The sequence below is a fragment of the Moschus berezovskii genome, chromosome 10 (assembly GCF_049115385.1).
Source record: "Moschus berezovskii isolate FMDL1 chromosome 10, NW_MosBer_1.0, whole genome shotgun sequence".
Lineage (NCBI taxonomy): Eukaryota > Metazoa > Chordata > Mammalia > Artiodactyla > Moschidae > Moschus > Moschus berezovskii.
The window spans coordinates 61,640,822-61,929,179 of NC_142469.1; the positions used below are offsets into that span (position 1 = coordinate 61,640,822).

General features: G+C 37.4%; 1 non-coding gene and 1 pseudogene across 1 annotated transcript; both read left to right on the forward strand.

Moving 5' to 3' along the window:
- The window catches only part of LOC129561062 (rab-like protein 2A pseudogene), a 666-nt pseudogene extending 514 nt beyond the window's left edge, over positions 1–152 (forward strand).
- A 108,473-nt stretch (positions 153–108,625) lies between these two features.
- LOC129561354 (small nucleolar RNA U3) lies at positions 108,626–108,835 on the forward strand. The gene has a single exon (XR_008686976.2). It is a non-coding gene; the product is annotated as a small nucleolar RNA U3 (small nucleolar RNA).
- The last annotated feature ends 179,523 nt before the right edge of the window (positions 108,836–288,358 follow it).

The following is a 288,358-nucleotide window of genomic DNA, read 5'->3' on the forward strand; positions in this document are numbered from 1 at the left end:
GATGCAATTTGATTAGCTGTGTCTTACAAACAGAGCACCAGGACTTCATGGACAAGGTTTTGCAGGAGCTTGAGAACATGGACTTGGAGCAGGAGGAGGATATGCCAGACAAAGAGCAGCATGGCTGCATCCAGAGTCCATCTCCTTCCTGAGTCACAGGAGTCCTTTCCATGGCCCACCTGGTGGTGAAGGGCAGTTCAGAAGACTCCTCCCTCAACAGTCCTTCAGCTCTCAGTTGAGACACTCTTCCAGGCCATCCCTTGCTATACCTCCTAAAAACCCAGTTGTCCCATTTGACCCCCTCACAACCTTATTTCCATGGCCCGTGAAATATGACCTTTACATATGGTTCCCTCCCCTGTGGGTTGGGGTCAGTACACAGTACTAAGAGGTTTAAGGCCCATACCAGACCCTGAAGCCAAATTAGGGATGGAACCTTCAGGTCATGTGGGACAGTAAAGAGAATCAGGGAATATTTGTGTGTGTCTCATAAATAAAAGGATATTTAGGTGTCTTCCACCCCCACCCCCCAACCCTCCTCCGAGAACTAATGTCAGGGCCTATTCATTGCATTTTCACCAAAGGGATGATTTTTCATTACTGATTTTTCTCCTCTTCAGGCTCCCAACTAAACCAATAATTTTAAGAAAATGATTTTGAGCAGAGAGCTGTTTATTCCACAAGTTTTTCTTGAGCTTTTCTGTATATGGCCAGTACTTTGATGAACAGTGAGGCCAAAACCACAGGCCCAAGTTTGTTGTTAACATCAAGTAAAAGCAGGTGACCGCTCTTGCCATACACAGAAATACACAATGTTGTGAACATCAAGGGTCAATACAGCCACATCACAAGGCATTGCATTATAAGAAATTGACTTTAGGAAGCTCCATTTAAAACCCATATTTCAACATAGGAGACTTTTCTTCATTTTTCTAAGGACTAGTGTGGACACTGTACATCCTTGGGTGGCAAGGGCTGCTAAGAACTGTCATGCTGCCTTTTCCATTTATTTCCAGGACTTGTTGCTCACTAGAATGCTTTTATGATCTTATACATCATTTCCATTAATTTTTTAAATTTACAATAAAGTTTGAATTACATAAAAAAAGAAAGGATACTTGTGATTTTTCAAACAGGATGAATACAATATTAATCAAAAAAGTATATCTACATGAAATTTGAAGAGCATTAGAAACAGAATAAACTTTAATTTTCTTGTTTTTTCATTGTTCTAAAATATAACTTTCTGTTTAAAACCAAAACAGTGGGCAATATCATGTTTTCATCTATTAAAGATGACATGGATTGTCTACATAGAGTATCTCAAAAAAAATCTAAGAAATAAAAGTTTCTAGAATACATGAGTTTAACAAGATTGCAGAATACAAATTTGATAATCAAAAGTCAAAAAATGAAGCATCTCCCTGATTTGGTGTCTGAGAATCTTGACTGGTCTTGCAATTGGGTTCATTGCTTTATTTGATAATATTTCCAGAGAAAACAATACATGATTAATCAAAAGGAACCAAAACAAAAGTGTGATAATGCTCTATTGCTTAAATGTTGGTTTTAAGCATAAGTAAACATATAAAGAACTGTAACTAATGCACAAAAACAATTACTTTCTGAATTATTTCATGAGTATTGTAGACAGAGTTTATTGTAAATGGTGAATAGTCATATTTTACCATAGAAAAATGATGTAGAAGAATTGATCTTAATAATTATTTCATGACATTAGGTTCCCTATGTTCAAATAAGCTACATCTTGAAATATAAGCAATTTACAATTTTAGGTAATATTAATAGAGATAAATTGAAATAAGTTGTGTTTGATTTAAAGTATTAACAACAAAAAAAAGAATAGAAGAGTTTTGCTATTTAATCTTAGATGTAATTCAAAATAACTAATGATGGGCTTTGAGAACTGTAAGACATAGCTATCCCAGGCTCCATATGCATTGTTAGTACAGCCATAAGTGAGTGTGTAGTCCCACTTTACACTAGTAAGGTACATTCTGGAACTGTGTTCTGTTCTGTTCTTTGAACTTCCAGTTCAGTTCAGTCACTCAGTAGTGTCCGACTCTTTGTGACCCCATGAACTGCAGCATGCCAGACCTCCCTGTCCATCACCAACTTCCAGAGTCCACCCAAAACCATGTCCACTGAGTCGGTGATGCCATCCAGCCATCTCCTCTGTCATCCCCTTTTCCTCCTGCCCTCAAACTTTCCCAGCATCAGGATCTTTTCAAATGAGTCAGCTCTTTGCATCAGGTAGGCAAAGTATTGGAGTTTCAGCTTCCACATCAGTCCTTCCAATGAACAGCCAGGACTGACCTCTTTTAGGATGGACTGGTTGGATCTCCTTGAAGTCCAAGGGACTCTCAAGAGTCTTCTCCAACACCACAGTTCAAAAGCATCAATTCCTCAGCACTCAGCTTTCTTTATAGTCCAACTGTCACAACCATATATGACCACTGGAAAAACCATAGCCTTGGCTAGACAGACCTTTGTTGGCAAAGTAATGTCTCTGCTTTTTAATATGCTGTCTAGGTTGGTCATAACTTTCCTTCCAAGGAGTAAGCATCTTTTAATTTCATGGCTACAATCAGCATCTGCAGTGATTTTGGAGCCCAGAAAAATAAAGTCAGCCACTATTTCCACTGTTTCCCCATCTACTTGCCATGAAGGGATGGGACAAGAAGGCATGATGTTAGTTTTCTGAATGTTGGGCTTTAAGACAAATTTTTCACTCTCCTCTTTCACTTTCATCAAGAGGCTCTTTAGTTCTCTTCATTTTCTGCCATAAGAGTAACTAAATCAAAGTAAGACACACCCAAGATTTTATGAAATGGTTGCTAAAGAATCTCAGTATTTCACCATGAAAATGAAAACGGTTGAAAAAATTTGGCCTGGAAACAAAATTTAACAAGAACAAAATAGCTAATTTAAATATAATTATTCAATTACTAATTAATTGAATAGCAACCATTTGAGAGTCACTGTACTAGGCACTAGAGATGGTTATATCAAGAATCATGAGTTCCGGACTTTCATGGATTTTATAAGTCAATTGAAATAGAATACAAAAAAAGTAAACATATTCATGAATAAAAACATTTCAGATGGTGATAAAAGCTATGAGAAAAATAAAACATAGTCTTATACAAGGTAAATCAGTGTGGCAACTTTAGATCAAATGCTTAGCAAATCTGAACATCTGAGCTAAGATGTAAATCGCAAGGAGATGCCTTGTAAAAATCAAGGGGACTAGCATTCCCAGCTGAGAGGAGATAGTCAATGAAAGTCCTACTTTTGGTGTAATGGAGCTTGACTTGTTTGAGCAATTAAAAGATAGTGTGACTGGAATGCCGTAGAGATAGATTATGTCAGAGAGGTAAGAAGGGGCTTTGAAGGAAAAGGTAATGAATAGCTTTTATTCTATATTCAGTGGGAATCAGAAGTAATTGTGGAGTAATTAGGTAGAAAAATAATCTGATTTGTTATTTAAAAGATTATTCTGGCTGCTGTTTGCATATATATTTTAGAGGTATTCCACCAAAGCTAGTATATACACAGTATTCCTAGTAAATCAGAACATATGCTATTCCTAGGTATAGCAAATATATTTTGCTTGTCTACTATTTTCCATTGTTTTTCTCTTCATTTCTTGAAAAAAAAAATATTGTTCAAATATCTACCCCTTCTCATGGAGCCCTGAGATGTTGACTCAGTTCTGCTCAAAGAGGCTTGATTTTTCTAAGGTCATTACCATTCTTCTTAAGAGGAGTTATTTCAGAAAGGGGTATTTTGGCCAAGAGACTCTGAGAGACGTTTGTCTGGCAATTCTGAGAAATTATTCAAGTGACTTTTTCTCTTCATTCCTATGCTACATGAACATATCATCTCACTATAAGCCTGAAGCTGACACACGGAATAGATCAGAGCCAAGGGATTATCAGCAAAATGAGACAGTATCATAGAGTTAATTCACTTCTGAAGCTTACCTCTGAACTTAGTTTTGTGAACCAGTAAATGCCTTTATCATTTAAAACAGGTTGAGCTATCTGATGTGAAACAGGGACAGGAGTGGTAGCAAGGAAATCCTTTAGATGGCTACTGTACTTTGCCAGATATTTTATTATGGCTTGGGTGAGGATAGTACCAGAGGATGAGGGGATAAGGGGGCAGTTTATGGATACATTTTAGAGATAATGAAAAATGGGTTTTCTGATAATATGAGTATGGATGAAATTAAACATGACTATGAAGTCTGTCATGTGTAAGTAGACAAGGCTTTTCTGTAACACTGTTGAGGAAAGAGAACCAATCAGTCACACATATTTTGACTTGAGTATAAAAAATACTTTTAAAAATAATTTGACCTGGCAAACACTTATCCACTTCAAAAAATGATATCATCATATTCTTTAAACAGTGAGGTATGTCTATTAATAAATCTAATCAACATGAGAAACATGCCCAGATTTCAAGGACTGTGTGGATAGTATTCTTTTACTTAGTGATTATAGATTGGATAGTTTAATAATTAAGTGCTCTCTTATACCGGTGATATAATTTGAGGGCTATTGTTTATTTTAATAAGGTAAAGTAACAGTTCAAATTTTTATGTACCAAACTTCCAACCTGGAAAGATATTGGAAGTCATTGCTCCCCAATTTATAGTAAGAAAGAAAATAAATAAATAAAACACTGAACAAACTGAAAATCAATGACATTCCTTAGACCTATCAGAAAGTGGAGGTTGTTCAATAAACCACAACCACAAAAGCTAGAGTGACAAGGGGATTCAGAAAGTCATAGCTGAGATCTCCTAAACTGGAGCAGATGCAACTGGTGGAAAATAAAGAAACACAAGTGGTAATTTTGACAGACTGATGAAAGTCTGAGTGTGGTCTAGTTTGCTTTTGAATTCCCTGACAATATCTTTAATTAAGATAAATATATATGAGTTATACTTTTAAAATAGTTACCTTTATTGTCTAAAGTTAACGGAAATAAAAAGTAGAAGTCAGCACTCCCTAACTCTGAAAGAATATTGGAAGGATTGATGCTAAAGCTGAAACTGCAATACTTTGGCCACCTCATGCGGCGAGTTGACTCACTGGAAAAGAGTCTGATGCTGGGAAAGGTTGGGGGCGGGAGGAGAAGGGGACGACGGAGAATGAGATGGCTGGATGGCATCACCGACTCTGTGGACATGAGTTTGAGTGAACTCCGGGAGTTGGTGATGGACAGGGAGGCCTGGCGTGCTGTGATTCATGGGGTCGCGGAGAGTCGGACACGACTGAGAGACTGAACTGAACTGAACTCTGAAAGAATATAACATTTCAGTAATGATACTATCAGAGCACTTCTGATAGCACCACATTTACTGTCCCATCAGAAACAAAAAACTTCACTCCCCCCACCAATAATTACATTAAACAATGTTTTCAAGACCTTACATATCCAGCATCTAAGGACAATGATTTCTGAAAGAATAAGGAGAAAATCAGTGAGTATTATGATCATCCCAAAAAATATCTTAGGACAGTATACAGGCTACTGGCCAGAAAAAGAGAACTCAGGTAGGACCTAGAAGATATTAACACCAACACACACATATATTGAGTTGACCAAAAAGTACGTTTGGGATTTTTGGTAACATCTTATGGAAAAACCCAAATGACTTTTTTGGCCAATCCAATACAATGTGTTTAACAGCTTTATCTGTAATAGGTCAAAATAATGAATAATTTTTAAAAAAATGAAATCAGGGCTTCCCTGGTGGTCCAGTGGTTAAGAACCCACATGCCAATGCAGGGAACACAGGTTCAATCCCTGGTCCAGGAATATAAAATATGCTGCAGGGCAGCTAAGGCCCGGCACCAAACTACTGAAACCCATGCACCTAGATCCCATACTCTGCAACAAGATAAGCCACAGCAGTGAGAAGCCTACACACGGAAGCTAGAGAAAGCACACTTGCAGCAACAAAGACCCAGCACAGCCAAAAATAAATAAAAGGAATCATAAGTTCCCCCGGGGCGAATTCACGTCAATATATGGCAAAACTAACCAATATAATATTGTAAAATGATTTGCCTCCAATAAAAAATAAATTAATTACTTAAAAAAAATAAAAAATAAAAAAAACAAACAAAATAAATAAATAAAAGGAATCAAACTCTAATTTGTTCTTTGACATGGATTATTCTCAAAATTGTTATGTGTAGTGAAATAATTCAGATGAAAATGAGTGTATAATTGCAGATATATAAAATGCAAAGAAACACAAATTAATATATAGTGACATAAAGCTGATCAGTGGCTGCTTGAGGTTAGAAGGGGGATGATCAGGAGGAAGGGATTACAAAGAACAAGAAGAAACATTGGGGGTGATATGTATGTTCAGTGTCTTGATTTTGGTGATGATTTTACAGTTGTATATAAATGTCACAACGTATCCAATTGTATATTTTAAATATGTTCAATTTATATGTCTACTATGAAAATGTTAAATTTGGAGTTTCTCTACTCTGTGTGTTGGATTGAATATAACCATTTATTTCCACTCTCTACTGAAACATCAACAAAATAAAAGTGAAATATTTGAAAAGATATATATTCATAATTAATCTAAAATAGGGAGGTTGTGATGATGTAAAGAAAAATATATTTGAAGCAAAGAAGTGAGAATTTATTATTTAAGGGAAAATTAACCTAAGAGACTGCCAAGAAGAAAGTCAATAGGAAGCTGGATGGTAGTTTCTGCCACAGAACTCTACCCCCAAAAGTTCAGGCAATAGAAGGAAATAGCTATTTTGGATGACTGGGATGAGAAATGGTCTAAAACAAACAAATTATTTGAAAACTTTAAGGTATAATTAGATCTTAATTCTGTAAAGTTAAATCTTCCTCTTGCCATCACAAAAAATAGGCATCGAATACCTGTATACTTAGCACAGAGATCTTAGGCACACATATACTCAACACAGATACTGGAGCCTCTGCTCCTTGGAAATTATGCCACCAAAGAAAAGTTCAGGAATATTCAATATTTGGATATTCTTCTCTTTTATTACCTTGCAATGAAGCCTACTGATCAAAACCTGTGCTTTTCATACAGAAATTCTAATGAGCATTTTACTGCTTCAATATAAAATATAAAATGATAGCTATACATTGCTAAATATATAAGGACAATACCATCATAAAAATATTTGAGAGCATTGTCTGTGCATGAATAAAAGAAGAAATTTCAATATGAAATAAGGTTGGGATTGTGCTATTTAGACAGGGATCAAAGAACAAGGAAATATTCTTAGGAATTAAACTTATGAGAGCCCCAAATAAATAAATATGACAGCTCAAATAAAAAATGTTAGAATAAATGAATAATCAAGCTAAGAAAATCACTCAGGTAAGAGACAATTTTTAAAAAGATAGAGATTACTTTCCTGGTGGCTCAGCAGCTAAAGAATCCACCTGCAATTCAGGAGACACAGTAGATGTGGGTTCAATCCCCGGGTTGGGAAGATCCTCTAGAGAAGGAAATGGCAACCCACCCCAGTATTCTTGCCTAAAAAAATCTCATGGACAGAGGAGCCTTGCAGGCTAAAGCCAGTGGGTCACAAAGATCCAGACATAGTTGAGCAACTTAGCACACGAGATAGCCAATACTAAAAAAATGATAAGTATAATAAAGGTTCATTACAGAAAAAAAACAAATATTTATTTTTCTGTAATGATGTTGTTTTTAAATGTCATGTACTCAGTGAGTGATATAAACACATTGTAAATTTCAGTTTTCTATTAAAATTTACAAAAAAAAAATAATAATAATAATAGAGGTTCAATTTCAGAGGTAGCAAGTCCCTATATTAGGAACTCCAGAAGCACAGGTAAAAGAAAATGGAGAGAAAGAAATTAAATAAATATTGATAAAAAAAATTTCCAGACTGAGGAAACATGTTTCTATATTTTTAAAGAGCTCAGTGAAGCACAGCACACAAGATACACACCCAAATATGACTTTTTCAATATCATAACATTTTCAAGAAATAAAGAAATTTTTCATAATTTCTGAAAAAAAAAATAGTTTACACAAGGTGGAAGAAAATGATAGTTACATCAGGATGGTCAAGTGTAACACTTGAGAGCATTGTATATATAATGGAGGCACGCCATTTAAATTTTAAAGAAACACTATTTCAACCAAATATCCTATACACAGCCAAGACTTTGATCATATGTAAGGCTATGGATGTTCATTGGAGGGACTGATGCTAAAGCTGAAACTGCAATACTTTGGCCACCTCATGCGACGAGTTGACTCACTGGAAAAGACTCTGATGCTGGGAAAGGTTGGGGGCGGGAGGAGAAGGGGACGACGGAGAATGAGATGGCTGGATGGCATCACCGACTCTGTGGACATGAGTTTGAGTGAACTTCGGGAGTTGGTGATGGACAGGGAGGCCTGGCGTGCTGTGATTCATGGGGTCGCGGAGAGTCGGACACGACTGAGCGACTGAACTGAACTGAACTGAAGGCTATTATTAAAGTATTATCAATCAGTGGTTCAAAAATGTCTCTTCCAAGTACATGGATGTGAGAGTTGGACCATAAAGAAGGCTGAGTACCGAAGAATTGATAATTTCAAATTGTGGTGCTGGAGAAGACTCTTGAGAGTCCCTTGGACAGTAAGGAGATCAAACCAGTCAATCCTAAAGGAAATCAACCCTGAATATTCTTTGGAAGGACTGATGCTGAAGCTCTAATACTTTGGCCACCTGCTGCAAAGTGTCCATTCATTGGAAAAGACCTTGATCCTCGTAAAGATTAAGGGCAAGAGGAGAAGGGGGCAACAGAGGATGAGGGGGTTGGATGGCATCACTGACTCAATGGACATGAGTTTAAGTAAGCTCCAGGAGTTGGTGATGGACAGCGAAGCCTGGCATGCAGCAGTCCCTGGGGTCACAGAGTCGGGCATGACTGAGCAAGTGAACTGAACTGATATCTTTGATAGTTGTAAGAATGATAGAAATGTATGTTCATTTAACTGATCCCTGATGATTATTTCATCAGTTATAGTTTTTTCCCCTAGTTTAACAACTCCAAATTAGAACACATTTTATAATCAAATGACATTACTTTATAAAAGCTCTCGCCAGGATTCATTTATAATAGTTGTCTTTGCCTGGACATGAAGGAATATGGTTACTAATCCTAGTGGCCTGCCCAGGACAGATCTAAAACCTGATTTTTTTTTTTTTTTTTCAGGCAATGAACTATCCAATTACCAGTTAAGGAAAACATGATAGCACTAGTAATGGTCTGAAAACTCCATTGACATCTCTTCTTAAAATTAAGGAAATGGCAGGGTATTAGAGGGTTGGAAAGAATTCAAGAGACAACAGTGAGGCAGTATTTTGCAATATCCTACATTTCCAGCACTCTTGATAGTACAGAAGGCAACAATATTACTTTGAAAAAGATATTTTTAAAAACCTGAGTTGAAGAGTAATTCATAAATCTGATTCTCAACAGAACGAAATTTTAGGGAACTCTTAACCAATTATAATATCTGTATTTTCCTTTTTATATTGGCAAAAGTATGATATATGATTTAAAAAATCACTTCTGTTCAGTTCAGTTCAGTCGCTCAGTCGTGTCCGACTCTCCGCGACCCCATGAATCACAGCACGCCAGGCCTCCCTGTCCATCACCAACTACCGGAGTTCACTCAAACTCATGTCCACAGAGTCCGTGATGCCATCCAGCCATCTCATTCTCCGTCGTCCCCTTCTCCTCCCGCCCCCAACCTTTCCCAGCATCAGAGTCTTTTCCAGTGAGTCAACTCGTCGCATGAGGTGGCCAAAGTATTGCAGTTTCAGCTTTAGCATCAGTCCCTCCAAAGAACACCCAGGATTGATCTCCTCCAGAATGGACTGGTTGGATCTCCTTGCAGTATAAGGGACTCTCAAGAGTCTTCTCCAACACCACAGTTCAAAAGCATCGATTCTTCGGCGGTCAGCCTTCTTCACAGTCCAACTCTCACATCCATACATGACCACGGGAAAAACCATTGCCTTGACTAGACGGACCTTGGTTGGCAAAGTAATGTCTCTGCTTTTTAATATACTATCAAGGTTGGTCATAACTTTCCTTCCAAGGAGCAAGCGTCTTTTAATTTCATGGCTGCAATCAGCATCTGCTGTGATTTTGGAGCCCAAAAAATAAAGTCTGACACTGTTTCCACTGTTTTTCCATCTATTTCCCATGAAGTGATGGGACCAGATGCCATGATCTTTGTTTTCTGAATGTTGAGCTTCAAGCCAACCTTTTCACTCTCCTCTTTCACTTTCATCAAGAGGCTTTTGAGTTCCTCTTCACTTTCTGCCATAAGGGTAGTGTCATTTGCATATCTGAGGTTATTGATATTTCTCCCAGCAATCTTGATTCCAGCTTGTGCTTCTTCCAGCCCAGCGTTCCTCATGATGTACTCTGCATATAAGTTAAATAAGCAAGGTGACAATATACAACCTTGACGTACACCTTTTCCTATTTGGAACCAGTCTGTTGTTCCATGTCCAGTTCTAACAGTTGCTTCCTGACCTGCATACAGGTTTCTCAAGAGGCAGGTCAGGTGGTCTGGGATTCCCATCTCTTTCAGAATGTTCCACAGTTTATTGTGATCCACACAGTCAAAGGCTTTGGCATAGTCAATGAAGCAGAAATAGATGTTTTTCTGAAACTCTCTTGCTTTCTCCATGATCCAGCGGATGTTGGCAATTTGATCTCTGGTGCCTCTGCCTTTTCTAAAACCTGCTTGAAAATCTGGGAGTTCACGGTTTATATACTGCTGAAGCCTGGCTTGGAGAATTTTGAGCATGACTTTACTAGCGTGTGAGATGAGTGCAATTGTGCGGTAGTTTGAGCATTCTTTGGCATTGCCTTTCTTTGGGATTGGAATGAAGACTGACCTCTTCCAGTCCTGTGGCCACTGCTGAGTTTTCCAAATCTGCTGGCATATTGAGTGCAGCACTTTCACAGCATCATCTTTCAAGACTTGAAATAGCTCAACTGGAATTCCATCACCTCCACTAGCTTTGTTCATAGTGATGCTTTCTAAGGCCCACTTGACTTCACATTCCAAGATGTCTGGCTCTAGGTCAGTGATCACGTTATCGTGACTATCTTGGTCGTGAAGATCTTTTTTGTACAGTTCTTCTGTGTATTCCTGCCACCTCTTTTTAATATCTTCTGCTTCTGTTAGGTCCATACCATTTCTGTCCTTTATCGAGCCCATCTTTGCATGAAATGTTCCCTTGGAATCTCTAATTTTCTTGAAGAGCTCTCTTGTTTTTCCTATTCTGTTGTTTGCCTCTATTTCTTTGCATTGATCACTGAGGAAGGCTTTCTTATCTCTCCTTGCTATTCTTTGGAACTCTGCATTCAGATGCTTATATCTTTCCTTTTCTCCTTTGCTTTTCGCCTCTCTTCTTTTCACAGCTATTTGTAAGGCCTCCTCAGACAGCCATTTCGCTCTTTTGCATTTCTTTTCCATGGGGATGGTCTTGGTCCCTGTCTCCTGTACAATGTCACGAACCTCCATCCAGAGTTCATCAGGCACTCTATCAATCAGATCTAGTCCCTTAAATCTATTTCTCACTTCTAAATAAGTCTTGAAAAGCTACTTAAATATATATAGTGGAAAAACTCAATTATAAGAAAAAATTACAATAGTTTAATTAGTAGAATTTTATCCAAGTATAATATATGCTGCATCTTACAACCAGTGACAGCTTGCTGCTGTTGCTTCTAAGTCACTTCAGTCGTGTCTGACTCTGTGTGACCCCATAGACAGCAGCCCACCAGGCTGCCCCGTCCCTGGGATTCTCCAGGCAAGCTTCAGCTCAGTTCAGTTCAGTTCAGTCGCTCAGTCGTGTCCGACTCTCCGCGACCCCATGAATCACAGCACGCCAGGCCTCCCTGTCCATCACCAACTCCCAGAGTACACTCAAACTCATGTCCACAGAGTCAGTGATGCCATCCAGCCATCTCATTCTCTGTCGTCCCCTTCTCCTCCCGCCCCCAACCTTTCCCAGCATCAGAGTCTTTTCCAGTGAGTCAACTTGTCGCATGAGGTGGCCAAAGTATTGGAGTTTCAGCTTTAGCATCAGTCCCTCCAATGAACATCCAGGATTGATCTCCTTTAGAATGGACTGGTTGGATCTCCTTGCAGTATAAGGGACTCTCAAGAGTCTTCTCCAACACCACAATTCAAAAGCATAGATTCTTCGGCGATCAGCTTTCTTCACAGTCCAACTCTCACATCCATACATGACCACGGGAAAAACCATTGCCTTGACTAGACGGACCTTGGTTGGCAAAGTAATGTCTCTGCTTTTTAATATACTATCAAGGTTGGTCATAACTTTCCTTCCAAGGAGCAAGCGTCTTTTAATTTCATGGCTGCAATCAGCATCTGCAGTGATTTTGGAGCCCCAAAAAACAAAGTCTGACACTGTTTCCACTGTTTTTCCATCTATTTCCCATGAAGTGATGGGACCAGATGCCATGATCTTTGTTTTCTGAATGTTGAGCTTCAAGCCAACCTTTTCACTCTCCTCTTTCACTTTCATCAAGAGGCCTTTGAGTTCCTCTTCACTTTCTGCCATAAGGGTGGTATCATCTGCATATCTGAGGTTATTGATATTTCTCCCGGCAATCTTGATTCCAGCTTGTGCTTCTTCCAGCCCAGCGTTCCTCATGATGTACTCTGCATATAAGTTAAATAAGCAAGGTGACAATATACAACCTTGACGTACACCTTTTCCTATTTGGAACCAGTCTGTTGTTCCATGTCCAGTTCTGACTGTTGCTTCCTGACCTGCATACAGGTTTCTCAAGAGGCAGGTCAGGTGGTCTGGCATTCCCATCTCTTTCAGAATGTTCCACAGTTTATTGTGATCCACACAGTCAAAGGCTTTGGCATAGTCAATGAAGCAGAAATAGATGTTTTTCTGAAACTCTCTTGCTTTCTCCATGATCCAGCGGATGTTGGCAATTTGATCTCTGGTGCCTCTGCCTTTTCTAAAACCTGCTTGAACATCTGGGAGTTCACGGTTTACATACTGCTGAAGCCTGGCTTGGAGAATTTTAGCATGACTTTACTAGCGTGTGAGATGAGTGCAATTGTGCGGTAGTTTGAGCATTCTTTGGCATTGCCTTTCTTTGGGATTGGAATGAAGACTGACCTCTTCCAATCCTGTGGCCACTGCTGAGTTTTCCAAATCTGCTGGCATATTGAGTGCAGCATTTTCACAGCATCATCTTTCAAGACTTGAAATAGCTCCACTGGCGACGTGAGAGACGCCGGCCCCGGCGGCGCAGACGCGACGCGAGAGACGCCGGCCCCGGCGGCGCAGACGCGACGCAAGAGACGCCGGCCCAGGCGCAACGAACCAGGCAAAGAGGTGCGGCCGTGAGGAGCTACCCCACGCCTGAGGCCAGGGCCGGCGGCCGAGAGGAGCTACCCCACGTCCAACAGGCGGTGGCTGCGCGGGCGCAGGAGGGCCGAGAGGAGCTACTCCGCGTTCAAGGTCAGGAGGGGCGGCCTTGAGGAGATACCCCTCGTCCAAGGTAAGGTACAGCGGCTGCACTTTGCTGGAGTGGCTGTGAAGAGATTTTCCACGACCTAGGTAAGAGAAACCCAAATAAGACGGTAGGTATTGCTAGGGGGCACCAGAGGGCAGACAAACTGAAATCATAATCACAGGAAACTAGCTGATCTGATCACATGGACCACAGCCGAATGTGGTCCCCTGGAGAAGGGAATGGCAAACCACTTCAGTATACTTGCCTTGAGAACCCCATGAACAGTAACAAAGGGCAAAATGATGGGATACTGAATGAGGAATTCCCCAGGTCGGTAGGTGCCCAGTATGCTACTGGAGCTCAGTGGAGAAATAACTATAGAAGGAATAAAGGGATGGAGCAAAAGCAAAACCAATACCCAGTTGTGGATGTGACCAATGATAGAAACAAGGTCCGGTGCTGTAAAGAGCAATATTGCATAGGAACCTGGAATGTTAGGTCCATGAATCAAGGCAAATTGGAAGTGGTCAAACAGGAGATGGCAAGAGTGAACGTCGACATTCTAGGAATCAGTGAATTAAAATGAACTGGAATGGGTGAATTTAACTCGGATGACCATTATATCTACTACTGTGGGCAGGAATCCCTTAGAAGAAATGGGGTAGCCATCATGGTCAACAAAAGAGTCCGAAATGCAGTACTTGGATGCAATCTTAAAAATGACAGGATGATTTCTGTTCGTTTCCAAGGCAAACCATTCAATATTACAGTAATCCAGGCCTATGCCCCAACCAGTAATGCTGAAGAAGCCGAAGTTAATCGGTTCTATGAAGACCTACAAGACCTTTTAGAACTAACACCCAAAAAAGATGTCCTTTTCATTCTAGGGGACTGGAATGCAAAAGTAGGAAGTCAAGAAACACCTGGAGTAACAGGCAAATTTGGCCTTGGAGCACGGAATGAAGCAGGGCAAAGGCTAATAGAGTTTTGTCAAGAGAATGCACTGGTCATAGCAAACACCCTCTTCCAACAACACAAGAGAAGGCTCTACACATGGACATCACCAGATGGTCAACACCGAAATCAGATTGATTATATTCTTTGCAACCAAAGATGGAGAAGCTGTATACAGTTAGCGAAAACAAGACCAGGAGCTGACTGTGACTCAGATCATGAACTCCTTATTGCGAAGTTCAGACTTAAATTGAAGAAAGTAGGGAAAACCACTAGACCAGGCAAGCTTAGGATTTATTAAATTGTAACACAGGCGAGGACAAGAATAGGAAAGAATGTCATTGGTAGGGGTGGAGCAAATACAGATCTCTACGACTTTGTACAACCTCATGGCCTCCATGCTCCAGTCTATACATACGATGTTTCTTGGAGTACTAGTTCAAAACTGTAATGTTACAACACAGAGTAAATGAGTCCAAACACTGTATTTCTTAGAAGTCAAGACATAACAGGTAAAACTGAAAGGTTAGGGAGCAGCAGTTTCCTAACAGTGAAGCATTTCAAAGTACGAAAGAAAATATCAGAAAAATTCTAAAATAATTGAAAGAAATCATTCACAGGCAGTAAAAGACACAAGCCATTGGCCTTTGCTTTTTTATTGTAAAAGTTGTAACTTTGTTTTTAAACTAAGCACATGGATGACCTTAATAATTTTAAAACAATAAAGAATATAATTAAATAATTTTAATATAGCAAACAATTTCTGAATGTTCAATTTAATTAAGCAGAATATAGGAAAAGGTAAAGAAAACAAACATATGCTCAACTGACTGCTTCCATTTTCTATGTATTTATTTCTGATGATAATGTAATTGACACAATGTTAGAGTGTAAAATACTTTATCTATAAAAAAAACAATATAGGACAGTTTTGCCTGTGGTATGCTATAGACCAATTTTTTTGAAAGAATAACATCAAAGTGTCTTTTTGCTAATATTAAAGATTTTTAGATCTGAATAGTACATAGAACAGAGAAGGCAATGACAAACCACTCCAGTACTCTTGCCTAGAAAATCCCATGGACGGAGGAGCCTGGTAGGCTGCAGTCCATGGGGTCGCTACGAGTGTGACATGACTGAACGACTTCACTTTCACTTTTCACTTTCACACATTGGAGAATGAAATGGCAACCCACTCCAGTGTTCTTGCCTGGAGGATTCCAGGGACGGGGGAGCCTGGTGAGCTGCCGTCTATGAGGTCACACAGAGTTGGACACGACTGAAGTGACTTAGCAGTAGCAGCAGCAGCAGTACCTAGAAAGAACAAAGGTTTCAGAAAAATTGGGTGAGGCAGGATAAGGAATGAGAAAGCAGAAAGGGTGAGAATATGTGCCAATAGTTGATGACAGAAAGTCAGGGACAAGGACTCAAGGATGACATTGTTAGGAGATTGCCGGAGAAGAGGGGGCAATTGTAGATTTCCCTATTTTAAAAACAGAGCATGCTTCAAATGCCCAGAGGTCTCTTACCTACTGTAAGAGAAAGTTGGATGATCACTTTTCCTTTCCTGACAAAATTGGAGGCTGCTCGAGTGATTATCTGCCATCTGTTGTCTACAGCAGTTCAATTGCTGAAGAGTCCTCTAGAAGAGGGTAGAAAGAGCTCATTCTTGACGGAAGGTTGAATGTACATTCAGAGGTAGATTCAGCTGAGCAAGTGCCCGGCTAATCCCCTTTGCACACAGGGACAAGGCTGCCACCAACTCTAATTGATTCTGAAATGAATCTGTATAGAAAATTAGAAGGTTTTGGATTCCCATGTGAGCTTCAATAAAGAGCCAGGATGTAAGCCTGACAGCTGAATGGATTCAGAAATGAAAATCTGATAAGCGGCTTAAAACTGTACTTAAGTCCAGAAATGATTTGAATGCTGTTGTTAATGGCACATTGTATGTTGTCACCTAGTTAATTATCTCTGAAGATGAGTTCTTGTGGAGGAGAAGATATGCCATTCTTTCACAGCTTTTCCTCATCACATATTTATTAACTTCCCCTTCTTTCCAAACTATCATTGCTAGAAGGCAGAAAGAAAGGATTAGACCACTGCAGCTCCTCTGTGGCTGTCAGTTCACTGTGCCAAACTTCAAATATGAACTGTTGCATGTACTGTCACTGACATTTCCTTTTACATCTTCATTTGCAAATGAGGAGCTGACATTTGTTAGGCCTTGTATTTGCACACAGTCCCACCACATGAAAAGCAAACACTGTCACTGCTGGCTACTTTGTTTATTCCTTTGCAGATAGTATATGGCCTATTTAGAAATTTTCTTCAGAAATTTTTTTTTTTAACTAACTGAGATAGATAGTCACAGAGCTACATGTCCTCATATTTTATTCAGGAAGCCGTCTGCAGTTTATGGAGCGTGCATGGCATTTGATAGCTATTTAAAACTGTATTTTTAAAACCAATTTGCACTTTTCTGGCTTATATTCTTTGCGTTTATTTTCTCTAGATAAATGTAGGCTCATTTTGTGATTTAAGAGATCAGGTTTCTTACCTATCATTTTTTTTTAGTAATAGGAAAATATTTTCCACCAAATGAGAACAATGAAGTGAATTTTAAAACCATAATGCATTTTCCAAATATTGTTTTTGGTTTATTAAAGTTTTATCTTTTCAAAAGTAGCTTGACAATGTCAACCTACTCAACATCATTAAGACAATCATCTGTTATTACTAAGGGCCTTTCTGTGAAACAGAAGCTTGAAGACAGCCTCATAGAGCAGTATGTATGCCTAGAGGTGAGCTGCATTCCTGTTCAGAAAGGTAGAGGCTTGCTTGCTAAAGGGTCACAAAGGGTTGATTACACACTTAAGTCCTAAAGAACTGAGAATTCTGTGAGGTCAAATTTTAAGAGCTTTTTAAAAAATAAATCAAAATAATTCCTTAGGACAATGACGTTAATTAGGAAGAGGAAAATAAAAAGACAATTTCATGGTTATTAGTAAATTTTAAAATACAGTAAATTGAAAATACTTATCCTATTTTATCACATTCCAAGGTGGTATATGTAAATAATTATTCCCTGTAACATGTCACAGAAACATTTTCCTCACATATTTAACAATACCCAAAATATCCTTTTTCTTATGCTGTTAATCCAGTGCTACTCCTTTGTACATTTCACTGCTGCTGCTGCTAAGTCACTTCAGTCGTGTCCGACTCTGTGTGACCCCATAGACGGAAGCCCACCAGGCTCCCCTGTCCCTGGGATTCTCCAGGCAAGAACACTGGAGTGGGTTGCCATTTCCTTCTCCAATGTGTGAAAGTGAAAAGTGAAAGTGAAATCGCTCAGTTGTGTCCTACCCTTAGCGACCTCATGGACTGCAGCCTACCAGGCTCCTCCATCCATGGGATTTTCTAGGCAATAGTACTGGAGTGGCTTGCCATTGCCTTCTCCGACATTTCACGGGACTCTACCAATTCACTGCAGTCTGGAAATTGTTCCTTTTTGTCTCTCACCTACCCAACAAGTCAAGAGTTTACAAACAAGTTACATATTACAAATGAAAAGTTTAAAACATTGTAAAAAGCCAGCGTTCCTTTTATGTTAAAGACAATAGAGGAAAATGACATGTCTATCATACATAGTAAACAGTAAGTTCTTAGGGGCCAGAATGTGTGTGTGTCTTTGTATCTTATGCTTTCATTTATAACAGATAAATAATAATCAGCTAACATAAACTGAATAAATAATCTCTCCTTCAGTCAATTATTAGAATTTTTCCTTTATATCATATTGCCCTGCTTTGGCATCTTTAACAAAAATATACAACTCATATGTTATTAACAAACTATTAAGTTGATGTTCAAAAATACAAAGGATGATAAGTAATGCCAAAGGGAATACCTGCCTGGCATATTATGTCAATGACAGAGAATTAAAATGGTAAGAAAATGTCAGAAATGGAGCAAGTGAAGTTTAATTGAGCTCAGTTACTTACGCTTAGAATTGTTTCAACCATTTATTTGCAAACTAAGGACTATTTCCAAAATTAGTTTTACAAAAGAAGTAAAAACTAGATATGTGAGGAAAAAATCCTCCATTAGTATGCCACTCTCATTGAGATTTATGTCATTTATGCCTTGTTTTTCTCATAAGAAATAATAAACTTGAAACAAGTGTCAGACAACAAATATATCCCATAAAATATGCCTGTTATTTAGACTGGTGTTTAATGAAGGAAACAGAAAGAAGCAGGAACTTTTAAAGTATCTTTTAGTAGGGTGTTTGCTTTTACTAAAGAAAAAAAAAATGTAAACGGGTCACTTTGTGCCTTTCCACTGATTGTTTAAATATCTCTCACAAACTTAACATTTTATGGTCCTGTTATCTCCTATAAGCAAAGCGATCTGAAATCAGTGAAAAGAGTAGGGAGATCTCATTAAAACAACACTCTTCATCCAGACACCCAAACAGCTTAGACTAAAATTCTTTGAAAGTACCGTGAAAAGTATCAATTACTTTTGATCTTTTACTATTTTGATTATTTAATTTATTTACTCACCAGCTAGTTTGGTAACCTCTTACTTTTTTTTTCTACTTTAATTTTATACCATTTTATTTTCAATAATTGGACATTGGTTACACTCTTATCCTTATGGCAATGATAGTTAAAAGAACCTCACTTTTGCTTATCATTCATCTTTTCATAATTGCTTAGATAATTTGCTTTCATGTTTGCATAAATTACCTTTTTCCATCAGTATAAAACCAAAATCTTATGTTTTGTCTCTCAGATAGTATCATGCTCTAAAAACGTCAAACTAATTTTTTGTCTTTTGTTAAAATATATCTGTAATGCTTTTATAACACAAATTATATCTATATATTTATAAATACAATACTTGGCTTAGAAAGTATTTTTATTTTTTTGCTTTAGAAATTATTATAGAAATGTGATGATCCATGTCTTGGTGGTACTGGATATAATTCTGGAAAGTGCTAGTTGGTCAGTGTCCAACTCTTTGAGACCTCATGGACAGTAGCCTACAAGGCCCCTCTGTCCATGCGATTCTCTAGGCAAGAATACTGGAGTGGGATGGCCATCTTTCTCCAGGGGATCTTCCTCACTTAGGGATTGAACCCAGGTCTCCTGCATTGCAGACGGATTCGTTACCATCTGAGCCACGAGGAAAGCCCTTTACAATTCTGGAAATGGTAGCTGATTGCATAGTTTTGTTTTGAGCATTCAGTGAGAAGCAGCTCTTAACATGCAAGAGGTCATGATTGATACAGTATAACATCCACACAAGCCACAATTTATTGGATGAGAAACCAAAGAGTGACACTTCCAATCAGGCTAGATTATGGCTCGTGAGGTGCAAGGCTTGAAAACAGCATCTAGCAAAGTTACAATAGGCCAGTTATTAACTGATTAGCTCTCATTGATCTTATTTTGGCTTCAGTCCTCCCTTAAGGGGTGAAGCTTCAAAACACAGAAAAAAATAAAGAGTACCTATCAGTAAGATAAGTAGTTTCACAACAACAAACAAATGAAAAATAAAGATAATGAGAGGTACTAGAATAAAGAGCAGGGAAGGAAGATAGAATGACCAACTCGTTAGAGTTTACTCTCCAAGAACTGTATATAAAGTTTTCCTGCTCACTATATCCATTTAATAAATATTCACCAACAGCCTTAAGCTCTTATTTTTTAATCTGAAAGAGGATAAAAAATAGTCACAGAAAACTGAGTCAAAAAGCTAAGAATAAGCATATTTAAAAAATTCAATTTCATAAGTGAATATGTTTTTCTAAATTTATATAAGTGCATCATATTGTTCTTAGGAAAATAATAGGTAAAAACACTATATACAAAAAAATAAGAAAAAGAAAAAAAACCAAGTCACCAAACATTTCAGTTCAGTTCAGTTCAGTGGTTCAGTCGTGTCCGACTCTCCGCGACCCCATGAATCACAGCACACCAGGCCTCCCTGTCCATCACCAACTCCCGGAGTTCACTCAGACTCAAGTCCACAGAGTTGGTGATGCCATCCAGCCATCTCATCCTCGGTCATCCCCTTCTCCTCCCGCCCCCAACCCTTCCCAGCATCAGAGTCTTTTCCAGTGAGTCAACTCGTCGCATGAGGTGGCCAAAGTATTGCAGTTTCAGCTTTAGCATCAGTCCTTCCAATGAACACCCACCAAACATTTAGGATTTAATATATTTGATGATTATATTTTATGTGTCAGCTTAGCCAAGCCACAACACTCAGATATTTGATCAAAAATTACTCTGGACATTGCTGTGAAAGTATTTTCAGATAAAATTAATATTTAAACAGTTAAACAGTCTTTGGGTAAAGCAAATTACACTCCATGATATGTGGGTCACATCCAATCAACTAAAGTTCTCAAGTAAAAAAAAGATTGCCATTCTCCAGTGAGGAGAGAATTCTCTTTCTAGAGTACTTTCAGGTCCAACTGCAACATCATATTTCTAGAGTGTTTTCAGATCCAGCTGCAACATCATCTTTCTTATGGGTCTCCAGCCTGCCCTTCTACTCTGCAAATTTTTAACTTGCCAGCTTCCTCCACAATTGTATGAGTCAATTTTTAAAATTCTCTCTCTCTGTCTTTTTCTGTCTTTCCCCATAGATAGATAGATAGATACATAGATAGATATCTTAGTCTGTTTCTGTTAAAGAATTCTTTTTTTTTTTTGCTTTTTTTTTTTATTATTTTTTTTGTAATTAATTAATTTTTTATTGGAGGCAAATTATTTTACAATATTATATTGGTTGGTTTTGCCATACATTGACATGAATTCGCCCCGGGTTTACATAAGTTCCCCTTCCTGAACCCCCCTCCCACCACCCTCCTCCCTTTATCCTCCCTCTGGGTCATCCCCGCATGCCAGCCCCGAGCATCCTATAACATGCATTGACCCTGAACTAGTGATTCATTTCACATATGACAACATACGTGTTTCAATGCCATTCTCCCAAATCATCCCACCCTCACCCTCTCCCGCAGAGTCCCAAAGACTGATCTATACATCTGTCTCTTTTGCTGTCTCGTATACAGGGTTATCATTTGCATCTTTCTAAATTCCATATATATGCGTTAGTATGCTGTATTGGTGTTTTTCTTTCTGGCTTACTTCACTCTGTATAATAGACTCCAGTTTCATCCACCTCATTAGAACTGATTCAAATGCATTCTTTTTAATGGCTGAATAATACTCCATTGTGTATATGTACCAAAGCTTTCTTATCCATTCGTCTGCAGATGAACATCTAGGTTGCTTCCATGTCCTGGCTATTATAAACAGTGCTGCAATGAACATTGGAGTACATGTGTCTCTTTCAATTCTGGTTTCCTGGTGTTATATCTTCTTTGTATCAAATAATGTTCGTTCTTATTCAACAATGGTATTACATTAGCATTTAAGCATCTAGAGATCATAAAGAATCAGCATGTTTGGAGAATGTAAAGATTTAGGATAGCTATTCCTGATTTAAGTTCCTGTGAACTGTGAACTTCCAGATGTTCAAGCTGCTTTTAGAAAAGGCAGAGGAACCAGAGATCAAATTGCCAACATCCCCTGAATCATGGAAAAAGCAAGAAAGTTCCAGAAAAACATCTAGTTCTGCTTTATTGACCATGCCAAAGCCTTTGACTGTGTGGATCACAATAAACTGTGGAAAATTTGGAAAGAGATGGTAATACCAGACCTCCTGACCTGCCTCTTGAGAAACCTGTATGCAGGTCAGGAAGCAACAGTTAGAACTGGACATGGAGCAACAGACTGGTTCCAAAGAGGAAAAGGAGTATATCAAGGCTGTATATTGTCACCCTGCTTATTTAATTTCTATGCAGAGTACATCATGAGGAACACTGGGCTGGAAGAAGCACAAGCTGGAATCAAGATTGCCAGGAGAAATATCAATAATCTCAGATATGCAGATGACACCACCCTTATGGCAGAAAGGGAAGAGGAACTAAAGAGTCTCTTGATGAAAGTGAAAGAGGAGAGTGAAAAAGTAGGCTTAAAGCTAAACATTCAGAAAACAAAGATCATGGCATCTGGTCCCATCACTTCATGGGAAATAGATGGGGAAACAGTGGAAACAGTGTCAGACTTTATTTTTTGGGGCTCCAAAATCACTGCAGATGCTGATTACAGCCATGAACTTAAAAGACACTTACTCCTTGGAAGGAAAGTTATGACCAACCTAGATAGCATATTAAAAAGCAGAGACATGACTTTGCCAACCAAGGTCCGTCTAGTCAAGGTTGTGGTTTTTCCAGTGGTCATGTATGGATGTGAGAGTTGGACTGTGAAGAAGGCTGATCGCCAAAGAATTGATGCTTTTGAACTGTGGTGTTGGAGAAGACTCTTGAGAGTCCCTTGGACTGCAAGGAGATCCAACCAGTCCACTTTAAAGGAGATCAGTCCTGGGTGTTCATTGGAAGGACTGATGCTAAAGCTGAAACTCCAATACTTTGGTCACCTCCTGGGAAGGGTTGACTCACTAGAAAAGACTCTGATGCTGGGAGGGATTGGGGGCAGGAGGAGAAGGGGATGACAGAGAATGAGATGGTTGGGTGGCATCACCGACTCGATGGACATGAGTTTGATTGAACTCCGGGAGTTGGTGATGGACAGGGAGGCCTGGCGTGCTGTGATTCATGGGGTCGCAAAGAGTTGGTCACGACTGAGCAACTGAACTGAACTGAAGTGAACTGATACTTAAATAAGGGACGATTGTTGTCTCTAGGTGGCTTGAGGGATCCCCATTTAAAAAAAAATAATAATAATAATAAAATTTCCCATCAACCAGGGTAATCAGGAAAATGTCCATGCTCTTCACAGAATGGAAACCTGGGTATATTAATCTATATTAACCACAATATAATTAGTAACAAGTGCCAGCATTTGCATTTACCTTTAGTGTCAGGGAGTTATCTGGCAAAAGCCAAATTTGACATGATTGCTGACCTATCTATCCTTGGTTATATGTTTTGATAACCATGGTCACATGAAATAATGAGAGATAGAATTTCTAAATTTTGAGGAGTGTATATTATTCCTTTAATTTGCATTACTTATCTCTTTCCTGTTACAGGGATTGCCTTTCATTGCTCTAATCCCCATGATCCTAAAACTACAGAACTATCTTCAATAGAGCCCTGCTTCCTCCTTCAGCAAAATCAATATATTAATATTTATTCACCAAGAAACAAAGATCCAAAACAGATATTATGTTAAAATGTATTTCACAAACTAGAATGAATAGATTACCTTTCACCTAATGAAATCTTAGAAGGAGTTGATAAAAATCTTGTCCCCTTCGTAGACCCAGATAGGTTAGATTACACTACCACTAGGAGACACCTCAAAATCTTAATGGCATTTTAACAACAAAGGCTTCTTTCTTACTTATACTATGTGTTCATCACAGAGCCTATTGGAAATCCTGCTCCACATTCTCTAGTCCAGTTCTCAGAATGACAAAGCATTCATCACATAGAACCTTTTCAGCTAGTCAGGCAGGGAGAAGGGAAGATGTCAGATCATTCACTAGCTTTAACTATGTTTTCCTAGAAAAGACATGGACCTTCCCACCTACATTGTGTTGGTCAATGCATTAGCCACAATTAACTTCAAAGAATCAGAGGATTCAATTTTACCATATGTCAGATAAGTGGGATAATTAGGAGTATTTGGCAGTATCCATGATCACTACACTCTCTCTCCAGATGTTTAGTGTAAGAAGGTGACTATAAGTATTTCATGAGGAGGTCATCACAGGTGATCAAGATTAGCAGAATTAGTAAGCTAAAACTAATGAAGCATCTGCCAGGCAATTGGCAACACATTAAGTAACTTAAACGTATTTTCTCATTTGTTCTTCATATCACCCTATAAATTACTATTATTTTCCCCAATATTATGGAAAGAAAGCTTCAGATTAAATACTAAATTCATTTAATGAAAACTATTCTCCTAGTGAGTTATGCAGTAATATCTCCAACTCTGGAATGTCTGATCACATAGTCAAGTCACTTAAATCATTCTACTACTCCATAATAATGTCAGTGTTCTTAATGGGAGTTCAGGGATTGGGGACTTAGAAAAAAAAACTATGACCAATGAGTCAGGGAAGATAAATGAGGGATAATCTGAGTGTAAAAACCTGTAGTGACCTAGATGAATGGGATGAAGCTGGAACAGTTTTATTCTTTTTCCAACTTAAGTTAAGCCATGAAATTAAAATACACTTGCTCCTTGGAAGGAAAGCTATGACAAACCTAGACAATGTAATAGAAAGGAGAGACCACTTTACTAACAAAGGTCTATATAGTCAAAGCTATGGTTTATCCAGTAGTCATGTATGATGTGAGGGTTGGACCATAAAGAAGGCTGAGTGCTGAAGATTTGATGCTTTTGGATTGTGGTGCTAGAGAAGACTCTTGAGAGTCTCTTGGACAGCAAAGAGATCAAATTAATCAATCCTAAAGGAAATCAGTCCTGGATATTCATTGGAAGGGCTGATGCTGAAGCTGAAGCTCCAATATTTTGACCACCTGATGCAAAGAGTCAACTCACTGGAAAAGACCCTGAGGCTGAGAAAGATTGAAGGTAAAAGGAGAAAGGAGCAACAGAGGATAAGTTAGTTGCATGACATCACTGATTCAATGGACATGAATTTAAGCAAACTCCAGGAAATAGTAAACACAGGGGAGCCTGGTGTGCTTCAGTCCATGGGATTGCAAAGAGTTGGACAGAACTTAGCGAATGAAAGACGACAACGACATATCTTCACTACAAAAAGGATTTGTTGCAACAGGAAAAGAACATATAGCCTTTGGGTTTTAAAAGGAAGCTAAAAAATTACTCCCTTTATCACTGAGATTAGACTATTATTTTCTATGTCATCACATACCAATGACTCATTATGAAAAATACATAAATATGTCATGTCTCTTTAAAGATTCAAATGTTCCCTATGTCTTACACCACTCTCAAGAGTCAGGCACCTTTTTTTTTTGTTTGTTTTTATTGAAAGTATCTGATTTAAAGTTTGGCTACTTTAAGTAAGCTATAATATCGTAGTCATTTTGTGAGAGTCGTTGTATGTATTATGCTTTCATCATTTATTTGTTTTGATAGAGTGACACATTCATTCAACAAAAGAAGGTGGACTCCCTATTCTCTGGCCTACCCATTTACAGGTACTGAAGATACAGCAGTGAATGAGACAGAGTTCTACATCTCATGGAGCCTATACTCTGAAGAGGCAAGGGCATTAAATTATTCATCCAAAGTATATGAGAAATACCAATAGAAATGATTTACAAATGCAAAGAGTCAGCCTGTGAAATTTCATGGAATAAAGGTCTAGATAGAAGGCACAGTTAGCTCAAAGACCCTTAGATGAAGACGAAATGGGTATATCTGGGAAAAGGAAAGATGGCCAGTTTGATGGTATGTTGTTGGTGATAAGAGAGGGATACAGACAGCAAAGCAGTAACCAAATCATTGTGTATTGAAAGTAAGAAAATAAATTGTCATCGTTTTCTGTTTGTGAGGTAAGTTACCTTTGATGAAATATACTGGAATTTACAAATGTACCCTGGGAAAAGGATGCAACATGCTTGCCACGTCCATATTGCTTGGTTTCTAGTCTGCCTATTGGAGTCACTACCTATTAGGGTTTGTCACAGTGAGCACAGTAGGGCAGGAGGATCTGGGATCATTGTCTCATGCTCTCTTTCTTTTATAAATAAGGTAGAGCAACTAGAGAAGGATTTTCACATTCCACATCAATATATTTTCATTAAGACAAGCAATTTATTGTTCTTTCAATATCCTCATCAGTCACTTTAAAATACTCTCACATGCAACATTATTTTTCTTCGGTAGAAGATTAAGATGAATGACCTGAATGAGAATATGCTGTAGCTCACACTTACGGGAATTTCTCAAGGGAACTTGATCTAGTTCACGTATGCAGAAGTCCACTATAAAATTAACACTAGTTACATACTGTTTATGAAAGACATCCATTGTCTTGGAAACTTTTATTGAAAATCATAGAGAAAGCTTTCAGTCACTAAGGAAATCATAGAATTTCCCCCTGTGACTCAAGGTACCTTTCAGTGATGAAATAAACATAACTTGGGCTTTTTTGCCCTCCCTTCCTAAGCGAAGTAGCTCCAGTTCATTCTCTTTGATCTGGCATATTTTCTAAGCTTTAAAAAAAAAAAAAAAATCAAGTGAGATGGAAAAATGTATTCAGAGGGTAAATTATTGTTTGGAACACATACTAAATTTAATATCTTAGATGAAAATTAACATTGTTACAATATACTCAGAAGTGTTACTTCTGAGGATTGGTTATCATCTGAAAAGGTCTCAGTGGACAACCCCAATGGTGTCTATTGAAATATGTTAACTTTTGTCTTTAATACATGCTGCAATAATACTTGATTTTCTATGCATTAACTGAGCCTGACCTATCTGCCTACGTCAGAAGCCAGGAAATGCTACTAAGGCAATATTTTAAGGAGTCTCCAACACACCCTGGCAAAAATCCAAAGTTAACCTCTTCTAGTAAAATAATACCACATTTGGGAAATTAAAGTAGATGTTTGAATTCATTGTGTATAAAGAGAAGGAGAGTGAAGGAAAGACCATAAGTATGACCTCTATGAGTCAATAATTTAAGACGTCAACTTGAAAATGATAAGTTTCAGAAAATTTGGTCTATTTTATCCAATAATAGCATTTCAGAGTTTTAGTTTAGAATAATTTACTTAATATTCTATCAGTTTCAACTGACGCCGACGGGATAATTCGAACATAAAGAAATTTGAAAAAAAGGATTTTCAGGTAGTCAAAGAATATAGCAAAGGGTATTTTTGGTAATAAGAAGGTGGAACTGGAAAGCTGACAGGGACCAGAGAGTATTTTCCACTGACCCTATTTAATTCTGTTTTACATAATCTATTTTTTTCATATCAATTTTTTATATGTCCATGCAAAGTTAGGGCTTCCCTTCTGGCTCAGTTGGTAAAGAATCTGCCTGCAATATGGGAGACCTGGGTTCGATCCCTGGGTTGGGAAGATCCCCTGGAGAATGGAAAGTCTATCCACTCCAGTATTCTGGCCTGGAGAATTGCATGGACTGTACAGTTCATACTGTCGCAAAGAGCTGGACAAGACTGAATGACTTTCACTCTCACTTGCATGCAATATTATATCACTATACCCATATCACTGTGAAATCTGAAACCATCCCAAAGTCTTTTGGGTTGCCCATTTGGGAGAAGATATGTATATATATATATCTGTGGAAAACTCTGAAAGAGATGGGAATACCAGACCACCTGACCTGCCTCTTGAGAAATCTGTATCCAGGGCAGGAAGCAACAGTTAGAACTGGACATGGAACAACAGACTGGTTTCAAATAGGAAAAGGAGTACGTCAAGGTTGTATATTGTCACCCTGCTTATTTACCTTATATGCAGGGTACATCATGAGGAACGCTGGGCTGGAAGAAGCACAAGCTGGAATCATGATTGCTGGGAGAAATATCAATAACCTCAGATATGCAGATGACACCACCCTTATGGCAGAAAGTGAAGAGGAACTAAAAAGCCTCTTTTTTTTTTTCTTTTTTATTGGAGGTTAATTAATTTACAATATTATATTGGTTGGTTTTGCCATACATTGACATGAATCCGCCCCGGGTGTACATACGTTCCACTTCCTGAACCATCCTCTCACCTCCCTCCACCCCTTATCCTCCCTCTGGGTCATCCCTGTGTACCAGTCCCAAGCATCCTGTATCATGCATCGAACCTGGACTGGTGATTCATTTCACATATGATAATATACATGTTTCAATGCCATTCTCTCAAATCATCCCACCCTCACCCTCTCCCATAGAGTCCCAAAGACTGTTCTATACACCTGTGTCTCCTTTGCGGTCTCGTATACAGGGTTATCATTGCCATCTTTCTAAATTCCATATATATGCGTTAGTATACTGTATTGGTGTTTTTCTTTCTGGCTTACTTCACTCTGTACAATAGGCTCCAGTTTCATCCACCTCATTAGAACTGATTCAAATGCATTCTTTTTAATGGCTGAGTAACACTCCATTGTGTATATGTACCACAGCTTTCTTATCCAATCATCTGCAGATGGACATCTAGGTTGCTTCCATGTCCTAGCTATTATAAATAGTGCTGCGATGAACATTGGAGTACATATGCTCTTTCAATTTGGTTTCCTCGGTGTGTATGCCCAGGAGTGTGATTGCTGGATCATATGGCAGTTCTATTTCCAGTTTTCTAAGGAATCTCCACATTGTTCTCCATAGTGGCTGTACTAGTTTCCATTCCCACCAACAGTGTAAGAGGGTTCCCATCTCTCCACACCCTCTCCAGCATTTATTGCATATAGACTTTTGGATAGCAGCCTTTCTGACTGGTATGAAATGGTAATTTATTGTGGCTTTGGTTTGCATTTCTCTGATTATGATGGATGTTGAGCATTTTTTCAGGTGTTTGTTAGCCATCTTTATGTCTTCTTTGGAGAAATGTTTGTTTAGTTCTTTGGCCCATTTTTTTGATTGGGTCATTTATTTTTCTGGAATTGAGCTGCAGGAGCAGCTTGTATATTTTGGAGATTAATTCTTTGTCAGTTGTTTCATTTTCTATTATTTTCTTCCATTCTGAAGGCTGTCTTTTCACCTTGCTTATAGTTTCCTTTGCTGTGCAGAAGCTTTTAATTTTAATTAGGTCCCATTTGTTTATTTTTGCTTTTATTTCCAATATTCTGGGAGGTAGGTCATGGAGGATCCTGCTTTGATTTATGTCGGAGAGTGTTTTGCCTATGTTCTCCTCTAGGAGTTTTACAGTTTCTGGTCTTACATTAGATATTTAATCCATTTTGAGTTTATTTTGGTGTATGGTGTTAGGAAGTGTTCTAGTTTCATTCTTTTACAAGTGGCTGACCAGTTTTCCCAGCACCACTTGTTAAAGAGACTGTCTTTTCTCCATTTTATATTCTTGCCTCCTTTGTCAAAGATAAGGTGTCCATAAGTGAGTGGATTTATCTCTGGGCTTTCTGTTTTGTTCCGTTGATCTATATTTCTGTCTTTATGGCAGTACCATACTGTCTTGATGACTGTGGCTTTGTAGTAGAGCCTGAAGTCTGGCAGGTTGATTTCCCAGTTCCATTCTTCTTCCTCAAGATTGCTTTGGTTATTCGAGGTTTTTTGTTTTTCCATACAAATTGTGAGATTATTTGTTCTAGCTCTGTGAAAACTATCGTTGGTTGCTTGATAGAGATTGCATTGAATGTATAAATTACTTTGGGTAGTATACTCATTTTCACAATATTTATTCTTCCAATCCACAAACACGGTATATTTTATTATTTTCATTGCAACAGTGAATGGAATAGTTTCCTAATTTCTCTTTCTATTTTCTCATTATTAGTATATAGGAATGCGAGGGATTTCAGTGTGTTGATTTTATATCCGGCAACTTTACTGTATTCATTGATTAGCTCTAGTAGTTTTCTGGTAGAGTCTTTAGGGTTTTCTGTGTAGAGGATCATGTTATCAGCGAACAGTCAAAGTTTTACTTCTTTTCCAATTTGTATTCCTTTTATGTCTTTTTCTGCTCTGATTGCTGTGGCCAAAACTTCCAGAACTATGTTGAATAGTAGTGGTGAGAGTGGGCACCCTTGTCTTGTTCCTGACTTTAGGGGAAATGCTTTCAGTTTTTCACACTGAGGATCATGTTTGCTGTGGGTTTGTCATATATTGCTTTTATTATGTTGAGGTATGTTCCTTCTATTCCCACCTTCTGGAGGGTTTTTATCATAAATGGATGTTGAATTTTGTCAAAGGTTTTCTCTGCATCTATTGAGATAATCATATGATTATTATTTTTCAGTTTTTAATGTGGTGTATTACATTGATTGATCTGCGGATATTGAAGAATCCTTGCATTCCTGGGATAAAGCCCACTTGGTCATGATGTATGATCTTCTTAATGTGTTGTTGGATTCTGATTGCAAGAATTTTGTTAAGGATTTTTGCATCTATGTTCATCAGTGATATTGACCTGTAGTTTTCTTTTTTTGTGGGGTCTTTACCAGGTTTTGGGATTAGGGTGATGGTGGCCTCCTAGAATGAGTTTGGAAGTTTCCCTTCCTCTGCAATTTTCTGGAAGAGTTTGAGTAGGCTAGGTGGTAGCTCTTCTCTAAATTTTTGGTAGAATTCAGCTGTGAAGCCACCTGGACCTGGGCTTTTGTTTGCTTGAAGATTTCTGATTACAGCTTCTATTTCTGTGCTTGTGATGGGTCTATTAAGATTTTCTATTTCTTCCTGGTTCAGTTTTGGAAAGTTGCGCTTTTCATTCATTTCTATGCATCTTTTGATTTCTCTTTTGATTTCTTCTATGATTTGTTGATTATTCAGAAGCGTGTTGTTCAGCCTCCATATGTTGGCATTTTTAATAGTTTTTCTCCTGTAATTGAGATCTAATCTTACTCTATTGTGGTCAGAAAAGATGCTTGGAATGATTTCAATTTTTTTTTAATTCACTAAGGCTAGATTTATGGCCCAGGATTTGATCTATCCTGGAAAATGTTCCGTGTATGCTTGAGAAAAAGGTGAAATTCATTGTTTTGGGGTGAAATGTCCTATAGAGATCTATTAGGTCTAGCTGGTCTATTGTATCATTTAATATTTGTATTTCCTTGTTAATTTTCTGTTTGGTTGATCTATCCATAGGTGTGAGTGGGGTATTAAAGTCTCCCACTATTATTGCATTGTTGTTAATTTCCCCTTTCATGCTAAGTCACTTCAGTCATGTCCGACTCTGTGTGACCCCATAGACAGAAGCCCACCAGGCTCCCCCGACCCTGGGATTCTCCAGGCAAGAACACTGGAGTGGTTTGCCATTTCCTTCTCCAATGTGTGAAAGTGAAAAGTGAAAGTGAAGTCGCTCAGTCGTATCCGAACCTTAGCGACCCCACGGACTGCAGCCTACCAGGCTCCTCCCTCCATGGGATTTTCTAGGCACGAGTACTAGAGTGGCTTGTCATTGCCTTCTCCGAATTTCCCCTTTCATACTTGTTAGTAATTGTCTTACATATTGCAGTGCTCCTATGGTGGGTGCATAAATATTTATAATTGTTATATCTTCTTCTTGGATTGATCCTTTGATCATTATGTAGTTTCCTTCTTTGCCTCTTTTTACAGCCTTTGTTTTAAAGTCTATTTTATCTGATACAAGTATTGCTTCTCCTGCTTTCTTTTGGTCTCTAGTTACACGGAATATCTTTTTCTAGCCCTTCACTTTCAGTCTGTATGTTTCCCTTGTTTTGAGGTGGGTCTCTTGTAGACAACATATATGGGAGTCTTGTTGTTGTATCCATTCAGCCAGCCTTTGTCTTTTGGTTGGAGCATTCAACCCATTTACATTTAAGGTGATTATTGATAAGTATGATCCCGTTGCCATTTTCTTTATTGCTTTGGGTTCGAGTTTATTCACCCTTTCTGTTTCCTGTCTAGAGAAGATCCTTTAGCATCAGTTGGAGAGCTGGTTTGGTGATGTTGAATTCTCTCAGCTTTTGCTTGTCTGTAAAGCTTTTGATTTCTCCTTCATATTTGAATGAGATCCTTTCTGGGTACAGTAATCTGTGCTGTAGGTTATTTTCTTTCATCACTTTAAGTATGTCTTGCCATTCCCTCCTGGCCTGAAGAGTTTCTGTTGAAAGATCAGCTGTTATCCTTATGGGAATCCCCTTGTGTGTCATTTGTTGCTTTTCCCTTGCTGCTTTTAATATTTGTTCTTTGTGTTTGATCTTTGTTAATTTGATTAATATGTGTCTTGAAGTATTTCGCCTTGGATTTATCCTGTTAGGGACTGTCTGTGTTTCTTGGACTTGGGTGATTATTTCCTTCTCCATTTTAGGGAAGTTTTCAACTATTATCTCCTCAAGTATTCTCTCATGGTCTTTCTTTTTGTCTTCTTCTCTGGGACTCCTATGATTTGAATGTTGGAGCGTTTAACATTGTCCCAATATTAAACGTTGTTTAATATTGTCCCAATATTAAACGTTGTTTAATATTGTCCTCATTTCTTTTAATTCGTTTTTCTTTTTTCCTCTCTGTTTCATTTATTTCTACAATTCTATCTTCTAGATCACTTATCCTGTCTTCTGCTTCTGTTATTCTACTGTTTGTTCCCTCCAGAGTGTTTCTGATCTCACCTATTGCTTTATTCATTGCATATTGACTCTTTTTTATTTCCTCTAAATCCTTATTAAACCTTTCTTGAAACTTCTCAATCCTTTTCTCCCGGTTATTTATCTGTAACTCCATTTTGCTTTCCAGATTTTGAATCATTTTCACCATCAAAATTGAAATTCTTTATCAGGTAGATTCCCTAAATTTTCCTCTTTTGTTTGTGTTGGTGGGCATTTATTCTGTTCCTTTACTTGCTGGGTATTTCTCTGCCTCTTCATCTTGCTTATATTGCTGTGCTTGGGGTGGCTTTTCCATCTTCTGGCAGTTTGGAGTTATTTTTATTATGTACTTTGCTCGCTGTGTGGGGTTGGACAGGTGATTTGTCAAAGTTCCCTGGTTAGGGAAGCTAGTGTCAGTATTCTGGTGGGTGGAGCTGGATTTGTTCTCTCTGGAGTGCAATGAAGTGTCCAGTAATGAGTTATGAGATGTCAGTGGGTTTGGAGTGACTTTGGGCAGCCTGTATATTGAAGCTCAGGGCTAGTTTCCTGTGTTGCTAGAGAATTTGTGTGGTATGTCTTGCTCTGGAACTTGTTGACCCTTGGGTGGTGCTTGGTTTCAGTATAGGTATGGAGGTGTTTGATGAGCTCCTATTGATTAATGTTCCCTGGATTCAGGAGTTCTCTGGTGTTCTCAGGATTCAGGCTTAAGCCTCTTGCCTCTGGTTTTCAGTCTTCTTCTTGGAGTAGCCTCTAGAATTCTCTATCTGTCATTTCCAAGGTGGTTCCCTCTAATTTAGCTTCTGTTTGCTGGTCTCTTCAGTTCAGTTCAGTTCAGTTCAGTTCAGTCGCTCCGTCGTATCCGACTCTTTGCAACCCCATGAACCATAGCATGCCAGACCTCCCTGTCCATCACCAACTCCCAGAGTTCACTCAAACTCATATCCATCTTGTCGGTGATGCCATCCAGCCATCTCATTCTCTGTCGTCCCCTTCTCCTCCCACCCCAAATCCCTCCCAGCATCAGCCTCTTTTCCAGTGAGTCAACTGGTCGCATGAGGTGAACAAAGTATTGGAGTTTCAGCTCTAGCATCAGTCCTTCCAATGAACACCCAGGATTGATCTCCTTTAGAATGAACTGGTTGGATCTCCTTGCAGTCCAAGGGACTCTCAAGAGTCTTCTCCAGCACCACAGTTCAAAAGCATCAATTCTTCGGTGCTCAGCTTTCTTCACAGTCCAACTCTCGCATCCATACATGACTATGGGAAAAACCATAGCCTTGACTAGACGGACCTTTGTTGGCAAAGTAATGTCTCTGCTCTTTAATATGCTGTCTACGCTGGTCATAACTTTCCTTACAAGGAGAAAGCGTCTTAATTTCCTGGCTGCAGTCAGCATCCGCAGTGATTTTGGAGCCCAAAATAATAAAGTCTGACACTGTTTCCACTGTTTCCCCATCTATTTCCCATGAAGTGATGAGACCTTTGGTGGTCCCTAATTTCCGCCCTGACACTAAGGGGCGGTGGTGGACACTTTTTGAAGCTCACTTGTTCAGTCTTTTTCTGGGAAGGGAGGAACGCTGCAGACAAATATCTCTGGCATCTGTGGGGATTGCTCGCAGTGTCTTGGCCACATTGGGTTTGACCCCACTCACGGCACGTGTGCTGTCCCAGTCTACACTGCAGAGGCTCTAGGTTGCTCTGCTTGGAACTATCCGAGGCCGGTCCTGGGTTGCATGCACTTCCCAGGTCTGAGCGGCTCAGGTTCAGGTATTCCAGTACTCCACAAAGGCGCAGACTTGTCTGGGTCTGCGTTTTGTGCCTTCCACAGTCAGAGCAGCTTGGGTGACCCATGTTTGGCAAGCACGGTCGCTGCGAATTATCCCCTCCATGGACCCTGCTGCTCGGTTTTCTGGTTGTACACCCGGTGCAGCTTCTCAGGTGGATGTTGACTGGTCAGAAACCCATGAAGTCTTGCTTAGCAATGAAGCCTGCCTGCAGTTTGGTATTGGATTCCTCTTTGGGCCCGCGGTTGCCCCCTTCCGGCTCTGGCTGCCCTCCCCTGCCTGTCTCGGTGGGGGATGGGGGATGGGCCATCTGCAGCCTGCTAGCTCTGGTCAGTCCTTTGTTCTGTGAGCGGGACTGGTGGAGTCTTAAGTCAGGGCTTAAAAAGCCTCTTGATGAAAGTGAAAAAGGAGAGTGAAAATGTTGGCTTGAAGCTCAACATTCAGAAAACAAAGATCATGGCCTCTGGTCCCATCACTTCATGGGAAATAGATGGGGAAACAGTGTCAGACTTTATTTTTTTAGGCTTCAAAATCACTGCGGATGCTGATTGCAGCCATGAAATTAAAAGACGCTTACTCCTTGGAAGGAAAGTTATGACCAACCTAGATAGTATATTAAAAAGCAGAGACATTACTTTGCCAACAAAGGTCTGTCTAGTCAAGGCTATGGTTTTTTCCGTGGTCATGTATGGATGTGAGAGTTGGACTGTGAAGAGAGCTGATCACTGAAAAATTCATGCTTTTGAACTGTGGTATTGGAGAAGACTCTTGAGAGTCCCTTGGACTGCAAGGAGATCCAATCAGTTCATTCTAAAGGAGATCAATCCTGGGTGTTCATTGGAGGGACTGATGCTAAAGCTGAAACTCCTATACTTTGGCCACCTCATGCGAAGAGTTGACTCACTGGAAAAGACTATGATGCTGGGAAGGATTGGGACCGGGAAGAGAAGGGGACGACAGAGAGTGAGATGGCTGGATGGCATCACCGACTGATGGACATGAGTTTCAGTGAACACTGGGAGTTGGTGATGGAGAGGCAGGCCTGGCGTGCTGTAATTCATGGGGTCGCAAAGAATCGGACACTACTGAGTGACTGAACTGCACTGAACTGATATATATCTCTCTATCACTTATTTACAACCAAGATTGTATTGTCACATCATAAAAACACTGGCAGGAGATTAATTTCCATGATGGGACATGGAAAAAAGACATACAATTGATAAACTCACCTTCCTATATGCATACAATGATATGTGCTCAGATCTAATATTCAAGCACAGATATCTTTATTATGATTAGGGTGATAACAACTCCTCTGCATTAGAATTATTGCAAGCAAATCAGCATAAGAATGTGTGTGTCCTTCCATCCTCACCTCCAGAACAACAATAATCTATTTTTGAATAGAAATTCACAAATTTAAATGCATACACACACTTTTTTAACTTTTCGTATCAAAAACTATTCCTTGAAATATTCATGCATTGATGAGATTCAATTTACTTATTTTCTACTATAACTTACTTTCTGGAATACTATGATGAATAAAAAAATTTTAAAGTTATTAGAACAAAATAGTTAAATTTAAACATTTGCAAAAATATATATATAATAAAGGCTATCTTCCTTGACAAATAAAGACAAAGCAGACTGTCCAAAATATAGTTAAAGGAAATAAAATATTGTCTAAGGAAAGTATGACTTCAGTTCAGTTCAGTTCAGTTCAGTCGCTCAGTCATGTCCGACTCTCCGCGACCCCATGAATCACAGCACGCCAGGCCTCCCTGTCCATCACCAACTCCCGGAGTACACTCAAACTCATGTCCACAGAGTCGGTGATGCCATCCAGCCATCTCATTCTCTGTCGTCCCCTTCTTCTCCCGCCTCCAACCTTTCCCAGCATCAGAGTCTTTTCCAGTGAGTCAACTCGTCGCATGAGGTGGCCAAAGTATTGCAGTTTCAGCTTTAGCATCAGTCCCTCCAATGAACATCCAGGATTGATCTCCTTTAGAATGGACTGGTTGGATCTCCTTGCAGTATAAGGGACTCTCAAGAGTCTTCTCCAACACCACAGTTCAAAAGCATCGATTCTTCGGCGATCAGCCTTCTTCACAGTCCAACTCTCACATCCATACATGACCACGGGAAAAACCATTGCCTTGACTAGACGGACCTTGGTTGGCAAAGTAATGTCTCTGCTTTTTAATATACTATCAAGGTTGGTCATAACTTTCCTTCCAAGGAGCAAGCGTCTTTTAATTTCATGGCTGCAATCAGCATCTGCAGTGATTTTGGAGCCAAAAAAAATAAAGTCTGACACTGTTTCCACTGTTTCCCCATTTATTACCCATGAAGTGATGGGACCAGATGCCATGATCTTTGTTTTCTGAATGTTGAGCTTCAAACCAACCTTTTCACTCTCCTCTTTCACTTTCATCAAGAGGCTTTTGAGTTCCTCTTCACTTTCTGCCATAAGGGTAGTGTCATCTGCATATCTGAGGTTATTGATATTTCTCCCAGCAATCTTGATCCCAGCTTGTGCTTCTTCCAGCCCAGCGTTCCTCATGATGTACTCTGCATATAAGTTAAATAAGCAAGGTGACAATATACAACCTTGACGTACACCTTTTCCTATTTGGAACCAGTCTGTTGTTCCATGTCCAGTTCTAACTGTTGCTTCCCGACCTGCATACAGGTTTCTCAAGAGGCAGGTCAGGTGGTCTGGGATGACTTAGTACTTTAAAAAGAGCAATGGTGTGGAGAGTTTTACTAATATATCCAATCAATGACTGAATAAAATATGTGATTTTCATGAATATGCATAAATGAAGTCTATATTTGAATTGTGATATTTTATCCAAGTTCCACCATCTTCTGATTCCATTTCTAGTCACACTCATTTGATCAACCCTTACTTCCTTCTGTATATTAAAAAAAAGAAAACATAGGAAATCAACTAAAAAGGTTAAGTTATTTTCCCAATATCATATGCCAATGGAAGTACATATTAAGGGAGTGGATGCTAGCCTGTGTTTTCTAACTCTTTTCAGGATCAAAGAATGTGAGGTTAGCCTCATAAAAAAGAAAGACTATACAATGAGACAAAGTTTAAATGTTGTGTTTGTGTGTGTCTATGTGTGTATGCATGTGTCTCTCAAGTGAGAGAAGTAATATATTTTCCCTTTAGATACAGTTAGAATCATAGGTTGAAAGTGACAGGTCCCAAAACAGTAGAAACATTTTCCTTTAACCTCTGCTAGCACTTTACCCCAATGTGTTCCTCCCCACCTACAGTGATCAACCCAAAAAATTGGATATTTGATATGGATATTCTAATCCATATCCCCAATCTTACTGCCCTATATTTTATCCCACAGTTAATAAAATTTATATTTCCCCTTACTTTCAGCTAAATTGAACAGTGAACAATTCTCACAACAAAACTGAACATTGATTGCTCTTATTCAGTCTATTTTCTAAAATCTTTAAGCTTCTTGTTATGTGAAGTCACTTTAGTTGTGTCTGACTCTTTGCGACCCTATGAACTATAGCCCACCAGACTCCTCTGTCCATGGGATTCTCCAGACAAGAGAAAACACACACTGGAGTGTGTTGTCATTTCCTCCTCCAGTTAAGCTTCTTGTTTCTCCTGAAATGTTCATTTAAAAACTACTCTCTCATGTGTTATCTTGTAATAAGAATTGGGCTAAAGAGGTATAAGTGTGCTGTTGTGTCTTCAGTTTTGGTGCTATGCCTCCATCAGGATGAAACTTGTAATTCTGCTTTGAAAAGTAAAGGATGATGTATCAGAGACTCAGTGTCATTTCCCCTTTGGGGCTCCTAAGCATGGACTGCCATATGAGTTCTGCTTCCATCTTGCTTTGTGCTTATATCAAAATACAGCTTGAGCTTTAGTAAAATTGTCCTCAGAAGAAGTAGAAAAACCTTCTACATTTTCCCCTTCATTTTCTAGGGTGCTTTTGAATGCACAGATAAGAAAGTAATGGTGTAACATTAAGACATACATGTGCATATGTATTATGCTAATAGAAAATATATTTGAATATTTGGATAATTTTAATGGGAAATTTAGAATTACAAGGACCATTTAGTATTTTCGAATGGGCAAATAAGATAATTTGATAGGCACCTTAAAACAAAGAGAAGAAGCCCTCATGAAGAGATTGTCTTTTATATCTTTAAGAGATCACACAGGAAAGAGACTTTTAATTTAAGCCAAATATAATAAATCTTTGTATTGGTGTGTATGTTTGCAGATATATATATATATGAGTACATATAAAAAATGTTTATTGTATGCAATTTCACTCTTCTCTTAGAAGAAGGAAAATGATTAGTTTTTAACAATGAAAATGTTTGATTTGTCTGATGCTAACTAACATCTCTTAATACTCCTTTCCCTATTTATTTTTACTTCCTACCCCACTCTTTTCTTGATCCTCTTAACATTTTTGCAGAATAATCTTGAAAATACTCTTTCACTTGTGTGGAATCTAGGAATATGTAGTCCAAGAAGAGAGTAAGTTAAAAAAAAAAATTAGGTTGCATTCCTTTTTCTATAAAGTTGTAGTTAAAAAAATTAAATGTACAAAATGATTGGAGTGAAAAATATAAGCTTTCAAACAGTCTTTAAAGCATAGTTTAGTCAATATAAATATATGAATTTATGAAAATAAAATATTATTTTAATATTTCTCATAACTAAGTTAATGATATTTGTATAAAGTCTACTTTTTATCATCTTACAAGTTTTACTATATAAAATTGATCCTCATACAATATTTACCTGAAACTAATTTTTAAATTATATAATTTGATATATTTAAATTTCTAAAATGGTTTTCTGAGTCAAAAGTTATAATTTCTGAAACTGCTTAAAATTCTAAATACATGAAATTGCTTTTAACTAAATTGAATTTTAATAATAAATGTTTTTAAAGTATTTAATCTCACTTATTATAATGTCACAAATTGTAAAGATTTACTATGTAGTAAAAATTATAACTTTCATGTTCTTACTTAATAATTATACTAATATTAAGTTGTATTTATTAGTAAGTAATATAACATAATTGGATAAATTAAAATTGGGAAATAAAGGACTTAACATAATTAGTCACTAAATTTAATTCAGTTCAGATCAGTTCAGTTGCTCAGTCATGTCTGAATCTGCGAACCCATAGACTGCAGCACGCCAGGCCTCCCTGTCCATCACCAACTCCTGGAGCTTACCCAAACTCATTTCCATTGAGTCGGTGATGCCATCCAGCCATCTCATCCTCTGTTGTCCCCTTCTCCTCCTGTCTTCAATCCTTCCCAGCATCAGGGTCTTTTCAAATGAGTCAGCACTTTGCATCAGGTGGCCAAAGTATTGGAGTTTCAGCTTCAACATCAGTCCTTCCAATGAACACCCAGGACTGATCTCCTTTAGGACGAACTGGTTGGATCTCCTTGCAGTCCAAGGGACTCTCAAGAGTCTTCTCCAACACCACAGTTCAAAAGCGTCAATTCTTCAGTGCTCAGCTTTCTTTATAGTCCAACTTTCATATCCATACATGACTACTGGAAAAACCATAGCCTTGGCTAGACAGAACTTTGTTGGCAAAGTAATGTCTCTGCTTTTTAATATGCTGTCTAGTTTGGTCATAACTTGCCTTCCAAGGAGTAAGCGTTTTTTAATTTCATGGCTGCAATCACCATCTGCAGTGATTTTGGAGTCACAAAAAATGTCATCCACTGTTTCTACTGTTTTCCCATCTATTTGTCATGAAGTGATGGGACCGGATGCCATGATCTTAGTTTTCTGAATGTTGAGCTTTAAGCCAACTTTTTCATTCTCCTTTCACTTTCACTTTCACCAAGAGGCTTTTTAGTTCCTCTTCACTTTCTGTCAAAAGGGTGGTGTCATCTGCATATCTGAGGTTATTGATATTTCTCCTGGCAACCTTGATTCCAGCTTGTGCTTCTTCCAGCCCAGTGTTTCTCATGATGTACTCTGCATATAAGTTAAATAAGCAGGGTGACAATATACAGCCTTGACGTACGCCTTTTCCTATTTGGAACCAGTCTGTTGTTCCACATCCAGTTCTAACTGTTGGTTCCTGACCTGCATACATGTTTCTCCACAAGCAGGTCAGGTGGTCTGGTATTTCCATCTCTTTCAGAATTTTCCACAGTCTATTGTGATCCACACAGTCAAAGACTTTGGTATAGTCAATAAAGAAAAAATAGATATCTTTCTGAAACTCTCTTGCTTTTTCCATGATCCAACGGATGTTGGCAATTTGATCTCTGGCTCCTCTGCCTTTTCTATAACCAGCTTGAACTTCTGGAAGTTCATTGTTCACATATTGCTGAAGCCTGGCTTAGAGAATTTTGAGCATTACCTTACTAACGTGAGATGAGTGCAATTGTGTGGAAGTTTGAGCATTCTTTGGCATTGCCTTTCTTTGGGATTCCCTGCTGGCTCAGAGGGTAAAGCATCTGCCTGTAATGCAGGAGACCTGGGTTCGATCCCTGGATCAGGAAGATCCCTGGATCTGGAAGATCCCCTGGAGAAGGAAATGGCAACCCACTCCAGTACTCTTGTCTGGAAAGTCCCATAGACAGAGAAACTTGGTGTAGACTACAGTCTATACACCAAAGAGTTGGACACAACTGAGTAACTTCACTTTCTTTCTTTCATTTATTTGGGATTGGAATGAAAACTGACCTTTTCCAGACCTGTGGCCACTGCTGAGTTTTCCAAATTTGCTGACATATTGTAGCACTTGCACAGCATCATATTTTAGAATTTGAAATAGCTCAACTGGGATTCCATTTACCTTTATTCATATGCATTGCAGAACTAAAATGTATTAAGTGATGTCGCTCAGTAGTGTCTGACTCTTTGCGATCCCATGGAGCGTAGTCTACCAAGCTTCTCCATCTATGGGATTTTCCAGGCAAGAGTACTGGAGTGGGTTGCCATTTCCTTATCAAGGGGATCTTCCTGATCCATGATCAAACCCAGGTCTTCTGCATTGCAGGCAGACACTTAACCCTCCGAGCCATTCAAATTCTTTCCGGTGACATTATATACATATTTATATATACGTAAATGTAACTCAAAGAAATTTTTCTTAAAGATAAATAGTTGAGAAATTTGAATTTTTCTACTATCTATCTTGGTGTGCAGGAACAAAAGTTTACTGTTTTGATTACAGGATAATGAATATAATATGCCATTTTCTTAAGCAAATCATCATATTTTTAAGATAGAATACTGAATATAAAATATACATATTGATTTATTTTATATACTGATAATCTTAATTACATTTTACTGCTAACCTCAATGTTTTATTTCTTATTTATACAGATAAATTTTTATGTGTCTTATCCTACACATATGTAACATTACATATAGACTGTGTTTGTGAATATAAATATGAATAATAAAAATAATGAGATATGTTAAACATTCTAATAACTCTGACTCTATTTTAATAGATTTACTCATAAGGGAGAATGGTATCATCCCAATCCTGTAAAATATTACAAGATAAATACAAAAAAGTAAAATTAAAACTTTTTTCCTATTAAATGACAAAGTTATTCTCTTCCCAGAGGAAAAGCTTTGATTTTATTATGAAAATATTCTGTTAACTCTCAGGGCTTCTAACATACTCTTGAGCTAAATAATGTTTTCAATGTCTTTATTTTGAGGAATTCAATTTAAATTGCTAAAATCATTGCCGCTTATTGCTGTTCCTATTTCTGACTTCGAAAAAATATGGCTATCTGTGTCTTACATTCCCTGTTGTTTTTTTTTTCCTTTCCCAAAGTCAGGCACCAAATTAGGAATAACAGATATCTGCAGTTTTCCTAGAATGACCACCAGGTACCAAAATGATTGCCTTGTTCTGCTTATGAAACAAAGATTATAAAAACAATCAGGTATGTTTTGCGTTTCAGTTTTTATAGAGTGTTGTTTATAAGAAAGATGTATTAATATAAATACATTATAATGACTGGCATACTCCTTAGTTCAAAAGCATGTAAATGTTCAAGCACAAGGACTGATACAATATTTGTCTACCATCTGATTTGTGCCTCTAAATTTTATGCACTAGTCACTCAGGAACAATCAGTATCCACTGTGGTAAGTCTTATAAATCAAAAGGCCTAGACAATCGCCAAGGTCCTCAGCATGTATCATATGTCCTCACTACCAGGCAATCATTGACTATCTCCTTATAAACTAATTGTGTGCTTTCCCTCAAGACAGCGTTACATTCTCTTTCATTCTAATAATCCCGGCTAACATAATTCATTATCCAGAACAGTTTCATTTTATCCCCAAAGCATAGAAAAATTACCTACAATCTTCAATCAGCTTTCATAAGACTATTTCACTCAAAATACCTAAGGATGTTTCTGGCATATGTTTCTACTATTAACCTTATCAGTTCAGTTCAGTCGCTCAGTCGTGTCTGACTCTTTGCGACCCCATGAATCACAGCATGCCAGGCCTCCCTGTCCATCACCAACTCCCAGAGTTCACTCAAACTCATGTCCATAGAGTCGGCGATGCCATCCAGTCATCTCATTCTCTGTTGTCCCCTTCTCCTCCTGCCCCCAATCCTTCCCAGCATCATAGTCTTTTCCATGAGTCAACTCGTCGCATGAGGTGGCCAAAGTATTGCAGTTTCAGCTTTAGCATCAGTCCTTCCAAAGAACACCCAGGATTGATCTCCTTTAGAATGGATTGGTTGGATCTCCTTGCAGTCCAAGGGACTCTCAAGAGTAGTCTCCAGCGCCACAGTTCAGAAGCATCAATTCTTCAGCGATCAGCTTTCTTCACAGTCCAACTCTCACATTCATACATGACCACTGGAAAAACCATAGCCTTGACTAGAGGTAAAAGTGTAAAGGTAAGATCCAAAAGTCTATTTATTGGGTTCGCAAAAGGTTCATTTGGATTTTTCCATAACATGTTACAGGGACAAAAATCAAAGTGCTTTGTAAGACACTATCCATTATCCAGAAAAACTGCCTCCTTATTGTCTTTAGTCATCAATAAAAATAGAAAAAATAACTGATATATTTAAAATAAATCTTGAAAATTATCTAAGGAATTAAGACTGCCATGGTGTTGAGACATGTCCTTAGCTTAATGCCTTTCAGATCTTCAGCAAAAGAAATCAGAGGCTATCACATATGAACCAATCACAGCTCACCCTGTGAGACTAGAATTACACCTCCCATAACTGATTATAATTTCTTACAGGTATAAATGGTACATTACTCCACTCATGCTGTCATAGCAAAATGTCATAAAATGAGTATCTTAATTATCAAAAATTTATTTTTCATCATTTTAGAAACTGGAAAGTGTAAGAATCAAGGTGCTTGCTGATTTGATTTCTAGTGATGGACATTTACCTGGCTTACAGGCACCTTCACATTGCATCTTCACATAGCAGGAGAGACATAGAGACAGTACTCTTTGTTGTCTTCTCTTATAAGGATACCAATTGATTGGATTAGGGCCCCATCCTGTGATTGCATTAAACCTTAATTACCTCTTTATTGGCCCTAACTCCAAATATAGTCACATTGGCATGCAGGAGGTTTAGGGGTTTTGTTTAAAAAAAAAAAAAATCTATGAATTTGGAGGGACATGGTTTAACCCATAGCAAATGATCAAATGCTTAGAGGTTTAAAGCAATACATTCATCTTTATAACTAATAGGTCCAAGCGACTTCTCAGGGATTTGTTGTTGCCTAGAAAATCCCATGGATGGAAGAGCCTGGTAGGCTGCAGTCCGTGGGGTCGCTAAGTGTCGGACACGACTGAGCGACTTCATTTTCACTTTTCACTTTCACACATTGGAGAAGGAAATGGCAACCCACTCCAGTGTTCTTGACTGGAGAATCCCAGGGAAGGGGGAGCCTGGTGGGCTTCCGTCATGGGGTCACAGAGAGTCGGACACGACTGAAGTGACAGCAGCAGCAGCAGCAGCAGTGCTAAGTCATGTCTGATTTTATTCAACCCCAGGGACTGTAGCCTGCCAGGCTGTTCTGTCCATGGGATTTTTCAGGCAGGAATACTGGAGTGGGTTGCTAATTCCTTTTCCAAGTGATTTTCCCAACCCAGGGATTGAACCCAGGTCTCCTGCAATTCAGGTGGATTCTTTACCATTGAGCCACCAGGGAATCCCTACACAACCTTCAATCAGGAAACCCAGTTTTACTAAAAATGATGCCAGCATAAATTTGCTCTTGAATTTGTTGAAAGAACCTTATCAGGTAATATTAACTACAAATACTATAAATAAATTACTAGGGTTGGATGCCTGGAACTTCTGAAAGTTTTGCCCACTGAAAATATTTTATTCCCATGAACTGGAGGTCTTTACAAGTCAGATATCTATAATTCGGAATCTCTCAAAATACTCCAGAGAAAATAGAATCACAAAAGACAGATTTCTCAAGAAACTTGCATCTAACATCTGGCAGGAGAATTTCATATGTAAATAACTTCTACCCCCAAATTTTGTAGACAATGACCCCCAAATGTCAGGAGTCAATGACTGCCATCCTCTTTCTAAACTTTATTTTCAGAGCAATTTTTTTTTCCTCTGTTAGTTTAAAATTCTAGACCTCTAATTATAAAAAATAGAACTGAATTTTTTTTTCTTTTACCTCACACATTAGTTTCTAAAAGATAATCTTTGGTATATTGATAACTGACTAATGATAAAAAGAGAAAAGAAAATAAAACTTTGAGACTTTGCCACTAATATTTTTTCAGTCATCCATTTCAAGCAATTCAGATGGAGCTTGATATTTGTTTCCCTAGTTCGGACTGTGGAAAATTAGTGCATGGGAAATGATCTCTTTATGATTTTACTTTTTATATTCATCAGCATTACAGTTCCATGCTACATCTTTTCCAGTCTTAAATGGCTCTATATAGCTGATAACCTGGACCAATGATTCAAGTCACCAAGGAAAACCAAAACTCAAATGAAAAGCTAACAGCTGTGCTCATTACTCAAGAATCTTCTGTGATCACAGAACTTCTTTGTTCTGTAGATTCAGAAACCAGAGAGTAGTTAAATATCTAGATTCTGAGATCTGGCTTAAGCCAGACCATGAGTCAGTCCTGTGCTGGACAAAAGATGACCATGAAACACCTTGAAGGCCTAAAATAAGTACTTAACTGTAACATTTCTGAGACCTTGGCTGTTTCTGCCTACCTCTCTTGATAAACCCAAATTGTCCAAACTAAACCATGACTCCAGTCATGCTGCTCATAGATCCTGTTCCAAAATTAATGCAACCAAACTGTCTCCCCACAAAGAGGCTATCTCTTAGCCTTTAAATAAATACACTTAAAATAGGTAAAATTCTATTTTAAAATTATTTTTTGTTCTTTATTGTCAAATTATACACTTTAAGGCTAACAAGGCATTTTCTGTTTGTTTACTTAGAACTTGCAAAAGCATTAGAGTAACTGTGTGGTACACTTACTGGAATAAATGAAACAAGATCTAATGGAAAGGTAGGGGATTTAAAGGTGTTTGGGTAAAATTTTTATAATTATCATGATCAGGATCTGAGACTATAAGTATCACTTCATCTATTATGAAATGATATTATTCTCTGGGCATGTTAAAGTTATGGATCAAATATCTTACTTGTCTCATTCGAAAAATTTCTACTGCATGAATCATACATGCAAACATTGATCTAAGCTCTTGGAATTAAACAGAACAGATAAGTGATTGTCCTGAAAATTACAATATGTTAGGATAACATTCAAGTAACACAAAATAAATATGTGCATCAATACAGACACTGATGCCCAGGGGAATTCCAGTTTATGATTATTTTCATTAGTTCTATCCAGTTTAACATATTTTACAAGATTTTATTTCAAGTTTATATGTTCTTAATTTTTCTGAAACAATTTTATATTCAGAGCAGATTGTGAAGTTAGTTTGGAAAAGAGCTATGTACGCTTTGCAAGTTTCCTCTAATAGCTACAATTTACACAATTATAGTATAATATCAATATGAAGAATTTTATACTGGTACAATATACATGCATTATTCTATGTCATTTTATTAGAGGGGTTGATTAGCATAACCACCTCTGCAATGAGCATAGGAAGATTCCTTCACCACAGAGGTCTCTCTCTGATACCTTTTTATATTCACACATAGCCACCAGCATAATCTACATTAAGTGCCCCCCTTCTTCAGCAATCATGAATCTGTTTTCCATTGTTATAATTCCAATATTCAAGAATGTTATATAAATAGAAGCAGGCAGTTTTTTACTCAATGCAATTGGCTTTTTTTCACTCAGCACAATGCCCTTAAGAGTCATGCAAATTGTTGTGTGTATCAATAGTTTATTACTTTTTTATTGCTAAGTAACATTCAATGGTATGAATGAATCACAGTTTGTTTAACCATTCCCTTACTAAAGCATTATTCGATTGCTCCCAAGGCTTTTCTATTAGAAATAAAGCTGCTATGAAAATCCATGTTCAGTGAACATAAGTTTTCAACTCTCTAGGAAACATACAATTGCTGGGTCTTATGGTAGTTTTCATTTTTATAAGAAAGTGTCAGACTATTTTCCAAACCTCCTGTACCATTTTACATTACTACCAAGCTTAGACAGAGGTTCAGTTTCTGTGTATATTAGTCAGCATGGGGTATTATTATTATTGTTGTTATTAAATTTTATCTCTTCTATTATATATACACTGCTATCTCATCACAGTCTTAATTTGGATTTTACTGATGGCTAATCATGGTGATATTTTTTCATGTGTTTATTTGCCAATCTTAGATGCTAATCAGTGAAATGGCAATGTCTCTTCAAATCTTTTACTCATTCATTAATTGGATTATTCTTTAGAGTTGGCTTTTGAGAATTCTTCATGTATTCGAGAGATATGTTCTTTGTCATATATGTGATGTGCAACAATTTCCCCCAGACAGTAGCTTCTGTTTCTATTAACTGAAAATCTCACAGAAGTTCTTTAAAATTTTGATAAAACCTAATTTATCACTTTTTCTTTTATGGATCATGTATTTAGTGTCAAGTTTAAAAATTCTTCACTCAGTACTAGATCCCAAAGATTTCTGCCTATGTCATCTGAAGTTTATAATTATTCTATATGGATCTTTAATATTGTGACCTTGCTGAATTCATTTACTTTTTAAATAATTTATTTATTTTTTATTGAAGGATAATTGCTTTACAGAATTTTATTGGTTTCTGTCAAACCTCAGCATGAATCAGCCATAGATATACATATATCCCCTCCCTTTTGAACCTCCTTCCCATCTCCCTTCCCATCCCACCCCCTCAGGCTGACACAGAGTACCTGTTTCAGTTTCCTTAGCCATACAGCAAATTCCCATTGGCTATCAATTTTATATCTGGTAGTGTAAGTTTCCTTGTTATGCTTTCCATATATCTCACCCTCTCCTCCCCTTTCCCCATGTCCATAAATTCTATTCTTTATGTTTGTTTCTCCACTGATGCCCTGTAAATAAATTCTTCAGTATCATTTTTCTAGATTCCATATATATGCGTTAGATTATGATATTTATCTTTCTCTTTCTGACTCACTTCACTCTGTATAACAGGTTCTAGCTTCATCCATTTCATTAGAACTGACTCAAACATGTTCCTTTTTATGGCTGGGTAATATTCCATTGTGGAGATGTACCACTGCTTTATCCAGTCATCTGTCAATGGACATCTAAGTTGCTTCCATGTTCTAGATATTGTAAATAGTGCTGCAATGAGCAATGGGATGCATGTGTGTTTTTCAATTTTGGTTTCCTCAGGGTATATGCCTAGGAGTGGGACTTGTGGGTCATATGGTAGTTTTATTCCTAGTTTTTTAAGCAATTTCCATACCATCTTCTATAGTGGCTGTATCAATTTACATTCCCACCAACAGTGCAAGAGTGTTCCCTTTTCTCCACACCCTTTGATGATGGCCATTCTGATTGGTTTCCCCAGCACTGTTTATTGAAGAAGCTGTCTTTGCCTCATTGTATATTCTTGTCCCCTTTGTCAAAAATAAAGTACCCATAGGTGCATGGGTTTATTTATGGGCTTTCTATCTTGTTCCATTGGTCTGTATTTCTGTTTTCGTGCCAGTATTATACTATCTTGATGACTGGAGCTTTGTAGTATAATCTGAAGTCAGGAAGGTTGATTCCTCCAGTTCCTTTCCTCTCTCTCTCAAGACTGCTTTGGCTATTCATGGTCTTTTGTGTTTCCATACGAATTGTGAAATTTTTTGTTGTAGTTGTGTGAAAAATACCATTGGTAATTTGATAAGTTCAGTTCAGTTCAGTCGCTCAATCGGGTCCAACTCTCTGCAACACCATGAATCACAGCATGCCAGGCCTCCCTGTCCATCACCAACTCCAGGAGTTCACTCAAACTCATGTCCACAGAGTTGGCGATGCCATCCAGCCATCTCATTCTCCGTCGTCCCCTTCTCCTCCCGCCCCCAACCTTTCCCAGCATCAGAGTCTTTTCCAGTGAGTCAACTGGTCGCATGATGTGGCGAAAGTATTGCAGTTTCAGCTTTAGCATCAGTCCTTCCAATGAACACCCAGGATTGATCTCCTTTAGAATGGACTGGTTGGATCTCCTTGCAGTCCAAGGGACTCTCAAGAGTCTTCTCCAACACCACAGTTCAAAAGCATCAATTCTTTGGCGATCAGCTTTCTTCACTGTCCAACTCTCACATCCATACATGACGACGGGAAAAACCATAGCCTTGACTAGACGGACCTTGATTGGTAAAGGGATGGAGCAAAAGCAAAACCAATACCCAGTTGTGGATGTGACTGGTGATAGAAGCAAGGTCCAGTGCTGTAAAGAGCAATATTGCATAAGAACCTGGAATGTTAGGTCCATGAATCAAGGCAAATTGGAAGTGGTCAAACAGGAGACGGCAAGAGTGAACATAGACATTCTAGGAATCAGTGAACTAAAATGGACTGGAATAGGTGAATTTAACTCAGATGATCATTATATTTACTACTGTGGGCAGGAATCCCTTAGAAGAAATGGAGTAGCCATCATGGTCAACAAAAGAGTCTGAAATGCAGTACTTGGATGCAATCTTAAAAACGACAGAATGATTTCTGTTCATTTCCAAAACAAACCATTCAATATTACAGTAATCCAGGTCTATACCCCAACCAGTAACGCTGAAGAAGCCGAAGTTGAATGGTTCTATGAAGACCTACAAGACCTTTTAGAACTAACACCCAAAAAAGATGTCCTTTTCATTATAGGGGACTGGAAAGCAAAAGTAGGAAGTCTAGAAACACCTGGAGTAACAGCCAAATTTGGCCTTGGAGCACGGAATGAAGCAGGGCAAAGACTAATAGAATTTTGTCAAGAGAATGCACTGGTCATAGCAAACACCCTCTTCCAACAACACAAGAGAAGACTCTACACATGGACATCACCAGATGGTCAACACCGAAATCAGATTGATTATATTCTTTGCAGCCAAAGATGAAGAAGCTGTATACAGTTAGCAAAAACAAGACCAGGAGCTGACTGTTTCTCAGATCATGAACTCCTTATTGTCAAATTCAGACTTCAATTGAAGAAAGCAGGGAAAACCACTAGACCATTCAGATATGACCTAAATCAAATCCCTTATGATTATACAGTGAAAGTGAGAAATAGGTTTAAGGGACTAGATCTGATAGATAGAGTGCCTGATGAACTCTGGACGGAGGTTCGTGATATTGTACAGGAGACAGTGACCAAGACCATCTCCATCGAAAAGAAATTTGATAAGGATTGCATTAAATCTGTAGATTGCATTTGGTGGAATAGTCATTTTCACAATATTGATTCTTCCTACCCAGGAACATGGAATATCTCTCCACCTGTTTATGTCATCTTTGATTTCTTTCATTAGTGTCATAATTTTGTGTGTACAGATCTTTTGTCTCCTTAGGTAAGTTTATTCCTAAATATTTAATTCTTTTTGTTGCAGTGGTTAATGGGATTGATTCCTTACTTTCTCTTTCTGATTTTTCATTGTTTGTATATAGAAATGAAAGTGACTTCTGTGTATTGATTTTGTATCCTGAAACTTTGCTAAATTCACTGATTATCTCTATTAATTTTCTGATACTGTATTTAGGGTTTTCTATGTACAGTATCATGTCATCAGCCAACAGTAAGAGATTTACTTGTTCTCTTCTGATCTGGATTCCTTTTATTTCTTTTTCTTCTCTGATTGCTGTGTCTAGGACTTCCAGAACTACGTTGAATAATAGTGGTAAAAGTGGATTACCCTGTCGTGCTCCTGATCTTAGGGGTAATGCATTCAATTTTTCACTATTGAGAATAATGTTTGCTGTAGGCTTATCATATATGGTCTTTACTCCCTGGGTCGGGAAGATCCCCTGGAGAAGGGAACGGTAACCTACTCCAGTATTCTTGCCTGGAGAATCCCATGGACGGAGAAGCCTGGTAGGCTACAGTCCACGGGGTCGCATAGAGTCAGACACAACTGAGCGATGGAACGGAACAAACGGATGTTGAGGGAGGTTCCGTCCATGCCCATAAATGGGTGCTGAATTTTGTCAAAGGCTTTTTCTGCATGTATTGAGATGATCATATGGTTTTTATCTTTTAATTTGTTAATATAGTACATCACACTGATTTGCGTATATTGAAGAATCCTTGCATCCCTGGAATAAACCCAATTTGGTCATGGTGTATGAGCTTTTTGATATGTTGAATTCATTTACTAATTTTAGGGAATTTTTTTGAGTAAATTTCTTACGTTCTACATAGATCATCATGTCATGTACAAATAGCAACAGATTTATTTTCCCTCTTCTGATCTTTGTGCCTTTTCTTTTCTTTTCTTGCCTTATTATCCTGGCTAAAATTATAGCAAAGAATAGAAAAGATGAGAATGAGCATTCATACATTTTTCTCTACTGAGAAGCAAAGTGTTCAATTTTTTGCCATTCAATCCTACATTATTAGATGTGGCAGTTTTTTTTAAGTTTTTTAAAAATCAATTTAAGAAAGTTCCTTCTATTACTACATTTCTCATTTTTTAATGAGTGCTATTAAATTTTGTCAAATACTTTTTATGCATCAGTTTATTTGATCATGTTACTTTTTTTCAGTCCATTAATATATATATTTTCTTGACTGATTTTCAAATATTTAGCCATCCTTGACTCTCTGGAATAATGCATATTGCATTTTTTTACAAATTGAAGGTTTTTGTCAACCCTGCATTCAGCAAGTGTGCTGGTGCCTTTTTTTCCAACCGTATTTGCTCATTTCCTATCTTTGCATCACATTTTTGTAAGTTTCACAATATTTCAAAAATTTTAATTGCTATTATATTTGTTATGGTTTTGATCAGCAATATTTGTGTCACTATGTTGGTGTAACTTTGATGTACATGTGATTGTTTTGGGTCACAATGAACTGCTGAGAGTCCCTTGCAAGGAGATCAAGCCAGTCAATCTTAAAGGAAATCAATACTGAATTATTCATTGGAAGAACTGACGATAAAACTCCAATACTTTGGCCACCTGATGCGAAGAGCTGACTCATTAGAAAAGACCCTGATACTGGGAAAGACTGAAGGCAGGAAGAGAAGGGGACAACAGAGGATCAGACGGTTGGATGACATCACCAACTAAAAGGACATGAGTCTGAGCAAGCTCCAGGAGTTGGTGATGGACAGCAAAGCTTGGCATGCTGCAGTCCATAGAATCACAAAGAGTCAGACATGACTGAGTGACTGAACTAAACTGAACTGCTGCTGTATAAGACGATGAACTTAAAAAATGCTCTGTCTCCTTTTGTTCAGATCACCCTCTTCCCTGAGACATAACAATGTTGAAATTAGGCCAACTAATAATCTTTTAATAGCCTCTAAGATTTCAAGACTTAGATGTCTGACTTTAAATCAAAATCTAGAAATGATTACCTTAGGGAGGAAGGCATGTCCAAAGCTGAGCCAGGCTGAAACAGTCAACCACACTGTGATTGCAAAGGAAAACTTCTAAGGAAGATTAACAGTGCTACTCCAGTGAATATACGGATGATAAGATAGCAAAATGGCCTTATGGCTGATATGGAGAAAATTTTAGTGACCTGGAAAGAAGAACAAATCAGCTATTCCCTTAAACCAAAGCGTAAATCCAGAGCAAAGCCCTAACTCTCTTCAATTCCATGAAGGTTGAGGGAGGTAAGGAAGCTTCAGGAGAAAATTTGGAAGCTAAAGAGTTTCCTTCATGAAATTTAAGGGTAAAAGCCATAGCTATAACATAAGAGTACAAGAGCTGATGTAAAAGCTGAATCAAGCTATTCAGAAGATCTAGCTAAGAAAATTAATGAAGGTAATTATATTAAACAATGTTGGATTCCCTGGTAGCTCAGTCAGTAAAGAATCTGCCTACAGTGCAGGAGACACAGGAGACATGGGTTTGATCCATGTGCATTTAACTTGGTAATAAGTAAAGTCCACTTAGCCTGGTAAATTTATGTGCAGGTATTACTTTTTAATTACTTTTTAATTTTGTATGGATCCATATAAAATTATGGCTATTTGCTTTGTCTCTAAAAAGAACTAAAACTTTTAAAATGAAGATTAATTAAAGCAAATAAATTTACTAATATTTGAACTAACTTGAAGACACAGTTTCTATAAAACATGAAAAACATAAAATTTAGAGTATGGAAGTTGGAGGTATATTTAAGGTTCAATATCATTTGATGAAAAATTTTTAAGATCATTTGACAAGAAAAAGTTCAATATCCAGAAGTGTTCCTTTTGTGTCAGGTTGGCATCTATCAGGCAATAATCAGTAGATTTCAAATAATGCACAAATAATGCAGTCTCACTGTCACTGCACAGCTTTTTTGGTTACCGTATCATTTTGCAATGAGGAAAAATGTGATTTTGGCATGAAATAAGCTCAGTGAGAACAAAGAGCATTCAAATTTCAGTTAATATTGTGAAACTTTGCCCTACATTTAATTAATGTGGTCAAATAATCACTGATAGCAATTATAAAGCACTGATGGAAAAGTAAACGGGATTTGGCATTAGATATGTTTTATCCTAATTCTGTCAATTACTAATTGGTCTTTAAAGAATTAAAGCCATTCCATGGTCCATTCACCTAACTATGAGACAATGATATCTGCTTGGCAAAAAGATTGTAGGAATTACAGATAAAATAAGTAAGGAACATGGTACAGAATATCACTTTCTATCAACTACTAGTACTGTTATCTTTAGAAATTTAGACAGAAAACAGAGAAGAGAAGACCTGTTCAGAGAAAGACATGGAGGGTCTTCTTGTGAAGTCCTCTTGTGAGCAACTAGCAGTGAAGGTTTAGGCAAAGAAGTTGCCACATAAGGACACTTTGGAGTTTTGATCCAGCTTCATTTAGTTTAATCTTACTGACCTAGCTTAACTAAGGTGTACTATTGTAACTAACCAGGACTCTATTGGACTTTCAAGGACAGAATCCCATTCCCCATGCCCTCCATCTGCATCCTGTTTATAGAGAAACTCTAGCCTTCTAGGCCTTCCCTGAGTTCAAAAATAAATTTAATCAGAGCAGTGGAAAAAAATGCAGCAACAAAGGAAAACTGTTAAGCAAGACAGAATAATAGTTTAGCCATTAAACAAAGTCAGGGATCTTTACAAGGGCTGTAGATAATATTCTGAGACATATTCTTTGAGCTGTTTTGAAGATACTGAAACCTCTTACCCCCATATAGAAGAATTTAACTCTATGCTGCTGGTAGGTATGTAGATTCCAGACTGGTTGAAACCAGAAAGTTGATGATGTTGACTTCCAATTACCTCAAAAATCAATCAATCAGAAAAATGTCCATAAGCTGATCACAAGCCCTAACCCCATCTTTAAAAACATTTCCCTGAAGCCATAGGGAGTTCAGGTCTTTTTAGCATTAGCTCTTGCTTGGCACCCTATAATATATAGTGCACTTTCTTTCACCACAACCTGGTGTCAGTAGATTGGCTTTATTGTGTGACAGTGAGTAAACCCAAGTTTGGTTTGGTAACACTATTGTTAATGAAAATGATCATTCTACCCTGAAATCATGTTGTCATTAATTCCCAAAGTATATTTCTACTATCAAGTTACAAGCAGCATTTCTATTTTTCAAACTACTATTTTTTAACAGTTTTTTAACCACATTTTTGAGGCAGCTTGAATGACAGAGACTTATAAATGGTAGTGACTAATACATCATCTAAGAACACAGCTGTTGGTTTTTTTCACAAGTTACTTTGAATTGTGGTTTTTTCCCAGACAAAGGTTAAATTTAGAGCATCTCCTTGAATGAAATGAGGGAGAATACTGATGCTATTCAAGAATTTTATCAACTACTAGTCTCTCACACTTTTGGTGGGTTTAAATGAAACAAATGCATCATAGAGTGAAATTATTTGGACAGATGTCAGAGTAAACCTAAAGAAAAAAAGCAGCCCACTGTGAAGGACTTCTTACTTACCAAAGGAGTGCACAGGAGGTTTGCAGACAAATCCTATTACTGGGTAATGGGATTTATCCGCGTGTCCAGACACCAGTTTGAAAATGTGATTCTGCTCAAGACATAAGTAGAAGAGTTCTTAAATGGGACAAAATTCTGTCTTCAGGAAAGATGGAATATATTTCACTAGAGTCAATCTGATTCCTGCTTTAATAAATTGCTTGAAGGAAAAAGAAAGTCTTTGCTGACACAGAAAATGCTGAAGCTTTCTGAGCTTAGTCTTTTGAAGTAAGGTCTATGGTTGGCAGTAGGCAAGAGAACAGTAGGGAAGAGTAGGCTCAGAAACATTAGGGATTTCTGGTTAAGTGGCATCACTTATTCTTCCCAAGTAAGGCCTAGGATATTTATAATACAGGATATTAAAGTACAAGTACTGCATATTTTGTAACACATAGTGCAATATGTATAAGATACAACATTAAAATTTACTCATTTCCCCCAAATAAAACCACATGGCTGGCAACCTATTTTTCTCATTGCTCATATATTTACAATGATTATTTATCTTAAAAAATATATTAGCTAGAATTACGCTATCTTAAAATAGGGATTGGAAAATTTTTTCTTTGAAAAACCAGATAGTAAATATCTTAAGCTTTGTTGGCCAAAAGGTCTCTGTCACTACTACCCACTCTGCTAATGTAGCACAAAAGTAGCCATAAACAATTCAGGAATGAATGACCATGGCTGGATTTTGCCAGAAGGTTGTAGTTTGCTGATCCCTGATGCTACTCATTCAGCATCTTTATCAATATTGTTCTAATATCTATTGCAGTTCCTTGCATGCAACATGGATTAATATAAATAATTCATTAAAAAAGAAATGAATTTATGTTTCTGGCAGTTTATCCTATCTGCAGAGTAATCTTTTATACATTACTTCTCCTTTCATGATTCCAGTTAATTAGTTCTGAGACCACTTGAACTATCCAAAAAATTTCCTCAAAATATGTAATAGACACATCATTTCTGTGTTATCATTGCCTCCATCCCCAAAATATAACATGATTCAAATCATGAGAGAAAATTCAGTTCAGTTCAGTTCAGTTCAGTCGCTCAGTCGTGTCCGACTCCTAGCGACCCCATGAATCACAGCACACCAGGCCTCCCTGTCCATCACCAACTCCCGGAGTTCACTCAAACTCATGTCCATCGAGTTGGTGATGCCATCCAGCCATCTGAGAGAAAATTAGAGTAACTCGGAGTAACTCAAATTGTGGGATCCTCTACAAAAATGTTAAGGCCAAGAAAGACAAAGAAAATCTGAGACAATGTTCCTAATACTCTGGCCACCTAATGCAAAGAACTAACTCATTGGAAAATACCCTAATGATGGGAAAGATTGAGGGCAAGAGGAGAAAGAGGCGACAGAGGACGACATGGTAGGATGGCATCATTGACTCAATGGACATGAGCTTGAGCAAACTCAGGGAGATAGTGAAGGATAGAGAAGTATGGTATATTGCAGTTCATGGGGTTGCAAAGAGTCAGACATGACTGAACAAGAGCAACATGAAAACCAAATGTGATGAGTAGTCCTGGAATAGATCCTGAATCAGAAAAAAAAAAAAGAAAAAAAGCTACATATTAACAAATGGAATATACATTGTGGATTAAATAATAGCAATGTTAAAGTTCATTAATGGGGTTATGAAAAAGAATGACCTTGCTCTTATATAATACACCATGAAGTATTTAATGATGGAGCTTGGAATAATGATGTCTCCATTTCACTCTTAGTGCTTCAGACAAAGCAATATACATATGTTAATTGATAAAGAGAATAATAAAGCAAATGGGGACAAATAAAGCTAAAGGATGATAGCAAAGTTCCTTTTAAAAAGTATTTTAAAACTACAATTGCTTACCCCTTTGTGCTCTCCAGATTTTGATACACTGAAATAAGAAACATCAAGATATTTTCACAGACGATTTTTTAAGTCTACCTACTAGTTTTGTTTTGAGCAGATGAATGGATACAATCATAGACACTTGGTAAAGCAATCCAACATTTGCAAGCCCTGAAAAAAATGTCTAAGTTTTTCCTCTAGGAAAATCATTCCTAAGGAAATTCTAATAACTAAAACTATCATGATTTTAAAAATCCAACCAAGGAAATTCTAAGTAATTCTCAAAGGACTCAATCATCAGGAAATACTTAAAATACTTCCTTCAGCTCTTATTAATTAGATTATGTTTTGGCTTTAAACCAGATTAACAAGAACAAGAACACAGTGTTTGAGCTGACTGTTGAGAAAGAGCACAACAAAATAATTTTATGAATTTGGAATACAAGTTTCCAACATGAGACTGAAAGGAAGGAGTTTTCTGACACATGAGGGCTGAAGAATAAGGCAAACAATGAGAAATTAGACATTTCTGAGGGTCCAGGTAGAAGCTGGTTAGAAAGGCAAATCTTTTTCTGTTGGGTTAGAATATCCCCTTCTCTGGGCAATTTTAGAAGTATTTTGTGTTCATTCTACATGACTTTGCCTTTTGAAGGGTTACTTTGCCTATTTTCTGTTTAGCATGTTTAATTATTATAAACCTCTAAAGCTGTGTAACCTCTAAAGTTCTACATGGTGAATTACACTGAGTTCTTCAAACTTAGATTACTGAATATATATGGAAAACTTTGAATTATTTTAAACTACTTTAAAAAAACACTCTATTGAAAGATATTTGAGATTTTAAAAGTAACAGAAATTTAACTTGATGAATTTGAAGACAAGTATACCCTGTGACTTAGAAGCCTCTTGATGAAAGTGAAAGAGGAGAGTGAAAAGGTTGGCTTGAAGCTCAACATTCAGAAAACAAAGATCATGGCATCTGGTCCCATCACTTCATGGGAAATAGATGGGGAAACAGTGGAAACAGTGTCAGACTTTATTTTTTTGGGCTCCAAAATCACTGCAGATGCTGATTGCAGCCATGAAATTAAAAGACGCTTACTCCTTGGAAGGAAAGTTATGACCAACCTAGATAGCATATTAAAAAGCAGAGACATTACTTTGCCAACAAAGGTCCGTCTAGTCAAGGCTATGGTTTTTCCCGTGGTCATGTATGGATGTGAGAGTTGAACTGTGAAGAAAGCTGATCGCCAAAGAATTGATGCTTTTGAACTGTGGTGTTGGAGAAGACTCTTGAGAGTTTCCTTGTACTGCAAGGAGATCCAACCAGTCCATTCTAAAGGAGATCAATCCTGGGTGTTCATTGGAAGGACTGATGCTAAAGCTGAAACTGCAATACTTTGGCCACCTCATGCGACGAGTTGACTCACTGGAAAAGACTCTGATGCTAGGAAAGGTTGGGGGCGGGAGGAGAAGGGGACGACCAAGAATGAGATGGCTGGATGGCATCACCCACTCTGTGGACATGAGTTTGAGTGAACTCCGGGAGTTGGTGATGGACAGGGAGGCCTGGCGTGCTGTGATTCATGGGGTCATGGAGAGTCGGACACGACTGAGCGACTGAACCGAACTGAACTGAATACCGTACTGTTACATATAGACCCTGTGTTGTACAGTACATCTCCAGAACTTCTTCATCCTGCATTGTTGAACTAACTTCTATTTGTAAGTTTAAACCTAAGTCCAGACCAACTACAGAAATCATGGGTACCAAGTCTAACTATTTATAAAACAGGGGAACAGAAAGACCTTCAAAGAACATTACCAGATTTAAATGAAAAATATCCATGTTAAAAGAAGCTAACTTGTAAAAACATACTCATTATTACTATTTCTACTTTTTGAATCATGGGATGACCTGAGACTTACAGGTCATTATATAATGTCATGTCAGCAAACCTGAAAATAGATCAATTTCTCTATTTGCATTTTTTAAGGAGCCAGTCCATTCTATTGCTGTGAATATAGCTGAAAGCAGGAAATGCCAAAGTTATAAGATTAGCTTTATAGATAAAACAATTCCAGAGTGACTAGTAAAACAATTCCTTGAAAACTAAAGTATCCTCAGATTGTGATTTTTCCAGAAATTGTGTTGATATATTTACTGCTTTGTAGCAATATCAACTATTTTGATCTGAAATTGGCCAACTGACCTCCATAAATTGCCATTTATCTTACTCCAGACCTTGCAACATTTCTTCCTCTACAAACTCTTTTCAAATTACAGATATTGTTATCACAGTGGAAGGTCATTTTAAATCTGTTTGTTGGTTCAAATAATGCTTAAAATCAATAGTATTTCCTGTGTATCTCTATACTCTGCTTGATTCAGCGGGTAAAGTGGTTGCATTCTACAGAATATAGAATTTTTGCTGCTGAAAGTCACCTTTATCAAAGGAAGTAGCATTAGGACCTTATTTATTTTTGTATTGAGGCTCTACTTTGATTTATATCATCCCAATACCTGTTTCTGACTGATGTTTCTAGAATATTAAAATTATTAATATAATTTGGTGTAAAGAATTTTTTTACAGATCATTTTGAATCTTTCTTGTAGCCTTTTTTTAGCAAAGACAGTCACTGGAAATCAGAAAGTTAGCTGTTTAATATCAATTGCAAATATATTTTTATACACAGAACACATACACACACACACACATGCACACTCCTTCATGTAACTGTTTGTAGGGTGTCATATTTTCAAAGATTCCTGCTTTTTATTACAGTTACAAAGGCATTTTGATCCTGGTTATTTGAAACATGCCATTTACAGCACTTGGACTCCAACCCATGATTTGTCATTTTCATCAGTAAGAGCAAGTATGGAATTACAGTGGTTGTTCCTCTTTAATAAATTGCATAAATTATTTTTTATTATATATTCTTTGCTCTAGGATCAGAAATGCACACAGACATGACAGTTTCATTATACATAAAAAATGTATAATATGTATAAATTTTAGACACACAAAATGTATACAATTTTTTCTATAGATTTTTACTGAGGAATCAGAGAAAGATGTATATATGTAAAATACCTGTTTTTATTATTTAATCATAGCTATTTTTCATCTCAAAAATTATAATAATGAAACTATTTATCATCTGATTTTATAATTAGTTTCAAAGTATTTTATTTCATTTTTATAACAAACATAAACACTTATACAGTCTTATTTTTCCATGTAAAAATTTTTGAGATCATATTATCTAGTATTAATAATAGAATAATTCATCTTTTTATGTACAATTTTGTGGCTTTTCTGTTTCAGTCACCAACTTTTGTAGCTTTTTCAACAGCTTTTTCCAAGTCAATAAATAAGATTTCCCAGTTTCACTGGTAGTTTTCAGTTTAATGGGTATGTCATAGGCTTGGTCAGACCACTGCCATCAGTTTGTTTGATTTTTTCTTTTAATTTTTCTCTTGACCACAAGGAGTCTTATTTTTTTCTATTATACTAATGTAGAGTGATTTTTCCCATGGTCATGTATGGATGTGAGAGTTGGACTGTGAAGAAAACTGATCGCCAAAGAATTGATGCTTTTGAACTGTGGTGTTGGAGAAGACTCTTGAGAGTCCCTTATACTGCAAGAAGATCCAACCAGTCCATTCTAAAGGAGATCAATCCTGGGTGTTCATTGGAAGGACTGATGCTAAAGCTGAAACTGCAATACTTTGGCCACCTCATGCAACGAGTTGACTCACTGGAAAAGACTCTGATGCTGGGAAAGGTTGGGGGCGGGAGGAGAAGGGGATGACAGAGAAAGAGATGGCTGGATGGTACCACCGACTCGATGGACATGAGTTTGAGTGAACTCCGGGAGTTGGTGATGGACAGGGAGGCCTGGCGTGTTGTGATTCATGGGGTCGTGGAGAGTTGGACACAGCTGAGTGACTGAACTGAACTGAGAATGAAAACTAGAGAAGAAAGGGCATACTTGCAGGCCTGAAGCTAGTTTGCAAAGATTTGATTTGCCATGTACACCGGGCACTGTTCAGTTACCCAGTAATAATTAGTAATATAATATCACAAAATATAAAGTACATCTTCATAAGTGTAAAACTCTACTTTAAAAATTATATATATATTCTGCTATATTGTACCAATAGTGTTAACAAACTGAACTTGGGTTTGATTGCCCAACATGCAGCAAAAGTAATCTGCTGATATGAGCTTGCGGTAAAGGAAAGTACAGGGCTTAATGCAGATACCATTCAAGGAGTATGGGCAGCTCAAAAATCATGCTCAAAAGACACATATGCCCAGATGGCTTTCAGTGAAGGGTTTTTAAAAAACTTTGTGAAGGACAGAGTCACAGGGTGTGTGATTGGTTAGTACACAATTCTCTGCCTATTCGACGGTGAAGTGACAGGGCAATGTTTAAAGAATCACAATAATCAACCTTCTGGTTCCAATTGGTCTGGGGTCCACATTTTTGCCATTGGGGTCAGTAGTTTTCATCTGGTGGGAATCTGGCTTCCATAAAAACCAACTTAAATGTGTGTGTCAGACATTGTTATCTATGTCCTTCAGGTAGGAACTAAAGGTCCTGTGACTCTGCTATATGGCTGATCTTTTATATAAAATGTTACCAGTTCTTATGCCAGACTGCTGTTCTTTGTCTTTACATGTTGTCGCTCATCTGATTATTAACACTTGAGCCAGACTTTGAAACTCAGGGAAGATTCAGGAACCTGAAGATTTTGTTAAGCAAGAGATGAGAAACAAAAAGTGGTCTGTTACTGAGAAAATCCCATTAGGGAATTACTTGGTTGCAATCTCTCCTTTTCTTTGTTACTTTTAATCCTGAGGTTCAGGGGCAGGACAAGAAAATGAATAAAGTAGATAGAGAGGTTAATCACAAAATCAGCAGGGGAAATCAGTTTCATTAGTGCTGGCAATGAGGTGATTTATTTATCAATATCTATATCTATATTTTTAAGAAGATGAAAGCATTTAAGTCTCTCTCCCCTTGCTAACCAGGTACCTGGGCTGAACCAAGAGTATGTCTGTGCAGGTGTGCCTTTGGGGGCAGGCTGAGATTTCTAAATCCATTACTCATCTAATTTCTTGGGAACTGATATAGATAATCAAAGTCAAAGACCTTGATGCTAAGGTTATTATTTCAGGGCAAAATTCTATAAAATCAGAATCCTGTTTAACTTTGTGTCACTTACATTGGTCACCTTGAAATTCAGTCATCTCAGTAAAATAAAGTGAAATATTTTAAGTATTCTTTTTAAACTCAAAAATGAGATATGGAGGCCCACTATCATCATTCTATTCAACATTGCATGTAAAGTTTTAGCCAATTTAATAATATGAGAAAAATAAATTAGAGGCATAATGATGGGGAGAAAAATGAAGGCAAAGATAAGGTTCAAAATGAGACCAGCAGTAAAGTGTATAATTAGAACCAATTTCTTTACTTACTTGTGGCCATTTTTGAAATGTGCTTTTTTATAAGTGAAAAAATATTCTTTCATGTCACTAAAATCCCTCTGTGTTTAAATCCCTTTAGCTTTAGCATTAAAATCTAAATGGGTGTTCTGTATACACCAGATAGTGTTGGCATGTAGAAATTAGTTTATTGTAAAGTCCTGCAGAAGTGCATAAGCCCTTGCATATTTTGACATAAACTTGCTGAAATATATGTATTATAATAACTATTATTGACTGTATTTTTTGAATGATGTAACAGGGCCTTGCTAGATTTCATTAACACTTATTATCAAAGTCTCAGTATTAGAAGTAAAAAATAGGGCTTCTGGTTCAAGATGGTAGAGTAGAAGGATGTGTGGTCATCTCCTCCTGCTCAGTTCAGTCAGTTCAGTCGCTCAGTCATGTCTGACTCGTTGTGACCCCATGGATGGCAACAAGCCAGGCCTCCCTGTCCATCACCAACTCCACAGTTCAAAAGCATCAATTCTTCAGTGCTCAGCTTTCTTAATAGTCCAACTCTCACACCCATACATGACTACTGGAAAACCCATATCTTTGGCCAGACTCCTTCTGCTAGAGCACCAAAATTGCAACTGTTGTTGACGGTTGAAAAACCATCCACAGGGGGATGCTGGAACCCACCAAAAACTGATATCCCATGTCCAAAGACAAACAAGAAGCTGCAGCAAGAATGGTAAGAGGGGCAAAATCTTGGATCAGTTTCTTTACCACTGAGTCAACATGGAAACCCTTTTTTGTTGTAATGTGACAATTCTGGGTGAGTTAGGATTGTTCCTGGATGAAGGTTGGTCTCTGTAAAGACCAAGCCATAATTCAGTTTGGTTCAGTCTCTCAGTCATGTCTGACTCTGTGATCTCATGGACTGCAGCACACCAGGCTTCCTTGTCCATCACCAATTCCCAAAGCTTGCTTAAACTCATGTCCATCGAGTCAGTGATGTCATCCTACCATCTCATCCTCTGTTGTCCCTTTCTCCTCTTGCCTTAAATCTTTCCTGGTGGCAGGGTCTTTTCCAATGAGTAAGTTTTTCGCATCAGGTGGCCAAAGTATTGGAGTTTCAGCTTCAGCCTCTGTCCTTCCAATGAATATTCAGGACTGATTTCTTTAGGTTGGACTGGTTGGATCTCCTTGCAGTCCAAGGGACTCTCAAGAGTCTTCTCCAACACTACAGTTCAAAAGCAACAGTGCTTCAGCGCTTAGCTTTCTTTATAGTCCAACTCTCACATTCATACATGACTGGAAAAACCATAGCTTTGACTAGATGGACTTTTGTTGGCAAAGTAATGTCTCTGTTTTTTAATATGCTGTCTAGGTTGGTCATAGCTTTTCTACCAAGGAGCAAGTGTCTTTTAATTTCATGGTTGTAGTCACCATCTACAGTGATTTTGGAGCCCCCAAAAATAAAGTCTGTCACTGTTTCCATTGTTTCCCCATCTATTTGCCATGAAGTGATGGGACTAGATGCCATGATCTTAGTTTTCTGAATATTGAGTTTTAAGCCAACTTTTTCACTGTCCTCTTTCACTTTCATGAAGAGGCTCTTTAGTTCTTCTTCGCTTTCTGCCAAAAGAGTGGTTTAATGTGCATATCTGAGGTTATTGATATTTCTCCCAGCAATCTTGATTCCAGCTTTTGTTTCATCCAGCCCAGCGTTTCACATGATGTACTCTGCATATAAGTTAAATAAGCTGGGTGACAATACAGCTTTGACGTTCTCCTTTCCCTATTTGGAACCAGTCTATTGTTCCATGTCCATTTCTTACTGTTGCTTCTTGACCTGCATACAGATTTCAGAGGAGGAACGTTAGGTGGTCTGGTATTCCCATCTCTTTAAGAATTTTAAGAAGCCATTATTAGAAGCTTGAAATTTTTTACTCTGCCCCTCATTTTCTTGAGGAAAGAGAAGAACTGAAAATGAAATTAATAATCAATTCTGCCCATGTGATAAAGACTCCAGAAAATCCCAAAAGCATGGAATTTGGAGAGTTTTCCTCCTACTATCAGTTCAGTTCAGTTCAGTTCAGTCGCTCAGTCGTGTCCGACTCTCCTCGACCCCATGAATCACAGCACACCAGGCCTCCCTGTCCATCACCAACTCCCGGAGTACACTCAAACTCATGTCCACAGAGTCGGTGATGGCATCCAGCCATCTCATTCTCCGTCGTCCCCTTCTCCTCCCACCCCCAACCTTTCCCAGCATCAGAGACTTTTCCAGTGAGTCAACTCGTCGCATGAGGTGGCCAAAGTATTGCAGTTTCAGCTTTAGCATCAGTCCCTCCAATGAACACCCAGGATTGATCTCCTTTAGAATGGACTGGTTGGATCTCCTTGCTGTATATCTCTTCATTTTGTTGTTCATTGTGTCCTTAATCAGATCCTTTAATAAACTAGAAAACATAAATAAATGCTCCCTGAGTTCTGTGAGTCACTCTTGTAAATTAATTGACTCCAAAGAGGAGGCATTGGAACCTCTAATCTGTAGCTGGTTGGTCAGAAGCACAAGAGATACTTTTAGCTTGTGATGGACCTCTGAAGTGGGATCTGGGGGGCAATTTTTGTGATAGTGAGCATTTATCCTGTGGCATATGACAATATCTCTAGGTGGATAGTGTCTGCTGCTAAGTCACTTCAGTCGTGTCCGACTCTGTGTGACCCCATAGACGGAAGCCCACCAGGCTCCCCTGTCCCTGGGATTCTCCAGGCAAGAACACTGGAGTGGGTTGCCATTTCCTTCTCCAATGTGTGAAAGTGAAAAGCAAAAGTGAAGTCTCCCAGTCGTGTCCGACCCTTAGCGACCCCATGGACTGCAGCCTACCAGGCTCCTCCATCCATGGGATTTTCTAGGCAAGAGTACTGGAGTGGATAGTGTCAGAACTGAGTTAAATTACAGGATACCCAGCTGGTATCACAGAGAATTGCATGTTATGGGAAAAACCATCACATATTTGCTGATCAGAAGTGTCAGAAGAGATAAGAGAGACTCATACGGAAAAAATACATAGTAGGAAAGACATGGGTTTTTCCCTACATTGAAGGAGGAAAGCTGGGTTTTCCCTTTATGGTTCTCTCTAGTGCTATAAACATAAAATGGGGCTTTGCCTCTAAACTGAATTATCGTTATACCTTAATTCTGAAATAATTAATTTTATTACTTTATGCATTATACTGATAATGACCACATTAGCAATATATAAACGATAGCACCATTTGGAAAAAGAAGATGCAAATATTTGTTGTACATTCAATAACGGTATTTTTTTAACTTGCTCTTTCTTATGAAATAATTGCAATCACAATAAACGTATGTTTGGCTTATAAAAAAAGGTTATTCCTTTTCAAGGATTTATCTTTAATATAGGCAAAGTTGAATATATTTCAAAACAAAGTGTACATCCTTTCCGTTCCGTTCAGTCGCTCAGTCGTGTCCGACTCTTTGCGACCCCGTGGACTGTAGCCTAGTAGGCTTCTTCGTCCATGGGATTCTCCAGGCAAGAATACTGGAGTGGGTTACCATTTCCTTCTCCAGGGGATCTTCCCGACCCAGGGATCGAACCGGGGTCTCCCGCATTGGAGGCAGACGCTTTAACCTCTGAGCCATTTCAAAACAAAGTGTACTAAAACGTATTAATGGACTATAAATCATGTTCAAGTGATTGTCTTCTATCTCCAAATTTAACTCTTCAAATTAACTTATCATTTGATGCCATGAATAGGAAATTGTGGTTAACTGATTTTCTGAATCTTTTAAAACATCTCTGTTTCTTTATATTGCTATTGGGTATATATTAACTGAAATTAAACATATAAATAGGAAACTAAACGAGCTTAATTTTAAAATATGGCAAAAAATAAATCTGAAGAAAAACAGTTTCTGATGATCATTTAAGCTTCTGACAGTATGATGCATATTTAGGATTAGCATAACAATATCAGCTAAGGGCAATGTAACAGAGGAGTTTTCCTTTTTAAGTCTTTTATTTAAATTTAAATCAGATCACCATTGAGTTATCTCTTAGTATTACCAGTAAACTGTTTTCAGACACAGAACTCAAAATGACAGCTGAGTCCTTTTCTTTTGCTAGCAGTCTCACAACCAAGTGCCGGATTGAAATAATGACAGTTACAAACTTTACATAACAATAAATAGTACAGATGTTATTAACTGTTATTTTCTATTAGCATTTAAGGTTATTTAATTGCTTAAACGTATATATTGAATTCAATTCAAAAGTGTCCTGCAGTGGCAAGCTTAAGGGTAATTGCAGTCAGGGACATAAAGTGTCTGTCCATAAGGAGTTCTCAGTCCAGTAAATGAAGTAACATTTATCCTCCCACATCATGTTCTGTTAAAACAGTCACATCCTAACTTTTCAGTTGTGTGAGTATAATTAGAAGAAAACAGCGCTTGATTCCATTCAGTTCAGTCCAGTTCAGTCACTCAGTCATGTCCAACTCTTTGCAACCCCATCGACTGCAGCACACCAGTCCTCCCTGTCCATTGCCAACTGCCGGTGTTTACCCAAACTCCTGTCCATTGAGTCGGGTATGCCATCCAACCATCTCATTCTCTGTTGTCCCCTTCTTCTCCTGCCTACATCTTTCCCAGCATCTTTTCCAATGAGTCAATTCTTCACAGGTGGCCAAAGTATTGGAGTTTCAGCTTCAGCCTCAGTCCTTCCAATGAATATTTAGGACTGATTTCCTTTAGGAGGGACTGGTTGGATCTCCTTGCAGTCCAAGGGACTCTCAAGAGTCTTCACCAATACCACAGTTCAAAAGCATCAGTTCTTCAGTGCTCAAATTTCCTTATAGTCCAACTCTCACATCCATACATGACTACTCAAAAAATCATAGTTTTGACTAGATGGACCTTTGTTGGCAAAGTAATGTCTCTACTTTTTAATAAGCTGTCTAGGTTGGTCATAGTTTTCTCCATAAGAGCAAGCATCTTTTAATTTCACGGCTGCAGCCAATATCTGCAGTGATTTTCAGTTCAGTTCAGTTCAGTCGCTCAGTCATGTCCGACTCTCCGCGACCCCATGAATCACAGCACGCCAGGCCTCCCTGTCCATCATCAACTCCTGGAGTTCACTCAAACTCATGTCCACAGAGTCGGTGATGGCATCCAGCCATCTCATTCTCTGCGTCCCCTTCTCCTCCCGCCCCCAACCTTTCCCAGCATCAAAGTCTTTTCCAGTGAGTCAACTGGTCGCATGAGGTGGCCAAAGTACTGCAGTTTCAGCTTTAGCATCAGTCCTTCCAATGAACACCCAGGATCGATCTCCCTTAGAATGGACTGGTTGGATTTCCTTGCGGTACAAGGGACTCTCAAGAGTCTTCTCCAACACCACAGTTCAAAACCATCAATTCTTCGACGATCAGCTTTCTTCACAGTCCAACTCTCACATCCATACATGACCACGGAAAAAACCATAGCCTTGACTAGACGGACCTTCGTTGGCAAAGTAATGTCTCTGCTTTTTAATATGCTATCTAGGTTGGTCATAACTTTCCTTCCAAGGAGTAAGCGTCTTTTAATTTCATGGCTGCAATCAGCATCCGCAGTGATTTTGGAGCCAAAAAAAATAAAGTCTGACACTGTTTCCACTGCTTTTCCATCTATTTCCCATGAAGTGATGGGACCAGATGCCATGATCTTTGTTTTCTGAATGTTGAGCTTCAAGCCAACCTTTTCACTCTCCTCTTTCACTTTCATCAAGAGGCTTTTGAGTTCCTCTTCACTTTCTGCCATAAGGGTAGTGTCATCTGCATATCTGAGATTATTGATATTTCTCCCAGCAATCTTGATTCCAGCTTGTGCTTCTTCCAGCCCAGCGTTCCTCATGATGTACTCTGCATATAAGTTAAATAAGCAAGGTGACAATATACAGCCTTGACGTACGCCTTTTCCTATTTGGAACCAGTCTGTTGTTCCATGTCCAGTTCTGACTGTTGCTTCCTGACCTGCATACAGGTTTCTCAAGAGGCAGGTCAGGTGGTCTGGGATTCCCATCTCTTTCAGAATGTTCCACAGTTTATTGTGATCCACACAGTCAAAGGCTTTGGCATAGTCAATGAAGCAGAAATAGATGTTTCTCTGGAACTCTCTTGCTTTCTCCATGATCCAGTGGATGTTGGCAATTTGATCTCTGGTGCCTCTGCCTTTTCTAAAACCTGCTTGAACATCTGGAAGTTCATGGTTCACATATTGCTGAAGACTGCCTTGGAGAATTTTGAGCATGGCTTTACTAGTGTGTGAGATGAGTGCAATTGTGCGGTAGTTTGAGCATTCTTTGGCATTTCCTTTCTTTGGGATTGGAATGAATACTGACCTTTTCCATTCCTGTGTCTACTGCTGAGTTTTCCAAATTTGCTGGCATATTGAGTGCAGCACTTTCACAGCATCATCTTTCAAGATTTGAAATAGCTCAACTGGAATTCCATCACCACCACTAGCTTTTTTTGTAGTGATGCTTTCTAAGGCCCACTTGACTTCACATTCCAAGATGTCTGGCTCTAGGTCAGTGGTCACGTTATCGTGAATATGTTGGTCGTGAAGATCTTTTTTGTACAGTTCTTCTGTGTATTCTTGCCACCTCTTCTTAATATCTTCTGCTTCTGTTAGGTCCCTACCATTTCTGTCCTTTATCGAGCCCATCTTTGCATGAAATGTTCCCTTGGAATCTCTAATTTTCTTGAAGAGATCTCTTGTTTTTCCTATTCTGTTGTTTTCCTCTATTTCTTTGCATTGATACCTGAGGAAGGCTTTCTTATCTCTCCTTGCTATTCTTTGGAACTCTGCATTCAGATGCTTATATCTTTCCTTTTCTCCTTTGCTTTTCACTTCTCTTCTTTTCACAGATATTTGTAAGGCTTCCTCAGACAGCCATTTCGCTCTTTTGCATTTCTTTTCCATGGGGATGGTCTTGGTCCCTGTCTCCTGTACAATGTCACGAACCTCCATCCAGAGTTCATCAGGCACTCTATCTATCAGATCTAGTCCCTTAAATCTATTCCTCACTTCCACTGTATAATCATAAGGGATTTGATTGAGGTCATATCTGAATGGTCTAGTGGTTTTTCCTACTTTCTTCAATTTCAGTCTGAATTTGGCAATAAGGAGTTTATGATCTGAGCCACAGTCAGCTCCTGGTCTTGTTTTTGCTAACTGTATAGAGCTTCTCCATCTTTGGCTGCAAAGAATATAATCAATCTGATTTTTTGGAACCCCCAGAAATAAAGTCTGTCACTGTTTCCATTGCTTCCCCATCTATTTGCCATGAAGTAATGGAACCGGATGTCATGGTCTTAGTTTTCGGAATGTGGAGCGTTAAGCCAACTTTTTCACTGTCCTCATTCACTTTCATCAAGAGGTTCTTTAACTCTTCTTTGCTTTCTGACATAAGGGTGGTGTTACCTGTATATCTGCTGGTGCTGCTGCTAAGTCACTTCAGTCGTATCCGACTCTATGTGACCCCATAGACCGAAGCCCACCAGGCTCCCCCTTCCCTGTATATCTGAGGTTGTTGATATTTCTCCCAGCTATCTTGATTCCAGCTTGTGTTTCATCCAGCCCAGCATTTCTCATGATGTGCTCTGCATATCAGTTAAATAAGCAGGGTGACAATATACAGCCTTGACATTCTCCTTTCCCTATTTGGAACCAGTCTGTTGTTCCATATCCAGTTCTAACTGTTGCTTCTTGACCTGCAAACAGATTTCTAGAGTTAGGTCAGGTGGTCTGGTATTCCCATCTCTTGAAGAGTTTGCTGTGGTTCACACAGTCAAAGGCTTTTCATAGTCAATAAAGCAGAAGTAGATATTTTTCTGGAACTCTCTTGCTTTTTCATTGATCCAGTGGATGTTGGCAATTTGATCTCTGGTTCCTCCGCCTTTTCTAAATCCAGCTTAAACATCTGAAAGTTCACAGTTCATGTACTGTTGAAGCCTGGCTTGGAGAATTTTGAGTATTAACGTTAGTAGCATGTGAGAAGGATGCAGTTGTGCAGTATGTTGAGCATTCTTTGGCATTGCCTTTCTTTGGGATTGGAATAAAAACATTCATTTTTCAGTCCAGTGGCCACTGCTGAGTTTTCCAAATTTACTGGCATACTGAGTGTGGCCCTTTCACAGCATCATCTTTTAGGATTTGAAATAGCTCAACTGGAATTCCATCACCTCCCCTAGCTTCGTAGTGATGCTTCCTAAGGCCCACTTGGCTTCTCATTCCTGATGTGTGGCTCTAGGTGAGTGATCACACCATTGTGATTATCCGGGTCATGAAGATCTTTTTTGTATAGTTCTTCTGTGTATTCTTGTCAACTCTTCTTAGTATCTCCTGCTTCTGTTAGGTCCATACCATTTCTGTCCTTTATTGTGCCCATATTTGCATGAGACATTCCCCTGTTATCTCTAATTATCTTGACGAGATCTCTAGACTTTCCCATTCTATTGTTTTTCTCTATTTCTTTGCATTGATTACTGAGGAGGCTTTCTTATCTCTCCTTACTATTCTTGGGAACTCTGCATTCAAATGGTATCTTTCCTTTTTCCCTTTAGTTTTCACTTCTCTTTTCACAGCTATTTGTAAGGCCTACTCAGACAACCATTTTGTCTTTTTCCATTTCATTTTCTTGCGGAGGTTCTTGATCCATGCCTCCTATACAATGTCACGAACCTCCATCCATAGTAGTTCAGGCACTCTATCAGATCTCATCCCTTGAATCTATTTGTCACTTCTACAGTATAATCATAAGGGATTTGATTTAGGTCGTACCTGAATGGTCTAGTGGTTTTTCCTACTTTCTTCAATTTAAGTCTGAATTTTGCAATAAGGACTTTATGGTCTGTGCCACAGTCAGCTCCTGGTCTTGTTTTTGCTGACTGTATAGAACTTCTCCATCTTTGGCTGCAAAGAATATAATATATCTGATTTTGGTATTGATCATCTGTTGATGTCCTTGTGTAGAGTCTTCTCTTTGTTTTGTTGGAAGAGGATGTTTGCTTTGACCAGTGTGTTCTCTTGGCAAAATTCTATTAGCCTTTGCCCTGCTTCATTCTGTACTCCTAGGCCAAATTTGATTACTTGAGCAGTTTATTACTATTTATCTAATAGTGCATTAAAAAAGAAACATCTAAAAATGTTTTAATGCATATAAAATGCATTAATAACTAGTTAAGACTGATGAGCTAAGAATAATAGAATTCACTGAAGAGATGGAAAGAGAAAATATGGGTTATATGTCTTTTCTTATCCTGCAGAATAATGGTATTTGGAGAGAGGAAGGTCAAGCTATAGGAGAAACAAGACCAAACTATCAAAAAAAGAATACTGAAAACACAACAAATCAAACAAAAACTTTGCCTATTGAATAATTTCCAGAGAATTGGCCTTGAGAATATGTCCTAGCATCTTCCCAAGAATATGGAGTATCTACCATTTATTTTTATTTAATTCTACATGTTCCCTTAAGTAATGTTCTTTGTAATTGGCTCCATTCTTCTGAAATATGGAGATATTAATTTCTTCATTCAATGAACATTTACTAATTATGTCAAAAAGATTTTCTTTTTAATTTGGAAAAGAAGATATGAAAAGTTTGATTCTTGTTTTCAAGTATCTTAAACTTTTGTGGCTATTACAGAGACATTTATAGGCTACTTTATGAAAGACATAAACAAATAAAAAAAAAATTGTGTTAGCAGGCAGCATCAGGTCTGTATTCAAAAAATCATATACCTGATTGAAGAGTAGAAATACATTATACTTATTGTTCTAACTTAATCATTAAATCTAAAGATATAAATTATTAGTTTTAATTGCACTTTATCAAGGATTTATGTTTAAAAATTAGCATTATTAACAACTTTGAAGAACATTACTGTAGACATTTTAACTGTTGCTGAAAAATTATCAAAATTTATGAATAAACTATAATCCTCATCCATCCAAAAAGAGCATTCAGTTGAGTATGTAAAAGCAATGTTTGTCCTGGCACTTGAAAACCATGCAGAGAGATTACCACTATGAAATGCTGTTGCTTTGATTGTGGCTTAAACTATTACCTTCAGCACTATGTGAACCGTGAACTCCCAGATGTTCAAGCAGGTTTTAGAAAAGGCAGAGGCACCAGAGATCAAATTGCCAACATCCACTGGATCATGGAGAAAGCAAGAGAGTTCCAGAAAAACATCTATTTCTGCTTCATTGACTATGCCAAAGCCTTTGACTGTGTGGATCACAATAAACTGTGGAACATTCTGAAAGAGATGGGAATCCCAGACCACCTGACCTGCCTCTTGAGAAACCTGTATGCAGGTCAGGAAGCAACAGTCAGAACTGGACATGGAACAACAGACTGGTTCCAAATAGGAAAAGGCGTACGTCAAGGCTGTATATTGTCACCTTGCTTATTTAACTTATATGCAGAGTACATCATGAGGAACGCTGGGCTGGAAGAAGCACAAGCTGGAATCAAGATTGCTGGGAGAAATATCAATAATCTCAGATATGCAGATGACACTACCCTTATGGCAGAAAGTGAAGAGGAACTCAAAAGCCTCTTGATGAAAGTGAAAGAGGAGAGTGAAAAGGTTGGCTTGAAGCTCAACATTCAGAAAACAAAGATCATGGCATCTGGTCCCATCACTTCATGGGAAATAGATGGAAAAACAGTGGAAAAAGTGTCAGACTTTATTTTTTTTGGCTCCAAAATCACTGCCGATGCTGATTGCAGCCATGAAATTAAAAGATACTTACTCCTTGGAAGGAAAGTTATGACCAACCTAGATAGTATATTAAAAAGCAGAGACATTACTTTGCCAACAAAGGTCCGTCTAGTCAAGGCTATGGTTTTTTCCGTGGTCATGTATGGATGTGAGAGTTGGACTGTGAAGAAAGCTGATCGTCGAAGAATTGATGGTTTTGAACTGTGGTGTTGGAGAAGACTCTTGAGAGTCCCTTGGACTGCAAGGAGATCCAACCAGTCCATTCTAAAGGAGATCAATCCTGGGTGTTCATTGGAAGGACTGATGCTAAAGCTGAAACTGCAATACTTTGGCCACCTCATGTGACGAGCTGACTCACTGGAAAAGACTTTGATGCTGGGAAAGGTTGGGGGCAGGAGGAGAATGGGACGACAGAGAATGAGATGGCTGGATGGCATCACCGACTCTGTGGACATGAGTTTGAGTGAACTCCGGGAGTTGATAATGGACAGGGAGGCCTGGCGTGCTGTGATTCATGGGGTCGTGGAGAGTTGGACACGACTGAGCGACTTAACTGAACTGAACTTTGAATGTCTGCACCATTTGTTGTGGGAAAATTCAAGAAACTATTGAGTGTAAAAAGCCATACCTAGCTCACTGACATCAGTGACTGGCTGAAGAGACTCATTCCCTACTCTTCATACCTCACTAGGAACAAGTATATGAGAACTGAAGTTTTGACACATGTATAATTTCAGACTTTGGAATTGAATATAAAAGTGCATTTTGAAAGTTCAAGTAAATAAAAATAGGAAATCTTCTTAGTAAAAATAAATAAAGTTGTATTTGAAAAATCTATTTTATTTTTGGGAAGAAAAATGATTAAACAGTATTATATTTTTTTCATCTACAGCAACTTCATATATACATAAATACATGAATATAAACTAAACACTCATTATAATTTTATATACATAAGGAATACATATATACATGTATATTATACAATATTCATCATATGCACCGTTATATATAATTTAAACACATTCACATAAACATAGAGATGCGGGATATATAACTATGTAATAAAATCTGCTGTTTTGATATGTCAGGGGAGTGTGTAATTTCCTCAGTTCTGTCTCACCACTGTAAAGATTTGAAACAGTTTACCAGTGTTACAGTTCGGTTACAATTCAGTTTTATTTGGCAAGTAAAGTGTAGTACACCCTTGAGGCATGAGGGCAGACCAAGCCCAAAAGGAGAGGCCTCAATCCTTCTTGGCTTCCTCCTTTTATATGCTTCTCTCCTCCCCCATTTGAGCCTGCCCTATGCATGTTGCGCTAGCCAAGAAAGGGGCATGTTTGTTTCAGCTGAAGTTCTCACACTGCAGTCTATGTATTTTCTTTTGTTCCATTTTCGCAGGCTTTTCCCTTTCTTTGTCTTTTAGCCACCACCATTTTGGACTCATTTTTCCTATTCTAACTACCTAACACTTTCCATGAGATAGCTCATTTAATGTTTATAATAAAACTATGAATCATTAAGTCTTTAAGTAAATAAGTATGCTATTCTTATTCTCTTGATAATGAAAATGAGGGACAGATAAGTCAGTTGCCCGTAAGAACATAGTTTAATAAAGGAAGCATTAAGATTCTTTGCTGTTTGAGATTACACTATTATCTCTTTTAGCCTATATTTATGCTAATGTGTTTTTCCTGTTTACCTGCTTTTATATATACATGTGCCAATATAAAACATGCATATAAGGGGTGACGAAGGTAAGAGATTTTCATTAGAAGAATTTATAATATATAGCTGATCTCTATATAATACATATATATGCTCAGATGCTCAATCATATCCATCTCTTTGTGACACCATGGACTGTAGCCTGCCAGGCTCCTCTGTCCATGAGATTCTTCTGGCAAGAATCCTGGTGTGGGGTGCCATTTCCTCCTCCAGGGAATTTTCCCAACCCAGGGATCAAATCTATGTCTCTTTTGTCTCCTCCATTTCCAGGCAGGTTCTTTACCACTGGCACCACCTGGGAAGCCCACATTATACGTGGAGGTATATAATACCCACGTTATCAATAACTAAATGATGAGTATTGTAACTGAGGATTATAAATCACTTTATAATGTTATACATAAGTCATCAAAAACTCTTCCTTTCTATAAAAACACTGAGATAGTGTTTCAGTTATTTTCCTCCTTAACTCTGCTTAGTTAATGAGAGTCAGCTACTCCTTCATCATTGAACCATGTTCTTTTCTTGCCATTAACTGTACTTTAGGGTTGCTCCTTCTCTAATTCCTTCAGTTTCTCTGTCCTTCACTCAGACCTTGAACTTCTGCTGTTTTTCTATACTTACTGATTTTGAACGCTTATCACTTCCCTTCCATCTCCTCTCTGTCAATATGATCTTTATGACCTTTAGATTCACCTGTCTAGATAACAGCTACATTTATTTGTCATCACTAACAAGTCAAAATGTCTAAAAGAAAAAATTTTGTGCCTCATAATAGAACTTTATTCTTCTGCAATAGCTTTATTTTTATCATTAGTACTGTAATCTTTGTTCTCAAATTTCTAAATTGTGGAGTTAATATTTCTTTTTTCCTTCCATCTTCCATAACATTCTCTCAGTCCTCTTTATTTTCTCAGTATTTTTCTTATGTCACACTGTAAATTCATAACCTTCTACCTTGTCTTCTTGGCTTCCAATAATTTTGTTTCTTATAACTTATTGCTGATCTTGCACTTTCTTAATGGATTGATATTCCCCAAAGCTTTTCACATAATATGGATTCCTTTAATAGGAAATTTACTACGGGGCCCTATTATTCTTCATCAGGGGAAAAAAAAAAAAACAATTGATTTTCCACGTAATACTGAAGGCAATTCATAGTGCCACTTTAATTTTATTAACTCTCTGAAATTGAGCCCTCTTTTTGAGACAAGCCAGCTTCAAAATTGTGTTAATTCTCACTTTGTTACTTCACTTATCAGAAACATTTCCATGTCTAATTCAAACTGTATTTTATAATTTCTTCAACATACAGGAAAGGCTCACTTTGATTTATGCTACTCCATGACCACCTCTCCTTGCTTTCAATTCCTTCAACATTTGTAAATAAAGGTGCTTAACTTTATACATCTTCAACATATAGCTTTGGAATTAAACTTCAAATGTTCTTTGTGCCATAAAGGACTTAAATATATATATATATATATTCTAGTTTTCTTTAGGACAATAACTTTTTTTTTCTCTGTGTCTTGGGAAATGATTTTTTCAGAATTTATAAGAGATACAGGTTACAAAATGTATTTTAAAAATACACTATAGTTATTGCTGATAAAAACCTTCCATTTACATTTTAATTCTACGAAGATCATTTCCCCTTAAAACATTCTTTTGTATTCCTCTGCTTTTTTGTTTGATTTCTCTTTAATTATTTGCCAATTTTTAACCAGAACAAAGGGAAAAGAAGAGAAAAGGCTATAACTCAAGTCCAAATCGATTATATATTTGTTGGTCTTTCTAATGGAAATATTCTGAGAACATAAGAGCCTTATTAAAAGAGTAAATCAATAATGTTTGTGAAACTGTATTGAAAGAAAATTAGTTATAAGAGTTCCTTATAAATGTTCAATGCCAGCTAGATGTTTAATGAGAATGGTTAGATTAAAATAAAGATTTGGCCATTTTGTGGATTTCTTTCCTCAAGTTTTTCCTTATAGCATTTATGTTTTCATACAGCAAGCAGATGCCCATTCACTTGCCAAGATTGAGAAGATCTTAATAAATAAGCATCCGGTTAGTTGCCATTTACTGATGGGGAAGAAGGAAAAAGAGTTATTATTCTCCCCATTCATCATGCCTACTTGTTTTTAACCTCCCTTCTGTCTTCTCCTTGGTATTGCCACTTCATTCCCAGGTACTTTGAAAAATATATATGTATTGCCATTGTTTCCTGGTATACCCCCAACTCCCTTGAGTAGTAGCACTGAAAGAAAAGGAATTACGTAATGTGACCTAATTATGGTTTTATATGTATATAGAAAAGTCAGCTATATCAGTTTATATTCTGGCTTTGCTTCTTAAAATTCTGCAATTTAACACACTGGTATCCCAGTTTATTCCTCTATCAAATAGGGATCTATCAAACAGGGATGATAATAGGACTTAATATATAGTGTTTTGGAAACATTAAATAATATGATCCATGTAAAGAATTTATAATATTTACAGGCATATATAAGTATGGTTAATGTTATGATGTCATTTTATTATTAATTTTCAGGGAGATTGATACACAGTGAAGCAAAATTGATATCATGTTCCCAGCTCTTTCTAAATCACTTATGAGATTTCTTTCAAGTTAAGAGGTTGAGAAAATTTTAAGTGAGTAATTACAATTTCCTTAGTTCTACCAAGAAAGCAGAACAGAGCTGCTGCAGTCACTAGGTAAACACATCTCTAAAATCCACTTCTTTATTTCTTTTTTATATTATCTGTAAACCATATTCCTAATTGCAGATCCTCTCAGCCTCATATAAGAGTATGGAACTAAAGTGATGCACACTCAGCATGAATTCATATACAGATATTTCAGCTGTGTTGATGGTAGCAAACATATGTTGCCTATTCCATCTGGGATGTTCAGGACCACTTTGTTTTATACCATGGGAGTAATTGGGTTCAGTGGGAAGCATGACTTACTGAGATAGTGTGTCTTTTCAGGTGAGGATGCAAATAAGCTATAGATAAAAAGAAATTACTGTATCTGATGGCAGAGAAGTTGAATCACAGACCCTTTGAGAATCTGATGATTCCTGTCAGAAAAATACACATTCATGGAGAATTTTGCATGTAATTTCAGAGAATTAAACTTGGCCTCTGAAACTCTTTCATGGACCAACATTAAGAACTCTTGGTTATTAAACTTGTGTTAGAGGGAAAAGTGTGTGTGTATTTGTTTGTGTGTTTTCTTCCTAGAAATTTGCCAAGGGATTTCTGGACAATGCATAATCTAGGAATTATTTTTTCTTTTTTCTTTTTTAAATTGTGAAAGTAAGATAACACCTTTATAGGAAACTTGGAAAATACAGAACAAAATTACATATGGTTAGGTATTTTGCAAGAGACAATTAGAAATTAACAAATAAAGGCAAAAGGAAGAGGTAAGGATGTGCAAGGCTGACTAAAGGAAACACTTGCATTGCTTTGAAATTTACCCTAGCATCTTTGTCAAGCATTAGGATATTGCTGTTCCACTGATTTATTAGAAAATCAGAGTAAGCCATTGAGATCACTGAGTTGGCCGTAAACAGGAATTTACAAAAGTCAAAAATTAAGGAAGTATATGGACAAGAGATTTTAACAAGGATATTGTTAAAGCAGAGCTAAGAATACATAGATGACAGCTGACATCCAATACCTTCCTAATAAGCACTCAGTAATGAAAAGGGGAATCCTTAAAAGGACCCAGCAGTGCCACAGCTATGCAATACCTAACTTATTACTTACAGAGATATCTATAAGATACTGGATTTCTGAATGTAGATTTAGCACATTAACTCTAAAATTTATTTAGCATGTGCTTCTAAAAGGAGTGACCAGATTTATAATGTAGATAGAAAATTATTTAAATTCTCTGAAGATATGGCTAGTCACTGCACTTGTGCATCATTCCTGGTTGAGCATTAGTTAAGGTTATTTGTAATGCAAAATATGCCACTATTGAATTTGAAAGAAAGTTTCTGCTTTCTCCTAAAGAGGGCTTTTAAAATTATTCTTCATATTTGATTTGACTGATAGGAAGAAAATAGAATAGTTTTGAAAAGTTTAAACATTATTGTTGAAAAAGTCCATGACATGCAAGTGTGAATATGCAAATGAAAAAGGTGCTTTGCTTTAGTTTAGATAAAGGTAATAATTGTATCTTGCGTTAAATTGAACATATTACCATATGTCTCAACTGTCATAAGCAGTGTATATACTAAGAATGCTATAAGGCCAATGTTTCTCTTTTATATAGCCTAAAATTTAAGACGAGTTTTTACATTTTTAAAAAGGTTGGATAAAGATCAAAAGAACATACTTTGGGACAAGGAAAAATTATAGAAAGTTCACATTTGTGCTCACAAATAGTTTTGTTTGAGCACAAATTGTCCTTGAAGTGTTGGCAATGGCTGCTTTCCCACTACAATGACAGAGTTGATTGGTTTGGACAAAAACCTCATGATCTATCTAGAAAAAGTTTACTAACCCATACTATAAGGCAAAATTGTTGCGGTTGTTCAGTTGTTAAGTCATGTCTGACTCTTTGGAATCCCTCAGACTGCAGCACACCAGGTTCCCCTGTCCTTCATTGTCTCCCGGAGTTTGCTCAAATTTATGTCCATTGAGTCAAATTTATCTAACCTTCTCATCCTCTGTCACTTTCTTCTCCTTTTGCCCTCAATCTTTTCCAGCATCAGGGACTTTTCTAATGAGTCAGCACTTCGCATCAGGTGGCCAAAGTTTTGGAGTTTCAGCTTTAGCATCAGTCCTTCCAATGAATATTCAGGATTGATTTCCTTTAGGATTGACTGGTTTGATCTCCTTGCAGTCCAAGTTACTCTCAAAAGTCTTCTCCAGTACCCCAATTTGAAAGCATCAATTTTTCAGTGCTCAGCTTTCTTTATGGTCCAACTCACATCTGCACATGACTACTGGAAAAACCATAGCTTTGACTATATGCACCTTTGTTGGCAAAATGGTTTCTGCTTTTTAATATGCTGTCTAGGTTTGTCATAGATTTCCTTCCATGGAACAAATGTCTTTTAATTTCATGGCTGCAGTTACCATCCACAGTGATTTTGGAGTCCAAGAAAAGAAAATCTGTCACTGCATCCATTTTTCCTTGATGAGATCAGGTGCCATGGTGTTAGTTTTTTTAATGTTGAGCTTCAAGCAAGTTTTTTCATTCTCCTCTTTCACCTTCATCAAGAGGCTCTTTAGTTCCTCTTCACTTTCTGCCATTAGAGTGGCATCATCTGCATATCTGAGGTTGCTGATATTTCTCCTGGTAATCGTGATTCCAGTTTGTGATTCATCCAGCCCAGCGTTTCACATGATAGGACAGCACATTGACCCTTCCTTAATAAGCTTAATGGTCCAAGATTTGGTTCTGATAGAAACTAAGGGTGAGAGGATTATAGAGTAGAGCAGACCGGTGACTGGATTGGTAGAAAAGCCACAAACTTCAGTGTGAAGTATCATGTCCCCCACCATTCAGGATCTTTTCTTCCTATCTACCTTTATGTTAAAACAGCCAGAAATATCTATGGCTCGCTTTGAGTTGTCTCAGGCTATTTTTTATTTTATTTTTTCTCATTTTTAACTCGGTGAAAATTAAGAGTTAAAAGGTAAATCTATGTATTTTCTAACAGAATATTTGTATTTATTTAAGGATAGGAAAATAAGAGTGTGTCAACCCCTCTGATGAACAGAGGTCATCCATCACTCTCCTATTACAACGATGGTCCATTAGTGCCAGGGTAAAGATGTAGGGCAAGACTACATCATCCTCTTTGGGTCTTCAGTCACTTACCCTTGACCTGTGGATAAGTTGCTTTGAAGAAAAGGTAAAAGTTCACGAAGAAAGGTTATATTTATGTGCTGCAGCTACCCAATTAGTGGGGCACAGTGCTGAGCTTAAGAAACAATTATAAGAAATAAACAGACTTACCTACCCATAAGTCCCTTCTAAAAAAGGAATGACAGAGTAATTGATCACAAAAGTCACAAGAAAGTGAAGTGTCAAAAGATTATAACATGTTTACCACAGCAACTTTAAGAGAACTCAGGGAATGGGAAATGTGATCATATGAATATGTGGTTAAGATTTATTTAAGGCTGGGTTCATAAGATGTATTTTTCTGTTGTTCTTTTGGTTTTAATGTTTTTAATACCTACACATTACTTGTTTCCTACTTTTCTATGTTGTTCATTCATAAAGTGTGAAACACAAGAGGAAGAAGCAAATTTATTGCACAGCATGTGTTCTTGAGCAGTGATAATGGTGATAATGGTGTTTATTAGTAAGTGTATCTCGTGGCAATCATTTGGACCTGATATGACTCCTCTTGTAATTTGTTCAATGGCAAGTGCTTACACAGATTATTTTCTAAAACTCTGAGAGCCTCTTAGAATATGACAATACTGTCTGATCTAGCAAGCAGTCACTAACAGTCACTTGAGTTCCTTTGGTGCTATTGAATAAAATACTTCATTCTTTGTCATTTTATCCATTGGTCAGTTACAAGTGTTTAAAGGCTATGTCAGAATTTAGAGTCTTTCTTTAACTTTCCTTGATATGCAGTAGAAGATAAATGATTCTGCACTCAGCTAGCCAGTATTTCACTTGATTTTGTCATATTGACAGCAAAGAGCTTACTCTGAACCAAACATAAAATGAACACTGTCATGTTAAATATATCTAAAGTTTAAAAGAAGAGCTCAAAAGAATTCTTTTGAAAGGGCATTGTCTACTGTTATACTAACTATAACATTATATATACATACCTCTATCCAAAACTTAATGAGACATGAGATAGTATAGGAGATAGAAATACAAATAAAAAAGTTAAAAGGTGTTTGTTTATAAATTAAAATCCCCAAGAAGATGAAAATATCTACCCTATCAAATTAGTAAGTATGCATTCATCATCTTCTTTGTAGTTAATACTTCATTCCATTAATTATAGCTTCCTATAATATATTAATAAATAAAAATAAACATACAACATCATAGTAAGCAGTGCTACATGGTATATTTGAAAGTTACTAAAAGAGTAGATCCTAAAAGTGCTTATCACAAGAAATTAAATTATTATATAAGGTGATGAATTTACTAAATTTACTGTGGTAATCATTTCATGATACGTGTAAGTCAAGTCATTATGCCATATACCTTAAATTTTTTACAGTGCTTTATGCCAATTATATCTTAATAAAATTGAGGGAAGAAAAGCAAACAACTACTCATTGTACAAATATCAGTAAAGAAAGTTTCTTACCTAGGCACTGGGAAATTTTATTGAAAATATATAAATATATTTCTTCCTTATATTTTTAACATAATATTTGACATTTATGTAACACGTATACAAGGTTATCAAGAATAATGCTACAGTGAACTCCTAAGAGCTCATTGCCAAGTTTAACCAGAGCATTATCAGGTAATTGTCTTCTAAGTTCATATTCTCTCATATTCTTCCCTACCTCAACCACAAGGCAGAATAGTATCTCAAGTTTTGTATTTATTATTCTTGTGATTCTTATAACTCTATAATATATACTTGCATGCCAATAGATATAATCATTATTTTGTTTCTGATCTTTATTTAAATATATCATGATAGGTAGTGTTCTGGCAATTACTTTGCTCAGTAAATGCTAATTTAACATCTATACATATTGTTGTGAGTCAGTTCAGTTCAGTTCAGTCACTCAGTCGTGTCTGACTCTTTGCGACCCCATGAATCACAGCACGCCAGGCCTCCCTGTCCGTCACCAACTCACGGAGTTCACTCACTGTGAGTAGTTGTACCTTATTTATGGCTTTTTATTTGTGTATAATTTCCCATTGTATGTTTCTACTACTTTTATTTTTCTACTCTTTGTCAATTTATATTTTATTTCCAGATTTTTTATATCATAAAAATTACTGCTGTAAACATTATTTTATATATCTTCTGGAAGATATATGCAAGATATCTTGCATATATAAAGTAGATATGAAGATATTTACTTTATGCAAGTAAATATTATAGAGTTATAAGAATCAAAGAATAATAAATACAAAACTTGAGATACTGTTCTGCCTTGTGGTCGAGGTAGGGAGGAATATGAAAGAATATGCATTTAGAAGACAATTATTTAACACATATAATTGGTAAATCTAGTGATATATTTATTAAGGTAATGGCAACTATTTTCCTAAAGTTATATCAATTTACATACTAATTAAAGTGTATTTAAGGTTTCTTTAATCTATATCTTCTCCATTACTTGTTATTATCAGGTTCCTTGTCTATTGACAATATAGGGGATATAAAAATGGAATTCACTGTGGTTTGAATTTGCATTTCCCCAATTAATAATTATGCTAAGAATCTTTCTATTTATTTCATGAGCATGTTTAATCTTTTATATAGAACTTAGCCATGATTTTTCCCCATTATTATGCTGAATTATATTCTTGAAAACTGTATCTATCTCATTTCCTTAGAGAGTATGTTTTTCCAATATCTAGTTATATTACAGCAAGAAGATCCCCCAGATCGCTATGTCAGAAGCAGGCAGAAATAGTTTTGACTTCACATAAAGAATAACAACAGCATGTAAGTTCAGAATTAGAGATTTTTCAACAATAACCCACAAACTTTACATATAATAAAGGTTAAACTCCAAGGGAAGGCAAAAAAAGATTAGGACTGAGATGTTATTTAGGCCTCCCGTGAGCTAGTACTTAAGATGGGGGCTTGTCATTACTTGTCATTGATAGTAGAAGATGCAAAAATCAGAAATTCAAAAACCAAGAGGGAATCTAAACTTCAGAAATTCAAGACAGCTTTCAAAAAAATCATCCAATGGGAGAAAAAAAGCAAATATAAAGTCAGAATATGGAGTCTGCTAACAAAGACCAGTGAAAGGACAAAAGTACCAATCTCAGAAACGGGAAGGTGCAGGACAATTGCCAGAGACTTGTTCTTATGCTACTGCCAAAGTAAGGTGAAACAATTGGACCGCTGAAGTTAAAAAGCCCAAGAAATGATGAACATCATATTATGATATACTTAAGTTTTCATGGCTTATTCAGAGCCAAGACTGGAGTAAAATCAAGCCATTCTAAGTCCCTATTCTTTGGTCTTCAAGTTAAAAAGGAGAAAGTTGTGCCAGTTTCCAGGGATTCACCTGATATTTAAGTCAAGGGGCAAGCTGAGGAATGAAGAAATATTTGAGAACTCTTACAGGATACACAGCTGGCATTTGGTAATTTGGGGACAGGTGTTGGAATGTCCATGGAGAGAATATAGAGAAAGGAAATAAAGAAGTGGCAGCAAATTGGCAGTTTTGGTTTCAACTAAAACACATGACATAGATTCATTCTGGTCCAACTTTTGATTATAACACAAATCACAAAACTACTCATATTGAATAATCTATAATTTTTAATCCTATTAATCAAAACAAAAAGAAATCCCCGGGGTCTCTATCTATGATAACATACAGTTTCCATAGGAAATATCTTAAGCTTGAGGTACTCCTGTTCTATTTAGTGAATATGAAACAGAAGGTAAACTTGTGTGTAACGTAGCAGGTATCATAAATTTAAATCCTAATGATATGATGTGGCTGTTGCTTTCAAACTTTCATTCTGTGTATTATTATTGATAATATTATTTATTAATCAAACTTTGCTACACAAAAAAGCATTATTTATGTCTTACTCTATGAAACTTCCATAAAAATTAAACAGATAAAAATCACACAGATAAAAATCACAATGTATTTTATTCTTAGTTGTAAGTATTACTGAGTAAACTACAAATTATTTGGTCTCTCTTTTTTTTTTTCTATGCTGCTAAGCCATGTATATTTGCCTTAAGACACTAAATGAGAAGATGAAGTAGAGTTGATTTGTTTTTAATGTATAATCATTAAGGTGGTTGCCAATAATTTTTAAGTTCTGTTTAATATTTCTGTTATTTTAATCACTGCATTAATAGGTGAACATGTAAGATATAATAAGATATAATATTAATTTTAAAATTAATTTCAATAATAAAGAGAACAAAAATGAATGGGAGAGACACCAAAAAAAAATGGTGCTTATCATTGGCTGTCTTACCTTTTATTTGTGTTCCAATTTTTAATGCAATAGAAAGTGTTATTTAACTGATCTCTTTTTCTAAAGTTTTCATCATAATTTGACACCAGGTAATCATCCAAAACATGTATTTTAACGAATCATAATTGATAGCAGAAAATGTTTTGAAACAATGAATGTATATATAACATAGTCTTCTGGTGAGCCAGAAAATCATCTTAATCTTGCTGAGAGAATCTGGTTTATTTACCAGAATGCTTCTTTGTAACACTACTTGTGGTATTGATATTTTATTACTACTTTGAAAAGACCAAATCCAGCACAGTCTCATAATTCTGTTCATGAGAGCAAAAGCACTGATTTCTTCATTTGTCCTATTTATCTTCCAGTAGCAATGTCAAATAAAGTTGACCATTTTCCTAGGACTTTTTCCTGACACCACTTCTGCATTGGACATTGAAAGCTACAGTTTCTTGTCCCCCCTCCCCTCTTTTCTTTGTTTTGAATGAAAGAAAAAAGCAACTAATATAATGGCATTTACCAAAAAGAACTATTATCATCCCAGGAGCAAACACAATTAAATTTATAAATCCTGTACCTCAAGATTTGAACATATACTTGTTTTATTTTTTAATATCTATGAACATTTTAAGCTTTCTATAAGAATAAACTTTAGCTACAAAATGATTAAATAGTACAATTAAACTTTTTTACTCAAAAAATAGTCATGTTTCCAAAATGTGGTCAGTTATTATAATCTAATCATACCAGGCTATCTAGATTACAAATAATTCAGTTATATCAAAGAGTAATTTTTTATTTCTAAAGTATATTAAATGAGGCCACAATTGTATTTGAGGAAGGCCAAACTTCCATACAGAAAGAATGTATACATAATCATTTTTCTTATTTTAATGTGTTTATGGACACATGTAATATCACATTTAGGGAAGCAAATATTCACTCTCCCATTAACAATAATACCCATAAACATACTGAAAATATCAGTTTGAGAAGGAAGGTTTACCAAATTTCCCAACATAAAATATGAAGGCATGGCCTTTTAAACTTCTCAAAATTACTGATAATTTAAATATCAGGGATTATGTAACCTAATGAATTACAATTCAAGTGAGCTATAACCTGAGTGACTGCAGAATGAAAATGCTGCTGCTGCTGCTGCTGCTAAGTCGCTTCAGTCGTGTCCGACACTGTGCGACCCCATAGACAGCAGCCCACCAGGCTCCTCCGTCCCTGGGATTTTCTCCAGGCAAGAACATTGGAGTGGGTTGCCATTTCCTTCTCCAACATGAAAGTGAAAAGTGAAAGTGAAGTCGCCCAGTCGTGTCCGACTCTTAGAGACCCCATGGACTGCAGCCTACCCTCCGCCCATGGGATTTTCCAGGCAAGAGAACTGGAGTGGGGTGCCATTGTAATATCCTAAAAGTAAGGTTAGCAGGTTACACTCTGGGTAAGGCTGATAACGTTAATTATAGAGTATTTGATTAATGCTGAATTTGCAGTGTTCTCAGTTTACATAAACTGTAGTTTGTTAGAGATTGTGCAAAGTTGATTTTCAAAGCATAACCTGCTATTTAAGATCACATTCTCAGTAACTTTGCTTTGGCTTTATTAACTCTTTGGAATACAGTGCTAGTACAGATGGCAGAAATAGCTATAATTTCAAGTCAATTTTGTTAAAATATTTTCAGAAGAATTGTTCAATAATTTCTTCTGTAGAATTAAAAATTTCATATTTTATTTTTGATGTTGCATATTTTTACATATATTTTTTATGAAGAAAGTGATAAATGTATATGGAAATAATTACTATAATGTGCTGTCTTTCCCATATAAAGATCATGCTACTGACTTGCTGAAAGAGTGATAATAGATTTGGATTGAGTTTAATATTCTAGTAAACACACTTCACTGAGATTTTTGGTACATGAATTGCATAAGGATGAAATACTTTACAAGGTAGTTAGATTACTCTACACATTGAGTCAGACTTTTGCCAGATAAAAATACCACTCTCAAATTGGAGTCTAAATGTTATGGAAAAAATCTCTCCTGTTCCAAGGAATAGTTGAAGATTTAATAAGGTGACTTTGTCACCAAGACAGTCTCAAGAGTTACTGTATCTAATGACATTAGTGTTAGCAATGATGTTACTAACATTTCTTTACATTGAATTATTCTCAATATACTATTTAAATTTCTTTAGGAGTAGGGTTTTATTCCAACAGCAAGCACAGAGTGTTACTTCATTATCTACCATCTGAGAGAGCTTTATACTATACAAGATTTCATACTACCTGATTAGTAGTCAGTTTCAGGTTTCCTAAAAATAGTACTGTGCTTAGTCATTCAGTCATGTCAGACTCTTTGTGACCCCACGGACTGTAGCCTTCCAGGCTGCTCTGTCCAGGGGGATTCTCCAGGCAAGAATACTGGAGTGGTTGCCATGCCCTCCTCCAGGAGATCTTCCCAACCCAAGGATCGAACGTAGGTCTCCTGTATTGCAGGAGGATTCTTTACTCTTTGAGCCATCAAGGAAGTCCAAAAATAGTACAGTCATAATAAAAATGCTGGGTCAAAAAAATCCAGATTTAAAAGAAAAAAAAAAAACTGTATCCTTGAATTTATGATTATCTTTTCTATATGGATTAAATCAATCAAAACAAAAGGAAAAAACCCCACAAATTCTTACTATTCTACTTAGCTGTGGAATTTTCTTTTAAAAAGTTCCTTTTTAATAAGTGGTCACTTTCCCCCCATCTATCCATTGTACATCACCCCTTGGATCTTCCTTGGAAGGTCCCTGGTCATTAAACAATAAATTTGTCCACATTCTAAATCACTGCCTGTACCCTTCAAATATGTTCTATCTTGCCTCCTCTAATTAGGTACCAAAACTAGAAACCCAGCGTTAACCCAGGTCCCTGTCTCTCTACACCCCTCACACCCAATTTTTCAGAAATTCTAACCATTTCCACATATTAACATCCCTCAAACAAAGCCTTCCTCTCTTCTTCTAAGTATATCTTACTTTCAGACCTCATTTATCTTATTCCTCTTTTATTTTCAATTCATTCTGCACACTCTTGACTTACTGACCTTTTAAAAAAGATCTTTTTTGTATCATTTACATTATATAGCCTCTTCAATCACTCCCTGTAGTCTTAGGATAAAATCTACTATTTAGCAGGGCATACAAGGACTAAGCCTACCTCTGCAGCTTCCTGTCACTCCTCTACATTGTATAAATCTTTATTATGCTGTTTTTTTTTAAATGCTGTGTTCTGCTTTCCATAGCCACGTATAGCCATCTCATTTTTTACTGATAAGTTTTTAATCAATTCTACTAGAGATTCAGCTTTATCATCACCTCTTTCCAAATTCTTTTCCTGGTCTTCAGTCATACTAGCTGAACTTCTCCATGGCATTGATCTCAGTCAGTTACAACAGTCTGTGTACCACCCCACTGCCCCACAGTTGATTGAATATCTTGGATGCTAGTACTGTGACTTTAGCATCCCAGTGACCAGTATAATTTTCACTTAATGAATATTTGTTTAATGGACCATTAAATGAATGACCGTATTAATCAGTCAATAATTGCACTATGAGTCTAGCAGCTATCTCACTTAGCTCCAGAATTCTTTAGAAGATCCCTTTTCACTCTCCTCTTTCACTTTCATCAAGAGGCTTTTGAGTTCCTCTTCACTTTCTGCCATAAGGGTAGTGTCATCTGCATATCTGAGGTTATTGATATTTCTCCTAGCAATCTTGATTCCAGCTTGTGCTTCTTCCAGCCCAGCGTTCCTCATGATGTACTCTGCATATAAGTTAAATAAGCAAGGTGACAATATAGAGCCTTGACATGCTCCTTTTCCTATTTGGAACCAGTCTATTGTTCCATGTACAGTTCTGACTGTTGCTTCTTGACCTGTATACAGGTTTCTCAAGAGGCAGGTCAGGTGGTCTGATATTCCCATCTCTTTCAGAATTTTCCAGTTTATGGGAAGCTCAACATTCAGAAGACAAAGATCATGGCATCTGGTCCCATCATTTCATGGAAAATAGATGGAAAAACAGTGGAAACAGTGTCAGACTTTATTTTTTTGGGCTCCAAAATCACTGCAGATGCTGATTGCAGCCATGAAATTAAAAGACGCTTACTCCTTGGAAGAAAGGTTATGACCAACCTAGATAGCATATTATAAAGCAGAGACATTATTTTGCCAACCAAGGTCCGTCTAGTCAAGGCTATGGTTTTTCCCGTGGTCAGGTATGGATGTGAGAGTTGGACTCTGAAGAAAGTTGATCGCGGAAGAACTGATGCTTTTGAACTGTGGTGTTGGAGAAGACTCTTGAGAGTCCCTTGGACTGCAAGGAGATCCAACCAATCCATTCTAAAGGAGATCAAACCTGGGTGTTCATTGGAAGGACTGATGCTAAAGCTGAAACTGCAATACTTTGTCCACCTCATGCGACGAGTTGACTCACTGAAAAAGACTGATGCTGGGAAAGGTTGGGGGCGGGAGGAGAAGGGGACAGCAGAGAATGAGATGGCTGGATGGCATCACCGACTCTGTGGACATGAGTTTGAGTGAACTCCGGGAGTTGGTGGTGGACAGGGCGGCCTGGTGTGCTGTGATTCATGGGGTCGCGGAGAGTCGGACACGACTGAGCGACTGAACTGAACTGAACTGAAAGCTAGCTTAATTAATCAAAGCATAGAAAATAGTATGGTATATTTAGATTTTAACAGTATATTAGTTCATGTGATAAAATCACTTTAAAATAATTTACTTGACATTAGGGATTCATACACAATCACGGATTTGTTTATGTCATTAACTATTTAGCGATAAATGGAGAGAACCAGATTAAATTTACTTTGTCAAAGGGACTTTTACATTAACAACATTACTGCTTCAAAATACTGGAAAAGTAGTTCTGAAGAAACCTGAAAGTTTCTTTGTATTGTTTAAATATTTAAGTTAGTAGTATGATGGTCAGGTTTTTTAACAAGTTAAACACCAAGAGATAAGAGAATCTATACCCCAAATATGCCTCAAAAAAGGCAGAACCAACAATAACAAATAGAAATACAAAAACTTCTGTAAAGTACTTGGATTGCTAAGGTAAACCATCCACCAATGTGAGCTTTAAGTCAATTAAATGGCATGTTTAAAGTATACAAAAAATATAAAAAAACTATTATACTTTAATGTGAAAGCATATGTCAATATGAATTTTTTCACTATTTGTAATCAAGCTAATTTAACTCTATATTTTATGAAAACATGGAAAAATATGGTTAGAATTTTGGTTCTATAAGTTAGGTGTCGTATTAACTTCTATAAACTACCTGTTACTCACTTGTAAAATGCAGAAAATAATAATATAAAAAGAAAAGTTGTGAAAATTAAATGAGATGATCTATGTGACCAACTAAGCACAGTGTGTAGCATATGGTAAGCATTGAATTTATGTCAACTATTTGTTTACTATAAACATAAATACAGTCTATATGATAGGCAGTATATGAATATACGACTAAAACTAGAAACAAATTTTTTTTTAGTTGACATATATTAGTTTGAGTAGTAAAGTAAAATAAATCCACCTTTTTAATACTTTTACTGTATTTTTTTCTCCCCAATATTTTGTTTGGCATTATGTAGCCCTTTTCCTCCATCACTTTCTAAAATATCAGAGGGCTTATTCTCAGAAAATGACTCAAAGTAATATCTTTATTTATGAATTTTTTATTGTTTCCAATGACATAGTTTTAGCATATGTAATAAGGAAATTAACTACATGATTTCCAGACATAAAATGGATAATTAGCATTTCTTATGAAAAATGCATTTGCTTTCAAAATTTTATGACTTATTTGTATTGACCATTTATAATAGCGAAGCTGTATAAGTTATATAAGTATAAAAAGGCCAGAGAAGTCTTATTAATGCTTAGATTGAAATCATCATAATGAAAGATAAAAGAATAAAAATTTTCCACATAAATAAGTTCATCTACAAAATTTTTAAATTCAAATTTAGCTATTCCCAATGAGGTTGAAGTATTTCTTTAAAAAAAAAAAATTTCTAGGTGACACAATTAAATAGTTTTATATTAAGTTTTATATTAAATGACAACTATTGTATGCTTTCCACTTCAAGTCTTGACAATTATTTCCCTGTTGAGTCTAAATCAGGCAATAGATGCCAGTAAGCTGAACTATTGTTATGCTTACAGCTGCAGCTGCACCGTCTCAAAAATAGCTGTGAAAAAGAAAAAAAAAAGCAAAACAAACAACAACAAAAAAACTGTAGAATGATTTGGAAAAGATATGGAAGTCATCTTAGATTTCTAAGAAATTGCAGTCAAACCACTTGCACCTGGGTTCCCTGAGGTACATTTTCTTTTAGCTGACAATAATATAGTTGGGAATTTCCTTATCATGGGCACAGGGACATGTTATAGCTACTTAATTTTTTTTTGTTGTAATTGCTATCTTTTCTTATCCTTCGAGATAGTTAAAAAAAAATCACTTATGCTTTTTGTTTGCTTCTTTCTGACTTTAGGTTAAAATGCATTTGCATGTGTGTGTATATATATATGGGTGTTTTATAAAAACCGTTGTTGTTCCAGAATTCATATCTTAATGGGTAACAAAGAAAATGCCAATGTTTAATCATATTAGAATAAAGGAAGCAAAATAAGTTTTGCATATACTCTTAAGCTTATGAGTCAGTCAATTAAATAAGAAATTTTCATTAGAGTTTTACTAGACCTAATGCATTTGCTAAGCACTTTGTGGGATTTATAAAAGTGTAGAATTGTTATTTTGTTCAAGGAGCCCCCAGTATTTTCACCATGTGGAGACAGTAAAAGAATAAAGACAATGATAAAATGAGAAGGTGACATACCAATTTTCTAATAATCTAGCGTGAATAATTCTAGATTTGGGTAATCCAAATCTAGTATTTCTAGGGAAATCCAGGCAACTGGAGGTTCTGGATTGTTTCTGTAAATATAAAAATGCTCTTAAGATATCTTAAATAACCTAACTAAAGTAAATCTCTCTCTCTTTTTAGTTTGTACCTCTAATCTTCCTCAGCTATTTTTGCATCCCCTCACCCGCCGAGTAACCAATTTGTTTTCTGCATCTATGCAGAAAATTTTCATTATGTTCATTTGTTTTATGTTTTAGATTCTACATACAAATGAAATCATAGTTTGTTTTTTCCCTCTGTCTGAGGGAGACTACTACTACTACTGAGCAGACTACCCTCAAGGTCCATCCATGGCAAGATTTATTTTTTTTAAGATAAGCAATATTTCATAAAGCACATCTTTTTTATTCTTTATAATAAGGCCTTATATATCTCAGAGGAAGTGACAAGTACTTCAGAAAAGAAGTCTACAAAGTGAGTATGCAAGTAAATTACAAGTCAGTAGATCATTTGTAATCAAATGTTTCATGATTTCTTTAAAAATCATAAAGAAACAAAAAATTAAGATAGGGTTAAATATTGAAAGTTTTGGTTTCTTTTTTAAGAAAAGAGTTTAGGGGCTAAAAGATTAGAAAGTTCTAATCTATGCACTGTCACAAGCTTCTCATCTATGACCTCATTTTCTTATATATAAAATGAAGGGATTCATTTTGTCATTAATATTCCCATTCTCTTTCATTTACCTGTTGTGCAGAATAGTAAATCCTTTGACTTGTCCTAGACCAGGTGGCTTCACTAATTTTACCATAGCTTTTAATGTGGTCAACATATTATTTTTCATTTAGCAGAAATATTGTTCATTTGTGTATCTCACAAAAATTAGTTGTAGGTGAGGCACTGTGGATAGAGGACATCACACCTAAATAGAAATCTGTAAACTACCCTTCCCTATGAGATGCTAGTGGATAGTTTCCCTAATTGCCCTCCACACACATTTCCTGCTTATATATTTCTTTGTTAATTCCTAATTGTTTGAGCCTGAGGCTTTACCTGAGTGAAACAGGAACTAAATTTTCACTCCCTCATAAAGTAGCTGAGTATAATTTTCTTAAGTTTAATAGGTTTTCCAGTTGTATTTTAATAAAACCTGTAAGTTAAAATGCTATGTGATTTTTATAAAATGATTTTCATAATAATTATTATATGATTATTTCTTGTGCACTAGAATGTTGACAGAAATGGGTGGGTGCCTCTTTATATATCTATGTATAATTAGAAAAAAAAGTTTAGCCTAAGATTTTCTGTCAAAACCAAAATACCCTCATTCAGAAATAACGTGCATTTGCCTGTTTTATAATCCTATTGTTATTCGGATAGCATCTTCAATTACAGTGTTCAAACTTTAAGTAAATAAATTCATGTCAATAGACTTCTCTAAAATGCTGGATGCCTGCTTTACCTTTTACACATACACATGTGTTTTTGTTCACATGACTGTAGTTTTCAATATAAATTGATCACATTTTCTTGAATTACCAGCTTCTCAATTAGTATTAGTCCTCTGTACCCTTGACACTGGACAAATCATTATAAACTTCTTTTCACTGAAGAATCATATGACATTAAACTTAAAAAAAAAATAAAAGATCATTCCATCACAGATCTCTGAAATACCAGCAGTGTAATATCTTTTGTAGTCTGCTATTAACAGAAGTATTGTTATAACATATTATGGCAAAAGCTATGGTGGCCACACTTGTATTTCAGGTTTATTAAAAAAGATTATTCAACATTAAGAAACAAACAGCCCATTTAAAAAATGATCCATGGATTTTAAAAGTCACTTTACTAAAGAAGATATACAGATAATAAATAAACAAATGATCCACAATATATGTCATAAAGAAATGCAAATTAAAACAGCAATGAGATACAACTGCATTCCTGTTAGAATTGCCAAAATCTAGAACATTTGCACCATTAAATTCTGGTAAGGTTGTAGAGCAATAGGAATTCTCATACATTCTTGGTGGGAATGCAGAATGTTGTAGCAACTTTGGAAGACAGTTTGACATTTCTTGTAAAACTATACATACTCTTAACTTTGTGTGTGCTAAGTCACTTAGGTTGCGTTTGACTCTTAGCAACCCTATGGACTGTAAACCACCAGGCTCCTCTCTCCATGGGATTCTCCAGGCAAGAATATTGGAGTGGGCTGCTACGCCCTCCTCCAGGGGATCTTTCCAACCCAGGGATCAAACCCGCATCTCTTATGTCTCCTGTATTGGCAGGCAGGTTCTTTACCACTAGTGCCACCTAGGAAGCCCACTGTTAACCTTATGACAAAGCAGTTGTGCTTCTTGGTATTTACCTAAAGGAGCAGAAAACTTATGTCCACACAAAAGTGTGCACATGGATGTTTATAGTTGCTTTACTCATAAGTGTCAAACTTTGAAAGCGACCAAGATGTCCTTTAGTAAGTGAATAAACTCTGGTACCTCCAGAGTTTGGGATATTTATTCAGTGCAAAAAAGAGATGAGCTATCAAAGCCATGGAAAGACATGGAGGAAGCTTCAATGCATATCATTAATACTAAGTTAAAGAATCCTGGAATAGGAAATGGCAATCCAGTCCATTATTCTTACCTGGAGAATCCTATGGACAGAGGAGCCTAGCAAGTTACAGTCCATGGAATTGCAAAGAGAATCAGACATGACTTAGAGATTGAACATCAAGCCAATCTGGAAACATTATGTACTGAATGATTCAATTATATGACAAAGAAAATGGAAAACTAGGAGATGGTAAAAAAAAAAAAAAAAAATCAGTGGTTGCATGAGATTGTTGCCAGAGGATGAATAGACAGAGCAGAGAAAATTTTCAGTGAAAATACTGTATATGATACCATAATGACAGACATACACCATTAAACATTTTTTCAAACCCATACAAAGTACAATACAAAGAGTGAAATGTAAACTGGGCTTTACATGATTATGATGTGTCGGTGTAGGCTCATCCTTGGTGAAAGTGTACCATTTTGTGATGTTGACAATGGGGAAGGCTATGCAATGTACAAAATATGTGGGAAAATTCTATATTTCCTTTTTAATATTTTTGTACACCTAAAACTGTTCTAAAAATATAAAGTTTATCATTTTCACTTTTTATAAACTGTGTGTGAATCATTTGTTACTCTACTCTTTTTTGTTCTCTAACTAAATTTTTATATAATTTTAGTAGTATTCAATCTCCAGTTCCATGATACTTTTATCTCACATAAAGTCAATTTCAGAACTAAAATGAGTAACATAGCACCTTTTTTTAAAACCACATATTACATACCAGTTTTTTATTTGTTTACCAATTATACAAACACATAAAGGGAAGAACACATTGAGATTTAGACTTAGAGAGTATTAAAGCAAGTTTTAAGACAGTGTTTTACATCTTTCCAAAGTTCCTTCTCATTTCTGAGAAGGCAAAGGCAACCCACTCCAGTACTCTCGCCTGGAGAATCCCATGGACGGAGGAGCCTGATAGGCTGCAGTCCATGGGGTCGCTAAGAGTCGGACACGACTGAGAGACTTCACTTTCACGCATTGGAGAAGGAAATGGCAACCCACTCCAAAGTTCTTGCCTGGAGAATCCCAGAGATGGGGGAGCCTGGTGCGCTTCCGTCTATGGGGTCGCGCAGAGTCGAACACGACTGAAGCGACTCAGCAGCAGCAACAGCAGTGCCCTGTAAATTATTTGCAATGAAGTTGGCTTTTAATGAGAATGGTGCTGCATTTAAAGATTATAATGAATACCTTTCTCAATGCTTACAATTTTTTGCTACATTTCACAGTAGAATTCACCAAAATTCTGTATTTTTAGAGGACTTTCTGTAATGACTACCTAGTGCTTTCTAGCTAACATTGGGGTGACCAAAGTAGTCTGTCTACATCTAGGTTGAGCAGTTTGTCAATGACAGAGGCCTTGACAGCCACTTTCTCTTCTCTCACCCCTACTACATTCTTTTCCATGAATGACCAAGACTTGAAAGCTCACCTTCTACCCCAAGAAAGGGTTAGTCTTGATTCCAGCCTTTCCCTAGTTGTATTCCTCAGATTTATTCTTAAGCATAAAGAAACTTTGCAAAATAAAAATGCTACAGGAAGAATCACATTCAGAAAACACTGCCCTAGTGAAGACTAATTTCTTTATACAGGACTGTTCAGTGCCTACATTCTCCATATGCTGATGTGTATGATGATTCTCTAAGAAAAGGAAATAGTAGTTTTTCTCAAGTTTATTTGATATTGGAAATTTCACTTAGAAAATTCACAAATCAAATACCTGATTTGGCAAATCCAGTTTGAGAAACAGCTTTAGTAACTATTTATACTTTAGCATAAGGGAAGAAGAGAAGACTAGGATCTGCTAAGAGTAAATTTAACTTAATGTCAGTGAGATTCCAAATATAAATGCTAATTTTGGTGACAAATTTATTTAGGGCTTATTCTGCAGCAGCTCACCAGCACTGATGTAGCTGATGGGGAGAGTAGTAGAAGGAAAGAGATTCTCTTTTTTTATGGAAGTGTGTGCTGACAGTGTAAGTACAGTTGTTAATTTTCACCACAAGATTGTAACAACAGCTACATAAATACTTTAGCCAACATAACCTACAATGCAAGAGTAGAGTAATTGTCTTTTTGTGCAACAGACAGCAAATACTTAATCAGTTAATAGAATAATCTTACCTAAATGTGCTAATAGGCAACTTAAAAAAAAAAAAAAAAGGAAACAAAAACAGATCCAGTTGAGCAATTTCTTATTGAACCAGTTTGTTTTTAATGTCAAAGTCACTTACAAAATCACTCCCTCTTACTAAACTAGGAAATTAGGAAGTTAGTAAGCAGCTTGAGGAGTCCACTTAATTATCTCGTTAACACATATGTACTTAGTTTCTATGTCAATAAAGAGGTCATAATGCTGGAGTTTATTTTCATGTGAATATTCTGTCTCCGGTTATGTGGTGAACTTAGGGTGATGTCTGCTTTTCTATTATTTTTGAACTTTTTCAATGCTATGTTGTTTTTTACAATTTAAGCATTTAACACATTTGGTCAACTTGATGTTCAGGCAAATAAAACAGTCTCTCAGAGCTATATTTAATGAGCAGGAGCTTTCTAGATTGAAGGAGTTCAGATGTGTTTTCAAGTACATATTTTAATGTCTGAACCCTTAATTTGTAAAGTGAATCAAGCGATTACTTCTATTTTGTTTTTCAAAAGACTCACTCATTGCTTTTCCCACTGACATCACATTTTCTCAATAAATGCTCCAGTATGAAAAATCTGGGAGTGATAAAGTGTCTGCTCACACACAGAACCAGAAATTTTACCACTAGACAGAGTGAGCTGTTGAAAACATTCTTTACACTATTAATTTTCTGTTAAAAAGTCTTATAATACTTTGGTGTGATTTTCTCTGCATAGCAATCATAGTGGATCTCACAGTTATCTCAAAAACATGGAAAATGCAATAAACTGTTTCTCTTTGACCTGATTCTTCAGTCACATAGCTACATGAACAGATAATCACCATTCAGTTACAGAAGAAAAGTCCTAATTTTGTATTTTACCCTGCATAAAGTGTACACTAACTTTATTTAATGAAGATCTCAGGCACTTTTCTGAATCTGTAAGGTCTAAAAACACCTAGTGAAAGAGCAGGCCCTCAGAGCTTTTGTGGGTGAGTTGCACTCTTTACCCTAGTCAGGCAGTTGTTGCTGTTCCTTTTCTTCTTTATTAAAGGTACTAATGGACTTAGAAAGATTTGCATTTCTTTGGCAGCATTATTCTGCCTCATTTTCTTAATGCTATCCTGTGGGTTTTGCCAGCTTCCTCTTTTTATCTACCTCTTCAGCCTAAATTAAATTCAAACAAGCATACATCATTCTCCATGAACATTATAAAACCTAGAAAGTGAACTTTTGTGAACATAGTAAATAATAGTTTTGAAGGTAATATTTAAGTGCCTTTTAAAGCAAAGTGGTTGTACTTGGTAATGGAACTAGATAGTTAAAATAAACTGCTTAAGATAACATTAAGATGTTAGCTGCAGGAATACTTGGCAAAGCAAGATAATTGAACTAAGTTTTTGTTTATTTTTTTTCCTCCTCAATAGTTCAGGTGAAGTGCGTAGGTATGTCACTCCTCTCACAAAGACACTTTTGTCAGGTTTCTGACTAGTTGTCTCTGCTTGTGTGGTTGTTTAGTAAGCAAGATCTTCAGGTACAGGAAATTGGAAGGGCTGTAGAACAGATATCATGACTTATCTCTACCCAATATCCTTCTCATCCCACTTTCCACTTAAGTATTTTCAGAATTCTGACAAAAATTGGAAAGCAGGCCTCAAGGCAGATGTTACTTCTCTGAACCACAGATTTTCCTCTCAGGAAACCTAACTGCATATCTTAAGGACACTTGGTAGGTACATGGAGCTAAAACTAGTTCCCAAACAAAAGGCTATTTTTCTTCTTTATGTGGCTCCCTGAGGGCATGGGCACACTTGAGTTTGTTTTCCCTTTGTTCCTTATTGGAAAGAAGACCTGTGTCACCAAGGTGACTGACTTTGACCCAAGGCATGAAAAACAAGAAAGAAGTTGGTTGTTCCCACTGGACCAGCCTTTTTTAGAGAGCTGGCAGATAACTTTGGCTTTTGGCATTTCCCTCATCTTCTGTGAGGCCAGGATTTAATCAGAGGCACATTCACATTCTAACCTGACTTTCTCTGCTTCTTCACTCTATCCTCCACTTGCAAAGAAAGACTGTAGCCCATATTGTGTTTTCTTTATAACTCAAAGTTTTATTTTAAAAAAAGCCATAAAAATAAATTTATACCTTTGCACCTATTCTTCCAAAACCCAGTGTTTTGGGTCCCTTTTTCTAACTACATGAGGAAGTCCAGGTTTGTCAAGGAAAAGACTACCTACGGCTATTCCATAACCACCAGAATCCAGGCAACTGGAATTAAGGAATACAGATATTTCAGATCAATATAGTATTCTTTGGGCTTCCCTGGTAGCTCAGCTGGTAAAGAATCCTCCTGCAATGTGGGAGACCTGGGTTCAATCCCTGGGTTGGGAAGATCTGCTGGAGGAGGGCATGGCAACCCAGTCCAGTATTCTTGCCTGGAGAATCCCAGGGATGGGGGAGCCTGGTGGGCTGCCATCTACTCCTTTCCCAATTTGGGACCAGTCTGTGGTTCCATATCCAGTTCTAACTGCTGCTTCTTGACTTGCATACAGATTTCTCTGGAGGCAGGTAAGGTGGTCTTATATTCCCATTTCCTGAAGAATTTTCCAGAGTTTGTTGTGATCTACACAGTCAAAGGCCTTGGCGTATTCAATAAAGCAGAAGTAGACGTTTTTCTGGAACTTTCTTGCTTTCTCAGTGATCCAGTGGATGTTGGCAATTTGATCTCTTGTTCCTTGGCCTTTTCTAAATCCAGCTTGAACATCTGGAAGTTCTTGGTTTACATACTGCTGAAGCCTGGCTTGGAGAATTTTCAGCATTACTTTGCTAAGGTGTGAGATGAGTGCAATTGTGCAGTAGCCTGAACATTCTTTGGCATTGCCTTTCTTTGAGATTGGAATGAAAACTGACCTTTTCCAGTCCTGTGGCCACTGCTGAGTTTTCCAAATTTGCTGGCATATTGAGTGCAGCACTTTCACAGCATCATCTTTTAGGATTTGAAATAGCTCAACTGGAACTCCATCACCTCCACTAGCTTTGTTTGTAGTGATGCTTCCTAAGGCCCACTTGACTTCACATTCCAAGATGTCTGGTTCTCAGTGAGTGATCACACATTTGTGATTATCTGGGTCATGAAGATCTCTTTTGTATAGTTCTTCTGTGCATTAATCATACTATCAAAAAACCCAATTGTCCTTGATATCATCAGTGTTTGTAATTTTTTGCTTATTTAACTTTTTGCCTATTTTCTTAAATTTACTGTATACTTTACATTTATCCAAATATACAAACACTTTTATTATAAACCAATATGTTCTCCCTAAAAAGCATAATCCAGTCACAGAAAGACAAATACTGCATGATTTCACTTATCTGAGGAATCCAACTGTGAAACTCACAGAAGCAGAGAACAGAATATTGTATGAAGGCAGGAGGAATTTGGATTTGCTATTCAGTGGATATGGGACCCCCCCTAGTAGTTCAGTGGTAAAGAATTCACCTGCAATGCTGGAGATACAGGAGATGCAGATTTGGCCCCTAGGTGGGGGAAGGTCCCCTGGAAAAGGAAATGGCAACCCATTCAAGTATTTTTGCCTAAGAAATTGCATGGACAGAGGAGCCTGGTGGCTACAGTCCATGGGGTCACAAAAGTCAGACACAACTTAGCAACAATACCACCTCTATTTGATGGATACGTTTAGGCTATGCAAGATAATTAAGTTCTAGCGATGTGCTGTACAGCATTGTGCCTATAAATAATAATACTGTATTGTATACTTAAAAGTCTGTTAAAAAAGTAATTATTTTATATATGTATATATATATGAAACCTATGTATATGCAACAGCAAAAAGCCCCATAATTCTTCTATACTTGTCATTTTCTCTATTTTTTCATTAATCGGTTTGCAAACAATATATTAAAAGATGTGGTATTATAAATTATGTGGATTTTTGCTTGGTACTTTTCTATGCTTTCTGTTTCTGCAGTTGTTATAACCGTGACTTGTTTTACTAGATGCATGTTTTATTATATGTCTCCTACTGAGGCTCATAATGGTACAAAGCTATGGCTCTGAACAAGCTGGGCTAAAATTCTTACTCCTCATTTATTACCTGTGGTATCATGGAAAGTTTTCATACTCATTCACCTTTGGTTTCCCTAAATTTAAAAGAACAGTATCTCATCTTAGGGTTTGTTGTGAGAATGAGAAGAGTTACTAAATGACAAATACTTGGAACAGTACTTGCCACATAGTAAGCCCTCAACACATGGAGCTAGCATTATTCTTATTTTACATGGGTGTGAGTTCAATTTTCAGTAATTGCCAATGCAATACTACCTTGAAAAAATTTAGTAGAGTTATATACTTTATATTAGATATTATCTAAGATATTCAATTATTTTGCACTCAAATTATTATGATGTTTTTAATGTAGGGAGTAGAGGAACTTTGGGAGATATCTGCCATCTTCTAAACTGTGTACAAAACCCCAAAACAGCTATTAGAGGTTTTATGTAATGGAATTACTGAAGGTTCTTCATGAGGTTCTATTAATCTTTTAATATATTATAAAATTATCCTTCTGTACTATAACATTTCACTTACTTGGCATTCAGTAATTTTCCAAACGTATCTTGTGGATACACAGACAAATTATATGGAGTATTAACAAGAAAACTTTTGAAGATCTATAATTCATGTCGTACAATATATGAAATAATGCTCAAGTACTACATACACTCAACTTCTTATTCACAGCTATGGAATATCATTTTATATGAATTCCTACTAGTTTTTTCTGGGTTTCCATTAGAATAGAAGCAAAGTAAAATTAAATTAAATTTAAAAAATGCAAAATAACATAAAACTTGATTGAATTAAATTAGAGTAAATTGAAATACAGAATAACAGTTTCGGTGAGAGCAGTAAAATATGCAAGCCAGGCATCAGAGGAAAATATGTAAAATATCCACAGAATCAGAACGTAAGAATTACAAATATAGCACAGTGTAAGTTCATTTAACATAATGTCAAACTGCCTTACATAACTCAGTATGCCCTGGGAGCATTGCTATATTATAACACAAGACAATAATTTAAATTCTTACTGAATTATCAATGACCATTTAAATGGTTTTCAATGTGCTCTCTTTATTAATATAGGAAAGTATATAATAAATTTCAAAAGTTATATGACAAAAAATGCCTATGACTTTTAAGTGCCTTTGTTTTAAGTGTTAGAAAAAAACAATAAAAACAAAGTATTCAAAATGACTTATTCACAGAATGTTTGTATTTTGTTTCAGAGACAGCCACGATCTAGTGAAGTTCTGTGCCTATTTTCCTTCATGGTTCCTCTTAGACAGATGGCTGGTAAGCATAGTTGAGAAGGAAGACTGAAGAGGGTAGCTGTTACGACGAACCAGGAGCCTCAGCACACTCTCCTGTGTTTTACCCTCGCATTATGTAATGAAATGTTAATCTTTGAATATTATATACATTGTATTCTCCATATTCTATTTTTTATAATATTTTATAAATAATGGTACAATTGCTATAATACATTTCTTTCTGTCACTTATTTAAACAAAAATATTAACACTGTTTTTTTAAATTTATTTTTCTTTTGTTTGTTCACTGTAAAATATCCTAATCTTATTAAGAAAATGATTCTCTTAAGATCTATCATCCCACAGAAACCATAGCAGCTTAGTCAAGAAGAGACCAGAACTATTGGTTCTATATTTTGCTCCATTAAGCAAAGCAAGACTGTAACATCATAATGAGACACTCAGCTGTATAATTTATTCAGTGAAAAGAATATTATGGTTATATTTATCCATTTCAACCACATTACAATTATAATTATCAGCCCCTTCCAATGTTTACATTACAAAACTGTCTTTCATAAAATATGTGTCAGTAATACTTCTCATTCATGGCTTTCTCAATATAGTAGTAGGTTGTTTAAAATCTTAAGTATAAATATAAAAGGATCCTCATTTTATAAATTTATTTTGTATTTAATTAAAGTCAGATACTAGACAGTATCTTAGTAATGCAATAATGATGCAAAATTATTTATTACTTGTAAATATACGTTTAACATGTCTGCGATGCTACAAAAACAGAATAAAACTAACCCACAGATATTTATTTGAGAGTTAAGATAGTGAGTAGAATTTTGATTTTTTTTCCCCTTTAAATGCTATTTCTTAAATTGCCTGAAAATACTGCCTCACAGAAGTGCTCTGGCTAATACTGTAATTTAGAAGAGCACTGAAATGTGCCCTCAGCTAGGAAAGTCACAGGTTCTTGGTTCTCCTGTTACTCGTGCAATAGGGAGTTTATAATGGAAATGACAATAGACCATTAACTATAGCACTGCTTGCGGGCATTGATATAAATATCATTACAGATTAAAGACCTCTGCAAGAATTTAGTCAAGTTGGATTAGCAAATAAACTATTAAAGCTGAAGATTAAATTGTGATAGACCAAATAAATTTCCTGCTATATTCTTAATTTCATTTGTTTCCTAGAGTGGCAATGAATCCTTATTATTTGGAAAATGCCTCACAAGTGAACCCTGTGGCTGGAGAATGCAGCTAAGAGATGTGGGTAGAAATGTAAGGTTATTGTTGGCAAAGGATGGGAAAGGAGAATAGGGATCAATGTGTTTCAGCTGAGTTTCATAGTCCTTGAATGGTCAGAGAAGCTGGAATATCTGAGTCATTAATTGCTGTGCATATCCACAAACATAGGCAATATATAGTGAAGATTCTAATATTTTGGAATCCATGATTTTGTCAGACCTCAAAGGAAATAGTCCAGGCTTTAAAATTTGCTGTGATAATCACAAAGAGATCAAAATGACAAAGATTTGAATAGATATTTCCAAGTAATATCTACCTGATACATAAAGATGTAGTTATATAAGTGTGTGAAAGTGTGTATTTGTGAATATGTGCATATGTTCTCTTTAAGGAAATTTTTTTAAAAATTTCTTTTAGCCTTCCCTTCTACACTGATTCTGTTTGTACAGATTTCATGACTCAGGTAAATAATGATATTTTCAGCTTATTACTGACAGATAAAAATTAAAATTGTATCCATGTTTATACTCACTTTATGTGCTCACTGTGTTAGAGACTTCACTGGCCTTTGTTTACGTTTATACTTTTGGTTCATGTGCTATATTTCTACTTATTTCAAATTATGCTATAATTCAGCTATCTTTCTAAACACATCAAATAATTTTACAGAGAAATATGTTATTTATGTTAATCTATACATGTATTTATCCTTTTGTCATTCATTTGATTCAGATATTCAAGTTCGCATACACTATAGCTTCAAAGAAAGTCTCAAGTCAGCTCTGCTTTCTTTCAAAAAATACGGACTATGAATTAGGAAGAAAGAATGGCACTAGTGTCCTAGAGCTTCTGCAGGAAAATTAGCTGCCTCTCGGGATCACTCCATTTCAGAATAGAAAGTAAAAGCAATAGAAGATTCTTGCACAGCAGTAACACACTGAGATTTGAACCGATGAGTGAAATAAAATATATACAATCAGAACACTACTTGGTTTTACATCTTTTTTCTTTTTCTCAAAAAGATATGAAAGTAAGTAAAATTCAGAGGTTAAAGTTTCTCACCAAAAGCCTAGAAAAGTGACAAAGAGCTGCACTAGGAAAGCTCAGAAGGAAAGATAGGTATCAATGGTAAGAAAGAAAGAAAAAGAGGGAGAAAGGAAGAGACACAAAAATGATTCATCATGATAAGGACTGGCTGGATCAATGAAAACTGATCAAGAAACAAAGCCATACAAAACTTAATGCAAGAATAATCTTGGTGTCTAATGTCAGGCTAGAACTGCTAGTGGAGATAAGAAATCAGTGACAGTGATGAATGCAAGACTGATAACCCTAGCTTCCAACTAGCAGGAAGAACTATTTTTTCCATATCAAAAAATTTGGGAATAGAATGTATTTTGTTTCTATGTTGGGATAAAACTTTTGAAGAAATTTAATGCCCTTCCTTGTGATTTAAAGAGCATTATTTCAGCTAAAATAAGTATACTCAGTTCAGTTCAGTTGCTCAGTCGTGTCCTACTCTCCACTACCCCATGAATCACAGCACGCCAGGCCTCCCTGTCCATCACCAACTCCCAGAGTTTACTCAAACTCATGTCCATCGAGTCGGTGATGCCATCCAACCATCTCATTCTCTGTCGTCCCCTTCTCCTCCCGTCCCCAATCCTTCCCAGCATCAGAGTCTTTTCAAGTGAGTCAACTCTTTGCATGAGGTGGCCAAAGTATTGGAGTTTCAGCTTTAGTATCAGTCCTTCCAATGAACACCCAGGATTGATCTCCTTTAGAATGGACTGGTTGGATCTCCTTGCGGTACAAGGGACTCTCAAGAGTCTTCTCCAGCACCACAGTTCAAAAGCATCAATTCTTTGGCGATCAGCTTTCTTCACAGTCCAACTCTCACATCCATACATGACCGTTGGAAAAACCATAGCTTTGACTAGACAGACCTTTGTTGGCAAAGTAATGTCTCTGCTTTTTAATATACTATCTAGGTTGGTCATAACTTTCCTTCCAAGGAATAAGTGAATTCATTTATACGTTAACAATGACACAAGAAGGCTGAACGCCAAAGAATTGATGCTTTTGAACTGTGGTGTTGAAGAAGATTCTTGAGAGTCCCTTTGATGGCAAGGAGATCAAACCAGTCAATCCTAAAGGAAATCAGTCCTGAATATTCTTTGGAAGAACTGATGCTGAAGCTGAAACTCCAATACTTTGGCCACCTGATGAGAAAAGCCGACTCATGGGAAGAGACCCTGATGATGGGAAAGAGTGAGAGCAGGAGAAGAAAAGGATTAGAGAGGATGAGATTGTTGGATGGCATCACCAACTCAATGGACACGAGTTTGAGCAAGCTCCAGGTGAAAGACAGGGAAGCCTGGCATGCTGTAGTCCATTAGGTTGCAATGAATTGAACATGATTGAGCAAATGAACTGAACTGAATGATATAATCTCAATATGCCTTATATCATCTTATAAAAATGTTAAGTATTTATATTTTTATTAAGTTAAAAAAAACAGATATAGTACTTGTCTTGTGCCAGGTATTGTTCTAAGGACTTTACAAAAAATTAACACATTTAATTCTTGTAACAGTTATATGAAGTTGATACTATTAATATCCTCATTTTACCAATGAATAGCCTGAGGCCCAGGCCCTCACTAATAAGCTATAGAGCTGAAATAAAACCCAGGCAATCTGATTCTGTATACCTAATAAGTCATTTGTGATGGCTTCTGGCAAAAGAGCACTTGAGTATACATTTATGAAATGGTTTTTATATTCCTGGAATACTTAAGAGTGGGTTTAGGCATTTTCCAGAGTGGCATAGGGCCAGAACTAGAAGAATTTGAAGTGTATGTAATTGTTTTTTTAACTTTAGCATCTCAAGTATTCACTGATATAAGAAATTAAATATACTCTATACCTGAAAGCATATTCCATACATAGTAATAGAGGGTCAGTTATGTGGTAAAAAACAAAATAGAAATAACAGTAATTAAAACAATTGTAGATGAATGTGCTACAATAGTCTCTATGTTTTCATGAAGTCTGAAAGTATTATGCTTTTTATTACACAGTACTATTTTATTATACTGATTTATAAACTGCCATATCTTTTCTGTCATAGATAGACATGTAGAAATGTATATACAGATGTATGGATAGGACAATTGCATTAAGTTTGTCTGCATACGTGGGAAGAGGAGTTCTGTGTCTCTAATTGCTTTGCTACAATTTATTTTTTGTAGTTTAATCATTCATAATGTCCTGATTTATAATATATGTATAATAGAATACTTTATTTCTTTTTTTAATGTTGTTTTGAGATTTTATGAACTGATATAGAGTCAAGATTATTTAGACATCTTGAGAAAATCATTGTATATGAACAAAAGAGTTTATAGTCAAGATTTTGGAAGAGGGCACAGTCACATATTTGGAGACTGCATATTGGTGTATTATACAGAATAGGTTAGGCCATGCAGCTGTAGCAAATTAGTTTCCAAATACCATTAGTTTAATCTTATAGACGTTTATTGCTCATTAAAGTAAAATAAAATGGATGTCCAATGACCTTCCTTCATTTTGTACCTAACTCTCTGGAATACCTGGCTTCTGATATTGCTGTGACCTGGGAATAAAGTGGTGGAGAGAACACATTTCTTAATATTCTCAGATTGAGTGAAACACGTCATTTATGCTCTAAATTCACCGAGTAGAATTAGTCAAAAGACATCAGCTTAATTTCAAAGGGATATGGAGAAAGTAGGGAAGCACATGGAATACTGAAAGATGAGAAATTATTTTTCTCTCTGCTACAAAATAATATTGAAAGAAATGAGTCTTAATATGGAAGAACCAGTAGAAAGCTAAAAAAGAACTTTTTAAAAGTGAAACATAATTGACTTATATCATACTAATTTTATGTGTACAACATGACTCAATAACTTTATATTCCATTTAATGTCACCACAAAAGAATGGCTATATTTCCCTGTGCTGTGAAATACATCCATATATACTATCCATTTTATATATAGTGTTTTGTATCTCTCAATCCCCTGTGTGCATGTTAAGTCACTTCAGTTGTGTCCGACTCTTTGCAACCCTACGGACTGTAGCCTGCCAGGCTCCCCTGTCTATGGGATTCTCCAGGCATGAATACTGGAATGAGTTGTTGTGCCATCCTCCAGTCAAAGGCTTTGGCATAGTCAATAAAACAGAAATAGATGTTTTTCTGGAACTCTATTACTTTTCCGAATATTATTACAAGTATCAATTTTTACCATATTATAGATGAACACTGAAGTCAGGAAGGATTCCGTATGATGACACAGATAGACATACATCTCAAGTCTACCAGTTAAACATGTATACATGGGAGTAATGTTTAAACACATGATCCTCATTAGAACACTATAGATAGTCCTCAAAAGTTAATAATACAGCTACCATATCATGTAGCTGGAAGGGTACTATTTGAGAAAAACAAAGTTGCTAATTAGAAAACATATACACCCTAATGTTCATTATAGCATTATTTGCAATAGCCAAGATATGGAAACAGCTAAGTGCCCATCAATAAGTGAATGGATGAAGATGTGGTATATATGTACAATGGAATATTACTCAGCTGTAAAAGGATGAAAGCTTGCCATTTACAACAACATGGGTTGGTCTAGGGTGTATTATGCTACATGAAAATAAGTCTGTGTGCATGCTCAGGTGGCTCTGACTCTTCATGATGCCATAGGCTGTAGCCCACCAGGCTCCCCTGTCTATGGAATTTTCCAGGTGAGAGAGAGACAAATATTGCATATTTTCATTTACACATAGAATCTAAAAAAATGAACAAAAAATTAACAAGTATAACAAAACAGAAAGATTCATAGATACAGAGAATAAGTTACTAGTTTCCAAAGGTCAGGGGGCAGGGGAATTAATGAAATAGATGAAGGGGTTTAAGAAGTACAAACTTCCAGTTATAAATAAGTCACAGGGATGTAATTTACAGCACAAGTAATGTAGTCAATAATAATATAGTAGATTTGAAGCCTATACTTTCAGGGATCATTTCTATAGTTTGTTACTAGAGAAGTTTCTCTGAACGTGTAGCGCACCCGAAACCATGAGGAGGAGATGTAGTGTTCTCTCCTGAGCGTGAAGCTGGTCTTTGGTGTTGCTCCTGCAGCTGCCACTGGTCACTGATGATCGTTCTTCTCTACCTTTGGGAGAGTAAGAGGGAGAGGACACCGTCTCAGAAACCACCGTCTGAGTGGTTTCGCTTAAAAAATAATAATAATAATAATATAGTAGATTTGTGTGGTTTGTAATCTATAAAAATATCAAATCCATATGTTGTACACCTAAAATTAATATGCCTTCAGTTAATATTTCAGTTTAAAAAAATAATAGATTTTGGTACTGAGCATACTATGGTTTTATTCTTGTTGTTGTTCTGTCATTTCATTGAATATTCACAGGAGAAGAGAAAATTATATGCATTCAATCAGTTAACTGGAATCCAAGGCTCTCTCTCTAAACAAATAAGTAAATGTAAATATATATCTATATATATTTTCACACACACACACACAACACTACAATCAGAAAGTCAATTGAAGATGTAAATTGTCACCAGTCAAATATATATAATGACTGTTATTATATTTAACTTTCTAATATTTTCTGGGAACTCTATTCAAAATGCTTTACTTAGTTTCTACAACCCTTCCGTTCCGTTCCGTTCAGTCGCTCAGTCGTGTCTGACTCTTTGCGACCCCATGGACTGTACCAGGCTTCTCTGTCCATGGGATTCTCCAGGCAAAAATACTGGAGTGGGTTACCATTTCCTTCTCCAGGGGATCTTCCCGACCCAGGGATAGAACCCGGGTCTCCCGCATTGGAGGCAGACGCTTTAACCTCTGAGCCACCAGGGAAGCCCAAAAGGTTTCGAGCCAGCCCTTAAAATTAGTTATTTTATTTTCACTTCCCGATAAGAAAACTGAAATGTGTTTGAAGTCAAGGATATTTAAATAACTTACCCATCACACATTTTGTCATACATTTGTCATGCAATCATACAATTTCTCAGTATTTGAGCTATATCTAGACATGCATTTATCCAGATTTAAATTCAATGTCTTTAGTGTTAAACTGTCTTAGGGTTTACTAATGTATAACCATGTAAGACTGAAAACACAGATCTTTTTTGAGTGAATAATTTTGTTTCAGACTAAAGTGATTATACACACATATGAAAGCTTTATTTGTGAGCAAATTAAAATAAGCCTTCTCAGAATTACTCTATCTAGTGTAAACACTGTGTTCTAATGACATATTATTTTTGAATATGCATAATAAGGCTACGTATCTCTCAGTCCAGTACTGAAAATGTTCTGATAATAAAACTCAGTGATTCCAAATTTTTCCTGTATCTTTTCAAGATGTCACAATATAGGGTTCTCTGGTGGCTCAGTAGTGAGAAGTCTGCCTGCCAGTGAAAGAGACGCAAGTTCAATCCCTGGGTCAAGAGGATCCCACAAGCCACAAAGTGGCTAGGATAATGCTCCACAACTATTGGGCCTGTGCTCTAGAGCCCAGGAGCCCAACTACTGAAGCCCATGCACCCTAGGGTCCATGCTCCACAATAAGAGTAGCCTCTCAATAAGAAGCCTGTTCACTGCAATGAAGATTCACCCCAGCTAGCCGGAACTAGAGAAAAGCCCTCATAGCAACAAAGAACCAGCACCACAAAAAAAAAAAAAAAAAGTGTTACAATGTTTTGATTATCCAAAACCAGACAAAAATAGCATAAGTAATATAATCTTTGTGAGTAAAATGTTTTTCTTTATGTTATTGTAAACTGAAAAATGTCAACTTTATTGGTAGTGGAGAAAACTAAATACTAAGAAAGTAGGGTCAGTATCGGAGAAGGCAATGGCAAGCCACTCAAGTACTCTTGCCTAGAAAATCCCATGGATGGAGGAGCCTGGTAGGCTGCAGTCCATGGGGTCGCTAAGGGTCAGACACGACTGAGCAATTTCACTTTCACTTTTCACTTTCACACATTGGAGAAAGAAATGGCAACCCACTCCAGTGTTCTTGCCTGGAGAATCCCAGGGAAGGGGGAGCCTGGTGGGCTTCCGCCTATGGGGTCACACAGAGTCGGACACGACTGAAGTGACTTAGCAGCAGCAGCAGCAGGGTCAGTATCAATACTGCTCTATGTACTTACACATCATTGGACTTTCACGTAATGTTTTCTTTTTCAATCTGCTAGTGTAATGCTGCGGAAACAAACAGTAAGTACAAAGAAGAAAAATATTTTTGTTATTAGAGTTATTCAGATTGTTAGATTCATTTTGTACAGAGTGAAAATTTCGGTGAAACTTTGTTGACAAAAGTTCACTAGGATCAACTTACTGTTTCCTGTTTGATCAAATTCTTTCCTAAAATAGTTGGAGAAGAGAAACATTTTTAATAAAAACACTGTAAGCCAATATCTGCAAAACCTTCAAGTTGCTGAAATTGTGATTTCATCATAAACTCATTAAAGGAGAATGATTCAAGAAATATTTATTCAAAGATAAAATTTGCCCTAAAAAGTAATAACAAACTAAAGTTTCAACTGCAAATATGCAAAAGTTCTAGTGGAAATTATGATGAATAATTCTAATAAACAGACTCATGGCAGTACATTTAATCTAACACATCTCTCAAATTCTGAATTCCATTCTTTTCTCCTCATTTGTATTAACTGCTACTCGACTCTACAAACCCTTCCTTCAAGTCCCAGTCAAAATTCTACTGCTTTCTCTGAATAAACCTGTTCAATAATCATTCTTCCCTCCTTCAAGCACCTTTGGTACTGAGAGGGTAACAGGCAGGAAGGCCAGGGGTCTCCAAACAGAGTAAATAGGCTGCAAGTGTCTCTTAAAATTCTGTGTTACTATGATGACACCTAGTTCCACCTGAACTGAAGTTTTCTCAAAGCTTGAGCTAACCAATGTGTTTTTCTTATGGAAATTTTTTTAAGCTATGTTAATGAAACTATGTATTTGCTTTGGGATTTGCCTTTCTTCAAAATGGTTCCCCCAAGACTAACTTTTTTCCTTTACTCAAAGCTTGAGCTGATAATAACTCAACAAACCAGTATTCATATCAATTGTTTTATGACTGGGGAATGACACACCTAATGCCATCCTATCTCAAAAATGCATATTGTGGGAGAAGGGCGTGGTGAAACTCCCTCAGCCTTGAGATGTCTCTCTTATCTGCTTAACAGCTTTCTAACATGAAACAGCTTGCTAAAACTAGCAGCGGGGCACTCTCCATCCCCCTTCTGATGTCTATGTCAGAAGTTTTCTCTGTCCCCTTTTCACTTTAATAAAACTCTGCTACACAAAATCTCTTGAGTGATCAAGCCTGGTCCCTGGTCCTGAAGCTAAATCTTTGGAGATCACGAATCTGACACCATTCACTGTAAGCTATCAGTACTTACTGTCTTTATTGCTTAGAACATTTTATATCTTCTGCCTTAGGCAGTTGTTGTCTGTGTGTCTTGTGGCTCCAGTTAGGGCTCATATTCCTGAAAGTCAAGGTCTCCCTGTCCATTGGTGCAATAGTCACTACCAACCCCACAAATCCACACAGAACCATGTGCCTTATTAACCAGAAAGCTGTACAAATAGTAAACACTTGGTGATTTTTCTTCAAAAAACATAATGCAATTAAATTAAAAATAAACTTTATATTTGTTAACAGACATGATATATGTGCATAGGAAACAAGGGAGATGAAGCAGGCTTTGGAGAGGTTCCTTTGCTTTTAAATTAAATTAGTATCTTCAAGAAGAATTAGCAATAAAAAAAATCTCTTTTATTCCTATTCCAATGTTGTGTGCATGGTATGTAGTTTGAGTTCTTAAAACTGAGAAAACATGGACCCAATAATTTAGTATACTCAAGGAATTTCTGTTAGATATAGAATGAATAGTGTCAGATGTAGAACATTTTGGACATACAGCAATGACCCCATGTGGGAAGGACTAGACACCTTAAGGAATAAATGAAGTGAACTTAGCAGAACACCACTAAAATCCTTTCACTTAGTGGCATTAAGACAGAAGGCACTATTGCATCAAATTAAGAGAAATGAATGAAAACAAAATCAAAAGGAACATATAGATTCATCAGTAACCCTGGCAAGAGACTCAGACACAAGAGTTTACAGAATCTTCTCTACAGGCTTAGAGAATCTAAACCTGCAATTGCTACTGGTTTATAATCTCCAGAGACAACTATAGGTACTGCTAAAAATGTTTTTTAAGGCTAACTACCATGCCTTTCAAATCTTTAATCCCTAAGAAGACTGATTTGGAGCTGGTTTAGGGCTTTCCTGGTGGCTCAGAGGTTAAAGCATCTGCCTGCAATGTCGGAGACCTGGGTTCAATCCCTGGGTCGGGAAGATCCCCTGGAGAAGGAAATGGCAACCCACTCCAGTATTCTTGTCTGGAGAATCCCATGGACAGAGGAGCATGGTGGGCTACAGTCCATGGGGTCGCAACGAGTCAGACACAACTGAGTGACTTCACTCACTCACTCACTCACCATGCCCCATAAACAGTGGAAACAATCATCTACCAAAGCAAGAAAACCATGCCAAACACAGTGGGGGGAAAACCTAAAAGAGAAGACACTTTCTATTCAAATTAAATTGAGTTTCAGCTACCTTACCTTTCTCCTCAAGCTATTGGGTATACGAAGCAGATAAGTGTGCTAAAGAAAATCTAACATTTTTCCTCTTCATTCATGTGGATCTGAAAGATACAACAGATTTAATTTCAAATATGAATACAAGGAAACTAAAATAAAATAAGTAATAAGAAAAGAGCTATATGAAAAATACAACATTTTAAAAGAAGGAAACTACTCTTAAAGACAATTGTAAGTAGTATCATAATACGAAACCACTTTTAGAAAATATTTTAATAAATTTTATGCAAGACTAATGAGTTTCTAATTAGGAAATAGGACATCATATGACTATATGACTACTTAAATAAAAACCACAAATGAAATTCTATCATCAGATTTGACATTTAGTAAAATGAAACTTAAAAAATAAATAACACTATTATGAAATTATCTCAGGAGTCAGAGGGGGAAAGAAAGCAATACTCATTAAGATGACTCAAACCCAGAAGGAGGGAACAGTACTGACACATTATACTATAGTGGATTGATAATAACTTTTAAAATCTCCCTGTGATAAAGACTTGAATTTGCACACTGGAAGAGTTCACAGAGGATTAAGCAACATTAATTAAAAAATAACATATTTTAGGTATACCTTTTTAGAAGTGTTACACTCTTAAATAAGTTCAAAATTAATCTCTAATTAATTAATCTCTTTGCAAAAAAATAGAATCTATGAAAGGGGAAAATATCTAGCCAGTTTCAAATTTCTTGAAATAAGAATGCCAAAAGACAATGAAGGCTGTTATATAAGATTCCTAGACAAAGACAATCTGATTTTGATGTAGAAACGCAAAAACTAAATAAAGGTAAAATTTAAAAGTTGTTCTTAGGTAACCATGTCTTGTAAAATATGCTATTCACATATATTTCTTAGGAAAAAAATCAGCACTCAAAGACACACCACATAACGAAGACAAATTAAATCCTAGAATCCTAGAAATGGATCTTTGCATACTAAAACAACCAGTAATGTTCCAGGTAACTAGTAAAACACAGAGAGAAATAGATGATATTACTTTAGCATGATGATAAAACTTTATCCAAATATGCAAAATAATTATTGTAGAAATTTACTTATTTAAAATAATGATATTAACATGGGTCATATCTAGTTATAATTCTGTTTATATAAGCAAATTCTTAACAGAAAATAAAAGAGCAGCAAAATGTTGTATCTTTAGCAAACAGAATACAAATAGAACTACAATATAACATTAAACCATGATACAGACTATAAATCATACTATTGAAAGATAAATCATAGTATTGAAAGATACATAAGATGTGAAAAATGCTCAAAATAAATTAAGGACAAAGTCAATTCCTCAAATGGTAGGAACACACAATCACCAAATACATGTACACATATACATAAATACTTACAAAATGACAGCATTCGTTCACTTTGGCTAGTAGGAGTACTAGCGTTTTCTTTTTCATACTTGTATAATTTTTTTACATACTTTATAAAATTTTCATATTTTACAATTTTCTAAAATAAATACATAATCCTTTTATAATCAGAAGTTTTAATCAAAAACAAGTTATTGTAGTAATATAGATATTTTAATATATATCATAATTTATATATTATCATACTTATATATATTCATATATATTTATCATAATTTTGTTTCATTCTCCTTACTTGGTAGAAATCAGATTATTACTCTTAATCTAATGGATACACATTTTCTATAAATGTCTCTGTAAGTGGTCAAGAGAGCTCCAGGAAGAGAAAGACCTCCCAGTTTCTATTAGCATTTTTGTGCTTCTCACCTGTTTGTTGTTTAGTTGCCAAGTCATGTCCAACTCTTTGCAATCTCATGGGCTATAGTCCACCAGACTCCTCTGTCTACGGGATTTTCCAAGCAAAAATACTGGAATGGGTTGCCATGTCCTTCTCCAGAGGATCTTCCTGATTCAGTGATTGAACTCGAGTCTCCTTCATTGGCAGGCAGAATTTTACCACTAAAGCTCTCAACTTGGTTGTCAGATTCTGTTTTTAGATTTGGCTCCTTTAAATACCCCTTACCCCTTTTGCTGGTATACAGTACAGTTGTGAGTATCTGTTGATTGTCTTTGTCCAAGACTGCATGTGTATAAGCTACCCACAATAAACATCATAAATGTACTTTATGGAGTTGTCTGCTTTCTTGGTCTCAAAGTTCTTTCTCAATTCTGGGGTTGTTATTCAATATCTTCACCTTCCAAGAAGGAAAGATTGAAGATGTCTGCAGATAAACATTTCCATGAATGAGAGTTGAAACATGATAAACAACAACAACAAAGCACTGTCCTTCAGTTTCTTGTGCACAAAATAGAACAGAGGAGGAAAACTATTAGGAAAACTTTTTTGATACTAATCATCAGAATGGTTCATGACATGTATTTGAGATTCCCAATGGTTCTTAGTCACATTTTGAATACACTTAGACTAATGGCTTAGTGCTAACAATGGCCAATCCCTTTTTATAAGTCTTCTTCATTCTCATGTTACCTATTCAACCCACACTCTTATGAATACAATTTTTCTTGCTCCAATGAAAGCTGTTTTTTGTTGTCCGCTTTTGTTTAAAAACTTTTTTTCCCCTTGCATTGGCTAGTGCCTCTAGATCAATATTAAAAAATGATGGTGCCTATTTTTCCTTCCCTGTAGAGTTCAACAGAGATAATTTTAATGTTTCATTGTTTTAGTGTTTCAATAATGTTTTCAATGAAACATTAGACTATTATAGACTGGTATTAAGTGTTTGCATTTTTCAGTTACATTAAGGAAATAGTCATCTACGGCTATTTTGCTAAAGGTTAAAAATCAGGAATGATTTTAAAATTTTGTCGTATAACTTTTTGGCATATACTGAAATGGTCATATAACATTTTTATTTTTTGAACTATTTATATTTGTAACACCCATTTATATTAGTGGGTTTTCTAATACTTAATTATCTTTGCATCATTGGAATGAATACTGCTCATAGCTTATCTTTCAGAGGATTTCTAATTGAAATCAGCTCTTTCTAAAAAAAGTTGTCTACTCTTGCTGTGTTCATGTCTTTCCTTGTTTATATCATTTATGTTTGTTATTCCAACATAATGTAATCTCCTGACAAAGAAAATTTCCTTAAATGTGTTCATGAAAATAACCACTTCATCCTGCACTCCTTTCTGGAATCACTGCTTATCAATTTGCCTGCTTTATTGAATTCACAAACTTTTTGATATCTGTAAGTTTATAATTAACATATTTATGCACTTTGTTATGATTTTAGTATTCCATCATGATGAAGACAATGACTTTGTCTTATTCATTGCTATATAATAGCACCTAAAATAGTACTGGGAATTTACAGAGGGGCAGGAAAGAGTGACAGAAATAAGAAGATAGAGTAAGAGAGCAAGGGAGAAAGTGAGGACAGAAGGAGGGAAGAAAAAAAAATATATAAACCATTTTTTAAGGGTTACTGCAAGGGAAGATAGTGACTAAACCTGGGGAAATCCAGTGATCATTGATAACACTGTCTAGGATGAGACCCAGGTACATATGTGTCAGAGATTTGTCATTAAAATTAGAATGAATAGTTACTTAAGGATTATTTGAATAGGTATATTTAGGATTTACAGCTCAAACATCTTTCAGAAGGAAGAACATTACTGTCTTCGCAAAATGAGATATGGGAATCTTTTTCAGCTTTGAAAATAATATATTAGAAAAATAAAATATTTCATACACTGAGAGAACATAATGATATTATTTATAGTAAGCTTTCATAATACTACAAGTTAGCTGACTGACAAACACTAGTATCATCATTTTAAAGGTATTTAAATAACTTATTCAGAGCTATAAATGAAATAGGCCCTGGCTAGACATGAGTTTGAGTGAACTCCGGGAGTTGGTGATGGACAGGGAGGCCTGGCGTGCTGTGATTCATGGGGTTGCTAAGAGTCGGTCACGACTGAGCGACTTCACTTTCACTTTCATGCGTTGGAGAAGGAAATGGCAACCCACTCCAGTGTTCTTGCCTGGAGAATCCCAGGGACAGGGGGAGCCTGGTGGGCTTCGATCTATGGGGTCGCACAGAGTCAGACAGGACTGAAGCGATTTAGCAGCAGCAGTAGCAGCAGATATACTATTCATGAGGTTGTTTGCTAGCACTGTTCTCAGTCATGGTGCTTCTAAAAGAAAACCCAAAAATGTGCAAAATTCATGGGTTATATTTATTGTTCAATATTTTATATTTTCTCTAGAATGTGTGATCCTTAGGCAAGGCAATTCTATTTTTTCTTCAAAAACAGTGTTTGATTAAATTATTACTTTGGATTAAATTTATTGTCTTTTGGCCAGTTCATGGACTAGTATGATCTCTGTTTCATTATTATAATATTAATAAATAAAAGCTCAAGGCACAGCTCTAATACACAGTTATTGTAAATATGTTGACAATCTCATGTCAGTTACCCCAGCTACACAGTTACTTCAGGAATTTCAGTCTGAGCATTCAAATGTTATTTCATCTTAACTTTTTTATAAGTAACTAGATGAAAAGGGCCCATGAGTATTTGTAGGTTGTTGGTGTTTAGTCGCAAAATTGTGTCTGACTCTTTTGATACTTCATAGACTGTAGCCCACCGGGCTCCTCAGTCCATAGGATTTCCCAGGCAAAAATAGTGGAGTGGGTTGCCATTTCCTTCTCCAGGGGATCTTGCTGACCCAGGGACTGAATCCATGTCTCCTGTATTGCAGGCAGATTCTTTACCACTGAGCCACCAGGGAAGCCTGAATATTTGTACAGGCTCCTATTAAAATAAAGTAAAATATTTTCTAAGAAATGAAATAAGCTCCTAAATCCATAGAAATTTGAGAAATATTCATATGAAATGAGGGAGATAGAAAATACCTGAAGGATTCCAAAATAGCAAAACGGTGTTGTATCTATGGCCAAAAACTCAATAACTTCTTAGAAAATGATTTTTAATTGATTATATTATTATTATATTCTTAATTACTCCTTACATTCTATTCCAAAAATACTTTCAGTTCAGTCTCTCAGTCGTGTCCGACTCTTTGCGACCCCATGAATCACAGCACGCCAGGCCTCCCTGTCCATCACCAACTCCCGGAGTTCACTCAAACTCATGTCCACAGAGTCAGTGATGCCATCCAGCCATCTCATTCTCTGTCGTCCCCGTCTCTGCCCACCCCCAATCCTTCCTAGCATCAGACTCTTTTCCAGTGAGTCAACTCGTCACATGAGGTGGCCAAGGAGCACTTAAAATGGGTACTTGACATCAAGTGAGGCCACCATGCTTATAAAAATAAAACTGTATAATCACAAAGAAATTCTGTGAGAGAAGATACTTAACTTTGAGTAATTATAGATATCTTTAACTTCTGTTGTTATGGTGTACAACCTTTGGATAGTTTTCCTTTCATGGGTAAGCCCAGAGACAATATTAAAATAAGAAAATTTTAGTTGGCTTTTAATTTGATTGACTCATTTTATACATCTTTATCCACTGTGTGTGTGTGTGTGTTTAATCAAAACTATTGTGAAGTTTCTTACTTGGAAAGAATAGATGCATTGTAATTTGTAAAAGGAAGTTTTCTTTCTCCATGAACAATCACATTCCATTGTTCGTAGCATTTATAATCTTTTGTGCTTATGTACAAAATTCTTGAAAAATACTGCTTTGCTTGTGTTATTTAAAGTTGCCAATTTGTCAAAGCTTATTAAAATCAAGGCTAAATCATTCCAGTGAGCAAGTCTTAAACTTTTAGTTGCATTGTCATAGGCCTAAGAATAAATTAAAATGTAAAACTCAAACTTGGGAGAAATTTAAATGATCAAACTAAAGAATTAATATAGGATAAACCTAATCTTAGCAGTACAGGAATGAGGCTTTACTAGCAAGTCTCTTTCAAGAATCAATAAACGTTAGTGAACAATATTAAATGATGTGCTTAGCAGTCCAATTATTAATACACTTAACCTGGTTTTCTTGAAAGAGAAGTTTTGACCACCTTGGATAGAAGAAAACTGATGCATTAAAATGTAAATTAAATGTCTGTTTCCAAGAGATTCTTTTTAAACTAATAATCTATTAGCATCAAACCTGATTTTTATATATTAGAGCAAATCATTTTGCATATGGTATAATTTCAATATAAAAATATTAATACCATAAAATCTGGACAGATCATTCAGGCTTAAGAAATCTCTTTGCAATAATATACCTTGGTAAAAATAAACTTTATTCATAATTAGTTATTTTTACAGATAGTCTTATAGTAAAGAGGGAGAGCTAAAGATAATTCTTCTCTGATTTTTTCTTTAGTTTTAAACAAAGAGACATAATATTGAATGGAGGTGGTCTAAATTACTCAAATGTACTGCATACTTTAAAATGTTTAAACAGAATCTAGTTGTTTCATATGTTCAGTTAGATTTTGAAAACTTTATTCTATATGTGCTTTGAGTTTATAGTTCAACTATCATGACTTAAAATATTTTACATATTTTGTTCTCTCTTTTTTTATGAGATTATAATCTCTTCGAAATCAGAATATTCATTTGTCCCACCCCATAAAGTACACAAAAAGTCAACTGTAGACAACAAGGTTTATTCCAGGAAATTTTATTGGTTCATCAGCTCTCCCTGACTGGCTAAGGTCATTCTGTTTCTGTTTACATGGTTCTAACAATCCGTATTATCTATATTCAGTTTAATCTATGCTTTGGGCCACCTTCCTGTGGTGCCATCACTGTTTTGCTCATTGGACTGCAGTTGCATACTTAGCTCTCAGTTCTATTAACCCATCCCACCTTGTTTACATTTTCTGCAATCTACATGGTGAACTTTTCTCTCTCAGACTCTGAATCTGATCATAACCCAGTCCAAGTTAGGCCTTTTTTCAGCCCCCAGTAGAAAGGGGGTCAGATAGAGTTATCCACAATGGGTACTCTACTACCCATTTTTCATTTATTGATCATGGCTCTTAAGAAAATATTTTTAGACTGTAGCAAAAATTAAGAGAAAGACACAATATTCTAAACAAACAACTATTCTAGAATTTGGTTGAAACATAACCTGTATATTTCAGCATTGGTTAAATAAGTCATACAGGTTATTTCTTATCCTCAAGCCTAGTAACATGTTCTAATATTATCCCCATTACAGAACTTAAAGAAAAGTCAATTAGTTAAGGGCTGTACATTATATAGATTGAATTATAGTGTGACCATTAAGGGACTCTAGTAGAAACAAATTTACCAAGACTATACTATGTATGGAGAAGGCAATGGCAACCCACTCCAGTATTCTTGCCTGGAAAATCCCATGGATGGAGGAGCCTTGGTAGGCTGCAGTCCATGGGGTCGTAAAGAGTAGGACACGACTGAGTGACTTCACTTTCACTTTTCACTTTCATGTATTGGAGAATGACATGGCAACCCACTCCAGTGTTCTTTCCTGGAGAATCCCAGAGATGGCAGAGCCTGGTGGGCTTCCATCTATGGGGTCACACAGAGTCGGACACGACTGAAGCGACTTAGCAGAAGCATACTATGTAAACTTAATTATTATTTTTAGTTACTATTTCAAGAAATTATTACTCAACATCTATTATGTATGAAATAATATTCTAGCAATGAAATAAACAGAAAAATTTCTGCTATCATGAAGCTTATGTGCATGCTAAATCACTTCAGCGGTGACCAACTCTGTACGATCCTATGGACTGCAGCCTACTCAGCTCCTCTATCCATGGGATTCTCCAGGCAAGAATACTGGAGTGAATTGCCATGCCCTCCCCCGAGGATCATGAAGCTTATATTCTAATAATGAGAGATTAAGAAACAAAATATAAAACAATACATTAGCTCCTGATTTGATAAGTATAGTAGGGAAAAGTAAAGACAGAAAATGTCATTGATGAGAATACTTCACTGTGAGAGAGTTGAACAATGGCTTTATATGACATAGAGGGAGCCAGCAGTAAAGATACATGGAGGAATTTCATTCCAGACACAGAAAACAGCACATGCAAAGGTCTATGAGAGACACATGTCTTCTGTGTTTGAGGGGTGGAAAGGTGGCCACCTTTCTGGTATAGACTGGTACACAGCAAGTTACTGGGAAAGTAATGAGATCATGTCAGAAAATCATGGGTTCCAGACCATACTGATTTGTATATGCAATTCTGAGTTGCCTCAAACTGAGGTACCTGGCTGTGAGTGTGCCACTATAGTTGTGGCCACTAGTTGCCTCAGTAAGTAAACCAAAAGTTAATGGACCTAGGTCTCCCAAGACTTCAAGTGAGCCAAGGAGCCACTGCATGGGACTGAGCAGAGGAGTGAAACGGTCTAATTTACATTTTAATAGGATCACTTTAGGTGTTGTGTTCAGAAGAGCTTGAAGAGTATGGGACAAGGGCTGAAGATGGAATATCAGTTTATAGATTGTTTCACAAATCCTGGTTTGAAAGTGATAGTAGTGTGCACAATAGTCTTGATAGTAGTAGCAGTGTAAAGAGGTAAGATTTTGTGTATTTAGACAGTGAAACAGATAAGATTTGTATACATATTTGTAAAGGAAAGAAGTCAAGAATTATTTTAACATTTTTTAACCAAGTAACTATATAGATGGAAAAACTGTGGAGGAAAAAGTTTGGGGTGATCATGAGCTCAATACTGAATGTTCCCCCAGGTGCCTTAATGGTAAAGAATCCACCTGCAATGCAGGAGACGTACAGGACACATGGATTCAATCCCTGGGCTGGGAAGATCCCCTGGAAAAAGAAATGGCAACCCATTCCAGTATTTTTTCCTGGAGAACTCCATGGACAGAGGAGCTTGGCAGTTACAGTCCATGGGGTTCCAAAGAGCCAGACATTACTGAGCAACTAACACACGCTGAACATACATGCTTTTGAGTAATTTCTGATTAAATGTTAGATTTGAAATGGTTGTTAGACATTTAAGTAGAGACACTCAATATGTAATGGAAGTAGACATTGGGAGTTCAGAGGAAAGACTGGTATAGATAATATTCTTAGGAACTGTCAGCATATAGATAATATCTGAATTATACAAGTAGATTCAATTATTTCAGGAGTGAGGATTAATGAAAATAATAGATTTTCTCACTAAGCACTGTTAAGAAAAGGTTGAAATGCTGAGAAATTTGGCTCAGATGTGGAGACTGACGCTATGTACACACCAAAAGTGTATGAAAATATTTCTTGCTTATATTCAACTTTATGGGAACAGCAGGAAGTCTTCCCAAGAGCTGGGTCAAAATACTTGAGAGAACAAGGAAAAAAATGACTGAATTGGAATGTTTATTAAGTTTGGAGGGTTGAAATGAGGTCTCGTGTGTAGTTTAAAACTGCTGTCACTGAGGGAGAACTCAGACTTTCTTGTAAGTTTTTCAGATGTGGAGCTGATGGGAAAAAGGGAGGGATGAGACTAAAAAGATGTCAGCAGAAAAATATCAAAAAATGAACTCGGGCTCCTTATTTTAGGTAGGAGGAGAAGGGGATGACAGAAGATGAGATGGTTGGATGGAATCACCGACTCAATGGACATGGGTTTGGGTGGACTCCGGGAGTTGGTGATGGACAGGGAGGCCTGGTGTGCTGCGGTTCATGGGATCACAAAGAGTCAGACACGACTGAGTGACTGAACTGACTGACTCAGGTTACTTTTGAGTTAGGAAATATCTTAAGAGAAGTAGAAAAAATATGATTCGAGCAAAATTAAGTTATGAGCTGGGCCAAATATTGGTAATAAGTCGAGTGATACAAGGGCTTGAGTAACATCTGGATTGTGGAGGCCATTATGTTCTTAAAAATAATAGCTTTAGGAGAGTATAGGGAGAAAGTCTTAGATTTATCTCAAGTAAGAATTAAAATGGAGAAACTGGAGGCTGTGAAATTAGATATTCATCTATTCAAATTTTGTCAGAAAAGAAAGAGAAAAATGGGAAGAGGGAAAAGAGATGGGGATTAAGTGGAGTTAAGAGTAGTTTATACTTAAAGTGAGCTTTAATATCACCAAGTATTAACACCTAAGATTACCAATTTGGTCACCTTGACACAAGCTTCTGATTGCCCTAGTTAAATCAGAAGCACTGATTTGGAGCTTCCTATTCAATGCTGCAAACTGAACATGTTGTATTAGCAACATCATTTCCTCAAATCACATTTAAATAAAATAAAACTATTATAGTTCTGAGAATTAGAGGGCAACAATTGATCTTTCTTTATCATGTAGTATTTCATTAAAGAGTGAGCAATAGAAGGGGAGGACCCACGTTCTGATAAGCAGAACATGCTTATCATCGTACAGAACGACAGCAAGCTTAGTGGATACTGAGAATTATAATAGGCTGTGATTCATGGGGATGCGAAGAGTCAGACACGACTGAGCGACTGAACTGAACTGAACTGAAGAGAAAATAACTGAGAAGGCAATGGCAAGCCACTCCAGTAATCTTGCCTAGAAAATCCCATGGATGGAGGAGTCTGGTAGGCTGCAGTCCATGGGATTACTAAGGGTTGGACACGACTGGGCGACTTCACTTTCACTTTTCACTTTCACACATTGGAGAAGGAAATGGCAACCCACTCCAGTGTTCTTGCCTGGAGAATCCCAGGGACAGGGGAGCCTGGTGGGCTTCCATCTATGGGATCACACAGAGTCGGACATGACTGAAATGACTTAGCAGCAGCAGCAGCAAGAGAAAATAATGGGGATAAATTCATTAAAGTGAGACTCTCCTACATATTTGACCCTTAGAAATTACAACACGGCAAGTTGTTTTATTGGTTTTCATCTTCCCCTGTCCAAGAATATTTCTACTCTCTAGTCTAAAAAAATAATAATGTCTAGGAAGGTATAGAACACCTGATATGTCTTCCAAAAATGAAGCTGTTTTTATTTCTGCTTCACTATAGAGCCCAGAATGTCCATCTGTTTCTCATCATTATAACTGAAAGTGAGTTTTGCTAGTTATTTTTTGGGGCTCCAAAATCACTGCAGATGCTGATTGCAGCCATGAAATTAAAAGACGCTTACTCCTTGGAAGGAAAGTTATGACCAACCTTGATAGTATATTAAAAAGCAGAGACATTACATTGCCAACAAAGGTCCATCTAATCAAGGCTATGGTTTTTCCCGTGGTCATGTATGGATGTGAGAGTTGGACTGTGAAGAAAGCTGATCGCCGAAGAATCGATGCTTTTGAACTGTGGTGTTGGAGAAGACTCTTGAGAGTCCCTTGGACTGCAAGGAGATCCAACCAGTCCATTCTAAAGGAGATCAATCCTGGTTGTTCATTGGAAGGACTGATGCTAAAGCTGAAACTCCAAAACTTTGGCCACCTCATGCGAAGAGCTGACTCACTGGAAAAGACTCTGATATTGGGAGGGATTGGGGGCGGGAGGAGAAGGGGATGACGGAGAATGAGATGGCTGGATGGCATCACCGACTCTGTGGGTATGAGTTTGAGTGAACACCGGGAGTTGGTGATGGACAGGGAGGCCTGGCATGCTGTGATTCATGGGGTCACGGAGAGTCGGACACGACTGAGCGACTGAACTGAACTGAACTGAACTGAAGACCTTGCAACATACTCAATTCAGCCAAGTAAATCTTCTAATACTGAGAAGAGACCTATTGTAGAAACATAACGCCAAACACACTAGCTACTCATCATAATTCTAGTCCTAAATTCACCATATGCATAAAAGTCATCAGGCATTTGAGAAAAATTAATAGTGTGAAGAATCCAGTTGAAGAAAGAGACTTTACCCTAAAGGAAGCAAATCCTTTAATATATTAACTATAATCAATATCAGTACAGTTCAGTTCAGTTGCTCAGTTGTGTCTGACTCTTTGCAGCTCCATAGACTGTAGTACTCCAGGCCTCCCTGTCCATCACCAACTCCGAGTTCACTCAAACTCATGTCCATTGAGTTGGTGATGCCATCCAACCATAACATCCTCTGTGGTCGCCTTCTCCTCCTGCCTTCAATATTTCCCACCATCAGTGTCTTTTCCAATGAGTCAGGTCTTTGCATCAGGTGGCAAAATTATTGGAGTCTCAGCTTCACCATCAGTCTTTCCAATGAATATTAAGAACTGATTTCATTTAGGATGGACTTGTTGGATCTCCTTGCAGTCCAAGGGACTCTCAAGAGTTTTCTCCAACACCACAGTTCAAAAGCATCAATTCTTCAATGCTCAGCTTTCTTTATAGTCCAATTCTCACATCCATACATGACTCCTGGAAAAACCATAGCTTTGACTAGACAGACCTTTGTTGACAAAGTAATGGAATATTCATAATGAAAATGAGGGATTAAAGAACAAGAAAGGGTTATGGGTAAATAAAAATAAAATATAATTTTCAAAAAAAAATAAAACTAAACACAAGTTTAAAGGTAAAGTTAAATAGAAATAAAGGGAGAAAATCCTAAAATATAAAATAGAAGAAAAGTTGTGAATTGAAGTTAAGCATGTTTTCAGAGTTAAGGGCCCAATAAGATAAATAAAAATACTTCCTTCTGACATGTAGTTGGTACAATTTTAAAATATATAAGAAAACTAGAAGCTACACAAACGTTGAGAGGGAAGAAAATCAGTTTACTATATAATCATGTAAAAATCAGACTGTCTTCAGACATTTTATCAGTCATATTAGATGTTCAAGAAAAATAGAGCAATGATTTCACTACTCATAGGAAAATAGATTCTATCCAAACTATAAAATTATCAAACAGAAAGTATAGGCATTCTCAACTGTTCAAAAGATTAAGAATTAGGTATAGTTATTTTTTGCCAAAAGTGGAATAAGAAAACAAAAACAAGCAACATCAACAAAAAAAGAAAAGAATGCCTTAAATGAAAATCCAATTTTCCATAACTAATTTGTGATTATATTAATATGAAATATATGATATATCATATGAATATGAGAGAAAAAAATATCCAAGTGGCTGAAAGCCTCAACCTTAGCATTCCACTTCCTGCTGCACCACTTACTAGTACAGGCCACAGAGGTCTGTGTCAAATCCTTTATCTTTCTGTGCCTCAGTTTCATCTTTTGTAAAATGGGAAATAATTGGACCAACTTCATAGGATTGTCACGATGATTAAGTAAATTAGTATGTGTGAAATATTAAGAAATGTGCTTTGGATATAAGTCCTATGTTACCCACAACTATTATTGTCATTTCTATTATGTCAGTAATAAAACAACACATAATATCAGGTTATAAATTGGTCATCAAAAAAGCAAAGCAAATGCAAGTGGGATATTATTGTGTCTAAGGAAAAGAATAAAAGAAGAAGGAATCAAAACTAGAAATATGGCTAAAAACTCTTAAGAATTAATCACATGCTGAAATAGAAAGATTTTATATGTGTGTGTGTATAATCTTTCTATAATATACAGAATATGTGAATAAGTGGCAAAATCAGGAATGGGCAAATTGATATGCCTTACTGATTAGAAATTACAGGTTGAATAAAGAACTTGTGTCAAGAATTGGTCTCAAAAGGTTAAGTATAGGCAACTTCTCAGTTCCTCACTAGGATAATAAGATGTGTCCAGTGGACACATTGCTGGTGGAAGGAGGATGGACAGGGTAATGAGGTTCCTTCCTTGTTACAGCAGGTCTAGTTTTAAACTACTCTAACTGCTAACATTCAGGAAACTAAGATCATGGCATCTTGTCCCATCACTTCATGGGAAATAGATAGGGAATCAGTGGAAACACTGTCAGACTTAATTTTGGGGAGCTCCAAAATCACTGCAGATGGTGATTGCAGTCATGAAATTAAAAGACACTTACTCCTTGGAAGGAAAGTTATGACCAACCTAGACAGCATATTAAAAAGCAGAGACATTACTTTGCCAACCAAGGTCCGTCTAGTAAAGGCTATGGTTTTTCCAGTGGTCAGATATGGATGTGAGAGTTGGACTGTGAAGAAAGCTGATCACCGAAGAATTGATGCTTTTGAATTGTGGTGTTGGAGAAGACTCTTGAGAGTCCCTTGGACTGCAAGGAGGTCCAACCAGTCCATCCTAAAGGAGATCAGTCCTGGGTGTTCATCGGAAGGACTGATGCTAAAGCTGAAACTCCAATGCTTTGTCCACCTCATGCGAAGAGTTGACTCACTAGAAAAGACTCTGATGGTGGGAGGGATTGGGGGCAGGAGGAGAAGGGGATGACAGAGAATGAGATGGCTGGATGGCATCACCGACTCTGTGGACATGAGTTTAGTGAACTCCGGGAGTTGGTGATGGACAGGGTGGCCTGGTGTGCTGCAATTCATGGGGTCGCAAAGAGTCGGACACGACTGAGCGACTGAACTGAACTGAACTGCTAACACAGCAACTGTTCAGGAGAAAGCAGTTGTTGAGCATAGTAGAATTCACCCTGTTCTGAGGAGTCTGCTGCTGATGCTGCTGCTAAGTCGCTTCAGTCGTGTTCGACTCTGTGTGACCTCATAGACGGTAGCCCACCAGGCTCCCCTGTCTCTGGGATTCTCCAGGCAAGAATACTGGAGTGGGTTGCCATTTCCTTCTCCAACGCATGCATGCATGCTAAGTTGCTTCAGTCGTGTCTGACTCTGTGCGACCCTGTGGACAGTAGCCCACGAGGCTTCCCTGTCCACGGGATTCTCCAGGCGAGAATACATGAGTGGATTGCCATTTCCTTCTCCCTCTGAGGAGCCTGAGTTGCCTCAAACAGAGGTTCCTGGCTGTGAGTGTCCCACTCTAGGAGTTACCTCAGTCAGTTAACCAAAATTTAACGGGCCTAGCTCTTCCCAGTCTCCTTAAAGCCAACATGTCAAAGACCAGGAAAATTTCCCATAGTTAGAAGTTAAGGCAGAAAATCCAAAAATTTTAAGCATAGTGTATTGAACATTCTGTTAGTTTTTATTATTTGGACATTTCATAGAAAATATATATTTTTCAGAAATAGATACAAATTTTAATGAAATTGAAAGTATAAAAGTTAATAGTATAGAAGAAATAATTAGTAGGTTGAAAGACAACGGGGAGAGAGTCCTTATTTCAACCAAATGTAATAAACATTTCTAAGAATCAGCATTGTTTTGGTGTCTACTCAGGCAGAGAAAGCCAACTACACAGCAGGGACTAGAACTCAAATTACTTGACCATCTTCACCTTATGAAACTCCAGGGGAAGAGTAAAGGAATTAACAATCATGTTAGAACATTAAGCATATTTACAGAATTTGTTGCCACTCTAGCAATACACAGATATGGACAAAACAACCACTGTTAGCCAATAAACTGGATTATCAGTTGACTCTTCAAAAAACCACCCACACTCAACAAGTATATTTATAACCTGCACTATTTATTGTCTTTCTTTCCACTCAAAAGAATAAACCATGAGGAATCAAGTACTCAAGATGGTTTTGAGGTATAATTGCTGGTTAACGAGCTGTGCTGAATAGTTTCCTCAGCCACAGTTATAAACGACTTCAGACATGCTGGTTGTTTCAAATGAACCACGCATTGGTGAAATGAAGATAGAAAAAGACACTTTGAACAAGATTTGGGGACTCTGTAAATGTGCTAAATGACATTATGCACAGTTTCTTGATGAGACCATTTCAACATTTCCTAACTTCTACCACAATTTAACAGTTACAGCAGACCTAGTTTCCCTGAAATTTGTTGTGAGGTTCATAATGAATTAATTCTACCTGCACTAGATTGAGGATTAAGGAACTCATTTTGACTTCAAATAGCTGCAAATCCTATTATGTCTGACTAGCAACATTTTTGCCTGCCCAAAAAATCTTTGTGAATTATTTTCATCCCTCTCAGGGGATTAAAGTTAAAGAACAAAATTAACAATCTCTCAATACACCAAATATTTATATTTAAATCCATAGATGATCTTTAAATCATGTCTCATAGTGAATATTTAATATTTTATTTAACATTTTTGAATAAAGTATAATATCTACATTTTATTATGTTTTAATTTATTCACACACCATATGGACTAGAGTAGTTGAAACTTTAATGTTGTACTAGAAAATGTTTGATAATTTTAATAATTCCAGATAAAACCAAATCTTAGAATCTCAATAATATATAATTTAATATCTTTAAAAAGTTACCTTTTAATAGAAACTACTGAAATACATGATATGACTTTAAATTCTTTCATTTATATAATATTTTTTAAATGATAGAAATGTAACATTCAGTTTTGCACACCGGAAGTTGTCATTTGTTGCAAATTTATGATTTGCAAAGTATTTCATAAAGTTCTCTTATATGTGTGTTACAGTTATTCTACTTCTTATTTTTATAATTTTTATTTTTTTAAATTATAAAAGTATGCTAACATATTTACAGGAGACTTGGAAAATATAAACAAGGTTACATATATTTCCACTATATGATTTTTTTAAGAAGATAAGATTTTATAGTTGGAGTTTCAATTTCTACTTATTATATTTTAAAAGTGAAGAAAGTGAAGTCACTCAATCATGTCCGACTCATTGTGACCCAATGGTATGAAACCTGCCAGCCTCCGCCATCCATGAGATTTTTAAAAGTAGATCACAGCAAACTGAAATTCTGTTGTGATGAACTAAAGTGCTCTTCAAAATTCATGACAAATCCTTGATATTTGAGGAGATTAAACCGTTGTGTTTATAACCTCTTGTTAATTAAACAAATTTTAAGTTAAGTATTTAGGGAAATCCTATAACATTAAATGTTTGCTATTAATAATGATCATTAGTTATATTTGGTATATATTTTACTTTATATCTTATTGATTTTATAGGTGGAATTCTCAATGATACCTCCATAACAGGCACAATACTCAAGATTGATGACTTACCCTCAGTAGTTATGTATTTTCATATCTAAAATTTAAACGTTCTTTTTTACACTGATCCATGAGAGAGATAAAAATAGAACCTTAAATAATTAAATTTTTAAAGTAAATAAAATAAAAATGTTGTCTAGAACATAAATACATTTCAACATTTTTGCACTCTTTTGTGTGGCCATATGATTTATTTTTATTACTGCTATCACTCATGTTAATTCTGAGAGTGAAATAACTAATTAATAATATTTAAACCTGGAAAACAGGCTTAACTGGGACTCTATATGGCAAAAGGAATAAACGATCATCATAGATATGAGTTCAGATCAGTTGCTCAGTCGTGTCTGACTCTTTGAGATACCATGGACTGCAGCACACCAGGCTTCCCTGTCCATCAGCAACTCCCGGAGCTTGCTCAAACTCATGTCCATCGAGTCAGCAATGCCTTCCAACATCTAATCCTCTGTCGTTCCCTTCTCCTCCTGCCTTCAATCTTTCCCAGCATCAGGTCTTTTCCAGTGAGTCAGTTCTTTGCATCAGGTGGCCAAAGTATTGGAGTTTCAGCTTCAGCATCAGTCCTTCCAATGAATATTCAGGACTAATTTCCTTTAGGGTGGACTGGTTGGAACTCCTGTGGAACAAGGGATTCTCAAGAGTCTTCAATTCTTCTTCAACACCACAGTTCAAAAGCATCAGTTCTTCAGTGCTCAGCTTTCTTTATACTCGAACTCTCACATCCACACATGACTACTGGAAAAACCATAGCTTTGATTAGACTGACCTTTGCTGGCAAAGTAATGTCTCTGCATTTTAATATGCTGTCTAGGTTGGTCATAGCTTTTCTTTCAAGGAGCAAGCGTCTTTTAATTTCATGGTTGCACTCACCATCTGCAGTGATTTCAGAGCCCCCCAGAAATAAAGTCTGTCACTGTTTCCCTGTTTCCCCATCTATTTGCCATGAAGTGATGGGACCGGATGTCATGGTCTTAGTTTTCTGAATGCTGAGTTTTAAGCCAACATTTTCACTCTCCTCTTTCACTTTTATCAAGAGGCCCTTTAGTTCTTCACTGCTTTCTGCCATAAGGGTGGTGTCCTCTGGGTAGCTGAGGTTATTGATATTTCTCCCGGCAATCTTGATTCCAGATTCTGCTTCATCCAGCTCAGCATTTCACATGATGTATTCTGCATATAAGTTAAATAAGCAGGGTGACAATATACAGCCTTGATGTACTGCTTTCCCAATTTGGAACCAGTCTGTTTTTCCGTGTCCAGTTCTAACTGTTCCTTCTTGACCTGCATACAGATTTCTCAGGAGGTAGGTCAGGTAGCCTGGTATTCCCATCTGTTTAAGAATTTTCCACAGTTTGTTGTGATCCACACAGTCAAAGACTTTGGCATAGTCAATAAAGCAGAAGATTTTTTTTGGAACTCTCTTGCTTTTTCAGTGATCCAGAAGATGTTGGCAATTTGATCTCTTGTTTCTCTGTCTTCTCTAAATCCAGCTTGAACATCTGTAATTTCACACTTCATGTACTGTTGAAGTCAGGCTTGGAGAATTTTGAACATTGACTTCCTAGCATGTGAGATAAGTGCTATTATATCATAGTTTGAACAGTCTTTGGCATTGTGTTTCTTTGGGATTGGTATGAAAACTGGTCTCTTCCAGTCCTGTGACCACTACTGATTTTTCCAAATTTTATGGCATATTGAGTGCAGCACTTCACAGCATCATCTTTTAGGATTTGAAATAGCTCAACTGGAATTCCATCACCTCACTAGCTTTGTTTTTAATAATGCTTCCTAAGTCCCACTTGACTTCACATTCCAGGATATCTGGGTCTAGGTGGGTGATCACACCATCCTGGATATTTGGGTCATGAAGATCTTTTTTTGTATAGTTCTTCTATGTATTGTTGCCACCTCTTCTTAATATCTTCTATTTCTGTTAGGTCCATACCATCATTGGTATTCAGTTCAGTTCAGTTCAGTCGCTCAGTCGTGTCAGACTCTTTGCGACCTCATGAATCACAGCACACCAGACCTCCCTGTCCATCACCAACTCCCAGAGTTCACTCAAACTCATGTCCATCGAGTCGGTGATGCCATCCAGCCATCTCATTCTCTGTCGTCCCCGTCTCCTCCCACCCCCAATCCCTCCCAGCATCAGACTCTTTTCCAGTGAGTCAACTTGTTGCATGAGGTGGCCAACGTATTGGAGTTTCAGCTTTAGCATCAGTCCTTCCAATGAGTACCCATGACCGATCTCCTTTAGAATGGTATTAGGGAACTCCTTTTGTCAAGAAGGAGAACACAGCATAAATTTCAAGCAAAGTATTTTCTTCGTTAAAAACTGGATATGGAGTTTCTTTATGGAAATCTCTGAATTTGATTTAATTAATTACAACAAAATGAAATTTAATGAGAAATAATATCTTTTCAATAAAAACATTGTTATTCAAAAAACAGGCCTTGTAGGCTCCAAAGGGTTGAATGGAACCAGTAGAAAACCTTCATTTACTGGAGAGAATAAGTCATTCAGTTATGTCCGACTCTTTATGACCGTATGGACTGTAGCACGTCAGTCTCCTTTGTCCTTGGAATTCTTCAGGAAAGAATACTGGAGTGGGTTGCCATTCCCTTCTCCAGGGGATCTTCCTAACCTGAGGATCAAACTTGGGTCTCCCGCATTGTGGACAGATTCTTTATTGTTTGAGCCACCAGGGAAGTCCTGGACACTGCTAGTATCACCCTAATTTCACTTCAAAATAGCAGATCCTAATTCCACCTGTTTTATGATTACAGAACAAACAGCTCTTTATGAGTAACTAGTGATTTCCCTGGCAGTCCATTGGTTTGAACTTGGTGCTTTCTCTCTTGTGTTCAACCCCTAGTCTAGGAACCAAGATCCAACAAACTGTTTGACAAGGCCAAAATAAATAAATAAATAACCATTCTTCACCACACTACACTTCCATTTGTACCTAATCTCAATTATCTTCTTACCTACATTTATTATTTTTTTATTTTTATTTTTATTGGAGGCTAATTATTTTACAATATTATATTGGTTGCTTTTGCCATACATTGACATGAATCTGCCCGGGGTATACATGAGTTCCTCCTCCTGAACCCCCCTCCCACCTCCCTCCTCCCCTTATCCTCTCTCTGGGTCATCCCCGCATACCAGCCTGAGCATCCTATAACATGCATCGACCCTGAACTGGCGATTCATTTCACATATAATAATATACATGTTTCAATGCCATTCTCCCAAACCATTCCACCCTCACCCTCTCCCACAGAGTCCCAAAGATTGTTTTATACATCTGTGTCTCTTGCTGTCTCGTATACAGGGTTATCATTTGCATCTTTCTAAATTCCATATATATGCGTTAATATATTGCATTGGTGTTTTTCTTTCTGGCTTACTTCACTCTGTATAATAGGCTCTAGTTTCATCCACCTCATTAGAACTGGTTCAAATGCATTCTTTGTAATGGCTAAGTAATACTCCATTGTGTATATGTACCAAAGCTTTCTTATCCATTCGTTTGCAGATGGACATCTAAGTTGCTTCCATGTCCTGGCTATTATAAACAGTGCTGCGATGAACATTGGAGTACATGTGTCTCTTTCAATTCTGGTTTCCTTGGTGTGTATGCCCAGGAGTGTGATTGCTGGATCATATGGCAGTTCTATTTCCAGGTTTTAAGGAATCTCCACACTGTTCTCCATAGTGGCTATACTAGTTTGCATTCCCACCAACAGTGTAAGAGGGTTCCCTTTCCTCCACACACTCTCCAGCATTTATGGCATGTGGACTTTTGGATAGCAGCCATTCTGACTGGTGTGAAATGGTATCTCATTGTGGTTTTGATTTGCATCTCTCTGATTATGAGGGATGTTGAGCATTTTTTCATGTGTCTGTTAGCCATCTTTATGTCTTTGGAGAAATGTCTGTTTAGTTCTTTGGCCCATTTTTTGATTGGGTCATTTATTTTTCTGGAATTGAGCTGCAGGAGCTGCTTGTATATTCTGAAGATTAATCCTTTATCAGTTGCTTCATTGCTATTATTTTCTCCCATTCTGAAGGCTGTCTTTTCTTCTTGCTTATAGTTTCCTTTGCTGTGCAGAAGCTTTTGATTTTAATTAGGTCCCATTTGTTTATTTTTGTTTTTATTTCCAATATTCTAGGAGGTGGCTCTTGGAGGATCCTGCTGTGATTTAGGTCAGAGAGTGTTTTGCCTACGTTCTCCTCTAGGAGTTTTATAATTTCTGGTCTTACATTAAGCTCTCTAATCCATTTTGAGTTTATTTTGGTGTATGGTGTCAGGAAGTGTTCTAGTTTCATTCTTTTACAAGTGGCTGACCAGTTTTCCCAGCACCACTTGTGAAAGATACTGTCTTTTCTCCATTTTATATTCTTGCCTCCTTTGTCAAAGATAAGGTGTATATAGGTGCGTGGATTTATCTCTGGGCTTTCTATTTTGTTCCATTGATCTACATTTCTGTCTTTATGCCAGTACCATACTGTCTTGATGACTGTGGCTTTGTAGTAGAGCCTGAAGTCCAGCAGGTTAATTCCCCCAGTTCCATTCTTCTTCCTCAATATTGCTTTGGCTTTTCGAGGTTTTTTGTATTTCCATACAAATTGTGAGATTATTTGTTCTAGTTCTGTGAAAAATATTGTTGGTAGCTTGATAGGGATTGCATTGAATGTATAAATTACTTTGGGTAGTATACTCATTTTCACAATATTTATTCTTCCAATCCACAAACACGGTATATTTCTCCATCTATGAGTGTCCTCTTTGATTACTTTCACTAGTGTTTTATAGTTTTCTATGTACAAGTCTTTTTTTTTTCCTTAGGTAGATATATTCCTAAGCATTTAATTCTTTTCATTGCAACAGTGAATGGAATACTTTTCTTAATTTCTCTTTCTATGTTCTCATTATTAGTGTATAGGAATGCAAGGGATTTCTGTGTGTTGATTTTATATCCTGCAACTTTACTGTATTCATTGATTAGCTCTAGTAGTTTTCTGGTAGAGTCTTTAGGTTTTTCTGTGTAGAGGATCATGTCATCAGTGAACAGTGAAAGTTTTACTTCTTGTTTTCCAATTTGTATTCCTTCTATGTCTTTTTCTGCTCTGATTGCTGTAGCCACAACTTCCAGAACTATGTTGAATAGTAGTGGTGAGAGTGGGCACCCTTTTCTTGTTCCTGGCTTTATGGGAAATGCTTTCAGTTTTTCACCATTGAGGATAATGTTTGCTGTGAGTTTGTCATATATAGCTTTTATTATGTTGAGATATGTCCCTTCTATTCCCACTTTCTGGAGGATTTTTATCATAAATGGATGTTGAATTTTGTTGAAGGCTTTCTCTGTATCTATTGAGGTAATCATATGATTTTTATTTTTCAGTTTGTTAATGTGGTGCATTACATTGATTTGTGGATATTGAAGAATCCTTGCATTCCTGGGATAAAGCCCACTTGGTCATGATGTATGATCTTCTTAATGTGTTGTTGGATTCTGATTGCTAGAATTTTGTTAAGGATTTTTCCATCTATGTTCATCAGTGACATTGGCCTGTAGTTTTCTTTTTTTGTGGGGTCTTTACCAGGTTTTGGGATTAGGGTGATGGTGGCCTCATAGAATGTTTGGAAGTTTCCCTTCCTCAGCAATTTTCTGGAAGAGTTTGAGTAGAATAGGTGTTAGCTCTTCTCTAAATTTTTGGTAGAATTCAGCTGTGAAGCCGTCTGGACCTGGGCTTTTGTTTGCTGGAAGATTTATGATTACAGCCTCTAGATCCGTGCTTGTGATGGGTCTGTTCAGATTTTCTATTTCTTCCTGGCTCAGTTTTGCAAAGTTGTACTTTTCTAGGAATTTGTTCATTTCTTCCAGGTTATTCATTTTATGGCCATATAATTGCTGATAGTATTCTCTAATAATCCTTTGTATTTCTGTGTTGTCTGCTGTGATCTCTTCATTTTCATTTCTAATTTTACTGATTTGGTTCTTCTCCCTTTGTTTCTTGATGAGTCTGGCTAGTGGTTTGTCGATTTTATTTACCTTCTCAAAGAACCAGCTTTTGGCTTTGTTGATTTTCGCTATGGTTTCTGTTGTTTCTTTTGCATTTATCTCTGCCCTAATTTTTAGGATTTCTTTCCTTCTAACCTTGGGGTTCTTCATTTCTTCCTTTTCTAGTTTCTTTAGATGTAGAGTTAGGTTATTTAGTTGACTTTTTTCTTGTTTCTTGAGGTGTGCCTGTATTGCTATGAACTTCCCCCTTAGCACTGCTTTTAAAGTGTCCCAGTGGTTTTGGGTTGCTCTGTTTTCATTTTCATTCATTTCTATGCATATTTTGATTTCTCTTTTGATTTCTTCTATGATTTGTTCATTATTTAGCAGCGTGTTGTTCAGCCTCCATATGTTGGCATTTTTAATGGTTTTTCTCCCATAATTGACATCTAATCTTACTGCATTGTGGTCAGAAAAGATGCTTGGAATGATTTCAATTTTCTTGAATTTACCAAGGCTAGATTTGTGGCCCAGGATGTGATCTATCCTGGAAAAGGTTCCGTGTGCACTTGAGAAAAAGATGAAATTCATTGTTTTGGGGTGAAATGTCCTATAGATATCTATTAGGTCTAACTGGTTTATTGTATCATTTAAAGTTTGTGTTTCCTTGTTAATTTTCTGTTTAGTTGATCTATCCATAGATGTAAGTGGGGTATTAAAATCTCCTACTATTATTGCATTGTTGTTAATTTCCCCTTTCATACTTGTTAGTAATTGTCTTACATATTGCGGTGCTCCTATGTTGGGTACATAAAATTTATAATTGTTATATCTTCTTCTTGGATTGATCCTTTTATCATTTTGTAGTTTCCTTCTTTGTCTCTTTTCACAGCCTTTGTTTTAAAGTCTATTTTATCTGATATGAATATTGCTACTCCTGCTTTCTTTTGGTCTCTAGTTGCGTGGAATATCTTTTTCCAGCCCTTAACTTTCAGTTTGTGTGTGTCCCTCGTTTTGAGGTGGGTCTCTTGTAGACAACATATATGGGTTCTTGTTTTTGTATTCAGCCAGTCTTTGTCTTTTGGTTGGGGCATTCAACCCATTTACGTTTATTATTGATAAGTATGATCCCATTGTCATTTACTTTATTGCTTTGGGTTCGAGTTTATACACCCTTTCTGTGTTTCCTGTCTAGAGAAGATCCTTTAGCATTTGTTGAAGAGATGGTTTGTTGATGCTGAATTCTCTCAGCTTTTGCTTGTCTGTAAAGCTTTTGATTTCTCCTTCATATTTGAATGAGATCCTTGCTGGGTACAGTAATCTGGGCTGTAGGTTATTTTCTTTCATCATTTTAAGTATGTCTTGCCATTCCCTCCTGGCCTGAAGAGTTTCTGTTGAAAGATCGGCTGTTATCCTTATGGGAATCCCCTTGTGTGTTATTTGCTGCTTTTCCCTTGCTGCTTTTAATATTTGTTCTTTGTGTTTGATTTTTGTTAATTTGATTAATATGTGTCTTGGAGTATTTCACCTTGGGTTTATCCTGTTGGGGACTCTCTGGGTTTCTTGGACTTGGGTGATTATTTCTTTCCCCATTTTAGGGAAGTTTTCAACTATTATCTCCTCAAGTATTCTCTCCTGGTCTTTCTTTTTGTCTTCTTCTTCTGGGATTCCCATGATTCGAATGTTGGAGCGTTTAACATTGTCCCAGAGGTCTCTAATATTGTCCTCATTTCTTTTAATTCATTTTTCTTTTTTCCTCTCTGTTTCATTTATTTCTACAATTTTATCTTCTAGCTCACTTATCCTGTCTTCTGCCTCCGTTATTCTACTGTTTGTTCCCTCCAGAGTGTTTCTGATCTCGTCTATTGCATTATTCATTGTATATTGACTCTTTTTTATTTCGTCTAAGTCCTTATTAAACCTTTCTTCCATCTTCTCAATCCTTTTCCCCAGGTTATTTATCTGTAACTCCATTTTACTTTCAAGTTTTTGAATCATATTCACCATCAAAATTCGAAATTCTTTATCAGGTAGATTCTCTATATCTTCCTCTTTTGTTTGTGTTGGTGGGCATTTATCTTGTTCCTTTACTTGCTGGGTATTTCTCTGCCTCTTCATCTTGCTTATATTGCTTTGCATGGGGTGGCCTTTCCCTCTTCTGGTCGTTCGTGGAGTTCTCTTTATTATGTAGTTTGCTCTCTGTGTGTGGGTTTGGATGGGTGACTTGTCAAGGTTCCCTGGTTATGGAAGCTTGTGTCGGTGTTCTGGTGGGTGGAGCTGGATTTCTTCTCTCTGGAGTGCAATGAAGTGTCCAGTAATGAGTTATGATGTCAGTGGGTTTGGAGTGTCTTTGAGCAACCTGTATATTGAAACTCAGGGTTATTTTCCTGTGTTGCTGGAGAATTTGCGTGGTATGTCTTGCTCTGGAAATTGTTGACCCTTGGGTGGTGCTTGGTTTTAGTTTAGGTATGGAGGCATTTGATGAGCTCCTATCGATTAATGTTCCCTGGAGCCAGGAGTTCTCTGGTGTTCTCAGGATTCATGCTTAAGCCTCTTACCTCTGGTTTTTGGTCTTATTCTTGGAGTAGTCTCTAGACTTCTCTATGTGTCATTTCCAAGGTGGTTCCCTCTGTTTTAGCTTCTGTTTGCTGGTCTCTTCAGTGTCTAATTTCTGCCCTGATACTAGGGGGGTGGGTGGACACTTTTTAAGGTTCAGTTGTTCAGTCCTGTTCTGGGAAGGGAGGAACACTGCAGACAAATATCTCTGGCGTCTCTGGGGAGTGCTCGCAGTGTCTCAGCCACACTGGGTTTGCCCCCGCTCACAGCACATGTGTTGTCCCAGTCTACACTGCACAGGCTCTAGGTTGCTCTGCTGGGAACTGTCCAAGGCTGGAGCTGGGTTGTATGCACTTCCCAGGTCTTCCTGGGATGGAGCTCCATCCTTACCTCTTTTGTCTCTCTTTTTATCTTTTATGTTTTTTCCTACCTCCTTTCGAAGACAATGGGCTGCTTTTCTGGGTGCCTGATGTCCTCTGCCAACATTCAGAAGTTGTTCTGTGGACTTTACTCCACGTTCAAATGTTCTTTTGATGAATTTGTGGGGGAGAGAGTGGTCTCACCATCCTATTCTTCCACCATCTTGTTCCTTCTCTCCTTACTACATTTGAAAATTACACTCATGCCACTTTTCACTTGTTTCCTTCGTTAATTATCATTGCAGAAATGTCCACCTGTATTAGAGAACTTATTTTCCTGCCTAGTCTAATGATTAAACATATTTGAATCTACTAGAGCTTCTCAAGGTGATATCTTCTGTATGGTCTTTTGTCTAATCTGCTTTCTACTAATAATTATATTAAGCATATATATAGGTCATTTTACTCTTATATGTAAGCATCTATAAGAGAAATAGCCCTTTCCTGAGACCCACAGGACACTTTACACTCTCCTGTACAATTATCTTTAAAAATTTTATGGTCATATAAGGCCTAAAAATTCACCCTGCTGATTTAATGTATATGCAGTGTACATCATGAGGAACGCTGGGCTGGAAGAAGCACAAGCTGGAAGCAACATTGCCAGGAGAAATATCAATAACCTCAGATATGCAGATGACACCACACTTATGGCAGAAAGTAAATAGGAACTCAAAAGCCTCTTGATGAAAGTGAAAGAAGAGAGTGAAAAAGTTGGCTTAAAGCTCAACGTTCAGAAAACAAAGATCATGGCATCCGCTCCCATCACTTCATGGGAAATAGATGGGGAAACAGTGGAAACAGTGTCAGACTTTATCTTTTGGGGCTCCAAAATCACTGCAGATGCTGATTGCAGCCATGAAATTAAAAGATGCTTACTCCTTGGAAGGAAAGTTATGACCAACCTAGATAGCATATTAAAAAGCAGAGATATTTCTTTGCCAACAAAGGTCCATCTAGTCAAGGCTATGGTTTTTCTTGTGGTCATGTATGGATGTGAGATTTGCACTGTGAAGAAAGCTGATCGCCGAAGAATTGATGCTTTTGAACTGTGGTGCTGGAGAAGACTCTTGAGAGTCCCTTGGACTGCAAGGAGATCCAACCAGTCCATTCTAAAGGAGATCAATCCTGGGTGTTCATTGGAGGGACTGATGCTAAAGCTGAAACTCAAATACTTTGGCCACCTCATGCGAAGAGCTGACTCACTGGAAAAGACTCTGATGCTGGGAGGGATTGGGGGCAGGAGGAGGAGGGGACAACAGAGAATGAGATGGCTGGATGCATCATCGATTCGATGGACGTGAGTTTGAGTGAACTCCGGGAGTTGGTGATGGAGAGGGAGGCCTGGCGTTCTGAGATTCATGGGGTCACAAAGTCGGACACCACTGACCGACTGAACTGAACTGAACTAAGGCCTAAAAAACAATACAGGGGATTTTTGAGGTTGCGGAAATGTTTACCAGAATTATCACTATAACCATCTATGCACTGTAGCTACCTGAAATAATCCAGAACATGCTTCAGTTTGTAATGGTTATATGGTAGTGCATCAGATCTTGACTAAAGAATTTTACTGTATCCTAAACTTCATCATTAGAAGCATAAAACTTCAGAGTTTTAGTGAATCACAATATTCATCTTTTTTAGAAAGCTATCTTTTTCAATCTACTTATTTATGATGCATTAATTTACAGGACAATATACTAGGAAGATGACTGCTCTAATTCACCTTAATACCTCCAGTAATGGGAACTCATTACAAGTTGTAGAAGTCTCAATTTACAGCTAATGTGTTCTTGGTAGTAATTTAGAAAACTTCAGGGAATCTGCTGCTGCTGCTGCTGCTAAGTCACTTCAGTCGTGTCCGACTCTGTGTGACCCCATAGATGGAAGCCCACCAGGCTCCCCCGTCCCTGGGATTCTCCAGGCAAGAACACTGGAGTGGGTTGCCATTTCCTTCTTCAATGTGTGAAAATGAAAAGTGAAAGTGAAGTCGCTCAGTCGTGTCCGACCCTTAGCGACCCCACAGACTGCAGCCTACCAGGCTCCTCCATCCATGGGATTTTCTAGGCAATAGTACTGGAGTGGCTTGCCATTGCCTTCTCAGGGAATCTACACAACTTCAAATATAAAATATTTGAGTGTGTATGAGATGGATTGATGTATCAGTATTTGAATACATGTGCAATAGTACCCTATTTCTCAATATTCCATATTTCAATCTATTCCAGTGCTCCTCCAAATCATATAGCTTCACCTATTGTATTGAGATGATAGGGTAGAATGTAAAATAGCAGGAGTCTTGATGGAAGTTAAAATCTTGGCTTTCAGGAATGGGATATAAAGAACCCTTTTTATATAACAGCGTTAGATGTGCAATTGAAAGGGGTTCCCTGATGGCTCAGATGGTAAAGAATCTGCCTGCAAAGCTTGAGACCTGGGTTCAATCCCCGGGTTGGGAAGGTCCCCTGGAGGAGGGCATGGCTACCCACTTCAGTATTCTTACTTGGAGAATCCTCATGGACAGAGGAGCCTGGCAGGTTACAGTCCATGGAGTCACAAAGAGTTTGACACTTAAGTGTGAGTGATAATTTCTGTTCCCTGACGACCTGATAAACAACCTTGCCCTGAGGAGGAAGGGAGTCAGAGAGAAAGTGAAAGAATTTAAATGCTGACTTTAGTTCCTGAGAAGTATGGATATTCACAAGTTCAAATTTTGTTAGTGGGGAGGGTTGGCAATAGAAACCAATAATTTAGAGTGAACCAAATTGATATATGATAAATGATTCTCCAGTTATCACTCCTGCTCCTAGAAAAGGCTGAAATAATTCAAAACCTGGATATCCCATCCTCACAGGTCAGTTTTCCAAGAAAGAGTACACTTATGAGAAGTGTAAAGAACAGGTCTGGAGAGACAAAGAGAAAATGACTGTTAGAAGTGCAGTAGGATTTATGGAAGGAAGTAAGACTGGTTATTTGTGGTTAAAAACCCAAAGAAGGACTAGTCAGTGAGATTGCATGTTCTTCTTCAGCTCCTACATTCAGCAATCAGGGTCAGCTGCAGGTGGAGAATTTAGGCTTTTGTCAGGTAAATACTTTTTCAGGTGGTGGAAAAAAAAAAAAAAAGATTATTTGAGTAGAGGTTGTATTCATGTTATTGGTCATAGTGTTAGACCAGGTTTTAAACTTCAAAAGGAAAAATGACAGACCCCACCCCCTACCTGAAAATGACACAGGGCTAATAGAAATAATACTGGGGTTGAAACATTATAAAATTAACATGCTAGAATAGTAAATAGGACACAGAATTGGGAAGTAGGAGACAGTGGCGAGAAATTGAAATATTTTGTAATCAGAGAAAGTCACTCAGTCATGTCCAACTGTTTGTGACCCCATGGACCATACAGTCCATGGAATTCTCCAGGCCAGAATACTTAAATGGGCAGTCGTTTCCTTCTCAAGGGGATCTTCCCAACCCAGGGATCAAATCAAGCTCTCCCACATTGCAGGTGGATTCTTTACAAGCTGACCCACCATGGAAGCCCAAGAATACTTGAGTGGGTAGCCTATCCCTTCTCCAGCAGATTTTCCTGACCCAGGAATTGAACCATGATCTTTTGAATTGCAGGGGAATTCTTTACAGCTGAGTTATCAGTGAAGCCCTTTGAAATGACACACTTGGTAATTCAGAGTTTTCTGAGCAGAGCAGTGTGTTGCTGAGGTGCTATGTTAATGCAAAGAATTCCAGAATCTTTCTAGAAGATATTTTCTTCTATTAAACTAGAGTAATTTTTTAGAAGGGGATGGGTTGTAAATAAACTCCTAGTATTACCTTGTCCAGGAAAATTCAAACACTTGGATAGGTACTGATTAAAAAAATAAATAGTCACAAAAATTTTAACATGAAAATGCCAGTCAACTGACTCTTACATACTGAAGATGCTGGTTCTTTACCATTGTCAGTGAAGACATATGGTAGATTTCCAATATATATTTGTTGCACGAAAAAATGAGTGTTTGAAGGAAATACTAAAATTTTAAGGAAAAATTATTAAGTAAATTATTGTCCATTGGTAAGTATTTTCCTTTGTGCCATACATGAACAGAGAAGACAGCATATTTGAAAGCTTTCTGTCTTAAACCTTCACAATCATGATTATGTTCCTATAATCTTTGGATTAATATCCATTAAACTCTCATTGATAGAAAGAATGCTATAGAAAGATGAAAAATTCCAAAATCTTTAATGAGAAATGTTGACTGGATTTTTAAGTTGGACTTGTCATCCTTCAAATGCATAAAGAATTGCTTTGAAAATGTAACGTTGTTTCTTACTATTCAGTTCAGTTCAGTTCAGTTCAGTCGCTCAGTCGTGTCCGACTCTTTGTGACCCCATGAATCACAGCACGCCAGACCTCCCTGTCTATCACCAACTCCCGGAGTTCACTCAAAGTCATGTCCACCAAGTCGGTGATGCCATCCAGCCATCTCATTCTCCGTCGTCCTCTTCTCCTCCCGCCCCCAATCCCTCCCAGCATCAGAGTCTTTTCCAGTGAGTCAACTCTTTGCATGAGGTGGCCAAAGTATTGGAGTTTCAGCTTTAGCATCAGTTTGGTCTGTGAAGAAAGCTGATCGCCGAAGAATTGATGCTTTTGAACTGTGGTGTTGGAGAAGACTGCAAAGAGATCTAACCAGTCCATTCTTACTATTGAGTTCTACTAATTCAGAGCTATGTTTACAATTTGCTTCTTCACACAATTGAGAAACATTGCTTTGAAAGATTTTGGAAAATCATCACTTACTCCAGAAGGACTTAGCTTTTTTCTTCAGTGCTTTCCTTTCAAACCATAAGTGAAATAAAACTGGTGTTAACCTTGAGAGCAAAGAGCATTAAGTAGAAAGGCTGTCAACTCTGGAATTAGGCAGATATACTTTGAACCTTAGCTTTGTCACTTAATAACTATGTGACTTTGGACAAAATACATGCTCTTCAGTTCTCTTCATTATGTTGGATAAATATATTAACCTTGAAAAATGGTAGGGAGGCATAGGGACAGTCATACGTGTAAGCTCTATTCAGTTCAGTTCAGTTCAGTTCAGTCGCTCAGTCGTGTCCGACTCTCCGCAACCCCATGAACCACAGCACGCCAGGCCTCCCTGTCCATCACCAACTCCCGGAGTTCACTCAAACTCATGTCCACAGAGTCGGTGATGCCATCCAGCCATCTCATTCTCGGTCGTCCCCTTCTTCTCCCTCCCCCAACCTTTCCCAGCATCAGAGTCTTTTCCAGTGAGTCAACTCATCGCATGAGGTGGCCAAAGTATTGCAGTTTCAGCTTTAGCATCAATCCTTCCAATGAACACCCAGGATCGATCTCCCTTAGAATGGACTGGTTGGATCTCTGTGTGGTAGAAAGGTGATAGGCATTGCTGTGTTGATGGAAAAGATATATTTGGAGTAAATAATAAAAGCCTGTGAAGACTTGTAAAAATTTGACAGTCATCTAGAACTGAGGAAAATCACTTTGGTATTTTGAGATTTGGGCCTATGATTGTAAATTGGGAAATAATACAAGTGGAATGGATAACTCCAAAACAAAAATCTAGTGAGATTTATGTTTAAATTTTTAGCCATTTTTAAAGTTGGATTCATTCATTTTCAATATGATACTCAAGACCATTTGACATTAGAGAAATGCAAATTAAAATTACAATGAGATACCACTATATACCCACTAGAATGGCTAAAATAAAAATATACTAACCATACCAAGTATTGGCAAAGCTGTGGTTGAACTAAAGCTTTCATATACTGCCAGTGGGAATGCAAAATGACAACCATTTTGGAAGTAGCTTTATAGTTACTGAAAATTTAAGGGTAAACTTTACTATGTGCTCCAGATATTCCATTCCTAGCTATGTGACCAAAGAAATTTAAGCACAGGTCCATAAAAAGAGTTGCACAAAAATATTCAAAGTAGTATAGTATGTATTGGCCAAAACCTGGAAACAACTCAAATGCCCATTAACAGATGAATGGATAAACCAATTGTGTTATAGTACATTCATACTATGCAATACTAAACATAAATAAAACGGAATAAACTACTGACATATGTGATGCACAGTTGAATTTCAAAACAATTACATTCAGCATAGAAGTCAGAGTATAGAACTTTATATATAAATAAAATTCAAACTTTATAATAATATACATAGATTAGTGGAAGCCTAGGCATAAAATGTGGTGGGAGTTTGTGGGAGGGTCAACAATGATGTAGTTATTAATACTTTTGTGGTGATTAATAAATCACTGCCATGATTATTAGGATGATTTCATGGGTCATATGCTTATAAAGGGCTTCCTAGGTGATACTATTACTAAAGAACTTACCTGCAATATAAGAGACATAAGAGATGTGGGTTTGATCCATGGGTCAATAAGATCCCCTGAAGGAGGGCATGAAATTCACTCTAGTATTCTTGCCTGGAGAATCTCATGGACAGAAGGGCCCCGTGGGCTATAGTTCATAGGGTCACAAAGAGTCAGACATGACTGAAGCGACTTAGCATGCACACAGGGTTATAAAAGCATACTCTTTAGTTATTATTGTACATCAATTCTTATAAAGTCAAAAATATTTTAAAAATTAAATACAAATTCTTGATAGAAAATTAAATACAAGTTCATTCCAAGGATGTGTGAACATGTCACTAATCAAGGAGTGTTCAAATTAACTCATATACATCAACAGATGTCATTTAATTAACAATACATAGTCTGAAGAAAAACCAGAGAGTAACACAAAACAAAATATATTGTTAGGAGATATAAGCCCCAAAATAGATGAGAACTAAGAATATAATTTAGTTCAAGAAGAGATTTTCTATTCCTTTTCATTTTTCTTTTTTTAAATAAAACCTTTATTCTATTTTTTAAAGTTTACAGAAAAACTGTGGGGAAGGTATAGAAATTTCTAATATATCTCCTGTACCCACACATACATAGCCTCCACCATAATTAACATCTCCCACTGGAGTGACACACATATTACAACTGAGGAACATCAACACACTCATAAACACCTGAAGTCAGTAGCTTATGTTCTATTTCACTCTTAATGTTATATATTTTATGAATTTGGACAAATGTATGACATGTATCCATTATTACGGTATTATATAGATATTGTTACTGTCCTGTAAGTTCTCTCTGCTTTGTCTATTCATCCTTTTCTTGGTCTGGATCCCTAGAAACCACTGATCTTTTTTATTGTCTCCATAGTCATGCCATTTCACAATGTCACAATAGTTGGAATCATATAGAATGTAATGTTTTCAGATTGACTTCTTTCACTTAGTAATATGTATTGAAGATCTTCCATATCTTTTCATCACTTGTTAGCTCACTTCTTTTTATCTCTAAATAAATAACATTCCAGTGTTTATTCACCTTACTCCTTGGAAGGAAAGTTATGACCAACCTTGATAGCATATTAAAAAGCAGAGACATTACTTTGCCAACAAAGGTCCGTCTAGTCAAGGCTATGGTTTTTCCCGTCGTCATGTATGGAGTGAGAGTTGGACTGTGAAGAAAGCTGATCGCCAAAGAATTGATGCTTTTGAACTGTGGTGTTGGAGAAGACTCTTAGAGTCCCTTGGACTGCAAGGAGATCCAACCAGTCCATTCCAAAGGAGATCAGTCCTGGGTGTTCATTGGAAGGACTGATGCTAAAGCTGAAACTGCAATACTTTGGCCACCTCATGCGACGAGTTGACTCACTGGAAAAGACTCTGATGCTGGGAAAGGTTGGGGGCAGGAGGAGAAGGGGATGACAGAGAATGAGATGGCTGGATGGCATCACCAACTCTGTGGACATGAGTTTGAGTGAACTCCAGGAGTTGGTGATGGACAGGGAGGCCTGGAGTGCTGTGATTCATGGGGTTGCGGAGAGTCGGACACGACTGAGCGACTGAACTGAACTGAACTGAACTGAAGAACTTTCTGTTTGCTTCCAAGTTTTGGCAATTACAAATAAAGCTGCTATAAACATCCATGTGTGGGTTTTTGTGTGGACATGTTTTCAACTCCTTTGGGTAAATACCAAGGAGGGTGATTGCTGGATCATATGGTAAAAGTATATTTAATTTTGTAAGACACTGCCAAACTGTCTTCCAAAGTGGTTGTAACATTTTGCATTTCCACCAGTCATGGGCGAGTTTTGGTTGCTGCACATCCCTTGTCAGCATTTGGTGTTGTCAGTGTTTTGGATTTTGACCATTCTAATGGCTGTGTAATGGTATCATAGTGTTGTTTTAATTTGCATTTCCTTGATGACATATGACATGGAGCATCTTTTCATATGCTTATTTGCCATCTGTACTTCTTTGCTGAGGAGTCTGCTAAAATAGTTGGCCAATTTTTTAATCATGTTGTTTCCTTACTGTTGAGTTTTAAGAGGTTTTTGTATATTTGGGTAACAGTCCTTTATCAGATGTGCCTTGTAAAAATATTCTCTTCTAGCCTGTGAAGAACATCTTCTCATTCTCTTGACAATGTCTTTAACAAAGAAGGAATTTTTAAGTTTTAATGCAGCTTATCAAGTATTTGTTTCATGGATTGTGTCTTTGGTGTTGTACATACAAAGACATAGGTATATTGATCTATATTTACTTCTAATTACTAGGAATTTTATATTTTTGCTTTTTAAATTTAAGTCTGTTGTCCTTTTTGAGTTAATTTCTATGAAGGGTATAAAGTCTGTGTCTAAATCAAATCTTTTGCACGTGGAGGCTCAGTTATTCCCACCCGATTTATTGAGAGGACTGTATTTGTTCTGTTGTATTGCCTTTGATCCTTTGGCAAAGATCTATGTGGGTCCATTTTGTAGTTCTCTGTTTTGTTCTATTATCTATTTTTTCACCAACACCTTAGTTTCTTGATTACTGTAGTTTTATAGTAAGTATTGAAGTAGGGTACTATTATCTTTCTTTGTTCTCCTTCAATATTGTGTGAGCTACTCTGGGCTTTTGGCCTCCATATAAAATTTTAGGATCAGTTTGTTTATATCAACGTCCACCCAAACACAAACTGTAATTTTAATTGGCATTGTACTGAGTCTACTTTTCAAACTGAAAGGAGCAGATATTATCTTGACAACAATGGGTCCTTCTATCCACGACCATGGACTATCTATTTATCCAGTTTGGCTTTGATTTTGTTCTTTAGAGTTAGTAGTTTTCTTCATATACTTTGTTAGATTTATACCTACCATTACATTTTTGAGGTGCTAATGTAAATGTGTTATATTTCTAATTTCAAATTCCATGTATTTATTGCTGGAAAATTCAGGAAATGAACTAATTCAGGAATTATTTCAGGAAAGCAATTGATGATTGTATATTAACTGTGTATCCTGCAAACTTGCCATAACAGCTTGTTAACTCTAGTAGTTTTTGTTAATTCTTTCAGAATTTTATATAGACTATTATGCCATCAGCAAACAAAGACAGTTTTATTTCTTCCTTTGAATCTGTATATCTCCTTTCCTCATTTTATTGCACTAGCTAGAGTTTCCAGCGTGATGCTGAAAAGGAGTGGCAGGAGGAGACATCTTCGTCTTGCACTGGCTCTTAGTGGGAAAATTTTGAGGTTTTTGCTATTACATATGACTTTATTTTTTGGGCTCCAAAATCACTGCAGATGCTGATTGCAGCCATGAAATTAAAAGACGCTTGCTCCTTGGAAGGAAAGTTATGACCAACCTTGATAGTATATTAAAAAGCAGAGACATTACTTTGCCAACAAAGGTCCGTCTAGTCAAGGCTATGGTTTTTCCCGTGGTCATGTATGGATATGAGAGTTGGACTGTGAAGAAAGCTGATCGCCGAAGAATTGATGCTTTTGAACTGTGGTGTTGGAGAAGACTCTTGAGAGTCCCTTATACTGCAAGGAGATCCAACCAGTCCATTCTAAAGGAGATCGATCCTGGGTGTTCATTGGAGGGACTGATGCTAAAGCTGAAACTGCAATACTTTGTCCACCTCATGCGACGAGTTGACTCACTGGAAAAGACTCTGATGCTGGGAAAGGTTGGGGGCAGGAGGAGAAGGTGATGACAGAGAATGAGATGGCTGGATGGCATCACCGACTCTGTGGACATGAGTTTGAATGTACTCCGGGAGTTGGTGATGGACAGGGAGGCCTGGCGTGCTGTGATTCATGGGGTTGCGGAGAGTCGGACACGACTGAGCGACTGAACTGAACTGAATGATGTTAGGTGTGGATTTCTTGAATATATTGTCTACCAAGTTGAAGAAGTTCTGTTCTATTCCTTCTTTACTGATGATTTTGCTAATAATAGGTATTGGAATTTGGTGAACTCCTTTTTATTGATAGGATAGTATTTTTTATAACATTTTCCTTTTTTCTTAATTTTTATTTTTTTGACCTTAAACAAAATACTTAAACAATAAAAAAAAAGTGCAAGAAAGTATAAGGGAAAAACAAATCTCAAATTCATGCAAACTCCAGTTCAGTTCAGTTCAGTCGCTCAGTCGTGTCCTACTCTTTGCGACCCCATGAATCACAGCATGCCAGGCCTCCCTGTCCATCACCAACTCCCGGAGTTCACTCAAACTCATGTCCATCGAGTTGGTGATGCCATCCAGCCATCTCACTCTCTGTCATCCCCTTCTCCTCCCGCCCCAATCTTTCCCAGCATCAGTCTTTTCCAGTGAGTCAACTCGTCGCATGAGGTGGCTGAAGTATTGGAGTTTCAGCTTTAGCATCAGTCCCTCCAATGAACACCCAGGATTGATCTCCTTTAGAATGGACTGGTTGGATCTCCTTGCAGTCCAAGGAACTCTCAAGGGACTCTGTTTTCTATGGCCATACACATATACTGTAGTAATCTATATTTTCACATAGACCATAAATATGTTTTCAAAAAAAAGATCTAAAATTATTTTAATAGTTATATGTTGTTATTTACTACTGCTCTACATAATTTCATTCTTGTGTTTTCTATTTCCACATACTAAGATACTACCTTCAATTTAAAATATGTTTTCATGAACATTTCTATACATATATCTTTTGTTTAATTTGCACACACATATTTTCAATAAATGAAAGTATGCTCTCCCTTAATTAGCACAACTATCTCTTTGCCTGAGCAATTGCAACAACCTAGCAACTTTCTCAGCCACTCCAGTACTCTTGCCTAGAAAATTGCATGGACAGAGGAGCCTGGTGGGCTGCAGTCCATGGGGTCGCTACTAGTCGGACACGACTGAGTGACTTCACTTTCACTTTTCACTTTCACACATTGGAGAAGGAAATGGCAACCCACTCAAGTGTTCTTGCCTGGAGAATCCCAGGGACGGCGGAGCCTGGTCGGCTGCTGTCTAAGGGTTCTCAGAGAGTCGGACACGACTGAAGCGACTTAGCAGCAGCAGCAGCAGCAGCAACTTTCTCTGCCTTTACTTTTGATTCTATTCATGTCCTGCTGGGGCAATCATGGTTTATACATCATCTTACAGCTACATCCTACAGTGATCTTTTAAATGTATAAATCAGATAATATAATTTATGAGTTAAATCCCCTTAAAGAAGTCTCATTTGAACTAGAAAAAAACATGCAAACATCTTTCCACAACCTAAATTGCCCTGAATGATCAGATTGTGGCTTAGTATTCTAATTTTAGTTTTTTTCCACTGTCTTCTTCCTTATTATTGACTTAACTATTTATTTATCTATTTTCTTTTAGGAGCAGAGACATTATTATCTCCATATTTCAAGAACAGAAAGAATGGGAAATCAGTTTATTTGCAGGATGGTATATGTTTTTTCTTGTACTTAAGGAGCTTCATGTCTTTTATTGCTTTGCCCATTAATGTTTTGATGTCTCAAATCAAATATCCACTCCACTCCCTTCCCTAGACCTTGATACAAGAATATTCAAACTACTGCACAATTGTACTCATCTCACATACTAACAAAGTAATGCTCAAAATTCGCCAAGCCAGGCTTCAACAGTACATGAACCATGAACTTCCAAATGTTTAAGCTGGATTTAGGAAAGACAGAGGGACCAGAGATTAAATTGCCAACATCCACTAGATCATCAAAAAAGCAAGAGAGTTCCAGAAAAACATCTGCTTCAGCTTTACTGAGTATGCCAAAGACTTTGACTGTGTAGATCACAACAAACTGTGGAAAATTCGTCAAGAGATGTGAATACCAGACAACCTTACCAGCCTCCTGAGAAATCTGTATGAAGGTCAAGAAGCAATAGAACCACACATGGAACAGACTGATTCCAAATAGGAAAAGGAGTATGTCAAGGCTGTATATTGTTAACCTGCTTATTTAACTTATATGCAGAATACATCATGTGAAATGCAAGGCTGGATGAAGCACAAGCTGGAATAAAGATGGCCTGGAGAAATATCAATAACCTCAGATATGCTGATGACACCACCCTTATGGCAGAAAGCAAAGAGGAACTAAAGAGCCTCTTGATGAAAGTGAAAGAGAAGAGTGAAAAAGTTGGCTTAAAACTCAACATTCAGAAAACTAAGATCATGGCATCCAGTCCCATCACTTCATGGCAAATAGATGGGGCAACAGTGGAAACAGTGACATCCTTTATTTTTTGGGCTCTAAAATCACTGCAGATGGTGACTGCAGCCATGAAATTAAAAGATGCTTGCTCCTTGGAAGAAAAACTTACAAATATAATCATCACATTAAAAAGCAGAGACAATACTTTGCCAACAAAGGTCCATCTAGTCAATTCTATGGTTTTTCCAGTAGTTATGTATGGATGTGAGAGATGGACTATGAAGATACCTGACACAGAAGGATTGATGCTTTCGAACTGTGGTGTTGGAGAAGACTCTTGAGAGTCCTTGGACTGCAAGGAGATCAAACCAGTCCCTCCTAAAGGACATCAGACCTGGATATCAATTGGAAGGACTAATGTTGAAGCTGAAACTCCAATACTTTGGCCACCTGATATGAAGACCCGACTCATTGGAAAAGACCCTGATGCTGGGAAAGATTGAAGGCAGGAGGAGAAGGGGACAACAGAGGATGAAATGATTGGATGGCATCATCAACTCTATGGACATGAGTTTGTTCAAGTTCTGGGAGTTGGTGATGAACAGGGAAGCCTTTTGTGCTGCAGTCCATTGAGTCACAAAGAGATGGACACGACTGAGCAACTGAACTGAACTTTTTAATATCTTCTGCCTCAATTAGGTCCATAGCATTTCTGTCCTTTATTGTGCCCATCTTTGCATGAAATGTTCCCTTGGTATCTTTAAGTTTCTTGAAGAGATCTCTAGTTTTTCCCATTCTATTATTTTCCTCTATTTCTTTGTTTTGATTTCTGAGGAAAGCTTTCATATCTCTCTTCGCTATTCTTTGGAATGCTGCATTCATATGGTTATATCTTTCCTTTTCTCCTTTGACTTCAGCTTCTCTTCTTTTCTCAGCTATTTGTAAGGCCTCCTCAGAAAACCATTTTGCCTTTTTCATTTCTTTATCTTGGGGATGATATTGATCACTGCCTCTTGTACAATGTCATGTACCTCTGTCCATAGTTCTTCAGGCACTCTGTCTATCAGATTTAATCCCTTTAATATGTTTGTCACTTTCACTGTATAATCATAAGGTATTTGATTTAAGTCATACCTGAATAGTACAGTGGTTTTCCTTACTTTCTTCAATTTAAGTCTGAATTTGTCAATAAGGAGTTCATGATCTGAGACACAGTCATCTCCTAGCCTTGTTGTTGCTGACTGTAGAGAGTTTCTCTATTTTGGCTGCAAGAATATAACCAATCTGATTTTGGTGTTGACCATCTGGTGATGTCCATGTGTAGAGTCTTCTCTGGTGTTGTTGGAAGAGGGTGTTTGCTATGACCAATTCATTCTCTTGGCAAAACTCTGTTAACCTTTGCCCTGCTTCATTTTGTACTCCAAGGTCAAACTTGCCTGTTGCTCCAAGTATCTCTTGACTTCCTAATTTGTATTCCAGTCCCCTATAATGAAAAGGACATCTTTTTTGGGTGTTAGTTATAGAAGGTCTCGTAGGTCTTAATTCAGCTTCTTTGGCATTACTGGTTGGGGCATAGGCTTGGATTGCTGTGATATTGAATGATTTGCCTTGGAAACGAACAGAGATCATTCTGTCATTTTTGAGATTGCATCCAAGTACTGCATTTAGGATTCTTTTTTGGATTATGAGGGCTATTCCATTTCTTCTAAGGGAATCTTGCCCACAGTAGTAGATACAATAGTCATCTGAGTGAAATTCCCCCATCCCAGGCCATTTTACTTTATTGACTCCTAAAATGTCGATGTTTACTCTTGCTATCTCCTGTTTGACCTCTTCCAATTTACTTTGATCCATGGACTTAACATTCCAGGTTCCTATGCAATATTGTTCTTTATAGCATCAGATTTTCCTACCATCACCAGTAACATCCACAACTGGGTGTTGTTTTTGCTATGGCTTCATCACTTCATTCTTTCTGGAGTTATTTCTCCACTCTTCTCCAGTAGCATATTGGGCACCTACTGACCTGGGGAGTTCATCTTTCAGTGTCCTATCTTTTTTGCCTTTTCATACTGTTCATGGAGTTCTCAAGACAAGAATACTTAACTGGTTTGCCATTGCCTTCTCCAGTGGACCACGTTTTGTCTGAACTCTCTACCGTGATCTGTCTGTCTTGGGTGACCCTACATGGCCTAGCTCATAGTTTCATTGAGTTGTCAAGGCTGTGGGCCATGTGATTAGTTTGATTAGTTTTCTGTGATTGTGGTTTCCATTCTGTCTGTCCTCTGATGGATAGGGATAAGATGCTTATGGAAGCTTCCTTATGGGAGAGACTGACTGTGGTGGAAACTGGGTCTTGTTCTGATGGGTGCAAACATGCTCAGTAAATCTTTAATCCAATTTTCTGTTGATGGGCAGGGCTGTGTTCCCTCCCTGTTGTTTGACCTGAGGCCAAACTATGGGGGAGATAATGAAGATAATGGAGACCTCCTTCAAAAGGCCCCATTCAGGTACTGCTACACTCAGTGCCCCCGACCCCACAGCAGGCCACCACTGTCCCCTACCTCAGCCCAAGACAAGACTCCTGGACATTCATGGGCAAGTCTGGGTCAGTCTCCGGTGGGGTCACTGCTCCTTTCTCCTGGCTCATGGTGCACACAAGTTTTTGTTTTTGCCTTCCAAGTGTCTGTTTCCCCAGTCCTGTGTAAGTTCTGGCAGCTCTATGGTGGGGTTAACGGTGACCTTCTCCAAGAGGGCTTATGCCATACCCAGGTCTGGTGCACCCAGAGCCTCTACTCCTGCAGTAGGCCTCTGCTGACATGTACTTCCACAGAAGACACTCAAACTCTCAAAGGTAGGTCAGGCTCAGTATATGTGGTGTCTCCTGGTGTGCATAAGGTTTTGTTTGAGCCCTCTGAGCGTCTCTGGCAGAAATGGGACTTGATTCTAAATGTGATTTTGCCCCTCCTTCCATTTTGCTGAGGCTTCTCCTTTGCCTTTGGACATGGGGTATCTTTTTTTGGTGGGATCCAACATTCTCCTGTCGATGGTTGTTTACCAGTAAGTTGTAATTTTGGAGTTCTCACAGGAGAAGATGAACACAAGTCCTTCTACTCTGCCACCCTGTAGACCTTAAAGATACTTTTTATAGTTATCAAAGCACTTACTGACCCTTTAACTTATCTTGCCTTATCTCACAATCCAACATCCACTGTCCTATAAGCTCCTTAATGTTAAGGAATCAGTATATCTTTATTCCTGAACTTCCCAGCACTTAGAGACATGCTTAACACATAGTAGATTCCCAGGGAACATTGCTCAGTTTTCTAACAAATATTGATACATTTGTAATCCTTTTAAAGTTTATTTAATGGATATCATATTTAAATAATAATTCCCTGTCACCCAGATTAGTCTGGATAAAGATAATTCTTCAGACAGTTTAATAGAGTGTTAGATAAACTAGGTCTCAGAGAACTAGAAAGGTATAAAGGAGTCATAAAGTGTAATAGAAGGAAGCAGCTACTACCTCCATGGCTGGGGGACATGGAGACAAGGTTGGAATTGATAACATTTAAAAGCTTGGGCTTCCCTGGTGGCTCAGTCAGTAAAGAATCTGCCTGCAAAACAGGAGACCGGGTTCAATCTCTGAGTCAGGAAGATCCCCTGGAGAAGGAAACAGCAACCTACTCCAGTATTCTTGTCTGGGAAATCCCATGGACAGAGGAACCTGGTGGGCTACAGTCCATGGGGTAGCAAAGCGTTGAACATGACTTAGTGACTAAACCACCACCACCAAAAGTTTGGAAGAAATGATTTGTGAATCTGGAACTCAGATCTCTGAAGAGGGGGTAACACTAAATTGGAGTTACCTGAAATGCAAAAAAACAAAATAGCTGTCTGAGGAGGCCTTCTGTGAAAAGAAGAGAAGCGAAAAGCAAAGGAGAAAAGGAAAGATATAAGCATCTGAATGCAGAGTTCCAAAAAATAGCAAGGAGAGATAAGAAAGCCTTCCTCAGTGATCAATGCAAAGAAATAGAGGAAAATAACAGAATAGGAAAAACAAGAGATCTCTTCAAGAAAATTAGAGATTCCAAGGGAACATTTCATGCAAAGATGGGCTCGATAAAGGACAGAAATGGTATGGACCTAACAGAAGCAGAAGATATTAAGAAGAGGTGGCAAGAATACACAGAAGAACTGTACAAAAAAGATCTTCACGACCAAGATAGTCACGATAACGTGATCACTGACCTAGAGCCGGACATCTTGGAATGTGAAGTCAAGTGGGCCTTAGAAAATATCACTACGAACAAAGCTAGTGGAGGTGATGGAATTCCAGTTGAGCTATTTCAAATCTTGAAAGATGATGCTGTGAAAGTGCTGCACTCAATATGCCAGCAAATTTGGAGAACTCAGCAGTGGCCACAGGACTGGAAAAGGTCAGTCTTCATTCCAATCCCAAAGAAAGGGAATGCCAAGGAATGCTCAAACTATTGCACAATTGCACTCATCTCACACGCTAGTAAAGTCATGCTCAAAATTCTCCAAGCCAGGCTTCAGCAATATGTGAACCATGAACTCCCAGATGTTCAAGCAGGTTTTAGAAAAGGCAGAGGCACCAGAGATCAAATAGCCAACATCCGCTGGATCATGGAGAAAGCAAGAGAGTTCCAGAAAAATATCTATTTCTGCTTCATTGACTATGCCATAAGCCTTTGACTGTGTGGATCACAATCAACGGTGGAAAACTCTGAAAGAGATGGGAATCCCAGACCACCTGACCTGCCTCTTGAGAAACCTGTATGCAGGTCAGGAAGCAACAGTCCGAACTGTACATGGAACAACAGACTGGTTCCAAATAGGAAAAAGAGTGCGTCAAGGCTGTATATTGTCGCCTTGTTTACTTAACTTATATGCAGAGTACATCATGAGGAACGCTGGGCTGGAAGAAGCACAAGCTGGAATCAAGATTGCTAGGAGAAATATCAATAATCTCAGATATGCTGATGACACTACCCTTATGGCAGAAAGTGAAGAGGAACTCAAAAGCCTCTGGATGAAAGTGAAAGAGGAGAGTGAAAAGGTTGGCTTGAAGCTCAACATTCAGAAAACAAAGATCATGGCATTTGATCCCATCACTTCATGGGAAATAGATGGAAAAACAGTGGAAACAGTGTCAGACTTTATTTTTTTGGGCTCCAAAATCACTGCAGATGCTGATTTCAGCCATGAAATTAAAAGACTCTTACTCCTTGGAAGGAAAGCTATGACCAACCTTGATAATATATTAAAGAGCAGAGACATTACTTTGCCAACAAAGGTCCGTCTAGTCAAGGCTATGGTTTTTCCCGTGGTCATGTATAGATGTGAGAGTTGGACTGTGAAGAAAGCTGATCGCCGTAGAATTGATGCTTTTGAACTGTGGTGTTGGAGAAGACTCTTGAGAGTCCCTTGGACTGCAAGGAGATCCAACCAGTCCATTCTAAAGATCATTCCTGGGTGTTTGTTGGAAGGATTGATACTAAAGCTGAAACTGCAATACTTTGGCCACCTCATGCGACGAGTTGACTCACTGGAAAAGACTGATGCTAGGAAAGGTTGGGGGCGGGAGGAGAAGTGGATGACAGAGAATGAGATGGCTGGATGACATCACTGACTCTGTGGACATGAGTTTGAGTGAACTCCCGGAGTTGGTGATGGACAGGGAGGCCTGGTGTGCTGTGATTCATGGAGTCGCAGAGAGTCTGAACTAAAGATGACATAGCACGAAAAGGATGCTTTTCTACAGCATGGAAACAATGAAAACTGAAATCAGGTACTAATGCAGAAATGAGTTCACTGTTGTTGCAAAAAGTTGTGAGATAGAAACAGGAGTAGCAAACAGAAGTAGGAGGTCCTTCTTCCTCCTTCAGCCTAACTTTATTTACTTCTATTGAAAAAAACCTAATAGGAAACAGCCATAAAGAGGGAAATGTGGTATGCAAAGTTCCAGCCCCAGCCTCACAAACCAGAGTACAGAAGAATTAGTTTGAACCTGAAAACAATTGTTTAATAATCAGAATATTCCCTAGTACCAGCATAGTTATACTTGGGTAATTTTCTTATTAAATTTTAAATTTTAAAACATTAAAATAATTACTTGACATATTTTAAATTTATTTTATTAAAAGTTTTAAAATTATGTTCTAATTAAAAATATCCCCACAGTCAGATATTGGTCCCATTACAACTCACTAAATAGTTGTGTGTCTATCCCTATATAAAATCACATCTTTACCACACATTAAATTCTAATGATAGCAGATAGATAGAATGATAGATAGATAATTTGGTTGATATTCTTCTTCCCCTGTTCTATATTTTTTAATTTCCAGAATTAGTTTTCTCTTTTAGTATTTCTGGCTCACTAGAGTCAGAAAGCTAGATGTCATCTTTGTCTTCCTGCTCTGCTTCCATTCTTGTCTTTCTGGTTTCCCTGAATTTTTTTTAATCAATTTATTTATTTTAATTAGAGGCTAATTACTTTACAATATTGTGATTTTTGCCATACATTAATATGAATCAGCAATGGGTGTAAATACGTCCTCCCATCCTGAACCCCCCTCGCACATCCCTCCCCACTCCATCACTCTGGGCTGTCTGAGAGCACCAGCTTTGAGTGCCCTGTGTCATGCATCAAACTTGCACTGGTCATCTATTTTATACAAGATAATATACATGTTTAAATGCTATTCTCTCAAATCATCCCACCCTCGCCTTCTCCTACAGAGTTCAAAAGTCTTTTCTGAATTCTTATCCCATTTTAAACTTGTTCTCTCAGGCAGTCAGGGGATATTTGCATAACACAAATAGAAACATGTTTCCCTTTAATTTAAAATTTTAAATTAAATTATTTAACTTAATTTAAATAAATCAAATAATTTTAATTATTATCCCTTTGTTCTTAAGAATACATCATTAACATGTCTGAGCAGGACCAATGATCTGATATGGACTCACTATCAGTTTTACCTTGTAATATACTCTTCCTTTTGCTCACTATATACTAATTCCACAGGATTTTTTCTCTAATACCACTATGTTTCTGCCTCAACCAGGATCTTAACCATAAGTTCCTTCTGCTTTGAAGTGGTTACCCACTCCCATCATCTACACCTAGAATATTCATCAATTTATTTTAGATTTTAAGTCTCTTTTGCAGGGTAATTTCTATGAACTTCCCAACCTGGTTACAGTCTTCTGATTTATAATTATTTTTAAAGTGCTATATGACTAATCTGTCTTTCCAACTCAACTGTTAAACTCTGTAAATGCAATGCTTTGGCTCACACATTTTATCCATGCAGTACCTGCCATACACTGATTGCTCAATAAATATGTGCTAAATGAATTATTGGAGACAATACAATTACCACCTATTATTAGGAATATATCCATTATTTGTCTGCTTCATTTTTCTTCTAAGAATACATTTATAATGCATATTTTAAGTTGTGCCTATTTTATTTCATTTATTAGACATTTTATGTTTTATGTTGCCATACAGAACTATTCCCATTTTATTTTCACATAAGATAAAATTTTCAATTCCAACAATGTTTTAATTGAATTTCATGGGAGATACTTTTTAAGAATATAATCATTTCTACAAATATTGATTACCCACCTCTTTAAATATATATTTCTCTTATCTTTTCTTACTTATTGTCTAGAATGTCCAGGAAAAAAAAAAAGATATGTAATGATAAGAATAAATGTGGCATTCTTACAAATAGCTTTAAAAATATTTGGGAGTTAAAAAAAAGAGAGTGTGCTACACTAATATGTAGTAGGAAAAAACCGAACTTCCACATTTCTATATTACACTTACCTTGTCAAAAATACTGTTTCTGCCTAGCGTGTGCCCCAAGGACATTGGATAAAGCTGTTCAGATGTGAATACTTGCTCCATTCCTTACTAGTTTGGTGTACTAGGAAAGTCATTTGATTTTGCTGTGATTCATTTTTCTCATCTGTAAAATAATATGAGAACAAACTGAGCTAGTATACACAAAACATCAAAATATTTGGAATATTTTCAGTGCTATTATTTAGGACTATAGTTCTACAGTCACAAACACAGAATCATAGAATGTTGGGTATAAAATTATATGACAAAAATAAGTCATCATTTTTACCATTTAAAATTGAAAATATATTTATAAAATATATTATTTTTTTACTCTTAATCAGCAGTACCTTAATCTATTTTCACTGATTGTAAACCAAAAATCCATATCAAAGCATATATATTAGTGCAATGTCTATTTTATCAAAGGCCAACTGTAGGTAACAACAACAAAAAAAAACATTGCAAATAGTTCTGATCACCTTTAGCAGTAAAAGGACAGAAGCAAGAAAAATTTTATCAATAAGTGAGAATTCTGAGAATGGGTTTGAAAGATGTGTCCTTTTAATTTCAATAATAGATTAGCCATTGAAGGAAAAAGATAAAAAAATTAACAGGTAACATTTGAGAATTGTCATCTTAGAAGTATCTTATCCTAAGGGAAAATATGTAAATATGTGGGGTATCACCAATCAAGATGACAGAAGTACACTGGCAGAGAAAAGTAATCGTTAAATAGGAAAAGTTATCACTGAATCACTATATGTTATCCCTCAGGAAAATTTCTGATTATAATTCAGTCCTGTACACATTAATACCAGGTTGGGATGCTAAGAATGGTGACTGTCAGTGTTCTAGTCTCTCAAAAAAGCAAAATGGCATAAACCACTTTAAAGTAATGACTTGCCTCTTGACTTAAATCTAAGTCTCCCAGTGTTTATAATTGGGAATCAGTTCACCAATGTGATTAAAATAAATATATAATTGACTTGAAAATTACAGAAACCAAATAAAATCTCTTATAATAGATGTTTGGGATATATCCAAAATAAATCAGTGGGCTTATAAAATATTAAATCAACATTCTATTATTATATATGTTTGTTTATCAGATTATGTGTTTGTAATCAAGTTTATATAAGTCATACACTATATTAAAGTACATATTGCTATTCCTAATATTAATAAGCAGATTCTCCCCCAAAAGGAGCATCCTGTCAGAAGTCAGTTTCTGAGAACTGAAGACTTCAATACCACTGACAAGAGTTTGGGTGGGCTATAACTAGTATGAAATGTTAGTCAAAAATGTAATATGAGCAAAGTTTAGAAAAAGGAGAGACGTTAGACCACTTAAATATATATACAGTTATATACATATATACTAATATTATATATGTGTACATTTATATATGGGCTTCCCTGATGGCTCAGACAGTAAAGAATCAGCCTGCAATGCAGGAGACCCGGGTTTAATCTCTGGGTCCAGAAGATTCCCATGGAGAAGGGAATGGTTACCCACTTCAGTATTCTTGTCTGGAGAATTCCATGGACAGAAGAACTTGGCTACAGTCCTAGAGGCTGCAAAGAGTGGCTTGACTGAGGGACTAATACACACACACACAGACATATTTATATACATATATTTGCTGTTTAGTTGTTAAGTCATGTCCAACACTTTTGCAACCCCATGGACTATAGTCCACAAGGCTCCTCTGTCCATGGGATTTCCCAGGCAAGAATACAGAATGGGTTGCCATTCCTCCACCTGGGGATCTTTCTGACTCAGGAATTGAACCCACAATAGAAATGATGTTAGACAAAAAGCAAATTTGAGCAATTTTTAAAATTTGACTTCAAAATGGGTTATAAACCTGTAGACAAAACTCACAGCAACAACGCATTTGGCCCACGAATTGCTAATGAACGCGTAGTGCAATGGTCATTCAAGAAGTTTTGCAAAGGAAGTAAGAGCCTTGAAGATGAGGAGTACAGTGGTCAGTAATTGTAAGTTGACAACGACCAATTGAGAGCAATCATTGAAGCTGATCCTCTTCCAACTATATGAGTAGCTGCTTAAGAACTCAGTGTGGAACATTCTACCACATTCAGCATTTGAAGCAAATTATTTGAAAAAGCTTGATAAGTGGGTGCCTCATGAACTGACTGAAAAATTTAAAAAAACAATCATCCCTTTGAAGTGTTGCTTTCTCTTATTCTACACAAAAACAACAGACCATTTCTCATTTGGAATGTGACCTGCAATGAAAAGTGGAGTTTATACAACTGGCAATGACCAGCTCAGTGGCTGGACCAAGAGGAAGTTCTAAAGCACTTCTGAAAGACAAACCGGTACCAGAAAAAGGTCATGGTCACTGTTTGGTGGTCTGCTGCCCATCTGATCCACTACAGCTTTCTGAATCCCGGTGAAACCAGTATATCTGATAAGTATGTTCAGCAAATCGATGAGATGCACAGAAAACTGCAATGCATACAGCCAACAGGTCAACACAAAGCACCCAATTCTTCTCCACGACAATGCCTGACCTCATGTGGCAACGACCAATACTTCAAAAGTTGAATGAATTGGGCTACAGCAAGTTTTGCCTCAGCTGCCATATTCACCTAAACTTTTGCCAACCGACTACCACTTCTTCAAGAATTTCCACAACTTTCTGCAGGGAAAAAGCTTCCACAATGAGCAGGTGACCAAAAATGATTTCCAAGAGTTTGTCAGGTCCTGAAGCATGAATTTTTATACTACAGGAATAAACTTATTTCTCATTGAAAAAAGTGTTGATTGTAATGGTTCCTATTTTGACTAATAATGATGTTTTAGCTTAGTTATAATGACTTAAATTTTACTGTCCAAGATTGCAGTTACTTTTGTACCAACCTAATATAAATATACAACTCACTCTCCCATTAAAGGACACTATCTATCTATACAATGGTGGTTTGATTTATGATAGAAAAAGATTATTAGTTAAAAAAACACCCAAAGTCATAAGCAACATTTGTAAAATGTTGTAAATGTTAAATCTATCATGCTGTAAAATGATAGATATAGTAGCTAAAACACTTAAAATTGTGTTAGCTTTGAACAACATAATTTGTAAACTGTTCTAAAAGATTTGTAAATTACATTGTTTTGCTCCCCAAAAGTCATTAGTAATATACTTTTTTCTTTCTTACATTTTTAAAAATAAAAACTATATATTTAAGGTGTACAGCATGATATTTTGATATATATATATATATATAGCTACATATACACACAGTGAAATGATTACTACAGTCAAGCAAACTATGTAACCAACTCTTCACAGTTACCTTCTGCCCCACCACCACCCACAACAGATTCAGTTTAGTTCAGTTCAGTCGCTCAGTCGTGTCTGACTCTTTGCCACCCCAAGAATCACAGCACGCCAGGCCTCCCTGTCCATCACCAACTCCTGGAGTTCAGTATGTGACAAGTCCCTTCAGTTTCCCAAGACAGGCAAGACAGAATCCAGTTCCCTGAGCAGCACCTAGAAAGGCTGAGGTGCTCGATGTCTGATTCCAATCCCTTTTTCCTCAGTAAGAACCTGGGAGCTGGAGTTCACAGCCCACTTGCTCTGCACAAAGCTGTGGACCAGAGCTACGCAAACGCCTGCACACGAGTTCAGACCGCACAATCTTTCGCACTACTGTTTTGTTCTCTCTCACCCCTAGCCAACAAAAGAACTTAGGGCCCCTTCAATTCTCAGATACAGGTGGGTTAGCTGGAGATTAGGTTCCATCTCTGCAGTAAGGGTGGGGGTCTGAGGCACAAAATTCCCAGCCGCCACTTCAGACTCCCAGGAAATTCAGTGATTGCCTGTCTCGGACTCTCAGACCCGAGCTGCTTAGGAGTCAAACCCTGGAGAAACAGCTGGAAAGTTGGAACACTGGACATTCAGGCTACCACTTTTAAGGGTGAAGCTGGGAACTGGATTTTAGTGCTAGAGTGAGGCAAGAAGAGGCACCTCAGGAGGGCCTGAAAAATCTCAAAACTTTCCCATATTCTCTGGAGATGTAGAGGGACTAGCAAATGCCAGGCTCTCACAGTTCCCAGGCACATGAATTTGTAACCAGACCCTCAGACAGCAGCCAGAAAAGCCAAGGCACTTAAGTTAAATCTAATTTCTTCCCTCTAAAAGCTGGAGACTTTTTTTTTTTTTACAGGAAGTGGGGTCGGGCAGAGGGAGGAACCACCAAATGCCTACCTGCTGCACCGGCTTCCTTAGGCAGCGGCTCCCACTTGCTTTCGCAGAAGAAACATTACCTGAAGTAGGGGCCGGCAGAAACAGGAACCACCAGAAGTGCCTACCAGCCTCACCTGCTTCCTCAGTCAGCACCTCCCAGTTGCTACCTCAGAAGAAATGTTGCCACAGAACGGCTGTGTGTGGGGAAGTTACTGAGTTTGCTCAGTTCTCAACAGCCGGAACATAGCCAGGCTCCCAGAGAACGCTGTCAGTAGAAAAGGTAAGCAAGTTAGAAACCAGACCTGACAGCAGTCAGTCTTCAGAAGCATATGGAGTTAGGTGGGCAGTGTAGGCCTTACCAGGGAGGAGCTGAGAGCTGTATTTCACTCGTTGCTGTCAGTGGGCAGTGGGCCGTGGGTACCAGCCCTTATAAGTCCTCTTGTGCAGGTTTAAAAAGGCCTCTGTTCTTTGTGGTCTTAAGGGGTCAGTGAATGTCCAAGCCTCTCAGTCCCCAGAAATAGGTAAGTTAGGAAGTCAGTCCCTCAGGGGGCAACAGTGGAAACTGATGCGTTAGATGCGTAGTCCAAACTCTTAACGCCTCACGGAAAAACGAGTTGGGGCTTCTGTTAGATTGTGCAGCTCTGTGCCAGGATCGGGGTTTATGGCTGGAGTGTGTCTCCGCTTTTCCTACCTGTTTCAATGTGGATATTTTCTTAGTTGGTAGGCGTTTCAGAGACTCTCAATGAGTTTCTGAAGTTTTCTCAGAAGGAACTGATCCATGTATAGTTGTTTATTCCGTGCATCTGATTTAGGGGAGAGGTAGATGTAGGAACCTACTATTCTGTCTTCTTGTGGATGTGACTCCCAGATTCTTTTCAAAGACACAAAATTTACTTAAAATTATTGCTTTTAGGTTTCAAAGAAAGTTTCATTAAATTACAAAATATTAATATCAACTCCACATAGAGAAATGTTTTTTGATTATAACACTAGTAATTCAATAATCAACATGTACTTGAACATATATAGATAAATGTTCTGAAACAAAACAGATATAGATCTGGAACAAAAATAAATTTATTAATAGTGAATGAGTAAAGTGCTTATTAACCATTATCAGTTATGATTGATTAGTAGCATGACATGTGAAGTTTAATGATGCTAAATAAGAACCTGAAGGAAAATTTATATTCCTAAATAATATAGGAATTTTATAATATAGGAAATATTAAACATTATTGAGCATATTCCTAAACATGCTGGAAAAATTATCATAAATGCAAAGGAATTAAAGGGGAAAAAAGCAGATAAAAAATTAGAAAAAAAGAAATTATCAAAGATTAAACTACTCACAGAGATGATCAACAAAATGAAAAGCTATTAAAAATAATAGATTTGATATAAGAAAATATAAATGAGTAGTTCATTGATTTATAAGTAAATTAAAAAGCATCATAGGAAATTACAAAAGGTACTTCACAAGCTTGGGCTATTATAAAATTTGAAATCTTGTAATTCATATTATTAAAAGAGAAGTTTAAAATGCAGTTAAGGAACTGGAAAAATTATTCACATATATGAAAAAGTTAAAACAATCTTTAGACAAACACAATAAAATCTTAAAAAAAATAATTAAAGTCATAAAATGTTCACAGTAACATAGTTAATGTTAAAAATAAAAATTGAACTATCATATGATTCAGCAACACTGCTTTTGGATATTATCTGAAAGATATGAAATCTGTATCTCAAAGAAATATCTGGACTCCCATGCTCATTTCAGCATTATTGACAATATCTGACATATGGAAACAACCTAAGTGTTCACTGACAGATGAATGAGTAAAACAAATGTGATACACACACACACACACTGAAATATTATTCAGCAATAAAAAATAAGGAAAGCTTGCCATTTGCGACAACATGGATAAATTTGGAAGTCATTATGCTAAGTGAAATAAATCAGACAGAGAAACACGAATACTGTATGACCTGACTTCTATGTGAAATCTAGAAAGTTGAACTCATAGAATCAGAGAGGGGAATGATGGTTAGTGGTGGAGGGCTGGTGAGGATGGAGACTTGCTGGTTATAGGATACAGGCTTTCATTTATAAGGTGACTAAGGTCTGGGGATCTAATGTACATAGTGACTGTAGATAATGATACAGTATTGTATACTTGAAATTTGCTATAAGACTAAATCTTAACAGTTCTCATCATGCACAAAAAAGATAAGTTTGTGAGCTGATGATGTATTAGCTTGATTGTGGTAATCATTTTGCAATGTATATCACATCATAATGTTGTACACCTTAAATATATACAACTTTATTTGTTAATTATACCTCAATAAAGCTATGGAAAAAACCCTCCAGGTGATTCTGGAGTGTTTTTCTCAAACACTAAAGTTTGAGAACCACTGCCAGAGAGATTTTAATTAACATTTTTTTAAAATTAATTTTCACTTTTTTAATTTTTTAATTATGTCATGATTTATAAATAAAAATGCATACTATTTAATAACAAAACTAAAAATATGTATTTAAATCAAAGAAATTGAAATTAATATGTAAGATAATTTTTGCATATGCAACTAAGAAAAATATATACATACAGTAGCATAAATAAATGATGTTGGTACCTGTACTTTGAGCATTATTTTATACACTTGGGCATAAACTTAAGTTGTAATAAACATTATGAAAATCAATTTAGCAAAACATATTAAGGATTATATGAAAATTTAGTGAGATCTGTGCCAGTAATTCTCTTTCTATTGAATGCACACACACACACACACACACACACAAACTCTTGACAATGATTTGTCTGCAAAGGAATTTAACAAGACATTCCTTATGATAATCACAAAATAGAAACAGTCTGGTATCCCCAAGTGGGAGACTAGTTAAATAAACTATGGTGAATAAATATTATAGTGGACATTTGTGAGGGACCAGTTGTCATTCATTATTTCTTCTTTCCCTTCTAATTAGAGCCAGATTTTTCCCATTTTATAGCATCTATATAGTTTTGTGATGTAGGACCTTATTAGCCTGATTTAAAAACATATCTAACTAGATAGAAATTAGTGAGGTGAGAGTCCTTAGACCAGACATAAACCAGTCAGTTCCCATCATTCTCCCTGGATATAGTGATCGATTCAGGGTAAATGTATCAAGTATTATCTTCAGCTGCATGTAACTGATAACCCAAATAATAGTGATATAACTAAATATCAGTTTATTTGTATTATACTGGTTCAGTGACTCTGTAATCTATTACAATAGCTAAGTTCCTTTTTCTTTTCTTAACCATCCTTAGCAGACCGTGTGTATCATACGTGTCTCTTTATAGCCCCAAACTGGCAGCTCCATATCTAGCAGCATGGCTACCTTCCATTCGGGAAGAAGGGAAAAGATAGAAGGCAAAATGTGCACTCCAGTGAGTTTTTCATTTTTTAAGAACTTCCTTTCCTAGGTCACATGTATGGAAAGTCCTGGAAATGCTTTTAGATTTTGAGGTACTTATAATAAACAAGAGAAGGCAACTAGGTGAGGTAAGCAATTAGTGGTTTCTGACAGAAATAAGTGTCAAAGATCATTTGATCCTGACAGAATGATATCCTTAACTTTTCACATGGCTCATGAAGAAAGATTTGCTCTAAGCATTTAGAGATATTTTAAATATTATTTTTGTATCAGTCAACTAATGTTTGATCAGTCCATCATCAGTGCTCACTCATATTCTTGTTTTCACCAATAGAGAATGTGATAATAAATTGAATATTCTGTAAAAATAATTTGTGTTCTTGTAAAGATAAGCTTCACAAATTTCTCTTAAATAGCAACTCATGCAAATTATTTTTCATTCCATACAAGTTTGCCATTAAAATAGGTATATAATTTATTGTAGGAAGTTAAATATGCCTTGAGAATATCCTCTCTTTTGGGTTGATATGTAGTAATGGAAAGGGTAAGGAATTTGTAACAAGAGATTTAAATTTGAGTCCAAACCCCAGGTTTACTAAATATGGGCTCCTAAGTAGCTATCTGAAAATCATTTCTTCATCCATAAAATGGAAGTAATTATGAGTATACTCAGAGGACTCTTGTGGGGATTAAAGAGAAAATATTGGAGAACCATCTAAAAAACCGTCTAGTTCTACAAACATGTTTTAAAATATTACCCTTTTATTCTTGTTTAATTTTCCCCTTTATTCACTTATAAAGTACAATGTTGATTTATTCAGTCCAATTAATATAATATCATCTAACCTCAGTTTCATTCAGAGCTGTACCATAATGAACTTCTCTTTCACTTACACTTTAGAAACACTCTGGTGCCATTTCCTGGACAGAAACAAGGGGAAAACTAGCCCTAGGCATGGGTCTAACAGGCTGGGCTTTCACCAAGCATATGGACAGGCAGTGCTTCAGTGGAGAGATCAAAGCACAGTGGATGGCCTTTCTCTGGATGACTTCCCCAGATGCTTAGGGTTCTTGAAACAGCTGTTTCAATCCATTCACAGCAGGTCTCCCACTCTCCTCTCTTCAAATTTTGGATTCTTTGCAATATCCCCACTGGAGTTTTTTTTCTTCTTACAATTGGTTTATAGATTAGAAATGAAAATTAGCAAAATTAGTTTACAGATTTGGAGAAAAAATAAATTAGTCTGGAACTAAAAGAAAACATGCTGTGCATTAGTAAAACATATGATATAAATTAAGCTACTCCAGTACTCTTGTCTAGAAAATCCCATGGATGGAGGAGCCTGGTAGGCTGCAGTCCATGAGATTGCTAAGAGTCGGACACGCCTGAGCAACTTCACTTTCACTTTTCAGTTTCACGCATTGGAGAAGGAAATGGCAACCCACTCCAGTGTTCTTGCCTGGAGAATCCCAGGGACAGGGGAGCCTGGTGGGCTTCCGTCTATGGGGTCACGCAGAGTCGGACACGACTGAAGTGACGCAGCAGCAGCAGCAGCAGCAGAAGGGACCTTTTAGACTATTAGCCATTGTCCTCATTTTACAGATGAGGAATGTGATGATTTATTATTTTAGGATGCTCATGGTCACCATCTCTAAAATTACTAAATATTTGGGGCAGGAGGGAAGCAAAGTGAATTTTGCAGACTCATTTTGTTTTTTTGTTTTTTTTTTATAATTTTTCATTAAAATAATTTTATTTTATTTTTTTTTAATTTTCTAAAAAAGTATTTTTATTAAAAAAGCACAAATGCAAAGAAATGAACAGAGGAAAATTTATGCGTCGAATCTGGACTGGTCACTTATGATAATATACATGCTACAATTCTATTCTCCCCAATCATTCCACCTTCACCCTCTCCCACAGAGTCCCAAAGACCGTTCTAAATGCCTATGTCTCTTTTGCAGTCTCTTATACAGGGTTCAGGTTACCATTTTTCTAAATTCCATATATATGCGTTAATATACAGTATTGATGTTCTTCTTTCTGGCTTACTTCACTCTGTATAATTGGCTCCAATTTCATCCACCTCATTAAAACTGATTCAAATGCATTCTTTTTGATGGCTGAGAAATACTCCATTGTGTATATGTACCAAAGCTTTCTTATCCATTCATCTGCAGATGGACATCTAGGTTGCTTCCATGTCCTGGCTATTATAAACAGTGCTGCAATGAACATTGGAGTACATGTGTCTCTTTCAATTCTGGTTTCCTCGGTGTGTATGCCCAGGAGTGCGATCGCTGGATCATATGGCAGTTCTATTTCCAGTTTTCTGAGGAATCTCCACACTGTTCTCCATAGTGGCTGTACTAGTTTGCATTCCCACCAACAGTGTAAGAGGGTTCCCTTCTCTCCACACCCTCTCCAGCATTTATTGCATGTAGACTTTTGGATAGCAGCCATTCTGACTGGTGTGAAATGGTATCTCATTGTGGTTTTGATTTGCATCTCTCTGATTATGAGGGATGTTGAGCATTTTTTCATGTGTTTGTTAGCCATCTTTATGTCTTCTTTGGAGAAATGTCTGTTTAGTTCTTTGGCCCATTTTTTGATTGGGTCACTTAGTTTTCTGGAATTAAGCTGCAGGAGCTGCTTGTATAATTTGGAGATTAATCCTTTATCAGTTGCTTCATTTGCTATTATTTTCTCCCATTCTGAAGGCTGTCTTTTCACCTTGCTTAGAGTTTCCTTTGCTGTGCAGAAGCTTTTGATTTTAATTAGGTCCCATTTGTTTATTTTTGCTTTTATTTCCAATATTCTGGGAGGTGGGTCTTGGAGGATCCTGCTGTGATTTATGTCGGAGAGTGTTTTGCCTACGTTCTCCTCTAGGAGTTTTATAGTTTCTGGTCTTACATTTAGATCTTTAATCCATTTTGAGTTTATTTTGGTGTATGGTGTTAGGAAGTGTTCTAGTTTCATTCTTTTACAAGTGGCTGACCAGTTTTCCCAGCACCACTTGTTAAAGAGACTGTCTTTTCTCCATTTTATATTCTTGCCTCCTTTGTCGAAGATAAGGTGTCCATAGGAGCGTGGGTTTATCTCTGGGCTTTCTATTTTGTTCCATTGATCTATATTTCTGTCTTTATGCCAGTACCATACTGTCTTGATGACTGTGACTTTGTAATAGAGCCTGAAGTCCGGCAGGTTAATTCCCCCAGTTCCATTCTTCTTCCTCAAGATTGCTTTGGCTATTCGAGGTTTTTTGTATTTCCATACAAATTGTGAGATTATTTGTTCTAGTTCTGTGAAAAATATTGTTGGTAGCTTGATAGGGATTGCATTGAATGTATAAATTACTTTGGGTAGTATACTCATTTTTACAATATTTATTCTTCCAATCCACGAACACGGTATATTTCTCCATCTATTCGTGTCCTCTTTGATTACTTTCACTAGTGTTTTATAGTTTTCTATGTACAAGTCTTTTGTTTCCTTAGGTAGAAATATTCCTAAGTATTTAATTGTTTTCGTTGCAACAGTGAATGGAATAGTTTCCTTAATTTCTCTTTCTATTTTCTCATTATTAGTGTATAGGAATGCAAGGGATTTCTGTGTGTTGATTTTATATCCTGCAACTTTACTGTAATCATTGATTAGCTCTAGTAGTTTTCTGGTAGAGTCTTTAGGGTTTTCTGTGTAGAGGATCATGTCATCAGCGAACAGTGAAAGCTTTACTTCTTCTTTTCCAATTTGTATTCCTTTTATGTCTTTTTCTGCTCTGATTGCTGTGGCCAAAACTTCCAGAACTATGTTGAATAGTAGTGGTGAGAGTGGGCACCCTTGTCTTGTTCCTGACTTTAGGGGAAATGCTTTCAGTTTTTCACCATTGAGGATAATGTTTGCTGTGGGTTTGTCATATATAGCTTTTATTATGTTGAGATATGTCCCTTCAATTCCCACTTTCTGGAGGGTTTTTATCAAAAATGGATGTTGAATTTTGTTGAAGGCTTTCTCTGCATCTATTGAGATAATCATATGATTTTTATTTTTCAGTTTGTTAATGTGGTGTATTACGTTGATTGATTTGCGGATATTGAAGAATCTTTGCATTCCTGGGATAAAGCCCACTTGGTCATGATGTATGATCTTCTTAATGTGTTGTTGGATTCTGATTGCTAGAATTTTGTTAAGGATTTTTGCATCTATGTTCATCAGTGATATTGGCCTATAGTTTTCTTTTTTTGTGGGGTCTTTACCAGGTTTTGGGATTAGGGTGATAGTGGCCTCATAGAATGAGTTTGGAAGTTTCCCTTCCTCAGCTATTTTCTGGAAGACTTTGAGTAGAATAGGTGTTAGCTCTTCTCTAAATTTTTGGTAGAATTCAGCTGTGAAGCCGTCTGGACCTGGGCTTTTGTTTGCTGGGAGATTTTTGATTACAGTTTCAATTTCCGTGTTTGTGATGGGTTTGTTCAGATTTTCTATTTCTTCCTGGTTCAGTTTTGGAAAGTTGTACTTTTCTAGGAATTTGTCCATTTCTTCCAGGTTATTCATTTTATTGCCATATAATTGCTGATAGTATTCTCTAATAATCCTTTGTATTTCTGTGTTGTCAGTTGTGATCTCTCCATTTTCATTTCTAATTTTATTGATTTGGTTCTTCTCCCTTTGTTTCTTGATGAGTCTGGCTAGTGGTTTGTCAATTTTATTCACCTTCTCAAAGAACCAGCTTTTGGCTTTGTTGATTTTTGCTATGGTCTCTTTTGTTTTTTTTGCATTTATCTCTGCCCTAATTTTTATGATTTCTTTCCTTCTACTAACCCTGGGGTTCTTCATTTCTTCCTTTTCTAGTTTCTTTAGATGTAGAGTTAGGTTATTTAGTTGACTTTTTTCTTGTTTCTTGAGGTGTGCCTGTATTGTTATGAACTTCCCCCTTAGCACTGCTTTTACAGTGTCCCAGAGGTTTTGGGTTGTTGTGTTTTCATTTTCATTCATTTCTACGCATATTTTGATGTCTCTTTTGATTTCTTCTATGCTTTGTTCAGACGCGAGAGACGCCCGGCTCCCGGCGGCGCAGACGCGAGAGACGCCCGGCACCCGGCGGCGCAGACGCGAGAGACGCCCGGCTCCCGGCGGCGCAGACGCGAGAGACGCCCGGCTCCCGGCGGCGCAGACGCGAGAGACGCCCGGCTCCCGGCGGCGCAGACGCGAGAGATGCCCGGCTCCCGGCGGCGCAGACGCGAGAGACGCCCGGCTCCCGGCGCAACCGACCACGTGCAGAATCGTGGCTGAGAGGAGCTGCCCCGCGCCCAGGATTATGGCGGTGGCCGAGAGGAGCTGTACCACGTCCAGGAGGCGGTGGCTGCTTGGGCACCGGAGGGCCGAGAGGAGCTGATCCACATTCAAAGCAGGAGGGGCGGCCTTGAGGAGATACCCCTCGTCCAAGGTAAAGTACAGCGGCTGCGCCTTGCTGGAGCAGCTGGGAAGAGATACTCCAAGACCAAGTGGAATATAAGAATCCAGTGTTCTGGGGAGGAAGGAACAAGACGGCGAGACCACTTTCTTCCCCACAAATTCATCAAAAGAACATTTGAACGTGGAGTAAAGTCCACAAAACAACTTCTGATTACTGGCAGAGGATATCAGGCTCCCAGAAAAGCAGCCCATTGTCTTCTAAAGGAAAGAGAAGAAATCCAGCTCCACCCACCAGAACACTGACACATGCTTCCCTAACCAGGGAACCCGGACAAGTCACCTGTCCAACCCCACACACAACGAAGAAACTACATAATAAAGAGAACTCCACAAACTGCAAGAAGAGGGAAAGGACACCCCAAGCAAAGCAATATAAGCAAGATGAAGAGGCAGAGAAATACCCAGCAAGTAAAGGAACAAGATAATTGCCCACCAACACAAACAAAAGAAGAAGATATAGGGAATCTACCTGATAAAGAATTTCGAATTTTGATGGTGAAAATGATTCAAAATCTTGAAAGTAAAATGGAGTTACAGATAAATAACCTGGAGAAAAGGATTGAGAAGATGGAAGAAAGATTTAATAAGGACTTAGAAGAAATAAAAAAGAGTCAATATACAATGAATAATGCAATAGATGAGATCAGAAACACTCTGGAGGGAACAAACAGTAGAATAACAGAGGCAGAAGACAGGATAAGTGAACTAGAAGATAGAATTGTAGAAATAAATGAAACAGAGAGGAAAAAAGAAAAACGAATTAAAAGAAATGAGGACAATATTAGAGACCTCTGGGACAATGTTAAACGCTCCAACATTCGAATCATAGGAGTCCAAGAAGAAGAAGACAAAAAGAAAGACCATGAGAGAATACTTGAGGAGATAATAGTTGAAAACTTCCCTAAAATAGGGAAAGAAATAATCACCCAAGTCCAAGAAATCCAGAGAGTCCCCAACAGGATAAACCCAAGGCGAAATACTCCAAGACACATATTAATCAAATTAACAAAGATCAAACACAAAGAACAAATATTAAAAGCAGCAAGGGAAAAGCAGCAAATAACACTCAAGGGGATTCCCATAAGGATAACAGCTGATCTTTCAACAGATACTCTTCAGGCCAGAAGGGAGTGGCAAGATATACTTAAAGTGATGAAAGAAAATAACCTACAGCCCAGATTACTATACCCAGCAAGGATCTCATTCAAATATGAAGGAGAAATCAAAAGCTTTACAGACAAGCAAAAGCTGAGGGAATTCAGCATCACCAAACCAGCTCTCCAACAAATGCTAAAGGATCTTCTATAGACAGGAATCACAGAAAGAATGTATAAACTTGAACCCAAAGCAATAAAGAAAATGGCTACGGGATCGTACTTTTCAATAATTACCTTAAACGTAAATGGGTTGAATGCCAAAACCAAAAGACAAAGGCTGGCTGAATGGATACAAAAACAAAACCCCCATATATGTTGTCTACAAGAGACCCACCTCAAAACGAGGGATGCATACAGACTGAAAGTGAAGGGCTGGAAAAAGATAGTCCATGCAAATAGAGACCAAAAGAAAGCAGGAGTAGCAATACTCATATCAGATAAAATAGACTTTAAAACAAAGGCTGTGAAACGAGACAAAGAAGGAAACTACATAATGATCAAAGGATCAATCCAAGAAGAAGATATAAAAATTATAAATATTTATGCACCTAACATAGTAGCACCGCAATATGTAAGACAATTACTAACAAGTATGAAAGGGGAAATTAACAATAACACAATAATAGTGGGAGATTTTAACACCCCATTTACATCTATGGATAGATCAACTAAACAGAAAATTAACAAGGAAACACAATCTTTAAATGATATAATAGAACAGTTAGACCTAATAGATATCTATAGGACATTTCACCCCAAAACAATGAATTTCACCTTTTTCTCAAGCGCACACAGAACCTTTTCCAGGATAGATCACATCCTGGGACATAAATCTAGCCTAGGTAAATTCAAAAAAATTGAAATCATTCCAAGCATCTTTTCTGACCACAATGCAGTAAGATTAGATCTCAATTACAGGAAAACAACTATTAAAAGTGCCAACATATGGAGACTGAACAACACGCTGCTGAATAATGAGCAGACTCATTTTGTACATCAGTTCAGTTCAGTCCAGTCGCTCAGTCGTGTCCGACTCTGTGTGACCCCATGAATCACAGCACGCCAGGCCTCCCTGTCCATCACCAACTCCCGGAGTTCACTCAAACTCATGTCCATCATGTTGGTGATGCCATCCAGCCATGCTATATTTTAAATCTATCTAAGCATAAAGCAGAATCTTATATATTTATTCACCTGTCATTTAAATCTTTATAATCCATAAGAGAATACTCTCAAATTTATATTTTCAAAATATGTGGTTTTTTTCCTTTTATAAAAGTTTGACGCAAATACAGTTTTATTAGCATTTTAATGCACTCTTGGTTGAGCTCTGGCCAAATCTTATTTTTAATTGCAAATCTGTTATATTGAAGGGAAAAGCACTCTATTAAAATACTCATTATTCATCTATTCATCATTCATTCGTTCATGTAATCATCCAGTGAATATATACAAAATATCTATTACTATTCTTGTATTAGAAGATACAGAAGCAGAGGAATGGTTCTTGAACTCTAAAGCAGAGAGTATGGTTGTTAAGAAAATCACCTCTTGAGCTGCCTTGTTTAAGTTTGAACTTTTTCTTCATTATCATCTAGCTTTCTACTTTACCTCTATGACCCTTAGTTTCCTTATCTGTAAAATGTTCATAGTAACAGTATCCACTTTATAAGGGTTTATGAAGTTTATTTCATTTATTAAATGAGGTAACCCATGCATAGTTTTAGCATATGTGCTCTGCTGTGCTGAGTCACTTCAGTCATGTCTGACTCTGCATGACCGTATGGACTGTAGCCTGCCAGGCTTCTCTGTCCAGGCAAGAATATTGGAGTGGGCTGCCATGACCTCCTCCAGGGCATCTTTCCAACCCAGGGATTGAACCCCTGTCTCTTAAGTCTCCTGCATTGACAGGCAGATTCTTCACCACTAGCGCCACCTGGGAAGCCACATAGTTTTACTATGCTGCTGCTAAATCACTTCAGTCATGTCCGACTCTGTGTGACCCCATAGACGGCAGCCCACCAGGGTCCCCCGTCCCTGGGCTTCTCCAGGCAAGAACACTGGAGTGGGTTGCCATTTCCTTCTCCAATGCATGAAACTGAAAAGTGAAAGTGAAGTTGCTCAGGCGTGTCCGACTCTTAGCAATCTCATGGACTGCAGCCTACCAGGCTCCTCCATCCATGAGATTTTCCAGGCAAGAGTACTGGAGTGGGGTGCCATTGCCTTCTCCAAGTTTTAGTATACCCTCTGCAATTTCTAATCACTGAATATTTATTTGTTATACATTGCATTGGAGAACTCCTTATCTATTGAGAGATGTACAAAATTACACCACTACTGACAATATGAGAAAATAAGATCTGAGAAATATGTGAACTTTTATATGCCCCTGAAAAATGTGTCCCTGTTCCTATGTCACTATGAAGATATGATACTAAATCTGTGGTCTGCAAGTTATGGCCAGTGCTTTCTAAGTTAATGCTTGAGTAGTTTGTTACAGATTTTTTTTTCATAGTTACTTGATAGTAGTTAGGAGAAACATAATATACAGAGTGAATATCACAAGTAGAGGAATGCATTTGGATTTTAGAATTATTCGTTAGCACCATTATGGAAAGATGGCTTGCCTTATCCTAAAGGCAGGTATTATGAAGTTATACTGTTATATACTGCAGGTGAGAAATTATAGTGAAATATCATAAGAAATGGCACAGTTAAGGAACATTTATAAGATGGAATTGGCTAGACCTAGTTGCTGACTGCATGTGAAAAGTGAGGGGGAGGCAGGAGTCATGTAAAAATCTTCAAGTTCCTCACCTTGAAAAAATGGCTATAAAGTGAAGATATTTACTGCAATAAGAAATTAGAAAGAAAATTGGGTTTGATGAAATGATGAGGCCCTGAGTCTCACTAGTGCCTCTATACTTATACCTGTAGAATCCATATTTTCATAATGATGAAACTTTGAAGTAACTTTGCATTAATTGATTGAGTAATTAACTATAAATTCATCAGTGTGTTGTGAGGGGGGAAATAATAATCAGAATTCATTTATGGAACATTTTGTTTTAGGAATATCATCCTATTTGATTAGAAAATACACTTTGATTATTCAGATTAGAGTGAAAGCTAGAATGTTAAGGGAGAAGGAACTGACCTAGGCAGTGACTCTGCCAAGAATTTCAAAGATTCTTGATTGTGAGAATAGAAAAAACAAGAAGGAGAGAAAAGGAAGAGCCAAATTAGAAAGCAGATGCAAGAAGGTTGTTTAGTGCATGGTATGAATCCCTCCATGGGAGGATCACTATATTCTATACAAGCCCGTAGAGTATCAGATATCCTGACTTTAGTGGATTACTTCTTTTATTGGCTGTTAAATGGCCAAATTAATTCTAGTATGTAATATACCAACCTAGTCTTTGTAAGAAATCTTTTTCTTTCTCTTGTCACCTATTTTAATATTTTCCCCTTTGTCTTTTAATAATTTCGGTATGTTGAAATATAAATGTAGATTACAGTTTATTTAATCTGCCAAAGATTCCTTGGAATTTTTTTAAAATATGGATATAATGTCTTTTGTTCAATTTGGAAAATTCTTAGCCATTATCTTTTAAATACTTACTCTACCTAAATTTCACTTGCCTATTTCTAGGGTTCTATTAGGTGTTTGATCTTATTGTGTATTCTTTTTCTTACCATATTTTTCAAAGTGTCTATCTTTTTATGTCTCTGTGCTTATTTTCGATAGGTCCTTCTGATCTTTCAGTTTATTATTTTTCTATTTGATTAGGACACTTTCTTTATCCATTTAGTTCATCTTTATGATATTTTTTTATTTCTGTGAGTTTAATTTGTTTGGTTTATAAAGCTTTTATTTCATTTTTAAGATTTCTTGCTTGTTTCTAGTGAAACTTTTAAACATGTATCAGTTCAGTTCAGTCGCTTCTTAAACAATCTGTTGGGATGGTAAACTGCTATGGGTCCTTAAAATTCTTTCTGAGTATTCAAAAAAAAAAAAAAATCTTTGAATGTTTTTTTATTTGGGCCTTTTCTTAGGGTTGTGTTTGCAGTGGCAGCCATGAGGGGTGAGGGAACATCTCTCTCTGGACAAAAACCAGGCATTGTTTTGTTTGCCATAAAAGTGGGGAATCTAGCGAGTTTTCCATTAGTACAGCCTACTTTGTATGCAAGGTATCCACCACAGGCACTGTGCCACTCTCATGAAACTTGTGAGACATGGTAAAGCAGTGTGAACATCGTGTTGAGTACATTCAAACTACTGCTTTGTCACTAAATAGTAAAACAGATTGTATCAGATCTGGTGGCTAGTGTCAGCTTCTACTATCTTGTGTTTGGTTGCTAAGTTTTGTCCAGGCCTTTTGCGACCCCACGGACTGTGGCCCGCCAGGCTCCTCTGTCCATGGAATTACGCAGGCAAGAATATCGGAGTGGGTTGCCGTTTCATTCTCCAGGGGATCTTCCCATACCCGGGGATTAAACCCATGTCTCCTGCATTGCAAACATTCTTTACTGCTGGGTCACCAGGGAAGTCCCCTTCTATTATCTACTGTATGGTAAGAGGGCAACATTTTGTCTGCATTAGTTCAACACCTGATGAAACAAATAGGAAACATAATACACATGTGAAACAAGGTGCCTGGTAAATATGTATTTTATGCTGTTATTGAACAAAAAAGCCTGATAGAGAAATCCTGTCTTAAGGCAGATATATAACAAAGTTATTAAATATAATTTGCACTATTTAAAGTAATTTTATTTTAGTTTATAACAATTATTTTCTCAAAACTCTGGAGCTGCTCTGCAAAATTTAAATCTTCTGAAGTGAGTATTATTGATTTTTTTTCTATTTTGTCTGAAAATTGTTTGCCTTAGAACTTGCATAAGATAGAGTTAACTGCAATGAAATGACTATGAATATTTATCTCCACAGGTTGTATTAATATATTTTTCTATCTCATAGAAAATAAATGAGAAATGTACTTATATGTGCCTACTTTTTAGAAAAGATAGTTTATTTGGAAGTAAAATAAGTTGAATCTGATTGCCTATTGGGGCATGATAAAATAACATCATTTTGAAGATCCCAGTGCATAATATTTTAATATAATTTATTCAAAAGTTCACAATTCTATAGTACATGGGTCGTGACAATGAATATAAGCTAAATGAAAAATCTAAACAAATCACACTTGTTATTTATACAATTTTGAGATAATTTTAATACTGATTTTTATAATAATTTAAATCTAAGGATAAACCTCATCAAGTGTATAGAACTTGGAAGATAATTTTTGAGTCAATTTATGATCACTGCTCTCTATAGAAACTGTTCAACACTAATTTTCTGATAAATTTTCATTATAAATTCCTTTGTTTCAAGCATAGATCTTAGGAAACAATGATTAAATATTAATTTTGAAAGGAAATAGTTATATCTTCATAGATAGTCCAGAGCAAGCAGCTTCACATTATATCTTGATGCTTTGTAAGTGTATATGCCTATAAAATGACTGTATCAATCTGATTTTCACAGATTTTTTTTTTTAATCCTTTGATATACATGCTTTACAAGGTCTCGAAGCCTCAAAGCTTTGGTTTAAATGGTGCCAGACATAAAGCAGAAAGCACTGATTTTGATCTGAATTCCACAAAATCAAAAGTTTGCCTGGCCACAAATCCAACATTTTACTGTCTAACTGTGATTGCCATGAGAACTAAAGTATTGCTTTTATTTCTTTTATCCAACATTTTGAAGGACATTTCACGACTTGATTTATGACTTTGAGGAATTGAGACTAGGTGTTAACCCGCAAAGAAGAATTTAAACAACCAATTGCATATGTTCCTTCAAAGACACACTCTTGGTACCTGATGTACTTGTTGAACTCCTTGATTAAATGGTTATGTCTAGATTATATGGCCAATGGAGAATCTTCCCAGTCTAAGTTTTTAATTGATGTGGCTTTAGCACAATTGTTATATGATCTATCATTCATGTTTCCCACAAATCTTATGTTATCTGAAGCATGGACTGAAGTTATAGTCCATGTTTCAAGAGGCCCATGCTTGAGATGGAAATAATGTATAGGTAGACATACCTAGGGCTGCCCTGGTGGCTCAGATGGTAAAGCACCTGCCTACAATGCGGGAAACCTTCCTGGGTTGGGAGGATCCCCTGGAGAAGTAAATGGCAACCCACTCCAGTACTCTTGCCTGGAAAATCCCATGGAGGGAGGATCCTGGTGGACTACAGTCCATGGGGTCGCAAAGAGTCAGACACAACTGAGTGACTTCACTTTCTTTCACTTTCAGACATACCAAGCCTTTTTAATAAGAGGACAAATTATTTTGGAAATGTGGAATGGAGGATAGGATTTCATTGTATAAAACAGGCAGCTCAGAAATACCCTAATCTTGCAGTTGAGAGAGGAACAGTAAGCCTATATTTTGCCTATTAAACTTACATTCTTCCCTGGTGCCTTAGATGGTAAAGTGTCTGCCTGTAATGAGGGAGATCTGGGTTCGATCCCTGAGTTGGAAAGATCCCCTGGAGAAGGAAATGGCAACCCACTCCAGTACTCTTGCCTGGAAAATCCCATGGAAGGAGGAGTCCATGAGGTCACAGAGAGTCAAACATGACCAAACGACTTCACTTTCACTTTAAACTCACATGCTAACGTATGTTAATAGTCAAAAAATAGTTTTGTAAATATCTCTTTTTGAAAACACCTATATAAAACCCTTGCCAGTCTGACAAGAAAATTGGAAGATCATTGACACGTCTTTCCTATTTTTTCATCTTTTTTTTCTGCCTTCAATCAGCTAAGGTTGACTCTTCTCCCCAAGAAATATATACATATATATATGTATGTATGTATGTATATATATACATATATATATGTATGTATGTATGTATATATATGAGGAGAAGGGAATGACAGAGGATGAAATGGTTGGATGGCATCACCAACTTGATGGTCATGAGTTTGGGCAGGCTCTGGAAGTTGGTGATGGACAGGGAGGCCTGGAGCGCTGTCGTCCATGGTGTCACAAAGAGTCAGACACGACTGAGAAACTGAACTGAACTGATGTTTATATATATATATATATATATATTTCTTCTGTGTATAATTAAGTGCTTGTGTCTGATTTTTTGAATAGCAGTTTTTCAAATATCACCATAAGTACAGTGAGTATAGGAAAGTCTCTTATTTTCCTCTACTTTGCAACAAAATATTTACATCAAGTTGCTTGCAATGTGAATTAATGCTCTGTATTCAATACATAAAGCAGTGTGACATTCATTTTTAAATTTCATGCTCTGTGTCATTTCACCTCCCTCCTTACTAAATTACATTTGGTCACACTTTAACCACATAAGATGATACAGAAATGTTTTATCTGAACAAGGGGCAAATAGGTGGAAAGGTGATGAAGTGTAGTACAAAAAGATTAAATTTTTGTTTACAAATTTCCAGTAAAAGTGAAGTCGCTCAGTCATGTCTGACTCTCTGCGACCCCATGGACTCCTCCATCCAAGGGGTTTTCCAGGCAAGAGTACTGGAGTGGGTTGCCATTTCCTTCTCCAGGGGATCTTTCGAACCCAGGGATTGAACCCAAATCTCTCGCACTGCAGACAGATGCTTTACCGTCTAAGTCACCAGGGAAGAATGTGTCACTTTTCATTCCAAGGTCAGTTTTCATTCCAATCCCAAAGAAAGGCAATGCCAAAGAATGCTCAAACTACTGCACAATTGCACTCATCTCACACGCTAGTAATGTAATGCTAAAATTCTCCAAGTCAGGCTTCAGCAATACATGAACCGTGAACTTCCAGAAGTTCAAGCTGGTTTTAGAAAAGGCAGAGGAACCAGAGATCAAATTGCCAACATTTGCTGGATCATGGAAAAATCAAGAGGGTTCCAGAAAAACATCGCTTCTTGATGAAAGTGAAAGAGGAGAGAGAAAAAGTTGGCTTAAAGCTCAGCATTCAGAAAACTAAGATCATGGCATCCTGTCCCATCACTTCATGGCAAATAGATGAGGAACCGTGGAAACAGTGGCTGACTTTATTTTTCTGGGCTCCAAAATCACTGCAAATGGTGATTGCAGCCATGTAATTAAAAGATGCTTACTCCTTGGAAGGAAAGTATGACCAAACTAGACAGCATATTGAAAAGCAGAGATATTACTTTGTCAACAAAAGTCCATCTAATCAAGGCTATGGTTTTTCCAGTAGTCACGTATGGATGTGAGAGTTGGACTATAAAGAAATCTGAGCACTGAATAATTGATGCTTTTGAACTGTGGTGCTGGAGAAGACTCTTGAGAGTCCCTTGGACTACAAGGAGATCCAACCAGTCCATTAAGATCAGTTCTGGTGTTCATTGGAAGGACTAATGTTGAACCTGAAACTCCAATACTTTGGCCACCTAATGCGAAGAGCTGACTCATTTGAAAAGACCCTGATGCTGGGAAGGATTGAGGGCAGGAGGAGAAGGGGAAAACAGAGGATGAGATGGTTGGATGGCATCACTAACTCAATGGACATGAGTTTGGGTGTGTGCCGGGAGTTGGTGATGGACAGGGAGGCCTGGCGTGCTGCAGTTCATGGGGTCGCAAAGAGTCAGACACAACTGAGTGACTGAACTGATCCAGTAAAAATGTTTATATATACATATGTGTATTAAAATATTTATATATATTTGTATATATATGTATATATAATATATACATAGGTCCATTCCAAAATATACTTAAGGATAATGAGAGTGTACTTTGAAATTCTGTGTGTATGTTTGTGTGTAATCATTGCTGTAATCATATTATTTATGAGATTTATACATTAAAAGTTTAGCTATATTACATTATCAATACTTTGTACAATGCAAGATGTATCAAATGTTAAAATAGACTAGTAACTTATATTAAATCCTTATATAGCATTGATTCAGTAAGTAATTACTCAGTGCCTGTTATGGGTAAGACACTCCTTGTTACCCTGCAGTGTAAGTACTGTAATCCTCACCTTACAGATAAGAAAACTTAGAAGACTTTGTTATTTGGCTACACTTGTAGTAAGTAGAAATCTAGGGGTTTTGTCCAGACCTACCTGATTTGAGGGTTCATGCCTTTTACTACATATTTTATACCTTCTCTGCCATAACTAATTCTCTACTTTAAGAAGCTTAAAGATTAATATAAAAGGCAGAGATATAAAGAGATAAATATAATAAAATTAGAATAAAAAAACTAAGCATATAATTATATAAAATTTTAATTTTTAGATGTAGACAAATAACCACATGAAAAATCTGTTTACTGTAGTCACTAGGAACAAAATCTATAGGCTATATCTGCTTTGACTCAAAATCCAATTTCTTGCATTTCTCTACTCCATGTTATTACAAAGCCAGTTTCCCCATCTAAAGTGTTGACTTTGTAGTACTCCCCACTTCATAGTATTTTTATGAAATACGACTCACTGGAAAAAACTCTGATGCTGGGAAAGGTTGGGGGCGGGAGGAGAAGGGGACGACTGAGAATGAGATGTCTGGATGGCATTACTGACTCTGTGGACATGAGTTTGAGTGAACTCCGGGAGTTGGTGATGGACAGGGAGGCCTGGTGTGCTGTGATTCATGGGGTCGCGGAGAGTCGGACATGACTGAGCGACTGAACTGAACTGAACTGATGGTATTTCATAATACCATAGTATTATATAAAACAGTGTGCCTTGAAAAATACTAAAGAATCCTAGAAATGGTTACATGTTTATCACCTGTGATATGCATATGGTATTGGAGTTTATAGGTAGAGACTGGGAGAAGAGATGGAAAGGATATTCTAGTTCAGTGAATGGTGTTTCAAGTGCATGAAATCATGAATGAAACAGTTTGCTGAGGGATAACAGTTGGTATGGCCAGCAGGCTAAGTTCAAGTTTATGTGAAGGGGCAGAAGATGTACTAAAATTTATTTATTTTTTTGAGAATGCATGTCTTTCTTTTGTTAATAGCTCTATTATATTATTACTCATAAAGTTTTGGTATACATTTAATACCAAAATCTCCAACAAGATGCCAGTTCCCTGATTAGAGTGCAGACTATGTATTTTATGTTAGGAGTTATGGAAGTGACCAGGAAGGATCTCTGGGGCAGAGTGAAGGAGACTTCCAAGTCAAAACTCTTTGGATTAGTAGTGATGGTTTACTTAGAAAACACTGATAGTAAAATAAAAATAAAACTCTCAGGAATGAATAAAAGGACAGTGTAGATACCAAATATGAAGATATTGATTAAATTATTTCTTTTCAAGCAATAGAAATCCATTCTGAGCAACTCAAACCAGAAGGGAATCAGTGGAAAAGTTTTAGTAGGACTCACAGAAATTAACACAAAATCTAGAAAATCCATCTGCATAAAGATCAGTGATCACCCAAGGCCTAGGTTAAAAATCATAAATCTTGACCATGTTGAATTCTTATTTATCTTTATTGATATAAAATAATGAATTTCTGTACAACACTCTTCAAGAGAGGAAATCCTTTACATTTCTGTGGAATCTTTGAGGCTTTGAAAGGTTTGCACTCACTTGACCCATCCCATTGCTAAAAGAGTAAAATGATTCATGAGACTTAACAGTTACAGACTGCAGTGTTATCTATGAATATCAACTACTATCTCCACCCTCAGATCCAAGTAGTAAAAAAGAATATGAAAAAGCCTCCACTCAGTGATACCTGGCTTAATTCTTAGACTATTTCCAGAAAAAACTTCCTTTTGTTCTTGACAAACCAGAATATTTATATTATTAATAGAAAACCCCCTCCCACTCCAAGAATCTATAAGCAATACACTGAAAATTATAGAGGGAAGATAGTAGAGAATTTATAAAAGTATCTATAGTAGTTCAGTTCAAAATCTTACCTTAGGCTTTCATTTCAAAATTTGACTTTTGTGCTTCAAATCCATAAGACCTTCCCATGCTGTACCCACACCATGATATTTAGCCTACCTTCATTGATGCTCCCACTTCCATCCATTCATGAAGTAGAGCACCAAACCATTCTTCAGGCTTCTACCTCCTCAGTTGAGTAATATCACTTGTCTAATATTTCATAAGATCTAATTTTATTATTTCTTTGTGCTTAGTAGACAAAAATTTTAAGATGCTCTCTAATAAGACAGCTTGTGTTGAGCGTACACTTCAAATTAGTTTTATTTTGTAAAATTTTCCTTGCTAAAAATCTGAATCATTAACTTCCAACCTGTGGGCATCAGAGCAAGGTGCAACAGAATCTATCAGTTCAGTTCAGTCGCTCAGTCATGTCCAACTCTTGGCGGCCCTATGGACTGAAGCACACCAGGCTTCCATGGCCATCACCAACTCCCTGAGCTTGCTCAGATTCATGTCCATAGAGTCTCAGATACCATATAAGAATCTATATACACACCAAAATGTGTGTAGAATGACTGTGGAATGATTTTCCAAATATATGTTAAAGAAATGCATGTTGTTACAAATAATTATCAGTAGTTATCAGGGGTAGCTTTATATAAATCAATAAAATACAAATATCACATGAGAGTTCTTTGCAAAATCCCACCTAAGCGTTTTGGGGGAGAAATTACCTAGAGAAGACACAATGGAAACTCCAGATAGACACTTCATTCTCAGATGGAGTTAGTATAACTCTATTGCCCACTACCCCTGCCCCCAGTACTATGTGTTTCATATTTAGTTAAAACTAAAATTAAACATCTTCTTCAAAAAGCATTCAGTTCAGTTCAGTCACTCAGTTGTGTCCAGCTCTTTGCGACCCCATGAACCACAGCACGCCAGGCCTTCCTGTCCATCACCAACTCCCGTAGCTCACTCAAACTCATGTCCATCGAGTTGGTGATGCCATCCAGTCATCTCATTCTCTGTCATCCCCTTCTCCTCCTGCTCCCAATCCCTCCCAGCATCAGAGTCTTTTCCAGTGAGTCAACTCGTCACATGAGGTAGCCAAAATATTGGAGTTTCAGCCTCAGCATCAGTCCTTCCAATGAACACCCAGGATTAATCTCCTTTAGAATGGACTGGTTGGATCTCCTTGCAGTCCAAGGGACTCTCAAGAGTCTTCTCCAGCACCACAGTTCAAAAGCATCAATTCTTTGGCAAACAGCTTTCTTTACAGTCCAACTCTCACATCCATACATGACCACTGGAAAAACCATATCAAAAAGCATTAGAGATAAGTAATAATAAAAGGAATTCAGTGATTTTTTTTTGTATTTTTTTTGCAAACCTTATCAAATAGATCAAGACAATATTTTCACATTTTCTCTTCTAGCTACACCACACAAATCTTCTATTATTAATTCCTACTTGACCTCATGCGACAAGTTGACTCACTGGAAAAGACTCTGATGCTGGGAAGGGTTGGGGGCGGGAGGAGAAGGGGACGACCGAGAATAAGATGGCTGGATGGCATCACCGACTCTGTGGATATGAGTTTGAGTGAACTCCGGGAGTTGGTGATGGACAGGGAGGCCTGGCGTGCTGTGATTCATGGGGTCGCGAAGAATCGGACACGACTGAGCGACTGAACTGAACTGAAATGAACTGAACTGAACTTGACTCAAAATAATAAAATTCCTGAGGATGCAGAAAATGTATCCTATCAAAAGATCTTAATTATTATATGGGTAATAGAGCAGATACACTTTTCACTTGTAGCTCTTAACCATTATTATTGTCTCTGAAAACTGAGGTGAACTGGTTTAGTGATTTCATTTCAGTTCAGTTGCTCAGCTATGTCGGACTCTTTGCGACCTCATGGACTATACAATGCCAGGGTTCACTGTCCATCACCAACTCCCTGAGCTTACTCAAATTCATGCCCATCGAGTAGGCGATGTCATCCAACCATCTCATCCTCTGTCATCCCCTTCTCCTCCCGCCTTCAACCTTTCCCAGCATCAGGGTCTTTTCCAATGAGTCCTGTCTTGCGTCATGTGGCCAAAATATTGCAGTTTCAGCTTCAGCATCACTTCTTCCAATGAATATTCAGATTAATATCCTTTAGGATGGACTGGTTGGATCACCTTGCTGTCCAAGGGACTCGCAAGAGTCTTCTCCAACATCACAGTTCAAAAGTATCAAATCTTTGGCACTCAGCTTTCTTTACAGTCCAGCTCTCATGTCCACACATGACTACTGGAAAAACCATAGCTTTAACTAGATGGATCTTTGTTGGCAAAGTAATGTTTCTGCTTTTTAAAATGCTATCTAGGTTGGTCATAACTTTTCTTCCAAGGAGCAACTGTCTTTTAATTTCATGGCTGCAGTCACCATCTGCAGTGACTTTGGAGCCCCCCAAAATAAAGTCTGCCACTGTTTCCACTGTTTCCCCGTCTATTTGTGGTGAAGTGATGGGACCAGATGCCATGATCTTAGTTTTCTGAATGTTGAGCTTTAAGCCAACATTTTTACTCTCTTTTATCACTTTCGTCAAGAGGCTTTTTAGTTCTTCTTCACTTTCTGCTGTAAGGGTGGTTTCATCTGCATATCTGAAGTTATTGATATTTCTCCAGGCAATCTTGATTCCAGCTTGTGCTTCATCCAGCCCACTGTTTCTCATGATGTACTCTGCACATAAGTTAAATAAGCAGTGTGACAATATACAGCCTTGACGTACTCCTTTCCCTATTTGGAACCTGTCTGTTCTTACATGTCCAGTTCTATCTGTTGCTTCTTGACGTGCATATAGGTTTCTCAAGAGGCAGGTCAGATGGTCTGGTATTCCCATCTCTTAAAGAATTTTCCACAATTTGTTGTGATCCACACAGTCAAAGGCTTTGGCATAGTCAATACAGCAGAAATAGATTTTTTTCTGGAATAATTTTCCATTTTAAATGATCCAGTAAACGTTGCCAATTTGATCTCTAGATCCTCTACCTTTGGTAAATCCAGCTTGAACATCTGGAAGCTCATGGTTCAGGTACTGTTGAAACCTGACTTGATGAATTTTGAGCACTACTTTCCTAACATGTGAGATGAGTACATTTGTGTGGTAGTTTGAGCATCTTTGGCCTTGCCTTTCTTGGGATTGGAAGGAAAACTGACCTTTTCTAGGCCAGTGGCCACTGCTAAGTTTTCCAAATTTGCTGATATATTGAGTGCAGCGTTTCACAGCATCATCTTTTAGGATCTGAAATAACTCAACTGGAATTCCGTCACCTCCACTAGCTTTGTTTGTAGTGATGCTTCCTAAGGCCCACTTGACTTCTCATTCCAGGATGTCTCACTCTAGGTGAGTGATCACACCATCATAATTATCTGGGTTTTAAAGATATTTTTTATATAGTTCTTCTTTGTATTCTTGCCACCTCTTGGTTTCTTCTGCTTTTGTTATGTCCCTATGATTTCTGTCCTTTTTTGTGCCATCTTTGCATGAAATATTCCCTTGGTATCTCTAATTTTCTTGAGGAGATCTCTAGTCTTTCCTATTCTAATGTTTTCCTCTATTTCTTTGCATTGATCACTGAGGAGGGCTTTCTTGTCTCTCCTTGCTATTCTTTGGAACTCTGCATTCAAATGGGTATATCTTTCCTTTTCTCCTTTGCCTTTCCCTTCTCTTCTTTTCACATCTATTTTTAAGACCTCCTCAGACAACCACTTTCCTTTTTGCATTTCTTTTTCTTGGCAATGGTCTTGATCATTGCCTCCTGTACAATGTCACGAACTTCTGTCCATAGTTCTTCACGCACTCTATCAGATATAATTCCTTGAATCTTATTTGTCACTTACACTGTATAATCATAAGAGATTTGATTTAGGTCATACCTGAATGGCCTAGTGGTTTTCCCAACTTCTGAAAATGTTGATGTTCACTCTTTCTATACCCTGTTTGACCACTTGCAATTTGCCTTGATTCATGGACCTAACATTCCAGGTTCCTATGCAATATTGCTCTTTACAGCTTCGAACTTTATTTCTATCACCAGTCACATTCAGAGCTGGGCATTGTTTTTCCATTGGCCCCATTTCTTCATTCTTTCTGGAGTTATTTCTCCACTGATCTCCAATAGCATATTGGGCACCCACAGACCTAGGGAGTTCATCTTTCAATGTCCTATCTTTTGTCTTTTCTTACTGTACATGGAATTCTCAAGGCAAGAATACTGAAGTGGTTTGCCATTCCCTTCTCCAGTAGACCACGTTTTGTCAGAACTCTCCACCATGATCTGTCCATCTTTGGTGGCCCTACGTGGCCTGGTTCATAGTTTCATTGAGTTAGACAAGGCTTTGGTCCCTGTGATCAGACTGGTTAGTTTTCTGTGACTGTGGTTTTATGTTGTCACCCTGCTTATTTAACTTATATGCAGAGTACATCATGAGGAACGCTGGGCTGGAAGAAGCACAAGCTGGAATCAAGATTGCTGGGAGAAATATCAATAACCTCAGATATGCAGTTGACACCACCCTTATGTCAGAAAGTGAAGAGGGACTAAAAAGCCTCTTGATGAAAGTGAAAGAGGAGAGTGAAAAGTTTGGCTTGAAGTTCAACATTCAGAAAACAAAGAACATGGCATCTGGTCCCATCACTTCATGGGAAATAGATGGAAAAACAGTGGAAACAGTGTCACACTTAATTTTTTGGGGTTCCAAAATCACTGCGGATGCTGATTACAGCCAGGAAATTAAAAGACGCTTACTCCTTGGAAGGAAAGTTATGACCAACCTTGATAGTATATTAAAAATCAGAGACATTACTTTGCCAACAAAGGTCCGTCTAGTCAAGGCTATGGTTTTTTCAGTGGTCATGTATGGATGTGAGAGTTGGACTGTGAAGAATGCTGATTGCCGAAGAATTGATGCTTTTGAACTGTGGTGTTGGAGAAGACTCTTGAGAGTCCCTTGGACTGCAAGACATCCAACCAGTCCATTCTAAAGGAGATCAATCCTGGGTGTTCATTGGAAGGACTGATGCTAAAGCTGAAACTGCAATAATTTGGCCACCTCATGTGACGAGTTGACTCACTGGAAAAGACTCTGATGCTGGGAAGGATTGGGGGCAGGAGGAGACGGGGACGACAGAGAATGAGATGGCTGGATGGCATCACCGTCTCGATGGACATGAGTTTGAGTGAACTCCGGGAGTTGGTGATGGACAGGGAGGCCTGGCATGCTGTGATTCATGGGGTCACAAAGAGTCGGACAAGACTGAGTGACTGAACTGAACTGAACTGATGCAGAAGGATAAGAAGCTGATGGAAGCTTCCTGTTGGGAGATACTGACTGAGGGGGAAACTGGGTCTTGTTATGGTAGGTGGGGCTGTGCTCAGTAAATCTTTAATCCGATTTTCTGTTGATGGGTGGGGATGTGTTCCCTCCTTGTTATTTGACCTGAGGCCAAACTGTGGTGGAGGTAATGAAGATAATGTGACCTCATTCAAAAGGTCCCTTGGAGGCACTTCTATACTCCGTGTCCCCAACCCTGCAGCAGGCCACTGCCAACCCACGCCTCCTCAGGAGATTCCTGGACAGTCACAGGCAAGTCTCGGTTAATCTCCTGTGGAGTCACTGCTCCTTTTTCCTGGGTCCTGTTGTGCACAATGTTCTGTTTGTGCCCTCCAAGAGTCTGTTTCCCCAGTCCTGTGTAAGTTCTGACAGCTCTCTGATGGGGTTAATGGTGACCTCCTCCAAGTTACCGATACATGCCTCCTGAAAAAACCATAGCTTTGATTAGATGGACCTTTGTTGGCAAAGTAGTGTCTCTGCTTTTTCATATGCTGTTTAGTTGGGTCATAGCTTTTCTACAAACAGCAAGTGTCTTTTAATTTCATGACTGCAGTCACGATTTGCAGTGATTTTGCAACCCAAAAAATAAAGTCTGTCACTGTTTCCAGTGTTTCCCCATAGATTTGCCGTGAAGTGATGTGACCAGATTCATATTCTTCGTTTTCTGAATGTTGAGTTTTAAGCCAGCTTTTCACTCTCTTCTTTCACTTTCGTCAAGAGACTCTTTAATTCTCTTTTCACTTTCTGTCACATGGGTGGCATCCTCTGCATATCTGAGGTTATCAATATTTCTCCTTGAAATCTTGATTCCAGCTTGTGCTTCATCTATTCCAGCATTTTGAATGATGTACTTTGCATATAAGTAATTAAGCAAGGTGACAATATACAGCTTTGACGTATTCTTTACCACGCAAAGAGGCACGGCCGTGAGGAGCTACCCCACGCCTGAGGCCAGGGCCGGCGCCCCAGAGGAGCTACCCCACGTCCAACAGGCGGTGGCTGCGCTGGCGCAGGAGGGCCGAGAGGAGCTACTCCGCATTCAAGGTCAGGAGGGGCGGCCTTGAGGAGATACCCCTCGTCCAAGGTAAGGTACAGCGGCTGCACTTTGCTGGAGCAGCTGTGAAGAGATTTTCCACGACCAAGGTAAGAGAAACCCTAATAAGACGGTAGGTATTGCTAGGGGGCATCAGAGGGCAGACAAACTGAAATCATAATCACAGGAAACTAGCCGATCTGATCACATGGACAACAGCCGAATGTGGTCCACTGGAGAAGGGAATGGCAAACCACTTCAGTATACTTGCCTTGAGAACCCCATGAACAGTAACAAAGGGCAAAATGATAGGATACTGAATGAGGAATTCCCCAGGTCGGTAGGTGCCCAGTATGCTACTGCAGCTCAGTGGAGAAATAACTATAGAAGAAATAAAGGGATGGAGCAAAAGCAAAACCAATACCCAGCTGTGGATGTGACCAGTGATAGAAGCAAGGTCCGGTGCTGTAAATAGCAATATTGCATAGGAACCTGGAATGTTAGGTCCATGAATCAAGGCAAATTGGAAGTGGTCAAACAGGAGATGGCAAGAGTGAACATCGACATTCTAGGAATCAGTGAATTAAAATGGACTGGAATGGGTGAATTTAATTCGGATGACCATTATATCTACTACTGTGGGCAGGAAACCCTTAGAAGAAATGGAGTAGCCATCATGGTCAACAAAAGAGTCCGAAATGCAGTACTTGGATGCAATCTTAAAAATGACAGAATGATTTCTGTTCGTTACCAAGGCAAACCATTCAATATTACAGTAATCCAGGCCTATGCCCCAACCAGTAATGCTGAAGAAGCCGAAGTTAATCGGTTCTATGAAGACCTACAAGACCTTTTAGAACTAACACCCAAAAAAGATGTCCTTTTCATTATAGGGGACTGGAATGCAAAAGTAGGAAGTCAAGAAACACCTGGAGTAACTGGCAAATTTGGCCTTGGAGCACGGAATGAAGCAGGGCAAAGGCTAATAGAGTTTTGTCAAGAGAATGCACTGGTCATAGCAAACACCCTCTTCCAACAACACAAGAGAAGACTCTACACATGGACATCACCAGATGGTCAACACCGAAATCAGATTGATTATATTCTTTGCAACCAAAGATGGAGAAGCTGTATACATTTAGTGAAAACAAGACCAGGAGCTGACTGTGGCTCAGATCATGAACTCCTTATTGCCAAATTCAGACTTAAATTGAAGAAAGTAGGGAAAACCACTAGACCATTCAGATATGACCTCAATCAAATCCCTTATGATTATACAGTGAAAGTGAGAAATAGATTTAAGGGACTAGATCTGATTGATAGAGTGCCTGATGAACTCTGGACGGAGGTTCGTGACATTGTACAGGAGACAGGGACCAAGACCATCCCCATGGAAAAGAAATGCAGAAGAGCGAAATGGCTGTCTGAGGAGGCCTTACAAATAGCTGTGAAAAGAAGAGAGACGAAAAGCAAAGGAGAAAAGGAAATTCTAAGCATCTGAATGCAGAGTTCCAAAGAATAGCAAGGAGAGATAAGAAAGCCTTCCTCAGTGATCAATGCAAAGAAATAGAGGAAAACAACAGAATAGGAAAGACAAGAGATCTCTTCAAGAAAATTAGAGATACCAAGGGAACATTTCATGCAAAGATGGGCTCGATAAAGGACAGAAATGGTATGGACCTAACAGAAGCAGAAGATATTAAGAAGAGGTGGCAGGAATACACAGAAGAACTGTACAAAAAAGATCTTCACGACCAAGATAGTCACGATAACGTGATCACTGACCTAGAGCCAGACATCTTGGAATGTGAAGTCAAGTGGGCCTTAGAAAGCATCACTACGAACAAAGCTAGTGGAGGTGATGGTATTCCAGTTGAGCTATTTCAAGTCTTGAAAGATGATGCTGTGAAAGTGCTGCACTCAATATGCCAGCAGATTTGGAAAACTCAGCAGTGGCCACAGGACTGGAAGAGGTCAGTCTTCATTCCAATCCCAAAGAAAGGCAATGCCAAAGAATGCTCAAACTACCGCACAATTGCACTCATCTCACACGCTAGTAAAGTCATGCTCAAAATTCTCCAAGCCAGGCTTCAGCAGTATGTAAACCGTGAACTCCCAGATGTTCAAGCAGGTTTTAGAAAAGGCAGAGGCACCAGAGATCAAATTGCCAACATCCGCTGGATCATGGAGAAAGCAAGAGAGTTTCAGAAAAACATCTATTTCTGCTTCATTGACTATGCCAAAGCCTTTGACTGTGTGGATCACAATCAACTGTGGAACATTCTGAAAGAGATGGGAATCCCAGACCACCTGACCTGCCTCTTGAGAAACCTGTATGCAGGTCAGGAAGCAACAGTTAGAACTGGACATGGAACAGACTGGTTCCAAATAGGAAAAGGTGTACGTCAAGGTTGTATATTGTAACCCTGCTTATTTAACTTATATGCAGAATACATCATGAGGAACGCTGGGCTGGAAGAAGCTCAAGCTGGAATCAAGCTTGCTGGGAGAAATATCAATAACCTCAGATATGCAGATGACACTACCCTTATGGCAGAAAGTGAAGAGGAACTCAAAAGCCTCTGGATGAAAGTGAAAGAGGAGAGTGAAAAGGTTGGCTTGAAGCTCAACATTCAGAAAACAAAGATCATGGCATCTGGTCCCATCACTTCATGGGAAATAGATGGAAAAACAGTGGAAACAGTGTCAGACTTTGTTTTTTGGGGCTCCAAAATCACTGCAGATGCTGATTGCAGCCATGAAATTAAAAGACGCTTGCTCCTTGGAAGGAAAATTATGACCAACCTTGATAGTATATTAAAAAGCAGAGACATTACTTTGCCAACCAAGGTCCGTCTCGTCAAGGCAATGGTTTTTCCCGAGGTCCTGTATGGATGTGAGAGTTGGACTGTGAAGAAGGCTGACCGCCGAAGAATCGATGCTTTTGAACTGTGGTGTTGGAGAAGACTCTTGAGAGTCCCTTATACTGCAAGGAGATCCAACCAGTCCATTCTAAAGGAGATCAATCCTGGGTGTTCATTGGAAGGACTGATGCTAAAGCTGAAACTGCCATACTTTGGCCACCTCATGCGACGAGTTGACTCACTGGAAAAGACTCTGATGCTGGGAAAGGTTGGGGGGGGGGAGGAGAAGGGGACGACGGAGAATGAGATGGCTGGATGGCATCACTGACTCTGTGGACATGAGTTTGAGTGTACTCCGGGAGTTGGTGCTGGACAGGGAGGCCTGGCGTGCTGTGATTCATCGGGTCGCGGAGAGTCGGACACGACTGAGCGACTGAACTGAACTGAACTGAACTGATAAAAGCCTGCAACTTTTTATTCCATTTGGACTAAAATTAAATAGATTGTACTGGTTCAAATGCTTATTAGAGAGTGAAAACTTGGATTTTGTATCGATCTGTATGGCACTGAGGCTAAAAAGAAGACAGTTATAGTAGAAATAATTAATCATGAAACATCCACTTTTATTAGAATTATAAATATATCATCATATAACCTATGAGATAAGCTATATAGTCTGTTCCATAATTGGGATAATGTTATGCCTATTATTATATACGTTGGTAGGCATCTGGCAGAAAAATAATACAGTGCACACACAGACAGATGTGTGCACACACACACCCACCTTGAGAGCATTACTATTCCAGCCTAATTCTTTTTAAATACATGCTTTCACATATTTGATATAATAATATAATAATGATCCTCTATGGAAAGTCACTGTTGCAATATGTTTAGAGAGAGTTTGATCACAGATTGTTGCTGGAAGTATTATAAGGTCTATCAAATGAAATGTAGAAACTTTCATTCTAATAAATAATTAGTAATTAGTATGAAGTAGGGAATTCTATGCTTGTGGCCAGTGGCCAAAACAAATAAATAAGTGCTCTGTTTGCATAAATAAATCTGTAAACTAATTAAGGGTTTCTTTATTTGAGAGAAAAGCAACATGACAATTCAGAATTATCTAATTTTTAACACATAATAGGGATATAAGTCAGACGTGAGGAAAAGTTTGATTCATTCAATTTTAAAATAAAGAATAGGGAACATATAAATTGTTGAGTGAAAAAATCCATATTAAAAATTAAATGATATATTAGAATCAAAAGAAATGGAAGAAAATAAGTATGGTTGAGGGTGAAGAAACAGAAAAGGAAGTAAAAATTAAAAGAAAGGCAGTGAAGCTGTATAGGGTAATAATAAAACTTTGTATTGTGCAAAATGAAATTATAGGAAACGGGCTAGGAGTTCTGTCTGTGAGATAGAAGTGGGATAGAAGGTGAAGCCTAATGGAGTTTACGGTGGTCAGACCGAAGTGAAGATGGCTAGCTTCATGAGAACACCTTTGCAATGTCTCTTGCACTGTAAACAGGAATGCACTTAGTACTGGGGCTGGTAAATTAGGTAGTGTGTGGAAAAGTGAGAGAAAATGTCAAGGAGAGTAAATTTATTTTTCCTCGCCAGAAAATGCTTCGAGTAAAGTTATTTTAAAGATTGGTGCCTCACTTCTTACCCAAAGTTTGAGAGACATAGGAGTAGAGATACATGAAGAAGAAAAAAGAATTACAGAGAAAGGAATAGGAAAGAAGTTAGGGGAAAGCATATGGATAGAATAGTAAGTTCTCATGAAGAAAGCGTCCCTCATCACTTAGAGATGGTGATCTTTGAAGGTTATTACTTATCATTGCCTTACAAAACAGTATCTGATTCTGTTCACAGTTATTTATTTTTTATCCTCAAATTATAAAAATATTCCTTTGGCATAGAACTGAGAAGGCAGTGAACCAAGAGACAAATTATTCTACAGGTTGTAGTGACCTTGACTATCACTTTATTATCTCCAAAATCACATATTGCTTATAGGTACACAGAGATACATAGTGATTGAATAAACTAAGTCATGTGACCAAGAGACTTCACATTAACATCTACAGTTATAAAATAATAACAATTTATTAAATTTCACATCTATGTCCAATGCTTATTTTCCTGTGATTAAGAAGGAGACAAAAGTATAGAAAGCTCATTTCTGAACTTGGATACACTTGAGTTGGGAAGTTTGCTCCTTACTTACTCCCTTGAGCAAGCTGTTTAACCTCTTTAAACTTCTGTGTCCTCATCTGTAAAGTGATATTTATAACACAGATCTCAAGAGGTTGGAGGATAGATTTAATAAGATAATATATTGCACATATTAAGCATTCACTAAATGTTAGCTATTATTATTAAGAAGGTCAAAAGAGCTTACAAAGCTTAAGCTGTGCTTTTGAGAATATTTCTTTGGAATGAAATCATTACTATACTATTTCTCTCTGAGTGTGATGACCTCTACATATTATAAGTCCCTTAGAAACCAACTGCTCTGTAAATAGAAATAGAAACTAGCAGAGAAGGCAATGGCACCGCACTCTAGTAATCTTGCCTGGAGAATCCCATGGACGGAGGAGCCTGGTAGGCTACAGTCCATGGGGTCGCTAAGAGTCGGACATGACTGAGCGACTTCTCTTTCACTTTTCACTTTTATGCATTGGAGAAGGAAATGGCAACCCACTCCAGTATTCTTGCCTGGAGAATCCCAGGGACAGAGGAGCCTGTTGGGCTGCTGTCTGTGGGGTCACACAGAGTCGGACATGACTGACGTGACTTAGCAGCAGCAGCAGCAGTGACAAAAGTATTTTTTTTTTTACTAATTGAGGCCTAATTTTGGGAAAAATAAAATAAAACAGTGAATTCAGCAGACAGTTGAAAGTAATGGTCCCTGAAGAAACCAACCATTGAGAAATTCTGCTTTTCAACTTGATGGCATTCCTGAAAATATTTTGGACAGAAATGGCAGAATCCATCATTCCCTCCTTATTGCATTACTTTACCTGAGATTACACTGTTATCTTCTCAAGTACTTGACCTGCTGAACTGGATGTTGGAGAATGTTTCTAAATTTCATTAGTAGGCCAATATCACATAGCTATTTACAATAAAAAATAATAAGGGTTAATTTGTGAATCATATATAAATGAATTACTTCAATAATTTTTAACAGATTTATTGGATATGAATGATACACAGTGGGTTTTTTTTGTTGTTGTTGTTCAGTTGCTAAGTCATGTCCCACTCTTTGCAGCCCCATGGACTGTAGCATACCAGGTTTCCCTATCCTTCAGTATCTCCTGGAGTTTCCTCAGATTCACATCTAGTAAATCGGCAATGCTACCCCCTTCTCCTTTTGCCTTCAATCTTTTCCAACATCAGGTCTTTTCCAATGAGTTGGCTCTTCTCATAAGGTGGCTAAGGTTTGAAGCTTCAGTATCAGTCCTTCCAATGAATATTCAGGACTGATTTCCTTTAAGATTGATAGGTTTAATCTCCTTGCTGTCCAAAGGGCTCTTGGGAGTCTTCTCTAGCACCACAATTGAAAAGCATCAATCCTCTAGCACTCAGCCTGCTTTATGGTCCACCTCTCACATACATATATAACTCCTGGAAACACCATAGCTTTCCCTATATGGACCTTTGTTGACAGATGTGTTTGCTTTTTAATATGCTGTCTAGGTTTGTCATAGCTTTCCTTCCAAGGAGCATGCATCTTTTAATTTCATGGCTGCAGTCACCGTCTGCAATGATTTTGGAGCCCAAGAAAATAAAATCTGTCACTACTTCTACTTTTTCCCTATTTGCCATAAAATGTTGGGACCAGATGCCATGAACTTAGTTCTTTGAATGTTAAGTTTTAAGCCAGCTTTTTCACTCTTGTCTTTCACCCTCATCAGGAGGCTTTTTAGTTCCTCTTCACTTTATGCCATTAGAATGATATCATCTGCATATCTGAGGTGCTTGATATTTCTACCCGCAATTTTGATTCCAGCTTGTGATTCATCCAGCGTGGCATTTTGCATGATGTACTATGCATAGAAGTTAAATAAACAGGGTGTCAATATACAGCCTTTTGGTACTCCTTTCCCAATTTTAGACAAGTCAGTTGCTCCATATAAGGTTTTAACTGTTGCTCCTTCACTCGAATACAGGTTTCTCAGGAGATACATAAGGTTGTCTGATATTCCCATTTCTTTGAGAACTTTCCACAGTTTGCTGTGTTCCACACAAGCAAAGGCTTTCATGTAGTTAATGGAGGAGAAGTAGATATTTTTCTGGAATTCCTTTGCTTTCCCTATGATCCAACGAATCTTGGCAATTTGATCCCTGGTTCCTCTGCCTTTTCTAAACCCAGCTCGTACATCTGGAAGTTCTCAGTTCATGTACTGTTGAAGTCCAGCTTGAAGGATTTTGAGTATAACCTTACTGAAGTGAAAAGTGAAAATGAAAGTCACTCAGTTATGTCCAACTCTTTGTGACCCCCTGGACTATACAGTCCATGGAATTTCCCAGAAAAACAAATATTAATTCACACAATAGCATGGATGGTAGTGAACAAAGCACAAAGGTATGGCATCAGTTCAGTTCAGTCACTCAGTCGTGTCCGACTCTTTGCGACCCCATGAATCATAGGATGCCAGGCCTCCCTGTCCATCACCAACCCCCAGAGTTCACTCAAACTCATGTCCATCGAGTTGGTGATGTACAATTGAACATTCTTGCCAATAATATATGAGAATTCCATTTCTTCCACATGTGCACTGACATTTCAAATGGTCAGACTCTTAAATTGTAGACACTCTAATAAATGTGTAATAGTATCACATTGTGTATTTAAACAGACTGTTTTTTAGAGTGGGCTTTCTTGGTGGCTCAGCAGTTAAGAATCTGCTTGGAATGCAGGAGACGTGGGTTTGATCCCTGGGTGAGAAAATCCTCTGGAGAAGGAAGTGGTAACCCATTCTAGTATTCTTTCCTGGGAAATCCCATGGACAGAGGAGTCTAGCAGGCTGCAATACATGGGGTTGCAAAAAGAGTTAGACATGGCTAAGTGAATAAACTATAACAATTTTAAAGAGTAGTTTGGATTCACAGCAAAATTGACCAGAAAATATAGACAGTTTTCTCTTCCTCCCCTCCAAATTCCCCTGTTATGAATGTTCCCGAACAAAGTAGTACATTCATAATAATTAATGAATTTTTTGACATGTCATTATCACCCAAAGTTCATAATTTGTGTTACAGTCTGCCCTTGCTGTTGTATAGTCTATGAGTTTAGAAAAACATATAATGAGTAAAATGACATACATTTATTGTTATCATTCTTATGGCTTTTCATGCAAGATATTTTTCCTGTTCTAAAACTTGTCTATACTCTGCCTATTCATCCCTCTCCCCAACTCCCAAGGCTTAGAAATCACTGGTGTTTTTACTTTTTCCATAGTTTTAGAGACATATACACACATCTTTTTCTGGGATATCATATAGTTAGAATTTCCCTAAATGTAGCCTCTTCACATTGGCTTATTCTACTTAGTAGTATTCATATACATTTCCTCCATGTCTTTTTATGTCTTTGTACTTCATTTTTTTCTAACACTGAATAATATCCATTATCTGGATGTCCTACGGTTTATTCACTCATTTATTGAAGGACATCTTGGTTGCCTTCAAGTTTTGCCAATTCTGAGTAAACCTGCTTATTGTGGTTTTAAATTTCTTTTACTCAAATGATGAATTATGCTGAATACTAATTATGATTTTTCCATTGTATAGTTTTTGTTCATGTGTTTGTTTAAACATTGCCTTTTTTAAACAACTTTATTGAAGCATTGGTAAGTGAGTGATAGTCGTGTCTGACTCTTTGTGAACTCATGGAGCCTGCCAGACTCCTCTGTTCATAGAATTCTCCAGTCAAGAATACTGGAGTGGGTTGCCCCTTCCTTCTGCATTATTGAAGTATAATATAACATAAAATTCACCTATTTTAGCTATATTGTTTAGTGAAAAAGAGTAGTGCAGTGATCATCCAGATAGAATTCCAGCACATTTTTATCATTCCCCACTGTTTCTTCATAGCCAGTGGCAGCTGATTGCTATTCTCATTTCCAGTCCCAGAATCTGTTCCCATCCCCAGTTCTGCTAAATGCCAAATGGTTTTGCTTTGTCTAGGAATTTTATGTAAACTGATTCAAAAATTAGATACTTTTATCTTCTCGCTTCTTAGCATAGTATTTTTGAGGTTTATGGATGTTGTAGGGTATATTATTGCTTTTTATTTCTTTAAAGTATTCCATTATATACATATCTGTTTATCATTTAAGCAGTTATTATTCTTTTGGAAAGATTCTAATTTCAGCTATTTTGAATAATGCTGCTATGAGGATAAATAGAAGTCTTTGTGTGGTTATATAATTCCAATATTTTTAAATAAATAGGAGAGGTTCCTGGTTCATATACTAAGTATATGTTTATCATTAAAAAAAAAAAACTTATTTTCCAAAATGATTGCACCCCTTTACATTCCTACCAGCAATGTGTAAGTGTACTGATTTCTCTGCCTCATTGAGAACACGTGGTCTTGACTGTCTATATGATCATAATCATTCTAAAGAGTGTGAAATGATATTTCATTGTAATTTTAATTTACATTTCCATAATGATCAATGATGTTGAACATTCTTTCACATTCTTTTAAGCCATCCAAAGATCTTATATTATGAAAAGTCTATTCAAATTGCATGCCTATTTTATAAATTTACTAGTAATATTGTATAATTGATTTTATATGTCTATGGGTTCAGTTTGCTAATATTGCATTAAGCATTTTTGTGTCTAGATTTATTAGGGATACCATTCTCTAGTATCTGGCTTTGTAGAATGAATCTGAAAGTGTTCATTCCTATTTGATTTTGCTAAAAGAGTTTATGTAGATTTGGTGTTACTTCTTTAGCTATTTAAGAAAAATCACTAGTGATACCTGAGGGCCTTGACTTTACTTGTGGAAACATTTTAACTTTAACTTTATCCAGTCTCTTTACTTATTGTAAGTCTATTGATGTTTTTATTTTTTCTTGTACCATTTATAGTAATTTTGAGTTTTCTATTTTCCCATGTCTTTATCTTTCTGATTTGTTGGCATACAGTTGTTTGTATTAGTCCGTAATAATCTTTTAATTTGTGCAGTGTCTATAATGATGTCCTATACACTTCAGTTTCTGTGTTAATTTTCTCCTTACATTTTTTCCTGAAGAATGTAGCTAAATGTTTATAAATTTTGTTCATATATTCAAAGAACCAGCTTTTGGTCTTATTAATATTCTCTTGATTTTTGTTGATTTTCTCAATCATTTAAAATGTGTTTAGACTTTTAAAAAAATATATCTTCATATGTGATCCATCCTGGAGAATAATCTACATGCTTTTTGAAGGAATGTATATTCTAATATGATTGGGTGTGACGTATTCTGAAATTTTACTTAAGTTTATTGATAGTGTTCTTTGAGATTCCTACATTTTTTTCTGATTTTCTTTCTGGTTGTCCTCTTTAACTGTTGAGAGGGCAATAATGAAGTCTCTAACAATAGTTGAATTGCTTGTTTCTCATTTTATCTTTTATCTTTAATTTGATAACATTAATTTAGGAGCAAAAGGTAAAAAAAAATATCCTATCAGATAGTTTGAACAGATGCTACCATATTCGTTGTTTCACTAAAACCTTGTGCAGTCACTAAGTCGTGTCCAACTCTTTGTGATCCCATGGACTACAGCATGTGAGCCTTCCCTGTCCTTCACTATCTCATGGAGTTTCCTCAAACACATGTCCATTGAGTTGGTGATAACATCCGGCTATCTCATTCTCACACCCTTCTTTTCCTGCCCTCAATATTTCCCAGCATCTTGGTCTTTTCTAATGAGTCATCTCTTTGCATCAGGTTGCCAAAATTTTGAAGCTTCAACATTAGTCCTTTCAATGAATATTCAGGGTGGATTTCCTTTAGGGTGCCTAGTTTAGGCTCCTTGCAGTCCAGCGGACTCTCAAGAGCCTAATTCAGCAACACAATTAGCTCTCAGCCTTCTTTACGGTCCGACACTTACATCCGTACATGACTACTGGAAAAACCTTACCTTCGACGGTATGGACCTTTGTTGACAAAGTGATGTGTCTACTTTTTAATATGTTGTCTAGGTTTTTCATAGCTTTTCTTTCAAGGAGCATATGTCTTTTAATTTCATGGCTGTAGTCACTATCCACAGTGATTTTGGAGCCCAAGAAAAAAATATTTGCCACTGTTTCCTTTGTTTCCCCATCTATTGCCAAAAAGTGATGGGACCAGATGCCATAATCTTAGTTTTTTGAATGTTGCATTCTGAGCCAGCTTTTTTAACTCTCTATTACCTTCATAGGGAGACTCTTCAATTCCTCTTCGCTTTCTGCGGATAGGGTAGGTACTGCTGCTGCTGCTGCTGCTAAGTCGCTTCAGTCGTGTCTGACTCTGTGCAACCCCATAAACGGCAGCCCACCAGGCTCCCCGTCCCTGGGATTCTCCAGGAAAGAACACTGGAGTGGGTTGCCATTTCCTTCTCCAATGTGTGAAAGTGAAAAGTGAAAGTGAAATCACTCAGTCGTGTCCGACTAGTAGCGACCCCATGGACTGCAGCCCACCAGGCTCCTCTGTCCATGGGATTTTCTAGGCAACAGTACTGGAGTGGGGTGCCATTGCCTTCTTATCTCCATATCTAAGATTATTGATATTTCCCCTGGGAATCTTTATTCCAGTTTAGTATGTATAATATATCTTAGTATATATAAATTTGAAAGTGAATGCAGAACTATATGAAAGAAGTTAGTTATTTCAGTCGCTCAGTCACGTCCGACTCTTAGGTACCCCATGAATCACAGTGTGCCAGGCCTCCCTGTCCATCACCAACTCCAGGAGTTCACTCAAACCCATGTCCATCGAGTCGGTGATGCCATCCAGCCATCTCATTCTCTGTCGTCCCCTTCTCCTCCTGCCCCCAATCCCTCCCAGCATCAGAGTCTTTTCCAATGAGTCAACTCATTGCATGAGGTGGCCAAAGTATTGGAGTTTCAGCTTTAGCATCAGTCCTTCCAATGAACACCCAGGATTGAGCTCCTTTAGAATGGACTGGTTGGATCTCCTTGCAGTCCAAGGGACTCTCAAGAGTCTTCTTCAGCGACAGATTATTTAAATTGTAAGGACTTCAGTATAAACTGTCAACCAGTCATGAAACTGATCAGTTCAATTCAGTCGCTCAATCGTGTCTGACTCTTTGCGACCCCATAGACTGCAGCACAGCAGGCCTCCCTGTCCATCACCAATTTGTGGAGCTTGGTCAAACTCATGTCCATAGATTTGATGATGCCATTCAACCATCTCATCCTCTGTTGAACCCTTCTCCTGCCTTCAGTCTTTCCCAGCATCAGGGTCTTTTCCAATGAGTCAGGTCTTCACATCAGGTGGCCAAGTTTTGGAGTTTCAACTTCAGCATCAGTCCTTCCATGAACATTCCCCACTGACTTCGCTTAGGACTGATTGATTTGATCTCCTTGCAGTCCAAGGGACCTTCAAGAGTTTTCTCCAACACCACAGTTCAAAAGCATTGATTCTTTGGCACTCAGCTTTCTTTATAGTCCAACTCTCATGTCCATACATGGCTACTGGAAAAACCATAGCTTTGACTAGATGGACCTTTGTTGGTGAAGTAATGTCTATGCTTTTTAATATGCTGTCTAGGGTGGTCATAACTTTTCTTACAAGAAGCAAACATCTTTTAAGTTCATTGCTGCAGTAACCATCTGCAGTGATTTTGGAGCCCCCTCCCCACAAAAAAATAAAGTCTGTCACTGTTTCCATCATTTCCCCATCTATTTGCCATGAAGTGATGGGACCAGATGCCATGATCTTAGTTTTTTGAAAGTCGAGTTTTAAGCCAACTATTTCATTCTTCTCTTTCACTTTCATCAAGAGGCTCTTTAGGTCTTCATTTTCTGCAATAAGGGTTGATATCTGCATATTTGAGGTTATTGATATTTCTTCTGACAATCTTGATTTCAGCTTCTGCTTCCTCCAGCCTAGCATTTCACATGATGTACTCTGCATATAAGTTAAATAAGCAGGGTGACAATATACAGCTTTGATGTACTCCTTTCCTGATTTGGAACCAGTCTGTTCTCCCATGTCCTGTTCTAGCTGTTTCTTCTTGACCTGCATTACAGATTTCTCAGGAGGCAGGTCAGGTGGTCTGGTATTCCCATCTCTTGAAGAACTTTTCCACAGTTTGTTGTGATCTACACAGTCCAAGTCTTTGGTGTACTCAGTAAAGTAGAAGTAGATGTTTTCTGGAACTCTCTTGCTTTTTCAATGATCCAGTGGATGTCGGAAATTTGATCTATGGTTCCTCTGCCTTTTCTAAAACCAGCTTGAACATCTGGAAGTTCAAGTTTCATGTATTGCCGAAGCCTGGCTTGAAGAACTTTGAGCATTTCTTTACTAGCATATGAGATGAGTGCAATTGTGTGATAGTTTGAGAATTCTTTGGCATTTTAGGAACCAGTGAACTAAAATGGACTGGAAATGGCAAAGTTAATTCAGTTGACCATTTTAGTTCACTGGTTCCTAAAATGTCAATAATCACTCTTGCTGTCTACTGTTTTACCACTTCCAATTTACCTTGATTCATGGACCTAACATTCCAGATTCCTATGCAATATTGTTCTTCACAGCATTGGACCTTACTTCCATCACCCATCACATCAACAATTGGGCATTGTTTTTGCTTTGGCTGCAAGGAGTAAAAATGTATCAAATTATTTATTTATAGAGTCTATTAAGAAACAGGCAAAAGTAATGGTTTCTTTTAAAATACCAATTTTAGAGAAGAATCTGAGAAATATTATTCAAAAGGAAATGGCAGATTAGTGAAAGGAAAAATAATTGCCTGAATTCTGAAATCAGTGTTTACTGTGCTATTATTTGGGATATATTTATAACCAGGCAGGCTACAGTCCATGGGGTTGCAAAGAGTCAAACAAAACTGAGTAGCTATGCACATAAATTATCCAGGGCTTTCCTAGTGGCTCAGACAATCTATCTCCATTGCAGGAGACCTGGGTTCCAGGTCAGGAAGATCCATGCAGAAGGGAATGCAACCCACTCCAGTATTCTTGCTGGAAAATTCCATGGACAGAGAAGCCTGACAATCTATAGTTCATAGGTCACAAAGGAGTTGGAGATGAGTAATTGACTAAACATTTTCACTTCACACATTGTCCACCATCTTTATTGCTAAAGAAAAGTGATAATCACATATCACTATGACCAACAAAGCATGCTCTGAATTTTTGTTTCCTAGACAAGAGGACACATTAGTTAAAAAATTCATAGAGTGGTTTCATGTATTTGAAAGGCAAAGTTCATTGTGAATAATATGTAAGTACCATAGATAAGGCAGAGTAAATGTATATATCCATGTGTGACTGGTTAAGACAAGCTCCATTGTCATTAGGAAAGAATCTTCAGTTCCAGTTAATCTGGCATATCAATGTTATTCAAGGCTTATATAAGGTCACGATTGGTTTAAGATGTGAGTGACTCCAAATTCACAGGTGTTTTTCAGTTTTAGCTGGTTAGAATTAGTTTTAGTGAGTTAGAACACCTGATTTTGAGATCTCTTTGGGCAAGTTCTGCTGCATGTAGAAAGTTCTTTGACAGTCCTGGGCTTCTTTTATTGATAAATGGAAGATGGATACAAAACCAAGTTTATTCTCTTGGTGTTGGGTGCCTATTTCTCACGATTCCATTGTCCTTATTAGAGTTGTTTTAAACTTCTTTTAGTGTGGAATTATCCAATTTGTAAATGTGGAAAATGTTAAGTGTGCATCAACATTTTAAACACTGATAAAATTGACAAGAGCCATCACTCGGAACAAAGATAGACTTGGCATAACTAATATTTGTAGAGCAAATCTCTCAACCATCTGCTCCATTAGACTAAATCTCATGGTCCTACTTGTCCCACCTTGGCCATTTTCCTTCCGCTCACCCCCAGTGTTAACATCTAGTATAACCATACCATATTCTTCAAAATAAAATATTAATATTGGTACAACATAATTAACTAAAATGTGAACTATTTGGATTTCACAACATTTTCTACTAATGTATTATTTATGGTCCTCATTCTAAATCAAGATACCGCATTTCTTGTAGTTATCATGCTTCCTTATTCTCTTCCAATTTCTGATAGTTCCTGAGTCTCTGTTTTCATGGTTTTGATGCTTTTGAAGGGTACTAATCAGGTTGTAGAATCTCCTTCAGCTGGAATTTGCCTGATGTTTTCACATGCTTAAACTGGGATTATGAATTTGCAGGAAAATGTTCACAAAGCCACAGTGCTCTTTTCCTTATTTCATACCACAGAACGCATGGCATTAGCATCATTTATTAACAATGTTGCCTTTGATCATTTGGGCAAGGTAGTGTCTGCCAAGATTCTTCCTGTAAAGTTTCTTTGTCCCTTCCCATACACACCTAAAACTTTACCCTATTAATCTTGTCTATAGTGATTATTGCTGTGCTATTCTAATGACATTTTCTATTTCCTTTATCCATTGTACACTTATTATTTGTAATTCTTCTGTAAGAAAGATATGCCCCTCCATCATCATTTATTTATTTGAATATTATTTACATCAATATGCACTCATGGGTACTTATTTGACTCTCTGTGTTATAAGTTTAGAATTACATTATTTACTGTGTTGCCCTTATCCATCATCATTCCATTTGACTATTGGGTGCTCTTTCAGGATGGCTCCTTGTTTCTTTTATCCTTAGTACACACCTCTATACTTTGTTTTATTTCTGTTTGTGTGTATGGGTATATTATGTGTATGTCTGTGTGTAAACACTTCCTTACTTTTATGGAACTATAAGCATTTGACCTGATTTTGGCTTGTCCTGAAGCATTTATTCTGGTGCAGCTAAAGGTGTTAGCTACCAAGTAAATGCCACATTGTTCTGCTAGTAAATAAATGAAAGGAATTTTATTGTCTAGCAATATAGCTGCCAGCAAATTAAGGTCCTTTTGTTAAGCTTGTATTGCAGTAACAATTTTATTTGCAATGATTGTTCTGGTAATAAAAATATTTTGTTTGCCACATTGTAGTTGGAAAACATTATTTGTGATTCCTTTTGGGATCTCTGCACTTTGATGGGCATGTAAGCGTTAAATGTTTATGAGGCCATTTTAGATATTACTAGGAAGTAGAGTTTTAAGTTTCAAAATAAGGTATAATACCATTTCTCATTGGCAAAATCCCTCTTTTCTCTAATATACACATTGTGTAGCAGTTATACCCTGTATATATATATATATATGTTAAAGTATTATACCGTGAACTTTATTTTAATAAGGAATGCCTTCTAAATCCTACTCTATGTGTCATTTCCAAGTATTTTTTTTAATATTACATAAAAAATTTTGGACTTCAGTGGCTAACAGTTGTCTACCCCTGACTACATTGATACTGTCTCTGTATGTCTCTAAACTCTCTTTTGTCATATGTTAATGCTTGCTCTGTATTGAACATGGGGACTTTATGCTCAAATATATCTATAGCTATCTATATCTATATCATCTATATATACAAAATCAGGAGGACATTGACAGGAAAAAATGTGATTTATCTTATAAGGATGCTAATCAGGTATCTGGAATATATATAGTAAAAGTATTTCTCTAGTTATACAATGGAAAATAATCCCTTTTCAACAATTTCTAAGTAATATGTATTTGAATAAAGAGGCACTCTAGCCTAGCCAACTGGACACGTTTGAAAAGTCATCACAGCAATTAAATTATCTGATAGTTCAGTCTCTCCTTATCTTACATGTTTTAACTTTAATTCTAGCATTTACAAAAAAAAAAAAAATCTGAATATTTAAAACATTAAATTTTTGTCCCAAATCATTGAAGTTTTGTTTTAAAATTATATGAGCATATATTACTCTCTTCAGACCATTCAGCACTGGAACTAAAATTATAATTACTGGATATTTAGAAATGTTAAATTTTCTCAAAGGGATATCATTAGTTTTGAGCATATGTGTATGTGTGTATATATATATATATGATTTACTACTAACCCCTGAATCTAAGGTGTTTTAAAAATTATAGATAAGTTTACAGGAAGCAACAGTCAGAACTGCACGTGGAACAACAGACTGGTTCCAAATAGGAAAAGGAGTATGTCAAGGCTGTATATTGTCACCTTGCTTATTTAACTTATATTCAGAGTACATCATGAAGAACGCTGGGCTGGAAGAAGCACAAGCTGGAATCAAGATTGCTGGGAGAAATATCAATAACCTCAGATATGCAGATGACACTACCCTTATGGCAGAAAGTGAAGAGGAACTCAAAAGCCTCTTCATGAAAGTGAAAGAGGAGAGTTAAAATATTGTCTTGAAGCTCAACATTCAGAAAACAAAGATCATGGCATCTGGTCCCATCACTTCATGGGAAATAGATGGAAAAACAGTGGAAACAGTGTCAGACTTTATTTTTGGGGGCTCCAAGGTCACTGCAGATGCTGATTGCAGCCATGAAATTAAAAGACGCTTACTCCTTGGAAGTAAAGCTATGACCAACCTTGATAGTGTATTAAAAAGCAGAGACATTACTTTTCCAACAAGGTCCGTATAGTCAAGGCTATGGTTTTTCCCGAGGTCATGTATGGATGTGAGAGTTGGACTGTGAAGAAAGCTGATCGCGGAAGAATTGATGCTTTTGAACTGTGGTGTTGGAGAAGACTCTTGAGAGTCCCTTGTACTGCAAGGAAATCCAACCAGTCCGTTCTAAAGGTGATCAATCCTGGGTGTTCATTGGAAGGACTGATGCTAAAGCTGAAACTGCAATACTCTGGCCACCTCATGCGACGACTTGACTCACTGGAATAGACTCTGATGCTGGGAAAGGTTGGGGGCGGGAGGAGAAGGGGACGACTGAGAATGAGATGGCTGGATGGCATCACCGACCCTGTGGACATGAGTTTGAGTGAACTCCAGGAGTTGGTGATGGACAGGGAGGCCTGGCGTGCTGTGATTCATGGGGTCGCGGAGAGTCGGACACGTCTGAGCGACTGAACTAAACTGAACTGAACTGAACTGAACATGCCTCCTAAAATGTGATTGAGAGAGCACTTTAACAGATAAGTTTTTTACAGGAAGTAAGAAAAAGTTTTGTACTTGCTTGAAAATAGTGTATGGAACCAATCATGAATATAGACACAGCAAATATTTTGATACAATTTTCCTTTAACTATTTGAAGGTGACTTTCCAAAGCAGCTTCCAACCAAAGATCTCTAGTTTTCACTAAGAATGTTCACAGACATTATTCTGGTTCTCTAGCTAAAGTAATATCTGATCTCAATCTCTGACTAGAAGTATATATGTAAAAGTAAGTAAGTTAAAGTCTCAATTAGAGACCACATTTCCATCATCTTGAAATTTCCTTTTTAAATTTCCTAACTCCAAGTTATCTGTATCATGAATACTTGAAGGTTTTGTTAAAAACCCAATTTCATAGGCTAAAGACCAGGAACTACAGAATCAGAATCCCTATAGTTGGATGCAGGAAATCTGTATGATAAAACAAGCACACTGAATATTTTCCTGTGTACTTAATTTTGAAAACAAGTGCCCTTAGGAAAAATTATTCCTAATTTTGAAGTCAAGTGAACACAATTTCACGTGTGTAAACTTTTACAAAATACTTCTTTCTTCAAAATTCATTTTTTACTATTTTTCAGGAAATTAAAGTAAACAAGAATCTTTTAAAAGTCCATATCACCTAGTTTAGATCATTCGAATTAATCACTCTGGGAAGGCTTCCTACCTCTCCTGTCAATTGAACAACTTATTTAAGGAGCTCTGTCAGATACAATACTCTTTACTTCATTTTGTCCCCTGCTGATACCATCTTACAGGGGATTGCCAACATGCAGAGAGCCTGAGGGATCTAAAGTGAGATGACAAAAGCAAACCCCATATGCATGCTCTCTAGAAGGTAGACTCCTACAGGCTACAATACCAAATGTTTAGAAGTGAGTCAAACAAGAGTGACACCATCTTGCAACCATTTCCCTTTATGAGGTACTCTTAATTCTGTGCCTCAGGAAAAGATTCTCATGAACAGATTACAAGTGTTTAGAAATTTGCTAGAGATCATAGCACAGAGCCATGCTGTGTTACACATTCTGCAGCCAAAATTCGAAGTCTGATTATGACCCAGAAATGGAACAATAATCAAATAGTGTCTTCTCCTACCCTGACCTCCATCAAATAATTGTTTTACTTTATTCTTGCAAAGGATCTTTTGAGAAGCATTTAGATGCTATTTCTATAACTGCAGGACAAGGTAAATCCCTCATGTGGAGATAAACGACCCAGATCTTTTGGTATTATGAATGGAGTTTAAGACTTAAACTATAAACTTATTTGTTTTCTTTCTATTTGAGGACTAAAGCCAACTAATATGCTAACAGATAGACTTCATATTACAGCAGGCTGAGAAGTATATTCAGTAAACTATGAAAGAATGAGATATAACTGAATTTTAAAATTCACCGTTGTTTATTGCCTGCATATAAGGTAAACATGATTGCTCCATTGCAAACTATGTCAATAACTAGGTTTTTCTTCTCATTCTGTTACTGAACTCAAATCAGTTCAGTTCAGTTCAGTTCAGTCGCTCAGTCGTGTCCGACTCTCTGTGACCCCATGAATCACAACACGCCAAGCCTCCCTGTCCATCACCAACTCCTGGAGTTCACTCAAACTCATGTCCACAGAGTCGGTGATGCCATCCAGCCATCTCATTCTCAGTCGTCCCCTTCTCCTCCCGCCCCCAACCTTTCCCAGCATCAGAGTCTATTCCAGTGAGTCAAGTCGTCGCATGAGGTGGCCAGAGTATTGCAGTTTCAGCTTTAGCATCAGTCCTTCCAATGAACACCCAGGATTGATCTCCCTTAGAATGGACTGGTTGGATCTCCTTGCGGTACAAGGGACTCTCAAGAGTCTTCTCCAACACCACAGTTCAAAAGCATCAATTCTTCCGCGATCAGCTTTCTTCACAGTCCAACTCTCACATCCATACATGACCTCGGGAAAAACCATAGCCTTGACTAGACGGACCTTTGTTGGCAAAGTAATGTCTCTGCTTTTCAATATATTATCGAGGTTGGTCATAACTTTCCTTCCAAGGAGTAAGCGTCTTTTAATTTCATGGCTGCAATCAGCATCTGCAGTGATCAAATCTTAGGTGCTTATTCTTGGAAAATTTACAGAGTCCCATCAAAACCAGTCAGCTTGTTGTACCTGGAGAAATTCAGGCAATCTCATTTCTGATTAGGAAGAATGTACAGTAACTGAAACAAAACAAGCATGGGGGCCTTGATGTCTGTAGTTTATAAATGAACTACTCTTACCACCAATTCAAATGTAAGGCCTTCAATGTTTCACACTGTTGAGTAGCCTTTAGAAGAGCTCACATACCAACTACTATTGTTAAGCAAATTCAATATTCGATTAAATTCAGTACTTTTTAAGACACTGTGAAAGGCATAGCAGGCATAAAAATAATAAAAGCATGGCCTCAAGAAACTCACTCTTAAAGCTGTGTGAAAGGAGACAAAGTGATTACCACGTGCTAAATATTTCAAAAGAAGGGGAAAAGTATCATTGAAGTTCAAAGGTAGACTATGAGTCCCAAGACTTCCAAAGTGATCCTGGCTTTCTTAAGGTAACCAGGAAACTACTGACCTAGATAATAGTGAACACATGGGTGTTTAGAGTAAAGAGGACTTAAACATACTGATGCCAAGCAGTAGCACATCACTTTTGAGACTATTCCATCTGTTTAAACTTGGTGAAACAGTTGCTTAAATTATTGAGGCAGCAGCATTTAAGAGGATGTGAGTAGCATGGCCCACAGTACTACACTAAGTGACCCAAGTTCATACCTTCGTGAACTGTGAAGTTGAACTAATTACTTGTCTTTGGACCCTCTTTTTCTACATCATTTAAAGGGTGACACATTAGTACCTAATTTTTAATACTGAATGAGATGCCTGAGTAAAGACATAGTGATTTGTAAGGTTTGTTTCAAATGCTCAAAATATGAACAAGTGCATGCATACATGCATGCATACACATAGTCTTTAGAAAGCTTGGAGTTTGCCATCTTAAATATTTGTTGGGCATCACATCTCTGAATTTGTTAATAGGAAAAACTGTTAATCTCAGAGGGAAGAAATATTAGAAGACATTTCAGCAAGAGATAAAGAACAAGGATACATTTTTCACCCTGGACCTGGTCACAAATTCAAATGCCTATCATACATTAGTAAGTAATGTACAAGAGTAAGATAGGTCACAAAGAAATATGTTTATTCACATTTTTGTCAAAATCTATAGTCTATGGGTCTGTTCCTCTTCCCCTTTTGACAGAGACATAGGTACAGATGCTATTTCTAAACTATTAGGTTGGTACAAAAGTAATTGTGGTTTTACAGTGTTGAACTTTACCATTTGATACTGGAATATATTCTTAAATGTGGTTATGTTATACATCATTTTAATATACATTTCTTTATTTTTGCTAATGACTTATTACTTGCTCTTTTTTATATTTATTTTAGACTATAGAAATACTGTTAGACAAAAGGCAAATTTGAGAAATTTTTAAATTCAAGTTCAAAATGGGTCATTAAACAGCAGAGACAACTTGCAACATCAACAACACATTTGCACCAAGAAGTGCTAATGAAGGAATAGTGGTGGTTCAAGAAGTTTTGCAAAGCAGGCAGGAGCCTTGAAGATGAAGAGCATGCTGCTAACTGCTAAGTCATTTCAGTCGTGTCCGACTCTGTGTGACCCCATAGACGGAAGCCCACCAGGCTTCCCCGTCCCTGGGACTCTCCAGGCAAGAACACTGGAGTGGGTTGCCATTTCCTCCTCCAAGGTGTGAAAGTGAAAAGTGAAAGTGAAGTCGCTCAGTTGTGTCCAACCCTTAGCGACCCCACGGATTGCAGCCTACCAGGCTCCTCCATCCATGGGATTTTCTAGGCAAGAGTACTGGAGTGGCTTGCCATTGCCTTCAATAGTGGCTGGCTATTGGAAGGTAATAATGACCAGTTGAGAGCCATCATTGAAGCTAATCTTCTTAAAACTACACAAGAAGTTGTCGAAGAACTCAGAATAAAGCATTCTATGGTCATTCTCATTTGAAGCAAATTGAAAAGATGAAAAATCTTGATAAGTGGTTGCCTCATGAGCTTACCAAAAAAAAAAAAAAAAAAAAAATCATCCTTCTGAAGTGTTGTCTTCTCTTATTCTATGCAAAAACAGTGAACAATTTCTCAATCAGATTGTGACATGAGATGTAAAGTATTTTTTATACAACAACCTGGGATGACCAGTTCAGTGACTGAATCGAGAAGAAGCTCCAAAGCACTTCGCAAAGCCAAACTTGCACTAAAATAAGGTCATGATCACTGTTTGCTGGTCTGATCCACTACGACTGTCTGAATCCTGGTGAAATCATTACATCTGAGTAGTATGCTCAGCAAGTCGAAGAGATGCACAGAAACCTGCAATGCCTGTAGCTGGCTTTGGTCAACAGAAAGGGCCCAATTCTTCTCCATGACAATGCCCAACTGCATGTCACACAACCTATGCTTCAAATTGAATGAATTGGGCTACCAAGTTTTCCCTCATCTGCCATATTCACCTGGCCTTTTGCCAACCAACTACCATTTCTTCAAGTATCTCTGCAACTTTTTACAGGGAAAATGCTTTCACAACAAGCTCGAGGCAAAAAATGCTTTCCATGAGTTTGTCGAATCCCAAAGCATGGATTTTTATGCTACAAGGATAAACCAACTTATTTCTTGTTGGCAAAAATGTGTTGATTGTAATGGTTCCTATTTTGATTAATAGAGGTGTGTTTGAACCTAGTTATAATGATTTAAAATTCATGGTCGAAAGCTGCAGTTACTTTTGTGAGAGAGTGAAAGTGCTAGTTGCTCAGTTGTGTGTGACTTTGCAATCCCATGGACTGTAGCCCACTAGGTTCTCTGTTCATGGAATTCTCCAGGCAAAGAATATTGGAGTGGGTAGACATTCCTTTCTCCAGGGGATCTTCCTGACCCAGGTATTGAAACTGGGTCTCCAGAAATCCAGGCAGATGCTTTACTGTCTGAGCCACCAGGGAAGTCCCAGTTGCTTTTGTATCAACCTAATATAAGAGGAGCATCAGAATGAGGACAACAATAGATGGCAACTGACACTCCGCTGCAGTGTTATGAAGGTAGAAAACAAACGATGGAAACTGTTGATTTGGACAGTTTGTGTCCCTTCTAAAATATAGCAGCTGCCGTTCATATTTTAACAACTCTTGACATGGGGAAATTCAAATCTGGTGTCAGTAGCTTTTGCAAGAGAAATTTAATGGATTTTTTCAAAAATAAAATTAGTTTAAATGTTGAGTAAAAACTAGCAAAACAAAAAATACCCATTCACACTCATTCTGCTGCAGAAACATGTCTGCGAAATTGCCCATGTAACCTCTTCCTTAATGTTCTATTTGATATAACCATAATATGTACACTATTCTCTTGTCTATTTATATTAAAACCAAAGGCAAAAGATAGTTGGCATGCTCTTAGACTTTTCTTGGTGGTTAACTACTGTCATTGTTTACTCTCAGCCTTTCAGGTAGAAATCAGAGGAGCAGTGCTACACATTTGGTGTTACTTCTGAAAAATTGGACATCATTTATAATTTAGACTGATAATTATAAGCCTTAGTTCACATTAAACCTGCCCAAACTGTTTTTTTTTTAATTTAGTTAGTTTCAAGTAAGCCCAAAGCACTTTTGTTATTTTAAAACTTTATAGAAAATTCTAATATATAGACAGGGCTACCAGTAACTGCCCTAGTTAGGACTTATCTTTTTACACAAAGGAAATTGAAGACATGAGGAAATAATACAGTTATAATAGCAATGATATAAACTAATTCCACTTGATGCCTGATGTATTGCTAAGTGCCAATGTTAGTGTGTGACTGCTGAAGGGGTTCCTGTTAGGCTAGATCTTAGTTTCTAGACATTATGGATTTGTTTTCTACAATAGACCTTCTAGTTTGGCACAAATTACACCGCAGACCAAAACAAAGCAACTCTTAGAGACAAGGACTTTATGTTCTGTTATTTCAGCACCAAAGTTTCAACCAACAAGTTCCATTTGAAACTACAACCAATGGATTTATTCTTTCAAATGAAACAGTAACATGCTGTGAACATTACCATAAAATACATTTTCTCCTGGGTGACACTTACAGTGGTCCCATTGAATCATGTTCTTTTGTACTTAAAGGGCTTTACCTTTAGTTTAATGTGACAAATAGTTTAAACTGTTAGTTTTCTTTTCAGCAAACTCATAAGAGAAAAAGAAAAAACATAATCTGAACAAAACATAAATACATAAAAACAGAATATAATCCTTAAGGACCACAGATTTCCATAGGGATTTATACCAGGACCTCACACTGAATAAATGTTGTAATTACATATATTATCTCTAGGATTGCTTAGGATACATAGGGAGTATTTTTAAGTAGTTCATAGAGAAGTATGTTTTATTATTTGATAATGTTCTTTATGAATTTGGAGCAGAGGTAAGCAAGACTTTTTTGTACAGGGCCAGATAGGTAAATATTTTAGGTTTTGAGGTTGGATTGTCTCTGTTCTAATGATTCAGCATTGCCATTATGGGAAAGCATTCATAGACAAGATGTACTCAAATGAGCATGGCTGTATCCCAGCAAATCTTTTATTAAAAATCAGGTTTCAGTCTACAGGCTGGATTGTGCCAATTACCATTAACCTGTCTTATTGTGGTTTAGTTTCTCAGTCATATTTGACTCTTTGGACTGCAGCACACCAGGCATCCCTGTCCTTCACCATCTCCTGGAACTTGCTCATACTTATATCCATTGTGTGGATAATGCCATCCAACCATCTTGTCCTCTGTTTTCCCTTTCTCTTCCTGTCTTCTATCTTTCCCAGCATCAGTCTTTTTTAATGACTTGGCAATTTGCAACAAGTGGCCAAGGTATTAGAACTTCAGCTTCAGCATCAGTCGTTCCAGTGAATATTCAGGACTGATTTCCTTTAGGATTCACTGGTTTGATCTCCTTGCAGTTCAAGGGATTCTCAAGTTTTCCTCAACACCACAGTTTAGAAGCATCAATTCTTCAGCACTCATCCTTCTTTATGGTCCAACTCTCACATATATACATGTCTACTGGAAAAACCATAGCTTTGACTATATGGACCTTTGTCAACAAAATAATGTCTCTGCTTTTTAATATGCGGTCTAGGTTAATCATGGCTTTTTTTCCAAGGAGCAAGTGTCTTTTAACGTCATGGCTGCAGTCACTGTCCACAGTGAATTTGGAGCGCAAGAAAATAAAGTCTGTCACTGTTTCCATTGTTTCCCCATCTATTTGCCATCAAGTGATGGGACTGTGATGCCATGATCTTAGTTTTTTGAATCTTTTCACTTTTTCACTCTCCTGTTTCACCTTCATCAATGGGTCTAGCTCCTCTTCACTTTCTGCCATAAGGGTGGTGTCATCTGCATATCTGAGGTTACTGATATTTCTTCTGGTAATATTGATTCCAACTTGTGCTTTACCAGCCCAGGATTTCATATGATGTACTCTACATATAGATTAAATAAGTGAGTGAAGTGAAAGTTGCTCAGTCATGTCCAACTCTTTGAGAAACCATGGACTATACAGTCGATGGAATTCTCCAGGCCAGAATACTGGAGTAGGTAACCTATCCCTTCTCTATCAGACCTTCTCAACCCAGAAATTGAACCAGAGTCTCTTGCATTGCAGGTGAATTGTTTATCAACTGAGCTACCAGGGAAGCCCAAGTTAAATAAACAGGGTGACAATAGACAGCCTTGATGAACCCCTTTCCTAATTTTGAACCAGTCTATTGTTCCATGTTCTGTTCTAACTGTTGCTTCTTGACCTGCATATAGGTTTCACAGGAGGCTGGTAAGGTGATCTGGTAATCCCAATAGTTAATAAATGATTCTTGATTTCTGAATATTATTCTAATTATAAATAGCTATCCATCTCTGATAGCTATAAACATCCTCATATATTTCAAAATGAAATTAAAACTAAGCAATATACACAATTAGTAAAATAAAATGATTAAATAAAATCTGTTTAAAAATTTTTGATGAGTTCATAGGCTAGTGATAGAGAAGCTAAAAATCTATAAGTTGCCAAAACTTCCTTCTTTTCCTAGATAACTTATGTAGTCACTGTTTTAAAAAAGAAGGCCTAACCTATCATTTTATTCTGATGATTCAGATTAGCCAAACAACAAAAAAATAAATCATAGCCATGTTATGTATTGACACTACATGGGTGCTTATTAAATCATCTAATTTCTCTTGATCCCTACCATAGATATTAATTTGATCAATTTCTAAGATTTCATTGAGATGGGGATTCACACTTCATCAGTGTTTTAATTTTATGATGAGACATTAATCCATATGTAAATTCTACCACTTTTACCTTTACTGGATGATAAACGCTGTAGTATGTACACCTGTCTATCTATGTGGTCGCCCTACTGAACAGATACTACAGCTGCCAGTAAACATTGCTTAGGACTTTCTTACTTAAACTGTGATTCATTGTCTGACAACATTTGTCATCTGGGACCTCGTTAGAAAATCACAATACCAAATCAGGATCATATGAATTAAAGTTCAAAACTACTGATTAGGACACACACATAAAATATGCACTGAGCTACTCAATGGAAATCTGAGATGACTTTATGATCTTATTGTGTTTATTTTAATTAGGAATTTAACCTAAGGGTGCCCTAACAAGTAGGGACTTCAGCTTTGGCTGTGACTTTGAAATGAATCTAACCTAATAGTGAAAATGTTCTTTAGCCCAATAAGGCAAATATATAATTGATTTTTTTTAAAACTTTTTTATTGATAGTTCTTATATTAAGGGAATCATTGTGCATTATGTGAATTGTGAAAATCTTTAGGAGTATAAAACTAAGAAATCTCCAAGATGATTATCAGATTTCTTTTATACATTTATAAATCTGTATATATAGTACACATGTAAGAATAAATTAGAAAGCATTTCTTATCAAAATTGGTCAATATTTTGATATTTTATCATTTAATTCATAAATCTGTATTTTAGGAGATATAGTTATTCTTGTGGTACATTTACCAAAAGGTGGTTGTTGTTATTTTTTATTCTAACAATTAAAATGTATTATGGTGTAAACTTACCAATGTGAAGATTGTTGCCCATAGAATTAGAGTACTGAAATGAGGAATAGTGGCTATAAAACACTGGAGAATCCACTTTACAGTCAATTCAACAATGCTTACTTTCTAAGGGTTGAAGGAGAGTTACCTCTTCTTTTCAGGGCACTGATATCCCTTTAGGTTATTAATGCCCAGAGTAGAATGCTTTGGTCCTGACACAGATTCCCTTTAAGTTACACTTTGACATTAGGAAACTCATGCTTTTACTTTACACCAGAGTCTCTAGAGTATGTGGTCATTCATTTCCCAATATGTGTGAAGGGTAATTCATAGGGATTAGGATGACAATATTATTTACATTTTATTTCTAATTATTCTGTTTCAATATGCTTTACTTTACTTCTCTTTCTGTACTGTTAGTAAAAGATCAGCCTCCCTGGTGGCTCAGACAGTAAAGAGTTGGTCTACAATGCAGGAGACCCAGGTTCAGTCCCTGGATTGGGAAGATCTCCTGGAGTAGGGAATAGCTTCCCACTCCAGTATTCTTGCTGAGAGAATCCCATGAATAAAGGAGTCTAGCAGGATATAGTCCATGGAATCACAAAGAGTTGGACACGACTGAGTGACTAAGCACATGCACAACAAAGTATACATTAATAGCTAAATTAATATTAAATAAACATTTGTGGAAAGATGTAGACTCATTCTTTTAACTTAGAATAGTATATGTTCAAAATATGGAAACCTTAGGAGTATAAAACTAGGAAATATCCAAGATGATTATCAGAATTATTTTATACATTTATGAAGCTATATATAATACACATGTAAGAATAAATTTAAAAAGCATTTATTTACAAAATTGATCATATTTGATATTTTATCATTTAATTTATAAATCTATATTTTATGAGAGCATTATTTTATATATAGTCTAAGCAAAGCATAGACAGTATGTGGTACAGGGAACTAGATTCATAATTTTTACAATAAAATATCAAAAAGGCCATTATTTCTATAAGCGAGTGGTATCAGTTAGCCGTGACTACATGCAGATCTTAAATAAATAAAGTGTAGTCATTTTTTCACACTTAGAAGACATATTTCAACTCATTTTGGCTTCTGTTATCCTCACTAGATGCTTATATTTTTTATTGTATAATAACCCAGCATGCTGCTGCTGCTGCTGCTGAGTCACTTCAGTCGTGTCCGACTCTGTGTGACCCCACAGACGGAAGCCCCCACCAAGCTCCCCCTTCCCTGGGATTCTCCAGGCAAGAACACTGGAGTGGGTTGCCATTTCCTTCTCCAATGTGTGAAAGTGAAAGTGAAGTCGCTCAGTCGTGTCCGACCCTTAGCGACCCTACAGACTGCAGCCTACCAGGCTGCTGCATCCATGGGATTTTCCAGGCAAGAGTACTGGAGTGGCTTGCCATTGCCTTCTCCGAATAACCCAGCATAGTAGTCTTCAATTTATTTTTCCTATTTCTCTATTTTTAGCTGTCACTTTCAGATATAAATTGAGTAGCTTTTGAAGAAGTTTCATTTTCAATCCTCCTAACTGCTGTGAATGTTAAACTGCTTGCTAAACTGAAGTGAGAGTTGGACTGTGAAGAAAGCTGATCGCCGAAGAATTCATGCTTTTGAACTGTGGTGTTGAAGACTCTTGAGAGTCCCTTGGACTGCAAGGAGATCCAACCAGTTCCTTCTAAAGGAGATCAGTCCTGGGTGTTCATTGGAGGGACTGATGCTAAAACTGAAACTCCAGTACTTTGGCCACCTCATGCGAAGAGTTGACTCACTGGAAAAGACTATGATGCTGGGAAGGATCGGGGATGGGAGAAGGGGACGACAGAAAGTGAGATGGCTGGATGGCATCACCCACTCGATGGAGGTGAGTTTGAGTGAACTCCGGGAGTTGGTGATGGAGATGGAGGCCTGGCGTGCTGTGATTCATGGGGTCGCAAAGAGTCGGACACGACTGAGCGACTGAACTGAACCGAAACTGGTCAGTCATTGCCTTAAATCTGTATCTTCTGAATATTTAGCAGAATTTCATATCGTCAGTGTTTGACGAAAATAAACACAAATGCTTTTAAAGTGAAACAAAGAAGTGCAACTTTATGCTTTAAAGAATGTAACATTCCTGAAATATAACCTAATCAATTTAAACTGACTACATCCTCATTGGCATTGGTTTGTGTTTATAAGCATTAAATGTAACTTTTTCACACTTATTTTCACTTGAAATTGCTGTGAAAGAATGAGACTTGTGATTCTGTTTGAAATTTCTAATCAGTCCCAGAGACACATGCTTAACTCTACTTTTAAAACAGCAAGAGTATATTCTGCCCCATTTTCCTATTTATAAAGACATCTGTAGTTTAAGAGAACATTAATAAAAGTTTCAAAATTTTAAAAATCTCAGATAGTTTAAACTAACTAGGGTTAAATGAAATATAAATGACCTTTGACTGACTAATGTCACTTAAAGTTTAGTCCAGAATCCCATTGAAATCTTCAACATGAGGGTTTCACTGGATATTAGCATAAATTTGAAATTTTTCACTATATAAAAACCAAAGTCATGACAAGCATATTGGCTTGAATTATTTTGACTTCATTTTTTGTATTCTTCTTATGTCTCTTTTTGCATTTTAGACTTTTAGTTTGTTACTAATTTATCCATTAATATGAATTATAATTATTTAATAGAGGTTTAGTTCTATGTTTAGATACTGATATTCATAAATATAGTTTATATAAATAAAATGCTATAAATTTAATGGATTGTAAGATAATTATTAATTATTTCTAGATAAAGTGATGACTTAGAATTTGAAAATCTGAGTTTGAATTCACCATTAATAAATGGCATAACTTTTGGTATGATGTTCAGTTAACTTTCTAGACTCAGTTTCATCATGTATAAACTGGAGACCAAAACAGCTTATAGATTTGCAGTAATGTCTGAATCATAAATTATTTGAAATCTATAAAATTCTAATAAAGTATGTTTTTATACTAATAATTTTACAAAATAGAGGAGTGTTCAAGAATTAAGTCAGTAAGTCTTCCAGCTGGTTTCAATGCCAACTTAATTTCTTATATATGTGTGTATGTATGAATCTGTATATTATTAAAATTTATATTTAAGATTTTTGAACTAAATTTTATCAATATTTTAATTTTTTTCCATCATAGGCTACAAGTTTTAATAGTTTGTCAGTGTCTCACTATATCAAAGTGACACTGTTCCTTATATGTCTCCTATGAGTTAACAAAATTATTCTTTAATGTGTCAGCATTCAGACTTCAAAAAATTCTACCAAAGGGATATTTTTCTTTCATTCTTTATAATTTCCATTAATCAGTGCTTAACATGAATAATCTCTGCTTTAAAAAAAGCTAACAGGTAAAAATTCAGAAAGCCTCACAAATACCAGTTTTTAACCATTAATAAAAGAATTGTTTCTGAAAACCAAGTCATTTCAAATATACATCTTCAATAGAGAGCAATTATATAGACAAAACCTTTCCTCTCAATCTAAGATGTAACAAGGAAGTAATTCATAGTAAACACAAGTTGTAAAGGAAAAAAAATCTCTTGACATACTAAAGATGCTCCAAATTTGCTATACCATTGCCTCTTTTCATAGAAGCCATTAAATTTTAGGAAAGCAGTGAATAAGATGAAAAAATAAGAATACATTTTATTTGTTTAGTAATGTAAAAAATAATGTGGAATTTTCTCACTAAAGTAAGCTTGAAAACTATCTAAAATTTGCCACCGGTCATTCATCATTGACCCATACAGCAGTAGTATCTCTTCTTCAAAATTCTATATGATATATATATGATTCTATAGCATTGCTAATTTTAGAAATAATAATGATATTTACTAGTGATAAAACTAACAGAATCCCCAAACAGTAGATTTACTGAGCTATTGCTGGTTTAAACATTAGGATAGAGGAGTAAATATATTTTTGGTTTTAAGTAGCTTAAAAATGTCCCAGCTATACTCAATAACTAATGATTGCTAGAAAATAAGAAGGTAGACTTAATATAGTTTGAAAAGTTATGATTGCTTTTTTATCAAAAAGTGCCATTTTGAAATAATTATAAAATTATAAAGTAAAAATTGTAAATGGATGTTTTTCTGGATAATAACTATAGAACTATATGAATGATTTCTCATTTTTAACTGTTGTCAAAATAACTAGTTTAATACATTCATTTAAATATCTTGCTGACTTTCACCAGCAAATAAACTTGCTTGATGGTTTCTTAGCTATTTATCTGAAGTGTCTTCAAATAACCACTTTTAAAGTGGTAGATGGTAAATGTGTTGTCATAGACCTTTTATACCTGCAGAAAGACAAGAAATGTAACTTAAATAAAAAAACAAAGCTACACTTTGTATGAATTCCACAACAAATTGTGAACATAGATTTGGTTTGGATTATTTAGAATATATTTTAAATAGTATTAACTACACACTTTTGCTCTTATAATGTTGTGTTTGTGCATGTGTGTGTGTGTGTAAACAAGTCTTGAACTTTCAGAACTTTCAAGTTCTGGCAGAAATGATGGAAAACATCTTGATTCAGGTTTTCTTAAATTTGGAAATTTCCAGCAAATACTACCTTTTAGCTTTGTAGAAATACTAGTAGGATATTAAATGGAATTTGTGAAAAGTACTGTAGATTCTTCAGTTGAGCACTACTTTTACCTACACTAAACAAAGATGCTTGAAGTCTTCATGCTAAATTTGATTCATTCATTTTCAATTTCAAATTATCTGTACATTTTTTAAAGCTTAGTAGTTCTGCACAGAAATCTATTTAATGATTCAGATAACTAAATTAGAGTTACAAATCTAAGAAAATAAGTTCTAATAAAGTAAAGCTTTTTAAACTATATAATGGGAAGCTCTTAGAGTTTGTGTTCCCAACATGTCTAACATACTGAAGTGGATTGGGCTGTAGTTATATGATCACAATTACTGGACCATGGCATGGTTTGTTTGGTGAGCTCAGCCATCTTATCTGATTTGAATTATTCCATTGTCAGTCTAATCAATTCAGTTGTGATCAGTAGTAAATATGGCTGGAAAAACAATCAACCGTGAAGCAGTCAATTTAGAGACTGCCTAAAAATACAGACATACTGTGGGGAAAATAGATTCTAATGACAATGAAAAAAATGCAATAAAACAGCTTAAAATAAGTTGAGAAAAGGAGAAATTATTTTAGCATTTGAACTACTCTAAATATGTTTTTGGGGGTAAGGAAGTTTCTCAAGATAATAGGAATTTTTCTAATCCAACTGCCACCTTATTTCTTAATGAATTATTTTGTAGAAACAAAAGGAAAAAGTCACAATTTACATTTTCTCTAGAAATGCCCTCTGTTTATACCACTTGTTCACTCCATTTTTCATTCAGAGAGTAATGAAAATTTTAATCCTCTGCTAAGTTTGCTGTGGAAAATCCCATTGCATCACAAAGCAGTAATCTTTCTAGTCAGAACATAACATTTTTAAAGGTTGAATTGGACCCCTGTGTTTTTCTTAACTAGACACCTGAGAATGAAAAACACAACTGTCAAGATATCTCCTGGCTAGCATTACAGGAAACTTAATCCATTTACTCACTAATGTGATGTTATGCTAGCAAGAAGCTAGAATATACTATTAAATTTTTTGATTCTTTATTTAGAAGCTTGTGTTCCATCCCTACCCCCCCCAAAAAAAAAACAAACAACAAAAAAATGGACTTTCAGTGCAATTTTAAGATTTTTGACATTAATGAGAAAGCTATTTTCTTAGAAACTAGGTAAGTAATGTATTGCAAGTTATTGTGGCTACAAACAAAACAAACATCTTGAAACATGGCAAATATGTATAGATTATTTCTTAAGACAGAGTATTTCAAGTAGATCCCACACAATTAACTGAATTTATTTAGAATCTAAGGACACACCAAAAACAAAAAACCCATAAAATTAAACAACAGATAAGTGACCAAATTTCAAAGAACTGAAGTAAAAAGTTTATAGGGCATCTGACCAAGATTGTTATTATCATTACAGAACCTCCCTCCAGTTTAAAAGCAGATAATACTTACAATCACTAAAGGATGGTCATTCATTTTATAGAGAATATAGCTTATCCTAATAAAGTAGATGAAACTCTGAAGACTTAGCCAAACTTTCAAGATAAGTGTTGTTTTCCTTCCCATCAAAGCAAGCATCAGTGACTTTAGAATGAAAATCTATTCCATATGTGCATAGGAATATTCCATATGTTCCAAATATTCCATATGTGTATAGGTCTGTGCATATCCTTGTTTGAATACATATACTAATGTATTCTGTATACATATATCTGTGTTAAAAATCTTTTGTACTAGAGCAGTGACCTGTCGTCTTATCAGTTTTCTCAAGTACTATTCAGAAATCTGCTTTGGTTTTTCAGAAATCAATGAAGAAATGAGAAATGTGTCTTTAATAGCAGGGAGTGATGTTATAATGTTCTTTATTAAACAGCATCTGACATAACTCGATAAAAAAGAACAATGAACTGATCTTGCAGTAAGAGCTACATCAACGGAAAAATATTTACTGTTCCTATTAAAAATGAATTAACGCAAACAGCCAGCCTTTTAATTGAAATCTTTATCACATTTCCTTCCCATTTAAATGCAAATATAAAGTCCTTTTACAAACTAATAGAAATCAGAAACTAAATGTGAACCATAACTTACATGATTCAGTAACCTAAAATAAGTTCAGATTCAATATAACACATACTAAAAGTATTAGAGTGACTTTTATAGAATTCAATATAATTTATCTATTATTTTTTAAAATTCTAAAATAATTGCATATTTCTAGCATTGGATTTTAATTACTATGTGAATTGATGTTTCAAACAAATATATTTTATTGCTACCTTTCTTGGAATAGTAAAAAAACATGTTTTTGTCTTTGACAAATTACTACTTTATACTACTAATATATTGTATTATAACACCTTTTCCCTTACATGGAGTATATAAATGCTTATCTTTGAACACAACTTTGCTTTTGTAAGCTTAAGCAGAACAATGTGTACGTTATGTACTGTGACCACTAGATGTTATTTAAGCCACAGTTTAAATAAAGGAGAAAGAAAAATTTTAAATTCCTTCCATGGCTTCTATTGCAGGAAGTGGGCCCAGTGTTCATTTGCATGGAATTGACAAATTGGGAGTTATATTCTTCAGTATCTTCAGCACTTGGCAATGTAAAATCTTCATGTAATTTATTTAACCCTAATAGACTTGAATTTCTTAGTTATTCTAATTATTTTTAGAAAATGTTATATTTTAAGGACTTTCAAGAGCTGAAACTATCATGGTATACGTTTCGTATGAACTCTTACAATGAAAGTGTATGTTGCTTACCTAAGGTATTCTGATTCTCTAGGGGGCAAGGTGGAACCAGATGTCCAGTTTCTTAACTGAAGGTCAGCCTTCAGAATTTGATGTAGTATACATTTCTCAAGTAGTTGATTTAGTGTTTACCTGAATACGCATAGTATGTTACACATCTCTTTAGATCTTTTGTCTGCTGTTTAGCCTCCAGGTTTCTGAAGCAAATGCTCTTCTTACCAGTGACGGAGAGCATATTTACAGTACTGGATCAGCATGAGTATGTTATCAATGAGAAAAGTATCCTTTTCATTATTCTACTCCCTTTAATCCTGACACTCATTAAACAGTAGCTAATGTGACGCAGGTTGGTAGGTGCCCAGTATGCTACTGGAGCTCAGTGGAGAAATAACTATAGAAGGAATAAAGGGATGGAGCAAAAGCAAAACCAATACCCAGCTGTGGATGTGACCAGTGATAGAAGCAAGGTCCGGTGCTGTAAAGAGCAATATTGCATAGGAACCTGGAATGTTAGGTCCATGAATCAAGGCAAATTGGAAGTGGTCAAACAGGAGATGGCAAGAGTGAACGTCGACATTCTAGGAATCAGTGAATTAAAATGGACTGGAATGGGTGAATTTAACTCGGATGACCATTATATCTACTACTGTGGGCAGGAATCCCTTAGAAGAAATGGAGTAGCCATCACGGTCAACAAAAGAGTCTGAAATGCAGTACTTGGATGCAATCTTAAAAATGACAGAATGATTTCTGTTCGTTTCCAAGGCAAACCATTCAATATTACAGTAATCCAGGCCTATGCCCCAACGAGTAATGCTGAAGAAGCCGAAGTTAATCGGTTCTATGAAGACCTACAAGACCTTTTAGAACTAACACCCAAAAAAGATGTCCTTTTCATTCTAGGGGACTGGAATGCAAAAGTAGGAAGTCAAGAAACACCTGGAGTAACAGCCAAATTTGGCCTTGGAGCACGGAATGAAGCAGGGCAAAGGCTAATAGAGTTTTGTCAAAAGAATGCACTGGTCATAGCAAACACCCTCTTCCAACAACACAAGAGAAGACTCTACACGTGGACATCACCAGATGGTCAACACCGAAATCAGATCGATTATATTCTTTGCAACCAAAGATGGAGAAGCTGTATACAGTTAGCGAAAACAAGACCAGGAGCTGACTGTGGCTCAGATCATGAACTCCTTATTGCCAAATTCAGACTTAAATTGAAGAAAGTAGGGAAAACCACTAGACCATTCAGATATGACCTCAATCAAATCCCTTATGATTATACAGTGGAAGTGAGAAATAGATTTAAGGGACTAGATCTGATTGATAGAGTGCCTGATGAACTCTGGACGGAGGTTCGTGACATTGTACAGGAGACAGGGACCAAGACCATCCCCATGGAAAAGAAATGCAGAAGAGCGAAATGGCTGTCTGAGGAGGCCTTACAAATAGCTGTGAAAAGAAGAGAGGCGAAAAGCAAAGGAGAAAAGGAAAGATATAAGCATCTGAATGCAGAGTTCCAAAGAATAGCAAGGAGAGGAAGAAAGCCTTCCTCAGTGATCAATGCAAAGAAATAGAGGAAAACAACAGAATAGGAAAAACAAGAGATCTCTTCAAGAAAATTAGAGATTCCAAGGGAACATTTCATGCAAAGATGGGCTCAGTAAAGGACAGAAATGGTATGGACCTAACAGAAGCAGAAGATATTAAGAGGAGGTGGCAGGAATACACAGAAGAACTGTACAAAAAAGATCTTCACGACCAAGATAGTCACGATAACGTGATCACTGACCTAGAGCCAGACATCTTGGAATGTGAAGTCAAGTGGGCCTTAGAAAGCATCACTACGAACAAAGCTAGTGGAGGTGATGGAATTCCAGTTGAGCTATTTCAAATCTTGAAAGATGATGCTGTGAAAGTGCTGCACTCAATATGCCAGCAGATTTGGAAAACTCAGCAGTGGCCACAGGACTGGAAGAGGTCAGTCTTCATTCCAATCCCAAAGAAAGGGAATGCCAAAGAATGCTCAAACTACCGCACAATTGCACTCATCTCACACGCTAGTAAAGTCATGCTCAAAATTCTCCAAGCCAGGCTTCAGCAGTATGTAAACCGTGAACTCCCAGATGTTCAAGCAGGTTTTAGAAAAGGCAGAGGCACCAGAGATCAAATTGCCAACATCCGCTGGATCATGGAGAAAGCAAGAGAGTTTCAGAAAAACATCTATTTCTGCTTCATTGACTATGCCAAAGCCTTTGACTGCGTGGATCGCAATAAACTGTGGAACATTCTGAAAGAGATGGGAATCCCAGACCACCTGACCTGCCTCTTGAGAAACCTGTATGCAGGTCAGGAAGCAACAGTTAGAACTGGACATGTAACAACAGACTGGTTCCAGATAGGAAAAGGTGTACGTCAAGGTTGTATATTGTCACCTTGCTTATTTAACTTATATGCAGAGTACGTCATGAGGAACGCTGGACTGGAAGAAGCACAAGCTGGAATCAAGATTGCTGGGAGAAATATCAATAACCTCAGATATGCAGATGACACTACCCTTATGGCAGAAAGTGAAGAGTAACTCAAAAGCCTCTGGATGAAAGTAAAAGAGGAGAGTGAAAAGGTTGGCTTGAAGCTCAACATTCAGAAAACAAAGATCATGGCATCTGGTCCCATCACTTCATGGGAAATAGATGGAAAAACAGTGGAAACAGTGTCATACTTTATTTTTTTGGGCTCCAAAATCACTGCGGATGCTGATTGCAGCCATGAAATTAAAAGACGCTTGCTCCTTGGAAGAAAAGTTTTGACCAACCTTGATAGTGTATTAAAAAGCAGAGACATTACTTTGCCAACCAAGGTCCGTCTAGTCAAGGCAATGGTTTTTCCCGTGGTCATGTATGGATGTGAGAGTTGGACTGTGAAGAAAGCTGATCGCCGAAGAATCGATGCTTTTGAACTGTGGTGTTGGAGAAGACTCTTGAGAGTCCCTTATACTGCAAGGAGATCCAACCAGTCCATTCTAAAGGAGATCAGTCCTGGATGTTCATTGGAGGGACTGATGCTAAAGCTGAAACTGCAATACTTTGGCCACCTCATGCGACGAGTTGACTCACTGGAAAAGACTCTGATGCTGGGAAAGGTTGGGGGTGGGAGGAGAAGGGGACGACAAAGAATGAGATGGCTGGATGGCATCACCGACTCTGTGGACATGAGTTTGAGTGTACTCCGGGAGTTGGTGATGGACAGGGAGGCTTGGCGTGCTGTGATTCATGGGGTCGCGGAGAGTTGGACACGACTGAGCGACTGAACTGAACTGAACTGAATGTGACGCATACTTGGAGCGACTAATAATGCATCTTTTTGTCAAAATTATGCTCCCTTTATTGAGAAAGTTGGCACTGATAAACCTAAATCATTACTGGTTGTAAGGTCTTGAATCTTACAATTGAAAGAGATACGTGCTTTGTAGACATTAGTTACAAAAATTTAGTCTACAAATGTGTATAGATTTGGTTGCCCAGTAAACAGCAACAATATTTAAAAACCTCCTGAGTTCATTTCATGTCTTTTTTCAAATCAGTCTAGATGTGAGGCTTTATCAAATTTTGCAGCCAAAGTATTGATGTGTAACCCATGCTTGTCCCATCAGTCTGGTATTAGGGCCAGCTGTGCTGTAGATGCTGGTGTCCAGTGGCCATGATAACAGTGTCCTCTCTGGGCAAGATCTGGGGTGTGATTTGGACAGCAGTTCCAAAAACATAGCTTTCTTAGGTGTCTGCCCATTTTACTGAGTCTGAGATTCTGGGTTTCCAGCAATTTAATGATATCACCATGACTTTTTTTCAATAAATTTGCTTTATGACAGGAAAATTTAAGGCAAATTCCTCATGGTACAATGCAATTCTAGATATTTCAGTAGGTATCTATGTAAGAACTATTTTTTTAACTAAAACCAGAGCAACAACAACAACAACAACAACAAAAACAGCAAATTAAACATTTCTTTAATATGTATTTAATACCTAGGTCATGTTTAGTCTTTCCACTTTATTTTTGAAGTTGGCTGATACCAAAGCAGAGGAGATCCATATATAGTGTTTTGTTGATACCATCTCATAAGTTTCTTTTGATAGCTAATAGTAGTTATGCTATCTCCACTCTCATAGCATTAATTAATTGAAGAAATTAGTCATGTGTCTAGTGAAATTTTGCCAATTTTACTCACTGTCATTATCATGCTTTATTACTCCACCATCACTTCATGGGAAATAGATGGGGAACAGGGGAAACAGTGTCATTTTTGGGCTCCAAAATCACGCAGATGGTGATTGCAGCCATGAAATTAAAAGATGCTTACTCCTTGAAACGAAAGTTATGGCCAACCTAGACAGCATTTTAAAAAGCAGAGACATTACTTTGCCAACAAAGGTCCATCTAGTCAAGGCTATGGTTTTTCCAGTGGTCACGTATGGATGTGAGAGTTGGACTGTGAAGAAAGCTGAGTGCCGAAGAATTGATGCTTTTCAACTGTAGTGTTGGCAAAAACTCTTCAGAGTCCCTTGGACTGAAAGGAGATCCAAGCAGTCCTATATCAGTCCTAGGTGTTCATTGGAAGGACTGATGTGAAAGCTGAAACTGCAATACTTTGGCCACCTCTTGCGACGAGTTGACTCACTGGAAAAGACTCTGATGCTGGGAGGGATAGAGGGCAGGAGGAAAAGGGGACGACAGAGGATGAGATGGCTGGATGGCATCACCGACTCAATGGACATGAGTTTGAGTGAACTCCGGGAGTTGGTGATGGACAGGGAGGCCTGGCGTGCTGTGATTCATGCAGTCGCAAAGAGTCGGACATGACTGAGCTACTGAACTGAACTGAACTGAACTGATCTCCTACCAGCTTGCAAGGTTGATCTGAGAAATTCAAAGAACTCTTTATATGATCTGTTCTACCCCATTCCAAGAATATTGTCAGAATTTCCATTTTGCTCCTTTCTAATAACATAACTTGGCTTTGGCCTGCTTTCATCTATTTTGCTGGCACTCAGTTGGATCTTTTAATTTGGAAACTGAAGGTTTTCCTTGAATATCTTATTAATAATTTCCTCTTCTCACTTCCGTTTTTTGGAATTTTATTAATTTGTATGTTGAAACTCCTATGGTGATTATTATTTCTTATAATCTCTATCTTATTTTCCATATCTTTGCATTTTGATATACTTTCAGAAAAGTAGCTGCGGCTCTTCTTTACTTTTTCATTAATTTTTCTTTTAAGCTAACACATTAAAAAAATTTCCAGAATCTGCATTCTTTCTTTTTTATAGCTTCTTGATCTTTATGTATGTATGTATGTATGTGTGTGTGTGTGTATATATATAATTCTTGGTTTCTGATATCTCCAATTTGATTCGATATATCTGTCCTGGTATTTATCTTGCTAGAAAGTTTTGATATATACTTGTTTATCTCTGATTTTGTTCTAAATCTTTGAAAGAGCTGTTTTCTGTCATGACACTCATCTTTAGGCTTTACTGTAATGTGATCTGGTTGGGCAGTCTAATCTATAGTCATATTTATGTCTTTCTTGTGAGCTTTGCAGATTCTCCAGAGAAGGCTTTAACTGACTACCCTAAGGGTAACCATTAAAGGAAGAAGATGTGTCTCTGTCTTTGTGTATAATATTCACTTATTTGACTTTTATTAAGTATAGAATTCTTGCCCTCAATTCTCCTTATTATTCTTACCCTTTCAAGTAAAGGCCTTTTGCTTTATAGATTTTAAGAATATGTCACCAAACTTCTTTGGAGATTAGGAGGAATCATTGTTGTGAAAATGAAAGCAGCACTTTCACATTGTTATGAAAGTGAGTCTCTCTGTGATCCTATGGACTATAGCCTGCCCAGCTTCTCTGTCCATGGAATTCTCCAGGCAAGAGTACTGCAGTGAGTTGCCATTTGCTTCTGCAGGGGATCTTCCCAACCTGGAGATCGAGCCCAGATCTCCTGCATTACAGACAGATTCTTTACCAACTGAGCCACTAGGGGAGCCCTAGTGTTATAGGTTTGGTTTTGAGGAAGGAGGTTCTGAGACTGGATTTGTTTGCAGGATGTTTTTTAAGCAACTCCATGTGTTCAATACCTGTAGACAGAAAGGGAGGAAATTATATTTGCATAAAGGAAAAAGTCGAGCTGTGATGTAGTCCCCAAAACACTTGGCTGACCCTATAGAGAACTCTGGAACTAGAACAACCCTTCAGAGTTGCCACTACTTGGGCTTAAATACTTATCCCTTTATTTGGTCTAGACCTCTATATAATGTTGGTTAGTCTTTAAATGTTGGCCACCCCTAGTAGGAATGAGATTTTAAGTCAGATGGCCTTCTGTAAACTGAGGTAGTGCCTGAGGAGACTTACACTGAACTGTGTCTGAGGCAGCTGTCACACAGTGGGATCACAAATCATTCATAAGGGGACATCTGGACTGTGCCTTAGAGTGTCCAGCAGCACAGACATTCACAGAGCTGGACGGGTGGACAGAGAGGCATTCTTACTTCTTCTTCAACATTCTTTCACAAAATACCCTTGTTTTCTCTCTGCCTTTTCCCCCACTATAGAAAGCATCCTGGGGAAGGAAATGGCAACCGACTCCAGTACTCTTGTCTGGAGAGTCCCATGGATGGAGGAGCCTGGCAGGTTACAGTCCATGGGGTCACGAAGAGTCGGACATGACTGAGCGACTTCATTTCACTTTCATGCATTGAAGAAGAAACTGGCAACCTACTCCAGTATTTTTGCCTGGAGAATCCCAGGGACAGAGGGGCCTGGTGGGCTATCTTCTATGGGGTCGCACAGAGTCGGACATGACTGAAGCAACTTAGCAGCAGCAGCAGCAGAAAGCATCCAGTGAGGCCAGTGTCTGCATATTTTATGGCTGTGTAAATTGTATTACTCAGCTTTCTCCACTGACAGTATATGATTCAGCATATGCTGTCAGTCACATGCATCTATCATCATTCCAGATTCCAAAATGTTAGCTGCTGTTTTGTCTTTCACTGTTTTCTTGATACTTATAAGTTTATGAATCTTTAAAAATCTTTTTAGTTCAAGGCAAAAATCAATGGGTATGTTCAGCTCATCATTTCTATCCGTATGTCCCTGGCTAAACTGGTAATATGAAATTTTATGCTTCTTTCTGCTTTACTTTTTTCTTATTTTTTTTCCCAAAAGTTCACAATACACTTGTTACTTTATACAGTTCTCTTTTTCTATAAATAGAAGAATTAAGAGAATCATTTTTAAATATTATCTCAGTTTTATCTGATTTTTCTGTTTATTTATCAAATAGTCTCTATATCCTCAATAAGTATTTTTCTATGTGTAAAAAAAGAATATGTCCTTACCCTCTCCATACAATTCATTTGGTTTAAAGGTGCTTTAAAGTAGTCATTATAGATAGGATAGAGGGATATTCTTTTTTCCTAGTTGGGGCCCTTCTACATTATTGTTTTCCTGTGATGGAGGGAACTGAACAGAAACCAATCTAAGTAAGTAGGTAGGGCGTTACAATCTCATGATAAATTCTGTGTATTGATATAATGTAAATTTTTTGTTTTACAAGTACATTTAAAGAAGGAAGAAGTTTGGATTTCCTTCAATCCCTGTCTCTATCTAAATTCATAATTGATATCTAAAAGGTCTCAGTGTAAAATAAACATAGGCATTTTTGCTCAGAATTGCCTTCATGATACTCGAGGCTTGAGAGGAGTATCTTTGCATTGCCCTTAATCTTAAAATGTATTTTCAAAATATATCTGAATCCATTGATAAATCAGTCAGTTCAGCTCAGTTGCTCAGTTGTGTCCGACTCTGTGATTCTGTAGAATGCAGCATGCCAGGCCTCCCTGTCCCTCTCCACCTCCTGGAGATTACTCACACTTATTTCCATTGAGTCAGTGATGCCATCCAACCCTCTCATTCTCTGTTGTCCCCTTCTCCTCCCACCCCCAGTCTTTCTGATCATCAGGGTCTTTTCAAATGGGTCAGTTCTTCTCATCAGGTGGTAAAAAAATTGGAGTTTCAGCTTCAGCATCAGTCCTTCCAATGAATATTCAGGATTGATTTCCTTTAGGATGGACAGGTTGGACCTCCTTGCTGCCCAAGGGACTCTCAAGAGTCTTCTCCAACACCACAGTTCAAAAGCATCAATTCTTCAGCGCTCAGTTTTCTTTATAGTCTCACAACCATACATTTTTACTGGAAACACTATAGGTTTGACTAGATGGACACTTGTTGGCAAAATAATGTCTCTTCATTAAAATATGCTGTCTACATTGGTAATAACTTTTCTTCCAAGGAGTATTCATCTTTTAATTTTATGGCTGCAGTCACCATTTGCAGTGATTATCGAGCCAAAAAAAGAAAGTCTGTCACTGTTTCCACTGTTTTCCCATCTGTTTACCATGAAGTGATGGGACCAGATTCCATGATCTTAGTTTTCTGAATGTTGAGTTTCAAACCAGCTTTTTCACTCTCCTCTTTCACAATCATCAAGAGGCTCTTTAGTTCTTCGTTTCTGCCATAAGGGTGGTGTCATCTGCATATCTGAGGTTATTGATATTTCTCCTGGCAATCTTGATTCCAACTTGTGCTTCACCCAGCCCAGCATTTCTCATGATGTACTCTGCATATAAGTTAAATAAGCAGGGTGACAATATACAGCCTAGACATACTCCTTTCCCGATTTGGAACCAGTCTGTTGTTCCATGTCCAGTTCTAATTGTTGCTTGTTGACCTGCATACAGGTTTCTCAAGAGGCAGGTCAGGTGATCTGGTATTCCCATCTCTTTAAGAATTTCCCACAGTTTGTTATATCCACACAGTCAGAGGCTTTGGCATAGTTGTTAAAGCAGAAGTAGATATTTTTTCTGGAACTCTCTTGCTTTTTCGATGCTCCAGTGGATGTTGGCAATTTGATCTCTGGTTCCTCTGTTTTTTCTAAATCCACCTTGAACATCAGGAAGTTCACAGTTCACGTTCTGTTGAAGCCTGGCTTGGAGAATTTTGAGCATTATTTTGCTAGCATGTGATATGCGTACAGTTGTGTGGTAGTTTGAGCATCTTTGGCCTTGCCTTTCTTTGGGATTAGAATGAAAACTGACCTTTTCCAGTCCTGTGGCCACTGAGGAGTTTTCCAATTTTGCTGGCATATTGAGTGTAGCACTTTCACAGCAACATCTTTTAGGATTTGCAATAGCTCAACTGGAATTCCTTCACCTCCACTAGCTTTGTTTGTAGTGATACTTCCTAAGGTCCACTTGACCTCGTATTCCAAGATGTCTGGCTCTAGGTGAGTGATCATACCATTGTGGTTATATAGGTCATGAAGATCTTTTTTGTTTAGTTCTTCTGTCTATTCTAGCCACCTCTTCTTAAGATCTTCTGCTTCTGTTCAGTCCATATGTTCCTGTCCTTTATTGTGCCCATCTTTCATGAAATATTCGCTTTGTATCTCTAATTTTCTTGAAGAGATCTCTATTCTTTCCAATTCTACTGTTTTCCTCTATTTCTTTGCATTGATCACTGAGGAGGGCTTTCTTATCTCACCTTGCTTTCTTTGGAACTCTGCATTCAAACTCTACATTCGAATATCTTTCCTTTTCTCCTTTGCCTTTCTCTTCTCTTCTTTTCTCAGCTATTTGGAAGGCCTCCTCAGACAACCATTTTTCCTTTTTTTGCATTTCTTTTTCTTGGGGATGGTCTTGATTCCTGACCCCTGTACCATGTCATACACCTCCGTTCATAGTTCTTCAAGCACTCTATCAGATCTAATCCTTTCAATCTATTTATCACTTCCACTGTATAATCACAAGGGATTTGATTTAGGTCATACATGAATGGTCTAGTGGCTTTCCCTACTTCCTTCAGTTTAAGTCTGAATTTGGAAATAAGGAGTTCATGATCTGAGCCACTGTCAGATCCTGGTCTTGTTTTTGCTGACTTTATAGAGCGTCTCCATTTTTGGCTGCAAAAAATATAATCAATCTGATTCGGATTCATCTGGTGACATCCATGTGTAGAATCTTCTCTTGTATGTTGGAAGAAGGTGTTTGCTATGACCAGTGCGTTCTCTTGGCAAAACTCTGTTAGCTTTTGCCCTGCTTCATTCTGTACTCCAAGGTCAAATTTGCCTGTTACTCCAGGGATATCTTGACTTCTTACTTTTGCCTTCCAGTCCCCTGTAATGAAAAGGACATCTTTTTTGGGTGGCAGTTGTATAAGATCTTGTAGGTCTTCCTAAAACCATTCACCTTCAGCTTCCTCAGCATTACTGGTCAGGGCATAGACTTGGATTCCTGTGATACTGAATGGTTTGTTTTGAAAAGGAACAGAGATCATCCTGTCGTTTTTGAGATGCATCCAAGTACTGCATTTCAGACTCTTTTGTTGATCATGATGGCTACTCCACTTCTTCTAAGGGATTCCTACCTAGCAGTAGATATAATGGTCATCTGAGTTAAATTCACCCATTCGAGTCCATTTCAGTACACTGATTCCAAAAATGTTGGCATTCACTCTTGCCATCTCCTTTTTTGACCACTTCAAATTTACCTTGATTCATTGAGTTAACATTCCAGGTTCCTATGCAATATTGCTGTTTACAGCATCGGACTTTACTTCCATCACCAGTCACACCCACAACTGGGTGTTGTTTTTGTTTTGGCTCCTTCTCTTCATTCTTTCTGGAGTTATTTCTCTACTGATCTCCAGTAACATATTGGGCACCTACCAACTTGGGGAATTCATCTTTCACTGTCCTGTATCTTTTTGCCTTTTCATACTGTTCATGGGGTTCTCAAGGTAAGAATACTGAAGTGGTTTGCCATTCCCTTTTCCAGTGGACCACGTTTTGTCAGAACCCACCACCATGACCCATCCATCTTGGGTGGCCCTACAAGGCATGGATCATAGTTTCAATGAGTTAGACAAGGCTGTGGGCCTTGTGATCAGATTAGTTAGTTTTCTGTGACTGTGGTTTTTAGTCTGTCTGTCCTCTGATGGAGAAGGATAAGAGACTTATGGAAGCTTCCTAATGGGAGAGACTGACTGAGGGGGAAACTGGGTCTTGTTTTGATGGCAGAGCCATGCTCAGTAAATCTTAAATCCAATTTTCTATTGATGCTTGGGGCTGTGTTCCCTCCCTGTTACTTACCTAGGGCTAAACTATGGTGGCTAAAATATTTTCAAATAGTTGTGAAAAGAAGAGAAGTGAAAAGCAAAGGAGAAAAGGAAAGATATAAGGATCTGAATGCAGAGTTCCAAAGAATAGCAAGGAGAGATAAGAAAGCCTTCCTCAGCAATCAATGCAAAGAAATAGAGGAAAACAACAGAACAGGAAAAACAGATCTTTTCAAGAAAATTAGAGATATCAAGGGACATTTCATGCAAAGATGGGCTTGATAAAGGACAGAAATGGTATGGACCTAATAGAAGCAGAAGATATTAAGAAGAGGTGGCAAGAATACACAGAAGGTCTTCACGAAGAAGATAATCACGATAGCATGATCACTCACCTGGAACCAGACATCTTGGAATGTGAAGTCAAGGGGGCCTTAGAGAGCATCACGATGAACAAAGCTAGTGGAGGTGATGGAATTCCAGTTGAACTATTTCAAATCCTGAAAGATGATGCTGTGAAAGTGCTGCACTCAATATGCCAGCAAATTTGGAAAACTCAGCAGTGGCCACAGGACTGGAAAAGGTCAGTCTTCATGCCAATCCCAAAGAAAGGCAATGCCAAACATTGCTCAAACTACCGCACAATTGCACTCATCTCACACGCTAGTAAAGTCATGCTCAAAATTCTCCAAGCCAGGCTTCAGCAATATGTGAATCGTGAACTCCCAGATGTTCAAGCAGGTTTTAGAAAAGGCAGAGGCACCAGAGATCAAATTGCCAACATCCGCTGGATCATGGAGAAAGCAAGAGAGTTGCAGAAAAACATCTATTTCTGCTTCATTGACTATGCCAAAGCCTTTGACTGTGTGGATCACAATCAACTGTGGAACATTCTGAAAGAGATGGGAATCCCAGACCACCTGACCTACCTGTTGAGAAACCTGTATGCAGGTCAGGAAGGAACAGTTAGAACTGGACATGGAACAACAGACTGGTTCCAAATAGGAAAAGGAGTACGTCAAGGCTGTATATTGTCACCCTGCTTATTTAAATTATATGCAGAGTACATCATGTTGAATGCTGGGCTGGAAGAAGCACAAGCTGGAATCAAGATTGCCGGGAGAAATATCAATAACCTCAGATATGCAGATAACACCATCCTTATATCAGAAAGTGAAGAGGAACACAAAGGCCTCTTGATGAAAGTGAAAGAAGAGAGTGAAAAGGTTGGCTTGAAGTTCAACATTCAGAAAATGAAGATCATGACATCTGGTCCCATCACTTCATGGGAAATAGATGGAAAAACAGTGGAAACAGTGTCAGACTTTATTTTTTGGGGCTCCAAAATCACTGCAGATGCTGATTGCAGCCATGAAATTAAAAGACGCTTACTCCTTGGTAGGAAAGTTATGACCAGCCTAGATAGCATATTAAAAAGCAGAGACATTACTTTTCCAACAAAGGTCCGTCTAGTCAAGTCTATGGTTTTTCCCATGGTCATATATGGATGTGAGAGTTGGACTGTAAAGAAAGCTGATCGCCAAAGAATTGATGCTTTTGAACTGTGGTGCTGGAGAAGACTCTTGAGAGTCCCTTGGACTGCAAGGAAATCCAAGCAGTCCATTGTAGAGGAGATCAATCCTGGGTGTTCATTGGAAGGACTGATGCTAAAGCTGAAACTCCAATGCTTTGGCCACCTCATGCGACGAGTTGACTCACTGGAAAAGAGTCTGATGCTAGGAGGGATTGGGGGTAGGAGGAGACAGGGGACGACAGAGAATGAGATGGCTGGATGGCATCACCAACTCGATGGACATGAGTTTGAGTGAACTCCGGTAGTTGGTGATGGACAGGGAGGCCTGGCGTGCTATGGTTCATGGGGTCACAAAGAGTGGGACACGACTGAGTGACTGAACTGAACTGACTGAACTGAAACTATGGTGGAGGTAATGAAGACAATGGAGACCTCCTTCAAAAGGTCCCATGCAGACACTGCTACACTCAGTACCCCCAACCTTGCAGCAGGCCACTGCTGACCCATGCCTCTGGGCAAGTCTGGGTCAGTCTCTTGTAGGGTCATGGGCACACCTATGGGCAAGTCTGGGTCAGTCTCTTGTAGGGTCACTGCTCCTTTCTCCTGGGTCCTGGTGTGCACTAGGTTCTGTTTGGGCCCTCCAAGTGTCTGTTTCCCCAGTCCTGTGTAAGTTCTGGCAGTTCTATGTTGCGGTTAATGGCCACCTCTTCCAAAAGGGCTTATGCCATACCCAAGTCTGCTACACCCAGCTATACCCAAGTTTGCTGTACTGAGAGGCCCTGCCCCTGTGGCAGTCCACTCCTGTCCCATACCTTCACAGGAGATACTCAAACACAGTTCTGTCTGAGTCTCTATGGGATCTTTGGGTTCCAGTGTGCACAAGGTTTGTTTGAGCCCTCTGAACATCTGTGCCAGGTATGGGGTTTGATTCTAAATGTGATTTCCCCCCTCCTGTTGTCTTGCTGGGGCTTCTCCTTTGCCCTTGGACATGGGGTATCTCCTCAAAGTTGCTCCAGCACTGTGCAGCCACTGCTCCAACACCTGCCATATTGCTGGAACTTCTCTGCCTTTGGACGTGGGGTAGCTCTTCACAGTTGCTCCAGGACCATGCAGCCACAGATCCAGATCCTAATTGATAAATAAAGATCTATAATATATACTCATGTTGCATGTAGATACATGCCCTACAATAAAATTTGCCCTTTAGATAATTTCTCTATTGGGTTTACAATTTTCTTCCTACATCTTGGTTATGAAAAAGTAATAAAGAAGAATAAACATTTGGAAAAGGAATAAAGATTAGTAATTCAGTTATCGTAGCACTACTGCTATTGCTGAGTAGTATGAAAAGGCTCATTCATCATTTGTCCCTAAATAACAATTTTAGGATCTATCTGTGTAATCCAAGACCATAGAAACAACCTAGTGTGCTTCTTGGATTCACAAGTTCAGGTCAGTATTGTGATGTATGCTAATGCACCAGTGCTTATGTAAAAGGAGTGAACTGTGCCCAGTAATGGGAAGGAGCTCTTTCATTATAATACTAAATACACAGGGTGAATCATACATCATACAGGGTGATAAAAGCTGACATATAGAAGGATCTACTGATACAGAAGTTAGCTAAAGCTGACAATTTTTTTTTTTTTCCCTTTCTGGAAATCTGGTAAATGCTGAATAAGGCTTTTATTTGATCTTTCTTTAATGCAAGCATCAGCTGTTCAGTATAGAGAGAGCTGATAGAAGAGAAAAAAAAATCAAACTCCATCCCCCCAACACTTGTCTTTAAAAGGTTCCTTTCTAGTAAATGGCAGTCTATTAAGGTTCTTCCTAGACTTAATCAAAGTGCTGTACAGAAAGATCGCCCTCTGTGTGAACAGCTCTCTACTCTCTCTGTGAGAGCCCAGGTCTCTAATTTTGTAGCTGGCCTAGTCCTGCGAAGCCCACACTCTGCACAGTGTGTGGCTTCTCACTCCCTGTGGTTCTTAGCGGCAAAAGGAAGTTGAGGGAGAGGCTGTGGTGCCAGGCCCGCAGGCAGGGATGCTGTCAAGATTGCCTTACTCTCTTCTCTGTAAATAAGGGTCTAAATCCAATTGACACACACTGAGGTAAACAGGCAGTGACATATTTGTAGACAAATTGTCATACAGTAGATTATTCACAAAACAAATTGTTTTTGATTTGAACTCATAGATTGGGGGGGAAATGTCTGCCAGCAGTAACAGCTGCTCCCTTTTCAAGGGAAACACGCATTTAATGAAAAAGTTAATTTAAAAATAATGTTCTACTGTTGCTAAAATTCCTTAGGGGAAATACTTAACTCTGCTCAAAACTAAAAGAATAAATATTTGTTTCAAGTCAATGTAGAAATATCATAATTTCCCTAGGAAATGTAATAGGTCTCTAGTTAAGGTTTTGGAATAATTTGAACTTTCTTAGTGTTGACAGAATAATTTTAAAAAGTAATAATAAAAATAATAAGCTTGATACCCCAGTATATTTCCTATGGCTCTTTTCTCATTCACCAAACATTTAACAGTTTCCTTAGAATAAGATTTTAGCTTTAAAAAATTGTGTCATCTTCATGACAATTCTGTTTTGTTAATTGAAAAACAAACTTGTATCACTTGAGAATATTTTATAATGACTTGGGAATTACTACTAAAAGTTCTCACAAGAATAATTTACATGGATTCCACTACCATCTCTAAGACAGGTCAGCTTTTACCAAGACAATAATCTATTCTTACTTTAGGTGGCACCATCACCTTTTACAACCTCCTCCTGTCTTTAGTAAATCAATTTTTACTGATATCATTGGTTACAAACAAGCATCAGGGCCCTGTTACCTAATCTAAGATCCTGCTTCCTAACTCCACTACTCTTGTATGTGTGTGTGTGTGCATGCGCATGTGTGTTTATGCATGCTTGCACACCCAGTCATGTACTCCTTTTTACGACCTCATGGACTGCAGCCCCCCAGACTCCTCTCTCCATGGAATTTTCCAGGCAAGAATATTGGAGTGGGTTGTTACTTCCTTCTCCAGGGGATCTTCCCCACCCATGAACTGAACTCTCATATCTTGTGTCTCCTACATTGGCATGTAGATTCTTTACCACTGTGCCACTTGGGAACACCCCGCTACTCTTACACAGTTTCTTAATTCTCGATTCTCACCCTAGATTTTCTAGAGGAAAATTACATTTCCTCTATTTTGTTTCTTTTGGTTTGACTGAAGTGGTCACCTAGCTAAACTGAGAAGGAAATGGCAATCCACTCCAGTACTCTTACCTGGAAAATCCCATGGACGGAGAAGCCTTGTAGGCTACAGTCCATGGGATCGCAAAGAGTCGGACACAACTGTGCGACTTCACTTTCATTTTTAATTATTTTTTAATGGAAAACAAACATTTTTGGTTAGTCTGACCTGTCAGCACTACTCCAGTCATATGCTGCAGGCTGCCACCTAGCCTAACCTGATCTACCATGTTGTAGAACTAACGTTGCCTGAGGTTGCCACTCTCCTTTTCTTTCTCATTAGATTAAGTTATACAAAAATATCTCTGAGCTGTGAACATTGTTTAGGTCTGATCAAATAAACCAAATATAGTAAATGTAGTTTGTATTTTGTGACTTGGATCTCATCTTTCAGCATTGCTATTTAGAACCCATTTCTTCTCAGTTTTCCTTATCCCATTTTCCTCTGTAGTGGCATTATGACTGAATACTTTAATTTATATACAATCATTACTTTGTATAATTTATATTATATAGTATTTGTTGTCTTGAATTATTTAATAATTTAACACATTGAGGATATATATCTCATATAATGTTCTCTCCCTAAAGAAAGAATCTTATATGCTATTTAAAAGCATTCCAAATGCTAATTTCCTTCTACATTTCTTTTTATTATCTTCAATATTCGATCTCAAATGCATTGCCTAATGTCTTATTCTCTGACAAATAGTTAAGAACATAATGTTTGTCAAAATATGTCAGAACCAGGGGGAGCTTTGTAAAAATTTTGAAGTTGTTCTTTATTATAGACAGTGATTGCATTATTTCAAAAAGGAAAAAAATGATCTCACTGTAATTTAGATCTCTCCTATTTCAACTTGTTTACTTCCACTACCAGACGGTAATTCTTTCCCTAAAATATTCCAGTATTTTAAAGTCATCTTATTATCTTTTCTATTGGAAATCTCTTTCAAGAGAAGAATTGACATAATTATTTACTACGTGTACAATAACTTAGAGATTAATTGATGAAAAAGCACCCTAGGGATTGGAATTTCTTTCCTGTCACTGTACTTTGTTCAGAGCAATGTCCCAGCCTGTCCTCAAAGCTGCTTTCACCAAGGTATTTCATTTTCCATCAATCTCTGCTCACTGAGTGGTCCTAACTGCCATTTCAGGGATTAATAGAGGGGAAGTAGAATGGAATCCCAGTGCTTCTCAGTAAATAGGACATCTTACTTCTGGTTCTCCAAATGGGATTCAGTGCCAACATAATAACTGACCTTGTGCTCCAAGAGGACATAGAAATGAATAAAACAAGATTCTTGTAGTATGCATTGTCTAAGGAGACAATCAGGTACTGAAGCACAAAAAAATAATGAGGTTAACATGATAATAAAGTCTTATACGAAGTATATCAGCTGCAAAATGTAAAATTAAATGTCTTTTGTATGTGATAGTGTGGGGATTGTGTCACCAAAGGGATGACATTTAAAGATGATAGTAACGTTGTATATGAAGATCATGTGTTGCTTGAACAAAGATGTGGGTATAATAATGACTATAGTCTGTTCAAGAATATGGTGGCAAAATACTTATAAGAAGCATTATTATGTCTTAGAGTGAGACAAAGCTTAGCTGAGCCTCTGCACAAGCCAACGTGAAGCTTCTAGAATTAAACTTTGTAGAGTTTTAATTTTATCTTAAGGTAGACTATGGAGATGTGATCTTGCATTATCCAACTGGAATCAGGAAGAATTTGGAGAGGGCATTTAGGATAATATTTAAACACTTGGGCTTTGAAATCAAACAGAGCTGGATTAGAGAAATAACTCTGTCATTCACTATTGTTTAGAGTAATGGATTTAAACTCTTTAAGCATCAGTAGATGGGGAAACAGTGGAAACAGTGTCAGACTTTATTTTTGGGGCTCCAAAATCACTGCAGATGCTGATTGCAGCCATGAAATTAAAAGACACTTACTCCTTGGAAGGAAAGTTATGACCAACCTAGATAGCATATTAAAAAGCAGAGACATTACTTTGCCAACAAAGGTCCGTCTAATCAAGGCTATGGTTTTTCCAGTGGTCATGTATCGATGTGAGAGTTGGACTGTGAAGAAAGAAAGCTGATCGTCGAAGAATTGATGCTTTTGAACTGTGGTGTTGGAGAAGACTCTTGAGAGTCCCTTGGACTGCAAGGAGATCCAACCAGTTCATTCTAAAGGAGATCAATCCTGGGTGTTCGTTGGAGGGACTGATGCTAAAGCTGAAACTCCAATACTTTGGCCACCTCATGCAAAGAGTTGACTCACTGGAAAAGACTCTGATGCTGGGAAAGATTGGCGGTGGGAGGAGAAGGGGACGACAGAGAGTGAGATGGCTGGATGGCATCACTGACTCGATGGGGGTGAGTGTGAGTGAACTCCGGAAGTTGGTGATGGACAGGGAGGTCTGGCGTGCTGTGATTCATGGGGTCGCAAAGAGTCGGACACGACTGAGCGACTGAACTGAACTGAACTGGACTCATCTGTGAATAAGAATAATAATATTACATACCTTATAGGGTTCTTTAGTAGTCAGTGAGATAGCATGTTAGAATCTGATAATATTATCATGGGATAATAAAACATAGGGAGTATTCAATAAATGATGACTGTGATTCTTTATCTCCATAGAAAAATGCAGAGCAAAGTCATTTCGTACTATAGCTTAATTCATTTTGCTGTTGGTTTATTTTTCACTTAAGTTAGTTTTGTATGCTGGTGTCAAAGGAGCAGCAGGTTAGCCAGGGGTACAGGTCAGAACAGAAGGTGCATACACCTGCCCAGCCACTGAATGAATCTGTCTTTGTGGGACAGGTGTTAGCAAACAGACTCAGTAGTAAGAAGTCACAAAGTAAGGTAAAGTCTGTATTTCTCAAGCTCAGTTCTCTCTTCCTAGCTCTCTTTCCCTATCTCATTTGCTTTCTCACATTTGCTTTCTCTCCAAACCTGTTACATCAGATTAAATACTTCTAAATTAAACTCAATCTTTACCACACTCTACTGTAACACCCAAACAACTGCTCAAATTAGAGAATTTAAATCAACAATACATATTGGCCATTGAATGCTGTGGATTAAACCTTCAAATTCTTACTCCCCTCCTCCAACTATCCTCCACCAAGGCTCTTGGTTAAGTAATTTCAACATACTACTAATTCTCTGTATCTTCTCTTGCATTTCTTTATAGAATTATTAGATTATTTTTTTGGCATAAACATAATCATATCATTTTCACCCTATAGTCTGACCCATGGCTAATTCTTTAGATCTATCTTGGCTCACTTTAGACTAGGTGACAGTATATTCTCTGATTTAAAGCAATGTATATTAACTTAGATGGTAAATATTTGTGGATATGAATCTCAGACTAACCATCACTAACTCGATAACTCTGTAAAAATATTATTTCTTATTGAATTACAATTATGTCATTACTATAAAATAGTAATGATAATATTTGCATTGAAATGATTTTCAATTCATAGTAAATACTCTGAAGTAAAGTTTCTGACATCTTACAGACTTCTAAAATATCTGCTGTGGTAATGAATAAATGAAATTCATGAATGGACCTAAAAATAACAACTCAGATTGTTAGTACCTTTGTACCTATCTTTGCCTGGAATGCCCTCTACCGACTTATACAGTTAGCAAAATTATACTCATAAGATGTACCTGACTCTGACTTATTCCCTTATTTCTCTCAAGTAAAGTGAAAATTTTAGCACACTATTTTCTACTCTGCTGTATGGGTGTATCCCTAGATGACTAAGGAGTTTAAACAATTTAACTGACCCTAGATTTGGCTACATGATTTTACTTAAATCAAAATCTTTCACAGGCTCATTTTCAGTACTATTAAAACATAAAGTTTGAAACTGAATTTTCGTAAGATACAAAGTAGAAATGTAAATTGCCTTGTCAAATAGGCTACCCATGGGGCCAGGGGCACTTGTTTCAGTTGTTCTCTCTACTCAAGGACAAAGCACTCTTTCTAGTGCTTTAATCTTATTCTTATCCATTCTGACATTTTTGTTTCCTAAATGGTTTCTACCACTAGCAGACTCATGGAGGGCAAGGCATTTTTTTTTTTTTTCTAACATGTATTTGCAGTGTATTTCCTAAACCAAATTGAAAAGAAGGGGATTGACTTGTCTCAAATGTATATAATAAAGTGTGACAATACTGATGGTATAACTGTAGACATGTCAGGGAATTCTAGAAAAGGTAATGGGTGCATGTTCCAGTGGGGCCAGTGACAGAGAGGCTCACAAGGAAGTAAGTTTAGAAGAAAGGTATATGATGAACCAGGAAGACTAGCTAATAGAGTGTTCTCCAACATACTGAAGACCTGGGCTGCCTAGATTCAAATTCCAGCTCTTCTGAGTGCTTAGTTTTGTGACTTTGAAAAATTATTTAATTACTCTGTGCTTTAGTTTCTTCAACTGTCCCAGCAATAGAGGGTTATAATATTAGTTATGTAAGACAATCTATAAAAATGGCTTAGAACAGTATTCGGAGAAGGCAGTGGCAACCCACTCCAGTACTCTTGCCTGGAAAATCCCATGGACAGAGGAGCCTGGTAGACTGCAATCCATGGGGTCGCTAAGAGTCAGACAAAACTGAGCGACTTCACTTTCACTTTTCACTTTCATGCATTAGAGAAGGAAACGGCAACCCACTCCAGTGTTCTTGCCTGGAGAATCCCAGGGACGGGGCAGCCTGGTGGGCTGCCATCTATGGAGTTGCACAGAGTCGGACACGACTGAAGTGACTTAACAGCAGAAGCAGTAGCAGAACAGTATTACATAAACATTAGTCTTATTATTGGGAAAGATTGTTAGCAAGGCATCATTTGGAGATCTACAATTTCAGAGGAACTGGAGTAATGTTATCAAAACTGTAGCTTTGCAAAAGGAACAAAGCAAAGATTCAATCATGAGAACCAAGTTTCCAGGACCACTGGTTATGGAGAAGCTCAAGGAAAAAAGAGCTTCCCTGGTGGCTCAGACAGTAAAATCGTCTGCTTGCAATGCTGGAGACCCAGGTTCAATCCCTGGGTTGGAAAGATCCCCTGGGATTCCAGTACTCTTGCCTGGAAAATTCCATGGATGGAGGAACCTCACAGGCTACGGTCCATGGGGTCCCAAAGAGTCAGACACGACTGAGCAACTTTGCTTTCAAAGATAAAAAGCCCAGGCACTAACACTAGATCTAATCTGGGACAGGAACAGAATTACAAAAGGAACTTGTGAAGGGGAGATTGTCAAATGGTTCTTGAAATGAAGAGTAGAACAATGAAGTACCAGGACAAGAGAAAGGCATTTAAAGATGATTTGGAAATATAGTCTGATTTTATTTTTTTTTCTTTTTTCTTTATAAAATTTAATAAATGGTACAAAGCACAATGCCATAAACATTAACAGTTAAAATATCACCAAATGAAAAAAATACTGTAGAATACACAGTTGCAAAAAGCTACATTAAGTTATTTTACAACTGCCTAAGTTATAGTCTGATTTTAAAACATATTTTGGGGAAAATGATCTGAATTTCAAATAATTTATAAGTGAATGTTTAAAAGTAATTTCATTTAAAAATTGTCTATTTTATCTCATTTAGCATGATAAAATTATCAACTTTCTGATTTTAACATTCAGAAATGAATTCCAGCAGACTTGAAGTATACAGATGACAGTTTAAATTGCTAATGAGTAATGAAAATTTAAATTATGCATTCATGATAGTCAGTGTTCCACACCACTCATAGCATCTACATGAGGTCAAACTGGCCATATAAGCCTTCAGTTTTCTTTTTCGTTATGACAACAGTCTGAATCCTCTTTTGCCCACTCACCTTCTGTCTCAGTTAGATGCTATCACACCATACCAGAATATTTCCTATTTCTTTCTAATTATGACATCAAAATAAAATGTTATAAGTTATGTAAAGGGAGTCATCTGAGTTTTAAAACTGTTCATGTTTGCCCCAAAACTGTCAGAGAGTATTCAAAGCAGTGTGACCTTCCTCCAAAGAGCAGCAAGGATAAAGATTACACCTACTCATGCTTTGTGCTATTGCTGGCCAAGTTCCCAGAGGCATGGAGGAGCAGAGTTGCTGCTGCTGCTAAGTCACTTCAGTCGTGTCTGACTCTGTGTGACCCCATAGACGGCAGCCCATCAGGCTCCCCCATCCCTGGGATTCTCCAGGCAAGAACACTGGAGTGGGTTGCCATTTCCTTCTCCAATGTGTGAAAGTGAAAAGGGAAAGTGAAGTTGCTCAGTCATGTCTGACTCGTAGCGACCCCATGGACTGCAGCCTACCAGGCTCCTCCATCCATGGGATTTTCTAGGCAAGAGTACTGGAGTGGCTTGCCATTGAGGGAAAATGAAAGAAAGAGCAGCCACACCTAATTAGAGGCTAAACCCTTTTTCTTACTGCTCAGAACAGTACAGAGGTCACAATACCCCAGAAGAGAGTTAAGGGGAGTCAGTTCCATAAGTCAGAAAACAGTTTCAGTTTACTGAAGGAGGGAGTGAGGGATACAAATACTAGGAAAGTAACTATCAAATTAGCACTTCACATTTATCTCAGATTTGACCTATTTCATCTTATCAGCAAAGTGGAAGTTGTCAGTTATCTTTAACTCAAAATAACCTACTTCTTTCTCTGATTCAATGGAATATATTGAATACAAAAGCCTACTTATTTTGTTTTTTTATTACGTCTTTGCTTTATACTATAGGACATTTTTATTCTACAAGTGAAGCACTTAATGATTTTAACTATCCAATCTAAAATTAATCTAAATTTTCCGAGTATCTGAGAAGAGGTGAATCAATAGAGTAGTTTATGAGTTAATAATAGAGCCTATACTTTAGAATTAATGAAAGAAAAGAAACTACTTACTGGTCCATATAAAGCATAATTGTTCTAAAATCAGCAATAAAGCAGTGACATAAATATAGAAAAGACCAAAATAAGCTTTTTAATGTACACTGCTCATTCTATGTTATATAATTTTTCATTGTTTCTGTATCTTTATAATTGGACTAATCTTTTTTGACATTAATAAGGAGGCATTTTTGCATTTAAATTCTAAGTTTGGCATATTGACACTTTCGGAGGACACTTAGGATGAAAGCTACATAAGTTGGCTAAAATAATTAATGTATATCAATTTTTCTTGATATTCTTCATTTCCCACCTCATCTACTTGATGGTTGGTTATAGCATTTAAATGTTGATGCTTCTCCATGGTTCATATCCAAAGGCATTTATAAACTCAATTTGCTTTTCACATTTTCATTTTTAAGGATTTATGGTAGGATGAAGTGGTAACACATGGTAACTTCCACCAGCCTGGAGTACCAGCTGGTTCAGTTCAGTTCAGTTCAGTTCAGTCGCTCAGTCGTGTCCGACTCTCCGCGACCCCATTAACCACAGCACGCCAGGCCTCCCTGTCCATCACCAACTCCTGGAGTTCACTCAAACTCATGTCCACAGAGTTGGTGATGCCATCCAGCCATCTCTGCTTGGTTATTAAATAATCACCCAACTTTGCTTTTGTCATCTTGAGAAAAGCAGGATTAATAATACTTTTTAAATGAGAATTTTAAAAATAATAATGATGAGCACAATGTCGTTGATAATATATACAGAGGAGTGGGGTTAATCATCACTAAAATTTTTTCATCTTTTCTACAGATTGATTAAACTGATTAACAACCAAGAACAATTTTGCACAACAGTTTAGCAGGTGGACTAAAAAAACATACTAGTGGGAGGAGATGAGGTCATTTAGAATGCAAGTTAAGAGTGAGTATGGGCAGTGTACTGGAATACACCCACTTGAATTATATGCCAAGAGTATTTTTATAACCTCTGCTGTATTACTAACTAAAATAATACAAGTTTTTTGTTGTTATTGAATATTGGCTTACTTTTCTTATTCCTATTTTTCCAGAAGTTATAATAATTCAAATAATAATTATTTGGATAAAACTTTGCAAAGCATTTCCAAAAGTATCTGCACAAACTATTATGAACAATATCATCACTATTCACCTTTACAAATAAGGCAGCCAACGGATAGGGAAGTATTTTAGTAGCAACTACAAAGTCAATAAAAAAGCAAAGTCAGAATAGAGTACAGTCTTCTGAAACAAACTCTTCATTCTGATGATACTCTCCTAAAGGGAATGGAGTTAGAGACAGAGATCAGTTACTTATTAATTCCAAGATGCCTATGATTTTTGTAATTTCTTCTGAATGCCATGGACCTTATTTATGCTTATTGTGTGTGTGTGTATATAATAAATAATTTCATTAATTAACATGTATTTGTCATTCATAATTAATAGACTGCATTTTATTTTTTCCCTAGTCATAGTAGTAAACATTGGGTATGGCCATCTGATGAGTAGAACTGCATTCTACATCACCCACTACAAGCCAGTGATTCACTTGGAATCAAAATAAAACTTCACAATTTATTTAACATAAGCAATGTAATTTCCATTAAAAATCCATCAAAAAGAATGCATTTGAATCAGTTCTAATGAGGTGGATGAAATTGGAGCCTATTATACAGAGTGAAGTCTGAAAGAAAAACATCAATACAGTATACTAATGCATATATATGGAATTTAGAAAGATGGTAACCGTAACCCTGTATACAAGACAGCAAAAGAGACATAGGTGTATAGAACAGTCTCTGGGACTCTGTGGGAGAGTGTGAAGGTGGGATGATTTGGGAGAATGTCATTGTAGCATGTATATTATCATATGTGAAATGAATCACCAGTCCAGGTTCAACGCACGATACAGGATGCTTGGGGCTGGTGCATGGGGATGACCTGGAGGGAGGATATGGGGAAGAGGGAGGTGGGAGGGGGGTTCAAGAGGGGGAACACACATACACCCGTGTTGGATTCGTGTCACTGTATGGCAAAACCAACCAATATATTAATGTAAAGTAATTTGCCTCCCCCCCAAAAAAAATCAATCCTGTAAATGTAGTTCAACCCCAATTCTTAGCTGCTGCTAGCTGCTAAGTCACGTCAGTCATGTCCGCCTCTGTGTGACCCCATAGACGGAAGCCCACCAGGCTCCCCCATCCCTGGGATTCTCCAGGCAAGAACACTGGAGTGGGTTGCCATTTCCTTCTCCAATGTGTGAAAGTGAAAAGTGAAAGTGAAGTCGCTCAGTCGTGTCCTACCCCTAGCGACCCCACAGACTGCAGCCTACCAGGGTCCTCCATCCATGGGATTTTATAGGCAAGAGTACTGGAGTGGCTTGCCATTGCCTTCTCCGCAATTCTTAGCTATTACCCTATAAACAGACAAATTAAGCAAATAATTCAGTATCAACAAAAAATCATTTTCAGTGAAAGGAAGAATAGTAAAAAACTCAAAAGTATAAAGAACAATTAAAAAATGCAATAATATTGAAAAGTAGTCTTATTATAGTAGGAACATCACCTTGAAAGTTACTGAGCAAAATAGGGAAAAGGAAAGAAGCACTGGAAGCAAATATATTAAGACTCATAGAAATACAAAATTATTTGATATATTAGTATCTGTAAATGAGATTCAGTTGTTTTGATAGAGTGAATACTCCATATTTGATCAAAAATAGAAGCTCCACCCCCTACAGTATGCTTGAAAATTAAGGAAAAAAACCATGTGGTAATTGTAAATCAGAAGAAATCAATAATGGTATTAGTATTAGGAACTAAAATTTAATACAAAAAGTATAAATGAAGCAAAGAACTTTACAATCATAAAATGCAAAAAAGCTGCAATTGGAAATTATTAAAAAATTTTATGTATGGATTAGAATTCATAAAGCAAACTTTCCATAAATACAAATAGGAATAAACAAAATAATAATAGGAAACTTACAGTCAGTCTATTACAAGTAAAGATGAGCAGTATTAATAACACTTAGAATACTATAAACTAATAAAAGAAGACACAAAATTCTCTTTATTTCACTCTGGATCTTTTCACACACACGTGCACACATAAATACACACACACACACACACAAGTATGACCGTCAAGTATGACCTGGTTATAAACAATGTGCTTTTATTTCTCATGGCCATGAAACATGAAAACAGACCCTGACAAGTCTTTATACTTCAAGAAACTCTATAAAAAATAGAAATAGTACATGCTATATTTTCTGGTCATAGTGCAATGAAATCACAAATGAGCGTACATGAACCCTAATATAAACTATGTCTTTGGATGATAATAATTTGTCAATGTAGGATTCATCAGTTATAACAAATCGTACCACTCTGGTGGGGAATATTGATAAGAACAGAGACTATGCATGAGGAGGGGAGAGAAAGGGGCAATGTGGAAAATCTCTGTACTTGTCTTTCAGTTTTGCTGTGCCCCTAAACCTACTCTAAAAAATAAAGGGTAATAAAAATAAGTAATACCAACCACCTTAAATTTACACACACACAAAAAAAAAACACAAACAAAAGTAAAAGCACCCAAACTTCTCTTTTTAAAATATCCCTATTGACAAAGTGAAAACCAATACCCAATTTACATACTGTCTAGAAAGAAATATAGTAAAATCACTATGCATCAGTTCCTATGTGCCCAGTTAAAGTTCTCAGATGAAGATCTATGCCTTAAATGCTTTCATTTTCTAAATAAGAGATATTTAAAACAACAGATTTAAGCATTCAACTAAAAATGATAGAAAAATATGGCCAAGATAAATACAAGGAGAGGTGGAGAAAGTCTTAATAAAGATGGAAGAGAAAATAAATTAATAATTTAAAATTTTAATAAATATTAAAAAAATAGTAAATCTACAGCAATCTTAATCAAGAAAAAAAGGAGATATTTGTGTTTCTCTTTCTGACTTATTTCACTCTGTATAACAGATTCACGTATGTTAACACATATATATGGAATCTAGAAAAATGGTGCTGATGAACCTATTTGCAAGGCAGGAATAGACATACAGACATAAGAGAACAGACCTGCGGATACAGCAGGGGAAGGAGAGGGTGGGACAGATAGAGAGCTGCATCAAAACATATACATTACTATATGTAAATAGATAGCTAGTAGGAAGTTGTTGTCTAATCCAGGGAGCTCAACTGTGTGCTCTGTGACAACCTAGAGGGTTGGAATAGGGTGAGTAGTGGGAAGGAGATTCAGAAGGGAAGATACATAGATGACTCATGTTATTGTACGACAAAAACCAGCACAACATTGTAAGGCAATTTTCCTCTAATTAAAATTTTTTAAAAACTGGATAATCAACAAAGACCTATGGTTCTTGGAACTCTGCTCAATGTTATGTGGCAGTCTGGAAGGGAGGAGCATCTAGGGGAGAATGGATACATGTATTAATGTATGTACATCTGAGTCCCTTCTCTGTTCACCCAAAACTATCACAACATTTTTAATTAGCTATACCCCACTACAAAATAAAAAGTTAAAAAAATAAAAATGGTGAGTGTGAAAGCACATAATTACAAATAGAAATGCCTAATAATCAGGGTAGAGGGACACAGAAATAATTATAAGATGATAATTTGTTCAGTGCTGTTCAAGTAAATTTGGAAACTCTGGATGATGCAAATAATATTTTGCAAATATATACACTATCTTTAATGCCCAGTATCGCATCAAAAATTACTGGTTCTTCAAAATCAAACCAGTATAACCATGAAAGAACTGAATATGGAAGATTTTTACAATGCATATTCATATTATTAAGATTTTATAAAGAATTCACAAATCTATGTGGAAAAGGCTGAAAATCTAATAGAAATATAGGCAAAATATTTGAATATTACCTTTGTAAAGAGCATATCCTTCTGGACAGTGAACATCTTGTTTAACATCATTAGTCATCAGAGGAATGCCCATTTAAACCACATGTGTGCTAAATCACTTCAGTCGTATCCGACTCTTTGCCACCCTATGGACTGTAGCCCAACAGGTTCCTCTGTCCATGGGATTCTCCAGGGAAGAATACTTGAGTGGGTTGTTATTTCCTTCATCTGGGGATCTTCCCAACCCTCATATGGAACCTTGGTCTCTTATGTCTCCTGTGTTAGCAGACAGGTTCTTTACCACTAGTGCAACCTGGGAAGCCCACAATAAATTACAAATGTGTGTCTCATGATTATTTGTTAGTAAGGAGGTAGTGTTGATAGGTAGGCAACAAGAACTTTCAGGCACATCATCTAGAAGTGTAAATGACTACAACCACTTCTAAACACTGTCAGTATCTATTAAAAATTAAAAATTTGCTATTATTACTGAAAATAAGCAAATTCTGTGAACCAGTAATTCCTCCTCTATGTAAACATACAACAGAAATAGATAAGTATGTGCTCCCAAAAATATATACAAGAATACTTATAGCCACTTATTCTAGATAAGCAAAACCTGGAAATGACTTAAATATCCATAAACAGTAGAATATACAAATATATTGTGGCCAGCTCATAAAATAAGTGATGAACTCATGCTTCTGCACATGACGCTAAAAAGAAAATAATTCCTGTTACTAGCAAAATCTTGAATCAATCCTAAAAAGTATGGATCAGAAAAAAAAAAAGAGCCAGATACTATAATTTAAACTACACAAAGTCAGAAATCCTTTATGATAGTAGAAATCAGAACACTGGTTACCTTAGGGGACATAAATAAATGGCACAAGGCAAAGGAAGACTTCTGAAGTATTGATAACATTCTATATGTTCATCTGTGTTATGATCATATTAATGTGTTTAACATAAAAATACTTTGAGCTGTAGCTGAGATTTTATTTCAATCATTTTCCAGGAAAAAAAAATAAAGAACACTTTAAAAACTTAAAGAAAAATTAATACCCCCAATAGAAGGATGGTTACAATTTATGATTAGGTAATTTGCAAAAGTAAATAAGCAAATAGTTCTTTCTGGAAAAAAAATATTTTGTAACTAACAAATAAGCTAGCATTTGTTTAGTTTCAGAAGAGAAAAAACCATACCATATCAAAGTATTAAGAGGCTGTGGTGGAATAACATTCTAATATATGCCTGTTGACTATGTAAAAGAGCACAATATTTTTAAGGAACATTTTGGCTGTTTATTTAAACCCAACAAAGAAAAACACATAAGGTCCACATTCTTGAGCTAATTATTTAATCCTTAGCTTTATATGCAAAAGTCAAATGCTTCAAATAAACAAAGGTGTTAGCACAAGAAATATTTAAGATAAAAATCAAACTATTAGCTATAAAAATGTTATGGTATAAAATGTATACTTTTCAAACATTAAAATCATGTTGATAATAATATTTAATAATACTAGAAATAATGAAAATAAAATTGACAAAATAGATACATAAAAATTATAATTATCTTTGATTAATTTTCTATATTATGTATTAATTAGCATACATTAAGCAGAAAATAATTTTGTATAAGATACATAGTTGTGCAACTAGATCTAAGTGTAAAAACACACAAAGTCCTGAAAACCTGGGTCCCTTGGCATTGTATGACTTCGTTCAGGGGATGGTGAGGATGTATTTGAGCATTCACTGATCTTACTTTTTAGGATATTGATGTTCTATATTTCCAGTACTTAACTAGAAGGCGTGGCACATGGAATATTGACTAAGTTTTAATCCCCACTCACCATGTACTTGTGTTCTTTTGCTAAACACAATCAGTGCAGCCATTTTCAGTAGTCTCATTTTTCTTTATGCCCATGCAGGTCCACTGTATGATTTTCTCTTGAGATTCTCATGTTCTGAACAGACACTGCTATCATTAACCCAGAACTGCTATCAATCATAATTTATTACAACCTTGAACTCACTTCCAAATATAGATTAAACATTTTTCAGCTCTCTCTGAATGAGGTCTCAGAGCAAAACTTATAAGACAACCTTGAGTGCAGTCTTTTATTAGTGACAATTTCTTATCTCAGTCAAAAGAGCATGCAGATTATTTAAGTCAGCTCTACTTTAATAAACAATGTTTCTTGGCCTCTCTAGACCTTGAAATCACGTTTGATGACCATGTCATAGACTCTGACTTCTAAAATATTCCTTGTCATATTAAAAAGTAAGGAATGGAGAAATTAACACTTATTAATCTCGAAGCTCATGTCAAGCACAATACTGGACTCCTCTCATCATGTAAAAATATTTCATTTCTAAAATGACTCTTGAGAGTTGTGAAAGATCTTTTTTTTTAACTGAAGACAGAAAAATAAAGCTCAGAAAAGCTAGGGGACTTCAAAATGATTAAAAAAATAGTATGTGGCAAAACTGGTATTTGGACGTTTGTGCCTAAAACCAGATATCATGATCTTCTAGTGGTCTTTAGTGGATAAACCTACATGTACTGAAAACCTTCAACTTCCATTGGGAGGCAGCACAGCATAATAATCAGGTCCTTCTGCTCAGGATTCAGACCACTGTGGTCTGAATGCTAGTTTTAGCACAATAGATAAGGAAAGTTGTTTAACATCTCTTAGCACTACTATCTGGGTATAAAAGTAGTTATACTCTGTCAACTTATTATTAGATCAGTCCTGGGTGTTCATTGGAGGGACTGATGTTGAAGCTGAAACGCCAATACTTTGGCCACCTGATGTGAAGAGATGACTCATTTGTAAAGACCCTGATGTTGGGAAAGATTGAGGGCAGGAGGAGAAGGGGATGACAGAGGATGAGATGGTTGGATGGCATCACCGACTCAATGGACATGGGTTTGGGTGGACTCTGCGAGTTGGTGATGGACACGGAGGCCTGGAGTGCTGAGGTTCATGGGGTCACAGAGAGTTGGACACGACTGAGCGACTGAACTGAACTGAACTGAATTGATCTAATTACTGAAATTAATAAAAATAATTTAGTGGAGCTTGAGACATGGTAATCATTTAATTATTGTTAGTTGTAACTCTGATTTTGTTTTTTCCTTGGGCTTCCATGATAGCTCAGTTGGTAAAGAATCCACCTGCAATGCAGGGGACCCCAGTTTGATTCCTGAGTCAGGAAGATCCCCTGGAGAAGGGATAGGCGACCCACTCCAGTATTATTGGGCTTCCCTTGTGGCTCAGTTATGAAAGAATCTGCCTGCAATGCGGGAGACCTGGGTTCAGTCCCTGGGTTGAGAAGAACCCTGGAGAAGGGAAAAGCTACCCACTCCAGTGTTCTTGCTGGGGAAATACCATGGACAGAGGGGCATTGTGTGTTACAGTTCATGGGGTCATGAAAGAGCTGGACACAACCAATGACTAAACATTTCCAACATCCTTCAACACTGAAACTTTCATTACCACTTTTAAGAATTTAATATTTCAATCTAACAGGATGCAAATTTGATTTTTTAAACATCTCCTAAAATAATTTATTTAAAGTTCCACAATTTCTTAAATTTCCAGTGTCTTCTTATATTAAATGAAGGAATTTGGATAAAACACATGATATTTCTTTGTGAAACATTTGTTGATAATTTAAAAGTTAATTATTTCAAGGGACTTCCCTGCCAGTCCAGTGGTTAAAACTTCACTTTCCAATGCAAGGGGTGCATGTTCAATCCCTGGTCAGGGAGCTAAGATCCCACATGACTTGAAGCCAAAAAACTAAAACATAATACAGAAACAATATTGTAACAAATTCAATAAAGACTTTACAAATGATCCACATCAAAAAATATTTTTTAAAAGTTAATTATTTCAAGATTATTTATTCCTAAATGCACATGGCTATTATAAAAGAAGACTGACATAACTTCTCATATGTAAGATTTCTTTTCCTTCTTTGTTATAGAGTTTACACTTTTTGAGGTACTTCTTTAAAAACCATTTGAGACATTCTGTTCGAGTGAACACATTTGAGTTGAAAATCAACATCAAAACAACAGAAAATTAGAGCAAGTTCAAAGTGAAGAGACTGGCTCATTTTTTCTCCTCTTCTTTGCCTGACAGGAATTTAGTAAAAAAAATCATTTAGTGTTTCTTGCCATCTACAAAAGATAAACAAAGATTTCTAACATTTTATTTCCTCAAAATTTAAATGAAGGTGCATTATGTCCATTATGGGGTTCAGAGTTCTTCGATACACTTAGAAACAAATATAAGAATTATTTGTTGGTTCATCTAATAGATAGGTATATAAAACTTACCATGAACCAGGACATTTATTCAAGCTCTGGGACAGCAAAGAACATATCCCTTATTCTTACAACAGTTTGTACTGAGTGAAGTGAGGAGATATTCAATAAATTACTAATCAATAAAGTAATTTCAGGTTGTGGTTAGTTTTATTAAGAAACTAATATTCAGTGATACTTAAGAAGGGAAATAACTATATTGTTCCAGGTTAATACTTGGATTGAGATCTGCAATTGAAGAAATAAGTCTGCTACTTGAAGATCCAGATTAGAGTATTTAAGACATTAAGGAAGAACCTTTGCAGTAGAAAAGGAGGAAAAGATGTCTGTAGTGTCTGAGGGACAAACAAAAGATAATATGGTCAGAACATAGATATCTGAATAAAATAGTTAGAGATCAGGTCTTACAAAGATCTGTAGAGTTTTTTATTTTAGAATTTTCAGCAATATATACTAGGTATCACTCTGGCTTCACTTTGAAAATGGATTGAAGGTAAAGGGAATTAGGGAATTATGTTTTTGTGGGTGTGCAGGTAAGAAAGGATAGTGTCTTAACCCACTGAGGTTGCTAGGGAGACAGAGACAAGTGGATAAGAATGAGCTATAATTTGGATGTAACCCATGGTGAATTGAGTATCTGAGTAAGATAGAGGATGCCTATCTTTTGGTTCTGAGTAACTGGGTAGTTGATGTTGCCAGCCACTGAAAGGTACAGAGGAAGAGTTTGGTGGAAGTAGTGTTCACACTATGTCAAAAGTGTTGTTTATCATCACTTTCATCACTTCATATAAAATTTCAGGCTACGTAGCATAATGTTTTGAGCAGATTGATACTTGTTCTTAGTTCCTAATACTAAGAATTATCTGTGCAGAGGAAGTTCTCTAAGGAAACATCTAATGGGAAATTATTGGAGGATTCTCTTTAAGACATAAGTGCAAACAATTTTTTAAAATTTCAAGTTTTATAGACATCAGTATTTGTAGACTACAAGAATGCCATTAATAACTGAACTCTAAGGGGTATAATGATAAAAACAATAACAGTACATTAAATAATCTCTTTTCTTCTATTTGCATAACTTCACCTATGCTACGGTCCTTGCTCTGGTTATTTATTGCTGTATTACAAATTATCTCAAAATTTAGCAACTTAAAATGACAGCAATCATTGATTTTGTTTGCAAATCTGCAGTTTTTGGATATCTCAACACGAATGGCTTTTTTGCTTGTTGGAGCATCTGCTGGGATGCGGGGAGTAAAGCTGGAGGTTTCACTTTCAAGGTGGTTCACTCAGATAGCTGGCAAATTGGTAGGGGCTGTCAGCTGGGAGCTCAGTCAGGGTGTCATTTGGGTGCCTCGGATGAGCCTCTACGTTGGTATGCATGTGCTTCCTCACAAGTTGGCAAGTGATTTCAGTCAGCAAGAGTTCCAAGAGGCCCAAATGGATGCAGCAGGGAGTGTAACTTAGCCTTGAAAGTCTCAAACATTCCTGCAGTATTCTATTAGCCAAACAATTCACTTAGGCCAGCTCAGATTTAGGGAAAAGAGAATTAGATACCACCTTTCAGAAGAAGCGGAGCTTCCCTGGTGGCTCACACGGTAAAGAATCTGCCTACAATGCAGGATACCCAGGTCAATTCCTGGGTCAGAAAGATCCCCTGAAATAGGAAATGGCAACCCACTCCAGTATTCTTGCCTGGAGAATTCCATGTATTCCATGAACACAGGAGCCTGGTGGACTACAGTCCGTGAGTCACAAAGAGTTGGACATGATTGAGTAACTCACCTTTGCAGAAGAAGTAGAAAAGAATGTGTACTCATCTTTAATTTACCACAGATCGTCTTAATAAAGGGCTTCTCTGGTGGCTCAGGTGGTAAAGAATCTGCCTGCGATACAGGAGATGTGGGTTCGATCCCTGGGTCGGGAAGATCCCCTCCACAGTGCTGCTGCTGCTGCTGCTAAGTCACTTCAGTCGTGTCCGACTCTGTGTGACCCCACAGACGGACGCCCACCAGGCTCCCCCTTCCCTGGGATTCTCCAGGCAAGAACACTGGAATGGGTTGCCATTTCCTTCTCCAATGTGTGAAAGTGGAAAGTGAAAAGTGAAAGTGAAGTTGCTCAGTCATGTCCGACCCTTAGCGACCCCACGGACTGCAGCCTACCAGGCTCCTCCATTCATGGGATTTTCTAGGCAAGAGTACTGGAGTGGCTTGCCATTGCCTTCTCCGCCACAGTGCTACTAATAAGTAAATAAATGAATACTTTTAAAAATATATACTAATATTACGCTGTTCTGATTCCTACGTTAGCTGCTTTAGGAGTATTTCCATTGAATTTTTTATGGGTGCTAATGAGTTTGCTTATGTCCAATGAAAATTTGAAAAAAAGGAAATCAATATGTGTGGATTAACCATAAACTCAATTGCGGGTGATTATGACAAACCAAATTTTCAAGTAGAATTTCCATTACAGTGATTCTATGCTAGAAAACAAATTGAAATGCCAAATAATGTTCAGTTGAGTTGTGTCCTCAGATAACACTTTTCTAATTGCATTTCTTGCTTTAGAGAACAGCAATTAGAAAATTACATATGCCGAGAAAAGAGGCTCAGGAAAGGCCTTGAGATTCTGGCTCACCATCGTTAATGAAGTCATACAATCTGTCTTTACTTATTAGGGTTTTTAAGCAGAGAGCAGCTGAAAAGTAAGTCCATTTAAAATGAAATTACAGAAGGGCAGAAAAGACTTTGATAAATATATTTGAAAGAGTAGTATTTTTTCACCTGTTCATGTGGCGAACATCTGTGGGTTTTTTGGCAATTCGTGTTTCCACTCTAAAAGAAATCTAGTTCAAAGACTCATCCTCCCTTGTATCTATTTCTTTGAAGTGTTCCCTTGGATCCCTTAAACTATGGGTAGCCAAATGATTTTGGCATGTGGAATATAGTTCATTACAAATTGAATCTCAGGATTCAATATTTTATTTTCTAGTCTATCACTACCTGCTTATACTTTTAACCAAGTTCTTTGAGCAGTTAGCCTTTCAGTTAAGCAGAAATCCTACTTTCACAGGCAAAACAACATTATGACATATTTTCACACGAAAAGAAAAAGGATGATGAGATTGTTAACTGATAGTGATAATAGATAATAGACAACAGAGAATGTACATATGCTGGTAGAGTAAGGTTCTCAGATACACTTAAATGAAAGTGAGTACACTCCATAAATTAGATATTGTCAGTAGTGAAAAGCAGCTTGCTCTTTGAAATTTGGTTCTATGTTTTCCCTTCAGAATAATAAAGTTATTTCTCAGAATTTTAACTAAATGAATATTTAACATTTTCTCTTTCTTGTAAAGGCTACAATGTATTTAGAAATATAGCAATTTAAAATAAGAAAATGACCAAAACTTAGATAATGAAGTAATTCTTCTAAACGTTCAACCACATATTAAATTGTCCTTACCTCTATGATAAAATACATCATATTTTTCCTCATCTATTGTCCAGAACATTTTAACCCCTAATAAGAAGTGTAACTGTTAAATATTTTTTTTGTATTTGGTGTATTAATGCATTTTGATTCATAGCACCAGAATATTGGTAGGTGACTTTTATTTGAGAGAAAGGATAAAACTTTTACATGTTTTATCTTTAAGGCACGAAAATATATCTGTTTAGCATTACTAAATTAGTAAGTAGTATTTACTATAGTAAATTAGTATTTGTGTGCATGTGCATGCTAAGTCACTTCAGTCATGTCTGACTCTTTGCTAACCCTATGGATTGTTGCCCACAAGGCTCCCCTGTCCATGAGAGTCTCCAGGCAAGAATACTGGAGTGGGTTGCCATGCTCTTCTCCAGGGGATCCTCCTGACTCAGGGATTGAGCCTGTGTCTCATTGGCAGGTGGGTTCTTTACCACTAATGCCACCTGGGAAGCCCCAAATTAGTATTGTATTCTTATAGGCAATTCATTTTTACATACAGAAATATTTATCTACCTTGCTTTGCTTTAGTAAGGATTTGATAGGGGTAATTTGCACTGTATCATGACAATTTCTTCCTTTTATTATTATCTTAAACTGTCCAAAGAAGCATATATTTATTTATAAGCTGAAGCTATAAGGTGATTAAATTGATTATATATATGTTAGTTATATTCTCTTGAAAATTATAACATAAGTATCATGTGTTGTAATGATTATTTATCAGTTAGTATGTGCATGGTGATGTTCTAAGAATGTTTTATTAACTCATTTAAAACACACAAAATTCACAAAATGTACATGCTATCATAGCAAATTTAATTCAGGGAAGTAAAGTACAGAAAGTTTAAAATACTGCTGCAAGATCATACAGCTTGTAAATATTGGAGTCAGGTTTTGAACCATGGATTCATAACCCAATTTCTAAAATTTAAATTTACTTAATAATAAGAAATTTGAACACAAGTACAGAGGCAAGGTCATATGAAGACAGAGGAATAAGAGTCATTTACAAACCCAGGAAAGAGACCTCAGACAAAACCAACACCTTGATCTTTGACTTATGTCATCCAGAATTGTGAGAAAACAAACCTGGTAAACCATCCAATATGTGGTATTTTATTTTGGTAACTCAAGCAAATAATATGGAAAATATATGGCAAAAAAATCAGCCTGCAATGCAGGACACTCAGGTTAGATCCCTGGGTTGGGAAGATCCCCTGGAGAAGGGAATGACAGCTCACTCAAGTATTCTTGATTGGGAAATCCCATGGACAAAGGAGCCTGGTAGGCTGCAATCCATGAGATTGCCAAGAATCGACACTACTGGGTGACTGAGCATGAGCAAATAATACAGGGCAATGCCCTATTTTTTGACTTTAGGAAACTAGGTATCTTCTAGTTGTACTCCCTAATATTTAAAATTTGGGAGAAAGAGTGATCAGGGGAATGGAAATCAGAGCTGTAGTTTCAACTGAGTTGGAGATCTCATTGTGCCTTCAAGTTGAGAAGCCATGCATGTAACTCAGTCAATGGATCTGGGACTCAGAGAGATATCTTTACTAGTAATAGCAATCTGTGAAGCATGAAGTGATACCTTATACAAAAGGTGAAATCAGTCACAATATCTATATACTTAGATGTCGTTGTGTAGACTTGTCCTGTATTTTTATTTCTGTACAGTGTTATTAAGAACCTCCTACAAAGGAGTACAGATAGAGGTAATATCAGTATTAAAAAAGGTGCTTCATGAATGCAAAAGATGGAATAGGAATAAAGATAAAATGCTTAGAACAGAAGGCCAAGATTGGTGGAAGAGATCTACAAGGACCATAATGAGTTAATCTTTATTTTTGCCTTCCCATATTTTCATAGGAAAATGCAGGGAGCGCTAAAGACCAAAGGAAACACTTAGGAAAAAACCATTGAGAATCATTTAGAGTCCATTTGATGATAGTTTATAGAACTTTTACAATTCCTTTTTGACATATAGTTTGTGATTATCATGGCAGGAGAATGATAGAGATAGACTAATAGGAGAATATACTAGAGAAACTATTTATAGTACGTTATCAAAATGGAACTCACCACTTTAGTGTCGAAAATGTGGATAGTGCTCTATGGCAGCTGCAATGTGCAGGCTGACCAAGGGTTTGTAGAAGCCAGAAAACACAGGATTTGCACTTCTAAGGAAGCTGTCCTAGGGCATGTGGCTTGCAGTGACAAGGGACTAAAGAGAGAAAAGGGATTTTTAACATTCCCTCCTCTTGATTCAACACATCAGCACATATGAAAAGACAAATTCAGATACTTGAAAAAATGGTGGACTCATCCTTCTTACAATTTCACAGTAGGTAAAATGACCTTTGGATTTTAATCTAGATGCTTGCCTTCCCTCTTGGTTTTAGAAAACCAAGAGTTTTCTTTTAATAACTCTTTTGCTCAAATTCATGAATTCTTTCCCAGCATACTTGACCCAAATTCAGTGTTGTCTAGAGTTTTGAGTTTTTCCTAATAAGGATGATGACGGTTTTTTAGGTGCAAATATTCTCTTGCAGTGGACACAGATAAATATTTAACTTAAAGAATCTGAACATGAAAATCACCAAAATTTTCTAAGTTCTTTCCTAAGGCCTATGGAAAATATCTTGCATTTTTGTTTACTTTTATGAACATATAAAATGACTATTGTGAACCATGATGTAGAAAAACACACTCAGCAATGGCAAAGCCTATTCAGAACTAGCCTCTCCAAAGTCTACAACTTTTCAAGTTGTTGGAGTGCTGCTTAAAAATATCAAACTGCAAAGATGCACTTCTAGAAATTATAAGTAATTTGTGCATCAAACAATATGTACAATAGTACTATACAGTAAATTGGACCAGCTGCCTATTCCTACCATTACAGCTGGTTGCAAAGTATGTAATTTATGTTTTCTGCAGCAGAAAGTGGGAAGCCTTTTTAAAACTGTGTTCATGCTTTTATGAAGAGCCTTTTCCTGTTTTATTTTTTTAACCATTGTAGGTTCAAAAGAGATGGTATTTTTCCGTTAGGTTTAATGTTAATCCCTTTCTATTATAGTAAAAAGGTCTATTAAAGCACTTTTCCTGTGACCTTTTATTCATCCTAATGAGTAGATGATTTAGATACATATTTACCTTCATGATATTCTTAAAATATGAATTCTATTTTTTAAAAAGCATTGGTAACACTAATAAAGGTATACTTGATAGCAAACAATTGGCTCTTAAAATTTAGTAAATGGCATATGCTCATCTAAAAAGTTAAAAAAAGAATGTTTTCTATTGATAAACTGAACAAGTTTCAGAATGTCAATGTTGCAATTTATTTTACTATTTCTTAGCTTTTTACATTTGTTATTGGATAGCAAACAATATAAAATATATTTATATATTAATCACTCTTTTCCAGTGTGTATGATGGAATGACTCAAAATCTGAGGAAAAGGTTAAATGTAGAACAGTTATTTAGAAAGAGATTTAATTTTGAGATTTAGAATATCTGTCCCATTTTCAAACTTACCTTTAAAGAATTTGAAAATTACTCAATGTGTGACTTGGGTTGTAGGATTCACTTTTTTAAATTCAATAGTGTCATGGGAAAACACAAAATGTAGATTAATATCTAGCAAATATGTTAATGGCTTATGAAATTTTACTGATTATTTTAGATATTTTTCATGGTAAATTTACATGTTCAAGTTACATAAATTTTAAGCTTTGGAGTATAAATATGCATATTATCCAACTTTAATCAAATAATTATTATTCATTTAGAATATGAACAAATTAATCCTAGGTAAACTGCATCCTTCATAAAGATTCAGGTGATATTTATGAGTAAATTATACAAATGAAAAAATATTAATTGTGACCTGACTGACTTTAGTATAACTCATAATATTTATCTCCTGTAAATAAAATACAAATGTGTAGTTGAACATCTGATAAAATTCTGAGAGGAATATTTCCAAGGTTTTTTTTTTTTTTTTCTTTTGGTTATTTTACTCACTATTCTGGCTTTATTTTGTTTTTTTTGGTTAATTAGTGGTGACAAGAAATACACTGTCAGCATTTCCAGGATAAAAGGAACTAACACCTAATGGACACCAGTGTCTGTTGTGTGCACTTGCCCAAACTGGAGGCTCTGAGTGTATATGATAGGGGAGAGATTTCAGGCCTCTTGAAGAATGAAGGAAAGTAATTTTCTCATCTTTGGACAAGAGAAAAAGAAAGGGGTTGCCTCTTCAGAAAAGCTACCTTTTCATGAGCTTTCTCTAATTCTTAACATTCCACCAGTTGACTGTAGTCTGGGAGGAGCAACTTAGGTTCCCAGTAAACTAATTTAGCAGATTGAAAAAAGGAGGAAAGACAAAAGCTAAGGTTCTTTGAAGTGAACCTGTAGATAATACTATCAGTCCATTTTTGAACAATTGTTTTATATATTGACATATAATATGAAACCTTCATATTTATACATTTTATTCAACTCAGTTTATACATTGTATTAGAATAGGATATTCCACATTTGAGAAGAAAATAATCATTATATATGATCTCAGAAAATATATATGATCTCAGAAATGTAACTGTGGCTGCCTGAAATGAAGCTCATGGTCTCATTAAAACTTCCAGAAATGTAATAATTTTGGTTACAAAAATAAAATGTTGAATTTTCTGCATGTTTTGTCCTTTTAATTTCCTGTTCTTTCAGTTTGCCTTTGTTTATCTAAAGATAAGGTACCCTCAAACATCCTCATTGAGTCTGTTGTCTTTAACATGGTGTCAATATTAAATCTTTATCTTGATGATTGAGAATACTGGAGATGATGGCTCTAATGAGCCTAGCACAGACCTGTTTATTATACTGTGCATGCTACTTTTAAAATCCCTCTGATGGTTTTTTCACACTCTGCTGCTCTGTGTAAGTAAATGAAAGATGATTGACTTTTTAAAGAATAAAGCCTAATACGATTCCTTTCAATAGAAAAGTAGAGAGGTAAAGGATGTTTTTTTGTTGTCAGCTTGAATAAAGATAACCTATGTTGTGGGTTATAACCTAAAAGATTATGAAATTGGAATCAAGCAGATTTGGTTCAAATCCCATCTATGTTATCCCAGGTATTAGTGACCTGGGTTATGATTTATTTAACTTCTCTGAGAGTCACTATCCTCTCTATAAAATTTGGAATTAAATCTTCCCTTTAGGATTTCTGTGAGGATTATAAATATCACAGGGCCTATCAGAGTAAAGACATTCATTGTATATATAGTTAACTGTGTGTGGGTGGTGTTAATTATCCTCATTTATTTTTTTAACTTTAATTTTGTCTTATTTGAAGAAAAGCTTTAACTTCCTTGTTGTATTGGTTTCTGTTGATCTGAAATAGTCAGCCTGATATTTCCCCAGCAAAAATGGGTTTGTCTGGGGTCAGCAGAGAATTGCAGTTTGAAGTCTGCCACCATAGTGAGCCATATACAAGTGTCTGAAGAGCATGAGGAAACAAAACAAAAACACTTTATAGAGGGGAAAATGAACTTGGGAGGGTTGTAGAAAGCATAGAGTCCATGGCTTTTCAATGGCTGAGTCCTTGCCAGGAAAGAGAAGGAGTCTTTCTTTTTTCCTTTTAGGTTTTGCTCTTGTTTCAGGGCAAGAGAACTCCCCATTCTGATCTCCCACCTATATTTAATTGAGGTTGTTATTTATTAATTTTTTACATCTCCCTTTTTTAATCAAGATATTTCTCTGAAAGCATCGATCCTCAAGAATCAGCATTTCTTGATTTAACAGGTTTTTGTCCCTCAAGGCCAGGAAGGAACTTTCCTTGGTATAGTGTCTCACACTGAAAGGAGAGTGCACAGATAAGAAACCTGTAGAGGTCACATTTGAGTAACAAAGAGGTAGGAGAGAGAACTCTCTGGCAAATTTTATGTAAGTCCATATGTTATCAAGATTTTAGTCATTGGAGATCATCTGAATTATGTCATCATCAAATGTTTGGTGATAGGTTTCCAAGAAGCCTGTTCAGATATCTTTGGAAAGCTGTTTCATCAGATGTGGTCTGCTTCAGTTCTAGGAAATCTGTACTTTGGTCACTAGGTGATATGCAGGTCCAGTCAGGGTTTAGTGCTTACTTCAGATGTGTCATGTGAATAAAAGTGTCTCTTCTTTGGAGTTGGGTGGCACAAAAGTTGGTAAGCAGTACCTATTAGGGGCCTCTCCAGTGAGGTCAGAGAGTTTTTCTGGAGATGTCTTTACTAATAGAAGAAGTCTCCATATATCAAGGTATGATGCACATGGTCTTTGTCTCCCGAGAGTGCACTGTGCAAAGATTTTTCTACGAAAACAAGATTATGTCTATCAGATTGTATTTCAACAGGTGGGACAAGTCAGGTAGGCACTTTTTACGACCTTGCAAATGTTTTCCCATCAATATTAACTCATGAAAGCTATCATTTTGTCAGTAGGCTGGCAGTTTAATACAGGTACAGTGATGAGGAGTGGGAATTTTAGAGTCTCCAGTAGGACTTGGTTGATAGTTGGCCTAAGCCAAAACTTTCTCCTCTTTATCAAACTTATAACTGCTGAATTTCCAATCTTGTTTTTTCCTTTTCTAGGGCCAGTTGATGAGTTTCTGTAGCTAACTTTTCTATGGTATTGTTGGGGGAAATATTCCTTGGACCATGACAGGGGCTTGGCTACTCTTGGTCCCTTTCAGGACAGCACTCCTTGTGAAAGTATTAGCAAGGTGATTTCCCTTAGTTGCAGAATGTCAAACTCAGAAGTCCTCAGAATCTTAATAACAACTAAAGTGGTAGTTAAAAGTAAGGCATCTAGTAATTTCTGAATACTTTTAATTTTATTTCAGATGGAAGTAGGGAAGCCACATTGTTTCTGCTTCTGCTGCTAGATGTGGCTTCTACAACATTCCAAAATCACAAGCTACTCCAAAAGCATATCTACTAAGGATATTAGGAGTTTTACCTTTGGTTGAAAAGACAAGCCAGTGTGAATGCGTGCTCAGTCTCAGTCATGTCCGACTCTCTGTGACCCTATGGATTGTAGTCCACTGTAAGCTCCACTGTCCATGCAATTTTCCTAGCAAGAATACTGGAGTGGGTTGCCATTTCCTCCTCCAGGGGATCTCTCAACCCAAGGATTGAACCCATGTTTCTTGCATCACCTGTGTTGGCAGATGGATTCTTTACCACTGAGCCACCTGGGACACCCCACAAGCCAGTGCAAGAGCATATAATTCAGCCTGTGGAGCTGAAATAGCCGTAGATAAAGATGCTGCCTCAACATCAAAAAGAGTAACAATAGCATATCCAGCACAGTATTTGCCATGTCATCTTTTATATAAGAACCATTAGTGAACCATAAGAAGTCAATGCTACCCAAAAGAATATCCTGAAGATTATCCCAAGAAGACAGGTGGTAATTGATCAGCATTAAATAGTTGTGAGGGGGATAGAAGGGAGAAAAGTAGGATTAAGGTTATTACAGTATAAAAGAGTTATATGAGGAGCATTTTGCAAAAGGACTTCACAGGAGGTGAAGCAGCTGGCTGGTTAACACTGAGTGTGATGAGAATTCAGGAAAGGTTTTATTGCATGAGATATAAAAATGGTTAAAGAAGATCCCACAAAGCTTTTCTCAGTGGTTTAACCAATGGATAGTTGACAGTATTGGCTCTATAAGGATGGAGGGTATCCCCATCCCACAGGGTTCATTTGCTGATTAGAATACCCCAAAGGCATTTTCTTCCTTTTCAATATGTAAAAGTAAAGGAGGAATCTGATTATTGGGTTGCTCATGGGAGGTAGGTTCATTAAACAACCTTGAAGGCCTTAAAGTTTATGTCATCTGGGTCTTCCCATACTATGGGTCAGGCTTGTTATTCTTTAGAAAAACATACAGAGGTTTATCCATAAGAGAGAAATTTGGAATCCAGTTTTGGCAAGAACCAACTAGATGTAGAAAACCTCAAAGCTGATGGTTAGTTTGTGGTTTGGGGAAACTCAGGACATTGTGAATTCTGTATAAATCTAGGTCTAATAGTTGTCCTGGTACAGATAACCTCAGTATCAAACCTGAGTTTGGGCAAACTTCAAATTTTCTTTGATGGTTTCTTCAAACCCTTTGAGACTAAATTTAAGAAAGTGCATGTGGTCTTCCTGTGAGGAGCCTGAGAACAAAGAAGCTAGTAATCTACAGATTGCAACAAAGTAGAACCTCCAGGTAATTTTATATCACTCATATAAGCCTTTAATGTTTGAGAGAAATAAGAAGGACTCAGTAAAACTTTGAAGCATTACTATGGAGGTGAATTGTTTTTCTTCCCAAGTGAAGGCCAAAAGGTACTAGGTAGCTTCATCAACTGAATGCTAGGGAATGCTCTGTATAAATCAATCATAATAAAGAATGGACTTCTGGTGGGAATGGATGTTAATAATGGTAATGCATTAAAGTTAGGAAGGACAGGGTGTTGAGGGATAGCAATGCTGTTTATTGATCCGGAACAAACCACCGTCCTCATATCTTAGGTTTTCATATTGGTGAAAATAGAATTGTTACTTGGGCCAGTATTACAAGTATAATGAAGCCTAGAAGTTTGTGATCTTCTATTAGGTGGCTCAGAGGTTAACGCCTCTGCCCGCAATGCGGGAGACCTGGGTTCGATCCCTGGGTCAGGAAGATCCCTTGGAGAAGGAAATGGCAACCCACTCCAGTATTCTTGCCTGGAGAATCCCATGGATGGAGGAGCCTGGTGGGCCACAGTCCACGGGGTCGCAAAGAGTCGCACATGACTGAGCGACTTCATTTTTCACTTTCTTTTTATTATGGACTTTATGCCCTGAAGGGCTTCTGATAGGGTGTTGCCTAATAATGGGAGAGGTTTCAAGGCTTCTGTTTGAATCTTGATGGGAGGCATGCTGTGAATTTTGTCACTATCAGCTGGAGATTTTGCCTATAAAAACAGTGGTAGCTAATTCAAAATGGACAAGTGATCACAGCTCTGTCATCATAAGAGACAAAACAAAACTAAAGGTCATTTAGTTTAATTTGATGATTACTATTCTAGATTTATTCTCACCTTTTGGGAGAAAAAAAAAATCTGGCATGATGCTTCTCTAAGAAGTATTGTCCTAATAAATTAGCAGGGGCAGAGAAACCAAGGAGGAAATGGTGTGTATATCCCTGCTGCTGCTGCCGCTGCTAAGTCACTTCAGTCGTGTCCGACTCTGTGTGACCCCATAGACGGAAGCACACCAAGCTCCCCTGTCCCTGGGATTCTCCAGGCAAGAACACTGGAGTGGGTTGCCATTTCCTTCTCCAATGTGTGAAAGTGAAAAGTGAAAAGTGAAGTCGCTCAGTTGTGTCCGACCCATAGCGACCCCACTGACTGCAGCCTACCAGGCTTCTCCATCCGTGGGATTTTCTAGACAAGAGTACTGGAGTGGGTTGCCATTGCCTTCTCCGCTGTATATCCCAAGGGACCTAAATAAAACAGAATAGGTTCAGAGACAGGGATTTGTTGAGGTTCATTAGAGATCTCCCCTATTTGAACTATTTTTGTACACTGAAGTGGGGACTTCTTTAAAAGGGGGATTGAGCACCAAGAATGTGGCTCCAGTGTAAGTCAGAACTGGAAGAGATTCATCCCCAATCTGGAATAAAGTTTGTCTAAACCAGTGAAGAGGTAGGATTGGGAAAAGTGTAGTTCTTCATGGCCCTATCATTGAAAATTGGGAATGGATTAGAAAGGCTGGTTAGATAGCTGAAGGTGCCCAAAGCACTGCAATTTATAACATTCTTTTTTTTCCAGTACCCTGTCTCTTTGTAATAATACCAGAAGTTAGGAGCATCTTAGTTTTATTTGCATACCTAGTCACAAAGTCATGTCTAATTCTTTGTGACCCATGGACTGTAGCCTGCGAGGCTTCTCTGTCCATGGGATTTTCCAGGTAAGAACCCTGAAATGGGTTGTCACTTCCTCCTGGGGTCTTCCCAACTCAGAGATTGAACGGGTGTCTCCTGCAGTGTCAAGCAGATTTATTTCCACTGAGCCACCTGGGAATCCCTGGTTTTGCTTAGCTACCATCATTTACTGGTGTTGAGGATTCAGAATTTTGACTGTCTTCCTATGAAGTGACTCATGTAGAATGTGAGAGAACTGGTTTGATGGATTGAGTAAATCTAGAGTGGACATAGTTTCCCATTCTATTCTGACTCTTTTTGCTAGAATGGAAAGGTCCAGGTTCAACCCATAATAAACATAGATTTAAAAGCTACCCAGGAGGAATCAACATCTGAAGGAAGACCAGAATTCTCTTTAAAAGTAATCTAAAGTCAATTCTAATAGTCATGATTGGATTCTTCAGATTTTTGGGTGGAAGTTTAAATTTTGTTTCAATCAATAGCCCTCAATTCAGTTCAGTTCAGTTGCTTAGTTGTGCTCAACCCTTTGTGACCCCATGGACCGCAGCACACCAGGCTTCCCTGTCTATCACCAACTCCCGTAGCTTACTCAAACTCATGTGCATTGAGTCAATGATGCCATCCAACAACCTCATCCTCTGTTGTCCCCTTCTCCTCCTGCCCTCAATCTTTTCCAACATCAAGGTCTTTTCAAATGAGTCAGTTCTTTGCATCAGGTGGCCAAAGTATTGGAGTTTCAGGTCAGCATTAGTCTTTCCAGTGAATATTCAGCACTCATTTCCTTTAGGATGGATTGGTTTCATCTCCTTGCAGCCCAAGGGACTCTCAAGAGTCTTCTCCAACACCACAGTTCAAAAGCATCAGTTCTTCGGCACTCAGCTTTCTTTATAGCCCAACTCTCACATTCATACCTGACTACTGGAAAAACCAAAGATTTGACTAGATGGATCTTTGTTGGCAAAGTAATGTCTCTGCTTTTTAACATGCTGTCTAGGATGGTCATAACTTTTCCTCCAAGGTGCAAGTGGCTTTTAATTTCATGACTGCAGCCAACATCTGCAGTGATTTTGAAGTCTAAAAAATAAAGTCTGCCACTGTTTCCACTGTTTCCCCATCTATTTGCAAAGAAGTGATGGTACTAGATGGTATGATCTTAGTTTTCTGAATGTTGAGTTTTAAGCCAACTTTTTCACTCTCCTCTTTCACCTTCATCAGGACGCTCTTTAGTTCTTTGCTTTCTGCCATAAGGAGGGTATCATCTGAATATCTGAGGTTGTTGATAATTCTCCTGGCAATCTTGATTCCAGCTTGTGCTTTATCCAATCCAACATTTCACATGCTGTGCTCTGCATATAAGTTAAATAACAGAGTGACAATATACAGCCTTGACATACTCCTTTCCCTATTTGAAACCAGTCTGTTGTCCCATGTCCAGTTCTCACTGTTGCTTCTTGACTTGCATACAGGTTTCTCAAGAGGCAGGTCAGGTGGTCTGGCATTCCCATCTCTTTAAGAATTTTTCAGTTTGTTGTGATCCACACAGTCAAAGGCTTTGGCATAGTCAATAAAACAGAAGCAGATGTTTTTCTGGAACTCTCTTGCTTTTTCAGTGATCCAGTGGATGTTGGCAATTTGATCTCTGGTTCCTCTGCTTTTTCTAAAACCAGCTTGAACATCAGGAGGTTCACGGTTCATGTACTGTTGAAGCCTGGCTTGGAGAATTTTGAGCACTACTTTGCTAGCATGTGAAATGAGTACAATTGTTTGGTAGTTTGAGCATTCTTTGGCCTTGCCTTTCTTTGGGATTGGAATGAAAACTGACCTTTTCCAATCCTGTGGGGCCACTGCTAAGTTTTCCAAATTTGCTGGCATATTGAGTGCAGCATTTTCACAGCATCATCTTTTAGGATTTGAAATAGCTCAACTGGAATTCTATCACCTCCACTAGCTTTGTTCATAGGGATCCTTCCTAAGGCCCACTTCACTTTGCATTCCAGTATGTCGGAGAAGGCAATGGCAAGCCACTCCAGTACTCTTGCCTAGAAAATCCCATGGACGGAGGAGCCTGGTAGGCTGCAGTTCGTGGGGTCGCTAAGGGTAGGACACGACTGAGCGACTTCACTTTCACTTTTCACTTTCACACATTGGAGAAGGAAATGGCAACCCACTCCAGTGTTCTTGCTTGGAGAATCCCAGGGATGGGGGAGCCTGGCTGCCGTCTATGGGGTCACACAGAGTTGGACACGACTGAAGTGACTTAGTAGCAGCATGTCTGGCTCTAGGTGAGTGATCACACCATCATTGTTTTCTGGGTCATGAAGATCTTTGTTGTATAGTTCTGTGTATTCTTGCCACCTCTTCTTAATATCTTCTGCTTCTGTTGGGTCCATACCATTTCTGTCCTTTAATGTTACCATGTTTGCATGAAATGTACCCTTGGTATCTCTAATTTTCTTGGAGAGATGTCTAGTCTTTCCTGTTCTATTGCTTTCCTCTATTTCTTTGTGTTGATCACTGAGGAAGGCTTTCTTATCTCTCCTTTCTATTCTTTGGAACTCTGCATTCAAATGGGTATATCTTTCCTTTTCTCCTTTGCCTCTCACTTCTCGTCTTTTCTCAGCTATTTGCAAGGCCTCCTCAGATGACCATTTTGCCTTTTTGCATTTATTTTTCTTGGGGATGGTCTTGATCACTGCCTCCTGTACAATGTCACAAACCTCCATCTGTAGTTCTTCAGGCACTCTATCAGATAATCCCTTGAATCTATTCCACTGTATAATGGTAAGGGATTTGATTTTGGTCATACCTGAATGGTCTAGTGGTTTTCCCTACTTTCTTCAATTTAAGTCTGAATTTGGCAATAAGGAGTTCATGATCTGAGCCACAGTCAACAGCCCTAGGAATTGCCTAGCAAAGTCAACTAGCAATTGTCCAAGTCTTATCTTGTGGAAAGTTAATTAACCGCTCTTAGAGTTGTAACCCTAGAAACTTTTCATGATTTTCCCAATTACAGTTTTTATCCAATACTAGACCTGGCTTTCACAGGCAAGCATATGAACAATCTAATGAAAGTCCAGGCTGATAAGTTTAAATTTTTTTTAAGGATCTTCAACTACTTTAGGAAAATCTTTGATTAATGGTTCACAGTTCAGTTTTAATCCAGGTAATATTAAAGAAGAAGAAGAAATAATAGGGTTTTAGCCTCTGGAGCCTCAAAAGTTTTAATTTTAAAGGGATGGGTTTTAATAAGTTCAGAAGAAAAGAGGGTAGGGATAGTTTCAGAGAAAAAGAAAAGTTTGAAGGAAGAATCAGTAATAGAAGAAGTGCAGGAATTAGAAGAGGCACAGGCTGTGTTGAAGGGTATGAACTAGAGAACACCAGAAGCAAAGTCTGATTAGGATGAGCCACAGGAGGAAGACAAGATGGAGCTGGATGGGGAACATGAGACAAAGAAGCATAAGAAGGGGAGACTGAGGCTTCAAGAGCAATTTTACCTTTTAAATGTTTGCTTACTTCACTTAATCTTGAAGTTTTATTTCACAGAGAGTAACATTAGAAGCCTCAAAGTGACAATTGAAAAAAAATCTTTCCCCTCAGTTCTGGAAATTTTTGAGCTTGTTGTCCAATTCAGTTTTAAGGAAATTAAGTTTGGAATATCCAAAGTTCCACATAATCGTCATTGATATTCTAAGTTGCTGTTGGTCAGGTTTGTCTATTTTATTTAAAATGTGTATAAGGAAAGATCACTGTTTTTGAACATTAAATTGACTAGAGTTCCTGTAATGGGTGTACCCTCAAAATATTTAGATACCTGAGATCTCATTTCTCAGAAGTTTCTCTCTAGAATAAAGGAATAATTTTCAACAGGTCAAACATCTTACAGATTAAACAGCTCAGTTCAAACAGCTTTCAAGCTAGTACCAGCCAATTCTAAGGTAACAGCTTAGTCCTAGAGGAGTCAAGCCAAAAGCTTCTTCAGCCAGTGTCCAGAGAATATTCTCCTCTAATATGCTGATGGCTCACCTGGCACTGTTTTAGTGAAGCAGCTCCTGTTACCTATGGAATGGGCTAAGTGTTTTTTAGCAAGCTTTAGCTGAGTAGTCCGATTTCAAAATCAGATCCAAGTGTCAAATGACTACTCACATGTAGAACAAGGCCTTAACCAGAAAAATAAAACTACAATAAATCCCAAATAAACTCCGGAGAGCTTCAACTGCAAAGAAGGTGTGAGCTTGGTTTCTTGAAAAAGACACACCTTCACACTCTAGGGTCAGAAAGGAAAGGAGTGAGTGACAGTTGTGGGTTTAATACTTGTTTGTTTACCTACCCTGGAGCCTTCAGTGGTCTTCTGTAGGTCCCCATATGGGTCACCAAAATTTTGACCTGAATTAAATAAACTGCCAGTTATTTCTCCAGTAAGATGGGTTTATTTAGGGGCAGTGGAGAATTGCAATTCATGGTGAGTTGTGTGCAAGTTCCTGCATATCAGGGAGAGAAGAACATCTTTATAGAGGAAAAAGTGGAATTGGAAGAGATATAGTAAACATAGAGTCCTTACGGCTTTTCATTGACTGAGTCTTTACTGGGAAAGAAGTCTTTCTTCTTACATTCGGTACCACTATATTCTCAGTCATGAGAGCTCCTCCTTCTTATCTCCCAACACTATTTAATTGACGTTTCATTTTTTTATATATATCTCTGCAAGCTATCTCTTTGAAATTTGTCATTTTTTTCTAATTGCTACAGTGTACTATCTTTTTCCTCTTGTTTAGATGTACATTTTTTTTTGAGGTTTTTCTTCTTTTTTATGAATTTTGGCTATGCTGGATTCCATGTGGTTTATGGGCTTCTCTGTAGCCATGTGGGATCTTAGTTCTCCTACTAGAGATCAAACCCATGTCCCCAGCATTGCAAGGCAGATTTGTAATCAGTGAATCATCAGGAAAGCTCTTAGATGTACATTTAAAAAATATTTCTATCCTAAACTTCTCCCCACCCTGCCTTGTTCCACATGTTCTTCCTTGTTTATTACTTAGCCAGTTGGTGGGGCACAGTCAGGTAAAGGAAGATAAACTAGGGGCAAAATAAAGGAGACAGAGCTCTCTATGTGTCCCTACACAGACAAAGTTGCCCCATCTTATTACTCCTTTTCAATATCACACTGGAAGTTCTAGCTAATGTAATTAAACTTCAATAAATAATTAGATCAATTGATAAATAAATAATATACAGAATTGGAAGGAAGGAAGAAAGAAAATTGTCTTTGTTCACAGACAACATGACTATTTGTGTAGAAAATCCAAAAGAATCAACTAAAAAATCTAATATGTGATTATAGTAAGGTGTTAGGATACAAAGTTAGTATACAAAAGTCAACATGTTCTTATATACAAGCATAAATAAATGGAATTTGAGATTAAAAAACACAATACAATTTTTAAAAGCAGCCAAAAGATAAAATACTTAGGTATAAAACTAACAAAATATATACAAGATCTACATGAGGAAAACAATAAAACTCTGCTGAATGAGATGAGAGAGAACTGAATAAATGAGATATCCCATGTTCATGGTTAAAAAGACTCCATGTGTTAAAGATGTCAGTTATTTTCAAAGTAATCCATGGATTCGATGAAATTCCAATCAAAATCCCAGAAACTTATTTTGTGGATAAAAGCAAATTACTTCTAAAATTTATGTGGAGAGAAGTAAGATCAAGCACAGCAAGCACACTATTGAAATAGAAGAACAAATTTGGAGGACTAACACTAATAGTCTTTGGGACTCTATGGGAGAGGGTGAGGGCGGGATGGTTTGGGAGAATGGCAATGAAACATGTATATTATCATATGTGAAACGAATCGCCAGTTCAGGGTCGATGCATTTTACAGGATACTCGGGGCTGGTATGTCAGGATGACCCAGAGGGAGGATAAGGGGAAGGGGGTTCGGGAGGGGGAACTCATGTAAACCCGGGGTGCATTCATGTCAATGTACAGCAAAACCAACCAATATAATATTGTAAAATAATTAGCCTCCAAAAAAAAATAAAAATAAAAAAAACATTAAAAAATAAAAATAAAATGCATGCTTATTTCATGAAAAAAAAAAAAAACTTACCATAAAACTCTAGTAATAAAGACAGTGTGATTTTAGCAAAATAATTAAAGACCACTGGATCAGAATAGAGAACCAAGAAATAGTATCCCATAAAATGCAGTTGATCTTTGACAAAGGGGCAATGGCAATACAATGAAGCAAAGACTGTCTTCTCAACAAATGGTGTTGAAACAATTGTATGTCCACATACAAAAAAATAAATCTGGACATGGAAAAACAGACTGGTTCCAAATAGGAAAAGGAGTACATCAAGGTTGTATATTGTCACCCTGCTTATTTAACTTATATGCAGAGTACATCATGAGGAATGCTGGGCTGGAAGAAGCACAAGCTGGAATCAAGATTGCCGGGAGAAATATCAATAGCCTCAGATATGCAGATGACACCACCTTTATGGCAGAAAGTGAAGAGGAACTCAAAAGCCTCTTGATGAAAGTGAAAGAGGAGAGTGAAAAGTTTTGCATGAAGCTCAACATTCAGAAAACGAAGATCATGGCATCTGGTTCCATCACTTCATGGGAAATAGATGGGGAAACAGTGGAAACAGTGTCAGACTTTATTTTTCTGGGCTCCAAAATCACTGCAGATGGTGATTGCAGCCATGAAATTAAAAGAGGCTTACTCCTTGGAAGGAAAGTTGTGACCAACCTAAATAGCATATTAAAAAGCAGAGACATTACTTTGCCAACAAAGGTCCGTCTAGTCAAGGCTATGGTTTTTCCTGTGGTCATGTATGGATGTGAGAGTTGGACTGTGAAGAAAGCTGATCCCCGAAGAATTGATGCTTTTGAACTGTGGTGTTGGAGAAGACTCTTGAGAGTCCCTTGGACTGCAAGGAGATCCAACCAGTCCTTTCTAAAGGAGATCAGTCCTGGGTGTTCATTGGAAGGACTGATGATGAAGCTGAAACTCCAATACTTTGGCCACCTCATGCATCGAGTTGACTCACTGGAAAAGACTCTGATGCTGGGAAGGGTTGGGGGTGGGAGAGATGGGGATCACAGAGAATGAGATGGCTGGATGGCATCACCAACTAGATGGACATGAGTTTGAGTGAATTCCAGGAGTTGGTGATGTACAGGGAGGCCTGGCGTGCTGTGATTCATGGGGTTGCAAAGAGTCAGACATGACTGAGCGACTGAACTGAACTGAACTGAACTGAGACAGACCTTACAGTCTTCAGAAAAACTAACTAAAAATCAATCACACAGCTAAAGGTAAAAGCATAGTTATAGATTTAGAATATAGCATAGAACAAAGTCTAGAATTGCATGTGTAATGTGTAATATATGTAAGAAACAATTGATAAATAATCAGATCTCATGAAAATTTAAAACTTCTCTGGAATGCCATTTTCAAGGGAATAAGAAGACAAACCACAGACTGAAATAAAATATTTGAAAATGACACATGAAGGACTGCTTGGCCAATATATAAAGAATTTTTAAAATAACTATAAGAAAATAGTTTGATTTTAAGCCAACCCTGAACAGATACTTCTTCAAAGAAGATATATACATGGGAAATACAGAAAAATATACTACACATCATATACCATCAGGAAAAAAAATCAGAATTAAAAAAAAAAGAAAAAACAGTGATATACCACTAAACAGTTTTTCAAAATGCTCAAAATTCAGAAAACTGACAACACCAAATGCTGATGAGATTGTGGATCAATAGGAACTCTCATTTGTTGCTGGTGAGAATGCAAAATGGTATAACCACTTTTGAAGACAGTTTGCCAGTTTCAATACAGTTTTACCATATAATCCATCTTCATGCTTTTTGGTATTTCCACAAATGAGTTAAAAATGTATTTATATGTATACACACACACACACACACACACACACCTATATATATATATATATATATATACACATGTATGTGTGCTTATAGTTGTATATATACAGCACATGTGTGCTTATAAAAGCTTTATTCATAATTGCCAAAACTGGGAAGCAACCAAGTTGCCCTTCAGCAGGTGAATGGGTAAATAAACTATGGAACATCCAGAACATGGAATAATATTCAATGCTAAAAAGCAATGATCAACTCATGAGAGGACTTGGAGTAACCTTAAATTAATATCAATAATTGAAAGAAGCCAATCTTAAAAGTCTCCATTATGTATGTTTCCAACTATATGACATAATGGTAAAGGCAAAACTATGGAGATATGGGCTTCCTAGAAGAACTGGGCTATTGCACCTGAAATTTTTGAGGACAGATGATGAAAACCTCAATTTCAAGTTGTTTTCCTCTAAAAATGCATGTTGTGTAGTCATATAAATAATATTTAATATATTTTCAATAGTGTAATAGTACTATTAATATTTAACTGTTGAATTTATTCATTTTTTCCCCAACAATATTCTGCCTGCCTTTCTAGAGCACATGTTTAATTTCAATAAATCCTGATTCTTTCGAAGATTGTTACACTCATTATAACCCTCTATACTAATTTTTATCACAAATACTGTCTCTATACTCTAGCAAAAAATAGTCTGATTCTCTCTGATCAAATTTCAGTAAATATTTTGTGCTTCTATACAGTGAAATCTCACTGGTTTCCATCTATCTCCCAGGCATAATTTTAGTTAGAGGGCAAGCCTTAGGGAAAGAGCTTTGAAAGATCTTTTAAATAAAAAAATTGTCTTTCTGCCTTAGTGACTGTCAACTCATTTTTTATCTAATTCTAATGAAATTGATACTCATATGTTTCTGAAGGTTGTGTGAGAATTTACATCATGGCTGTTCTAGCTTAATCTTCTTGTTTGTTATCCCTCTAGGTTAGTATGGGTCCCAAGTGATTTCAGAAAATTGAAATAGTGAAATAATATCAATTGAAAAAATGATTGCTGCTTATAGAGTATTAATCTGTGGAGTTCAAACTCATTAATCTAGATCACCTCCCTTTGAGAGAGCAGGAAGCATGTATGACAAAGCAACTGAGAGATCAGATTGAAAAAAAAAAAACAAGAAAAAGAAGAAAGAAAGGGGATAAAAGTAATATTAAAGAAGTCCAAGGTTGCATAATCAATCAAAAGGGAATTAGAAAATTCACTAAGCTTCTAGTTTGTTTATCATGTACTGACACTTCTCAAAGTCAAATACAGTTACTTTTGTTTAGAATGCTGTAACTAATCCAGTGCTTCAAACTTCAGAAATTAAGCGCAGTAATTTTTATATATAGAAAAAAGTTCTATTAGGAACAAACTTCGAGAATTTTTCCCTATTTCAATATAAGCTCTTCAGTCACAGCTGAAATAATTCATTCTAAGAATGTAATTGGGCTCTATGTGATATTAGCCCTTTTATACTTTGTTCAGTTATTTGGAGATTTAGTGAGATAGGTATTGAGAATGGATGTCATTTGTTACTGTAGCAGCTGTGACCATTTGGACAGCAGGAAAGACATTTGTCAAAACATATGTATTTCTAACTTGGCAGGTGAGTCCTTAATGACAACAATGGAGCTGCATAGCTTACTGGGAAAATGACAATATTATTATTTATAAACATCCCATAACAATATAGGAACAAATATATGGATATGCTTGGGTAATCTGAAAAATAAATTTAATATCAAATTTCATAGCCATAGAACTAAGAACATAAACAACATTCTTGAGAGTTAAATAACCTGATTGTGGCTCAACTGGTAAAGAATCCACTTGCAATGCGGGAGACCTGGGTTCCATCCCTGGGTTGGGAAAATTCCCTGGAGAAGGGAACAACTACCCACTCCAGTATTCTGGTCTGGAAAATTCCATGGACTGTATAGTCCATGGGATCACAAAGAGTTGAACACCACTGAGTGGCTTTCACTTTCACTTTCAAATAACCTGATTAAGCAAATATAACTACTTTGTTAGGCAAATTCGTTGCCCAATACAAATGTAATAGAAGCTTAATATCTGGCTCACGGATTTCCATGAAAGAACAAACTATTCTAAACAAAAGAGGGATGAGGGATTTTAAGTGTTGTAAAGTGTGGAGAAGGCAATGGCAACCCACTCCAATACTCTTGCCTGGAGAATCCCATGGACGGAGGAGCCTGGTAGGTTGCAGTCCATGGGCTCGCAAAGAGTCAGACATAACTGAGCGACTTCACTTTCACTTTTCACTTTCATGCATTGGAGAAGGAAATGGCAACCCATTCCAGTGTTCTTGCCTGGAGAATCCCAGGGACAGGGGAGCCTGGTGGGCTGTCGTCGATGGGGTCGCACAGAGTCGGACACGACTGAAACGACTTAGCAGCAGCAGCAGCAGCAAGGGATGACATAGATTTCAATGAAGAATGACTCAGCAACGTCCTTATTAGTAGCAAGTTCAAGACAAGACAAACCGACAGTGTCTACTGTGAGTTTTTGTTATTTAATATTTTATGATTGTTTACTGTATTGTATGTATAATATAAAGCTTCTCCAAAGATTATAGAAAAAAATTTAATTAAATCTGTCAGGTGAGTCTGTAATTTCTTTGGTTCTGTCTTGCCACAGCAAAAAATTGAAGTGATAGATGGGCCAGTGTTATAGCTCAGTTTTATTTGGCAAGCAAAGGAAAACACATCCTGGAGGGTGGGCCAACCCAAAAGACTCAAAGAGAAGAGAGGTCAGAGGCCCAATTTTGGCTCCTCTTTTTATATGCTTTTTTCTTCTCCCCCTGAGCCTGCCCTGTGTAAACTGGGCTACCCAGGAGGGCTGTTTGTTTCACCTGAAGTTCTCATTCCGGTCCTCACACCTGCCTTTGTTCTATTTTTTTGGTCTTTTCCCTTTGTCTTTTAGCCGCCACCATTTTGAACTCCTTTTTCCTATTCTAACTACCTGACATTCCCCGCTCAAGAGTTGGGACACCCAGTTCTTTGGAAATAGGGGTGTTGAGGTCTGTCTGGCTACTTGCTGCTAAACTGTGACAGTGAAGGGCATTGGGCCTCCCCGTCTTGCTAGTCTCAAGCCTAAGAGTCCTTATTGCAGTGTCCATCTAAGGTTGAGTGATATTTTCCTTGGTCGCCTGTAGTTTTATATATTCTTGTTGAACTGTCACTGAATGATGTAGCATGTTGACCTGGACAGAGACAAACTGGGTTAGACAATTGATGGAGCAATCATAAGCAGCATCAATATGGTGATAGCAGGGATTAGTAGGGGCATTAGCCAACTCCAGTTCCCCATCATCAGGAGAAGGATCCCCCAGTGATTGTAGCCACCATGAGAATTCTCCAGCTTATTTTTTGACATCCAGTAGGATATGGATGTTTTTCTGAAGGACTGTGAGACTTTTTTAACTTGACTGGAGGTGTTTACCCAGAAACAACACATCTCATTCAAGATGACTCAAATCCTTCCTTGTTCAGGGATCAGGAGATCTATCTCCTGTCTATTTTGGCGTACAACCCCTGCCAAGCTGTGTTGGCTCTTTAGAACTATCCTGAGAATTTCTATCCCTATAAACTTGATTTCAGGGGTGTTCATTAGAATGGCACTCATTTGTAGTTCTGAATAGGTATCTGAGATCTCCCAGGGACTCAGAGGTGTATTGAGTGTTCTCTTCTGTTTTCTTCCATGGCTTGACTCATGTGTAGTGAATCCAGGAGTCATGTCCTGGTACCTTGACTGCTGTAGGGTTAGAAAATATTACAGGGTAGGAGCCCTTCCCAGAGAAGGTAATGGCAACCCACTCCAGTACTCCGCCTGGAGAATCCCATGGATGGAGGAGCCAGGTAGGCTGAAATCCATGGGATCGCAAAGAGTTGGACACGACTGAGTGACCTCACTTTCACTTTTCACTTTCATGCATTGGAGAAGGAAATGGCAACCAACTCCAGTGTTCTTGCCTGGAGAATCCCAGGGACGGGGGAGCCTGGTGGGCTGCCATCTATGGGCTCACACAGAGTCGGACACGACTGAAAAGATGCAGCAGGAGTAGCAGCAGGGGCCCTTTCATGTGGGTCGGAGTTGAGCCTTTGGGGACCCATCTTTCCAGACTTTAACTAGGACTTGAGTCCCTGGAGCATATAGTGGTGACTCTTTAAAATTTTGGGAGCCCTGGTTGACACCCCACAGGCATATATCCTGTTGGAATTGACCAATGGCCATGGTATGAAACTGGAGGGTCTGAGCCTCTGGATCTAGGAAGAGGTCATTGACATAAACAAAAGGTCTCACATATAGCATCTCATAAGGACTAATACCAATTTATTCCTTAGGGGAAATATAAATTCAGAGGAGAGCTATTGGTAAAGCCTCCTTCCATCCCAGGGAGGTCTCATGGGTTATCATTTTTATCGCTGATTTTAAGAATCGGTTGGCTCTTTCTACTTTTCTTGAAGACCGAAGCCTCCAGGCACATTCGAGATAATAAATAATGCCCAATGGACAGAAATGGTATGGACCTAACAGAAACAGAAGATATTAAGAAGAGGTGGCAAGAATACACAGAAGAACTATACAAAAAAGATCTTCACGATGAAGATAATCACGATGGCATGATCACTCACCTGGAGCCAGACATCTTGGAATGTGAAGTCAAGTGGGCCTTAGACAGCATCACTATGAACAAAGCTAGTGGAGGTGATGGAATTCCAATTGAGCTATTTCAAATCCTGAGAAATGATGCTGTGAAAGTGCTGCAAACAATATGCCAGCTAATTTGGAAAACTCAGCAGTGGCCACAGGACTGGAAAAGGTCAGTCTTCATTCCAATCCCAAAGAAAGGCAATGCCAAAGAATGCTCAAACTACCACACAATTGCACTTATCTCACACGCTAGTAAAGTCATGCTCAAAATTCTCCAAGCCAGGCTTCAGCAATATGTGAACCGTGAACTTCCAGATGTTCAAGCAGGTTTTAGAAAAGGCAGAGGCACCAGAGATCAAATTGCCAACATCCGCTGGATCATGGAGAAAGCAAGAGAGTTCCAGAAAAACATCTATTTCTGTTTCATTGACTATGCCAAAGCCTTTGACTGTGTGGATCACAATAAACTGTGGAACATTCTGAAAGAGATGGGAATCCCAGACCACCTGACCTGCCTCTTGAGAAACCTGTATGCAGGTCAGGAAGCAACAGTTAGAACTGAACATGGAACAACAGACTGGTTCCAAATAGGAAAAGGAGTACGTCAAGGTTGTATATTGTCACCCTGCTTATTTAACTTCTATGCAGAGTACATCATGAGGAATGCTGGGCTGGAAGAAGCACAAGCTGGAATCAAGATGGCTGGGAGAAATATCAATAGCCTCAGATATGCAGATGACACCACCCTTATGGCAGAAAGTGAAGAGGAACTAAAAAGCCTCTTGATGAAAGTAAAAGAGGAGAGTGAAAAGGTTGTTTTGAAGCTCAACATTCAGAAAACGAAGATCATGGCATCTGGTTCCATCACTTCATGGGAAATAGATGGGGAAACAGTGGAAACGGTGTCAGACTTTATTTTTTTGGGCTCCAAAATCACTGCAGATGCTGATTGCAGCCAGGAAATTAAAAGACGCTTACTCCTTGGAAGGAAAGTTATGACCAACCTAGATAGCATATTAAAAAGCAGAGACATTACTTTGCCAACCGAGGTCCGTCTAGTCAAGGCTATGGTTTTTCCCATGGTCATGTATGGATGTGAGAGTTGGACTGTGAAGAAAGCTGATCCCCGAAGAATTGATGCTTTTGAACTGTGGTGTTGGAGAAGACTCTTGAGAGTCCCTTGTACTGCAAGGAGATCCAACCAGTCCATTCTAAAGGAGATCAATCCTGGGTGTTCATTGGAAGGACTGATGCTGAAGCTGAAACTCCAATACTTTGGCCACCTCATGCGTTGAGTTGACTCACTGGATAAAAGTCTGATGCTGGGAAGAATTGGGGGTGGGAGGAGATGGGGACGACAGAGAATGAGATGGCTGGATGGCATCACCGACTCAATGGACATGAGTTTGAGTGAACTCCGGGAGTTGGTGATGGACAGGGAGGCCTGGCGTTCTGTGATTAATGGGGTCGCAAAGAGTCGGACACGACTGAGCGACTGAACTGAACTAATGCTTTAGAGACTCCTTGGGTGACCTTAGAAGTAAATGATGTCCCATTGCCACTTTGTAATGACCTGGGCAGACCAAATGTCAGAATAATTTCATGGAGCAGTTTTTTTTTTTTTTTTGCCATGTCCTCAGCCTTCTCAGTTCAGGTGGGAAAGCCTTCAATCCATCCTGTGAATGTATCTATCATGGCTAATAAGTATTTATGCCCTTGAAAAACTATCATCTAGGTGAAGTCCACCTGCCAGTCCTCTCCTGGATAGGTCCCACGCTATTGGATGGTCTGGGCCAGCTGGGGTCTTCAAGTTCCTTGGGGGCTGTTTAATTGGCAAGTGGGACAAGAGCAGGCCACTTGCCTTAGAGTTGTTTGGAGGCCTGTTCCTCTGAAGGACCGTTCTAGTAATCTTTGGAGGGCCTTCTTCCTTAAATGAATAGTGGCATTTAAGGAGTTAACCAACTTCCATTGGAATTTCCCAGGCAGAAAAAGAAGCCCCTCCTTTGGGAACCACCCCATATGATCTTCTTGAAAGCCCTCACTCTTAGCTTTAAGAGTCTCACCTTCAGTATATGAAGGTTTTCTGGCAAATCAGTGTGTGGAACTAAGTTGGCAACCCCTATTAGTTCATTGCTCTGTAATGCTGCTCTCTTAGCTGCCTGATGAACTGCTTGGTTCCCTTGTGCCACTTCTGTGCTCCCTTTATGGTGTCCTTTACAATGGGAGACTGAAACCTCAGTGGGCAGACGGACTGCCTCCAAAAGCCTAAAGGATTTGATCACCGTATTTGATTGGGGACCTTCAGGTGATCAAATAGCCTCATTCTTTCCAAATGGCAGCATGTGCATGGAGTACCAAAAAGGCATACTTGGCGTCAGTGTAAATGGCTATTCTTTTTCCTTTTCCCAGGTCTAAAGCTCAAGTCAGGGCTATGAGCTCAGCTAATTGGTCTGAAGTAACTGGTGGCAAAGGTTTAGCCTCTATGGTCTCAAAATTGGAGACTACTGCATATCCGGCCCTTCTTTTTCCATCCAAGACAAAGCTACTTTCATCAGTGTACCAGATTTCCTCAGGATTGGTCCGAGGATCTTCTGACAATCCCTCTCAGGGTTTTGTCCAGTGGTCCACAATTTGTAAGCAAGAGTGAAGAGAGCTCTCAGGTACAGGCAGGAGGACAGCTAGGTTAAGAACCTCACAAGGGCATATAGTGAGGCCTGGATTTTCTATCAGCCCTACTTGATACCTGAGGATCCTTTGATCAGACATCCATAAATGGCCTCTCCCATTCAGGAGTTGTTTCACTTGGTGGCTGCTAAAAATAGTTAGTTTGCCCCCAAAAGAGAGTTTTAAAGCATCTTCTATCAGGACTGCAACAGCTGCAAGATTTTGAAGGCAGGGAGAGATCTCTTCCCAATAAGGGAATAGGATACTCAGGGACCACCAGAAACTGGTGGGAAAATATTTGTCCATCCCAGCAACAAAGAAATGCTTGGGTGAGTCTTTTTGTAATTGTTTTTCCTGTGGCACCCAAAATGGTACAGGTTTGGGAGGAGAAGGCTCTGGAGTAGGAGATCAGGACAGAGTAGGTAGTCCCTGTGTAAACCAAGAAATTCTCAGACCTAATTGCCACATCCAGTTGCACCCTTGGTTACAGCCCTGTGATGTTTATCTGTGACAGGTGGGCTGGCTGGAGCGGGCTGCTTTTTCTCATGTGTCTTCTGGGTCATTATAATTCCAATTGGAATCTGAGGAAGGGACTGCAGTTTCCCCTACTGTGTATTTATCACTTGACATGTGAAGCCCTATAGCATACCTTTGGGCTTCCTTTAAGACCCTAGCATGCTCAGGGGCAGATAAACTTTGACTAAATATGACCATGATGTCCTTTCACATCAAGTCAAAGGCCAAGGTAATATGTTGGAATGTATCTTATATTTGCCTGGGTCATCTGTATAGTGTCCCAGGTCTTGTTTGATTTGTCTTAGTTCTAAGAGGGAGAAGAGCTTATGGCCCTGGGTTGGTCTGAATTCTCCTCCAGTTTCAACTAAGGGACATATTCTAGTTGGCTTTTGTGGAAGAGGTGCTCCCAGATATGAGGGCATATTTGGATACAAGGAAGGAGCAACAGGCAACTTGGGAGCCATGAGAGGTGAGTCTTCATGGAGGGCTTCCTTCTCTTGGTTGTCTGTGCCTAACACCATTTGCCTTGTAGGCTCACTTTTAGGGCATATAATAATCCCATACTTAAGACAGAGTTATATCTCTTAGTCAGAATAAGATTTAGGCATGGGGGATCTCTGTTCATTTCCCTTGTCTTTTGTGGAATAAGTCTAGCTGCAGGATTGTATTGTAGTTTAAACTTCCATCCTCAGGCCAGTGTTCCTTGTCTCCCAGAGGATACCATGGTTACTCAGTGGCACAAAAGAATTTTAAGCAACTTCTCCTTAGAGTTAGAGGATCAAATAGTTTCCAGTTATGAAGGGTGCATCTCAAGGGCATCTGTAGAGAA